Source organism: Pomacea canaliculata, linkage group LG7 (assembly GCF_003073045.1).
Source record: "Pomacea canaliculata isolate SZHN2017 linkage group LG7, ASM307304v1, whole genome shotgun sequence".
In the NCBI taxonomy this organism is placed as follows: domain Eukaryota; kingdom Metazoa; phylum Mollusca; class Gastropoda; order Architaenioglossa; family Ampullariidae; genus Pomacea; species Pomacea canaliculata.
Genome location: NC_037596.1, coordinates 22,149,139 through 22,429,771, shown reverse-complemented (window position 1 = coordinate 22,429,771; position 280,633 = coordinate 22,149,139). Strand labels below are relative to the sequence as shown.

Sequence of the window (280,633 nt, the reverse complement as noted above, 5' to 3'; positions counted from 1 at the left end):
GTGAGATTTAGTCCACCCGTGTGTACTTATCCAGAGCGCTAATCATCCAGGCAGTCAATGGGAGAGAGGCACGAAAGCACTAGTTTCTATAAGCAGCGTGTACAGTAAATATTTCATAAGGTGAAGAATTCACGATTAGAGAACAGAGACCCGACAATTTTGACCACAACATTGTCGGTCAAGATTGGGATGCCAATTAATATATACTTTAGAAAATATCAATGAAAAAATAATGAAAAGAACCAAGCGAGATACTTGTATATTAGAAAGGAACTGACAGTAGCGTATATCGCTACAAGTTCATCTTTTATAAAACTCCTACTACTTAACTAGAAAGAAATGATCGGCAGTGGCGTGAAGATGGTTGCTTATTAGTTGAAGTTATATGGAGGAAAAAAACTATTAAAAGACGGTGACATGTACTTTTTTTAAACACCTAAAATTTTAGCTAACAGGTTGAGATTAAAACGGATGTTACTCAAACTTTCCAACATTTCTTCCGCTATGTTTTCCTGAATTCTTGTGATGTTAATCTTCAGAATCCTTTATAACTTGAGCATTTAAGGTGATACAGCCAAAAGTTGTTGGTTGAGTCTTTGTTAATTTAGCTAAACCATTTTGAAATGTGATTAATTATTTAAATATAGTAATCAGTTAGTATAACTAAATGTCCGATTTTTTTTCTTAAATGTAAGCGATTACTATTGTAAAGGACAATCACAAAAATATGTAAATTGTTTTCTCTAAGCATAATTACAATGTAGATCTTTATTCAGTTAAACAATATCTAAACAACATTTTGAGTTTACTCACAAATTGTTGTTACTGTGTTGTTAATGGCTCCTTTTGGGCTATTCATACGCAAACCGTGTTGCGGGATATGGTGTAGAAAAGCATTTTGATCAGTTCAATCAAAATGACAAACACAAATAATATAAAAAAACCCGAAGACTATAATGAATATTTGCATTGACATGCTGTAAAAAATGAAAGTGTAAATAAAAATCCTTTTAATGTTAAAACTTAATTAGTAGTGTTTTTTCCAAAATTAAAGCAGTATCCTATATTTCTCCTTATTCTGCATCTTAAAAAACCGGCGAAGTGGAATACTTGGTATTCACCCTTAGCATTTCGCTCCTCTTGTCTATATATAATACTTTCTTAAAGTCTCTCTACCCAAATTTTTACTATATTATTTATGAGCTTATTTCTTGGTGCTATTTCTTACTTAACTTCTTCTACCACTTCAACTTTAGGAATTTTGTAAGTTTTTCCGGAAACTTATAATAAACTTAGTAGTTCGCTATGTTATCCTCTTCAGAAAAATACTCTTTTTGCGTTAACTCTTATGACGAGGGTTCATCGTTCACTCTCAAAGCGGGCGTTCGACAGGTTACGATGCGAAAGTAGTAATTATAAAGTATTCCCAATACGTAGCATTGCTTGCAAGGAAAAATGATTTTTTTTCTTCAGTAGAAATCGCACGCGGATAGCAGGGGTTTCTGCAGGATTCTTTCATTCAGTTGGAAATTGGAATTTTGCCAAGTTAAAAAATGTCAACTTTTGTTTGGATTCGATGTCCTCTAGTGCGGAATCTGAATATTCCTCCAGACTGGGAACCGGTACTTATCGACATTGAACGTGCAAATTTGAGGGACAAAAACATCTGCCGACATTTTTTAGTAACATCCTGTCGTCTGATTCATACAGATTCTGTTACACTTTCGTTCGAAAGAGGAAAGAAAATGTTCAATGAATGACGAAGGAGTGAACCAACTAGTGGCGCGAAACTTACAACTTGTCGCATCTTTATTTAATTTTAGTGTTTTTTTTGTTCTTTTTTTTTTTTGTTTTGTTTTTTTTTTTTTTTTGAAAAGGTTGCTTTCAATGTGATTAGAAACTAGTGTAAAAAACGAATTGTCATTTTATGGTTGTAGACTGAAATCATAAGAAACCCCAAATGTAATAACCAAGGACACGAACGCATGATCATTTGCTCAGCTTTCTAATCCAAAACCAAACCTCAGGTTTCAACGACAATGAGACAGTTTTTCGTCCCAGGTGGCGACGTCCAGGCTGGGCCGCTGACCTGCCCTGTCCGTCAATTCATTGAAAGGCGCTCGGTGGCAACCGTTGGCCAGTTCTGAGGGTCGATGGTCTCGGAACACGTGCTGTCAAACCGTCTACCCCCAACCGGACACCCACCCACCTCACCTAACCGTCTACCTTCATCGCTTTCCTCCAGCCTGGACAGTGAAGAATTCCCTGCAACTACATTGAGACTGATGTCTGTAATTACTGCCCTGTGGGGTTACAGGTTTTCACGCTCCCTCAGTTCTTTGCCGCCCCAAATCACTTAGTCAAGTTATTGAGTTTGTTTTGTTTTGTAATTTTGCTCTTTCGCCTGCCCAGGTGCAATCTTTAAAAATTTACCCTGGAGGATGTCTTCAAACCCCCCTAATTGCGGTCGATTAACTACCTTTCATGGAAGATGTCGAGGCAAAGCCTAGGCATCGGTAACCCGCGAAAAAACTGTTTTAGAAATGGCACAGCGGGAGCGCTCGTTGAAGCCAACTCCCAACACGTTCAGAGGACCGGAGTCAGAAAGCTGCCTAGTCCCGACAACTGGCGAGCTCTTTTTTTCAACAAATTCGTGAGCATTTTGTTATACACAATTAGAGCGTTTTAGAATTTAACACAGCACCTAACAATGTCCCAGTGGTTGCAAATCTGGTAAATGGTCGAGTTGGCAAAAGGGTAAGGTACTGGTGACTAGTTACTATGTACACGGACGAAATACCAACCTGATCTTGCCGAGGATGCCGAGGTGAGTGGGATTGGAGACAATCGAAGTTCTCCCACGATCACGTCGGATCTCATGAGCGGTTCCCATCTGGTATCCTCCACACCCAAAATATTCGCACGAGCGGTCACACTCGGAGACCCCTTGATTCAACCCAATTTTTGTTCCAGAATCCAGTTTGAATGTTCTTTCCCCCGCTATAACCCACTAAGCAAGAAAGATTTTTAGATGCAAATGACGGACAAAGGCAACTTTGACTTGCCCTGATTGGTAAGCTCCGGCGGTAGGTAGCCAATGATATGTCGCTATGCATGCGTCACACCTCTCGTGGTTAGCTTTCCTTTATGGCAGCCGAGAGGGGGGACAGCGGCAGGGGGTGGATCCACTCGTGAACCTTAACGAGGTGGCCGTATATAAAAGTCGTCAGAAGCTAAAGCCGGGTGTAGTTTGTGTGAGTGCAACAGGAGTTACTTATCAGGCTTCTCACAGGGATTTTTAACCCTCGAGTTAATTTACACTGGGACTTTCTCAAAAAGTTCAGACCTCTGAGGAAGATTCCTTGTCGGAGGCTGAAGTTTGGTTGCTGTGAGGAGGGAGAGCCCGCAAAATAAGAGTTGCGCTTTCGCGGAGCATCTAACGGGTCAGCACACACGTACAGTACCACGTACACGTACACATAACACACACACACACATACATACACATTCACACGCGCGAGCACCAGGTAGCCAGCCGGATTTCTGGTGTGTCAGACAGCGATCACCTTAATTAAGAACATGTTCGGTAACGTGACCTGTGACCCTCGCTCTTACAATTAAGCACAGCAAATGGGATAACGGACAGTTTATATTCTTCTTCATCTGTTTTTTGTTGTTTTTGTTTTGTTGTTTGTTTGTTTTTTTTTTTTGTTTGTTTGATTTGTTATGTTTGTGTTTTGTTTTTTATATCTCCCAAAGTCAGTTTTTCCCTCATTAGATTTTGGTTTTTGTATCTTTTATCCTTCGTTTCTATGTGTGTGTATGTGTTTTTAGTAAGGTGGAGGTGATACCCGTAGATGAGTGTGCTGATACTATTGATTATAGCACCACTTCTTGTAGCTCCTTCCTGACTTTTCTTTGAGAGTTTGTTTTAGATTCTTAGTTTTTTTTCTATTCTCTTTTTCCTCCCTCCGCTTTAGGTAAGCAGGAATTAAGCTGTGTCTGATGGCTTAGTTTCTGTGCAAGCGCCATCGCTATAAACAAAGAAAAAAAAAAAATACAAAATAAATAAGCGATAGGATTCAGTTCAGCTCACAGCAGTACTTTGTTTATTTTTATACTACTGAATCAAGACAAGTTGGCAAATGTTCACTGAAAATATAATAATGATCTTTCCACTCGTGGCATACGTAGGTCAGGTAAGAGGCGACTTCTTTCTTGAACAAATTTCACTTTTTGAAAATTTTCATAGTGATTGAGCCACACTGTCTTGTGATGTTGTGCTCCTTCAGTGCCATCCAGTTGCCGTGGTCATATAGTGTTCAAGAAGATCCTGTAAATACGTGACCAACATGCGATAGATAACTGGAACCTGGTACTGGTCGAGTGCGAACCCAGCTATGCTAATGGCAGAATGGAGGACTTTCTTCACACTTGAGTGAACAATGACGTGTCTTGACCACTGAGCGCTGGTGCTGTCAGAGGAGAGAATGAACTAAAGTCTACTTATACATACGGGTGGGCCACGACCCTTCTGCTATGTCACTGAAGATCACTGAACAGGGGCACGTTTTGCTATCTCCATAGCAACAGTCGAGAGGGGAGAGCGAGACGCCACCCACGCGTCCACTTATAGTGCCCTTGGTTCAAAGTCAACGATAGTTCCACTAACCCGGAATGCCTTTTATCCAAAAAAAGCGGTTATTGTTAAATGGAACTCATAAAGAATTTTAAAAAAAACAACATTCGGGACGTTAAAGGCCGCTGTTGCGTCATTCGCACCTGTAGGAATCAGGACACGATTCTTACCTTTAAAAAAGTGTAGATGTTTAACGATGCAAATTGAAGCGGTATGGTCGAATGTTTTTGTAACAACACACACACAGCTCTGCCCTCAGTTGCCGTCAATAAAATGTAATTATTACTAAAGTGATTGAGCTTCGCGGGTATTTAAATTTTAATTAAAGTCTGTAAACTGCACAGGTGTACGGCACAGCCTACGATGGCGTCTCGCGCAGGCGCAGTTCGCTGGGGCCGGGGCCGGGGCCGGGGCCGGGGAAACCCTTCTCCTCCGCCCAGCAGCAGAGATTACCTGATGTATCAGAGAAGGTAAAAACTCTTTAATCAGGAAAGATTTAAGGATGCTTGATTTAACAAGTAAAAAGGTAAATGGCAGCAACAGGAGAAAGCTACTACACTTTCCGCGAGCCTCCAACACTCGCGTTCACCGTCGGTAATGCGGCATCAGAGCGGACTAAATAAAATAAATAAATAAATAAAAATAAAAATAAAAAAAGGCGTCGTGTAGCTACCTCTTCTATTGATGACTTCTACAAATATCAACGCTTTTCAGTGATGACCAGAATTTCTTCCATCATCAGTTTTCGTATCAACGGCTATGGTCGATTTACTCATTAGGAAAATGGTTCTTGCTTAACAAAATTCCTGGTCTACGAGCCAGGGAATAATAATTAATAATTTCATATTTAAAAATGTAGAACTATAGTGACATTGCACAAGGACACAAGCAAAACACCTGAAAATAAAACGATAAACATAAACATTGAAATATCAAGCAAAACGAAGCAGAATAACTATTTTATCCACTCTGACCCTAGGGTGCTTTTTGACAACAAAACTGTTATTTTGTTTTTATTCGGAAACAAAAGGACCAATGGGATTGGGCGAACTCGAAGGGTACAGTGTCCTTCCTTGTATCTATGACTTACATATAGTTGACCCCATGACCCCTGTAGGCAATTGGATGCTTGACTTTTTGTTTTAGCCTCTTAATTAAACTTGCTTTAAACTTTTTTGGTTTCTCTCTCTCTCTCGCTCTCTCGCTCTCTCGCTCTCTCTCTCTCTCGCTCTCTCTCTCGCTCTCTCTCTCGCTCTCTCTCTCTCGCTCTCTCTCTCGCTCTCTCTCGCTCTCTCTCTCTCTCTCGCTCTCTCTCTCGCTCTCTCTCTCTCTGTGTTATTAATGACTGGCTTCTTCACCCCACAAGTCTCGGGCATGAAACCTTCATAATTTTTTTTTTTTTTTTTCAGCATCGAGCCCAATATGAGGTTAACCCAAGTGCTGGGGTCAGCCGGAAAGACAAGAAGAAAAAGAAAAAGAACAAGAACAAGGAGCTGGACAGTCTCAAGCATGAGATCGAGATGGACGAACACCGGATTTCCCTTGAAGAATTGTACAACAAGCTTGGCACTGACCCTAACTCGGTATGAGGTCACTGGCACTGACCTGACATGACACCTGGCACAGTGACCGGAAGTCATAAACCCTTATAATCTATATTGTGATTATATAGCTTCGATACTTTATTGTTTTGTAGATTGGAAGCACACGATAAAAAGTTATTTAATAAAGAAAATAAATAAATAGAAAGAAAAAAAATTGTTTTCAACGTAAATAAAGAACATCTGTCAATGAACATAAAATCAGTCTGAATATTAAACAACCAATCGGTTAGTCAACTGTGAATTTAATTAATAATATTTTTGCTATATTTCTTTGTTATAAATAATAACATCTCGAAAAAAATACATTTAAAAAAGCGCCATTGAAATGAAATTGCCGGCCCTGGTTTGCAGGGGTTGTCCCCCGAGCAAGCCCAACAGATCATGGAGCGAGATGGACCAAACCAGCTGACACCACCCAAGACGATACCCGAGTGGGTGAAGTTCGCCAAGCAGATGTTTGGAGGGTTCGCCATCTTGTTGTGGCTAGGTTCAATTCTCTGCTTCATCGCCTACGGCATCCAGACCGTGCAGACCTCTGACCCCGCTGGCGATAACGTAGGTCGTAGGTCAACATGGCGGCTACTTATTTCTCTCCTCCTGTTCTGTTGCTTGACTCCATTGGATTTTCTACTTTATTAATGGCTCTAGACTTTAAAAGATGTCTAGATAATGTCACGTGTTTTGTGTTTAATTTAAAAAGGGATTTTTTTTTCGTAATTGTAGTGATTGGAATTTCCAGTGTGAGGGACAGAACTTCTTTTTTTTCAAACATCGATGCTCTCTGTTTGTTGTTGTTGTTGTTGTTGTTGTTGTTGTTGTTGTTGTTGTTGTTGTTGTTCCTGTTCTTGTTCTTCATTGATGTTTTTGCTGCTGTGGGCTTCGGCTCATTCAATGTCTATGCCGAGACCAACCTTTTCTTGGAGTCAAGGAAGTAGTGGGGACTATGATGGACCGGAAACACGTGACAGTATTTCCGTTGATTCCAGACCATTTTCAGGAAGAATTATATTCGTTTTCTTGTCCTTGCAGCTGTACCTGGCCATTGTGCTGGCTGGTGTGGTGCTGATCACAGGCGCCTTCTCTTACTTCCAGGAGGCGAGGTCAACGAGGATCATGGACTCCTTCAAGAACATGGTTCCCCAGGTGAGTTTACTTATTTACTGCGGTCACAACGGACGTCAGGCGACACGATGCAAACAAATTTACACAACAATAAACTGTTCTGCATTTGTTTATTATTTTTATCTATAAAGCACTTCAGAACATTCTACAGCTTTGCAATGTTTTCATACATATACTTCCAACCTGCCCTGCTTACTCATAAAACATTTTGTCAGCTACTTTTGCAAGAGCTATAGTTTATCTCCTCGTGAATTGTTTCTTCATCACACTTTCCTTTCATCATCTTTTGTCACCACCTGAAGAATTTTTTTTCTAAAGACTGTTTATCGAGGACTTGCTCATTATTATGCTACATATTTATTTAGTCCTTCACTCAACTCTTGATAATTTTCTTTCAACATCATTTGCGACAGTACGCTGTCGTGGTGCGCGGGTCAGAAACTCAATGTCAAGGCCGAAGAGCTGGTTTGTGGTGACGTCATCGAGTGTAAGTTCGGTGACCGCGTGCCGGCCGACATCCGGGTCATCTCTGCGCACGGATTCAAAGTGGACAACTCCTCACTGACGGGAGAATCCGAGCCGCAGACTCGAACCCCAGAGTACACACACGAGAATCCCCTGGAGACGCGCAACCTGGCGTTCTTCTCCACCAACGCTGTCGAGGGTAGGTTCCCTAACATTCAGTGTTGTCTTTCTTATGTCTAGAATTTTCTGGGGTTTTTTTTTAAATATTGATGTACAATACTATCTCCCCTTGTAACCAGGCACCTGTCGTGGAGTAGTCATTCGTGTCGGCGACAACACGGTGATGGGTCGCATCGCCAACCTGGCGTCGGGGCTGGAGGTTGGTGACACGCCCATCGCCAGGGAGATCTCACACTTCATCCACATCATCACCGGGGTGGCAGTCTTCTTTGGCATTCTCTTCTTCGTCATCGCCTTCCTCATGGGATACAACTGGCTGGACGCAGTCATCTTCCTCATCGGCATTATTGTCGCCAATGTCCCAGAGGGCCTGCTGGCTACTGTCACGGTATGTATGATTTATTTTTTATTTTTTTATTTTTTTATTATTTATTTATATGGGCAAACAGGACATGCGAAATAAAATGTCAGGACAAAGCCGAGTGTACATCAAAAGTAAGACCAGACGAACAAGACGAGCAGAAAATGCAGTATAAAGTGTAGGACACCTGCAAGTGTTGCTTTACCTGCTCACAGGTGTGCCTGACCCTCACGGCCAAGCGCATGGCTCGCAAGAACTGTCTGGTGAAGAACCTGGAGGCCGTGGAGACCCTGGGCTCCACCTCCACCATCTGCTCCGACAAGACCGGCACACTGACACAGAACCGGATGACAGTGACTCACGCCTGGTACGACAACCGCATCATCGAGATCGACATCAGAGACGACAGAACCCGTGAGTATCTTTGGAGGACAGTTCAGAACCTGATGAACGTGGATGACTCATAATATTTTTAATAAATGAACTAGTTAAATAATTTAAATCAATATATTTTAGTAATTTTAAAAAAATATTTCTTTCTCCATATCTCTGGGATTTGGGGTCATAAGAGAGGGTAGATATCTACCCTCTATGGTCAAAGTTTGACATGAGACACAGAGCACCAAAAGCTCACCTGTGGACCTTTTCTGAATTTTAACACCAACAGTAACAGTAACCAAACGTCGACCAGTCCTACACTGACATTCTAACAACATGTTTGTTTACTAATTTCTGTGCATCAAGAAAACAGCGGCGAGAACAGTGAACCGACGTGGAAGGCGCTCACCCGGGTGGCCATGTTGTGCAACCGCGCAGAGTTCAAGGTCGGTCAGGAGAACGTGCCTATCCTAAAGAGGTAAGGATGGTTTATTTATTTGTGAAAGTACAAGAAGAATAGCCTAAAATTTAAATAGTCTTCAAATTTAGAAATAATGAAGCAGCTTAATGAGATTTTGATATAACGGCGGCCATTTTGGGGGAATTAAAGTCAAACCATGAACAAAATCCTGTCAATACAAAATAATTTTACTCTCTGATTAAGTGAAGACGCCAAGTACACGACGACGACTTCCTACACCACCTGACACCCCTTGACCTCTGACCTCTTTATTGCAGGGAGTGCAATGGCGATGCCTCGGAGTCAGCTTTGCTCAAGTTCGCTGAAATGGCGGTAGGCAAGGTGACGGAGTATCGCTCTCGCAACAAGAAGCTGATCGAGATTCCCTTCAACTCCACAAACAAATACCAGGTGAGAAATTTGGAGGAACAGGTGTTGAGAGGGACAAGCTGTGCTTTGATGTGTGTGTGTGCAGTCAGAGGCTCTGAGTTCAGAACTCTTCTCGGGACACTGTGTGTGTGACACCTGTTTGCAGGACTGGCCGTAGGGGATTTTCTCCAGGTACTTTGGTTTCCCCCCGTATGCAAAATCATCTCAAAGTGAAAGTACCATCCTACTAAATAGTAATTTTTGTGCTGTGATTGTTAAATTGTCTTCTTTTTTATTCGTCTGTGTGCAGGTGTCGATCCATGAGACGGAAGACCCAAAAGACCATCGCTACCTGCTGGTGATGAAGGGAGCACCTGAGCGCATCATCGACTGCTGTTCCACGGCGCTCGTCAACGGAGAGGAGCAACCGATGGACGAAGACTTCAAAGAGGCTTTCAGCACCGCTTACCTGGAGCTGGGTGGTCTTGGGGAGCGAGTACTGGGTACGTCAGATTTAAAATTAATACCTTTTTGTTCATTTATTTAAAAACACTTTTCTTGCTGAGATTTGTAACAAGATACCGGTTTCTGAATCATGCAGCCTTTGCAATAAAAAAAAAAATGGTCCAGGTTTCTGTGATCTACTACTTCCTGCTGATCGGTTTCCTCCTGGTTTCAACTTTGACCCGGAAGGTCCTAACTTTCCCATCACCGGGCTTCGCTTCGTGGGCCTTCTGTCCATGATTGACCCCCCGCGTGCTGCAGTGCCGGATGCTGTGACCAGATGTCGCAGTGCTGGTATAAAGGTCATCATGGTCACCGGCGACCATCCAATCACAGCCAAGGCCATCGCCAAGGGCGTGGGCATCATCTCCGAAGGCAGCCAGACAGTGGAGGACATTGCTGCGGAGAGGGGATCCCGGTAGAGCGGGTCAACCACAGGTAAAAATTAAACCACGTGTTTTTGCCATGACCTTTAACCCCCAGAGTTTTAAAGTTCTGTGTGTGTGTCGTTGATGATGGAGTTATGTGTTTGATGATTGATGTTTGTGTCGCGACAGAGAAGCGAAGGCCGCTGTCATCCACGGCGGTGACCTGCGCAACATGAGCCCAGCACAGATTGATGACGTCTTGCGCAATCACTCGGAGATCGTCTTCGCGCGCACCTCGCCTCAGCAGAAGTTGCTGATTGTCGAGGGCTGCCAACGCCAGGGTCAGATCGTCGCCGTCACAGGAGACGGGGTCAATGACTCACCTGCTCTCAAGAAGGCCGACATTGGTGAGTTCTGAGACAAGAGTTGTTGGGGTGGAGAGAGTAGACATTGACAATCAAGTAGAGTCGATAACAAAATAAAAGCGAATAGAAGGAATGTTGCCGAACCACCCCTATAGATATTCTATATGTCTTAGGTGTTGCCATGGGTATTGCTGGCAGTGACGTCAGCAAACAGGCGGCCGACATGATCCTGTTGGACGACAACTTTGCCTCCATCGTTACTGGTGTTGAAGAAGGTGAGTCCTGTCCTCTGCATGTGCTGTCTGTAGGTTTACTGTCTCCAGCAAACAAGAGAGACAATGTCAGGTGCACACATTGCTCATTTCGTAGTGGCGTCCCTTGAATCTCACTCTGCTAAAGCTAGAAGGGAGAGAACTGGAAAGAGCCAGGGATATCTGCGACAAGGTGGCTTCCCTTTTAATTGATCAGGTAATAGGTGCCGTCCATAAAACTTTTAGGATCACCCATCGCAGACGCCATTCACCTGATGTTGTGGTTTTAATAATTGATTCTTCTCATATAGGGGAAGAATAAAAATTCATGGTTTAATGAGATACAGGGAAGTGAATTGCGATTGAACTTTTGACCTCAGAAGTCAATGGCTTTTAATCATATGACCACCTGATGAAAGACATAACTTTGTTGTTTGTTTCAATGTCCTTCACAGGCCGCCTCATTTTCGATAACTTGAAGAAAACCATCGCCTACACCCTGACCTCCAACATCCCGGAGTTGACGCCGTTCTTGATGTACATCGTCATGAACATCCCCCTCCCCCTGGGCACCATCGCTATTCTGTGCATCGACCTGGGCACCGACATGTTGCCCTCCATCTCGCTGGCCTACGAGACTGCCGAGAGCGACATCATGAAGCGCGCGCCCCGTAACCCGGCCAAGGACAAGCTGGTCAACGAGAGGTAGGTCAGGTCACGAGGTCATGACCGGACAAATCCGTTACAGCATTATTTTCCTAATAACCTATCAGGAGCTTAGAACTTAATTTCGTATTTGACTCGGGTTGCACTTTAAAAGCTGTGGTATGCTCTACATACCTGTGCTGTATATTTATCAGAGAGCAGAAGACCCTGATCCTGACTGATTATTTGTTTCTAGAATGATCTCCAGATCATATGGACAGATTGGAATGATCGAGGCCATGGGCGCGTTCTTTACTTACTTCGTTGTCATGGGTGAGAACGGTTTTTGGTGGGATCGACTGATTGGCCTCCGCAGTGAGTGGGACTCCAAAGCCATCAACAGCCTGGAGGACTCCTACGGCCAGGAGTGGGTGAGCACGCACATTTACTGGTGGATACAATTATTATGAATGGATTTACGAGTGGGAAAAGTATTATGAACATTTTTTTAAATGCCCTTGATTAGTCATCGTCAAACCTTGGTAAAAGAACTTTTTATACTCACGTCGAGGCTTCCCCTTGATTTCAAGCCTAACAGACACTTTTCTTTCTCCATTGAAAGAGTTTAATACATGATGTCACGTGATAATTATTAATGTGTTAAGAACAACATTTGCACCAAGTAAATCATAAGTACATGTCCTGCGTTCATTGAACTTTAACAATTACAAGGGTTCATATTTATTTATATTGCTAACTGTAAATTAATTAAATCGGATTAGTGAGATATATAAACTTGTTTGTATTTACAAGTACTTAGGAGTTCATGTGCGTGTTTAGAGTCCATATAGTTTATGTTTACTGCTATCAGACAAAGGTTTACCATTCTGAATGCTTACTGCTGTCAGACAAGGGTTCACCATTCTGAATGTTTACTGTTGTCAGACGAGTGTTCACCATTCTGAATGTTTACTGTTGTCAGACGAGTGTTCACCATTCTGAATGTTTACTGTTGTCAGACGAGTGTTCACCATTCTGAATGTTTACTGTTGTCAGACGAGTGTTCACCATTCTGAATGTTTACTGTTGTCAGACGAGTGTTCACCATTCTGAATGTTTACTGTTGTCAGACGAGTGTTCACCATTCTGAATGTTTACTGTTGTCAGACGAGTGTTCACCATTCTGAATGTTTACTGTTGTCAGACAAGGGTTCACCATTCTGAATGTTTACTGTTGTCAGACAAGGGTTCACCACACTGAATGTTTACTGTTGTCAGACAAGGGTTCCATGTGGTGAATGTTTACTGTTGTCAGACGAGTGTTCACCATTCTGAATGTTTACTGTTGTCAGACCTACTCTCAGAGGAAGAGGCTGGAGTACACAGTCTACACGGCGTTCTTCGTCGCCATCATCGTCGTCCAGTGGGCGGACGTTATTATCTGCAAGACGCGGCGCCTGTCCATAGTGCAAAAGGGCATGACGTGAGTGTGACTATGTGACGTGAGTGTGGCTATGTGACGTTACCATAAACGTCACGTGAGTGCATATGTGACGTGAGTGTGACTATGTGACGTTACCATAAACGTCACGTGAGTGTGACTATGTGACGTGAGTGTGACTATGTGACGTTACCATAAACGTCACGTGAGTGTGACTGTGTGACGTGAGTGTGACTATGTGACGTGAGTGTGACTATGTGACGTGAGTGTGACTATGTGACGTTACCATAAACGTCACGTGAGTGTATATGTGACGTGAGTGTGACTATGTGATGTAATCATAAACGTCACGAGAGTGTATATGTGACGTGAGCTGGGTTGAAACCAGTGGGATAAATCGCTAGATTTGTTTAAATATTAGGTGACGTGTGTGAGCTCATGAAGAATAATTTCCGCCATTAGAAATCATGTAGAAAATTCCAGTACGACAGTTTGTAACGATTGATTGTCCATAAACTAATAAAAACTAATCTTTTTAAGCTGACTTATGTTGTGTCATTTTCATTTTAGACGAGTAGCTACGTGAGTGAATAACAAAGTAAAGTATATGTATAATATATATCTGTCAGTATTATATATATATGTCGGTGTGACATCATTTTGACAGGAATCACTACCTGACCTTCGCCATATTTTTTGAGACGGCCTTAGCTGCTTTCCTGAGTTACTGCCCTGGGATGGATAAAGGTCTGCACATGTTTCCTCTGAGGTAAGTAGTCTCTAAATAGACAATGAAGTGTCCTGGGTGCATGGGTACATGGGTACATGGGTGTGTGTGTGTTCACATGGACAGGCTCGATGACACCAACTGTAAAAGAACCATCAATAATATTTCTATTAAAAGGTCGGCAAGCAAGTAGGTTATCATTGATGATGAGATTACTTTCGTATTGAAATTAAACAAATTTAATTGTAAATCTTGGTATTCATGGTATTTACAGAAATAAGCCACATTAATTTTTTTTCTATTTTGTTGTTTTTATGTTTACGTATGTTAACGGATTTCGTGTTTATACCATAGCTCTCCATCTGATTTCGTATCGATATTTATTGCTAATTTAAATCCCATCCCTATGTATGTATCGTCTGTGTGCAGGTTCACCTGGTGGTTGCCAGCCCTCCCATTCAACCTCCTCATCTTTGTTTACGATGAAGTTCGCAGGTACATTATTCGTCGATGGCCCGGAGGATTCGTAGAGAGGGAACTGTATTTCTAGAACATCACTAACAAATGAAAAGCAACTTTAATTTTAGAGAACACAAAGAAGAACGAAGTACATTTCTAAAAACACTGAGCACAGATCCACAGTTCTTTGGTCTGAAAGTCAAACTTTTTAGTTTCGACCATTCTCCTCTTCTTTCAAAAAGCTTGTGTGACTGCTGCTCAACATTGATGAACATCGCTGGCTCACCTCCTCTTACATTTCTCTGAAAAACATCTAAATTTTAAACTGAATTCGGTTTGAAGGTGAGCAGGAGATGTAATCTTGCAAGTACTACTATTGTTCAACTGACAAGATAAAGTCCTGTGACTCAATCGTTTTTTTAAAAAGTTATTTACATCTTATAAAGTGATGTAGTCTGTTAAGTAAAGGCCATTTTCTTTTAGGACAATCATTTTCTTTCCAAACAGTACTTATAATTTTAAACCTGCAAATAAGTCAGGTAAATAACAGCACGATTTCTTACTTGCACTTAAACGAGTTTATAATCTTTGAATTCATGACACGTAGTTAAAGTAATGGCATTTATTTTTGATGTAATTGTATGTTTTCTCGTGTTTAATTATGAACACTGTGAAATAATTATTTGTTCATGTAAAATAAGAAAATATTGCAAGGTAGATAAGTCTGCTTGGTCCTACTGCAATGGAAGGTGGTGGGAGTGGTGAGAGCATGAGAAACGAACCATCTGCTTTCGTGTTGGAGTCTGAGTCGCTGTTTGGACTAAACTTAGTACAGATGCTCATACTCATGGATTGATCTTCTTCGGCTATCCCAAATTATTCATATTATAATTTTTAAAAATCGGTTTCTGACAATATACACACTATTTCTACTCATCCACAATGGAAATAAATTCTAGATGTAAATATACTCATTTTCTCCAAGAATTGAACTCAAGCAGGAAAGCATTTGGTGTAAGTGAGGCTGTTTAGGGATTAAAAATAGGGAACAACATTCCAGATAAATGTACAGTATATCAATCATGTTTATGATTTGTAATCTGGAGATAGATAGGTTTGAACTGAAATATTCAGGTGTTGAACGGGTATGTGTGTCGATGACCAAACTGCTAGAGAGTTTTGAATGATGAGCTGTTTCCAGTTTTCAGACCTTTGATGACAAGCTACTCGATGTTATAAATGTCATTGAAACAAAAGACTTGTCATATTTTTAATTTGTAATGTACATACGGAGTTGTGCCTTTTTACAGAGTTAAATGTGTATGACATAAAGTATGTGGATGTGTACAGTTTTGTGGTGAAAATAGAGCTACATTTGAAATTACATTACGGATGTTAATTTGTTAAGTTGTTTAAACATCGTCTGGTTTCCTCTAGTTGTCCTCTGTTCATGGATTTTGTGTTCCTGTCATCGATGTCACTAATGACTCCACATACCCACCTTAATTTTTATTGCTACCCCTATGTGCTCTCTGTTAATGGTGGTGAACATGTTTTAATGGTCACTGGCTCCGCTATGGGTCTAACCCAGTGTTAAGTGTGGAAATAATGAAAAAGAAACAAAATACCCTGGTAATTAGTTATGAGTATGAGTATACATTACCCATGCTGGAATTCATTTATGCATAAGTGAATGTATGAACGACGTATGTATTTACAAAAAAATCAAAATAAATTTGATATGGATGTTGCATTTGCTGTTTCAAGTTTTTTGTCGATTGAAGATTTTTTTAATATTAATTATCTCTGTTATATGAGCAAATAAAAAGAAGGTGAATAGAATGAAAGAAGTGGTCTCGTCCAGATGATGAATCCAACCCTGTGTAGAAATCTTTTAAAGCAAAAAAAAAAACACAAAAAAAACAAACAACAAACAAACAAATAAACGAAAAGTATCTATCGGTCTACTCTTGCTTGCCTTCTCGACTAGTTTCTCCTCTCTCTCTCTCGCGCACGTGCACACACACTGCCTTTTAAAATGTACTTTTAAATCAACATAACACAACATAACAAGCAGTGATCTTTTTCTCCCTTTCTCTTTATGTTCATGTGTCTCGGAAAAGCAGCTGAAAGGCTGACCCCAACTTCCGCTTTACCCACCAACCAGCGGGTGTATTCCTGGGTGCGGGTGTTGGCCATGGTCAACAACTCTTTGACGTCAGAAGGAATAAAATCTGTCTTCAGACAGACCACCTTCTCCAGTAACACAAAGAGCAAATAAATGCCAGACACGATGAGTGTGACTTGATACTAGGTTTGTCCCACAATCAGGGTAGACAAGGGGAATATTACCCAATGTCCAACTTATTTGCTGGGGCAAGTCATGATGCCCTTGTACAGCTATTTCCACTTTTTCTTGTAAAGAAGTTCATTTTGTACATGGCACGGTCGATTGCTTACAGCTCGGCCAATTATGGAACTAGATCAGTTACAGTTTGTATACCATCATATATATGGGTACACATGTGCAGACAAGCGCGTGCAAACAGACATACGCAGACATAAACAGGGGAAGCGGAAAGCCGAGTGGTTAGAGGACTGGCGTTCAAACCTAGAGGCGCCCGAGTTCGATACCCACGTGGCGCATAGAACTTTCTCCCTGTCAACCAAGCCAACCTCACAAAAAAAAAAAAAAAAAACTAACGAAAAGTGCTCTGTAAAATCTAGCTGGCTGGATGCTTGCTTTGCCTGGAAAGAGCTTCCACCGAGAGGTAATTTCGTACTCTGAGAGTAGATTTAGGGGAGGAAACTAGAGGCCCCGAAAAAAATCCCCGACGGTCGGCCTTGCGAACAGATGATACAGTGTCCCGAGATGAGATTTGAACCCGCCGCCTCTCAGTTGTGACAAGCGAGTGTCGTAATCACTACGCTTTCATGCGCCCCGCTTCTAACACCTCACTCCACACAGTCTACCAAACGATCTACACACGCAGCAGTCACGTGACTAAAGGCCTATTCCCACGCTGCAATGTTGGGCACTTTGCGGGGTTTGCAGCCCCCGCAAGGCCTTGCGAGTTGTGCACACGGCACTCAGAAAGGCCATGTCGCAAGGTTTCAAGATATAGAACGCGTTTCTATTTTCCCGCAAGGCCGACCTACTTTGCAGAGCTGTAGCCAATTGGAATGCTTGAACACAGTAGGCTCCCTTTTCACTCATGGACACAGTAGGCTCCCTTTTCACATCAACACTGGCCAAATCAAATCAAATCAAACTTTATTGTCAGAAAATTTTCTTTAGCTCACGAACACATATAATATGACGATCCATGTGGTCGGACGAGAACTGCGTGAAGATGATTGCGATGTGGGAAAACTATCGTGTCTGTTCGACATGGGAGACCCGGACGCGGACTATACAAACAGATCTAAAGCCAAAAATGACTTCACAGAAATTGCTTGGAAAATGGGCAATGGTATAACTGGTAACAATTTACTTATCTTTGCTTCGATGATTGTGTACTGTTTAGCGATTCAGTGATTAAAACACTGTTAAAGAATGCATGTAGTTCATTGAACGAGGAAGACGACGTACATTCGCAAAAAAGCGTCTGCACTCCCGTGAATCTTCCGAAGATATTTCCTTTAGCAGACACGCTCCTAATCAGTTCCTTCGAGCTACCCACATCTTTTTTTTTTCTTCTTCTTCTTCTCTCTCTCCGCTTCATGTAATATAACTATCGTAGCCACAGTTGCTTCTAAAAGTATCTCGTCGTCCATGGTGCCTGCCTTATTGTTGACTACCCACAATGCACTGCGCGGATGACGTCAGTTCGCAAGACACGTGTGTGGCCTTGCTACGTGGCAATGGGACGCATTGCGCAAAGCTGTCTTGCGCAAGTCTTTGTACAAGAAACATTGCAGCGTGGGAATAGGCCTTAAGGTCAGTGATTGCAGCTGCTTGCGAAACAGGTGCCGTGACAACAGATAAGGTGAAGGCCACCGGTTCAAGGAATCTTTTAGCGACATTCTCGTCCAGGTCACGTTATTGCGCAGTTCGTGTCGGTGAAGACGGAGATGGAGAGGGGTCGGGGCTAGGTGCGGGTGGAGGGGTCGTTTGACGTCATGAAACCGGATCGCTAGGTTCACCGCACAGTCTTCTCCTCTCCCTTCACTTACCCTCACCCTCATCCCTCTCTCGATCTCTTTAGTACAGAATTATTTTCAATTTAATATATTTAGTTAAGGTGACCAGACGTTTCGGGGGCGAAAGCGGGACATGTGCCAATGATGGTGTCGTCACCGTCAAAGAATGCCAAAAAAAGTGATTTTTAAAGACAACTGGGACATTTGATGGACTTGCCAGAAAGCCAGAAAGCGGGACATTGGGCGGGACACGAGGTCAACAGCGGGACGTCTGGTCACCTTAATTTAGTTATTAAGAAAAACTAATTCCTAAAATTGGATTCCGTTATATTCAGTTCTGTTCACAAGAGGTAAGCCTCTGAGCACTGCAATTCAAAAGAATCAACACCCACATTCCAGTGACGTCACGGGTGTCGACTCACTGATGAGGCAATGTCTGATGTAGCTGAAGAAAATACCACAATGCCTCTCGCGCATGCGCCGTGACATCCTGACGTTTTATTCTCAGTCGTTGTCTCTGTGAGAACTATAGACCTTGACATGTGACCCAAAAGTCGCGATCACTTGTGTCACAAGTATTCCTCTCCCTCTCCCCCTCACCCCTGCGCACACAAACAGAACGAAGAAGAGGAAACGAACAAAAAAGAGGACCTCGAGATAAGTGGGTCACGAAAGGTCAAAGGACTACCTTTGCGACAGAGGCAGTTGCCCGCGAAAAGCAGAAGCAAGCACTGTGACGGTCGACGTTTCCGAGGACAGGGTGTGATGGGGAAGATAACATCTGGCATTGCAAGGGCTGCTGGGAAGACTTCTGGACCATGACGAGGACAGAGTGTCGCAAGGCGGCGTGTTTCTTGGTGTGAAATGAATGTGATTCGATGGACAATCACACACATACGATAATAATGAAGATTACTTATAGAGCCTTATTAGTTTTGACAAATTATTTTTACTCTTTACGGTGAAGTATAGCTGTAAACAAACAAAATCCACTTTGTTAGCTAATGTTCTCAGTCTCGTTGATAAAGACCTGTCATTGTCTGTCATATCTTAACACTGGCGGATTGTCTGTCAACCTCATGTCACCCACCCAGTTAATTCTGTGCACATTGTTGTTTAACTTTTGACATGACTGACTGATACTGACTTTAGAAAGTATATTTAATTGACATGTACTCGTGCATCTTTAAATATTGACATATAAGTAGTGATAAGCTGAAGGGCGAAGTTGGATGAATATTGTCGCTTATGTTCGAAGGTAGAGAACTGGGAGACAAGGGTGGGTGCACTACCCTCTCCCTCCTGTGCATCAATGGACCGCAAACACTCGTGTGTCCTGGCGGTGAACCATGACAAGACCAACATGGCTGCCGTGGTACGCGTGTTAAAAGGGTCAAGGAAAGAATTTTTATTTAGACGATTAGGTCACTTCCGGTGTCTATAAAGTCACTGATTAGTGTGCAGTCCAGTCAGACCCCAGTTCTCAGTCTGACCTTGTCTCTGGTGGAAAAGTCAGTACTGTTGCTCTTGTTTGAGCTTATAACGGTCTAAACGCAAAGATTTAAGACTTTTTCTTTAACAAGTGTTTACAGGAAAATCTTTTCATATTTACATCTGTGGCTTTGGTTTTAATCACGATCTTTGTCACCAGATTGTGATTTAGCAGCTGACGTGTCATCCTTTGGTTGCTGTATACTTCGGCGTTTCACACCTACGAACGAAGTCAGTGTCTGCGAGGCTGGTTCCACATGGCATCACACGCTGAAAGATCGGTAAGTGAGCTTATGACACAGGACATGACACACCCTGTGCCATAAAATAGTGATAACAACGAAATGTAAAATACAAAAGAGAGAATTATAAAAATACAAGGAAGAGAGAATAGTAAATTACATAGAAAAAGAAATAACTAGAATATGCAAAGAAAAGACATTTCAAATACAGCTACAGAATCTGTACAAAACAGACATAATACAAAAATATAGCATTAAAATATAGAAAGCACTATTAAATACAACGTGAATGAGCTTTATAATATAAAGAGACAGAAATCTTATTTATATCTTATAATGATAAATTGTTGTAAACTTGAGTACGGAAGAGTTTTAAAATAAGGTCGGGAATTTATGTGATGTCTCCGTTACCGAAATAATATTTCGATGCTACCACCACATAATGAATACTTTTGTCAAATTTTCATGTTTGGACACTGAAGTGCGGGTTTGCCCCACCGCCATTACCTTAGGCTTAGAGTTACTATACTTGAACTTATACTTTGATTGAACTGTTGCTGACGACGGTGTGACACTTAAATACACATATCACTATGTTACTTAAAATTACAATTTTAACGGAGAAAATAATTTTACTGACACTGCCAAAAAGGTTTTCTAAAATGTAAGACTAGTGAAAACTTAGTTTGCTTGTTTTATGATAAATATCACACTGGCTTTGCATAATTTTAACTCCTTTTAGATCCTCGATTAATTTTTAAAAATTACTTTTTACGAATTATTGTTGGACAAATTAAAAAAGTAACATTCGATTCAAGGAGCTGCGTCTCTAACACTCCACCGACTTACTTTTCTCAATTAATAAAAGATAAGAAACTCTCAGATGTAGTCATTTCATCAATGTAAATATCCAAAACTTAACTAATTTTTAAGGACTAACATCCATGCCAGCTGCTGATCAAGAACTGGAGTAGGTTGTTTTTATGTTCATCTGCAACCTGATCGCCAATGCTTTGAAACTTTTTACGATTTACTGGTTAGTACCCTCCATGTGTCGGTAAAAAGGGTGCAAGGCAGACTAGCTAAGGTCATCTTTTTGTTACTAATGATAATAAGACAGATTAGTCTGCTGTAAACATCGAAGACGTGGAGTATGTTTGTCCTGACCTTCATTAGCATATCACGTGATACGCAACGTGAAACACCCGAGTACCCGCTGCGCTTGTTTTGACTGTACGGGTGTGCGGTTAACCCTTTACCTTCCACCCGCTTTTTAAGGATTGGTAGGGCTCAGCGTGAAGGAGGGTCATGATGAGAAGTCGAGTAAACCTTTGAAAATGTGCGGCTATTGCGACATGTTGTGAAATCCCCTCTGACCCCGAGTAGGGGCCGTGAGAAAGGGGAGATGGAGTGGGGGGTTGTCAGGGGAAGGGGAGGAGAACAGCGAGTGATTCACTTGTCTAGCACGTGAAAGGTGAATTTAGTTACGTGACCTTTTAGGTCGATGGTTAATACTTAAGCTTATCATGCATTATTATCACGAACGTTCATCAGACAGTTGACTAAGTTCTTTTGACAGGAGTGTTTGTGTTATTTGATATTTCGTTTTACATGTTGCTGGAACCTTTAACAATAGAGCTTTGGATGAAGGGAATTCACATCACATGCATAGCTTCCAGTGACCTTATACACCCCGTACACCTCACAACACCCACATTGCCCACATCGCCTCTGATCTCGTCTCTAGCACCCATCTGACCTCACGCTTTCACTCGAACAACGGCCAGGGAGGTTCGCCGTGAATACACAAACAACCTACATACGATACTCATGGAGGAAAACAAATAAATAACCCAGTTGTCCGTTGTGATACAGACCCACAAATACTTAACCTGCATGTACTCAGTAAGAATAGGGTATGGTGGGTTCGAATCTCAGCTCTGACTCTCTGACTTACACATGCCCCAGCGTGCATGGGCTTTGGGTGTTTGAACGGCCCCTATAGGGAAGTGAGACTTTGGGATGGGAAGCGTGTAATTCGATCCTAAACGGACGCGTCCATCGCGCTTTTTTTCTTCAGCCGCTCTCGATTGGGTAGCCACGTGATCGTGTCGCATCCTTCCACCCGCTGTTACCCTCCCCCCTCTTTCGCCATCGCCGCGTGTAGGGTTAATCAGAGGTCACATCGTCCGGTTCAGCTTTGACCGGCGCGCAGACATTTTGAACTGTACGTCCATCTTCAAGTGAACACCGCCGATTTCTGAAGTAAGTCTTAATAAAGTTAAGTGAAAGATGCCATTAAAACAACTATACTTTATAACAGTGGATAGTCATGAATAATTTATGATCATATATAAGTATTGTAGTGCTTTTTGTGAAATGTTTCACGTGTTGTACCCGGCAGGTCTCACACATACATCCACTGGCAACTCGCTTTTACATGACGCTGTCTTCTATATGTGCTGTAAATAATTTAAATGGTTTAACCATATCCTTCTTGTTGTAAATAATCAAATTGCTTAATCGTATCTCTTGCCTACTAATTGCACGTATTTACTAATTACAGAAACGAAATGTTGAGCGCGAATACGATTGGCAGAAGCAAGAGGACAGTGCATGATGGGTTCAAAATCAACTAGTCAAGAGGTAAAGTACACACACACACAATCTCTCGTATCATTGATGATTAACTTCGAAGTTGAAATCTATGACATGAACTCATTGAGTCATGCTTGAAATTCGTCGTCTGCTTTCTCAATAACAGCGGTGCGGCGATTACCAAACGTTTGTGTCCGTCTTGGTGCATTCTAGGGAAAGCAACAAGACAATCACATTGCTTTCTGAACAACTAAAATTTTGGAAAATTAATGCAAAGCAAAAGAAAGAATTTTATTTTTGTACTTATACACTTTGAAATTAAAACAAAATGTATTAAATCCAATGCTATGCAATGAACTTTGTCAAAGTCTGTCATTTTTCTAACAATCACTTATCTGATCACATATATTTTCTTTGTCTTTAAAATGCTGCATGCCATTTTTTCAGTTTATTTTACATGATTTACAAAAGAACTAATTATAACAATCTTTAATTGCAGATCACACTGACTAGGTCTGGCTCAGTGAATTTTACCAGTAAGTTTATTTTGTCTCCCTCTATGATTTCATCAGGATCACTATACAAGCACAGGTTTTGTGTTTTTAGTGGTCTACATGCACATCTTATTATATCCATCTAAACATTTTCTGTTAATTAAAAAATTGTCAATAGACTTGCATCCATAGTTTTGTTTTGTCATTACTTTTAAGACTAAAAGTAATATTTTGATTTCAAATACATTTTTGAACAGAGTTCTCAGCAAAGTTGATGAGCAGAGCAAAACACTACAGAATGTAGTTCACAAACTGAATCAGGTCACCCTGCTTCTTCAAAATATGGGGAAAGAGGAGCTGATGAAGAAAGGAATTAGAACAAAAGTGGTATGTCATTTAAGTATAATGTGTTAGTACTAGACACCTTTTTTAAATGTTACCTTTAGCTTTAGCTAATATATCAGTTAATATGTATGTTATGCTTTACAGTCTGATAAACCATTTAACAAACAGGCAGGCATAGCATCGGCTTACAGGTTAACTCTCCTGACAAGAATGTGTGGTCAGTGTAATATTTGCATTAAAAATAATACACATTTTATGAAGTACAAAATAATGTAGTATTTTATATGCATAGATTTTATTTATAAAATAATTATGTCACTTGCTTTTCATGGTGTCAAAATGAGCAGTCTGTGTGTCTATTAACTATGACCACTAAAATTGTTCTACTTTCATAAAGAACAGCTTTGATTAAACTCTTAATTAACTTGGTGATTTGAGTCACTTAATGCCATTATTTTCTCTGAAGTCCCACTAGGGTTTATTTAAGAGACTGGGTCTGGTTTGTAGCTATATTCATCATGCAACCATTGATGCCTCATCAGTGGAGTAGGGTTCAGCATTATATCTTAAACATATCCAATCCAGTGAATTAATTTATTTCGCATTTGTATTGTAGTATTTTACATGGTGGAAACAACTAAAGATTTTTTTTAACAGGTTCAGCACCTCTCGTGCACGGAGAATTTTAAAACGGCTGCTATTTCAGAGTTGGCTCAGTGGAACCAAAGGGGAAAAAGTTTCCAGTCACTTCAGCTGAGAAGTATATTAATTGGTGTGTAGTTTTTGTTTGGTTTTGATTTCTTTGAGGTGTACGTCAATATGAACTTAAAAGGACAAGTTTCCGAACAATTTAAAAAAAATAGTGATCTAAGTATTATTTTCTCTACATTTACAAATTTATTATTGTGTACAATAGCATTTAAGTCTACCTTACAATTTCTATTTGTGCACAGCTGCAGTCCAAGAGACATGGATTGAGGAATGATTCGAAGGGTGATGCATCTAATGGTGAGTGGAATTACAAAATGAGTTTTGTCAAGTTAAATTATTAATGTGAGCATTGTTTTCTTCTTCGTGGATTTATTCAGTAGGCCTATTTACTTTACTTTTTGTACTAAAGATTAATTGGTTACTTTCAGATATTATCCAAAACTTCTTATACACACAAATGGCCATCAAGACATTACCGTTTAAAATCTTTTATTCCACTCTTGTTCAAGTTCTTGTAATCTCACTAGTAATTAGTAGATTTATGAAAGCTTTAACTCTTTCTTTACACAAGGCTAAAGGCGGTCAAACCCCCCTGTACGCATGAATTTAACCTTTTTCAAAAAATTATTAAAAAATAACTAAACAAGATAGAACAGAAATTTAAATTGATTATGACAGATCAAAATGTGTAGAAGTGGAACAATTTTACCGTAATCTTGCTCGTGAACTCACTTTTATGATAATCCAACCAAAATTAGGTATATTATGTGAAGTTTGGAAATTTTTTTTTTTTTTTACACATTTCAAACAAAAAATTCGGGAGCAGATGAAACCATTTTTACACATTCGTGGTCAAATTCTCCTTCATCTGAAGCAGGAATATCCTCTGGGATGTTCTTTCTTTTGTTATTCGACGTTTCAGATGCATGATGTTCGCAATGTGTACCATCGAAAAGGACAGGTAGTGTAGAATATCGGCGAGACTTTCGTTCAAACGTACGTCCTTCGTCATGTAAGGGAGATAATTGTGTTCATAAAGGCCTAAACTATCATATTTATTAATTTTTTTCTTTTAAACCACGAGCTGTAAAGGCCTAAAAAAATTACAACAATGCATAAGCCCAATGTAAATACTGCGTAACAAGTGAGCAGGGCAAAATCGGCCACCCGTGTTGAGTGCATAAAGGAAGAGTTAAGCTTTCATCTATGTGAGAGGTTAGTTCTACTTACATAGCAAAAATCAAAATATGTAAATGCATTGTAACTTTTTTCTTTTCTTCTACAGGGATTCCACCACTCATGGATCGATTTTTGGTGTCATATTTTTCTATCTTTTATGTAAATTGTTTGACTTTATGTTATAAATAATTATTTCAAAAATAATTTTCATGGGGTAAAAAATTATTGACTGCAATTTTTATGTAAATAATTGGATGAATGCTTATGTTCAAAAACAATTTTAATGCTTTAAATAATGTAAACTGCTAAAATAGTTTTTTTGGTGTAAATAATAAAATTGTTTAATGATATCTCTTGCCTACTATTTATGCGTTGTGAGGAAACGAGATTTTGAAAAGCTGTTGAATGTTTTCTTCATGGTGTGCAAGCCTGTGTACCAGTGTAAGTAAAAGTGAGAAAGGGTGAGGGATGCAGCAAGGTGGGAGTGGGAGTTGGGAGTTTGATGGGAAAACACGACTTCTCATGGGCGATCGGTGGGTATGCAATGGTTTTTTGGTGGGAAGGTGGGTGGGTCTTTCGTGGGAAAACATGGCAACCCGTGGGAATTCCCTACGAGGTCCCCTTAGGGTCCCGCTTCCAAAACCCGAGAGGGACCCAACTTTCTTCCCGAAGAGGTCCCATGAGGGACCCAAGAGTTCTTGCAGGCTGGGGCATTACCGTCGGTAGTTCTGGCTGATTTCCTCTTATATATATATATGCAGATGTTCGAGTTTGAAGTTACAGTGGAACCTCGGTTAGCGAACGCCTCGGATAGCGAATTTTTCGGTTAACGAACAAAAATTTCGCTAAAAATTTGTCTCGGATAGCGAACAAAATTTCGGATAACGAACAAAAATTTCGTTAAAAATTTGTCTCCGATAGCGAACAAAATTTCGGATAACGAACAGCCACGTGAACCACACGTGACCGACCAGCATGTCATCATTCGCGCTCGAGACAGTTACGATCAGTCGTTCCTTACCTGTGCGCATCCTTCTTATTTAGTGATTGTTGTGCTTTATTTTAGTAAGATAATCCTCAATCATGGCTCCAAAGAAGATTAAGAGCAATTAATAGTAGTGAGGTAATGACAAGGAAGCGGCCAACAAATGAATTGAAAAAGGAAATGATTTCAAAGTATGAAGGTGGCATGCGTCTGTCGGATATGTGATGTCGTATTACCGAAGAGTTTTACAAAAAAAGGCAGAAGAAGCAGACACTGGACAAGTTTTTTTCTTCAACCTCAAAGCTACAGAAAAGGGAAGTCTCCCCGATTTTATAATGTCACGTGTGCTCATGGAGAGGGGATTCAAGCAGTAATTCCACTCCTTCCTCCCCACACCTGTTTCCAACCACGCCGTCAAAACGGCAAGTTTTCTGTTTAAATGCTTTTCGTTAATGTTTTTATGTTTATTTAACTCCGTTTATATTGCATTATAACTGTTCTCATTAAAACAAATACCTATATATATATACAGCCTGTAACTTTCAAATAGCGAGTCAACAGGGGCTGGGAACCAATTAAATCTATTTCCTTTATTTCTTATGGAAAAAATTGTTTCGGATAACGAACATTTCGGTTAACGAACAGCTTTCCAGAACGGATTAAGTTCGTTAACCGAGGTTCCACTGTATTTGCTAGCTTCCCTAGAAAAATGTGTGTTCGTGCACTCGATTGTTTGTATGGAAAACGCGTTTAGCAGTGAGATGGGGAAAGGCACTATAGACATACACTACATCGTCATCAATTCTCTATTATATAGACAGTTTTATATTGCATGAAAATTATCTTTTTTTCTATAAGCTGGTAGTTTTAGCAAGAAGCTCAACGCGGCTATCGTCATTAAAACTTCCATTAAAAAACAAACAAACATAAAAACAAGCAAAAAATGTGCACCTACCAGTTAGCTTTCAGAAAGAAAACTATCCTTCGATCTGATTCCTGGTTTGCGCATTGTTGTTGACATTCTGTATTTTTATTGTTTACTTGTTTGTTGGTTTGTTTGGTGCAGGATGAACAACAGCAAGACAGTAACAGAAGCATGGTTGTCCAGAGAAGTCATAAGAAGAGAAAGGAAAAGGGAAAATGGATGAACTCAAACAAGAGCTGGAGATGGATGAACACAGAATCCCTGTTGAAGAACTGTGCCGCAGGCTGGGCACTGACCCCGACAAGGTCTGTGGACTGACTTTACTTCGACACTAATGAGGGTTTATTTTAAAAATGTGGAAAGGTTTTTAATTGTCCTGATGTTTCCTAGTTTGGTTGGATGATTAATTTAACTCTTCAAAATTCACAGATGTGACCTCATCCTGAATGTGTGAAATTCTTCTGGCTGTGAAGTAATTAAAGTGAAAGTTTGAAGCTTCAAAACGACTATCGTAATCAGGTTACTATAATTTTTAGATCGTCATCTGATTTTGTTCACAAACCGACTACGAGACCTTGGCGTCCTCCTCATCTGCTTGTCTCATGGCTTACAGGGCTTGACACCAGAACAAGCCCGCGAAATCTTGTCACGTGATGGGCCAAACCAGCTGACACCACACAAAACCACACCAGAGTGGGTCAAGTTCGTCAAACAGATGTTTGGCGGGTTCGCGATCCTGCTTTGGATTGGCTCCATCCTCTGCTTCATCGCCTACGGCATCCAACTCACCGAGATGCCGGACCCCTCAGAAGATAATGTGAGTTGTAGTCACGTGGTTTCTTAAAGTGTAGTCAAAACCCAGTTATAAACCGATTTCTACATTGTATAACTGGAGATTTGCATGCAGGTTATTCTACTAGTGTGTAGTTCATCGAATAAGAATGTTTAAATAATCCTGTGTGAAACGAAAATAATTTCATCCTATGTATGTAAATCAGTCATCTAAGTATGTAAATCAGTCTTGTCACCGAGACACCACTTACAGTAACAGTGCTTGACAGTTTGACCATGCAGCATGGTCAAGGAAGATCACAAAGTGAACATGTGGATAGTTTATTAACAGTTTATTAATCCATCTTATGTTCCATGACGACAGTTGTACCTGGCAGTTGCGCTGGCAGGTGTGGTGCTCATCAGCGGCGCTTTCTCGTACTATCAAGAGGCCAGATCATCTAGAATCATGGACTCCTTCAAGAAAATGGTACCACAGGTGAGCTATGCTTGTGTCACCATCACCATCATCGTCATCACAGAAGTTATAGATAATGCCAGGTATTCAGGGCAAGTGGCAATGGCAAACAAGTAGCCATCGGGGTGAAAGGTTATCTATTTTTAGCCTGTACACATCTGGTGTAGATCACTGCAAACAGATCCAAGAGTGAGAGTCTACAATGTTGACGCACGTAAAATCACTCAGAAGCATTGGAACATGTAGCGAGAAAGTAAATCAAGAGGACAGGAGATGAGAACGCGTAAAATTGAAGTGAGGTGGAGAAGCTGGCACAGAGAGATGAGGGTACAGACAACTGTCGATGTGTGTTATGATACTCCATTATTTGCGACAGTATGTTGCTTTCACTGCGATAGCCTGCTGCTACTTTTTGTGTCTGACGTCATGTGTGCGTCATTTGTTCCACGTCACTTGAAGCAGAAAAAGACGTCATATATGAGAGGAAAAATCTATAAATAGCCAAGTGAGCGGGGAAAACAACGGTCTTCGTCCGCCATCTTCGTTATAACTCTCTCAGTGACATTCCTCTGAACTTGTGCCTCTTCGACTCCATTCACCTGCAAATATTTTCATCCTCATCATCGTCGCCGTGGGCTCATCGAGCGTTGTGTGTGTGTGTCATACGGCGTGCGTATGCAAGGTAAGTGTACGTTAGTCTTATTGCATTTATTGTATTTACTGTGACAGCATGCAATCGTGGTGCGCGGCGGTCAGAAACTCAATGTCAAGGCCGAAGAGCTGGTTTGTGGTGACGTCATCGAGTGTAAGTTTGGTGACCGCGTGCCGGCTGACATCCGGGTCATCTCTGCTCACGGATTCAAAGTGGACAACTCTTCACTGACGGGAGAATCCGAGCCGCAGAGTCGAACCCCAGAGTACACACACGAGAATCCCCTGGAGACGCGCAACCTGGCGTTCTTCTCCACCAACGCTGTCGAGGGTAGGTTCCCTGACATTCAATTTGTCTTTGTTATGTGTAGAATTTTCTTGTTTTTTTTAATATTGTTATACAATACTATCTTCCCTTGTAACCAGGCACGTGCCGTGGTGTAGTCATTCGTGTTGGCGACAACACGGTGATGGGTCGCATCGCCAACCTGGCGTCGGGGCTGGAGGTTGGTGACACGCCCATCGCGCGGGAGATCTCACACTTCATCCACGTCATCAGTGCCGTCGCAGTTTTCTTCGGCGTCGTCTTCTTCGCCGTTTCCTTCGTCATGGGCTACCAGTGGCTAGATGCAGTCATCTTCCTCATCGCCATCATCGTTGCCAACGTACCGGAAGGCCTTGGTGTGACAGTCACAGTAAGTGTTTACTTAGTCGTCTGAAGATTTATCATATAGGTTGTGAATAGCAATACAATACAATACAATACAATACAATACAATACAATACAATACAATACAATACAATAAGCTATTCGTTGATCGTTGGGCATAGGTGTGCATGACAAATCTCTTACTCTTTCTGGCCACAGGTGTGCCTGACCCTCACGGCCAAGCGCATGGCGCACAAGAACTGTCTGGTGAAGAACCTACAGGCGGTGGAGACCCTGGGTTCGACCTCCACCATCTGCTCCGACAAGACCGGCACACTGACACAGAACCGGATGACAGTGACTCACGCCTGGTACAACAACCGCATCATCGAGATCGACATCAGAGACGACAGAACCTGTGAGTAACTTTTGCTGAAGTCGGAAATACGCCTTGTACACTAGCTGGATGGCTAACGACTAGCTGGCAGCTACACTAGTAATATTTATTAATTAGCTTGTAAGTCGACTGCTAGGCATATTCTATCAGATTAGGGGATACAGACTCTACTGTACCTCTGACTGAATTTTTTAAAAGAAACGTTTGCTTATAGCAGTGATGCCCAACCTTTTTCGGCCTGCGGGCCATATCCATTTCGGACAGCCGTGTCGCGGGCCACTTCACGCAAAAATACAAAAAAGAAAAAAAATAGAGCAGATACCATTTTTTATTAGAAACAAGTTGTACTTACCATTAATTATGTAGTAATTAGTGGGATATTTGAAGTTGTTTTCTCGAAACCAACTTCTGAATGTCTGGCCTCATCGTAGAGACACCAAGTCAGAGCACTGAATCGAAATGTTCGTCTATCGAAAAAAAGATTGGGAAACGCCCCTACGTGGGGATAAATACTTCTTCTTCTCTTTTTTTTCGTTTTTTTCGTTTTTTTTTTTTTTTTATTGCTAACATGCCGATTTCCTGCACTGTGGGCAGAAGTTTCGCGGGCCGGATATGGCCCGCGGGCAGTAGGTTGGGCATCCCTGGCTTATAGAAAGGGAGATAATTTTGAAGATAACAGAGGCCCCTGAAGAATTCCGTTAAGAGAACTTTTTTTTTGTAAGAAAAAATTGACTAGCAGTACCAGAAAAAGTTTTGTGTAATAATAGCTTTATGTGTCTTAAAACAATTTGATATTATCAATAATAATTATGAGGTACAGTCACTGAAGAACTTCAATGACAACAAATTATGAGAATGTCTGTCTTGGCTTGACGGGTACCTACCTATACGTCATTTAAATATCTGGTGTCTACCTTAGACATATCTCGGTCTTACCGTGTGATTTTCTTATTTGCTTTTACGTAGGCAACCGCCGTGACCGTGATGACCCAACGTTTACGGCGCTAGCTCGCGTCGCCATGTTATGTAACCGCGCGGAGTTCAAGGCCGGCCAGGAGAACATACCAGTCCTCAAACGGTCAGATAGACATTTTGTGTTTTTGTTTTGCTTCTCTCTCCCTCGTCCTCTATGTGTGTGCGTGCGTGCGTGCGCGCGCACCTGTAATTGCTTGAGCATCTAAACGCCCCTGTTTAAAAATGGTAAACGGAAAACCGAGTGGCTAAATCTGTAGCGTCCAAACCAGGAGGAGAGAAGGTTCGATACCAGTCTGGTTACTTTGACATCCAGTACTAAAACTCAAAAACCACTATTTAACCATTTTCACGCTTCGAACTATAATATTTAAATATTTTGCATAAATCGTTTGGACCTTCCTTTAAATACTTTCCCGTCTAGTATTAAAAATTCGAAAAGTAATTGAGAATTTTGACGCCCTGTGTTGACATCAAACAGGGAGTGTAATGGCGACGCTTCTGAATCAGCCCTGCTTAAGTTTGTTGAACTGGACATTGGTAACGTGACAGAGTTCCGAGCTCTCAACAGGAAGATAGTGGAGATTCCTTTCAATTCTACAAATAAATATCAGGTGAGAGAGTTTTTTCCGCGCCATCTGGTGGCTGGAATGACTAGCGTCAACTTAGATCGTTGTTCAGGATGTAAAACACCACCTCGTGTTCTTTCTCTTTGAAGCATGCACATGCATCTGTATATTTTCACATATTCTCTCAATTTTATCTCGTATTAGCCATGACATTAATATTGGTGAAAACTTTCCGCTGAGTTGTCCTTGTCACGGCCCTTGGAATGCGTGTATCAGAAAATTCTACAAATATTAGACATGGGGTCCGCAGACAAAATGTAGGTCTATAAAATAGCATGCGGAACCGCACACAGCAGACCCATGCTAGCATAATTCGGTCTATTCTTGAACAGGTGTCCGTCCATACAACTGACGATCCTGATGATGATCGCTACCTGTTGGTGATGAAGGGGGCCCCCGAACGTATCCTTGACTGTTGCTCCACAGTACTCATCAACGGAGAAGAGCAGCCGGTGGACGACCATTTCAGAGAAGTTTTCAGCGCTGCTTACCTGGAGCTGGGTGGTCTCGGAGAACGTGTGCTGGGTCAGTGTTACCTTGGTCGTTACAACCTTGTCACCTGTTTGTCTTTAAAGTGAAATACCATTGGAGGGACTCTTTCTTTTTTTTATTCTATTGGCTCGTTCACTTCTTGTCTTCCTCTGCAGAATCACGCCACCCTCAGTTCTTGTTACCTGATTCCTCTTTGCGTTTTCTATATTTGTTATCAACACTGTTGTTTATCCTTTCGTCTTTCCATGTCTCGTTCTTCTTTCAAGCGCTAAGGACGCTCCTTACGAGCGTGAGTATGGGGGTGTGCGCTATTTCAATTTATTATTATTATTATTATTATTATTATTATTATTATTATTGTTGTTGTTGTTGTTGTGTTGTTGTTGTTGTTGTTGTTGTTGTTGTTGTTGTTGTTGTTGTTGTTGTTGTTGTTGTTGTTGTTGTTCGTGTGCCTGTCGAAACTATATGAGATTTTTTTCCGTTTATATTATGAGTGATCATTTCTATATTGTTGCAAAAACAGTTTTGTCTTAGGAAATGTTGTTAGTGAGGTATCGGGGTTTCTGTATTCAGTCACGGACAACAAATGTTTTCATCTGAATGAGCCTATTTCAGTGACTCAGTTTTCAGTCATACGTACCATACGAGGGATTTCTCGTGTAAATATATACTTTAAAAAAAATCTGCTTCTACGGTAGTTGTAATTGTGCAGGTTTCTGCGACTTGTACTTACCCACCGAGCAGTTTCCTCCTGGTTTCAACTTTGACCCGGAAGGTCCTAATTTTCCCATCACCGGGCTTCGCTTCGTGGGCCTGTTGTCCATGATTGACCCCCCGCGTGCTGCAGTGCCGGATGCTGTGAGCAGATGTCGCAGTGCTGGTATCAAAGTCATCATGGTCACCGGCGACCATCCAATCACAGCCAAAGCCATCGCCAAGAGCGTGGGCATCATCTCGGAAGACAGCAAGACAGTGGAGGACATTGCTGCTGAGAGGGGGATCCCAATGGAGGAGGTGGACCGCAGGTACAAACGCGCTACCTGTGTTCAGCTAGAACAGTTCTGGTGTGTCAGACATACACGATGTCATACCGCTGGTCACGCTTTTGTTGTTTTCAAAAGATTTAACTCTTTGTTTTCCTCAGTTTGTGGTGAATCTCAAAGTAAATAGTCTTCCCCCCCACCACCACCACCCCTTCAATGTTCCTTCTCCATAGAGCGATATATGGGCGCAAGGCTTAAGCTCTTATCATCAATACAATCAAAGTTGGGTGTCTTTGGTTCAGATCTCGCTTGGACACATTGCTTTTTTTTTCTGTATGGGACACTTTTTACAGGGCAGACGGCATTACCGTTACATATTCTTACTTGTAGCTTTTTTTTCTTTTTTTTTTTTTGTTACATCCCATCTCTTAATAGGTTTAATAGGGTTACATGTAGGAAGCCATCAAACCTTTAGCGCGCCTGATGTCCGGAATAAAGCCTGAATTTTCAAAAAATCCGAGATATGCAGTTCTTCATATGCAAGTGTGAACTGCATTCAAGGTCGAGATAAAGAACTGTATGGTGGAGCACTTCAGGGTGATTTTACATGTTTTAACATGCAACAGTACACAGCTTTCAAGTAATACTAAATATATACGCCTTTACAAATGAATACAGTTTTAGTTCTAGAGAACCTTCTCCCTTTTGAAAATAAAAAAGAGAAAGTTGGGTCGTCGTTGGAATTTCTCACCCTCAAGTTTCCACATTTTCCGAGTCGGTTTAATTAGAAAGGAATTCCACAGAGCCTAGCAACAAGTTACAGAGAGTTTTTTAAGTTGCGGAGCTAGTGCACTCAACATGGGGACGCAAGGTGTCTCCGTGAATAACACGTAATCCAAATGCGGGTTTTCATATATGAATATTCTGGACACAGTGTCTCAGCTGGTTTTGTCGTTGTTGTCAATGTACAGGAACGCCAGAGCCGCTGTCATCCACGGCGGTGACCTGCGCAACATGAGCCCAGCACAGATTGATGACGTCCTGCGCAATCACTCGGAGATCGTCTTCGCGCGCACCTCGCCGCAACAGAAGTTGCTGATTGTCGAGGGCTGCCAACGTCTAGGTCAGATCGTCGCCGTCACGGGGGACGGAGTCAATGACTCACTGCTCTCAAGAAAGCTGACATTGGTGAGTTCCAGTCCTATTCTATACCGCGGTCGTATTATTTAAGGACCAATGTGAAAGGTGCGGAAAAAAGAGACTGCGTTTATTTAATTTTCTTTTCTCGTCAAAAAGAATGGAGGATGCCCAATTTTTGAACAGTTAAGACGTAGTTAAACCTGCAAGCTTCGACATCTACCATGTTTTTTTTTACAGGAATTGCCATGGGCATTGCCGGTAGTGACGTCAGCAAACAAGCGGCTGACATGGTTCTGCTTGATGACAACTTTGCCTCCATTGTTACCGGTGTTGAGGAAGGTGAGTCCGGTGAGCAGCTGTCTTGGGCATATTTATTGGCCGTTCCAGACAGATGTTGCTGCAATAAGAAAAGGCTTTGATTTATTAAAGACTTAATAGTGTGACGATGCTAGGAGTAATTCAGGTTAGTGACTGCAGATGTAAACACATCGACCAATGCCTCTGGGTTAGTAACAGCAGGTAGTCAGTTCGCACAGGTATTACAGCTGCTGAAGGCCAATGCACATAGTTTGGTGACAGCTGCAGACCACTTCAGACAGGGTGGGGATAACAGCTGTACAGAACTGAGGACAAAAGCTGTACATAGGTTGGGAAAAACAGACGCATGGCGGCTTGCAACAGATAAAGACCAACTTACAAAGGCCGGTAACTGCTGGAGACCAACGTACAAAGGCCAGTAACAGCTGGAGAGCATTGCACATTGTTTCTCCCTTCTTGTTCTCGTGTTGTTAGTGATGGTGGTGGTGTGGCAGTTGTGGTGGGGGTTCGGCAAACTTTAGTTAGCACGTTCGGCTCACTGTCTCACAGGCCGCATTATTTTCGACAACTTGAAGAAAACCATCGCCTACACCTTGACCTCCAACATGCCTGAGTTGATTCCCTTCCTGATGTACATCGTCTTGAACATCCCCCTCCCCCTGGGCACCATCCCCATGCTGTGCATTGACCTGGGCACCGACATGTTGCCGGCCATCTCCCTGGCCTACGAGACTGCCGAGAGCGACATCATGAAGCGCTCGCCACGTGACCCAGTCAACGACAAGCTGGTCAACGAGAGGTACGTTGGTTACTGCGGCAATAGTTGTTGTTGTTGTTGTTGTTGTTGTTGTTGTTGTTGTTGTTGTTGTAGGAAATTCGCAATTTAAAAGGGTGTCTTTTTGCGTTTTTTCAAAAGATTGGTCTCAAGATCGTATGGTCAAGTAGGAGTGGTTGAGGCCGTGGGTGCGTTCTTCACATACTTCGTGGTTATGGGTGAAAATGGCTTCTGGTGGGACCGTTTGATAGGCCTTCGCACTGAGTGGGAATCACCTGCTATCAACAATCTGGTGGACTCCTATGGCCAGGAATGGGTAAGTAAATTAATCCTTAACCAAGAGAAACGTATATATATATGTACGTGTGCATGTTTGCTATTGTCAGACAGTCTAATACTAGAGTGTATGGTTTTAGTGGTTAGACTATCACCCTAGCTCTTCATGACATGTTCACTGTTGCTGGATGATGAACCTAGCACAGCAATGGATCTTGAGTGATGTCATGTCATTAACACAGCACTACAGTGCATGTTTACTGTTGTTAGGTTTCAAATTGATTGTTCTCAACCTATTTTGAACTCACCACAAGAACATCTAGTACAACAGAGTTGAGTGTAGTTCTGATGTGTAATTTTTCTGTATAGGTTTGAAATAAAATTCATAAACTAATCTGATAAGACCACGAAAACAGCACCGCCCTGACTTTAACAGAATGTGATTGTTTATTGTTGTAAGACTATAATCACACCAATGTGGGAAAGTCTACAGCTCGACTACAAACCAACCAGTACAATACAGTTTACTGTTGTCAGACTGTAAGCCCATCTGTACAATGCATTTTTAATGTTTCCAGACCTACGTCCAGCGGAAGAGGCTGGAGTACACTGTGTACAGCGCTTTCTTCGTCTCCATTGTCATCACTCAATGGGCAGACCTCATCATATGCAAAACTCGTCGCCTGTCTCTTCTCCAAAAGGGAATGAAGTGAGCGAAAATACCTGAAAAATCCTACGTGATGTGAACGTGAATACAAAGAGATCAAAGCGCGACAATAGGTCCAATCATTTTAACCCAATTATTTCTAATGACCGAGCAGATTTCAGTGGATGAACAAACCCCACCCCCTCCTGTTTTCGCGATGCACGCCTACAAACGTATTCATGTACAGAAAGAAGACTAGAACACAGGTTTCATGATTAGCATATAGATATGTTGATGTCGTGAAGCTTTCACCTAATGGAAAACCTGGGATCATATGTTGATATCTGTGCACACACACACACACGTCGTGCCATGAGTTCTTTTCCCTCTTTCTGTGCATGGTGATGAAGGAGGGAAGGGAATACTCACCCGGATTTTAGAGTACAGTGTACCGATCAATGTCTAGTCATCAGAAACAAAATGGCAACTCAATCTACCTTTAAAGCATTTAAGCTGCAGTACATTATACATGTGAGATTAGCAGCTTGAAAGTACTTCAGACCTTGTCCGACTGGAGTCGGGGCAAAAGAGCTGGCATAAAATGTTGTCCTTCTCTAAAAGATAGATAAGACTGTAATGTCTACAGTGGCTAGTGTTTGTTAGTTTTCATCAGATTTGGATGAAGGAGAAAGTTCAATTTGCATAAAGCAAGCATCATTTGGGAACAAAGCTGAACTATGTATGTTATTTACATTGTTATTTGTAATTTTTTTTCACAGAAACCATTACCTGACGTTCTCCTTATTCTTCGAAACTGGTCTGGCTGCTCTCTTGTGCTACTGCCCGGGGATGGACAAAGGCCTTCGAATGTACCCAATCAGGTGAACAGAGATGACTAGTCACAATGGTGATGATGTTGGACAGATTACTCATGTTAGAAGTACCTACCGTTGATTTTCCTTTATCAGTCTGCATCGACGAAGAAGAAAAGATGAATAGTTGGGTGGGGGAGATCAAGAGAGAAACTGGGGAGGGGCTGATGAAGTTGTGGAGAAAGAGAATAATTCAGAAGGCATTCAAAATGCAGAGAAGTTAAGACTATTGAAGGTAGGGCGGTCAATTCTCCTCTCTTAAGAATTTGAGAAAAACTCGTCTTTGTATAACTTCATGTTAACTAAATGTTTATTTGATTTACACGAAGTGACACGAACGATTTATGTTTATTTGTTTACGCAGGTTCTTCTGGTGGCTGCCCGCCCTTCCATTCAGTCTGGGGATTTTATTGATGGACGAGTGTCGCAGATACTTTCTACGACGAAGCCCTGGAGGGTTTGTGGAGAGGCAGCTGTACTTCTAGAACAACTAGCGTGAAGATCATTTCTCATCAGCGGTTCTTCGTGATTATCTTCCCTACATCGTGATTTATCTTTGCTCTTCTGTCCAGTCGTCACTTTGTAATCATTTTCATGCATATGGTTGTACATTTTATGAATGCATTTTCATATGTTTACTAAAAATGTATTAATATACATTTTATATTTGAATGCACTTTCCATACATACACGTAATATACGGTCTGTACGACAAACTTAAGCTCTGACAAATCTTCCCAATAGTATTTGTGCTCATTTTAAAGCTATAACCAAGAAATGTAAGTATACAGTGGTTTCAAAGTGATGTAAAGACTGAAGAATAAATATAAATCAAAGCATTGGGATGCTCAGTGAAACGAAGAACAGCTCATGAAAAATGACCTTCACGCGTCTTGTTACAAAATTATTTTAGTTTTTCTATTTGCTGTAAACCATGCACAATAGTATTAACAAAACAGGAAATTTTATAAGAACTGGAAAATAATAGTACATTATTACACTGTTGGTGTTATTTTATAGAAATGTGCCTCGGTCATCCATTTAATATACATTTTTGAGCACTTTATATTTACTATCAAACGATTATTACTTCTTATCACAAATGTTGCTAATGAGTGTACAGTATATTAATAGTTTCATTTATAGATTAATCAAAATGTTAATGTGTTTTTACGCGGCATTGTAATCTTTTTGTTGAACGAATTGTAATCTTTTTTGATTCTAATTATAGTGTAAAGTGAACCAGTGAAAAAAATCGCGTATGTTGAAACATTTCTTACAACAGTTGCTAGAAAACAGACTTTTACAGTTGTAAAATCAATTTCATCATCCATAACTGTAATTAAGCACAAATGTTAGGATGGGGTAAATGTTTAGATGTCGAGATTGTGTTGTTTTTGGCGGGGACTCTAATGGAAAATTAGGAAAGCATTTACAAGCACTAATTAAAAAAATGCTGAAAAATGAAATGTGAGTGTGAAACTGTGATTGTAAAATGAACGTTTCCTTCAGGCAAGAGTGAACAAATCTTGACTTGTCGCCTGACTTGGACGGTCGGCAGCATGACCTTAAGTATCTTCTTCATGTCGTCAAACATCGCCGCGAGGATGAAACTGATGTATAAATTGACAGAGACGAACACAAGAAGGCGTGTACAACCTGCTCTAAAGCCGATACACTGCTTTACACTAGTTTCCACTGTTCTCAGTTCGGCTCCAGTATGTGGACGCCGGCGATTGAGAACGACACTAAGGGGAAGTAAATCAAGATTTCAATTTGCACAGATATTTCAGTATCAAAGGTTATTCTAGTAAACTTAAGAGAAAACTATTTTATTTCTATTACTTCAATGAATTTCTAACTCGAGCGCGCAAGCACACACACGCACTATGTCTCATTCGCTTTTGAACAAATACAATCCCAAAGGAACTTTCAGTTTCCAAGCAATTTTACTTAGGCAGTGAAACACAATGAGCTGTCTTCATGACAATAATGATCATAGATGGCTGTGGATGTCATCTCTCTCTTGATGTAACTCTTGACTGCTGACGCGGCGTAAAATAGCAATAACCAAATTAATAACAAAAGAATATGCTAAAACACAGAATTTGTTGATCGACATCCTGAGTAAATGAAATATTCTCACACAATAGGTGTCCGAACTGTAAAAAAATGGCCTTTTCAAACCATTCATTGAGAACAGGGGAAATGTTGTCTAAAGAAATAATGAAATATGCTTTCAGCTACCAGACAGTTTTACAATGAAACAGAATGACACATGGTCCGTGCAATGATATACAGCTCATATCTAGCCAGCGGAATAATAAATAGGAAATGTGTATACTACAAGGCCCAGTAATAAAGGAAAACAGACTTGCTATTTAATAAATAATTCAATCAAGGCAGAAAAAGCTAAGATTAAACTTTTGTGTACAAAAAGTCAAATAAAGACTTCCAGAAAAGACCCACTGAAATATAATGAAAGCAATATAACATTAAAATTATGTACAGGAAACTTTTAACGAAATATAAAACTGAAGATTTTGTGCACAAGAGATGCGATGCACAAAACTTAAACTAACACCTTGCCCGGACGCACGAATACAAGTAGACAAAGAAAATTAAAACCTCGCCCTGATGCATATTTTACAAAGCAGGGACCGTAGTCATGGAGCAGAGGTAACCTTACGGTTAACTAACTAAAGGCAGAAACCGTTGAGGGATTCTTTAATTGGAAACAGGCCTTGACCTCGAAGTCCGATTGAAAATCCACAGGTCAGTGTCGCGTGCTGTTCGCGCAGTCATGTGACCCTATGGTCGTAGAGGATTGAGCGGCTAGAGTCCTCAGATATCTGAAGTCCAGATTTTTATTATAAAAAAATTGTTAAGTTTCCCCCAACCTACTTTACCTGCCCCAGCTCTGTTCGAAGCCAGGTACCCAGGGTAAATGGCTTGAACGCTGCCCTAACCAATAAGCTACCCGTTCCTCCAACACAGGGCTCACTAGGGCTGTGAACATTGAACGATTGTAAATGCGAGACTATGCATGTAGCTCTGTTTCATGACTGTGATCCCAAGAGATACTGAGGTATTCGAAAACTGGCGTATCACATCAATATCACATTACAATGACCTGTCCATCCGTTAATGCGTGTATACGTGTTACTTCACTGGGACCGAGAGAAGAACAATTATTTTATCGAATACATTTTTTTAAATGAGTGATCTGCAAAAAAGACATTTCCTTTAAACAAAGTTCACGCTTTGCACGTCTGACCTCCCAGTGTTGGTTACAGCTGACTGTGCACGTGAGTTTGGGTGTATTCGGGTAGGACAGACGTGGGTGTGTGAGCAGGCATCAGATGTTTCTGATACTGCGCAGTTCTGGTCAGGCAGGTGCTGGCAAGCATAGCATTAATGTCATGACATTGTTGTCCCGAGAAACTATTACACCCCATGCAGATGAGACAGATTCCTCTGAACAGTCCCATGACAGTTACATGGGAAGATAGTTGTGAAGTCAGTCGTTGCTCAGGGAGCAACATGACTAAGCAAGGAAAAAGCATCTCGTTTCCTTAGTTACAGATTGGTTTCAAGACCGATGCTCTAATGGTAAAGTAACATAAAGCAAGATCCACGGGGTGTGGACAATGGAGACACAACCCATTCCCTTGGTTTTTCCCCTTTTGTCGGGGCAAAGAGTTACTCTCCCTTCATAAATATGTTCGCTCCCTTCATAACTATGTTCTGGCCAAATATGTCGCCTGTGATTGTGTCATCTCAGTCAGAAGTCTGTGCCATCTAAGTCAGTGGTCAGGGACAAAAGCCATTTTATCAAAGCAAAGACATTTTCCAGTGAGCATCAGTGGTCTGCAAACCCTGTATTGTCCCAGAAACAATGGATGCTGTCATTAACGCCAACAAAAAAAAAAAAAAAGAAAGGTATGAGGAAGGAGGCGATTGCTCGCACCTTTAGTTGCAGGTGAAGGCTGTGAACACTAGTCGACAGTCACTAACGATGTAGCTGACCCAGTATAACTGCCATTAAACCGAACACAATATGCACTCGTTATTCACTTTATATAATTACAAGAATAAAATATTTAAAATTATTATTTGTGCAACAAAAATAGATCGTCTCTGACTGGCTTAAAATTACGTGTGTTTCAGCCAATGACTGTCTCCGTTTCTCCCCATATACGCCGGCCATTGCTGTTGATGGTACGGTAACACTCTCGAACATCGCTTCTTGTCTTTTTCAGGAAATGATTTGGTGCACGTACACTTAATGCGAAGCCTGCAGTCAGAAGAACACTCAGTTCAAGAAAACGAAAAAGTTTGTTCAATTCTTAAAAAGCGAAAAGGTTTCTTTATCCGTTAAAAAGCAAACAAGTGTGTTCAATCCTTCAAGAGTGAACAACTTTATTCAATCTTTAATAAGCAAACAAGTTAGTTAAATCCTAAACTTCAAATTCCAACTCTCTTTGCTTTTGATTTCTTTCAACTTCCGACATGTCTAATAAAATCTTGTCATGTAAGGATCAGATGCTTAACTTCATTATACAGCAGACGGGCAAGCCTTACCTGTACACAGTCATCTGCCCCATATGCAAGTTGTAGGGGTTGTATGTCACTTGGGATTCGTAGGTTCCAATGTCGCTAAGCTGGTGGTTGCTTTTCTTCAGGCATTCTTCTGTGATGCTGTGCTCGTAGGCATCGTGGTCCATCCCATAATAAGGATCTGCAAGGATTGATGAGATGTAGTTATAATAATTTATATATTATATTCATGCTGAGAGCATCAAAAAGCACAAAGAACCTCGGAAATGCAAAGGGGCGTAACTCACTATTGGGATCAAAGCGTTGCGTCTCTTTCTCCATGGCGTCCGCGATGCACGACTGGTCCTGCGGCAGGATGGCCTGCGTCTTGGCCGGAAAGAACCAGTAGGTGGCGAAGATGACGTCGACAGAATGGGGGAAATCCGGGTGGTCCGCGGGTAGGCTGCTGGGAGCCACGGTACCGGTGGACAGGAGGCGCTGCAGTCCATCGTCATCGTGTGGACCCACGTGACGTCTTCGCCGCCGACGCCGCTTCATGAACTTGGCCTTTGCCAGTGACTTCCTGTTGGTCGGTGTCTTCAACTGTCCAGAAGAGGGCGCCTGCTCCACCTCGTTCTCTGAAAAGTCTCCCACGCCAGGCGTCCTCGAGAAGTCGGGTGAAGAGCCCCTAAAACTCGAAAAGTCGGGCTTGTAGGGATCGTTGATCGCGGTTTTCTTCCCTTTGTCTAGTCGGGTGCCAAAGATCTCGCCCCTTTGGCCTTCACTGTCGTCGTAGCCGTGAGAGATCCTGGAGGTCAGGTGATCTGTCGCTTGGTTTACTTCATTAGTCAGGTGACCCCGACTGTTGTCCTGCACTGCTTCGGAGCTTGCGGCCCTTTCCCTGAAATTCCCATAACTGCCTGCTCCCTCCTGTGTCTTCCTGCGCAATGAGAAAGAGTTACCGGAAGGTAACCCAGTATTTCGCGGTTGACCCTGCATTCTATGATGCTGCGCGTGACCGAGCTTTCTATTTTTAGCTTGGTCGTCTTCTTCCCAGCCTACAGCAGTCTCTCTCGGCGTGTCAGCAAACGATGGCGCCACCTTTTGCTTCTCGGAATTTCTCCACCCAGCCAGAACATCAGGATTACGCTCTTCATCATTTTCATTTCCATCGGCATCTAAAAAGTTTCTTTTTTGAAAGTAGTTGCCGTACGGTTTGAATCTGTTTCCGTAGCCACGGTTGCTGTACGCTGTGTCATCGGATCCGTACCTATCTCTGGCGTCCGTTTGAGGGTAGTACTTGGAGTAGTCGTTCGGCTGGTTCAGCCCATAGGAATACTCCTGGTTGACAGAGGGAAAACCCTGGTTGACAGAGGGAAAACCCTGGTTGACAGAGGAGTCACTTCCGGGAAAAATGGAGTCAGCCAGGCCAGGGGGTAGGTCGTAAGGAGAGCTACCTTCGACAGTGAGCGGGTCGTTGTAGGCTGGAGCTTGCAGATGGCTCCGGGGAGCAGGGTAGTTTTGTGTCCTTGACCTTATCTCACTGTCTGGCGCACGCAGTGAACCCTTCTTTGCAGAGTGGGTAGGGCCTTCTGCTAAGGGTATTCCACTGTTCTGCGCGCTGTACGACTCCCGGGTAGACGAGAGCTGCTGTAGCTTTCCTGGAGAACGCTAGGGAAAAACAATCCAAGGTAAATATCGTTTTTTCTCATGCCAAGGACATTGTTTTGATATTAAATAAAGAACATTGTTAGGGACATGTCAGTAAAAAATATACAGTATTGCTTCACTTGAACTATATAGCATCTTGTTCTGTAGTTTCTGGAATGGAGAAAGGCAACACCTCCCGTACACCATCCAACATTCACTGTCCCCATGGCTACTCGGCTAGTGAGACTCTTTACCTTTTCCTTTACTTGTACTGCATTGCACAGTCTCTGCGTTTATTTATTTACCCTGAATTTAATGTTTTGAAACGGCGTTTTGCCACTTCAAATTTTCTAAAATTCCACAGAGGCTTATCTTCACCTACACCTGTCCAGCAACACACATCAAAGCTCACAAAACAATCTAGTGACCTAACAACACAAGCTCACGTGCGGCCCACCGTCAACGGTGGGTGGGGACACATCAGGGGGACTGGGTGTCTCCTGTCCCTGCTGGTACAGACGAAACTGCGGAAGGTGTTCGGGGTGACGCTGGAGGAAGTCGAGGGCCTCGGCTGTGGTGTTGACCCAGTCCTGTCTCTCCTGCCTCTTTCTGTCCTCTGAGAACGGAGATCAAAGGTCAAAAGTCACACTAACGACTTGCAGAAGGAAATGAGGGAAGGGTACTTGTGGGGTGGGGAGATGAATACTACTACAAAGGACCAAGAAGAGAATCCACCCCGTAAAGGGCCCCGTTGTTAAAATAACCTGCGAAGAAGTTAAAAAATGTTTAGAACAATTAAAAAGGTTTTTGTGAAGTCACTTCCAGTCTGTTTCATTTTGCTGGATCACTTTCGATCTCAAATATTATTTCACAACAAAATAAAATAGCTGAATGCCAATCTATCTATCTATTCCTCTTTGTGCATCAGGTTGCACATAAGGCCTCAACCAGAGTCCGCCACCGATGTCGATCGGCTGAAACACGCTCTAGGTGACCCCATGTCCAGCCTTTCCTTTCATCTCCTTTCCATGTTCTTCTCCAAGTTTCCTTTGGGCGGCCTCGTTTTCTTCGGCCGTCTGGAGTCCATCGTAGGGCGACTCTGGAAAGGTCTGCTGTCTGCTGGCGGAGCACATGTCCAATCCATCGCCAACGCCTTCGTTGAACCTGCGTGGTGATGGACTCGGTTTCACTTCTTCGGTGGAGTTCTTCGTTGGTGATGGTGTTTGGCCAAAAGATGTTAAGTATGCGCCTGAGGCATCTGTTTTGGAAGACGTCAAGCTTGTTACTGATGGTTTTGGTCATCTTCCAAGATTCTGATCCGTAAAGGAGGGTGCTGATCACATTTGACTTGAAGATTCTCAGCTTGATCTTCTGGCTGATGTTTTTTGCCTTCCATGTGCTCCTGAGTGAGGCAAAGGCCTGACTGGCTTTCGCCAGTCGGGCTCGAATCTCCACCTCCGCATCCCCGGTGTTTGACATTTTGGACCCAAGATAGGTGAAACTGTCAACTTCCTCAATCTCTTCTCCATTTAGTTTGATGCCGTCTTGGACTCTGGCGTTCACTCTCATACTGTTAGTTTTTTTTGTGCTGACCTTCAAGCCAAGGTTTCCAGCTGTTTCTGAGAAGGCCTTTGTTTTTTCCTGCATGTCTTGGTGCGGTGTGACAGCAGGGCAATGTCATCAGCAAAGTCAAGTCTTCCAGGCTGTTGTTGCTGTCATAGTCATGGTCCATCTGATCCCTCTCCTCTCGCTGTCGGTGGAAGTCTTCATGATCCAGTCCTTGGCCAGGATGAAGAGGAACGGCGACAGAATGCAGCCCTGCTTCACCCCGGTACTGACGTTTAAGGGGTCTGTGAGCTCCGTGTCACAGACAACCTGGGATTTGAAATCGCTGTACAGCATTGCAATGACCTGAACAAGTTTTGCAGGGACTCCGTAATGCCTCAGGATCTTCCATAAGGACTCGCGGTGGATGCTGTCAAAAGCCTTCTCCAGGTCGATGAAATTGATGTACAGCGGTGTGTTCCATTCGTTGCTCTGCTCCAGAATCTGTCGCAGAATGAAGATGTGTTCGGAGCAGGATCGCCCAGGGCGAAATCCTGCTTGCTGTGGTCGGAGGTCTTTCTCAAGAGTTGCCGTCAGTCTTGACAAAACAATCTTGCTGAAGACCTTGCGGTGAGGGAAAGAAGTGTTATGCCCCTCCAATTATTGCAGTCTCAAGATCTCCTTTCTTGGTAACTTGAAGATGAGCCCTGTTTCCACGCAACAGGGACCTGCCCTGATTCCCAATTTGCCTGAAGATTTCAGTCAGCTTGGGAGCTGTCACATTCACATCTGCTTTCAACATCTCTGCTGTTATTCCATCTGCCCTGGTGCTTTGCCACTCTTCATTGTCTTGACTGCTGCTGTCACTTCTTCCAGGCTTGGTGGGTCTGTGCAGATGTCAAGGTCTATAGCTGCTGGCTGGATGTCTGCAAGCTGAGGGGGATCTGGTCTGTTCAGAACTGACTCAAATGCTCCTCCAGCGCTGTAGTTTTTCTGCCTCTCCCTCGACGACATTACCGTTCACGTCTTTCACTGGCACATCACTGTTCTTAAACCGTTGTTTAGCTGTTTGTTTATCTTGTACAGTGTCTTCAGGTCATTTTACTTGCTGCATTTTCTGCTTCATCTGCCAGTTTCTCTATGTGATATCTTTTGTCGGTTCTTGTCATCCTCTTTACCTCTTTGTTCAGTTTTGCATATCTTTGTCTGTGTTGTTCCTTCAGGCGTTCAGATCTGGTGCTGTTGATTCTTTGTTTGGCTGACTTTCTCTCTTCTATCTTCTTCCATGTCTCTTCTCTGATCCACTGTTCTTTCTTTTTCCGTTGGAAGCCAGTATTTTCTCTCCTGATTCCTGTAAGACTCGATTGAAGTCGTCTAAGGTCATCTCTTGTTGGTCTCCTAGTGCCTGGAACCTGTTCTTTACTTCCATAGCAAAGGCCCTTTCGGTGGCTGGATTTTTTAGTTTGCCGGAGTCCACTCTCTGCTGACGTGCCTGTTTTCCTCGTGATCGACGCAGCTTCAGAGAAACTGTGGCTATCACAAGAGTGTGGTCACTGGCAATGTCTGCTCCTCTGTAGGCTCTAACATCTTGAAGTGAGCTCCTCCATTTTCGGTTGATGATGACATGGTCTATCTGGTTCTTTGTGATCCCATCTGGTGATGTCCATGTTGCCTTGTGGATGTCTTTGTGTGGAAGAGTGTGCCTCCAATCAGTAGGTTGTTTTCTTCACAAAAGTCTGCCAGTCTCTCTCCGTTGTCATTGATGCTTCCGATTCCATGTTTGCCCATGACATGCTCCCTGCAGGTGTTGTCACTTCCCACCTTGGCATTGAGATCACCGATGATGAGCAACATGTCGTGGGCTGGAACGCTTTCTGAGGCTGCTTGGAGCTGATCGTAAAAAGCATCCTTGTCTTCTGCTCAGAGTATTTGTTGGTGCATAGCAGGCTAGCACTGTCAGCTTGGTGTACTTGGAATGGAATCTTGCTCTCAAAAGCCTGGGTCCATAAGGCTTCCATTCCAGCAGTGCCTTTTCCGTTTTTCTTGTTGAGGAGTAGAGCTACTCCTTCTGAGTGCTGAGCGTCTGATCTTCCTGAGAACAAGATGGTATGTCCTGACGCTAGTCTCCTCTTTCCCGTGCCGGTCCATCTGACCTCACTGACTCCCAGGATGTCAAGTTGTAGTTGTCAAACTCCTTGACTAATTGGAGCATCCTGCCAGTCTGGTACAAGGTCTGGACGTTCCAGCACCCACCCTCAACTTCTGCTCGGCTTCAGTAAATCCGCTGTCGGGGCGCAGCTCCCTTTCGGGTTTGGCTGTCGTCCGTCATTAGTCAGTCTCCTGGTGTGCTTCATTACCTTCGCCATCTGTGACGAGTTCTCTGGTTTTAGTTTCTGTAACAGGATTTTTTTTACATGGTGGGGTTGTTAGCCCTACCACAACCTATTTTACCTCTAGGTGAGGTGTCCACCTTAGTCGCCTCTTACGACATGCCTGGCTGGATGGCAGGGACCCTATTCTTGCAATGCTTGCTAGGCAAGCATACCCCGGGGTCCCACAGGGGGCTGAATGCCAATGCAATCTAAGAATTCAAAAATGTGTACAGACTATCAGAATGGTTTACAAAGAAAGAAAAAAAATGATAGATCACGGGAAGGACAACAACAAGAATAACCCGGAAGTGTTACAGGAAAGACAGTTCTCACCAGAGTTGTAGATAGCAACTCCCGGCGCTTTTATATTTCTGCCGAAAGCTAAAATTCTGGTGAACCCTTTTGTCTTGAATCTGAGACGACAAAAATCGGACCGGCTTTTCTCGTGAACATTGGTACCTGAAACAAAATTCAGACATATTTTGTCAGTTGAGGTAAATCTGAGTTCTTATCTGCTTATCTTTCATCGTCATCGTCGTCACCACCACCATTACCACTATTAATCGAGTTTATTTTTTTTTAAATCTCACCTTTAAGAAAGTGATATTCGCCTCCTTCTCCTTCATGTTGGAGACAATCCGCCAACCAGTAAAGGAACAGGTCGTGACCTTTGCCCTCCATGGAGACGGTGAGAGGGGACGCCTGTGCCCCGACACTCATTTGTATGGGGTGGTCAAGCAGTTGCTGGCCCGTCCTGCCGTCCAGAACTGTCGTCTGGTACATGAGAAAACAGATGAAACAGGTGAAACATTTGAAACAGGTGCAAACGCCATCGATTCTGAGTTAAGGGGAGGACATTCCCACAACTTTGAACCTGTCGGAATTATTACTAATTTAGACCCTCGTCACCATCCAGCGCTACATTATTGGTTGTATAACAATGCAAACAATATTTACAACATTATGGCTTGAAATTCTAAAAAAAAAAATGCCATTTCTGTACAAAGAAACCTAACTCTGTTCTCTGTTCTAACTCTGTTCCGTGTTCAATATTCGTTTTGCTGCATTGTTTTATTTGTTTTTACATTATTTGCATTTCATTCATTTTTTGACACACATACGGGTCCCCAGCTGCTACGCTCGTGACGGAGATTCCTATCAACTCGCTATACCTGACCTGGCCTACAGTTTCGATTCGAGCCTCACCTGCTGAGCACGTCACGCTTACCTGTGCATGGTAATAGACAGGGAAACCTGGACCGTAGGCGAAGTTCACCATGAAGTCAGGAATGTCGTCGTCGTTGTAGAAGCCTGGGGCGGGTGTGCTGAATATTGAGACAACGGACAGTTATGGATGCTTAGTTATAACAGGTGTGCTACTACCTTTACCTAGCTACAGCAAACACACCTGGCTGCAAAACACACACACGTACTCGCACTCGCGCGCACACACACACAAACACACACACACACACACAAACAAGCACTCGCGAGCACACACACACAAACACACACACACACAAACAAGCACTCGCGAGCACACACACCGCTAAATTTTACTACAGACCGACAGGAGACTGTAAATCACCTGTAGGTCTCCGACTGGGGGAAGGTGATGTTCCAGATGATTTCATACGAAGCGCCATCAATGGCCACGACGGTTGAGTTGAAGGGGGAGATAATAATGTCGCGAACGCCATCACCCGTCAAATCCAGCAACACAGGTGGGGTCATCACACCCTTGAATGTGTCGGTGTACAGTGCACGCGCCTGACGACATAGTCACGTGACATTTAAAGCAACTCCACCATTAGTCCGTCTTTGAGAATCCTCAACATCTACAGGTGTGCAAAAAAAATTAAAGTCGGTTTGTCCAAAGTTTTCTTTATCTTTATCCGTTTGATCATTTTGGGCTTTTTTTCTACACACTCAGACACATTCTATACACCTCCTTTTTTACATACTACACACCCCACCTCTCCTCCAAAACACACACATGCACGCATGAAAGTAATCTACATCAGCGCTGACTCACCTTCATTATCTGCCCCTTGAGAAGATGGTCGACGGAGATCACCCACAGTGACCCCCCATGTGTCTCGCCCCCAGTCCCAAAGAGCACCATAGGTGTGCCGTCACTCTGCAGGTATACCTGAGGGGAGTAGTATGTCTCCTTGTTGTCTGGAACCCCCACCCACCTCAGTACCCTCCCAGTCCTCCCGCTCATCACCAGCAGCCGTCCGGACAGACGATAAGGACTACCTGCACCACAGGGGGCGTTAGTGCTACTTGCTGTCATGGTAACAAATCAGTCGCCGAACTCGGGGCGCTGTGTGTTCCAACATTGAATACACGACTGTGTAAGATACCGTCTCTTTCATTTTGTTTGTCTGTTTTCTCTCTGTCTCTTCATTCACACAACAACAACAACAACAATTACAGCAAAACAACAAAACTTCAAAAGACAATTTAACCGGAGGTAAATATTCCAAGAAAGAAAATTTTAAAAGTCTTGGCAGTCTGAACTCTACAGTAAGCGTTTGGGTTCTTTTTTTTTTTTCTCCCTTTTTTCTTTACCTGGGTCTTGCAGAGGGTCTCCACCATGGGCGACGATGACGTCAGGCACGTGATCGCCATCCAGGTCTGGCACCATCTGAGGGGTGTAGACGCCCATGATCTCGATCTTGGCCTCCTGAGGCACGAAGTCCCACAGCATCGTCCCCGACCTCCCGCTGATTGCTTGCATGGCCTGCGGACGGAAGGAAGCAGTCACGTGGGATCTGCGCGCTCATGTCACGAAGGTCGAGAGTCAAGCAAGCTCATGACGTCAGCGACCGTTTAATCGACCGTTGAAGACTGACGTCAACACCTAGCCTCATTCACGAGGTAGTGACGTCATGACTCCATAGAAGAGTGTAGGGTCTCTGAGGTCACTGGCTTCACGCGCTGTCCTTGTGTCTAGCGTTGTCATGACTACCGAGCATAGTTGAAAACTGAGGTCGAGGACTTACGCAATGTCTCTGCACGTGGCATGTTCACTGTAGATGCAGTTGTGTGCCGGGAAGAAAAATCGACTAAAATCTGCTGTTGTCAAATAAACAACAAGATGAAATATATCAAGTAACCGACACATTTTTAGAAAGTTTCGCAGAGAGAAGGATTGGTAGCTTCGCATAGCAAGTGGGTACCTCGAGATGAGTAAAACAAATGAAAAAGCACAAATGCAAGAGAAAATTCTTGCACAGGTACTCAGGCACTCAGAGCAAAAAGTCCCTTCTGGAAGGCTGGTCGGGGCAAAAAGTTGATAATAAATGAACTTTATTAATCCGCAAGGGAGAATTCAGATTCCTCATTCTAGCACTATACAGACAGAAGCATTCATATACATCTTGAAATAATTTCTTTCTCAACACAATAATAATACAATTGCAGACACACACACACAATACTCCCAGCAATAGATACTGATAATGTGTGTGTGTATTACAGATATATCGTCAGTGGTTCTTATAGTCTTATCGTGAGTAGTGTTGTTATCTCTAGCACTTTCCCTTCCTCCTTTTTTCCACTTCACCCACGATAATCGTTGTTATCGAATTACCCTGAAGACATGACGTAAATCGCTATTTTTGTCCAAAATCAGGGCACGACTCTGATCAGCCCTGAGGGCCAATCACCGCCATCGATCCTTGTTTCCAGAGACATTGCTTGTCTGTGGCAGAAAAACTGCATTTGCATTCCGACAGACACACGGCGGTGAGTGGGTGCTGGGGGGTAGCATGAACTTTCACCTCACGCTGTGATTAGTCAGTCTATCCGTGTCACAACTCTTCCTCCTTTAGCAAGATGGAGCACAGTTCTTTCCCAGGACGACCAGACACGATAGATGACATTTACAGGATTATTATATTCTGAGGAAAACATATTTCTGCCTCTTTTAGCAAGATGGAACACGGTTACTCCAAGTGCGATTTGCAAAAAGGATGACAACATTTCCAAGTCCCACCCCATTCCCCACCAGCATCGATCTTCAGCTTAATAGGATTATTTATGTTCTGAGAACAGCTGTGGACATTCCGGGTGCTTCAAAGAGCCCAGAAGACATTCTCTTAATCACGGTTTTTCCCCCTCTATCCTAATCGATAATTTCTACCAAGAACTGACTTCGTGCAGTAGCTGGGAAGAATTTTTAGCCACCCGTACCCCGTTATTTTAAGTCCAATGAAGGAAGTGATTCAGAACTAGTCGGCCTGTGTGTCCAGTTTCATCCTTACACTGTTCACAGACTTTTTCCACAGCTCACAGGTGTGACAGATTTACTTTTAATTCTTGCAAGATAGAAATATACCGAGAAGGACAGATAGGCTCTTGACAAAAGGTTCACTGACCCCAGCTCTTCCGGCGCCCAGGCAGTCCAGCACGCCGTCGTTGTCGAAGTCCACGTTGCACGTGACGGCGAATAACTCGTGCTGCGTGTAGTGACGCCACAGTTCCCTCCCCGTGGCCCCTTCCAACGCCAGCAGCCCGCCATGGCAAGGGTAAGTGCCGTTGAAGTAGATGTCACAGACGATTGGCGGGATGCTGTAGCCATCCACACCTGGTGGTAAAGGAAAGACAAAATGTTAGTCAGTGGAAAGTTCTCAGACACACGGAGAAACCGACAGGTAAACAGACAAAGGTAGCAAGCAGGTAGACGATGACCTGACCTAAAGGAACAACCAATGACATAAAAAAAATGTTTCTTACCTGTTGCGAAACCAAGGATGACATCCAGTACTCCGTCCTGATTGACGTCCACCAACCGAAAAGCCGATTCCGTTAATAGTTTGGGAAACCCAACCACCCACACGTCCTCCACTTCCACATTGTCACAGCCAACCAAAAGCTCGTCGTCAAGCCCTGAACTGAGGACGACCGCCTTGCCGCTCAGAAAGTCCTGGTCGGCTCCTTTGTGTCTGTTGAGCACATACAGGAGGAGGCTGAGAAGCCCGCCAAGAACGATCACCATGAGCAGGAAGTAGAGGACAGGCTTGCACACGGCGCCGCAGCGACAGTCCGGTCGTCGGCTCTTCACCCGGGTTCGCTGGCGCGGATGCATGAGGGGTTTGGAGGCCGTGCTAAGGCCCTCCAGCGACGTGTCGTCCACGAAGACATCGTCCTCGTCGTCGGACCCAGTGTCGCGGTAGCCTGGGCCGTTGTACTCGTGCAGACTGTAACCGTTACGCTGCGACTTGCGCTTGCCCCACAGAATGCGCACGGCCATCTTGCAGCATCACATGGAGGACCAGAAGGACTTGATGACTTTAGACTTCCGAAGCTGATCAGAAAGCGGTGGGTGGACTGGATTCTTCTAGAACAAGATGTCGAAAGAATTGCAAAGTATTTACTTCAACTTTCTAAGCGGTGCAGAGAACACAAATAAGAATAAACTGTAACCCAGTTCTCCAGCTGTTACAATGATTCATATCAATGATACAGTTCACTTCCCTAGACAGTTTCCTTTAAAGCCCTCGACACGTGTTTTCCCGGTCACCGCTCGTCTCAAAGTGCAGCCAGACCCGGCTTACAAAGATCACACAGATAAAACAAAGGAAAGAAAAATCTGGACTGAAAAATACATTCCTTAAAATCGAACAATCATTCAGATTTTAATTCACTATACTGCTAATTTAATAATTCCTATTACATTCAATCAAAAATTTTAAAAAGATTTAAAAAAATAAAAACTGAATAGAATAAAAATTAAATAATAATAAAAAGTTTCACTTGAATAATTTACACTCTTTTAACAAGTGTGGTCAGAACTTTACAAACATCATGTTCCTCCGTCCAGGCCAAGGACTCAAAACGGCAGCAAACCTTCCTCTCTTGCAAACATTCCTCTCTCTTGCAAACATTCCTCTCTCTTGCAAACATTCCTCTCTCTTGCAAACATTCCTCTCTCTTGCAAACATTCCCCTCTATTTCTCAGCCCAAATCTTTACAATGTATGACAGTGGAGTTTCTCAACCACGCCGTTACATTGAAAAACAACATGGCACACACCCACGCCAATCACTGGCTATCCACCCACCCTTTTCTCTTTGCTGCTGCCATCCAAACAATTAAAGAAAACTTCAGGTTTGTGAGAAATTGCTTCTGTAGCAAAAATAATTAACACCAGTTTTGCGACTGTCAATGTGACAGACAGAAAATGTTTATTTTGTGCTTCTTTCCTTTTCTCCTTTGCTCGCTATAATTTCTCGTTCTCATTTTTTCTCCCTCGTAGAGACACACACAATAGTATATGCTAATGGTACATTGTCCAGTCAAGCTTACTTTTGTGACCTCATGATAAATTAGGTTTTGATCGTTTTCGAAAACTCAGGTGAGAAGCAAGATGCTCAAAGGATCGAACCACATGAACAGAAGCACAGCGCCTTTAATGAACTAATCTCGCTTACTTTAAAATAATTTCGCACCTGGCTCACCTGTTATCCTCTCTTTCTACCCATCCATTGTCTCTCTCTCTTTCGCTCGCTCGCACTCTCGGTGGCTAATTCTGCGCTGTTGTCGATGTTGTCAACACATCCATCATTGCATGTGTTTCTCCTTGTTATCTCGACCGCACAGTTCCCGGTTAAACGACCTCTGCTCCATTCTCCACCCGGTACTTCACGGTGGACAGGTCGGTTTCCATAGGCCATCAGTCCACTATCGTCGGTAATCTCAGAGCCATTACACGAGCCAGAAATAACTCGTTGACACAGCCTGCCAGCAAGGCACGTGACTAATGACGTCACAGAGGCGAGAGGCTGGTTTACATAGGTCTTGAAAACTGGTCTCAAGGTAGCCGCTAAGTGGTGGTTGCAATAGTCGATTTGCTACTTTAAGACTCATTTTCCAGACCTCACACTCCAATGGCGACTTTTGTAAGTTAAACCAAAAAAAAAAAAAGTTTGACCTACGACCTCACATGAAGCCACCGCGAGGTTGAGGCAGAGATCTCACCATGGCCTGGCTGTACAGCACCGCTGCCATCAGTCTAATTATTTCTATTGCAAAGTGTTTTAACCTTTTATGTGTTCAGGATATGAACAAAGTATTGAGGTTTTATATGTGTTCTATAGGTGTTCATGTTTTATGTGTCAAGGTTCAATACGTACCTGGTCCTTAGAGTCAGTTCTTACTACTACAACCTGCTACTATTACCCACCACCTTGTTTTTAATTTCCTAATTGCGTTGCGACTACTGGCAAATGTGTTTATTTTTAACCGATTATTTTGATAAAAGGAAAACTAAACTTTTACACTCAAGGAAAAATAAAACCAGTCATTCGGCCATCTTCTGAAGCAAATGATCGATCGGTTTGGCAGTGAGTCTCTCTTACGCTCCTATGAAGCTGTCTTCGAATAAGTTTTGGGTAAGGAGAAAAAAAAAAAACATAATTTTTGGCAGAGACACAAATCCTTTTTCTGATTTTGTGCTTAGCGCAGTTTGGATCATAAGACCTCGCTTACCTTAAGTACAACATTAAAAACGAAGGTTAAAAACTCTCGATTGGAAACACTATTTGGAGACATTTTGTTGAACTATTTATAAAAGAAATTATGCGTTTTCTACTCAAGTATAATAACACTATCAATCAACGGATTTTCTCTGGAGCAGGACAGGGTTACACTTCTCATCTGACTGCTAGCAATGGCAACACCCTGTGATCAATATTGACCTTTGTTACAAAACAATATTTCCATTAATTATTTATAAGAATTTGTAAGGTTTCTCCGACCAAGACAAAACAAAAATATCGGACCACGGAAGTCTCATTCCCTACCTGTGTTGTTAGAGACAGAAAAACACTTCAGCTGCGACACTGTTCAGCTGGCAAGTCTGTCCAGCAAGGTGCTGAATGGAAACCGATGTCAGATGGGACATGGAAAGCAGATGTTTGAATATCATAGCTAAAGAGTCAAAAATAGTTTTCCAATATCTGCTCGAGTGTATTATGGGAACGTGTCATGTGTATGACTGTTGGTGTATGTGAAACAATTGAGCTTAAACAAATATTTGCTTTTGAGGAATGTAAAGCACAGTTGTCGGAGACAAAGAAGAGAGGTAGCATCTGTTTCACTTAATTAGGTAGGTGCATGACAATGAAGATATTCAACAGTCAGACAGGTAATATGCAGAGAAAATTAGGTACGTGCATGACAATGAAGGTCATCGACAGGTGGACAGGTAATATGCAGAGAAAACGCGGATTCGTCATGAGGAAGTGACGAGTTATAGGCCCTTTTACTCCCAAAGACGACTTTAAAGGTCAGAGCGAAAAGATACACAGTTGTTAAACCCAGATAATACAGTAGAACAACACAACAAACCCATTGTCAATGTTATTATGAAAGAAGATGGCATCATGGATGTGTATAGGTGGATTGTTGTCTGTCTGCCAAGACCAACACTTAGCCTCTTGCGAAGTGATCCGCTGTTAGTCTCGGCGAGCCTAAACAATGAATGTGACTAAACCGGAAGCTTTGTAGCCTAATGCCTCGTTTTAGGTGTTAATCTGAAATTGTGAATAAACCAGAAGCTTTTGTAGCCTAGTGCCTCGTTTTAGCAGTTAACTGAAAGAAATCGTCTGCCAGCAGTCCAGTAATACAAGTTCGTGATGGCACTGAACCAGGAGTGACATTACACAGGGTTCACAATAACTGTAGAAGAGTGACAGCATCACACAAGTATTACAGCATAACACACGATTATATCCTGCCATAAGAAACTGACAAACTCTACCTACACAATTCATGATTATAGAATCTGTTACAACACAGCATATTGAGTCATGTGTGGTCACAGACCAGTGATTCACAAGTGAAATATTTGTAAGAATGCACAATTTACGATCTCAAATATTGTAAGACAACACCCGACTCTCAAGCCTATTGCAATGATTGCTTCTGAAACCAAAGTATTGTACCCCTGCACACGATAGTCCACCCCAAGTATTGTAACTACAGGATTCTCAAGCGCAAGTTCCAGAGCAGACCCATAATTCTCAAGTAGTGTAATTATTCACACCAAACACATTTTCTTGTACAAGAATTGAAATAGTGCAACGATTTTCACAAGGCAAGGAATACATTTTGTCAGACCACAAACAGAGATCATCACAGCAATGGCTCCTGTGGCCCACAACACGCAAAGCCCAGACTGCGCTGGCGGGAGAAGCCGCCATGATCGCGAAGTTTTGCAGGCCGGAACTGGCGATCAATACACAGACAAACTCGCTTTGGTGCGTCTGCATTCATTCTTACCTGTCATGACAGGATCACAGACAGAATAATCCACAGCTGTCAACCATTTCTCTCTTTGCAGAGGCGGCGACGATGACTCTAACAGCTTCTGTCATTGTCGTCTGCTATCGATGATTGTCGAAGGAGCGACACTCATGCACGCGAGCTCAGAGGGTCGAAGTTTCTTTTGCTTTCTACATTCCAGTGCATCACACATGGCCGGTACAACGACACGAATTTATCTCACAATATCCTCAGAATCTTGCTTGAAGAGGTGTGCTGTGGCTGTTGTACTTGACTGCCATATGATGTCGCAGGAATCGTGCATCCAGAGCCATCAGCGCTGTCTTCTCTCGGCGTCCAGTCCTCAGTAGTCAGGGGGGATAACTGCCTCATCGAGGGCTGTGACGTCACGATCACGAGGCACTGGCACGGTTGTCATGGCGACGCGTCAGGAAAAAAAGAGAGAAAGGTTATCGTTTTCCGTTGAATGTTAATTCTACCCAGCCTTTTCGAATGTGGAATTCAAAACTCGTTTGAGTTCAATCACAAATGAAAGAAATATGGCGCAGGAACGACCAGCTGTCACATCTCAAGAATATAAGTTAAGCTCTAGAAAAAAAAAAGAAGAAAGAAATCCGAGTTATAAAGAAATAAAATGGTCGATTTAAACATGCTAAATGGTTCACCATTCATTGTTTCTGCGATATCGTGTGAGTTAATCAATTAAAAGAATTGTGACTGTCAGGTACAATAACAGTTCTGTCATGTTCGCTAGATAATTAACATCTTAAGTTTGTTGACATTACTTTTATATATAATTAAAATCTCACCCGTGATCATTTATTCATACTTGCTACATCTAATTAACATCTGAATCGTAGTGAATGACATGATGGTCCCAATCAAATTTCTTAACCTAAATAGTAAATGAGATTTTTGCTGTTGCACTGCAGTACCAGATGGTAATGGAAAGGAAAAAAAGTTATTGTCATCATCATCATCATCATGACCATTAATATGAAAGAAAAAGATTTGTGACACAAGATTACCTTGTGGTCAAGAGACCGATTAATTCATTTATTCATTTATTCATTTATTTAAAATTTCGATTTTATTGGAGCCATTTTAGTATGCATCAGAAAACCAAAGTTTAAAAAATAGGTAACCTGAATATACAACCAGATAGTTTTGCCCTTTTGTTCTTAGACACCTGTTTATAATCACCAGGGTCTCTGCCTACCTGGAAACTCTTGAGGACAAACAGCAGGAACGTGGGAAAAAATTATCGTTTATGGCACCGGCTTAGAAAATAATTTAAAAATCACTTACGTCGATCCCCGTGACAAACCTAGGATTTTCTGGGAAGTCGATGCCTTATCGAAGCGTAAATGACGGTCGTCTAATCGCTAATGATGTCATAAGGGAGACAAGCATTATAAAATCAAATTAATAGTTCTTGAGTTTTCTCCCCTGCCACATCTTTAACCACTTTGATGCCACATCTTTATTTCGATAAAACAGAAGAGTATAGAACAGACAATATACAGAGCAGTAATAAACGTTGTCTTTATGCGCATGCGCTGACCATACCAAGACTGTCATTCCGTCCCAGACATCGGGGTACATGACACAGACAGCGGACGTGTCTGTCCTCTCATGTACCCGTCTGTGTCCTGTCTTGTGTGCCTCTCGAAATTAACCTTAGTCACTTATTATCATGATTCACATCAACCAGGCGTTTTAATTCGGATAATTTCGTCATGTACCATCAGTGCCATGCTTGCCTGGGAAAGCGAATAGTCAAGCGGTTAGAAGACTGGTGTCCGAACCCGGAGGTGCCGAGGTTCGATTCCCGTGTGGAGCAGCGACCTTTCCCTAGTCGACACTGAAAACTTGCGGCAGCTGTGAAGCAGGCTAGGCATTGGTTTTGTCGAGATAAATTCAGTCTTTCGATTGCTGATGCCAAACAGCTTCTGGGAAGAAGTGCAGTTAAGACAATAGACACAAAGGTCGATGCAAACACTATACTATGTAACAAAGTGACCACAGAAAAAGGACATAAATAAACAATTTTCTCCCCAAAGACCCATTCTACAGTCACAAACCTTGACTGACATCGCACAGCGACCAGGCAGCACAGCCAACACCTACATGTAGCTCATGTTTGTTTTGCAGAATGAACAACCCGGCATTTACACTCCTCCATGTCGCTCAGTGATTATTCCCACTAACACATGATTCTTCCAGAACCAGCTCATGTCCTTTGACGGTTGCTAGGGCGACCAGAAGCACCAGCCGCTTTGCACAATGACCGCGCCGACCATTACAAGGCCGATTTCCAGAAATATACCTTGTCGCTCTGTTACAAATTCGACCAACACAATGGCAAAATGGGGCTGCCAGATCACCTTTTTACACAATTTGCTTTCTCCGACCAGTACCAATGGAGTTACATTGGCATCACGGACCTGCACAACAGCACTGTCCAGCTTGTGAAGTTATATCTAACAATGGCCATGACAGCCTTCACAACAACCACCCAAAGGCACCAAACAAACAAATCCAGCAATGTGTACAAAATAAGGAATAATGAAAGAAAAGACTAAATCATAACTGGTTAAATAGATGTCTCGGTCAGAAGAGCAGAAAGTAAAACGACAGCGATTACCCCAGTGGCACCAAGCAAACAAAACAATGTGCACAAAATAAGGAATAAATCGAGCAAAGCCAAAATTGTAATCGGTTGGAAGATAATATTTCAAATCACTACTGTTTAAACATGTGTGCTACAGATTGAAGTATTTTCTATTTACAACTGCGCCAAAAACAACATTGAAGGGATGACAAATAAAAGATGCCACGTTTTCGAACGCTAGAATGGTGACTTTCTCCTTTTTAGGTTTAGTTATTTTAATGGGCTTATAGGTCTGTATTATTTGTTATTACTTTATCTTATTGTAAATGTTCGCCTATCCAGCATAATGTTGGTAGTTGAGGACCCTCCGAAATCGCCATGTGTAGCGAGCTACAGTCTCGTAGCCAGCAAGACACCCGGGGCCTGCCAGCAAGACACCCGGGGCCTGCCAGCGAGACACCCGGGGCCTGCCAGCAAGACACCCGGGGCCTGCCAGCGAGACACCCGGGGCCTGCCAGCGAGACACCCGGGGCCTGCCAGCAAGACACCCGGGGCCTGCCAGCGACCCGTTATGATATGAGGCTGATATAACAATGCGGATCGGGTGGTGGTAGTCGAGGGGATTGGCGAGGAATTTCTCAGCAATACAGACACAGCTACACAACCTCGTTTGTTAACTCCAGACACGCTTCGCCGATTTTTCCGCTCCAGCAGGTTTGTGGCCTAGAAATGTTCTTGTCAACGGATTTGAACGACACTTCGCAGCCGATCCTCTTACAGGTGTCTTCTTTTAAACGGCCATATAGTCGTCCTTCTGTAAGTACAATATATGCTTGTTCCTGTCAGCGATGTGCACTTCTTTGTTGTTACACTGATATGTATATACACACACATATTTTTTGTGTATGAGAGATTTTTGGGAAGTGTTAGTTGGATGTGCACTTGGTAGTTATGCGAACATCGCTTCACACTTCACGTGTGATAAGTTAAACTCTAATCATACATTATACAAAATCGCCTTGATGTGGAAGCACTTTTCTCTACCAGAATCAACAACTAACCATACGTACACGTGTGTGTATGTGTGAGAGAGAGAGAGATTACTATATGCTTCATACAACCTCAGAACGAAGATGATGATAATGATTATAATTGTTTGTCTTTGGATTATTCTTTGTTTTACATCATTGTGACTGTTTCCTGATCCTGTGGAGGCTGTTTATCGCAATCTAATTTTTTATTTAAATTTGAGCTAGCCTAATATTATCTAAATGCTGAGTACCATCCTTTCGAAAACGGTTTTTTGTAAAGGCACAGCAAGGCATTGTGAATGATCATATTTATGAAAGGGAGATAAGCATACAAAAATCGAATACAGTTTCTGGAGTTCTCTCCCTTACCCCACCGACAAGTTTCCCCAGGCACATCTCGGTCTCTCGTCTGTGATCCATACAACAAAGCACACATTCACAAACACTCCCCCTCCCCTCTCCCCTACTCTTTGTCACAGATAGCAAACTCCGCACGTGAGAAGGCGGTGATGTTACTGTCACGTGGCAACCTGCACGAGCAGGTTTGTAGTCCGGGGTTTGTTTTTTTTCTGTCGGCGAAAGATTCATTTATGTGCTGCGTTCCTATCTACCTCCAAATCAGCCATCGATGACTCAGCTGTGATTTTATTGTTCAGGTAATCATTTCAATCAGAAAAAATTTCAAGCTGAATGCTTTCGTCATTTTATCTTCTTTTAAATCTTGTGCAGATGTGAGGTCATATTCTGCAGATACCTCTGCCCATCCCAATCAGTATCTCTTGAAAAACGGTGTTTATCTCCGAAAACTTGTAGTTTCACCTTTGAGAAACTTTGTTCTTCAGAAGAAACTGACAGGGTGGGTACAGTTTTTTATGCAGTGGGGACAGCTATCTGGTAACTTGTATTTCTTAAGTTATATGTTTACAATCCGAATTTCATGAAAGGGATTAATAAAGATTTTGTAATGTATCTGTATTGTAATCTACTTATTTTGCACTTCACAAAATTTTACATCCCTCCATATTTCTGTCTCACCCATCCTCCCCTCCCCAGATGCTCGCGTTTCAGGTGAAGCTACTTCATCTAACGGGTGAGCCGTTTCTTAAGTGTTGTACTGTGACAGATAAAAGAAACTGTTTGGAGGGAAGGGAATATATATAGAGAGAGAGACAAAGGATACAATTTAACAGAAGTAAAGAGGTGAGATTAATTTCCCAATAACAAAAACAAAGCAAAATCCACGTTTTGTTCTCTGAACTCTGTATTGCATTCCTCTCCAGCACGTCTACCACTTAAAAATTTCTCCGAGAAACAGATTAAAAAAAAATAAATTTAAGCAACCCTTCTTAAATCCGGTTTCTACTTTAGTTTAGCAAGAGGGAACCTCCCTACAGTAAGTTTACGTCCTTGAGATGTTATTTTAAAAGATATTTTACTAACCCTTCACAATCATCTGCACACAGATATTTTCATGCGCGCGCACATGAACAAAGACAGAGCCTCCACACATGCTTGACTGCTCGTGTGTGAAAACAAGTGTGAATTTAAGGGCGAAGAATATGAATAACTCGAGAAACAACTGATTTCCGCCGATTTACATATGATTCATCGATCGATGCTTAGCAGGTGATGGTCACGTGATGTCACAATATGTCATAAATTATGCAGGGTGTCTAGCCATGCTTTCGCCGCGCGTGTTTATACGTGTGCATGTGAGTGCGTGAGTGTGTTGAGCACGTCCCTCCTACCCCGCATACGTGTGTCATTGTCCATGTACGAGGCATACAGTTCTGACAGTCTGTGTAGGTATGGGTGTGAATGTGTGACGTATTTTATGCAGCACACCTGTCCTTGCTTTTCTGCGTGTACTTGTGAATGTATTAATATTTTATGAACGTCACATGAGTGCCCCTGGATATATTTCTATACCTATCGAACAATCACATGGACCATAAATCCCCGTGTACCTGTCACTGCACATGCCTACCCATTTGTAACGCTCGTACAACCGTATGAAATGAGCTCAATATTGATCACAGGTCAATGTCCATGTAGTTAATTTAATAAAGGTCGAGCAGTCTGAAGAGGAAGAGAGGGAGGAGGCAATGTAGAGTGTGTTTGTGTAGCGACCGTTCCTACAGTTTCTCAGTCTGTCAACAACAACAAAAAATGGCTGCACGATGTTGTCACCCTAGCCGTTTGCACAGCGCAGTCGCGAGACAGTTAAACGGTTTCGTGTTGATTGTGTGATACTCGAGAGTTTCAAAACACAACAATCTCAAGAGTGCGGCAGGGGCACAGCGACCTTGTCGTGCCATCTGCGCAGAAAGACTGTCGGCGGTCTGCCAAGTAGTTTCTCCTTGCAGGCGCTTGTAGAGAAGGTTGGCAGAAGGCTGGCGCGAGGCATGACGGGAAAAAGCTCGTTGTGAATTGTTGATAAAACACTGGTGCGCTAGAGGCCAACACGGCGCACGCGAGAGTTGCCAGCGCGAGGGAAGTCGCCATGTTGCAATTGAGTGATACCTGGGGTCCGTTACTTAACGCGAGGGCGATCGCGCTGCTCAGTCGTCTGACAGACCTGCAGCAGATGGGAGGATATTTCTTGGCAAGAATGATTCAGGGTGAAAAATTCACCTCAGACAACCTACTGTTTAATATTCAGTAGTAAATATAATGCATGGTATTTCATTTGGTTATATTAACAGTTTTAGTCAACAAGGTCAAAGTGCAGTTAAAGGAATATAATGTGTTTATGCGCCGTTTGCGATATAATAGACCGTTATACTAAGGTGACCAGACGTTTCGGGGGCGAAAGCGGGACATGTGCCGATGATGGTGTCGTCACCGTCAAAAAACGCCGAAAAAAGTGATTTTTAAAGACAACTGGGGCATTTGACGGACTTGCCAGAAAGCCAGAAAGCGGGACATTGGGCGTTCCGCCCGATATTCAGGCGGGACACGAGGTCAAAAGCGGGACTGTCCCGCCAAATGCGGGACGTCTGGTCACCTTAGTTATACTATAATATAGCATTTTGATAGAAACCCTTTCTCCTCTATCTTTCGACTCTACATATACACGAGTGAACCCCGATTTATTTCTCAGGTCTGATGACCACTACACAATAAAGTTTGTCTTAAAGCATTAGTCGTTTCATGAGATATATTCTCTGTTCTCTAAAACAATATATCAACAATCCTTTCGAGAGGAGTCGGCGAAGGAGTCGGAGAATCAAGTCTGTTTACTTGTCACGCGGAATGCTCGAACGCGCGGTTGTGGGTGCCCGCGGTGGCTGTCGCTATGTAACGCACCCCAGGGTAGCCGCGACCCGCTACGCGCTTTCCTCGCGACGTGAGATCGTCGACGTTACGGGATGGAGGTGGAGCTGGCGGCTGAACCACGTGTACCCTGGAACAAAGCTGAGCAGCCTTCTATTCTTAGTCCCTACACTGGATTGTTTACTGGCGGCACATGTGTCTGTCCGTGTCTTCTGCGCGTGTTGGGATGTGCGCACTTGCCTGTCAGCCCCACGAAACCGAGATCAGGGTGAGTGCTCAACTCTTGTATGTGTGGTGGCGCCATGCCAGTAACCAGTCACAGAATATGATCAGCGAGATATTGATGGAAACAGTGTAGCGATCGCGAAGAAGGTCAAGGAAGGAGGGTGTTATCGACTGGCGGCGATACTGCGTGTTCTTTGAAATTCTGATGAAGGTCGGGCATGTTGATGTGTCTCTGTGTGTTTGATAGAGAGAGGGAGAAATGAGGTGATTTATTCACTGCAGTGGAGAAAGAAAGATGGTTAGGGTGTGCATGCGTGCAAGTTCTGAATGAATGAAATAACTAAAGCTTATGTCACGATGAAGAGAGATGATGATTATTACATAAATAGAATAATGTTCGTATTTCTACCTTCTGCATGCTCTGACATTTACTGTGTTCATCGTGAAACACGGAAGTGAGGAGAAAATCGTTTCCTTGTAGTCTCGAACTGACTGCCCGCGGTGTGGAGCTGTGCAAGTGTCGACAATGGCACGACATCCGTTTCGATCAAACAACATCCTGGTCTCTATTCACTGGGATGCTGCACGGCGGCTGTAACAAAGGCCGACATCATCGGTCGGGTTGACAGCAAAGGTCTGCTACTTGTCAGACATTCGCTTCATTTATTTGACAGATGTTAATGAAGGTCAGAAGACGCCGTTGTCAACGGCTCAGCAGGTGTGCGGGTTTCGATCTTTGTGTTTAATGGCCAAACGTAGTCACCTGTCCTGTTACAGGGAAAGGCAAGTGAAATTGCAAGTTGGGTTTAAAGTTTCTTGAGCTGTTGTTTGCAGGTGTGTACAAAACGTATCATTTCTGCTCATAACATTTTTTTTCCGAATTTTGATGTTTTGCCGAAGGTTGTTGCAAAACGCACATTTTTACTTAGTTTTAGATATTAGAGAAAGATTGCTGTGAAACCTTTGAATCTTCTTATTGTTTGCTACAGACTGCTGTGAAATATATCATTTTTTCTTATTATTTGACACATACAAATGTATCATGTTTTTCTTATAGCTGCCACATATTGCTGTAAATTTCTCTCTTATCCTCATGTTTTCTAAAGACTGCTGCAAAGTCTACTGTTTTCTCCTTATCCCAATATTTTCCAGATTGCTGCAAGACATACTTTCTGTCATCCCGATATTTTCTACAGATTGCTGTAAAATGAACTATTTCTACATTTTTTCCCAAAGATTGATCATAATGCATAATTTTTTCTTATCCCGATTCTGCTTTTGAAAGGGTGTGCAGACCAATAAACAAGGTTTTTTTTTTATTTATCGTAGAGAACTGTCACTTTAATGGACATTCCATTCCAGATAATTCCTGTTTCAAGCCTCCATTATCCATTGTTATGAACTCTAGTTGCAGGTGTATGAATGCTTTTATTGCAGTTTTACCCTGTGGCCCCACAAGTTATGATCTCTTTTCCTTGTTCGCCATCTTCTTAGACTCTTTTAAGGCCACACTTGTGTTTTTCATTGGCCATAAATCGCTGGTCCGTGCAAACATTGCATTTCTTGTGTTTCACCTATAGAGGCTGAACAGAAAAGGTCAAAGGTTATAAAGATAAATGTATCTGGCAGCTCACCTGCCGTGAGATTTAGGTAGAGCCCCGCCCGCCGTTGATTCCTGTTGGGTTCAGAAAAAAATAGAGGATTTATATAAATATTTTTATCCTTTTAAACGTGTCTGTTTGAGCTTACAGAGGAGGAGGAGGAACTCTCGTGTCTTGCACACGTCTACACGCAGTATTACGAGGAAAACACAACACAGTAAACATAAAGACATAAATGACAAAGTGATTGATTGCCCTGTCGAGGCAAAGAAGAATACTAGGAGTGATTAGAGGGTACATTTCTAATTTTAAACACTTTATGTGTTTTGCTATGATGCACCACTTGTCTTATTCTTATCTTGCAATTAGCACTTGTTCTTTTTTGTGAAGGAAGGGAGGAACTTTCGTAACTGAGCACACCTCCATAATTACAACTGCCCACTGAGATTAATCAAGTTTTTTGTTTTCATGTTGTTCAGATACTCGTAGGTGAACTTTCTATCCCGTCCTCGCTTGTCTGCCAGAGTGTAAGTTATTATGTTTCCTTCAATACAACATTTGCTATAATAGGTTTATTGATTTTCCAGTCCCGCCTGCAGTTGCCATGGCAATGCCAGACCAAATGATTGTACGGCTTTCTGGCCGGACGTTCCTCGTCCCTGGGCTGGGCAGTGGTCAAGTCGTCTCATCGTAGTGGTCGAGTTGGCCTGTCGCGTCGCTTGGTTATTTGTTTCCACTCCTCAGTGTTCATATCCCAACGAACCCAGTCCGGTCACCACACCGGTGATGCCTGCACCTTTAGATGTTTTGCTGTTCTTGACTTTAACTGTTAATCCATTCAGTAATTCTGCTGCCACTGCAGACGACAGATCATCCTGTGACTGTCCATGGAAGCCGCCATTTTTTACACTAGCTTGTGCAGACGGGAGCGAAAATCTGGCTAAAACAGTTTTATTTAAAACACTATATTCAAGTAAACAAAGCTATTTTCAGCTATGTGAAATTTGTTGTCTGTTTGTTTCAGGCCAACGCATTGATTCACAATACCAAAGGACCAACTCGCAATCTCGATGGAAAGGCGATCGGAATGGTCAACGTCTCCCGCACAGGAAATGACGTCAGATGCCGAGACGGACAACGGGTTTCACCGATCGGACCCGCACGAACAAGAAACTTCTTCGAATGTCTCATCAGATGAGTCCAGGAAGGATGCAGCAGCAACTGGTCTGTCGGAGAGATCAAAGACTGGCCTGGCGTCACGTGACAGCTTGCTGCTGCTGCGCGCGGTGGCGGATAATAACGTGGACGTGGTGTCGTGCCTGCTGGACCTCGGCGCCGACGTCGATGTGACCAGTCGCGAAGGACACTCTGCCCTGCACCTGGCCGCTGACCTGGGGTACGCTGACCTTTGTGCAGTGTTGGCCGAGCATGGAGCTGACGTCAACTCCCCGACCCCGGCGGGCCTGACCCCATTGTTTCTGGCCTCGAGGCGCAACGCCAGGACTGTGAGAACGCTCCTCAGGTTCGGAGCTGATGTAGGGGTCATCACCCCGGAGGGCCAGACGACATTGCACGCAGCTGCGTCATCGGGGCTTGATGATGTCATCGCAGAATTAATTGCGTCAGGAGCTGACGTCAATGCCGTCAACAACGAGGGTTTGACCCCATTGTGGCTCGCTGCCAGCTCAGGATGTCAGAACGCGCTCAGGATTCTCTTGCAGTATGGCGCCGATCCTAACCACGTGCTGGGTGCAGGATTAGATGCTCCTCGTCGCCGGCTTGCCTCGGACCTGTACGACTCCGTCGTGGACCATCACCAGCAGAAAGTACAAAAGCCGCGGGTACACACCCTGCCTGCCTACCATCACACGCCTTCTCGCGTTCTGCATCTCCGCCATATTGGTGAACACCGCCTTCGCCATGACGATCCGCACGATGAAGAACATTCCCAGCAGCCGGACAAACAGCAGCAGCAACATCTTTCAGAACCGCCTCCAGTAGAAGACTATAATTCCTTAGAATACACTTTTTCTCCATTCGAAGGTTCCAGACAGGGGATTCCTCAACCCAGGGAAGTAGTTAGCCCTTACCTTGTCTTCCAACTGCCTACCACCCAGGAAACAGCCACCCAACAATCAAGACGTCCTTTACTAGCCTGCCGGCCTGATCTGGAACACCTGGAGCCAACCTTTCGTGGCATGACCTCTCTTCATCGAGCCGCACAGCTGGGGATGGAGTCGGTTGCGCGCGCACTTTTAGAGGCTGGTGCGCATGTCAACGCGATGACAGAGAAAGGAGAGACGCCGCTGCACTTCGCGGCCCTATACTCGAGCATCTCGGGACGGGGGGAGGTCGCCGGCTTGGTGCGCCTGCTTGTCAAGTCCGGGGCAGAGGTTGAGGCCATCAACTGCCGTGGGGAGACCCCCCTGCACCTGGCAGCCTCCGTCGGAGACGCCGTCACCACCGCCATCTTGGTGTCAGTAGGGGCGAGCGTCCGCGCGGCCGACCTTTGTGGTGACGTCCCCTTGCACAAGGCTTGCCGTCGCCTACTGGCTCCCGAGTCCAACTTTCTACGGACGGTCCGGCTGTTGCTAGGAGCAGCTGGAGCCCCGCCCCCTAACGCGGTCAACCGCGACGGACACGCCCCTCTGCACCTGCTGCTGTTCTGCCAAGAAAGCGCCACCAACCTTGACCTGCTGCGGGAGCTGCTGAAACGTGGTGCTGACGTCAACCTGCGAACCGGGGCCGGGGAACACCCCTTGACCCTGGCCCTGCGGTTCCAGAAGGTCACTTCCGCCATAGCGTTGCTGAAGGAAGGTGCTGACCCCAACGCCATGGAGGCTGATGGCACGACCCCCATGCACTTCGCCTGCCAGATGGGTGACGTGTCGCTTTTTCGCCTCTTGGTCCAAGGGAGGCGATCCGAGTCACGTCAACTCGTCGGGATTCACTCCCCTCAGATGCGCCGTGTCATGCCGCCCGGAAGTGAGATACGATATAGTGCGAGCATGCGCGGAGGTCGGGGCGGCGTGCATGCAGCGATTGGTAGAAACGAATTTTGTGAGTTCTGGTGACGAAGTAGTTACCTTACCCTCGGGACTAACCGTCTTCCTCCCGATGCTGTCGTCGCCTTTCCACTACGCGTTCTCCCAGGGTGACATCGCCGTGATGCAGCTGCTTCTGACGTCAGGAGCAGTCACGTGCCGAGAGCTGCACGAGACGAGGAGGGCATGTCTTCTGACTGATGTCCTGGACCTCAGCGCCCAGGACAGACAAGCTATCCAGTTCGTGCTGACCTCCGCTGCTTCTCCTCCATCCCTACAAGTGCTGACACAGTGGAAAATCTCTCAGCTGGTCGGGTGCCGGTTGGACAGGAGCTCGCGGGTCAACTGTCTGGGCCTTCCGTCAATGCTGAAAGAGTTTGTTTTGTTTGCTAACTTGTGAACGGGATTAAAGGCTAACCCGGGAGCAAAATTATTTTCAAAAGATTGTTTTTAAAGTTCATTATTGTATAATAATTTGCGATGTCTGAGTGGAAGATTCTCGTTTCGTTCGTGAATTACTTCGCAAATCCCTGACCTGGGTTTTGCAAAGAGTTCAAAACATTTTCGGCGACATCAAATAGTAGGCTTGCTGATTTTATCGCCACACATTTAAAGCTGTCGCAGCGCCGGCGGCCATCAATGATGCCAGAATTTTCTATTTACTGTTTAACTGTATATTTCTCTAAAAAATAAAATATTTGTTTAAAGTTAATGCAGCAATGTTTTCTGCTAACTTGCTTTAGACGAGTTAGTCTTTAATAGCGGCGCTGCCGTTACCTTCATTTCAGTTTAAAGGCCGAAGTCGAAATGGGCGTGTTTTCAAATGGTTTCGCCCGTGCGAGGGAAGGTAGGAGTACACGGGGTCAGTACCGGCGGTCAGTCTTCCCTAATTGCTACCCTGGCCCCGAGGCAAAGTTGAGATCGCAAGCGATAAACCGTCTTTCTCAGCTGAGTACTTGGTGTTGGCGGTGAGAAAGCTGAAGTGAAACGGGTTGCAACTGAACATACTGTCAGGGTTAGGGTTGTCCTACCAGACAAAGTGAGGCGAAACGCTTCTATCTGAACATACTGTCTTTCCTTACATCTTTCTTTACTCATAAGAGGGATAATAATATTTAATACTTTCAGTTCATTCCTCCTGATGACTGACCTAAAGTACACCTCGGTTTGAGTGCAATGTTCGAACTTTTACAAATGGCCAACAATTCACGACTGCAACATAGTGCCCCCACGATCTTTTCTCTTCTTATCTAACCGACCATTGTGGAGGTCATCGGTGCTTGCGTCTTCCTGAGTCCACAAAACCGAGAACTGGACTTGGATAAGACTTGTATAATCAAAATGGTTAGGACCAGTTTAGCACCCCTGGTTTTGTTTGTGTGTTCTCCCTTGTGAGAGAGAGGACAGGAAAGGAGACAAAGGCAAACAACCCAAATAACACAAACAAAAAGGCAATGGAATTTTTAAACTTAGTTTTTATTCCTCTCGTTTAGTTTTTTTTTTATTCCCATTGATGACCGACATACGGCACTCCATCTGGGTTTGGGTACAGTGTTCTAACTTTTTGAACGACGCAAGTGGGCATCACTTCACGCCTGTGGCACAGCACCCATTCACCTTCTGCCAAAGCGGTTTTTCTAACTAGGTATCTCTTGTCCTTCCAGAGTCCAACAAAGTCTAGCATTTTCCAATACCTTGTGTAGATCCTATTCCGAATACCTCGATTTGAGGACAAGCCGCCTGTCCTTCCCGATGAACTCTACGTCGCGAGCTCCTGATGTTATACAAGGTGCTTGGAAGCAGTGTGGACATTCAGGTGCCGCACCTGGTCCGGGGGCAAAGTTTCTCCACCCTCAATGGCCAGTACATCGCCACCCGCGTATCCTTATTCACTGGGTATCTTCCTCCTACAGAAAAGTGTACAAAATCATGTGTATAATTGTAAAATCCATGAAATTTCATTTGTGCGCGCACTCACCGCACGCTTTATCTCTCATGCAAAGATGTATATCTGTCCATTATCTATAAAGTAGAATATATATACACAGTGGAATACAGATTTGGAATGACTTACGTTTTCTCGAAGTTTGGTGTGGGAGTCGTTCAGCATTATAGGACCAGCCATTTCTTTCAAACAGCTGACGAATTGCCCTCTCCTTTTCTTCATCTAAATCCCGCAGTATCACAGAGAAACTCATTGTGAATGAAATGAAAAAAAGTGTACTCAAACTAGCACGACGCAGACAGAATGCGAGCCTGGAAGAGTCAGATAGTCACGTGGCCGTTCACGTCATGACGGTGACGTAAGGCAGGGTGAGGTGTAGCCACGAGGTGTTATCGTCGTAACAGACAAGCCTTAGAGCGAAACTTACGTACTTTGATTACGTAAGAGAAAGGACAATGTTACGCAACGTGAACTAGAAATGAGTGACTCAGGTTATTAGGCAATTGAATTACGTAACACACAGAGGCTGATGGGACCTACGTCATACACTAACTGTAGTGTGTGATTGGTTGTAATGGTAGGACACGTGTATGTCTGACCAATCGAATGCATGAATGCCACGTGCCAGATGTTTCGATTTTGAGTTTGAAGGCAAACTCGAGGCTTTTTGCGATCAACTCTTGGGAGGAACATCGAAGTGATTTCTCAGCTCAAAACTTCGCTACCTGGATTTACCAAACAGTGTGACCGGTCTACAATGGAGAAAAACCCAACGCCACTGAAGAAACGCAGTAAGAAAACTTTGGCGGACGGCACTGTTAAAACCTACGAGTATAATGCTGTAACAAAAGATATACGCTTGTTTTTTGATAATGAAGAAGCAAGAAAAATATTTAATGATAAGTTTGAACTTGGGCTAAAAAAATCGGGATGTAAGTCCCGGTCTGCTTTTGTGTCCTCTCTACTGGATAATTTCTTGAGCGGTGAAAGTCCTGAGTTTCCCTGCAGTCAAGATAGTGGTAATGTACCCATGCAAGAACAAACATCATCAGCAATCCCATGTTTGTTTGTTGGTGAGCACGACAAGGTGAAGGATATTATTGATCAAGTTCATGCACATTCAGTCTCGTGCACCTCTTCGCTCGAAGTGAATAATTCAACAATGGATGGGCATGTGCTGATCATCACTTTGGGCTGTGCCAACAGACATACTATCATCTGGAGCTCGTCGTCCCCACTAGGTGACAGTTATGTTGCAAATGAAAGAATGTACCTTGCGTACATTACGTCGGGGATCATCCCCATTCAATATAAAAAAATTTCTAATTTTGCCAATTTGGGATATGTGAACGATACATTTTTGAGAAAACGGCTGCCACGGTTTTCTGCAGTCGTTGACGTCTTGAAGCGCCAGTCCGTCGCAGCTGCACTTGCAGCAGAACAGTCTCCTGTGACCGACGGGATCAGTGTGATGTCAGATGCACGGCACGCTTGTCGGAAAAATTCGTATCACACTGATCATGGTTACTTTAGGACTGTCGACTCACAAGGTTGTAAACCTCCAACATATCACCAAAGAGGACGACGTGTGCACCCAGCGGCACGAGGCAGTGGGATGTGAGAGGATGTATGCAAGTATGAATGAGTCAGGTGTTAGAATTCAAGAACACGTTCACGATCGTAACGTGACAATAAATAAGTTAGTAAAAAATAAAGGTGTTAGAAACATCAACGAGAGGTGGCACGTCGCTAAGAGTATCAAAGCTGGGATGAAAAAACTGGCGCAAGGTAGTAAAGTCAACATCGGCAAGACGTGGCATCCTCAGCTCAGCGACAAGACAGCAGCGGTCAGAGATCATGTGTACTGGTGTATAGATCATTGCGATGGCGACCCTGTGAGACTTAGGCACTTGTTGGATGGATGTATTACACATTTCCAAAACATCCATGACAAGTGTAACCAAGCCTCACCTTGCAGGCAATCGCTCTATATACCATCTCTAATAGTGCTGACTGATCCTGCTGCTGTCAAGCTGCTGAGCGACTTTCTACACGGCCATGTTTTGTATAAACATCCTGAGGACTACGTGATGTCTAGGGACACATTTTATGTTGAAAGTTTTAATAATATATGTCTGATGTATCTGCCTAAGCGTGTTCATATTAAAAGCCGATGCACTATGACATGCGCATGGGTCTCGCTGTTTTAGACTGGAATGAACATGTTGATAGAGACTCTACTTCCAATTACAACAAAGCAAGTGTACAGCACAGCCGGAGACAACTTGGACAACGCACTTTAAAAAAGAAAACTTATAATTTAGTAGAGGATATCTGGAGATGTGTCGTTGAACAATACAAATTTGATTCCGAACATGAGGAAAATATGTTAATTGAAACAGACAGTAGTTCGGATGAAGATTTGGAAATGAATAATATAATTTAAATAACAAATTGCAACCATCATTCATTAATGAGATAATAATTTACCATCAATGTTTGTATTTTCAAAACTGATTTGTTGTTACCACGGTACAGCTCCACACCGATAAAAGTATTGTCTATATAGACATATTCATTCCAGTCTAAAACGGCAAGGCCCACTCGTATGTTATCGCTGATTTTTATCTTGTTCACTTTACATGTTTGTTATTCTGTGATATCAATTGAAGGATGAGTAATAGTATTAAATTTTGTGCTTCCATTGTTATACTGGTGATTTTGCTTTGTTATGTATCAATCTGTATGGCAGTGCCTCCAGCCACTGATTTTGTTTGAAAATTCAGTTGTTTTTATGTTTGTGTCACTTGCGCTGTTCATTCTTCTCTGTTTTGTATATTCTAGTTTTGTTTGTTGGTGGAGAATACATTCAGTCCTAACCCTGACAGTGTGTTCAGTTGGAAACCGTTTCACTTCAGCTTTCTAACCGCCAACACCAGTACTCAGCTCAGAAAGACATTGTACTGCTAGGTTAGAGCCTGTGACAGTAGGTTCACATAGAAGTCGTTTCGCCTCATCGCTCAGACCCTGCGGCAAGTACAATGGTCGGAGGAGGAAGAAGTTTTATTGCCAGGCGGGTCGGCGGTGTCTCTGATCTCTACCCCGCCTTTGTCCAGGTACAGTAGTAATTTGAGACAACTGGACACAAATAGCATCGCGTGTACTCCTACCTTCCCTCGCACGGGCGATACCACTGTCTTCTGTCCTGACAGAAAACTTCGGCCTTTAACAAAGTTCACTGTCCCTACCTCCTCCCCCATACTGCACTTCCCCAGCTTGAAGTTAACTTGTCCTAAGGTCAGAGGTCAGCGTCTCGATTAGCAGAAACAAAGATTGCTAATTTCATTCTCTTTTGGCTTGTTATTTTTATTTGTGTATTTGTTTCTAAAGTGCGCTTCTCTGTTTATTTTCTGTTTAAATTATTGACTTTTTCATTTCGAAGTATTGAAAGTTATTTATTTTGTTCTCTGTCACACACCGAAGTTTCACACTTTTGTAACCATGGAAACACGGGAACTGCTGTGTCCATGGATGCGAATGGCATCTGCTTGCTGACAACACTACCGACTTCCCCGATAAAGAAAACAAACTTCGTGACCTTGACTTCCTAAAAGATAAAAAAAAATTTTTGTTGATTTATTTCTCTTGGGCGCAGTAGTTGATCCGCTATGATATCCAAGCTTTGGTCACTACTACTCCGCTTTGTTTTGCCCCGGAGATAACTTTTCCACCACAGACGTGTGGAAATAGCTCGACCGATTCCTCTTTATAATATTTTTTTTTTAATCCTAACAAAAACAAATAAGATGGCTTCTGATTAAAAACCTCGTAAACTCGCTGGTACACAGAAGAGACGCGGCACAAACCCGGGGAGGTCAAAGTTCACTGTTATCGTGTTTACTGTACTCTGAAGCAGATGTTTATCGTGTGACAGTGGCGTACCCGACCTATTTGTGAGATTATTGCCACATTTTTAAGAATCAGTAGTGTAGTTTTGTTTGATTTTTTTTTTAAATCCAGCTTTATGCCAGACGCTCACTTAATAAGTAAGGAACTTAATGTTATTCACAATTCCACAACATGATTGAAAGTTTTCCAGGTCAGTCTTCCTTCTCACCTTAATGAACTAGTGGTTAGTGGCACGTTGGTGTCCGTTATCTTATTTGCCGAGCAGGGGTGCGTGTGCGCATGCGTAGATATGAGTGTGTATGTGCGTGTGTGTGTGTGTGTGTTATTCTCAGGTTATGTTAAAGAATGCTCGTGATTGCAGGCACTGTCTTCCAGCATCTTGAAATGTGATTTGTCGTCTGCCATATCATGATTTTGCATATCGTAGACACGTGACGTGACTGTCTCTCTAGAGGACAGAGCAAGTAAACGTGTAAACACGTAAACAAATGCCTGCATACGCCTTGCCACACACATATACATATCTTTTTTACACCCTTTGGTTTGCTTCACTTTTCTGTGTGTTTGGGTGTTGTCTTTTTTTTTTTTTTTTAACTTTTTGATAATGGATTCTGAGTGTGTGTGTGTTTAGCCTTGTTTATAGAGAGCACATTTGGTAAATATTAAATCTTTTATTGTTGTACAGCTTCACTTGTTTGTGCATGTAAGCGTGTGACATATATAGAATGTGTGAGAGTGAGAGAGGGTGGTACAATACATCAGAGGGAGAAAAGCAGACATGACAGTCATACAATATAAATGTTTACTCAGTGGAAGTATGGCGATAACATTTTGAATGTGTATTACTAAAGTGCAGAATAATTTTTTAAAAGGATGTAGACACGACTCACTGCATGAATCTCGGCAAATACATAAACAAGATAAGCAAAACTAACCTTTGCCCCATAACCATTGGGATCCACAGCATCGAAGCACATCAGTTCGAGCGATCTCAAAATGTTTATCATCATGATGTCTCTCTCTCCTCCGTTCTCTCTCTCTCACACATACCTTTGGTTGGAGCACAATTTATTAATAGCAGCATAAAGACTGAATTTAAAAAAGTGTCATTGAGATTATCACAGTAAGAAAGTGAAATATCGAAGTAAATATTCTCTTCTCGAGATAACAAAGTCTATCATCATAAAACAGTTTTAGCAAACAGCTTGCACACGTGTACACTCGAACCACATCGTCCTGGTATGCATTAATCGTACAGCAATGTTTTAATAAGATATACTAGTAAGTACTATGTATACAGGCGTACACTGTCACACACACACTGTCAAATGTCAAACACACTTACTGACTGTTTGTGTATATCGTACTCATAACAGCAGCTGTATACACACACACAAAAGGCACTGACAGTCGTGATCGGAAGAGAGGCTATAAGCAAATATAAGATTTCATATACACAAGTAGTATAACAGCCTCACGCCGTATTTTTTCTTTCATTCTTATTTAGGAACTTCAAACAAAGTACATGAGTACAACTAACACAAACCCTTTCTTTGTCCTGCAAAGTTTTTGGTACACTGGCAGAAACCGACATTAACGGTCGTGAACTGAAACAAAAGAATTAGTCGCTTTGTTTTGTTTTTTTGTTTGTTTGTTTGTTTGTTTGTTTGTTTGTTTGTTTGTTTGTTTGTTTGTGTTTTTTTGATGGGGAGTAATTCCTATATTCTGACTCTGGTAAACCAACGACTACAAAACTTTGCAGCAAGACTCATACTCCAGTTTATAGTATAAAGTAGGAGTGTGTATAAACTTGTGTTCCGACACTACAAAAGTGGAGGCCGAATACATCTCTACATCTGTAGTGCTCAACAAATTATTTTGGATCCTATGTTTCCATACTAAAAAAAAAAAAATCCTGTGCGTTAACTACAAAAGATTGACTCTTGTGGTGCGAATGTGTCACTCAGAGATGGGATTTTCTGCATGAGTACTCCTCATATAGTTTCCGTCCTGTGCTCTTGTACTCAGCAAAAGCACACAGACACAGAGGATCTTCATTCCAACAGAATGTTTCATGGAGGTTGCAGGCTAAACCTGTGATCTTCTCGGAAAGTTTTGCAGAGTTAATATCACTTATTGTAACCGTCACGGATAGCTAATAAGCTTGGCACAGAAAATTATCATTAAAAAGAGAGTATACAGAAACTTTGTTACCCTACACTGAGCGCACAAAGTGTTTCACAAGCTCGCGGTCACAGACGACCTGCAGGTCACCAACAATCGCCAATTCTTCGTGAGTTTGTAATCCACATCATTGCAAGTCCTGACACAAACATAGCAGTCATGTGATCTTCTGGAAAACAAGCGAATAAGTTGCAAGATGCATGGCTATGGTGTAAAACATTTGACCATGAGGTTCAAACACCCGGCCTTGTCGTGTCCCTCTCCTGAGTCACAGGAACAGGTTGAGTTCTGATACATTCCCGCTGGGCGGAAGGGATAGAGAAGTCTTTGATGAAAATAAAATCGTAGAGAACTGAGGATTTTTTATTTTAAATAAAAATACAAAATACAAAAAGACAGGCCGAGCTTTCAGTTAAGGCCGTAAAGACTCGATGGCGTCCTCCTGTCAAATGTTTCAGGACAGGGCTTCCATTGACCACACTAAACATCCACTGAATCGTCTTCGTTTTGAAGCAGACGGTCAAGTGACTGGTGACTGACAGCCTCGGAGGTAGGGTCTTCTTCTGCTAGCTGTAGCTTGCGCTTCCTCTTCTTCTTGGTCGTCTTTCTTGTCGGCTCGTCGACTCTGTCGGTGGCGGGCTCCACCTCCCCAGCCCCGACCCCCGCGGTGTTCAGTGGGCGCAAGCGGTAAGGTCTGGGTGCGCCACCCACGCCACCTGGCATGGAGCTGAGGACATATGACAAGCCGGTCATCACAAGGTGTCTGTTTGCGAGTACCAATTAGTCGTCAACTAATTAATGACAAATGGAAGCAATAATAGTCGACAGATTGTTGTCAAAACGACAAAGCAAGCATGATAGTAACATTCATTGGCAAGTAATAGCCAATCAGTAACACGCTTACATTATCACTCCGTTGCCCAATCTAGAATCCTCTTTGGGTGCATTGCTTAGTGCCGGGTGCTCATCGTCCACGCTCACTTTTCCACGTGTAGGTGACGCGGCAGTCGGGGGCGGCGCGGTACTCGGAGGCGGCGCGGAACGCAGCGGCGGAAGTCTGAAATAAAGAAACTGATGAGTCTTACTAACAGCCTTAATTATTATGTTAATAATTTTTCCTGACTTGCTTGCATCGGTTACATCTACATTGCAAAATGATGACTCAGTATAGTGGGTTTTTTTCTAATCCATTGGGATAATTCTTTTTTCTTCACTACATAATAATCAAACACAGAGAACGAGAGAACAAAGTACACCACACCATAACACACACAGTACACACCACCTGTTTTTATGGCGATGTTTGTACGCTTTGAACTCGACAGCCGGGGTAATAGAGAGGGTATTGACTTAGATATTGGGAAATATGATGTGGAAATGAGCTCAGCCCAGCTGTTTGTCATACATACCCTGCCCTCTGGTAGACCTTTCAGTCAATAGCATGGTCGTTGTCTGAGAACCCAGAGGTCGAACACAGCATCACGAAAAAGAATGGGTTTTGATTTTCATTAAAGGTTTCAAGTCATCCTCAAAGCAGGGCGTGCATCCTTGAATGCTGTTAGAAGCAAGGGGCAGCACTCTGTGCCTACATCCCAACGACCAGGTGTGCAGCCATGGGTGTGTATGGGTGTGTATGGTTTGACACTGTTTAGTCAGCGTGTATGTGTGTGTGTGTGAGAGAGAGAAGGAGTGTAGAGCTGAGGTGTATACTGTTCGCTCACCTGTTCTTTCCCGGTTTCACCTCTGGGAATGTGACGGGTGCATCAGCTGGGGCCTGCCGTACCTCGTTCTTCTTCCGGGTGCATCTGCTGCCTGTGAAACCCAACAAACAAATTGAACTGGAACTCTCACTGCCGACACATTATTTTATGTTCTGTTTGTCCAACTTGCTTCATGCTGGATTAATTCTCTAGATCCCATGTTGAGTGTCTATGCTTTTTAACATACTTGTCTTTACACGATCTTTGACTTATTTTCTTTCATTATTACTAGTAGTAGTAGTAGAGGTAGATAAACGGATATACGAACATTAATTTTAGCTATACACACAAACACACCCACAAGCGTGAAGAAGTAATCCTAGAAATGCTGTTGGTGTGCTAAATATAGCATACAGGTGAGAAGAGTATACTTCAAGGTGCACCTTAGAGTAGCCCCTACACAAGGCCCCTATGAACTGGCCTCAAGTAAACAAACCTGTACTCACCACTACAGAAGTATACAATGGCGAGAACAACGACCAAGGCAACGATAACACAAATGATGATAATGAGCACCATGGTGGCCACCGACAAACCGCCAGCTTCCGTCGATTCTCCGGTTTCTAGACAGAGACAAAGAAATGTGTTTGGAAAGGGAAAAAAATACAAGACTTGTGGGACACATCATCATCATCATCATCATCATCATCATCATCATCATCATCATCATCATCATCATCAGTCATCAGTCATCAATCATTCATCATCATCATCTATGCAAAACACTCACTGGGACTGTCAGTGGCCGTGTTCTGGGTGACCACGATGTCCACAGGGTTCGAATCCCCTTGTCTGTTAGAGGCGATGCATGTGTAGATGCCCAGGCTGGAGGTCTCCACAGTTACCTCCAAGGTCTTGCTCCCCGTGCTCACGACGGATCCGTTGAAGAACCAGGTGTAGTTGGTGGGCGCGGGGTTCGAGTCCACGTCGCAGGACAGGGTCACCGACTGCCCGATGTCGGCCGTCGTGTTGGTGAGGGTTGACGAGGGGCGTGGCTTGTCTGATTGACAGAGGACAAAACGGACATGATGGCTAGTACCTAGGTCTTATCAGGCTGTGAAATTAATGTGATGTTGTCCTAATGATCCAGTAGGCTGTCGGGTTGAATGATGTTACTAAAGTGGGAATGAACCCCCGTGACTCACACTCCACGACGATGCTGATGGAGGTCTCGCTGTAGCCCAGAGAGTTGACTGCCCGACACTTGAACTTCGTGTTGTCGGCGGGGCTGGCGCTGCTGATGTTGAGAACGCTGTCGTTCTGCTGGTAGACGATGCTGTCGCGGTACCAGTCGTAGCGAGGGGTGGGGAAGCCATTGGCCATGCAAGTCAGGACGATGGCTTCTCCCTCCTTGTAGCTGCTGGCGTTGCCCGTGATGTTGGGACTCGTGGGTTTGTCTGAGGACACAGCAAACATTTTGTAAGAAATCGAGGAGGATTTTTTGAGCTAAAAACTTAATAAACACGAGCGACACCTATAATTTAATCGATCTGCTTCTTGTATTTTTGTTCTTTGTCTTTGTCCTGCTCGTCTGTTTTCAGATCATGATTTGTTGTTGTTTTACGAGTAGCTTTTGACCAGTAACCATCGCCTAATATCGGAATATTACGGGTAGGATGTGTTATTAAAATACATGATCCGCGGATGTCACGTAATCATTTACGTTACAGCGCCGTGTGACGTGACGCAGTGAGAAAGCAAAGTTACGACGTAATGTCACGTGACTTGTTGAACTGTTACACATGCTACAATAACATAAAGTGACGAACTGATTGGTGACGTAATGAAGTAGACAAGAAAGCGTCTACCAGCGTGACGTGCACTACAGACAGCAAAGCGTGACATAAAGAGTGACGCACACGAGACGGCGACTCTGATCGTCAGCGATCGCCGAGTGTTGATGACGTTGCTGGCCTCCGCCTGGTAGTCGCCCCAGTCCCCGCTGTCAAGAGTCGAGATGGTGAGGCTGGGCCTGCTCGTGGTGCCGCCGCTGTACTTGCTGGTGCTGACCACGTCGATCTGGCTCCACACGGAGGAAGCTGCGTCAAACCTGTACCAGCGAAGTGTCGTCACTTCCGGATTGGCCTTGATGCTGACAGACAAGGTGACGGCTTGACCCTCGACCCCACCGACTTCTGTGAGTGGAACCGTGAAGATGGGAGAATCTGTCAAACAAAGTAATTGCACGGCCATCTTCAGTTTCTCGTGTTACTGTCTTGGTCAGCTTATTGGCGGCGTCCAGCCTCGGATCGACTTGGTGAACCATCCCAGTCTTGATATAACTCACTCAAACCATTCCAATCTAGATATAACTCACTCAAACCATCTCAGTCTTGCTATAACTCACTCAAGCCATCCCAGCCTAGATATAACTCACTCAAACAGTCCCAGTCTAGCTATAACTCACTCAAGCCATCCCAGTCTAGATATAACTACCTCAAACCGCCGCAGTCTATATATAACTCTATATAACTCACTCAATTTGCTTAATTCAAGTTTATTTTATAGAGACTGGACTCTACGTCACCAGAAGAACTTAGTCATCTACTCACATTGGATTGAACATCACCTAAGGAACTCAGTCATCTACTCACACTGGACGGAAAGTCATCTACTCACACTGGACAGACAGTCATCTACTCACAATGGACGGACAGGAGGACGCTGGCGCTCTCCGTGCTGCCCACGCTGTTGTCGGCCACACAGGAGTAGTTCCCGACATCCTCAGCGCCGAGGCTGTTGAGGGTGAGACTAGGCGAGGTGACGTTGCCCCCAGAGTAGCGATCACTGCTGGTCGTGTTGAGCAGCTGGCCATCCTTCTTCCAGCCCAATGACATCACTTCCGGAAGCGCAGTGACATCACACGAGATGGTAACTACTTGCGACTCATTGCCAGAGATGAACTCCGGGACTTTGACGACTGGCTTGTCTGAAGACACAAAATTCCAATATAACAAACAGAAAGGGTTTTTTTCTTTTCTTTTTCTTTTAGGATGTGTCTAAGTTTCAACGGTTACTTAATTGTGTTATATATAGGCAAAAGCATTTGCTGCATTTGATCATGCTTTTAAAATCATTTATCAGTCACACTTCTTCAATGGTAGATACGAGGTAAACTATAGCAGACGACATCCGACTAAAATTTAGTTGAAGTCGTCGCTTTTAGGTTAAAAAGGAGAAATAAATATTTGTACTGGTTCAAGATAGATAGACAGACAGGTGGATAGATAGTAAGCGATACATTAGTAGGCGTGGCAAAGCATGGCGGACAACAATCCGAGTAAAGTCGCAGGTAAAAACTCACAGAAAAGCGATACAAGGTAGATAGTATGCGGTGCTGAGCAGAGTATAAACAAATAACTAATATATTGTGCTAGTAAAGTCAGGCAATTATTATCTAAGGGGAAAGATGGGGTTGGCAAGTATTAGCAGATTTTAGTGCCACGTCACTCATTCATGCTTGTATCCAAGGTTACAAGAAGATCCGGCTGAAAACAAAACCAATGCAGAAAATGTCACAAACACGGTGATTCAACAAGAAATCTTTGAAAATCACGATTACTGTGATGTTGTTGTAAATTTTAACATTCCTTATATTGCATTCCCCACTAAATACATTAATTACGAAGTTAGCTAAGCTGACGTGTCATTAGTAAACATACATCGATATGAAAACAGAAAATATATATATATTAGGGGGATGTTTGGACTTAAAGTAGTCGTCATTGTCAGTCGAGTGTCGGTTAAAAAAAAAACAAACATGTCTCTTCATCTCTTTGCTCGCCCTCCGTCGTATCCCCCGTCTCTCCCTCTAGATTGATAGCCTGGTGGTTAGTGCCCTTGACTTGAGCGCAACGAATGTCTGGAATTACCGCCCCTTCCTTATCACTACCAGCACTACTAACCCATCGTTAGTGATCATCTATTTTACTGGGAACAGCAGCGACCGAGGAAAGATAACCTGGGCTTTGTCTTCCGCATGCCGTGCTGTAGACACGGTGAACCCCTTACAGTTGCATGCTCCGGCTGCCGGACACTCTATCTCGACGGTTATATGTGAACGAAGCGGAGGCTAGACCTCGTCATCACACTCACACTGCACGACAAGAGTGACGTTCGTGCCCTCCCTGGTGCCCACAGCATTGGTGACGCGACACGTATACGTGGCGGCGTCAGACCTGACGACATCTCTGACGGTTAGCGCCGGAGTGCTGACTGTGCCCCCGCTGTATTTCGCTCTGTCGTTGACAGGAAGCACGGCGCCATCACGTAACCACGTGACCGACGTAACGGCAGGTACGGCGCTGACGTTGCAGGGGATGGTGACGTTCTGTCCAGCTTGGGTCGTCTTCTGCCCATCGGAGCCACTGTCCACCCGAGGCGCGACTGATGTGAGAGAAGCAGATATCCGATCATCAGGGATGTCAAGATGTGAAGGGTGAATGATACAAAATCTGATTAACAACAGAACGTTCGCGAAATAACACCTATAACCTTCTTGACCCTTCAACCCGGTGAAGTAAACAAATTCACATTTCAGCAAGTTTAGGTGTTACTGTTGTTAGTGATCTTTTACTACGAAAACAATATTTTTTCCCTTTCAAAAGTACTTACTTATCCAGTTGTCTCATTCTGTCACATGACCTAAGTAAACTTACATTGAACTGTCACCAAGATGGCGCCAGAGCTGCCGATGCCAATGCTGTTCACAACAGCACATGCGTAACTTCCGGTATCTTCAGGTGTCAGGCTCACGATGGTCAGGGCTGGAGTACTGGGTGTACCTCCGGTGTAAAGAGAAGAAGGAAGAGTGATGTTGCTGGAGTTCTTCGTCCACAGAGTGTAGCTGGGTGATGGGTTGGCGTCGTACGTACACGGCAGTGTGAGGGGCGACAGTTCGATCCCCGTGAGCGGCGCTGAGGTGGACGTTATCAATGGAGCATCTGTTGGAGTGGAAGACAGAGGCAGTGTTAGTGTTGTGCTCGGAAATACTCACACACCAGCATCAAAATCAATCTCTCACTCTTTGCTCAGGTGACGACATGTTTGACCAGCTCTCAGACTTACACTGCACAACAAGAGTGACGTTCGTGCCCTCCCTGGTGCCCACAGCATTGGTGACGCGACACGTGTACGTGGCGGCGTCAGACCTGACGACGTTTCTGATGGTCAGTGCCGGAGTGCTGACTGTGCCTCCGCTGTATTTCGCTCCGTTGTTGACAGAAAGCACAGCGCCATCACGTAACCACGTCACTGACGTCACGGTAGGTACGGCGCTGACGTTGCATGGGATGGTGACGTTCTGCCCAGTCGGTGTCGTCCTCAGGCCCCCGGGGCCACTGTCTACTTTAGGAGCGTCTAGTGTGAGAGAAACAAACCGTTATCAGTGATGTCACGATAAAAAGATTAAGAATGACGAAATAATCAGTTATCGCCTTTTGTTGAAATGCTAACCGTAAAAAAAAGCTACCTTCGTAACAAAAACTGAAAAACCGTTTTTATCCGTTGTCACTTTGTATCGCAGTTGACACTTACACTGAACTGTCACCAAGATGGCGCCACTGCTGGTATTGCCAAGACTGTTGACAACAGTGCATGCGTAACTTCCGGTATCTTCAAGTGTCAGGCTCACAATAGTCAGGGACGGGGTGCCGGGTGTACCTCCGGTGTAAGGAGAAGAAGGAAGAGTGATGTTGACAGAATTCTTAGTCCAGAGAACTCGGGTGGGGGACGGGTTGGCATCGTACGTACACGGCAGTGTGAGGGGCGACAACTCGGTCCCCGTGAGCGGCGCTGAGCTGGACGTGATCAACGGGGCATCTGCAACACAGATACAGCGTCAGTGTTAGAGACTCGACAGGACGTAGCAACCACGTAGTTTTTATAAAATCAGACCACACCTGCACTCAGATGAGGTAGGCGTTACTTCAACTTACTCGAGTGCTTCAGAATGCTGCCTTAGCCCATCGCATATAATAATAATAATAATAATAATAACAACAATAACAATAACAATAATAATATAATAATAATAATAATAATAATAATAATAAATAATAATAATAATAATAAATAATAATAATAATAAAATAATAATAATAATATATAATAATAATAATAATAATAATAACAACAATAATAATAATAATAATAATAACAATAATAATAATGCGATCCAAATTCTTACACGTGACCTCCAGGCGAATGTCGGTTCCGTTTGCTGACCCCAGGCTGTTAATGGCGGTGCACAAGTACGATCCAGTGTCATTGCCGCTGAGTGTGTTGACAGTCAGGTCTGGAGTCGACGTCGTACCCCCGCTGTACTTGCCCCCTGACCCGGAAGTGACCAACGGTGACCCGTCCTTGTACCAGCTGATGCCTGTGGGGGCGGGGTTAGCTGTCACTTCGCATTTCATTGTCACTGAGCCACCGCGAGACCCGTTGTAGTAGGCGACAGGTGTGTTGACGACAGGAGAGTCTAGGAGACACAGAGGAGTGCATATTATTTTGTGCAGAGATGATTAAGATGCGAAAATATTTCTCAACACTCCGTGGGGTTTTTTTTTTGTTTTGTTTTGTTTTTTATTTTGTTTGTTTGTTTGTTTGTTTGTTGTTTTTGACTGCATGTCTGAGTTTGTTTTCAATATTACTGTATTTATCCTATTTTCTTTTACCCATCTAAAAGAAAACACGAAAATAAGACTTTCAATGTTTTCTTTCTGCGTATCACTAACTCAATTTTTGTTGTTGTTGTTGTTGTTGTTTTTGTTGTTCTTTAGAAATTAAAATATTTCTAGAACTTACAGTTGACCTGCACAGTGACGTCAGGGCTGTGACCTGTGCCGAGGGTGTTGGTGACGCTGCACACGTAGACGCCGGCATCCGAGCGAGCCAGTCGCGTGACGGTCAGGCTGGGAGTAGCGACAGTGGCGCCACCGTACTTGCCACTACTGCCTGCTACGTCAACACTTTGGGAGTTTCTCGTCCACGTCACGTTGAACGCAGCAGGATTTGCCTCATAGGAGCACGTGATCACCAGTGTTTCAGTCTCGTTTTTTGTGTAAGATGTAGCAGAGAGCGTGACGATTGGAGCATCTGAACGGAAATCATCATCATCATGATGTATAATTCAGTATTACACTTATTACAATAAGTTTGGTCCTCATGTCACAACATCTTATATATAAATAATTATTTAAAATAAATAGTGAGAAATTTGATATTAAAGAAGATTACAGATGTAACATAAAAAAGTGACGTACATATGACCTCAAGGGTGATGTTACTGCTTTCTGTCGACCCCAGGCTGTTGACGGCTTTGCAGATGTATTTGCCGGTGTCGTTGCCAGCGAGGCTGTTGATGGTCAGGTCTGGAGTCGACGTCGTCCCCCCGCTGTACTTGGCCCCTGACCCGGAAGTGACCAACAGTGACCCGTCCTTGTACCAGCTGATGCCTGTGGGGGCGGGGTTTGCTGTCACTTCGCATTTCATTGTCACTGAGCCACCGCGAGACCCGTTGTAGTAGGTGACAGGTGTGTTGACGACAGGAGAGTCTAGGAGAAACAGGAGTGCTGGTTATTTTTTGCAGAGATGATAAAGAAGCGAAAATACCTTTTGACACTTTGACTCTGACATGGAAGCACTGATACTTTGTAACAGAGTGTGTCAAAGTATAAAGATGTCTGGGTACCCACTCCATTTTGTTTATCTCCCTCTGATGGCTACAGTCCGGGGAGTGACCAGTGGCAACGAACCAAATGTAAGTTGTAGTCAATGCCGCAGTTACACCACCTCACTCACGTCTGTCCGGTCCAAAACTACCAACATGATAATTTGACATACATTCCATGGCCCATGACCCCACGTTTATAAATAACTGTGTACAATCGGGACGTCAGGGTTGTTTGTTTACCTTCTGTGTGCAAGGTAGAAGTATATATTTTGGGGAAATAGTATCTCAACTAAAAGTCTTCCCAGTCACTAGAAAAAGTTACACCGCACTATATTTTAACTAGTTTCAAACCAGGTAGGATGGGTCAGTCAAGACACGGGCTTACAGGTGCACGTTTGTTTTCTTTTCTGTATGTTTTTTTTTTTTTTTTTTTTTTTTTTTTTTGTCTGCACATCTGACCTTTTTTCAATATTACTGCATTTATCGTTATTTTATTTCACGCATCTACGAGAAAACCTTCAAGAAATAGAAGTTTAAATGTTTTTTGTATGTGTATCACTAAATCACATTTGTTGTTGTTGTTGTTGTTGTTGTTGTTGTTGTTGTTGTTGTTGTTGTTGTTGTTGTTGTTGTTGTTTAGAAATTAAGATATTTCTAGAACTTACAGTTGACCTGCACAGTGACGTCAGGGCTGTGACCTGTGCCGAGGATGTTGGTGACGCTGCACACGTAGACGCCGGCATCCGAGCGAGCCAATCGCGTGACGGTCAGGCTGGGAATAGCGACAGTGGCGCCACCGTACTTGCCGCCACTGCCTGCTACGTCAACACTTTGGGAGTTTCTCGTCCACGTCACGTTGAACGGTGCGGGGTTGGCGTCATAGGAGCACGTGATCACAAGTGTTTCAGTCTCGTTTTTTGTGTAAGATGTAGCAGAGAGCTTGACGATTGGAGCATCTGAACAGAAATAATAATAATAATCATCATCACCTTCATGTACAATAGTGAGAAAATTGATATTAAAGAAGATTACAGATGTAACATAAAATAGTGACGTACATGTGACCTCAAGGGTGATGTTACTGCTTTCTGTCGACCCCAGGTTGTTGGCGGCTTTGCAGATGTATTTGCCGGTGTCGTTGCCAGCGAGGCTGTTGATGGTCAGGTCTGGAGTCGACGTCGTTCCCCCGCTGTACTTGACCCCTGACCCGGAAGTGACCAACAGTGACCCGTCCTTGTACCAGCTGATGCCTGTGGGGGCGGGGCTAGCTGTCACTTCGCATTTCATTGTCACTGAGCCACCGCGAGACCCGTTGTAGTAGGTGACAGGTGTGCTGACTATGGGTAAGTCTGATGATGACAAAGCGGGTAATTTATTTTTAGGTTGAAGAGGTGATCATCAAATATGTCTAGACAAGATAATTTCATCCAAGTTAAGTAAATGTAGTTAAGCGAGATTTATTTTTATTTGCCAGTACTCTCGTTTCGAAGATTCTTCACATTAAAGTTATGAAGAAACTAGAACTTACAGTTGACCTGCACAGTGACGTCACGGCTGTGACCTGTACCGAGGGTGTTGGTGACGCTGCACACGTAGACGCCGGCATCAGAGCGAGCCAGTCGCGTGACGGTCAGGCTGGGAGTAGCGACAGTGGCGCCACTGTACTTGCCGCCACTGCCTGCTACGTCAACACTTTGTGAGTTCTTCGTCCACGTCACGTTGAACGGTGCTGGGTTGGCGTCATAGGAGCACGTGATGACGAGTGTGTCGGTCTCGTTTCTGACGTAAGACGTAGCAGAAACTGTAACGGCTGGAGCATCTGCAGATATACTATTGACTGTAACGTGACGTCACTCACTCCTTCATGCCACAGTACGCATGCGCGGGGCTTTGTTAGCCCCATTGTACCTGCTTATATCGAGAGCAAATTTATTTGTTTCTCGGGAACATTAGAGAAAAAGTATTTCTCAAGCAAAGCTCGATAACTTTATAAAAAAAAAAGTCTAGACTGTATACAACTGATAAACAAGCAGCACTCTAAACAATCCTATTTAGCTGAAACTAGCAGAGAGAATCAGAATAAATGATTGAAGAAACTAGGCAGGAGAAAACAAAATTACGACCACTTCGTAATCATTTCGTAAGGATTCACAGGTCACATGACTTCAGGATTAGGTCACGTGCTATCAAAACGCTATTGATATGAAATTTTGACGAGAGTAAACAAGAAAATAAATTTTCTAACGAATCCAAGCATGTGTTTTATGTTCAAAAGATGATTCACGACAATAATTATCAGTGTTTCGTAAAATAATAATCTTAAAGTTTACACGCATGCGCAGTAAGAGTTGCATAATAAATAAAAGGAAATGCCCACGAACTGAACGAAGTAGGTCGAAAAGAAAACTTCTCTATTGACTTCACTTGTGATAAGCAGGCTTTGAAAAAAAAAGCATAGCACAACAAACCTGCGCTTTCGGAAAACACAAAGCATGGCTGGATTTCATGTCGAGGCAATAACTTACAGGCCAGTCAAACCCATACCCGTGTCCTGCACCCGACATTACACTGTACCTTCTACTAGTAACTCCGTGTATTTTAAAACTAAAGGGACGTAACTCTAAGATATAATTTTAGGAATTTGTATTTATCTCCTCTTATTGTCATCAATAGAAATATACCAATCCTTTTTCTTTCACTGCCTTTCTTATGATCCATGATGTATGGACGAAACTAAACGAATCTCTAACCGACGGGTAATGTCATCGTTTCCACGTTAGAAAAAAATGGTAAAATGGTGACTAACAACCTTTGTGGTTGGAGTGATAAAATAGTCAATTAAAATTAAATAAATTCGCAATAAAAATCAAGTTGGCGACACGGCAAAACATGGCGGCAGGTGAAGCATCTATCTATGTGCTGCTGGCAGCAAAAGCAAGCTCCACGCACGCCATCAAAAGCCACACGGGACTCGTTACCTGGAGTTGGAGGAGGATGCTAACACCTGAGAGGTATACTCACAGAACACTTGTACCTCCACGTTGTCCCCCTCTCCGCTACCCACGTCGTTGTCGGCTCCGCAGCGGTAGAAGCCGGCGTCTGCCGCCGTCAGGTTGTTGATGGTGAGGGACGGAGTTGTGGTGGTGCCTCCCGAGTACCTCCCGGCGATGGCGGTTAGGCTAATGAGACTCTTACTCCTGAAAATTATACATTCCACACCGTTGGTACGAGTTCAGAGATTGGGGCACAGTCATGGAACGTGGAGAAAGCAAAAAGAAAAAAAAAGGACAAAAAAAAAAGCCAACAACAAACAAGCTGTTAGGGTGATGACTGGGTTGGAATGTCGATCGTCACAGAAGTCAGATATGAGAAGAGCACAGCACCGACGAAAATTAATTCATCTGACTAGAGTTGAGGTTTAATTAGTTAGTTTAAACAGACTGATTCAGATTGGACAGACCGACACACATTATTTACACAAACATTTTAATAAACAGATTAGGTTGACGAAAGGAGGGACAGGAGTAGGTACCCGTCAGTGCTGTTGATGCGCCACCAGGAGACGCTGCTTACAGCAGGCTTAGCGTCTAACGTGCACGTGACGGTCAACGATGTGCCCACGTTTCCTCCAAACACCTTCTTTGAATACGTCACTTCCGGCGGATCTTAAAACAAAAACAATCCAGAAATATTTTTGTGCGCCACCTACCAGTGCTTGGCTTCTACAAGTCTCTGACAAACCCTTAGGGTAGAGCGACAGATGCAAATAAACATAGCCACTCATAACTACTAGCTGTTGTGTACCTAACACTAGTATAACTGCTAACTGTTGTGTATGATATAATAATCATTAAACTAATTATTATGTGAATCTTAACCCTGACACTCACACACGACAGTCAGCAAAATGGCCGACCCGTTGGTGGACCCCATGCTGCTGGAGCCCCGCACGTGTACTGGCCGCCATCTTCTCTCTGAACGTTCGTCACCGTTAGCGACGGTTGCACCCTGTCGCCGTTCTGGAAGCGACCGGAAGTTCGGTTTAGCAGGCTGCCATCTTTGTACCACGTGACTGACGTCACGGATGGGTTCGCCGTCACAAGACAGGAGAAGGTGGTGGTGTTGTGAACGGCCGCCGTGTAGCTGATAGTGTTGACTGTCACCACCGGAGGGTCTGCACACAAGGTTGTGGTTGTGGTTGTGTAATATGCAGCAGTACTAATTTCTTTAGTCGGTCTTGTGGTCTGTGCTCCACGTACTTAAAGTTTAGTAATTTGTTTGAATATTATTGAATATTTTGATATTTGCTTCATGGCTCTTAGCACACTTGTCAGAACTGTCAGGAAGGAACCAAAGTTTAGACAGGCTGAGAAGGGAGGAGAACAGAATCTTGTCACCAGCTTGGAGGGACTTACACAGAACCGTGAGACTGAGAATGGATGCTCGTGACGAAGTCAGAAGCTCGTGGCCCACGGTGCAGGACACCGTGAAGTCCGAACTGTTCCTGGGAATAGTCAGAGTCAGTACTTTTGTCACCGTGTACCTGCAACAAATGTTTATTTCAACGTATTTTTTAAATATTTGTTCAAATTGAAGTCTTTTAAACTGTAAAATATTTCTTAGAATAATTGCAAATTAATGTTGCTTAAGCCAAGATTTAATCTACTCGAGACTTCTAAAGGGGATTTAAGTGAGAAAGAGAGAGAGGTGAAGACAGCGATCGTTCATGAAGATCCGTGGAAGTGGCAGCGTACGTGGTGATGTTGTAGGCGCCCATGGAGCTGGACGACTTGCTGCTGATGCTGGAGGAAATTGCCGAGGCGTTGCTAAAGGTCAAGCTGACGTCACTCTCTGACAGGCTAGTGGCGCCACCTACAGTGCACGTCCAGTTGTAGGTTTGTCCCCAGGTGACGTTCACCTCCCCCGTCAATGTCGGGTAGTCGGGAGGTTCTGTAAAATACAAGCATGCAGGTGTAGATCATGCACGCACACGCAGACAAACACACACGCGCATACTACACTAAGACTATAAACCAGAAAGAAAAATAAACAAAAATGTCTGTCTGTCTGTTTACACTTCCAGATTCAACTGTTAACTAACATATTGGACAGTTTAAAAAGTAAGTTGTGCTCACTCTTCACATAAATAATCCACGAGCTTCCAGGGCTTTGGTTTTTGTATTTACAGGTGATGCTCTTCCCGTTGTCGCTCGCTTGCACAGGTAAGTCCAGATAACTGCTGTATGTGTAGAAACCCGGGGAAGGGGAAGTCTTGGACTCCCCCCTGCCTGTCAGCAACTGTCCATCTTTCTCCCAGGTGAGTGGGGATGGACTGAGGTCCTCCGTACTGGACACGTAGCACAGCATGGTGCGGTTCTGGTTCTCCACGAAGTACAGTCCACGCATTCAGGGAAGGGGTCTGACCTGTACACAAGTCTCACATCAGCCATCTGTGTGTATGTGTGTGAGAGTGTGTGTGAGTGTGTGTGAGTGTGTGTTGTGTGTGTGTGTGTGTGTGTGTGTGTGTGTGTGTGTGTGTGTGTGTGTGTGTGTGTGTGTGTGTGTGTGTGTGTGTGTGTGTGTGTTGCTTTTGTTGCCTGTTCATGGACGCGCTACTGTGAATATTTATTTGTTGGTGAGGTAAGAGAAAGACAGAAGACAGAAGACAGAAGTCAGAAAGAAACGTGTATGCTTACAGTTTACGGCGCTCAAAATGCCGGCGATGACGAATACTGTGTAAATACTGACAGCCTCCATGTTCAATCTTCTCTGTTAGGTTTAGCCAGGGAACAGCTGTCATAACAAGCACAGAAAACCTTTGATTAAAACCTTCTTGCCCTCCCAATTCTGTCACTGAGTCCGAAAAAGAAAACTTTTATCAACTAAAGTAATCATCCTCCTCCTCCTCCTCATCCTCATCCTCATCATCATCCTCATCATCTATGACAGTATTAAAATTATTGAAAAATCAAGAATAGTATTTTTTTCATTGTTCGCTGTGTTAGGTTTTCTGTGGTTTCGTTAGTTTGTTCTCTTTTATGAGTCTATTTCTGTTTGTTTTCTTGATGTTGATGTTGTTGGCTTTTATTTCAAATTTTTTATCATTTTACTATTATCTTTGATAATTTCTCAGAAATAAAACAACTTTGTTATTTCGACACACCATTTGTTAAATCGCTTGTCCTTTTTAACGATGACAGAGGATTTTGTCATTTTTGACAATGACACGAGTTTTTTTCATTTATGACAAAGATCTGTCACTCAGTACACGTACGTTTGTCACGTAGATTGACTTTTTCTAGACCACACTTGAAGAAGATGTTTGTACAGACTGCAGTTTTAATAACGGACCACCATCTACAGATGTGTGGAAACTGTTGATGCTATCTTTACGTGTCGATCCCAGGTGAGCTCCTGCAGCATGTCAACAACGTGCAGCAGCTGCAGCCAGCCTCACCTGGCCTGTCATCACCTGGGTTGGGCGGAGTCGCCAATAATATCCGCTCCCTTCTTGTTTATGTCTGGTGACACGTGTGTGGTAAGAAAAGTCATTACTGCTTGTGGTATCGACCCTGATGACGAACATTCAAATGTTGAACACAACTGACCTCTAGGATTTCAACAACAATGGGTCTTGCATATTTTCACGGACAGATGAGCTCTGAGAGTTTAAGAAACATATGGTACTACATCTTTTGATGGACATTTCTCTCTTTCCTGCAGGTTTTGAGACACCCTTGGACTCAAGGAGTTTGAGGGACTCATAGTCTCGCAGTATCTTCAAATTCCGAGGAACACTTGGACTATCTATTTTTGAGTGAACATGTGGTCCCTCAGTCACGCCCTGCTCCTCAAATTTAGACAAAGGATTAATCGTCTAATTTTGAGGAATCGTTGAATATTTATATTTCTTCACCAATTTTCTCACGAGCATGACTGGGAGCTTTCCTAAACTGAACTTCTTGACAAAATAAAACAAATTCTATGTCAAGCCTTTACTAAAATGTCCCCGAGTTTAACAAAGGATTTCAGAAAATTCCTTTTCTCCAATTAAAAAAAAAAAAAACTCGTTGCCGTGCTGAACAGTTTTGAAATGGTTAATGAACCCTTAGCTAGGCGCGGGAGCTGTGAATGACAGGGAGAGCCCTCCACTTGCCAATACAATGCTGACGCACAATGAGTCCTAATGGACCTTTTCTGCCAGCGACAACGATTGGCCCTCGTAACCACAACACGACGCCGCGTGACGTCACAACGACAGCAGCGCCACAACCACACCTCTCCTCCCCTCACCTGACTGACAGGGGAGTGAACAAGAATTTGAGTTCGTGTGGAGGCGGGTGAATCAAGTTCTTTGCTGTTGACCTCACCTAGAACTGTTCAGTCTACAGACCGTTTGAACCTTCGGTCACGTGTCTCCCTCACGACAAATAAATACCGGATATTGTATATCCAAACCCTCGCTTCAGTCTCTCCGCCTGTTTCTCCTTGGTGGTAAACCGTTAGTCTGCATAAGTGCTAATCAAATAAGACGAAAAAAAAAATCCACCCGTGATGCGGCAAGGAAGTGGTTTAACGGGTTAAGGGTATGTTTAAACGTATGTTTCGTTAGTCGCCGACTTTATTATCGCAGACACAAATCAACAACTAGGTATCATGCACCCGAAAAGGTTCCTGAGTATCTGAACACACGCCAACATATGAATATGAAGAAAAGAATGTTAAATAAAGTATATTGTGAACATCAGAATGTAATTTTTTTTCCTCATTTGTTATGAATCAGAAATCTTCGCTAAGATACAACTTCAGACAGTATGAACACAAACAATAGACCCCTTATTAATATATTGGTTTTTATGTATTGCAAAGTGCTTCAGTTGATGAAAGCTTCAATATATATCTCATAAAAAAACCTGTTTATACTTTGTCCACACTGGAACATTTATCTTCTTTTTTTTATCTGGGTCACATACACTCATTGCTCAGGCCAGCAAAAGAAAGATGACAGGAAGTTTGCAAGATGTGACCATTAAAGTGTTTTGCATGAGATTTTGCACTGATAAAGTGCATATTTAACCAGGCATGCCACTTCATCACACACACAAATGACGAACACAATGCCCGCGGGTAGGACGGGTGGCCCGTTAGTCCAGGACGCAATCGACCGCTTGGTTGCTGACAGGAACAGTCAGGGTAGACGTTAAAGGTCCACCCGACTGTAAACAACTCTTTTTTACATTATTAAAATATACTTAGTCATTCCCACTATAAGTCTAAACAATGATTTGTCCCATTGATGAGATCCAACCAGCTGGAAGTTTTTGTTTTGCGACATGTCAAGACCTCAGTTCCTATTTCACAAAAGAAAGTTTACTGTTATGGCAACATTTAATTAACATCAGCTTGAAGCTGAAGAAAAATTCAGGTCGGTCAATGCATGCACTAAAAATAAAAAGTGATAATATATATATATAATTTAGAATATTAAAAGTCTCAACCCTATGGGCAATAGCAAATTAACATATGTTCAAGCTCTCTCGCATTGGTTGCTCATTTTAAAAAAAGCAGCAGTTAAAATTTAGATTAAAGCATTAAACCTAGAAAAAGATAATTTAAATTTACTGTATATTTTGTAAAATTACTACCACATTCTATTGACATTAACTTAAAGTTTTATTTCTTGTTTGACTCAGGTTGGCCTGTAAGTCTGTAGTTTGTAGAGGGTCAGGAGACACGAGACCGGCGCAGAAGCTGGCCTCGATCGATCCTCGGTCGCCATGTTTGCTCGAGCTTTGTTCGACACACGCCAGGTCCTAATGCAGTGTCGGAACAATCGAGCCTCGTGCCGCCACCTTCGTGGCAGATGACTGACTACTCCCGTGACAACGAGTCTGTCTTCTTGCCAGTGAATGGCCGCCATACTGCGTCACAGTGGACGCACGCGCAGAGCTCTCTCTCTGTCACACCCGTAACACCAACACCTTACAGACCACCCCGACATCGTAAGACGATTATGGTGATGATACATGTCATCAAGCTGTACCCACAAATACGACAGATCCCAGGTTGTCATGAAATAGTCCAGCAGTCGCGTCAAAAAAATATCACAAATGTCATAGGTTGTGACCATCGACTTCACTGACCGCCCATTCAGCGCCATGGCCAATTGCTGCTGACTTCCGGTACAGACAGGAAGTGCCATCTTACTGGTGCTAGTCTAATGGTAACCTGAAAATGTCAACGCTAAAGCTAACCCTGGGGTAAAGCTACCGCTGCTTTATATCTCTGGACACTGAAAAAGTCTTTGTTCCACCAATGTACATAAAGTATGCGTATGTCCTTGATTAGTTCTCTCAGCCTGACCCGCAAAAATATGATTCTGAGCTCAGTGCAAGACCACACCTGGCCTCTTTAAAGTTGTGGAGAGATATCTTCCACCAGTTCTGGAGTTTACTGACAAAAAGCGAATTCTCACTGGATCAGTGCTCAGTAGTCTCTCCTAGTATTAAAACCTCCAAACTTATTTTTTTTTTCTTAACACTACAACAATTAGTCAGACTCTGCGATGATGGGACTGGCTGACAGAGAGCTAGATGCTTTGGCATCTCTATCTTTTGAGTACCTTAGTCACATCCAGATCAAGCTGAAGATTATGTAAGTATTATGGGTCAAAGGTCAAATTTCTCGTATTCGTTTATTGATCTCAGGTAACGCATTTAATTTGCTGTATCAGGTGCCAACCACGAATCGGAAGTCGGACGATCAATGGACAAGTTTGATCTTCGTGTGTTTGCATTTACTCGGCGAACTTTCAAAGAAAAAAAAATGTTTTTAACCCTGTGTAGAGGTACCAAACCCTCGAAAAACGTATACTAAGTAAAAAAAAAAAATGTCCGTTTTCTTATGTCAAAACACGAAGAACTATTCCTTCACTTTTTTAATTTCTTCTGCAGCAATTCATTAATTGCCACAAGTCGAGGATAATTACATGCACAGTATCATGTCAACTCGATGGAGAGGAGGGAGAAGGGTTGTTAGCATTTGAAGCCCATCGTTTAAGTGTCATCAGTTGTAGAAGGGCCAAAGATAATATTCAAGATTGAAATTAAATTGATTTTGCAGCGACACCCTATTGTCCTGTGCGATTTGTTTAAAGCTATGAATTTTTAAATAATTTTTATGGCTCTTTTCCGAAAACAGAGAACTATTATTCATTGGAAATCCTAATGTTTGTTTTGGTTGCTGCTGTTGTCCGAGGAACATCTGTAGAGGTGAGGCCTCATTCTCACGAGGATAGTTGGACTACTGGTCATCATCCTGGCATTTGTCTGCTCGTCTCCAAGGCAGCCATCAAAGCACAGAGAAGGCGGCAACCCGCACCTCGCAGGATCGAAGGTGATGAGTGTAAGCAAATAAAAATAATTGTCCCTTCAGGGCAAACAGAATGTTTTTACTGCTCACATACAGTCAACACAGAAGCACAGTTTAATCTCTGCTCTGCCTGAGTTCGCACAACTCATTGTTGGAAAATTCGCAAGGCGTCCTTTTAAGAAGACCCGGATCTGGAATTTTCATGTTGGTATTTACTGACTTTGGGAAGGGGGAAGAGGGCAAACTTCATGCTGACAGTGAACGATGCTGCATGTTGCTACATGCCTTTAACAGAAGTTGACAAAATGCAGCCAACGGTCACACGTTGATTCCTGCAAAACTCGCGGTCATCTTAAAAATATTTGTCAAGAACTGGTCAGTTACAGACGGGAAAAGAAAGAAAAATATTGGCTATTAAAGTAGTACGGCTTCTGTGCCACGTTCTGTCTTTATATTTGCTCAGTCAGGAGGGTGCATTTTTAACCTTTGACCTCACGATAAAGCAGTCTTTAGACTCTGTCGATCTTCACACTCTGTTTGTTTGGCCTTTTTATCATTTACCCACTCATGACCACATGTCAAGACTTAAAAGGGTAGCTCGTGGGTGACGAGTGCAGTCACCATAGGGCTGAGTAGTAGTGGGCTGAGTAGTAGTGCTGTATCTGGTGTAATACTGGGTGTAATATTACAATGATGTATAATACTGGGGCTCGCTGCTTCAAAAAGGTTTTCAGTACCTGCGTGAAAGTTCGTGAAATGGAAACTTCTGAGTCAGATATACTGTTTATGGACGGCAATACTTATTGTTTGTGACGACTTTCAAAGAGGAAAGGTTCGCGGCAGATGATGAGGAAGAGGATGTAAAGTGTCTTTCCTGATAATTTCACTGGGTTTTTTTGTTGGTTTTTTTTTTGTGCATTGCATTAATTTCCCCCTCTTGTAGCCTTATCCCTCTGGCTCTCCCCCTGATGATGACCTAATGACCTCTGTAGAGTGTCCCTCTTGAAGCGAGCGCTCGCGGTGAACTGCAGTGAACGGAACGCGCTGGTATATCGACTACAGGAAATCATCCGGAGATGCGATTTGAGACGATGTGGTCGAGCGAAAAAGAGCTTTGGCGATCGATTCCTGCGCATTCATACATGCTTGCCCAGCTTTTACTGATTTTCATTTTTTTTTACCTGCTCTTCTCAAGCACATAAATGTACCGAGGGGACAAGAGTCCTTGGAAGACCGGTCTAACCGGGTGTGGTTCACTTGCAAAAGTCCTGCCGCAGATCAATAACCTGCGATTTTATCCTTGTTCCTGAGAAATTTATAGGATTTATTTTTCCTCTTATTTTTATTATTTTTTATTTTTGTCTGTTAAGCAAACAAGTTCCTGTTGTATCACTACAGTCAACTGTTTGCGATAAATACGGTATGAAGAGCGAACGCATACACAAAACAAAATTTCCTCGCACACTGTTCACTGCAGCGACACAAACAGGAATGCACAAGTGAACAAAATGTCTAAAAATAGTATCGTGACTTCTTAATATCATCGACGAGCTGTCACAGCGCGAGGATTATTGTTGCGAGCGGTGTTTTGACCCGAGTCGCAGATGGGACCCGTATGTGGCAGTTATACACTGGTAACACTCAAAGGACGACTGACAAGAAAGTTCTCAAGGAGTAAACAAGGTCCCGTTCATCAAAACAGGGCCCAGAGTAGTTACAATGAAGCAGATACTCAACTGACAAAAGCCAAAACAACAACAGTCCTGAGTGTAGTGAAACTTTCCTTTTTATACTATTTATAGGACATGATGTTTTTAATATATATAGTCTGTAACCTTGTTCAAATACTGATTGTTGTGAATAATTTACCCTACACAAAAATTGCTGAAATCTTGGTGTTCTAGCATTATGCTGGTGTTTGTTTGTTTGTTTGTTTGTTTGTTTGTTTGTTTGTTTGTTTGTTTGTTTGTTTGTTTGTTTGTTTGTTTGTTTGTTTGTTGGTTGGCTTTTTTTTTACATGAATTGTTTGCGCCTGTAGTTCATTTACCTAAATATACCTGTATTTTTCTTTGCGTGTGTTTTATCGTATCTGAAACCAGGAGGTTGTTTTATTGAGCTGACGAACAGTGGAGGTGATCAAGGTTTGGCTTCTTCCTGTGGTTCAAGCAGCACTGAGCGACAAACAATGGACCACTCGGTAGGACAACAGCCAAAATAGAAGACAAACACGGAGCCGAACCTGATCCTCATGAACGATTTCTCATATCTGGCTTCCACTCTGTCAGACCTCGACAACCGTCTGACAGTCCGACAGACGACGATATTCATGTGTAACTGATACGGGTGGCGGAAACCGGTTTCACCAGTTCTAGGACGACATACAGCTTGGGTATCTACTGATTTATCATTGCACCGCTTCTTTGTATGAGCTGTATACCCGAAGATCTGGCGTCCTTAACAACAATAACAATAACAAATTCCTCGGACTATTTGTGCGATAGAGCACTAAAGTCATGTTAATGTGTAAACAGAACAAGCTCTCAGAGTGTAGCCCTCCTCCACCCGAACATTGAAGACGTGCTCTTTGCTCCACAGTTAATGAAATGCAGAATGAAGATTTCGGAACGCACCCGTGCTATGTGTCTGCAAGGTCAAAGGTCGATGTCAACAACACCTGACACTGTTTTGAAGCCGGTATTTTCAGTGTGCTTTTTGATAATCGTTGGTTGTAGAAGTCATATTGATAGCAAAACTGGAAGGCTTCAAAAATAGAAGGTGGGATTAATGCTTAATTAGGATCTGATATGTATATGTGGGATGTGTATGTGGTATGTGTATGTGGGATGTGATATATATATATGGTATGTATATGTGGGATGTACTATGTATATGTGGGATGTGGTAAGTATATGTAGAATGTACTATCTATATGTGGATGTGATATATATATTTGGGATGTGGTATGTTTATGTGGGATGTGATAAGTTGAATGTAATTTGCGTATAGGTTGCACGAGATGTGTTTATGCATGGGATGTGATTTGTGTACAAGTGGGAAGTAACCTGTCGCTTTTTTCTTGAGTTCAATCCTTACTTCATATATTCACTCATCCCTTTTTTTAATTCGTCTTTTATTTGCCGTGCAAGGAGTTTTCTATTGTCTGCGGCTTACTAAGTCATAAAGAATCCCTCGCTGTTCTGGAGTTCCGGCTTCAGGCCGTACTTTACTGACACGATTTCTCATACCGAGAACAAGCTGTGAAATTATTCGTATCTTGTCTGCTTGTGTGAGACTAGGTAGACCTGTCTTGGCAAGGGTTAAACTAAGGTTCACTGCGTGTGCTACCCGTCTTGTGCCACACGCTACGACCAAACACAACGTGCCTAGGCGAGCCACTCAGTTAATGCGGGAATAGTGTAGTGAGATTGAACGGGTAGGTGTTTGCGGGTATCGTGAAGACAAGTGACATCATAATCTCTCTAATGTCGCTAATGTACTCTATTTTCATCCACCCCTTTGCCCCGTCATGTCTTTTGAGGATATCGCGGAGACAAAGGATGTGTCAATCAGCGGGGGCAATTATCTATTATCGCTATTACATCCCTCGGACTCGAAGATGAGAATATTTTCATGAAAAAAAACTAACATAATGATTGAAATATGAACCATATGCATACTTTTGATACAGAAACACGAGTCCTTTCTTCAACCTTCCCTCACGCACGGACGCACGCACGTGCGTGAGAGAGAGAGGGTGGAGGGGGAGAGAAATTGACGAAAGTAGGAAAGAAGTAAATAATTAAAAACACAGACCTTCAAGATTCATCCTACACAAGTAGTCAGAGAAAGAAAAACGGACGGCATTTTCTGGAATACGATGAATCAATTCGTCGAAATGGCTGCGTGAATGTTATAACACGTTTTAAAAAAACAGCCATAACAATCATCTCTTCACTTTACAAAACCATTTTTACACTTTCATCACACAGAATCGACACCTATTCGCACTTTAAAGAAAGTGGCTTTACCAATATTGAGACCTAGAACGGTGGCTTTGGATTCCTATTATTGTATGGCTATGGTATATAAGGCTTTATACGAGCTTGTTTCCCTCGATTAACAACCTTTAGCTGACCATTTGCTATAATTTGATTAGAACCCTGAACAATTAATCAAGGTGGATCAGGTAGAGCCGAAATAAAGTTCAACACCCTCCATCGTTGTTATTAACTATTACCGTTTTGGAAACCTCACACAGACAAGTAAATCATTATTTACTATTAGGATTCTGATCACACGAGCTTTCCTGAAACTATTCCACAACAAAGAGATGATTAATGAGTTGCATTCAGTTAAAAAAAAATGTGCTGGATCAACTTACCTTTAGCAAGAGGAATGCTTTAATCCAAACGATTTTTATCGATACGATCCTTCAGGCGGATCAGTTTCCATCACATTAGCAGTAACATCACAGTCAGTGACATCACATATTCCTTGAAAACCTGTTTCTGAACGTTTTAATCACCTAGACAACGCTGCAGGACAAGTCTGTGACATGGTCTGGTGTAGGTAGGAACAGACCATGACCACCAATGTGCTGTCAGTCGTTTAACGGGGGTGGTGTGGAAACAGGGGCTGGCCCGCCACAGCTGTGTATGCGTAACCAGAGACTCACACGACCACGACGACGACACCGCCACGCGTCGTCCGCCCCGCCAGCAGCGACCCTGTGAACGGCGCGGTGCGGTGGTTGAAATGACGTAGCTGTCAGCCTGCTCGCCTGAGTGCCGGCGACACAATCACGAGGCGGGAGCCTGTCCCTGCTTGTCCTGGTCTGTGACTGCTTGGTCTCCACACGATAAGCAGACCGTGATGTCATCGCCAATGAACCGTAAACGCTGCTCCTTAAAAAAGTAAATTGCATCACATAAACCAGAATTAATGTTTTTCCCCCCTGTAGAAGCTGGACATTTTCCTGTTTGACGGGTCCATACACTATATTCTGTATCATTTGCAGGTAAAAGTCAATGGCTTAGTAGGTGGACTTGGTTCTCGCTTCTGCTTATTTGACTAAACAGGTTTTCCTCCGCTGCTTCTTGACCACAGAGGGGGAGGGAAGAAGAGGTAATGGGCCCACCTGTTGAAATACTATCTGTAGAGACGCCAATCCACTATTTTTTTTTTTTTGGGGGGGAAGTTTCTTTCTGTTACTCACCTTACAAAGTTACTATGCGTCTCTTTCTGTGATTTCGTTATGTTTCAGTCACCTCCATCTGCATGGTTATGAACTTGTCCTGCTTTGTATATCTCAGGTTTTAAATCTCCTGTTTGGTATTCATACATGGCATAGACTGTTGTGTACACAATGAACCCCTGGGAGGTTACGAATAGTCCTTTAGGTTTGTTGTGCCTAGGACTCAGACCAGTTCAGTTCCTCGTACTGTAGAGGAAAATGGCAGTGCGACTTCCTCCTGTGGACCTGCTACAACTTACGGCTGTTACAACACTCGGGGACCGTTGTCTTTGCTGGAGTATAGAAGAAGCTAGAGGCCAGACTCTCTTGGATATCATCCATCACGATCCGCAAACTAAAAAAAAAAAAACCCTAAGACGTTCTTAATTCGTTTCCATCAGCTTAAAAATTTTCATTTTCCATTTATAGTTCAGGACTTATGGCAGCATATAGTTTGTCAACATTTGGCCATTTCCCTGACTCAATGCAATGGCGAATTTGCTCCTCATCGTCCTCGTTTGTCTCATCGTTTGGCATTATCAGGGAATTTGGTCTTGCGTGTGTCACTACAAACCGAATATGCTCTTCGGTTTCTTCAGCGAGTTCGGAGGAAGGTTTGGACCGTGAGTGTGAGTACAGGTTCGATTGCATCTTTTTCTGGCAATTCTTGAATTTTAGTTTTTACGCCTTTTGTCGTTCTTCTGATCAGAAGCTGATTAGATCGGCGGCGGTCTTGTGCCCTTTTAGCAGGTCCCTCACTGGGCGGCATGTCCTCTCTTCATGTTCGCCGACGAATTTTTCTTGTTTACCTCGACGTCGCCCTGCCTACAGTGTAATTCATACAAAAGTCATCGCTCGAATTTACCGTTGTTCTCCTGTTAAAATCGTTACAAGCATCTTGTGCATCGTTCATGTATTTTAGTTAGAACAATCACGTAATTACTACATATTGATGTATACATGTAGAGCGATTTTGTGTCTTTAGCACAAAATAAAATCGACAAGAAAAACCGTTTTTCTTCCTTCACACACCTTTCCCCTCTGCTCTCCTCTCTCTCTCGCTCTACGGGAGACCACTCTAAGGAGCAGAATGGCGGATAACGAAGGCGGATCGCAAGATTCTGTGGAGGTATTTTATGAAACCTGTAAATATTCCTGCTAGAGGTAGAGCTCAGGAGAAACCATGATTTTTTCATTATTCTACAGTTATTGCTGTGTTTCTGATGACGACTTTTTCTAAGTTAAATATCTTCTGCTTAGTTAACTTTTCTGTAATGCATTATTGTATCAGTACTTGTTCATTCCCAAACACTAAACCCTAGTTTAAGCAGAAGAATCTCCGAATAGCTTAATTTTATCGTGATCACAGTAAGCTTACTTTTCCTACAAATCCGTTTAACTAAATTTAATTCTATTTATTTTATAATAAACTTACGGATGACATTCTGCACCACAGTCAGAGCTGAAAATTTGCGTCGTCTGCTATTTCGTTTTGTGTTGACAATCTCCTTATAGTTTTTAAACAACGTACGTGTTTCTCTCAATGAAGTTGATGGATGAAATATATGTAAGAGAAGTAAGCTGCATTAGATTACTTAACTATCTATTGCTTGATGTGAGGTCGAAGCAAAGTCGTGTGCTTAAAATAGAATTAATTTGGTCTTGACAACTATACAATTCTCTTCACAGAAATAGACATATGATATGCACATGTAATGGCCACGGACTGTATATGGTTGACAATGTTTCATACACTGTGACAATGTCGATACTTTATTTATCCTTGCGGAAATTATACACAGCCAGAATTACCAATACAATACATATATAATACTTGCACCCACAAACATGCACATTCCAGATCGGTGCTCATTAAAAAAGCAACAGACAGTGCAAAAAAGAGCTCATATGTTGATTTTGTTGAGGGAGATGTAAAAAGTCAGCTGTTGCAATCTGTATTCACACCTATATTATATTAAGTGTACTTTATTATTATTTTTTTAGACATTGCGTACATTTTTTTATTGGTGCTGTAATCTGTTTCAGGCTAGGGCAGAGGTACATGCTGCTTATGATGGAAACTCTGCTCAAGATAGTGACAAGCCATTTTTATGCAAACTCTGTTTGAAAAAGTTTTCCAGTAGCTCGAGTTTGTCACGTCACAAAAGGGTGCACTCTGGAGTAACAGCTCATCAGTGTAAACATTGTTCAAAAAAGTTTTTATATAAACATACTCTTCTTTCTCATTTGCATACTCATGGCGAAATGCCATACAAGTGTGCATTGTGTTTTAAAGTGTTTGGTACTAGGTCACAGCTAAAGCTACACAGAGAAAAAATACACAACCAGGTGCCATTTGAGTGCCTAGAGTGCCATGCAAAGTTTGGATCTAAGCACCAACTAGTCACTCACATTCGTTCTCACACTGGTGAGAAACCTTATAAGTGTCATATATGTAAGCTCTTTTTTTCAGAAAGGGCATTTAAATGTTCATCTCCAGAAACATTCGGGGGAGCGTCAGTTTTCATGTGGTCATTGCAAAGCTGAATTTTATGAGAAAGGCCATCTCCTGAAACACATCACAATTCACACAAGTGAATGCCCATACTCATGTCCAGACTGCCCTGCTACATTCCGATCTATGTCAGCTTTGAAAGCACATGCTGTTGTCCATAGCAGCGATCAACCTTTTTCTTGTTCATTGTGTTTCAAATCCTTTAAAAGGAAGCACTCACTGGAACTCCATTTACGAGCCCATGCTGGGGAGAGACCATATACCTGTGATATTTGTGGAGTCAGTTTTAGTCAGATGGGTAACATGCGGTCTCACAGGAAGACCCATGGATCTGAAAAAACATTTGTATGTACCTTGTGCCCTGCTGCATTTCACAGAAAGGCTCACCTGGATCAGCATTCGAGAGTGCATGGTGGGATTAGAAGCTTCATTTGTGGTGTATGTGGAAAAGCAACTTTTCAGGCCTCTGAGCTGATTGTGCATATGCGAATACATTTAAATTTGAGACCCTTCATTTGTGACCAGTGTGGCAAAGAATTTCGCTTCCAGTCCAATTTGAGATCTCACAAGCTGACCCATACGGGAGAAAAAGAAGTTTACATGTCACCTGTGTACTTCCCGGTTTATGAGAAAGAGTCAGTTAACAAGTCATATCAAAACTCATGCTGGGGAGAAGCCATACACTTGTTCAGACTGTGGCACGTCATTTGCTCGATCATCAACACTGAAAGTTCATCAGCGAATACATACAGGGGAAAGACCCTACAAATGTGACTTGTGCCCAAAGTGCTTCACCCAGAGCAGCGACCTAGAAACACACAGAAGGATCCACACTGGTTTCAAACCCTACAAATGTACTACTTGCTCTGCTGCATTTAGTCGCAAGTCTGGCCTTAACAGGCATCGGTTTTGTCATTCAGGTGAAAAAAGTTTTGCTTTTAAATGTCAGGAGTGTGATAAATGTTTTGACACCAAAGGAGATCTCAACAAGCATATGGTCATGCACACTGGAATCAGAAACTACAAATGTCAGGACTGTGAAGCAACTTTCAAACTTTCGGCGCATTTAAGTCGCCACAAGCGCTCTCACTTGTATTCTAAACCACACAGATGTTCAAACTGCAGCTCCTGCTTTGCTCGTTCTGATGCTCTTAAGGATCATCAGGCACGAGCCCATACAGGAGTTCTCAAATTTCAGTGTCAGCTATGCTCAGGCTGGTTTTCTAAGCACAAATCAATGGCCTTCCACAAAAGAGGATGTACTGGGAAAATACTAGAAGAAAAGGCAGAAAAATTTTAGAAGTGGAATTGTCATGTGATCTGTTTAAAAGATGAAAGTGTGAGTGGCATATTATGACATAGATGTATTAGAAAAACTGCGCATTGGTACTGTTAATCCATTCTGTGTATGTTCATGCACACATGAAAGATCATTTTATTAATATTTTTATTGATCATTGTATGCAGTAGCAAATGGCAATGACATTGCACAGTATCGATTTCATTTAATGGAATTTCAATATAGCATGATAATTGTAAGGTTACTGCATGTTATTTATGAATAGATTTTTAAAATATCAACTGGTAAAATCTGAGAAGTGAAAAATAATTATCTGGGCATAAGCACATGCATGTATGCGCACACTCACACACATCTATCACTCTCACAAAGATAGTACATTAAAGATGCATATCTGAGCATAAAACATATTTTGTATTTGAATGTATCAGTTTGCACGTTTTCATTGTACGTGGTATGATTGACACTTGTATGGGATAAATATCTGGTAGACTAATTCTGTTAAAGATATATATTTCTGCCAGTTGGTTGATTGGTTGTTTGGTTTATTGGGAAAGTGTTCCACCTTTAGGTGATTTTGCACTGAGGGAAGAGAGAAGAGTGGGAGAGGAAATTGGATTACCCAAGTAAACCCTCTGACAGTCTACCATGCAAATAGGTGTGGCATACAAAATGTCTCAAGATGAGATCTGAACCCTTGGCATCTCACTGCATTGGTAAAAATTGTTTTAATCACTGCTCTACCAGGTTTACCTTATCTGCCAATTATTCATCTAATCTGCATTTATGGACCATGCTAGATAGGGTTCATATCTCCCTCCTGACACCTCTTTAGCAAAGTTTGATGGAGTTCCTTTTGTTAACATCCAGTCTATAGCAGAGATTCTCAACCTTTTTTGTGACTGTACCCTCAAAGGGCGAAAGTATGTCCGTACCCCTCGCGTGTAAGTTCACTCATAGAAGTATTTATTTTCATAATGGTGTGTGCTTATTTATGTCGCTGCATAACCCTTGCCATACCCCTAGTGGTACACATACCATCGGTTGAAAACCACTGGTTTACAGAGTTGTTTCTTTCCTGAGTGAGATGAGTATGCAACCAGGACAAAGGCTTTATTGAAATGGAATTTTACCTTCCATTTGAATCACACTTTATGATGAAACTTAAATTGTCTTAAGGAGTGACATCTGAGCATCACAAGATGTAAAAATGTTATGATCAGAGAGAAAAAAGGATGCACTGTTATTTGTACTGCAATAGTGACCAACACAAGGGTAATTGTTGATTGTTCTTTGCTGTGTGTGGACAGAAATGCATTCAAATCATACAGAAACTAAACAACAAATGACAGAATAATAGAAACAGAGTTAAATCTTTCTTTGAAACTATATTTCAATGCTTTTAGCTTAATGGTGAAACTAGACCATTGAAAGCATACTATTTAAAAGCATGCCACTATGTAACAGTGACTGCCGGTTTCTCCTGTATGCTGCTCAATCAAAGAAAATACATTATTTACCTTCTACAAAAAGTGATGTATCAGAGTTGTTTTTGAATACTTTGTTAGGAAACAAGAATGGCAAGGTGATTTATTGTCTCTCTGGACCTTTCTTGCCAAGGAAAAGCTGATTGCAAAGGCATCTATATATATATAGCTATTTGAAAATAGGTACCATCACAGATACTTCTTTCTCTTGATCTTATTCTTTTTAATTCACTGGAAAGCAATGTAAAAATACTTTTCTTCCATCATCATCACAGCAATATTCACCTTCTTTTGCACATTTGTGGTTCCACTATGATTACCTGTAATTTCCAGCAGGTAACAGACTACATGCAGCATGTCTTGTGACTGGACATGCAAATCATGTCAAAACTGCATATTTTTCTGCTTTCCTTCAGCAGCTTTATTTACTCTGGCTCAATAACCTTTCTTCAGAAGTTCAAGCATTCTTACAGTTTGCTAGTTTGAAGGTGTTTACCACCAAAATGTTAGGGGTTTTCAAAACCCCTGGGTGGAGGGGAGTTTCAAGTAATTGAGCTATAGCATCAGAAAACAAATCTTTTCCTCTTAGATACCTGTATTCAGTGTTTATCAAAGAAATTGTGATGGTTACATTTACAGAATTGTCTTTGGGATTTTTCTGCTTGTAGGTCATAATCGTACCTCGCATGCACAGTTCTTTTAACAGTTGTTGGAAACGACATACACATGTATATGAGTACTTGAGATCTACATAAGAAATAAAATTAAGATCGTAAAGAAGAAATAAAAATAAAAGTCACTAAGTACTCATTCGTACAAAGAAGAAGAATGCCGAGATAACGGAGTGAAGAATAAACTGTAAGATAAATATTTTGTGAAGAAAATAGTTTTTGTTCCCAGTAAATGCCCGAAACATTCGCCAATCAAAACGCAGCAGGATGTAAACATGCCGCGAGGCTTATGTATAGATGGTTCCGTGTCGGAAAATATAGAAAGATTATTAAGTAAGCAGATTAGAAAGCAAATGTCATCTGCTACAAATTACTAAATCGACTACAACTATCGTGTTATCGTATACAAGATTATATTATTTAATATCATTATGCATGATGCATGATTACCCGTACAACCTGGCAACGCGTACCGGTGTCACGAGCTCACGAATCCGAGAGAGGAGCCTACCCACCAAATAAAATAAAATCTCCTGACATACAAGGATTAATATTTTATTGTGTTTAAAAATGAACACATACTGGTATAAATTAATAATAGCAGGCAAAATATTTACACGTTACGTGATATATTCATCTCGGTACAGTTCAGTGCACTTATTTTACGGAAGTACAGTTTGCTGCTCGCCTTTAATAAGTAGTCCACCAAAGAAAATAGTTCTCAAAATATAGCTTATTTAAATATAAATTGTTTATTTAAAATAAAAGTTATTTGTCATAAGTAAGTTAAAATGCGATATTTTTTATACAATATCGTCAAAGTACTGAATTTGCCGTTAAACTTAATAACTTATGGTGGAAAATGCGTATGAATATATCGTCTGCGTGTCCATCCCCACCATTTTTCTGACACAGTGGAAGTTCCGAAGTGTTACAGCGCTTGGCAACATAATACGGGGACAAAATGGTATGGTCTTCACAACCTTCTTTTCATAAACATATTTGTGTCAGAGAATGTTTTGCATATGTAATGCAGTATCAATATAGTAGATTTTGACTCATTAGTAAGCGTATCAGCAGATATTAGTACCCTGGTCTATTAAGCTATTTGGTATTAGGCGGCTATAAACAGATAAAATTCAGGTTTTCATCAATTAAACGCTCGATCCCTTTCTTAAGTTGTAACAACAAAATATTAAACTTATACTTTTGTGTTTATCGCTTATTTTCTGTGACTTTTTTTTAAATTCACAAGCTAGTGGATCTGTTGATCTGCTTATATTCTCCTACGTAAGTTAGAAAATAAACAGTTAACACCCCTCCAATCATCTCCCATTCCCTAAAACAAACTCTAGGCTTTCAGTTGACATAGTTTACAGTGGGATCAGCGAAGAATTTTTGTTTGTTTAAAAATTGTAAAAATGCATGAACATTAAACATTGTGTGGTGAGATTATAGTATACATGAAATGTCTGTTACAGTATGTATCGGCAGACTGATAAGAATTTACCTTTTTCTCTGTTGTATTGCATTCGTTCAACATGGTACGCTATAGATTTATAAATTTTCCCATATATTCTGTTTCTAGATATGAAAGTATATGTATTTGACATAGGACTTTTTTCTGCTTGCTCTTTTATTTTGACATATCTCATCTGCAGGTACTGCTTGCAGCAGCAGTATGCAACCGCACTGGGAAAGGTAAGAGATTATTTATATGTAACAGTCATGCACTTTCAAATCTCTTTAAAAACAGTTTAATAAATATTATATGCTACCCAACTGAAATATTCAAAAGTGCATAATCTTGGTGAAGTTAAAATTTTGAGGATGATAAGTTTTCCTTGTAGAATAATATGACTCCTTATATACAAGAGGTTCAGCTTCTATTTGATTATAATTTTCTGTTCACCTGAAACTGTTATGGATTTTTATAGTCTACATTAAAGCATGTTTGATCTCTTCATTTAATTGTTTGGTTTTCAGCTTTGATATCTCGGCAGTTTGTTGAAATGACTCGTTCCCGAATTGAAGGGCTTTTGGCAGCTTTCCCAAAACTGATGAGTACAGGAAAGCAGCACACCTTTGTTGAGACAGAGAGTGTGCGATATGTTTATCAGCCACTGGAAAAGTTGTATGTCTTGTTGATAACAACAAAAGCCAGCAATATTCTTGAAGACTTGGAGACTCTCAGATTATTTGCTAAAGTGGTAAGGATATAAAATCACAATGCATGAAATACAACCGCTCATAAGTTTTGGATGCTTGGATATCCTGTTCCTCTCCCTTTTAATTAAAACACACAATATGTGGGAATATTTTCTTTTTGCAATGAAAGTAACTTGCTCTGTAATCTCATTGCATCTTTTTTTGATAATTTTTAAATCAGATTAAAAGATTTTAAAATATTACCAATATTGTCATGAGATTAGCTTGAATTTGTTTTTTCAGATTAGTAGTTCAAATTTGATATATGATTAATAGGAACATCATAAATTTTTCTTGAATTTTCAGATTCCTGAATACTGCAGAAACATGGAAGAGACTGAGATTTCAGAGCAGGCATTTTCTCTCATCTTTGCTTTTGATGAGATTGTAGCCCTTGGTTATAGAGAAAATGTTAACCTAGCTCAGATTCGAACTTTCACAGAAATGGATTCTCATGAGGAAAAGGTGTTCCAGGCAGTTCGTCAGGTAAGGTTCTTCTGATTTTACCCTTGTCATTAATATCACTGCATTACCTTGGCTAAGTCCTTATTGTAAAGAAATCCATAGAGTAGTCCATCTTGTATCTGTTGAAATCTAAAACTTCGTGGGCTTCTGGTATTTCAGAAGATGATCATTCGTACCTGCTGTATGATGCTTTGCCATTTAACAGACTGCATCTGCTTTTTTTAACATCATGAATTTGATGTGACCATTGTTGAATTTGACTATCAGTGATTTGGTGGGTTGTGATTAAAGTTTACATGATGACCATTATTGATAGCAAAGAGCCAGTGTGTTAACTGCCCCCTTTATGACTTTTCACTGCAGACTCAAGAAAAGGAGGCTCTTGAAAACATGAGACGCAAAGCTAAGGAGATACAGCAGCGCAACCGAGAAATGAACAAGGGTGGCCGTAACACAGGTATAGGAAGTGGAGGAAGCTTTGGACCGACATCTTTCCGCACTGATGTTCCTGTTATTGAGTCTTCAGGGGAGCCTCCTAAATCATCTTATGCTAAATCAAGGTTTGAGTGTATAAATGGTGTGCTTTTTCACTGTCTCTTTTTTTAAAGTAAGACCAATCCATTTACAAAACATCTTGGTCTCATTTTTCAGAGACATATTTTGCTGTCAGGCCTTTACAAGTCAAATATGAAAAACACATTCCAAAAATGTAGCATACAAACAAAGTTCACCATATATTATTTATCATTGTAACGCAAACAGAAGAGATCATTGCCCACACTCCTGATACCCCTTTCACACACAGACAAATACATTGCCCAGTCAGGTCATTTCAGTTACACAGGTGAAATTTTCTGCCAGTGTCCAGCAGCCTCGTGGAAATTGCTCATAATTTCTATCTAATATATGGTACGAACAACCCTAAATCATACTAGACTTTGTTCTTGTGTGGCATTCATATAGCAGAGAAGCATTTTTGCCATGACTGAAGATAAAAGAGACATCAACATTGTTACTGCTATTTCTAATGGTGTAATTTATGAAGCGTTATGTGAACAGAACCATTTAATATTCCTTTTCTGAGGCTAGTGAGTTAAAAATAATATGTGGATGTATTCTACAGCATCAAGTCAACGGGACCAAGTAAAGCACTTAAACTGGGATCAAAGAAGAAGGACGTTGATAGCTTTGCTGCTCAAATTCAGCTGGAAGGGGAGAGTAAGTATTACAGCAATAATAAATTTTTTTAAAATGTATCAAAATGTTGACCTACATGTGCAGTTTGATCTCACAAAATTTCTTTTACAAATGAAAATTGCCTGATTTTTTAAAGGAAAAATAAAAAGGAAATTGGCCAGGAACCTGTTGTACTGAATTTGAAATAAACCCCTGCCCATCCTTTTGCAACAGTTAGCTGGTTGCACAACAGTTAGCCCCTGTAACCAATACAGTGAGTTTGGCTGTTCTGAGTTCAGATCTTGTGTCAGGCATGCTGTTCTTTCTCTGCATATGGCATCCCCCCACCATCCTTTTTGTAGTGATTTGTGCACCATGAGGCTATGGTGCATTCTGCAAGCCATCACAGCAAATATGATGGATGTCTCTCCATGATTCCCTGTATACTTTTTTGTGTGAGAAGTAAATATTTTGTTCCAGAGCTTTTTTCCTGTTTCTTTGGTCTATCACTTTCATTCCTTTTAGGTTTTGTAGTCTGTATGTGAACGATTGTATGAGACATGTAAAGTTGTATACTTGAATTTATTTATTTTATTTATTTATTTTTGCAGAAGTGGCGGATTCAAGTAAAACTAGTTCAAGTGCCATCAGCAAATCTAGTGTTCCTGCTGCAAACCAAGAAAAGTTAGTGCTTCTACCCTTGATTCCTTCCACCTTCCCTGACTTTAAAATTGTTCTAAGATCACTTCTTTAGGAATTAGTTTTATAGTATTTGTCATCTGTGGTTAGAGGTTAAAGTCTCCCCATAATAGTAAAACAATCAAAACCACAACAGTTTTCACATTGATTTATATACAAAAGCTTTCATCACTTCTTTTGTAGCAGCCACATGTAAAAGTTTTAGGACTAATTTGTTTTTTTTCTTTAAAACAAATCTCAGTCTGGCTTTCTGTATCATTCAGTATCTTCAGGTAAAATGTTAGCATATAGCCATTGGTCTTTACAACATTGACAGCAGAATTTTTTTTTAGCAAATGTGTCATTCACACAATGAAAATGGGGAGTTACTTCGTTGCCATTTGTGATCCTTTGCTATCACTTTCACATCTGTTTCCTGGGTGTGGTAATAGAGCAGGGGTGCCCAACCTTTTCCACGAATGTGCCTCATCCGGCTTTCTCATTTAACCAGAGACAATATAATTTCATTTTTAACATCATGATTCTGGCAAAACCGCCATGTTCTGGCCCACGAGATTTTATATCATCTCCAGTGCGACCCTTGAGCAAAAAAAGGTTAGGTACTACTGTAATAGAATGTGTGAACTGGCACAAGTGAAAGACAGTAAATAGTTTTATTAATGTCCTTTTCAATAATCTGACTTGCTTCTGCAGTGTGAAAAGGGCTAAACATGTCAATTGCAGTGTACACGTCACCGTTGAGGAAAAGTTGGTGCTGACAGCAGGTCGTGACGGTGGCCTTCAGAACATGGAGGTGCATGGTATCATGAAACTGCGGCTAGCTGACGATCGGGTTGGTCGGGTTAAACTGTGTACCATCTGCAATGACACCAAGGGAATTCAAATACAAGTAAGTTTAGATGTTTAGAAAGTTCAGAAGTCTAATATTGCGATGGGTAGGTTACGCTTTATATACTGCTTCTGTCATTTTCTAAGTGTGTTTATAAATTTTACCATTTCAAAGTATTTATAGTTTGCAAATATTAATTACAAAGAAATAGTTGTGTGCATTCATAATTCATAATCATAATTCATGATAATACGTTTGCTTAATGAATTTCCAAAATCTTACTGCTGCAAAAATGTGTTTTTACTGTTTCAGACACATCCCAACGTTGACAAAAAACTGTTTGTTGCTTCATCTCAAGTGGCCCTGAAGAACCCAGAAAAGCCATTCCCAATGAACCAGGATGTAGGTGTCCTCAAATGGCGACTGCAGACACAGGATGAAGCTCTTATCCCTCTGTCCAGTAAGGCAATTCTGGATCTTAACTAAGTTCAGACGTTTAGCTGTTGGGTTTAAAGTTTTTAGCATGACTGATAGGCAAGTAGTGACCCAACAGAAGGGAAGCAGAACAACATGAATGTGAGGAAGGTGGCCCAGATGTAATAAAAGTGGCTCAGATGTGATAAAAGGCAAGATATTTTCTATTGAATCTAAAAACAAACAGCTTAAGAAAGTACATGCCATCAATTAGAATTATTCTTCTTTCTCACATTTTGTAGAGGGGGTAACTGGTTTTTTCCCTACTACCTGGTGATAGGTACAGTCATTTCATACATCTGATACTGCTTTTGTTTTAATGAGTTACTGGAAATAGCTATAGAACCAGGAGGATTTGAAGGGGTAAATTAGCTTTTGCATGTGACTGATGGCTGTGCAGCCCTATTTTTATTGCAGGGTCTTGAATAAGAGAAGGCTTGGGCAGTGTTTAATTCCTTCTGTACTTGTGACTGTTCATTTGCAGTCAACTGCTGGCCCTCAGAAAGCACGAGTGGCTGTGAAGTGAACATTGAGTACGAGCTGGAGCAAGCAGACATGCAGCTGGAGGATGTGTGCATCTCCATTCCTTGCCCGTGAGTTTTTTTTTTTTACCTCTGCTAGTCTGATCATAAGGTCAGACATGTTTGTTGCGTTCCCAAAAGAAATTCTGAAGAATAACTTAGGGACAATAATGTGTTGAAGATGGTTGATTTGAAATATCTATGTGGAAATATTCCTGATATCCCTGGATGGGATGTTTCATGGCTTTGTGGCTGGTGTGGTCAGAGTAATAGTAGAAGGTTACAGATTTGATGCTTTCTCTCCTGCCGGTCTTTTGCTCTCACTCTATCTGGACAGCAGTTACCTCTTTTTAGCAGTCAGTGAGTGGGTGCGCGTTCTTTTAGAGAAGATTAAATGCTGTCAAAAAGGACTGGGTTCCATATTCTGAATGCCATGTCCTAGATATGGTGAATTACTTGCCGTTAAAGGCCATAACGTTTTCCTTTTATTTGAGAGTACTTGGTAAAGATTTCAGTGAGGAGGGGTTTTGACTTTTTTTGAGGTGGGGAAGGGGGGCCAGTACAACATTTTATCCAAATGCCATGTTGTGCAAACTTAATTTTGAATACTTTTGAAATTGCATGACAACAGCATCACCAGTTTGCCGTGCCTTGTTTTTGTGAGCTTTCATTTCAACACTAAAAATAGATGCAGTTAAGCATGATTCTTAACCCCAAAACTTAAAAGAATGCCATAACAGTATGCATCTTAAGAGGCATTGAAACTGATGCTTCAATGGGCTGAAATTGTGTTTAACTGAAAAGCCTCTCTTTCCAAAATTTGTTCATCCCCACCAAAACACTTTTGGTCATTGTGAAAAATGCCAGCAAAATCTTTGCAGAGAGAGTGCAGCCTGTTAAATGTCAGTGTGAAAGGTTGTATAAGGTCTGGCTAACTGGGGTCAAATCCAGTAACTGAGCTTTACTCTGTTACACAAAATACTGACCACAAGCAATGCTCAGGGTTAATGCCAATGAGGGTAACTTTTGTAACTGCATTGTACTGTGAAAGTCATGTTACAATTTTTTCCATGTAGGTCAGGTGTGGGCTCCCCCATAGTTGGAGACTGTGACGGAGATAGCCATTATGACACTCACAAGCGACTGCTGCAGTGGAGACTGCCATTCATCGATGGAAGCAACAAGTCTGGCAGCTTGGAGTTCACGGTCAATGGGGGTCATCCTGATGACTTTTTTCCTCTGTCTGTGACCTTTATCTCCAAGAAACCATACTGTGATATACAGGTCAGGAGGTGTTCTTAAATTAGTGCATTTTCAGAGGCTATGGCCAAAACTGTTGAAACTGAGTCTAATCCCACAAATTCTGTTTTGTAAATGCTAAAAAAGTTGAGGAATTTGAAAGTATGTGATTTATTGTTGAACATTATTAGCAACATATAAAGATGATTTTTAAGAACTAAGTTGCTAAAAAAAAATGTGTAAAATTGTTGAAGTGGGACAGAACTTTACATACCAAGGGGGATTCTGTTTCACCGTCATGGATAAATAGAGATGATGAAACATCCTTTTTTTCTCTTTGCAGGTGACAGAAGTACAACAACTTGATGATGGACATCCGGAAAAATTCTCATCTGATGTCTTATTCTTTGTGGAAAAATATGAGATCGTATAGGCTGGACACTGCTAAGAGATTTGACAAATCACACAGAACACTTTGCCTTTAACTGAGCTCCAGTTTGACAAGCATCAAACACTTACAAAACTGTAAGGATATGCTGTCAGGATGGCATATTGGTGTTTTGGGGATACAGGTATTTAAATTCTGTCAGAATAGGCGATTCTTCTATATAAAGTGTTCTCTTTGGTCTGCAGACCTACGACACTTCATTATTTCATGCTTTGATATGAGATATATGTTTACTCACAAAATGATGGATGCTAGATGTAAAGATGCCAGATGCCATGTGACTGAAAATAATTGAATGTTATTTAGGAAGGGCTTCATCTTGTGCACAGCCTGTGTGCTAACTGAAGACATTGACCTTTTTTCATTGTTACAATCATTTAAGGTCAAGTGTTTAATTTTTTTTTAATTTTTTTTTTATAAATGCCATGAGGAACTAAGCTGTGACTGTTGACTTTGGAAGATGTTGACATAGCACTGGGTGTTGTGTCATGTCTTGGGATGGCAAGTTGGGCGTCATTAAAACTTTATTATGAATCATACAACATGGATCAAGTGTTGTGTCTTTTGGCTAGCTCAGTTATTTTTTCCATTCTGTTTCTCTTAATCTGTTCTAAACCTTAATTTGTGCATACACAAAGCCAAAGTAATAATTATAATATGGTGCACCAGCTGGGCTGGGAGCACTTTACATCCACACAAGGACACAAGTTTGTAGGGTAGGTGTCAAATGCATCTTCATGAATATGCATGCACACAGCGCCTACAGTCAATTCAATGTGAGGTGACTACATGTGGCATGTCGACAAGACGCTGCTTTGCTGTGATTTAGCCTTAGTTGCTGTCGCTGCATAACATGACCCCAAACAATTGTGAAAACTTCATCCAGGTCTGAAACTACAACCTTTAATTTCCCCTTTGCTAAAGAAGTTAAAGTAATCATCTTAAAATCAAATCAGGACAAATCTGTAACGCGCTGCTGTGACAGGTCAAAATAAACTAAAATACATTACATGAGAACATTGAACACTGGCTATTTCTGGTGAACTCCTGCTCAGTGAAATCTCGGATGAGAAGCAAGTAGGTTCTTCAATAAAATAAAGTAAGTTGAAACATGCATTTGTGCGGATGTTGTTTGAGCAGTGAAAGTATTATTGGCTTAAACATATTTTATTGACGACTAAATTTCTTTGTAGGACTATTGTGCTATGCTCGAAACCACAATCAGGGAGTCATCAGGTGTAGAACAGTTCGCAAAGCTCGGTGAAAAGAATAGTGGGATCGTGTCATCTCACAGCAGGCTAAGAATTACACAAGTGTAGAGCATGTTCTTGTGTCTGATAATGAAGAAACAATTTCAAAAACAACAAAAGAGCAAATCTACAAAAGTGCCATTCTTTTGCCAGAAAGTTATTTTGAATGTAAAAGCGAAATACAAAACGGACAGAAACGACTGCCAGTATTTTTTCTTTTTTTCAATCTTTTCAATCAATTGATCGACGGGACAAATGTGACCAACACTAATCCAGCCGTCATGACGTCAGTGATGTCAGGTAGCCAGGTGTGTTGTCTACAGCTCCTATAGTCTTGTCAACCTTTGGTAGATATGATGCACGTCAACAGGCTGCACCCTGTTAATGGTTTTGGTAGCTACTCGCTGGAACTGAAAGCTTCCTAATCAAATATTCCCCGTTCAAACACAGCAACACATATTTCGCAGACACCGATTTTGTTATTGGGAGGGAGGTGGTGGGGAGACAGACAGTGGCGTTCTTCAGACGTTTCGATGTGTGATCAGAGCTTACGACTTCCTGTTTGTATTCCACCACCACCCCGACAACTCCACCTCATTGGTACGCAGCTGACAAACGATAAATTAATTCCACAGCTGATAGCCTCATACACTCATGCGTAGTTCGTGCTCACACATCACCTGTCCTCGCACTGCTGTGAAGCGCCTACGTCACAGCTGCTACAACCGACCTCCACTGAGTCCTGTGGGGTTGAAGCTTGGCAGGCAAAGTGGTCGGGAGCAGGAATTGCTTGGTTCAGTAGCTTGCTTTTCACTTGTCAAATGTTGTTGAGCTTATCTGGCTGCACGAAAAGCTATGGCAGTCTGGGGTAAGTGGGAGTCAAATGAAGGGGGCAGGATCAAGGTGTAAGCAAGAGGACGGAAGCACGACTGTCGGTGTCAGTCCACACAAAACAAAGTGTATTATGAATGTCTAGGTATGGCTTGGCAGCACATTGCATGACATACAACACCAACTTCACTAAGCTGGTCATTTACGATGTCATCGCATCAGGACAAAACTATTCCGGGTACTGTAGCAAGTGCGCAACCTTTGACCTGTAGAGGCAGATGGAGATCGAGTGTGATAGGTGTGTGACTATCAATCAACACATTTATGGGAAATGAGAAGTAGAATCAGGAATTTTGTCTTTTGAGAAAGACTGCACAAGAAATTTTCTGAATTCAGCATAGTAGCACGTCTCATCAGTTGTTAGTGTTGACTTCAAAGTGCGTGATATTATCAGTTCTAAGCCCCATTGAAAGGATGATCAGTTATTAGCAAACAGCAAGGACTTTTGTCGTGTATAGGCATTTACAAAGTTGTTGTAAGGATTCCATGCTAGTACAGAACAAAATCTTTCATGCAGCTTTTCTCTAAAAGTAACATTCATGATCTAATCCTAAAGGGACAGCATGTAGTCTTTATGATGATATATGAATTTATATATTTCTGAAATAAACAGGAGGGTTGAATTTTAGTATCCTGTTATAATTGCTTTACCTCATGTATTAGGATAAGTAAGACAACAGGTCATAATTTTTTTTAAAGCATAAAGCATTTGGTTTTTCCTGCAGTAAAGCAATGAGATTGAGAAGCAAAGCATTTTACCACTGTTGGATTTTAAATGTAGGCACTGTCTCACCCCACCCTCAACTGATGTACTGAATACTTTCATTTCCAGAAGAAGTGAATGAGCTGAAATTAAAAAAAAAAAAACATCAGTGGAAAGTTGCTGTCATAATCATGTGGCTGAAGGAGAAGATTGACTTTGCATGGAATTTCTTGAAGCTCATCTTCATAACAGCTCGAATGGCCTCAGTTCTTCTCTTGGCGCAGGTGTCAGGTTCACAACATCAGCAGCTACAGGATCGGATGATTGCAGTTATGAAAACTACACCCTTGAAGCCAGAGGATTATGTTGACTCTATGTACAGTTTCTCCTACATTTACCAGTTCTTTCATTCACGATACATTGACCTGTTCTGCCAAGCAAAGCTGAATGATCTTGCCCCAAATCCGACTCTTCAGACACTTAATGGAGAGGTGGTATCGCTGTTGAGTGCCATGAAGCACAACCGGCCACTTGTTTTAAATTTCGGCAGCTGCTCCTGACCTCCATTTATCACCAGCCTGCAAAGCTTCAACGCTATAGTTGAGCAGCATGGTGACGTGGCAGATTTTCTGATCATTTACATAGAAGAAGCCCATCCAGCAGACGGATGGGCATTTAAAAACAACCCCTTCACGATCAGGAGACACCGCTCAATGACAGAAAGGCTTGAGGCTGCTCAGATGCTGGTTGAGGCACACCCATCCTGTCCTGTGTGGGTGGATACCATGCAGAACCAAGCCAATTTTTTGTATGGTGGTCTTTACGAACGGTTGTATGTTTTGTTAAATGGTCGTGTGGTTTATGCTGGTGAGCGGGGCCCTCAAGGCTACTCTCTTGAGGAAGTTGCAAATTGGCTGTCCACGTATAGATATTCTATGCCCAACTTATCTTTAGAGACTTTTGAGACTTAACACCAACAGAGTTTCTGTCCTGCTCTAGGTGCTTGCTCTCTTGACTTAAAAATTTTGTTGACTTCTCCAAAGATAATCAAATAATTTTTCATTTCCAACATGCTTACTGTACATGGCATTGGCAAATTCTGCATCTGTTTAGCATATATTCCCTATTGTACAGTGCTGCTAGCCACCACTTATGATGCGAGATGACAGAAAAATTGTGGGTGTCCGCTAGTAGTTAATGTGTGCACGATGTTTCACGATGTCTTCATTCATACATAATCAGAATTGTTTTAGAGGAAAGCATAGTTATAAAACATTTACCTCTATTTATGTCCACGTTTGATTGTATTTTGGAATTCTGCCAGGATGATCTGGCTCTTTGATGTTTTGGGGAGAGAATCACCACATGCTTCACATACTAATGACGACTCAGGCAGAAACATTGTGCTTGTGACTGATAACAATGTGAACCATGTGGGATTTCTGTCCATGTTTGCTACAGTTTAAAAAAGTGGATTTATTTTGGAGTGACAACTAAGTCTATTGCATGAAGTGCATTTACTGTACTATTGTATACATTACTACACAGAAATGTAATAGACAATGTGTGCATCAAATCTGTGCCACATTATGCAGTTTTTTGGTTGCTTTAAAAAATGTGTATAAAATTAATTTTTAAAAATATCGAAACATTATTTAATTAGTGCTTCCATTATAATCATCATCTGTGGAGTTTTTGTTCATAAAACGTTTTCAGCCAGCCTTTATTAAACTGTATTAACTTTATTAAAATATTCTCATACCACTATCAGAATGTTATTTTATACAAGTACTGAACAGTCAGTCAGCCATATACAACATTATAAAACGTGAAGAATCTGACAAAAAGATGAGCTTTAAATGAAACATTTTTATTAGCTCACTCTACACTGAAGTGGAAAAATGTATAAATTAAAAAAAGTATATATGTAAAATCTTGAATAAAGGCACAACTCCAGCAGCAGGGGGAAAAACTGCAATAGCCAATATCAATCACAATCAGTGTTGGAGACAAGTAACGGTGGTAGTGATCATTAACAATAACAAATAAAGGAGAGATGGATAAATTTCCAAATGCACACTGGACCTCTGCTAATTCAGGACTGAAGATTCTCGTAGTCTCATATAATCACTGACGCTATGCAGAAACAAATGCCTAACATCATCAAGTGCAATCCTTTTAATGCTAATGACAAAACAAAAACAAAAAAAAAAAAGAAGCCAAACAAACAAAAAACTTGACAGAATTTGAGGACATGGCAGAAATATGTTCTCTCAGCTGTGCACAGGGTATGTGCCTTACAAAGCTAGGAGCTGAGCATACATATATAATCTAATCATCAGATTTACAATATCAGATTCAACAATTTCCACTTTAGAAAAATAATATCAGATTAATATTTACACAGAATTTAAGAGCACTTGGGTAACAGATACATTAACAATAATTACATGCTTGTCTAGCAAAATCAGCAGTCTAAATTTAACATATTTCAGAACTTGCAATGATCAGAAAATAATAAATCCATTTTTTATACCATATCTCACGGACTGTAAATTAACCAAACTTTTTTTGCGCAACATATTTATTCAAAATTTAGCACCTCTCTTCCCTTTCAATTTTATCCAAAAAAACCTATAAATATTCAGTGCTTCAGATCTTGCTGTAAGGACTTTTCATTTTACAACTTTCAGACCTACACCATCGTATCTGCAGTTTATATTTTATGGCATGAAGGCAAGAAAATACAGTGTGTAGTTCATACCACCACCACCAACAACAACAGTGGTGGTATGAAGTGTCTTAGACATTTACATTATGCATGGACTACCAACTGAGTTTCCATCAAACAAGTCCAAGCATAAGCAGCACACACTGAACATCAAAGGTTTGTCTAAGCATGTGCACACACACTAACACACTCTCTTGACAGTAGACAGTGAGAAAATGCATTATGCGTGAACGATTTTGTTGAGACTCCTGGAATGGTCAAACAAAGGAAGTCAATTCGATTTTTGCTAGGGTTTCACATAACGTGTTCACTCATTCAACTTCTCTGAGTGGTCGTAACAAGACCCGCATGCTGTGCAAGACCTTTATAGCCTACGCAAAAAAAGCCTTCAGTGTTAAATTTTGAGGCTGTCTGAAACAAAACTTGTACTAAAGATGCTTTTCAAATTGGCTAGTTTCTTACAAGTGCCACATGACATGTGCATACTGTTCTCCATGTATGACAAAATCATGGGTAAAAGCATGTTTTAAAAGTAGGAGTTAAAAACTAGCCTATTAAAAAAAAAAATCTACTTTAGTGATGCATCATTTCAAGGTTATAGTGTGATTTTCTTTTTAAGTATGTGAGGGTTGTTTTTCTCTGAAGCATACAATGAAATTTATTGTGCTTCTCACATCTTTTCTTTGGCTTATGACCATGACACTAATCTACAGCACAACCATATTTTAAGGAAAACATAAGTGTATACATAAAAACACAATTATTAACACAATAAATAAAAAAGCAAAATGATGTAATATTTACAGGCAAAACACCACACAACATAAATGTCGTATTCATGAGTGAAAGTTGCCAATTTTTAAAGACCTAAATATTTGGATGACTTTGCAGGGACTATTAAGATGAGTATATGTACAAGTAATTCAATAAGCACAGGAAATTTTTAATCTACCAATTCAGTTATTATTATTATCAAGACCATAAACATTTAAGCACTTTATTTTTATTACCTCTTGTCCTTAAATGTGTAAAATTTTATTTAGCCTTTGGATTTGAAGTATTAAAAGAACATTGTTGAACTGAAGTCTTCACTAATATTTGTCTTTACTTATTTGTGTTTAATTACTATTTACTTTATCGATAACAGGATAGGGTGGATCATCAAAAGCCATTTTCAGATTCCCCTTACCTCCCCCCAGTTTTGAAAAAGAACACTAAAATATGGCATTTTATGATCTTTCATCCATGCATACTACAGACAAAATGACAAAACTAAAAACCTGCAACAAAGCCTCAAAAGAGGCAAATATAGTTTTAACAAGTACACAAGAAAAAAAATGTGATCTATATAAATAACTGCAGAGTATGTTGTTTCTACAATATAGTTTGTTGCACTCTGTTTGGGAGCATTTTCAGTTATTTGTTGAAACAGATTTCCTCTTATACAACTAAAGCTACGAGATACATTTATGTAAATACTACCTGTTAGGAAAACACTGTTGAAGTTAAACAAAGGCTTACTGTAATTCCATAGGACTTGGTTTCATTACTTAATATTCTTCAGGTCTTCATTAATTATATTCTGACACCAAGCAGAAAATACATTTCAAGATATGTAGCTCTAGAGAGAATTCATTCTACTTTTTCTACAACAGGAAATTTTCAAAGTAACTGCAAGTCCAGCTTGTGGTCAGCAGCAAACGCCAAAGACTTGCTGAAATTACATTGTCTGTGCACCAGTATTGAGTTAATTAAACTTTCATCAACACATCTATCAGATTCAACAGCACTTAGTAGCTCCAAACCTAAAGCAGGATCTTTAAACAATCCTCTAGCAATGTCAAATATATTTGGGTTTTTGGTGGATGGGGATGGGAAGTTTCATATCTTGTCTCAGTCACTGTCTGCTGGCCAGAGTTCTACCAAGCCAAACAAGCATTTGATCTTCAAGGGAGGGAATTGGTGTTCTGCTGAGCCAGAAACTAAAAGAAAAGCAGCTGGCCCTATGAACAAGTACAATATTTGCAGATAAAGAATAGCATGATCTGAACCTGATGCTCACTTTATTGGTGACAAGCACATGGCTGTTGTACCACTGGACTGCCTAAACATTCACCCAAGACAAAAATAAAGGAATGAATAATCAGGCACAGCTTTCATACAGTCTCATACTTTTCTAATAAAAAAAATCCACACACGAATTCATGCTTTCATCAACCAATACACTGGAACCTATGGAAATAAATTTGAGCATTTTATCAGTTTCAAGTAAACAATGAATTCTAGAAGAAGGAAACGGTCTTTATTTTTAAAAAATGTTTTAAAAAGGGTTTTTAGTGACACGAGTCAGCATGATGGAATGCATTTTTTATATTGCCTAAAGTCTCTGAGCCTGCCATAAATTGACCTTCAACAGTACAAAATTGATTGTAGACACTGGCACATCACAAAAAATTAACAAAAGTTTAACAAAGTATAAAAAGCTTCACATGATAATGAGGACCAGCATATTACTTATCATATCTATGAAGTTTGCTCACCTTTATAAGTGTAATGTGTAACATCCGTGTACCCAGACTAATGCACGTGCACACATGCTCACGTTCGCAAGTTCTTAAAAATTGTATCGCAGTTCAGATTCCACAAGTAACATCACAACATCAGTAGGTCATTCAAAAGACAAGTGGATAAAGAATGCCATAAAATGTCCACAAAACTGAGTTCGTGAAATACTGACAAGTGGATCTTTCAAGAATTAAAAAATCTTTAAAAATACCTTCTTCAGAAGAAGGTTCCATGATTATCTTTCTAAATGTGTTGTGTCTTTACATCTTAAATATTAAAACACAGGTCACTGATTTCACAATCTATCTGCAGTGCACAAAACACCTATACAGAGGCTGAAAACCAAAATAAGAATCTGACTTTGTTGACGTCTGGAATTGGGGATTCCTGGCTACATTGCACTTAATGTTATTTAAATATTTAACAAAAAATTGGTGCAATAACAGATTTTTTTTAAAAAAAGGAAAAGCTTAGCACCACAAACATTTTCATCAAATTGTATTCAGAACAATGTACTCTGTAATGCTTACTGAAAAAAATTGTAAATCAATGGACAGTAAAAGGCAAGAATCAGTGTCTCTCAAAAACAACGTACCTCACCAATCAGTAATCATTGTGGTACCATCTCTTTGGTGATAACAATTCACATTTCAGTCTTGTAAATAATGCATGCGTTTACGTCCACAGTTTTTAGAGACCTACTTCAGTTCTTCGTCCTCCTCACGCAGCTCAATGTCCTCTGGAGATGGTGGAAGTGGAGCTGTTCGTGTAAAGTCAATTGTTTCGTAATTCACTCGATCTTGCGCTCCCAAGACCGGCCTTTCTGAGCTAGTGGCACGAAGGTCGAGGTCAGCGTAGATCAGGCCATCCTGATTCTGCACAAGTAAAATTTCTTCAGTAGGTACAGTACAGTCAACTTCTGCAAAAGATTGGCAATTAGCATTCACAGTCAATATTTTAAAAGTGTCTACTTACCATGCCTCTGTTTGTGCTCCTATTCACATAGCTATGCATGCATGCACATACGCACCATTTTACCAACAATTCTCTTCTGCATTCTTTCTGGACTTTCTCAGACATCCAACAGTGTTAAAACGTTTTTAATGGAAATTATATTATTTGTCTTTTTGATTTTTCCCCATTTCCTGCACGAAAATAAGAGGTTAAGGTTCCCGAAGGCTGAAGAGCTACAAATCCAAAAAAGCCTCCTCATACAGACCAGTCAGAAGATTTCAAGTACCTTTTGTTCTTGCATGCACAAACATCATCCTAAACAGCTTTTACAAGTCAATTAATGTATATTGATTTACATGCATTCACAGCATGATGAATACATGTTCAGAGCTGCTTCTCATCATTATTCTCACCTTCTTTAAATCATCACCAGCTGATTGGCTTGTCTTTCCACTATGATTTCCTGATGGTTTCAAGAAAGTAGGCAAATATCAATTGCTTAACAAATACTTTTATTCTCAACTCTTTATTCCAGTGCTAAATACTAACTTACCATGATCAAAGATCACTAAATGACTGTCAGTGGTACTGTAAAGACTCGGTGTCTCTGTCAAACAACTCTAAAGTCTGTATACTTCTGCAAATATAGCCAGCCTAACCTGTCATCTCTAAAACAAGTCTGTAAGTCTAAATATTTCTGCAGATCCTGCCAAACCAACCGAACACCCAAAACAAGCAAGACATCTAATACTCTCCTTCATGAGATTTTGTCATGTGACATGTTTCAAATTCATACTAATAATAACTTGTTAAACTCTAACTTTCATCATGGTGTTCTGGCATTTAAGAGGTTTGCCATATGTTTTTCTACCTGGATTATTATTGATGCTGTTCAAAGGAATTGAGTGTGAATTTGTTGACAGGGCGACTGGTTCATACAAACCAGCTTTACCATCTTCCTCTGAGGAGCTGAGCATTGGTTTTCTGTAAAAAAATTAGTCAAAAATCCATCCATGGCATTATTTAAGTTTTCTTTAGAAAAAAGCACTTGAATGCAACACAACTAGAGTCGTCCAAGTCAAATTTCAAGGAAATAAAGTCCCAGCCTACCACATGCAAGCCTCAAGAAAAAGGCTTGTAAAACTAACAGCTGCATAATCTTATAATTTACCTAAAGCATGAAGCAGTTACTAACACAGCTTAGTTTATGTGAGCAATGTACTTATGAGACAAAATTAATTATACAATCTATAATTTTCCTATATTATACAATCCTATAATTTATATAAATTATATAACCCTGACATTTACTTAAATTACATAATACTACAATTTACATAAATTACACAATCCTTTAATTTTAATTTACACAAAGCATGGACCAGTTTGCAAACAACACTATGTGATATATAAACAGCACAGCAGTATATTATCAGAAAGTGTTCGCACTATAAGAGAGGTCACAAATAGTTTACATACGCTGCACCCTTGTCCTGTGACGATAATCTCTCTGAAAAACAAAGAAAAATATTTTTAAAATGCCTGTGTATACATATAAACATGCAAATATGCCTAGACAGGCACATATATAAAATGCTGCATGTTTTACTTTCTGATCAGCAAGCAGGCTTTGTTCTGCAATAATATTTATAAGCTTAAAAACTGACAGATCATAAGAAAAACAGATCAAGATAAAGAATGTAAAATATGAGCAACACATGTTTTCTTTAACCCATATCCACAGCTTAATCCATAACCCATAAATTGTGCAAAGAGGAAGGTGGTTAAGGGTCACCGAAAACACAAAATGTTAACGACATAGTCACAACTCGAGAGCAAACTTATGATCTCACAGGCCAACCAGCATCTCAGACCCCATTTATTCATGAATGGATAAAAGTTAATAACATATTTTTGCTTTCTTTATGTTAATAATCTTCTGGAAGTAAGAAAGTCTTGATACCTCGCCTCCTTCTGATCACTAGGTAGATAATGATGGCACAGACACCAATGATAACCACAACAGCCAGAATGCCCCCAACAACTGGTCCTGCTCCAGCAGATGATGGTTGTAGAGCTAAACAGCAAGAAACTAGTTTCACACAATGTGCAGACAAAATACATCTACAAACAGTTACGAGCATTAATAGTATACTTCTACATATTGTCATCTTACTGTCAGTCATTATCATGTAGCAAAAATACAACAATGGCAAGATCCATTTAGCTACCACTCAGTATATCTATACTGGAAAATGATAACTCTCTGCCTCAAAGATATGTAATCTTTCAATGCTATTCATACAAGAAATGACACTGTGCAAAATGTATAAACTTTTAGCTATCTTCTCATACCAGTTGTTGAAACAGTAAGGACGGAAGAAGATGTACTGCCATAAATGTTGATTGCCTTGACACGTATTATGTACTGCGTTGATGGCTTCAGATCTGTCAAAGTCATCTGCACAGCCATGCCCTCGTCTACAATATTTTCCTGCAAAACCAGCACCAGTCTTGAAAGAAAAACTGTGCATTGGTACTTCTTTGATGTTCAGGGGTTTCACTTACAAGTGCTTCCCCCAGCAGGTAAGATTTATATCATTAATCATAGAAGTGAAAGATGTTATTATACTACTCGACCATACATTCACAGATGGATAAACCTTACATCTTTCTGAGGACAGAGTTACGGTTGATGACGTCACATTACAAATGTAGGATCATTATTTGGCAGGTTGGCCCATGGAAGTTTTCACCTACTTTTTTATCTGACTTAGACAGCAATGCTTTATGACAACTGCTCAATATTTTTATATGGCAGACACTTTTTGTACAACAACTCTGACATATCCATATGTGAAAGAATACAAATTCTGTCTCACTGTTGAAGTAGAGGTCAAGTAAGCAGATTTACTACCAGGGAAGAGTAAAATGAAAAGGTGAGGAGTTCATAGTATCAAACAATTAAAGCCTTACCTGTAAAAGAAACTGGCACCGACTCCCACTGTTCATTTCTGGGCTCGCTAAATGACTGGTACTCCACAACAAATCTTTGACTGTCACCGCCATGGAAACCAGCTTGCCAGCTCAGTAAAATGCTTGATTCCTCAGACTTAATACAAGTCAGGTTGTGAGGCTGTTTCGGAGGCCCTATCATTACGCACAAAACATGGAAAGCACATTGTGAAAGAAAAGTCGGCTTAAGGTACAGGTTGTTTCAGATTCTAATAGCTGGCCTAGAAGTCAATACCAACCAATATCTATTTAACTGTTTGCCTGTTGTCCTGTGTGAGTTTTTCATGCACTCATCCTCACCTTTTTCATCAATCTCTTTTCAGAGAAGAGATGAAATATGTTTGGCAATTTTTTACCAAATTGGACATGTAACTGATTAAGAAGGGCCTTCAGTCACATGAAGCACCAGAACTAAATATCAGAACATGGGCTCTCCAAAATTGCCAAAGCACCATTTAAAGGCCGTTCATAACTGGATAAATATAGATTAATGTTTGACTACACCTGGAAAAGTTTTTATATGAGGGTAATATAAATATAAAAGTGAATTAGCATATAAATATAAAAGCTATAATATAAAAGCTCTCATAAATTTGGTGAAAGGTTCATCCATGTTTGTCCAGATAAGAAAAGCTACTTCATCAATAAAATGCCATTTGGAGTGTTGTCAGACTGCTATCCAGCACTACTCCCAACATGTTTCATGTCATTTTCAGAAAGCCATTCCATGTTATTTCCAGACTGCAGTTTCATGTTATTATCATCAGGTTTTCGCCACTTCTAAAAATAGAAGCAGTTGTCCCTGCTGCCAGTCTGTGCATGCGATATCCCAAAAGGCCATAAGCATGTCTAGGTCTTGACTAGCACTCCACGAGTAGCAGGTAAAAGGAGTTGTCCTCATTCGATTTACATGCATATGGGGCCTGTTACAGAATATTTTGCTAAGGCGTATGTTTTCCATCTGTTGTCTCCATGATTTCAATGGTTTTCTACACCTCTCAGGAATGCAATAATAAGAATAGAAATATCACTGTCATACGAAAACAAGGTCAAGTTTCAGATGAGACTCTGTTTATACTTAGGGCAGGATTACTGTTGTAAGAAATGTAAAGTATTTGAATACATCAAGAAAATTTTTTAAAAGAGTCATCTTGGTGAATAAAACATGAAAACTGACTCAGAATTACCTCTTTCCATCAGTCTAAAAGCCAAGTCCATGTTGCCTTCATTGTTCTCAATGGTCAGATAATAATCATGGTCGAAGTTTTTACTTGCAGTGGCATCAAGCTGCAGGGAGAAATTTGTCAGTGCTGGAGATTTATCATCAATTTGTTTCTTTATGGACCACTCATCACTCACCAGTGCTCGCACACCATTAGAATCTTCTGAAATAATGCGACTGATAGTGGGAGATGGGTAACCAACAACCTGAACAGAAGAAAAACATTATTTTCACAGTTTTGTTGAATACATTTGCTAAAAGACGTTAAAAAAACAAACAAACAAAACAAAAACAAAAAAAACAGACTAGGTGGCAGGTTTCCCACTGTCACTAGTTAACAGTACTCTAACAGACCTATGGCCAAGAACCTTAGAAAACATTCAAGAATGGTACAGTTTAAAAATTGTACCATACGATATTTCTAGCAAAATGGAAACAAATCACGGATTTAATCCTAGCCTTTGTCAATCATAGCAATGTACATATGAAATCTAATTCCTTCCATCAACACATTACCTGAAAATTAATGCGTAGTGGTTTGCCAAGCTCAATTATATATAATTTAGAAAGGCCCCCTCCTTCGGTGTAGCGTGGCATGCCTGGAAATTAGTTCAAAGCCAAAATCATGCAGTTTGCATGAAATTGATAATATGAAAAAAAAGGACAAAGAAATAAAGAAAAAATTCTGCAAATTCTGGAAATAGGCAAATATTCCTAACATTTCAGGTTCACTAATTAACTAATGCAAGTCCACCTACACATGTTAAAAAGAAATATCCCAGCCACAACAACCGCCATAAAAGCAGCAGAGAATAAGAACATGATAAAACAGGACTCACATTTTACAAAAAGATTAACAGTTCCATCTGTGACTGAGTCCCGTGGATTTCTAGCTTTGCAGAAATATTCACCAGTTTGAGTACAAACAGTCTGGGCAATGAAAAAATAGGAAGTATACAAAATACGAGGAATTCCATTCTGCATTACTCTGTGGGACTGGTATAATACAAAGCTATCATTCTGCAACATTAAGCTTGTGTTCTCTTTGCTTGTCCACATCACAGTAGGTGCAGGATTGCTGTCAAAGGTGCAGGACATATTAACTGCTTCATTTTCCATCACTGACGCTCTGTCCACAGCATTTCCGTTGACAGAGACATTCTGAAGACTAGGTGCATCTGAGTAAACAAAAGACAACAAATGTAAAAGACTTCAAAAACATCTTCAGTCTTAACAAAATATGGCATGTGTCATCAATAATTATTAATAAGTTAATTTGAAAACTGCAATATCTCAGCCAAAAGGCAAGCTCACTGCACTGAATAGGATCCATGAAATAGTTATAAAGATGTAGAACAAAGAACAAACCAAAATTATGGCAAATTTTCAGCTCTAAGGCTAAGTCCTCAACTGGACAGCTGGTTGAGATGACAACAGTTTCCACTTGAAACGCTGCAACTTGCCCAAGCTTTTTCCAACCTTTTTAACGATCCTTTTCTTTCACTTCACAATCCTTATTTATGCCCTTCACATGCATTGAGACAATGAAACTGACATCATTCATGTTCATTTGTTTTAACACACCTAGTTTGCCTCTACCACAAACAACCAAAACTATAAACAATAAATTTTATTCAATTAAAACACTCACACTGAATGTCAACAATGAAGTCTCGAAAGGCACTACCATGTGTATTGGATGCCAGACATCGATAGACACCATGTTTATCACGTTGGATCCCTGGCAAGCTTAGGATTCCATCCTTTGTCTCATTTATGTAATCCTCTCCAAATCTCTGTGAAAAGAATTGACCATGACTCTTTATAAGCAGATTTTAGCTAATAATCCAGTGAGATCTTTCATCAACTCTGTTATGAATGCACCACATGTATTTGTAATAATTTGTTTCACAAATTACAAATAATACGTAGCAAAATGAATTTTTAAAAAAATCACCAGTTTTACATTAACTTCCCACAAACTCAATACATATCTGAATATTTTACAAAACTTCAGGGTTAATAGTTTTCAAAATGGATTGAAAAACACAGTGTACACAAATCTAATCTATCAAATAAATCCCGTTTATGTCTAAAGGGGTGGACAAAATCCTACTGAATATAAAAAATGATTAGTCACATTTGGCAAAGATAGATTACCTTTAATTACACTTTTACTCATTACCTTCTGCCAGATAAGTGTGCAGTTTGGTCTACATGCTGCTTGGCATGTTTGCTCAACAGAATCTCCCATGAATGTCGTCACTATAGATTGCTCAGGTAAGAACTTGACATCAGCCTCAGTAGGTGCATCTAAAACCAGAAAAATTTTACAAAATAGATAAAATTTAATGTTCAACTTTTCCATCAATTTAAAATTGTTCTCCTTAGTTGAGACCAAAGATAAGTATATTTTCAGATGATGCAAGTTTACATTTGCATACCTCATATTTTCATCTACTCCCTGAATATCCACATTTTTTTCTCAAGCCTGTTCTCTTCAGTTTTAGCAGTTAGGTCTCTCACATCACATCTTCAGCTTTCATGGACATGAAATTATTTTGAAAATTATTTTAATAATCCTCACAATAAGTTAGTGGCATTTTCTTATTTGGATGGATACATTATATAAAAGTGCAATTAAAACATCATCAGAACAAGGAAAAAGCAGACATATACCTACCCAACCACACACACACACAAGCACATCAGCAATTAGAATAATTTCCTACTATTCCTTATTTTCTGAGTCAATAAAACCATGCAGGAGATGCAAGATGATAATGGGTGGATCTGTTGACTGGGGTAGATCATATAAAGACCTCAAAGGTAGATCTAGATTATAATTTAAGATTTATATTAAACTGTTATTATTGTTTGATGTGAAGCTAACTTGTGAAAAATATTAATTTGCTTAAAGAGTTTAGAATAAAATATATCTGAATATTTTTAGCTGAAGGCAGCTAAATAGAAACCTTTTTTTTCTGGAAAAGTGAATAGATAAGACTTTATGGTTTCACAATCTTCTCTATCTCACAAGGTTCAATTTTTTTTTAAAGTTCATGATAATAATAAGACACCAGTGGAAAATACTGCTTTTAAAGCCCACTCACACTCAGGAAGAAGAATGTAGGGTGGACTGCTAGCTGACCACACATCAAGGCCATCTGAAGCCTTGCAGGTAAACTGCTGTCCCTCATCAACACGTTCAATGGACAATATCAGTCTGTTGTCTTCTATCTGAAACTAAAAAAAAAAGGTATCTCACCACAGCTGCAGTGACCATCACCATTTAAATCTCTAACATCTTATATTGTTTGTTGAGCTCATTAGCGAAGGACTGAGCTAATGATGATTGTAGGAAATAATGGGATCATGCAAATTGTTATGATAAAATCTAGCCTGACTGGGTGGCTGGGGATGCTGTGTGTTTTGTGCCAGTCCAGAAAGCAGTAACTAAGGCTACAACACAGCAAAACAGCCAGCCCTGTCAAGAGGTACCACAAGCTGAGAAAGAACAGAATGCTCAAGACAAGATAATGGTCCATTGTGCTACCAGACCACTCAAGAAAATCTAGCTTGAGCACTCACCTTATCACCAGAGTTGGCTAGACTTCTCCCTGCTCCATCTTGCCACAAAACTGTGGGCTTCAACCCATGATCTGATGGAAGACTGTTGGAATCTGCATGACATTCCAGTCCAAATCTTCCTCCAGCCACAGGAGTTCCCATCGCCACCACACTCACGTTGTCAGGTGGCTCTGCGTTTAACACAATCAGTTAAAACTTACTGAGCAATTGTTCAGATAAGCAATATATTTAAGCTCAAGCATTTTTTCATTTTAAGGTTTCGTAGATATGTGTGTATGTGTTTCCATATGAATATATTCTTAAGGAAGGGGTTTGGATACATCTTGGAGAACCAATAGTTTGTCATATTCCTATCAAATAAACAGAAGATAATGAAGCAACACAACAACGAAAAAAATGTACCAAATACTTTAATTATCGTAATGTTCAGCACTTAAGAAAATTTTAAGATCATGAGTGAACTAAACTGTGAACATAATATAGGTTTAGCAAAAAAACAAAGAGGAAATGATTCTTCTAACCTTATGCTTATTACAACAATTAATCAAAGAGTAAGTGCTGCCACTTAATGCCAAGAAAGTAATAATAAATCATAAAGAGATATGAAATATTAACACTGTAATTATTGCTTGGTATCTCACCGATAATGACAAGCATCTGGCCACAGTCTGGGATGCTGGGATCAGAGTTTAATCCTTCAATACAAATATATCTGCCCGCATCAGCAGCACTGATATTCTTGAGTACGAAGGTCACACTCTTATCAAGCTTGATGTCAGATTTATTCAGGCGGTTTGTGTACTTTTCATCCACATAAACATTTCCTGGATTGCTCAGTGAGGTATAAAATAATGTAAGGTTTCCATCTAAGGAAACTGTAAACAAGGATATGTTTCGATAAAGCAATGTCCACTCAAACTTTGCATCAGATCCAGATGTTTTCAACAGAGGTTTAGCTTGCTCTGAGAGGGAGCCTAAAAAGAAAGAAATACAGAAGAAAGAAAAATTGTATTCTGCTTGATGACAATTTATCTTCATTTCATAAGCTTATTGCTTTTTACTAACGTTATGTGCTAGAACATTTCTACAGAGCTATTTTTAAAACTGTTCCAACAACTGGCCTAGAGACAGTCAAGTGGAAAATGATGTTAGGAAAATATCACTGGACAGTAAAGTGTACATGCATCAGAACTCTAAAAATTAAAAAAATAATTTTGTACATTATAAAGCAAAAGAAAAAACCACAAGACAAACATTTTGCAAAACAGTTTGTGAAACACTGCAAATGTCATATGACAAACAGGGATAGCACATTTGGGGTTTTAAAAATGTTTAGATAAAACATGTTTGGCAAAAGACCAGCCTTTAAATTTAATGCATTTTGTACCCAAGAAAATGAGCCCACTTGGTAATAATTTCAACATGTACTAAATTTCAGTTTGGTAAGGAATGCCAAAACATAAATTACAAATTTATGTCCGAACTATCTATGTCAATGGAGGGACATGAAATACATATATCACATATGTGAATTTATTAGCATCATACGGCATACCTATTTTCAGTGTACAAAACTACTTAAAAAGAGGAAACACAAAGATCTGCAAAATATAATCATAAATAACACAAATTAAACAGTAGTTTCATGATTTTAAAAAATGCAATCTTTTTTTCAGATATAATATACTTTACTTCAATAATGTCTATTGTGCTAAAGTTAAACAATATATATTTACCTCTGAAGGTGAAAAACAACAGCCAAAGAGAAGCAATGTACGACATCCTCTCCATGGCGTTACCAGCACAAGTGTATTTAGGCTACCAAGAGAAAGGTGTGACCGTGAGAAAAGGGCGACATTTGAACTTGATGATTGCCATGCGAAACCACTTATTATGGCCATTACAGGCTTCATGCTGACAACCATTATCTTTCAAAAGCCTGTGAAGAAGCCTAAACCTAGAAAGTTCACACAAAGTAATTTTCTAACAATAAAATATTGTGCACAGAATAGTGTTTGAGTTTTTATAATATTAATATTTATTTTTGTGGAACACAGCAGCCCACTCTGCACTTCACTGACATCATTTACTATTAGTGTATATCTTTCTTTATTTTAGGCATATATATGTAAACCCTTTAAAATAATTGGGATTTTCTGGATGGAGGATAAGTTTTTGACAGCATTTCTTTCAACACTCTTTCACTGCTAACCTTTAAGTAAAATTAATTATTACCAATATTGCCCAGGCAAAACTACTTACTCAGAACAAAATACAGTCGGTTTAAGACTAATTTACACCACAGCATTGAACTTCCTATACTGCAATGCATGTTGCACGTTTATTTAAATCCCTCATGATCATATATTCACTATTAACGTCTTTATTGAAAGCAAGCACTTTGCTTTGTCAACATACTGACTGTTTAAAAGTTGAAAGACTCTTTTGTAACAGAACTTTATATGTATACAAACATTATAAAATGACTATAAAGTAATAAAAATAAAGAATAAAATAAATTTGATTTAAATGCAAGTCCGTGTGCAGCACAGATATAGACTAGCAGAATGAAAGTTTGTGCACATACTGAGGCCCTCCCCCACTTTCTCTCTCTATCAAGCACAGAATCACGAGGTTGTCGAGTTACCCTTACACACTTAAAACTTGCTAATGCTTAGACACATTATTTTTGTTTGTTTATACAAATGCAGACACTTGGAAACGCAAAAACGCAACAAGTGAACAAAACGAGAGGATGGGCACATGATGAGGAAAAATGCAACTTTTCTGTCTGGAGACGACGCCGATTTGTTAAAATTTTTCAAAAGTACTTCCTTTACGATATTGATGTTTTTAGATAATTATGCATGACAAGAAGTACAAGTTTTATGAGTAGAAAACTTACACATTCCTTGTGTAGTGTGTAGCCACTGCTCTACGCGCTGTTCCGGCTCAGGGGAGAGAACTGTGTGGAGGGAGACTACTCCTCAGCAGACATTGCATCGCAGTCACGAAACACGATTTTATTCTGCTCCAGTAAAATTAATAGTCTCCTGTCTTAAACTCTGTTGCCACAAATAAGCGTGTGTTCTTTTAATCATGTCGGTGTCTGCGGCTCTGCCTTTGGACCAAAGAGAAATACTCGATGGTGGTACGGCTGTTCCTGCCTTGGTAAGACGTATTGAAGAACAACAACCTCAATATAAACATGCTGTATACATAAGTGCGATGCCTTTTAGGGGTAGAATATCATTTATGATTTCGATTTTCGCTGGGACTGTAACAAATTTGTAACACGAGCTTTCGTATCAGTGCTACATAAAGTGGGAATTCTTGTAAATATAACATTTTAGTCAAAATCATGCATTACTTAACATTACGATTTTATTTTCCACAAAGTTTAACATACGGATTTATTTATTTTGTAAAACACGGTTGATGTTTGTGTTATACAAAGTGTAAAATTAATCAATTTACAATTTTTCATACTAAAGTGCAAGAATTAAAATTGTAACGCTCCAAACTCTTTTTACACTGTTTCCATCAGCATGGTATTCAGCAATGCACATCATACCTAACAAAAACATAGAATGTAGAGTCCCCCCAAAAAAAACAAAACTCTAACCCACTCACAGTGTAAATATTCTTCCTCAACCACAGACACTGAAACCTTCCTCTCCACCATCCCCTCCTGATATCCTCACTTTGACCGAAGTTCTGGTCTCCTTCCACCATTATGCTGGCACTACATGTCCATATAAACTTGCTAATTTATTTTTTCATTACTTCATGACTGAATGTATCCACTTTAATAAATATGTATACATATGATAGTAACTTACAACTTCTGGGACATTTTCCTCTTTTAATGTTACTCTGTTATTTTGCTGTTTAACATATTGCTCTTTTGGCCAAAAGCTAACATGGTAGAACATTGTTTTGATACCTTTGTCATACTATGAAACTTAACCTAGTCACTACAGCTGTCAGGAATGGGTACCTCACTCAGAAGAGGGTTGGGAAAGGTAAAGTAGTCCAAGGGAGAGGAGCTTTGCATCACCCTCACAAAAATGCTGACACTGAGAAAAGTGTGGTCCTAAAAAACCTAAAATAAAAGAGGACGAACTTTACCTTTTTTCAACCTCTTAAGACATATAAAGACACCAGTTTGCTTGCTTATACTAATATTCTTAGTCTTATTAATAGAGAATCAATTGTCAGGTGTCTCAGACTTTCTCACGCGTTATATTCTGCTGATTGTGAAAATATCTTTTTTGACAGGACCCCAGGTGGATAAGCAAGACAAGATTTGTGACATACATGCCACCACCTAATGACTTGAGTGACCAGGGTCAGAGAGGTGAATGGTTGGAGAGACTGCATTACATTGCCACAGATCTAAGATGGCTCCTACAGCTACCACATCATAAATTCTGGTGCCAGGTACGAACTACAGAAATTATTACTTCATCAAAAGTTAACAAGTAGCAGCCTATTAACTTATGTTAGTTATTTTATTTTAAAGAAGATGCATGATTTCCATCATCATACAAATTATACTTTGAAAGATTAGCTTGTTTTTACCCAAAGCATTCAAATTTACACAAGTTTGAAATTTTCCAATTGTTTAAAGTGAAAAATAAATAATAGACAACTTGTTCTCTTCAATTATCTAGCTATAGACTGCACACACACACACACACAATCTTTATCTTTCTAATGTATAACCACTGCGACTTGTGTTGCCTTCACTGCTTCTCATACTTGAAGGAAGATATTACTTCATTACAAAAATTTACTTGATTTCCTATTCACAAATCTTACTACTGCTACAAACCTGTAAAAGTTTGAACAGTTGCTTAATTTTGCTTTCTCTCTTTCTCTCTTCTGTTTTGTGATATCCAATTTTGTTGAGGGAGTAATGCAACATGGTTATATTTGATGAGACATTACATCATACAGGTTATATTTGATGAGACATTACATCATACATTGGATTCCTTTCTTCGGTTTGCTCCAAGGTAATACATTTTTTTTAGCAAAATTCTTTGTATCAAGTGAGGGACATCCAGTTCTCATGAAACTTTTGTAATCATGACATTTAGTTACAATCTGGTTATATGCATTACTTAAAAGGAGGTAGATGGGTATTAAATAAGTGCTTCACATCTTTGTCCAGATGAGGTATTGATTTCATACACTTCTAATCCATATTTCACTGACCCTGCATCTCGTAGTTTGCACCTAGTGGCTCTTTTTAAAAAAAAAACAAAGAAAAAATAAATACTGTCCAGCAGAAGTCATACCTGACTGGTGTCATACACTTACTAAATTTTTTTTTAAGATTTTCTTAAATTTTGGCTTTATAATGTTGGTGGCTTGTTGAAATGGAGGTGAGCATGGAAAATTTCCAGGTCATACGACAGGCAGTACAGCATACCCACCAATGCCCAGGAAGTCCACAGTCAAGTGATGCGGCTTATTTTCTTCACATACTTACGCATGTCCACGCACAAAGAGTCAAAGGTATTGTGGCAGTGCCTTGAGGCTTTGTGCTGAAGACTGTACTGCATGTATTTAAGGTATAGTCGATAACAGGGATATCAAAGCCATCCAATGCAGACTTCTGGTCAACTATAGATCTTAAGTCCTTGCAACCTAAATAACAAGAGTATGAGAAGACAAATTGTTTCATCTTGCCATAATGTTAAATCTTGCCATAATGTTAAAAACAAGGTTTTAAAAGTAACAATATTGTATCCATGGCATGATTACTATGTTTACTAGTGTATTTGTGTACACTTTATTCTCTAAATTTGCTTTTAACATAATAATAATCAATAATCTGTTCATGTGTGTAATTCTTTAACCTTTGAAAAATTGTTTAGCTTATTCTTTGATGTAGTTCAGGGAGTTTTGATACACAATTCTGAGTCATTTCCTTGACTCCAGTTGTAAAGCCTCATCATAAAAAACTGAAAATGACAACAAAAATGAAGACATACGGGGTTTAATGAATTTATTATTTTTATTTTTATGTGCTTGTTTGTTTACTTAGGAAAACTGGATAACACCTAAAGTATTTGGAGAGATTCTGTACGAGAACTTTCTCTTTGATATTCCCAAACTTCTGGACTTGTGTGCGTTGTATGGGCACAGCAACGGTCCATTGTTAACCAAGATGGTAACAAATATATTTACTCATCAGCCACGCTACTTAGATGATCTACGAGCAACTGCACCCACCCTTCTTCAGGTTAGCATATTTTGATTTAAAATGTTTGTATTTTTCCAGAAATCAGGCAACTACATTTGTTAAATAGTTCATCAATTTTCATAACTTTGAAGAAAAGAGGAGGTGGTTGTTGATCCAAAAAGTATAGGTCATTGACCAAGCCAAAGGCATTTTTTGCACAGTCCTGGAAAGAAAACAAATTGTCTACGTAAATTTGTTGGGCATCCATATGTCTAAAGGTCCTCAGCAACATTGTTATCAGGAGCGGGATGGAGTCAAGTTCCCCAGATACAACGCCACAAAAGCTTCAGGGACAGAGTAGACAAGAAGTTCGTAATTTGGAGAACATGAGCAATGAGGAATTTTATGACTTGCTGCTTTTCTTGTCTGACACGGCCGTCTCCCTTGCCACCTTTCTGACCATCTACCCTCCTTCTTGCAGTGTGCTTCATGAGTTCCAGTTTTGCCAACAGTAAGTCTTTGTTTTAAATTCTTAAATCTGCGAGTTCTTTTACAGGCAATCTTTACTTTTCTACATTAGTGAATCTTGGATGTTTAAAATATTCTGCATACTTTTTAAATCCACTACCTGTGGATTAAAATGTATTTATTCTTATAGTCAAAATATTTTAATAAGCAAAGCTTGGTATGTTACACTGAACTGGTGTACCACACTGAGCTGAAACACAACTGAACACAGCATAATTTTGCATGGATCATGCTTGTAAAGGATGTTTATCTAAATGAAGTGATTGTTTAGGCAGGGACTTACTTTCTTCAAGCAATTAAAAGTTAATTCAGGGTGGAGAAAGGGAAGTTGGCTACAAAAAAAAGTATCGCATTCCTGCAAAGGATAGCTTTTTCCCATGACCTCTCCTCGTTTTGAGAGGAATACATTTGGGAGACAGCCAATTAAAAATTATCCATTTCTTACAGTTTGGCTTCCATGTATGAAAAAGTGATCCCAGCATTTCAAGCAGCTCTAAAGCAACAGCATCACAACAGTACGAGGTATGTGGCTGTTGATCTCTTAACAACTCTCGAGCAGCAAATATTTCATCTGTTTTGGATGCATCACTGTAGGCAAAAAAAATTCATGCATAATGATACTTACTGTCTACAAGTACACATAAATGTGTGTATTTTATTATGAAGATATTGAGAACCACTTAAAAGCATTCAATAATATATTTATATCTTTATATGAAAATAATGTAGGACAAAGGTCAATGCAGTAGTTAGCTTTTAGAGTTGTTAGAGTAGTTTTAACACATGGAAGAGCAGGAATGACACTCTGGAGGTTAGACTATCAAACAGATACCAGATCTTCTTTGGTTAGCATTAAATATGCATTGGAAAAGTGCAGTTTGATGATATGTATTTTATATAAGAAGAGAATTTTACCTGCTGCTGTGTTTCAAATATGCCTTCTTTTTTCCCACCTAGGGAGAAGCAGTTGTTTCGTTTTAAACTACAGCAGGCACGTCAGCATTTGCTGATGACCTTTCATCTGATTTTATCTCACACATGTCTGCAACCAGTGATGGAAAAACTGAAGTATGTGCAATTATAAATTAGTCAGCTATAGGATGGTGTTGGAAAATGAGTATTTATATGTATGAAACTGTCTTACTAGCAGTTATGATACAAATGATATAAATTCTGATGTTTTAACTAAAGAGTTGTTAAAAAAGAAAAAAATTTTTTTTTTATCTGACTGTATGCAATATTCATTTGTTGTTTCAGTACTCCTGATGAGATTAGCAAGCATGTGGAAGATTTTCTAAGTACAATGTCAGATGTCTTAGGAGAGAAAAGGTAGACCAATAACATTAAAATTAAACATAGCTGAGTTTTAATGCTTGCAGTAGGATTTTGATATCTCCATGCCTGCGTGTGTGTGCACGCGGGCGTGAGTGGTTGGGTGCATCCATGTATGCATGTGGTTGGGTGCAGGCATGTTTAGATACATGAGTGAGAGATACTGATTTTCTTGAACAATCTGTTTCAAGACTTTTTGACTTGCCAGCCAGCCCTTAGTTATTAAGATTAATTTTATGTAAAGAATTTGGTGTCAATAATGTGCTCTTGTTGTTTACTCTCATTTTCATACACCCAGATTGATTTCTTTTAACATTTTGGACCTGTTTGATTCACAATATTTTGAATGAACTTAACAGTTATTATTGTGGTTTTTGCAACTTTTGAAGAACATATAAAACTTTTTTTTTTTTAATCAAGGTTCCTTGCAGACTATGAAGGACAGTACAGTTTTCAAGATGATTTGGAAATTCTGTCTCAAGCTGCAGGAGTGTTGTATCCTTTTATAACTTTTTCATTTAATTAAGAATCATATAATATGTCTTTTTTTATTTCTGAAAGTGTGTGAAGATGGGAGGGTAAAGGAGAGTTGACCTCAATTAACTGGCTTATTGATATGCATTTTAAAAAAAACAAAAAGAACATCAGTAAGCTATTTACATCTTGTCTCTGTTGCTTCTGATCCTCCTTGACATGCAGAAGAGATGACGCCCATTGCAAGTACATTCAGGAAGCCATCAACAATGCTTTTGCAGCCCATGGGACACGCAAAAAACCCAAGGGCAACACCAACACTGGTGGACGGACAAGTCCGGATGGTTCACCATGCCCTCCTCTTCTTCCATCAAACACAGATGCAGAGTTAAAGCCACAGGATACACCTGTTGCAGCGTCTGCTTCTCCACATCATTTCAGTGTCTCAGTATGCACGCTAGACATTTACACTGATGACATAAATAGAAATTAGCGTAGAATGGAATTAAAAAAATTTTGGATTTTGTTTCATGCTCATAAATTTCTTATGATAGATAAATGTACATCAGAGTTACATGTGACTGAGTGTTTAGACTCAAGTTCCAGCAGTTTCTATGAACGTCTACATTCAGACATTTAGCTAAAAGGTTTTACCTTTGTCTTCTCTTTATAATTCTGTTTTTGTAGCCAAGCCTTTGTCACTTTTAATCCAGAAGCTGTGAGTGCTGAAAATGGGTCATGCTTTGGAGAAAATGTTTGTTTTCTTTGTATGTTACAGGAATGTAACTCTGGGCTAGGAACTAAACGAGTTACGGGGATTGAACTGGAGTCTTTAATTTATGCGGTTAAAGATTTGTTGCCTGGCCTAAGCGATGACTTTGTGAAGGTGAGGTCTGATGGTCACTTTCTGCAGCTAGACATACAGTAGATTGAAACTGCCAGTCCTGTTCAAAAACTTACAAAAGGGTGTAGACACTGAGTCATTCTAAAGGCAAAAGAACAATGCTTCACATCCTGTTTTGAGATGGATGCACCTTTTGTAAAAGATAGTTGCCAGTGGTGTGGAGAGTCTATTTTTGGAGGGGAGTGGGAAAGGTTAACCTTACATGGGCAAATCAAAACTCATTATTTAGGCATTATAACAGTGCTTGATTATAGGTACTTAATTCACAATTTCTAGTTATAAAGCTGCTATTTCAGCATTTAGTTTTCAAAGAATGCTTACACAAAAAGGAGCTAAGGAGGACGAGACAGATGAGCGTAAAAGTTTGTTCAGTTTCACCTTTTGTTGCAAAATCCTTTCAAACCAAAGATGTATGCTTCTGCCTTGAAGCTATTTATCCATATCAAAAGTCAAGTAGGTGTCATTGTCTTGACTTTGTTTATTGATACAGAAAAGACAGTGTGATTATTTTAATGTTTTAATCTTTTCAGGCAGCTCTGGCAGAGTTTGACTACAATCCAGAGCTAGCGGTTAGCGCTTTTCTTGAAGATAAACTTCCAGACTCTCTGAAACACTTCAGTCAGCCACAGGAAGGGTGAGGCAAACACGCTTGTAACAAACCTATTAAGGAGTTTTATGCTAAAGCAAGAAGCTGCCAGTCCTTTCAATGCTTAATTTTTTTTTCATCTCACTAAGAAAGAGAGAGAGGGGTCCTAATGCATAAGAATGAAAAATTGCTCTTGAGACAACTGTTTATAGGAAGAACAAGAACAACTTCATGAAAAGGATAAGATTGAGACATATATTTCACATGAGCTAAAGACATTCGCAAATCCTCTCACATACCAAATGTGTTCAGCTAAGTAAACTCCTTTATTTTGTGTGTAAAGTATTTTTCATCATCTGAAATCAGCTGGCGGTAGAGTTTCTTTCTTCTCCCCTTCTCTCTTAAAAATCCTTGCAGACACACTTGTGTTTCCTTATACTTAGTGACTGAGGTGATAGCTTATATTATTTCAGAAACGATGCACCTTCACAAGTCGTGAACTCTCTCGAGCCTCTTGAGATTGAAGCAAGAAGAAACATTTTTGACAACGATGACTTTGACGTCTTCCATACTGATGCTGTCAATGTTAGTGCCATCCATAAAGGGAAAAGGTAATAATTCTTGCCTTTGCCAACAGCCAGAGAAGATTAAGAGCGTTATTATCCACTGGCTATTCCAGCAGTTTAGCTTCAGTGTTTGTGTATGGGAAGGGGGTCTATACCAACCAAACAGAAGGGGAGCTTACATCCAATAAATAACAGCTCTTTCAAGTGCAAAGCTGATCTTGCCTTTAGTTTGAGTCTTGTTAATTTAACGTAATCCTAGGTTTCTTGCAATCTTTTCTCAAACCAATTGACCCATTCTTTATTAAAGTACAAACATTTGTGCAGGAACAAAGAGGCAGTACTAAATGACAAAAGCACTATTGACGAGCTAAAGCCATTGTATGATGCATATGGCAGCATGGATGTGCCGAGCATGTATGACAAACAGGTGTATGAGGATGAATATGATGACACTTATGATGCCCTCAATGTTGGAGCAGATGATGCTGACTCAGCGGATGAATTGACTCAGCAAAGGTGTGTACAGCTTGGTACAGGAAATAAGTATGATAAAACAGACTTGTTTACAATATGTGTCTCTCTATCACAAAAGAACTTATGCAGAGTTGCTCAGTGGCATATCATTGTTCTGCATGACTGTAAAAGGTAAATAACAACTCCAAAGTACACGGATTATATCTTGCATGTTCTCTGACAAATCAGGTACTCATCTCTGCTGGTTGGACGGAGGGACTGTTTCAAACACTAAATAAACATTCACGAACGCCGTAATGACTGTAAACATCTTTCAAAACTTATCATTTATCAGCAAATCTGAATAATGATAGGGATGTTTGTTAGCCTTTACTAATATTTTCAAATATTATTATAAAAACATGTTTGTTAAACGTTAAATTTCTTGTGACTCTATTAGTAAGGCTATATCTCTTATTATTTAAGATATAGTTACATTATTACTCTCAAATAGAATTGGAGTTATTTTGAGGTTAATAAATTTCAGACCCTTCACTGTGCCAAGAGTTCTCCAGCAAAAAGAGTCCAGACCTGAAGAAAGTGAAGAATCATCAGAAGAGGTGACAAACATATTTTTACCCCATCAAACGTGTGACGGCAGGAATGGATACATCTAACTAACATATATAATATAATTAACATATCTGTGCTTTCCTATTGGCTGTAGCTTTGACAATGTGAGCATGTCCGAGTGCATACTGATCTCAGTATTTTTTTTTTTTCCAAGCGTATGCAACCTGATGTTTGTAGGCCTGTTATCTCGAGAACTCAAGTTTCAAAATCGTTTTAGCGCCTGTCCCAATCGGTACAGCAGGCAAGTGGTAGGCTCGCCAGCTGTCAAGAGTCTCGGGGAGCAGGCAGTCTCAACTACGAGTGTGATTAAACTGCCATGGTTGTGAAAAGCTTTGATTGTTGTGTCCATAAGCATGACGGTCCGTCTCATAAGAATTGTAACTGTCCCAATCTCAGTCGCACAGCTCCATTCTCACCTGTACGTCTCGCATTCCGCATAAGGACAGCTGCTGGTTCTCCTATCCCTCTTCCCCCTAACTCCCTTGCATACTTCGCATTGGGGAACTGCCTCAATGACAGTCTATGACAGCACTTTTGTTGACCTTTAAACTCTTAGAGACTGGGCACTTATGCGTGCGTTTTATTTCCTTTTCTACAGGAACAGGACAGACCGGAAGCGTTTGTAGAAGATCCCGCCACAGTGAGAGCCAGACAGGAAGCCAAGTTTGGAAGGAGCCAGCAAGAAACTTCCGGCAAGTATGATGTGAAGGGCAGGGGGAGAGGTGCTGGCCAGACGGACCAAGTTCTCAGGAATCGCCGCTGGAAAGAATCTCACAAGGGATCGCGAGCGAACCACAATCGGCGAGCAATGGCAGACAAGAAGATGAAGAAAGGAATGTTCTAATTTGTGTAAACCAGTCACAAGCCTGTTAGTGGAAAACTTAGCTGCCGTCCACCCAGCCGCCAGAAATGGGTACCTTGATTATCGGAGAATGTCGAGGACTGAGTCTGGCTTCCACCTTGTATATCCAACGTCTTTCCACATAATGCTTCTTAGTCACTGTGAACCACTTTCGTTCAACTGCTCCCACAAAGGGCCTAGTATCTAGCAACTAGTCACGAAGGACCGGTTTGTGAGAGCTTGAAATTCTAACGCGGATTTCGGAAACGTTAAGATTCAGTTAATGTTTGAAAGTAACTTTGTACATCAAACTATCAAGCTGTTCATTTTTGTGTGAATCTTGTCTTCTGAAAACATGGCAAAATAAAAATTTCCTGTTGACAGCAGGGATTTCGAAATGAGTGAATGACATAGTATCAGGAGGAGAATTGTTAGGACGTGCATTTCATCATCATCATCAATCGATCATTCATCAATCATCATCATTGATCGTCGTCGTCGTCGTCAATCAACAACAGCAACAAAGAAGAAATCCAAACATTTTGTCTTCACCTACATCCTCTTGTCTCTCTCTGTCCCTACTCTCTCTCCCCGTCTCTCAGGGCGGTCCGTGTGGCGCAAAGGTTAGCGCCTGTCACCAATACAGTGACGATTGGGTGTCGTGGGTTCAGCTCTCGTCTCAGGCACTCTGTTCTTTCTCTGTATGTGGCATCTGTTTACAGTGCTGGCTGCCTTGCCGTGATATATCTTTAGTTTTTGACTCGGCGTAAAACACCAATCCTCATCCTCTCCGTCTCTCTCTTTCTCTCCAGATTTGCATGCACGCATACACAGCGGATAGCCTAATGGCTATGACTAGAGCACTGCCGTTCAAACCCAGATGCTGGACGGTTAGATGCTCCAGTAGCGCAGCAAGTTTGGGTACCTGACTCCACAGAGGGCTGAGCAGGGTAAGGCAGCGAGGGGGGAGGAGATGGGCACCAACCTCAAGAGTAAACCTGGCCCCGAGAAAATCAGCTCACTCACTCCCAACTACCTAAAAAGATTAGGAGACGACCTTTTTTTTAAAATAAAAAGCGTGCGTGCCTTAAAACCAGTGCAAAGTGGACGTTTGTTAATTAAGTATTCCCTCAAATCCCCGGACCCATTACATCTTCCAACGGACCTGGGGATCGTCTGCATAGTTTCACCTCCTAACGACACAGACATGGCCGCCATGTTGCATGAGCCATTACTACAGCAGAGGCAGACGACTCCACGTCAAACTGATGTCGACCGTTCATTTCATCGCCATGATCGTTCTGCTGGTACTGTGTAAGTAAACCTTGTCTAGCCTGTCGTAGTTATGACATCCATATGTCGCTTATGGCGAGAGAATAATAATATGTATGATGCCCTTGTCTGGTTGGGTTGTTTTTTCAAGTTTAAAAAGAAGTTATTCAGGGTATCCAAACAGTCCGGTATACATTGAAATGAAGAGCAACACTTTCCAGTCTGTACAGCAGTTTTGTTTCGTTTTTGTTTGTTGTTGCTGTTTGTTTGTTCGTTTGTTGTTTGTTTTTTTTGGTTTTTTGTTGTTGTTTTTTTTTTTTTTGAGGGGAGTTGTTCTTTGTCTTCAACATTAAGATTATCATCACAGTATTATAGCTACATTAGAGAAAAAACAGTACTCCACACTATCCACTAATTAGTAAAATAGTCAAGTCCTTTTCACTTTTGACAATACCATAACTTATTTGTTGGAGAAGGTATGGTTATTAATTTCGTCCCTGGTGACTTGTTTTTTATTGTGATTCATCGTCATTCATTATATCAATTCCGATAGTAAATCGTTTTCAAGTAGTAATGATTTCAAATCGATCTCTCGCGGTCATCATGTTTTTAGGTAAAAGAACTGCCTGGTGCTAGGTTTAGATAACTTGAAAATGATAATACTAACACTACTTTCAAACACAGACGCAGAGTGAGCATTAGGGAGTGCGAATGGACTTTTCGGATAAAAGAATCTGAAATTAAGAAAATTGCACACACTCCTTTCCGCTACAGATTGTATATGTCGATCGTTGGTTCTCCTCTACATTAAGGAAGTGTGTGACACTCCGATATCTTGTGAGAAAAGCTACTGAGATTACAGCTGTGCTGGGTACAACCCGGGGTAGGTGACTTTGAAATGTGGCTGTACATCAGTACTCGGAGATAAGTTTCATTAAAATTCCTCTCGTGTTTGTAGGAAGACGCCATCCGGCCAGACAGCAAACCGCTGAGGGGAAAAAAAAGAGAGATAGAGCTCATGGATGAAAGGGGGGAAGTGAGAGAAGGATAGAGAAAAAACCTGTTGATGTCTTAATTCACAGTCAGTGTCAGCAGCCTCATTGTAATCCATGCAGCTCGGTCGTTGTAAGCTCGCTAAAACGTTTACATTTTGGCGGTGGAGAAATGAAAGACAGTGAGATGATGATGATATCTTTGCCCAGAATTTCCAGCCATTATTTACCACACAATAAATAAATGTATCCAGCGTTTTTTTAATTAGCATAAGCTGTTAATGCGCATGATGATGTGTACTGATTATAGTTAGTCTTTTTCGTTTCCATTTCCGTCCACCAGAATTTTTCCTGAAATCTGCAACACTGCCATTCTAGCTGCACAAATAGCAAATGATCACTTCAATATATTTTTATTTATTAATATGTGTCTGTTTTTGTGTTAGATGATTCTGCAGGTGCTGATCCCTCTGTCTTATTTCAGTCGTTGCAGCAGCTGCTGTGGACAGGAGGACTGAATGCCCTGCACCACTCACCCCAGTCAATGGTGTCATCAAATGTTTGCTAAACGGCACCTCCCTGTGAGCTACCTTTGACCATTCTCTCATTATAGCAACAAATTATGTCATTCATGAATCAGTCGAGAATTTCAGTGCTTTAGGAAGTTAAAAAATTGAGCAGTAATGATTTTGGATTGAAATGAGAGTATCTGATGTGAATTAGATTTTTTCAATATATATATATAAACATAAAACATCGAATTATTGTTCTATAAGTACGTCAATCGGAGTTGATGTAGATCTGCTGGTAAGAAAGGTAAGAAATGAACGCCCAGGGGGATAATTAGTGCTGGTCACGTGATTCAATTCCTCTCAACGATGGCTTGAGGTCACGTGCACGTGCGGCTTCCGCTTCGTTGACGTATGTGGGGTGGTTGATGTACCCACCTCTAGATGCAGATGTTTATCTCAACAGAATTCATGGACTCAGGGTAGGGCTGCACAAATTGAATTACCAACTGATCGAAGGGCCTCACAAACCCATTATTTCTGCCACGTGGAGTAAATTAAATATGGCGGCGAACGTGATTACAATTCACCGTCAGCGAACACAACATTGTTTGGACATAACAAATAAACTGAACAGATATAACAGTATGGAGCTGTTTGGCACACACCGTTTCTTTTGTACTTATAATCCTAGAGTAGTAGATTCCATAAAAAAATTAGACTTTATTTTAAACAATCGACTTTGTGCCTTTCGGTTTATTGATCATTTGTTTTCGAAAGAAAACGAATATACGTGTATATACTTAACTGTTGTCAAATGCTGGCTCCATGAACAATCACTTCGCCAGAATGAATAAATTGGACTTTAAAAAGCTTCTTTTTTCCGATTATTCTTTTTGATAATTTCTCTGTAGTTTTAAGTTTACACCTTACTTTCTGACTGAATTATATAATTATATATATACAGTATATATATATATATCGGGAATTCCAGCTGCGCTGTATGTATGTTTTAAAAAAAACCTTAAAATCTGACATTCATGAATGTTCATGCTGTAGTAGTGATGCAAGGTGTTTATCTGGTCAGGGAGTGCACGGCAACATGTTTGGAAGGGTTTTCCTTTGAGTCCGGGCAGCGTGTTGTGACAAAGAGATGCAACAAAACCAGCGGTCAGTGGGAGGGCGATGTGGCAAAGCTTACCTGCATCAGTAAGAATCCGTTATTTCCACTTTCCTGTCGAAAAAAAAAAATTATGTTCAAAGCTTTATATATGTTTGTGATAGTTTCCTATTGTTTCTGTTTCCACCTAATGGTAGAACTAACTCATTTACCTAACAATTGTAAATGAAATGCCGCTTAAGACATTTTGCTCACATTTGGAATATTTATCTGGCTTGAACATGAAAATGGATATTTTACAATAAAGGAGCATGAATCAAACAAAGGGTTAACTGATTTTGCGAAGTCTGTGTGTGTTGATTATAACAGTTTCTCACAAACATGTTGATAGCTTACACGATGGCGATGACCGACAGAATGTTGCCATGATACACAATATAATGTTCTCCATTTAAGAACCCTGCTTGCAAAGACTTCTTATGGGAAACGACACCAATGAACTCCAAAATTTCACTGCGTCTTCCTCTCTACCCGGGGTAGTCTTCGGTCCAGCAGCAGCACTGTTCTCCCGGGAGGGAGCCTGGAGACCGTCTGAAGACGATATCACACAGTTTATTCAGGTGCTGTATGTCTACAACATACTCTTCCTTTCCTTTCCTTTTGCTCTGCTTCATTCCTGTCTATATGAGTAGGAAATTAAGTAATTACTTTTTTTAATAGAAAAAAAAACTGTAGCTGAAATCTCTTTAAGAACAAACACGGAAACCTATAGGATATAACTCAAACCTAAACGTGGGGTTTTGTATTTTAATCGAAGCTTTAATAACAGTTAATATGACATTTATTAACAGTTAATATGACATTTTACTGTCTTAGTCTTCAGTAATGTATTCTGAGGTTTCCTTTTTTATTTCAGATCGACTTAGGTAAAGCTTATCACGTGACCCATATTGTCATCCGTGGAGATGAAGCAGGAAGCTACGTGTCGTTATTTCGACTGCTACACAGCGACGACAACATCCGTTGGCATCCCTACTCTGAAGACAACATCGTGGATAAGGTAGAGCATGTTTCCAACAAATAACTTGAATACAAAATGTGATGTTCTGAAAAAACTTATTTTGCATAAAAAGATATTATTCCCAAATGATAAGTTTTATAAAAGATAATGTTCGAAATCAGAATTTACATAAAATTTTAATGATCCAAACTACTATTTATGTAAAATAGAATGTTCCTGAACTATATTTATATAAAATAATGTGCCAAAAATAGAAGGAATACAAACATATAATGTTTCAAAAATATGATTTACACAAAAAAACAAATAATTTATAGACGTGAACAAGAAGTGTAAATAGTTTTTCAACAAATCGGCAATGTTTAGTTTTTCTCAGGCAATGTGGACAGTCAAACAGATCGTACAATACTGCTGACCCAACCTTTAACCGCTCGCTACATTCGTCTGAACCCTCTGTCCTGGGAAAACCACATCGCCCTCAAGATCGACATCCGTGGCTGCTCCAGCACAGAAGGTCAACATTTGTTGTTTTTTCATAGTGATAACACTTAATCCTCATAAACAAACTTATACGTAATTTAGAGACGAAACTAAAGATGTCTGACTATTTAAATTATTTTTTCATTGTTTCCATATGATCAAAGTATTTTGGAAAACGTTTTCAAAATCGTATTCATCACTCATGATTTAAACTATTCTGGTATAAACGTTCTAACGGTATTGAGATTTAAGCTCCGTTGGTCTTTTATTTCAGATGTGACCCCATCATCAGGTTGGTCGATCTTTGTTACCCGGTAATTTATCTATATGATGCTTAGTTTCACTTCTTTCTTTCTTAGATAACGTGAGTACCCCACTCCCCACCTGCGTCCTTAATTATAATTTGATCCACAGATGGTATCTCATTTGTCTGGGGACAGGTTTATGTTTACACAAGCATTAACAGCAGACTTGTAAGGATTTACTTTTATACATCGACACCTCTTGTAAACATATACAGTGATACCTCGGTTCTCGAACATAATTCGTTCCGGGAAGACGGTCGAGAACCAAATTGTTCGAGAACCGAAGCAATGAAACCCATAGGAAATAATGGAAACTGGATTAATTCGTTCCAAGCCCCAGAAAATGCCTATTTACTGGCCTAATTTGTATATAATATGTAGAAAAACATGAGTTTTTATTGTTTTGAAGGAGAGTCCTCTTCAATAAAAACAGAGGGTAACTGCTCTTCGGGTGTTTCTGTTCTCTGTATCTTTTGCTGAGGAGAATCAGAATCTTGCTCTGCAGTTGCTTGTCTGATTTCTTTACGGAAGAATTTGTCAATTGTTTTCTGTTTTTTTCTCCTTTGCAAAATTTTGCGGAAAGTGGACATAACATTGTCATTAAAAATGTTAACTGTTCTATTTGCTACCACTTTATCAGGGTGATGTTGTTCAAAAATTTGCGATTCTGCCCATTTTGCACACATTTCATGACTCTCTCCACAAAACGTCACTCTCTCTCTCTCTGCACTCACACTGATGACGCAAGCAAGGCGCGCTGGGCAGAATGAACGCCATTCGGCTCAACTCGGCTCATCTCGGACGTTCGGATGTTCGAGTTCCAAATATTTGTTCGGATTCCAAGACAAAATTTTCTCGAATTTCCTGGTCGAATACCGATTTGGTCGAAAGTCAAGGCGTTCGAGAACCGAGGTATCACTGTATATGTACTTGAAATGTGACCCGATGGGGACTGTCGTTCTTGTCCACTTCTAGCAAAGCGCATGTTTGCTAAATTAACCCATAACAGCCCATTACTCTTTTACTTCTACATCCTTCGACTTCACCTGTCCATGGAGACAACAACCAGCGCACCTAGGAACCGCTGACGCAGTATCACCATAAGCGCCAACGACAACCACTACGGACAACACACCCACGGCCTATGGATGTTCCCCACAAGCAGACAGAGGAAACATGTGATCACTTGGGTAGATGCACCGAAGACGATGTGTCATGGCAATAAGACTGTTTGTGCCACGAGACTTTATCCATGATTCCAGAGACGAGGATTACCAACGTCCCACCGCATTTATCGTCTCTGAACCAACCATCGCGAAAGAATGAGGCCATGTGCCTGGGTTCGCTTGGCTAGAACTGTTTTGACATTTGATTGGCTTTTGCAGGGGATAGCGCGAACGCAGTCCCCCTTACGCACAAATTACGCACTCGAGTCACCCGCATTTGGGGTGATCGCAGGGGTCAACCCGCCCGCAGTGCAATGGACAGGCCTCGCCCTGGGAAGACCCCCTTGGTGATCAGGGTACCTCCCGTGCCAGGTAAGTATGATTGATCAGGCTGTGTTCACCGCCCCTCACAAACTATTTGTGGGCTATTCAGTGGTGCTCTATGGCGTCTTGTATATATATATACAGTTTTCTTCTTTCAATACTTTTGTTTAGTTAGAAAACTATATATTTGAAAACAGATTGTATTGCTGAATGATTTCGTTATTTCATTTGAAGTGTACGACAATAAATATGGCTTAAATGCCTCAAATAAAGGGAAAACGAGAAAAGTCTAGATAACTGGAATCTTCCCGCCATTAGAATATTAGGGTTACCTCCCCTGCTTAGACCTCTACAGGAGTCAGACCAACGACGTCACAGCGGTGTAGTAACCAGTTCCTCAACTCTTATGTTGGCGGTTAAGAAAAAGGTCGTTGTTTCACTCCAAGTGAATTATTTACCTTACTATCTACCTCTTGGTACTAGCGTATGAAACTACAGGTTAAAAAAAAAGAGGAAGAGAGCAAGAAAACAGATTGCCAACATCATCGAAAAAAAAAAACCACTTCGAAATGGTGATGGGAACAACAGGTAAAAGTTTATGTTACTAAAGAGGAAAAACTATAAAATAAAGAAATGAAAAACTTTTGCCTACAGCACCCGGTGTTCCCAGGCGGTCACCCATCCAAGTACTAACCAGGCCCGACGTCGCTTGACTTCGGTGATCGGACGAGAACCGGTGTGTTCAACGTGGTGTGGCCGTAGGCGAGGAATTGTTGTTTAGAAAAGTTTATAAAAAAAACTAATTATAATAATAAATGCAAAATTTGTAAAGCGCATACTCACATTCCTCAGAAGTAAGTTCTTAACGTTTACAACTTGGCACAGAAACACATAGCAAAAACTCTAAGTGTGCTACAGGCCGTCACATGCACAAATTCCACGATCAACAACAGAACAACGGATTTATTTTTAAGAAAGAAGAAAATCAGCGCAAAAATAAAATAATAATAGAATGCACAAGCCAGTCTGTTGTGTCAAACACAGAGTGCAACATAAGTCACACACAACATACACCTTGTACTGGCAGATATAGTATATTTGATTTTTTATGTGATTTTTCTTGTGCTTTTGGCTTAGTGAAAGTCCACAAACCCTCCCTCGTCACAAACACTTTTGAAATAATTGGAACTTGTCCAATATTTTATCTAACTTTATTGCTTCAAATAGACCAAGAGGTAGATAGTAAGGTAAATAATTCACTTATAGTGAAAAAACTACCTTTCTATTTACCGCCAATATATAAGAGTTGAGGAACTATAATGACTACACCGCGCTATGACGTCGTGGCAAGGTAGATAACCCTAATATTCTAATGGCGGGAAGATTGCAGTTATCTAAACTTTTCTCGTTTTACCTTTATTTGAGGCATTTAAGCCATATTTATTGTCAAAATCTTCAAATGAAATAAAGAAATCATTCAGCAATGCATTCTGTTTTGAAATATAGAGTTACTAAACAAAAGTATTGAAAGAAGAAAACTGTATATATATAAGACGCCTTAGAGCACCACTGAATAGCCCACAAATAGTTTGTGAGGGACGGTGAACACTGCACAATGAATCATACTTACCTGGCACGGGAGGTACCCTGATCACCAAGGGGGTCTTCCCAGGGCGAGGCCTGTCCATTGCACTGCGGGCGGGTTGACCCCTGCGATCACCCCAAATGCGGGTGACTCGAGTGCGTAATTTGTGCGTAAGGGGGACTGCGTTCGCGCTATCCCCTGCAAAAGCCAATCAAATGTCAGAAGAGTCCTAGCTAAGAGACCCCACTCACCCGTCACATGGCTTCATTCCATCGTGATGGATTTGTGCTCGGTTGCTTCACAGACGATAAATGTGGTGGGGGGTTGGTAATCCTCGTCTCTGGAATCATTGGTATGGTCTCGTGGCACAAACAGTCTTCTTGCTATGACACATGACTTCGGACAACATGACCTCGGTGCATCTACCCAAGTGATCGCGTGTTTTCTCTGTCTGCTTGTGGGGAGCATCCATAGGCCGTGGGTGTGTTGTCTAAAGTGGTTGTCGCTGGCGCTTATGGTGAGACAGCGGTTCGTAGGTGCGCGGGTTGCTGTCTCCATGGACAGGTGGTGTGGTTCGGGGTGGAGCAGGTGTCAGGCGTTGGTCGTACTGGCTCACCTTATGAGTATCTGGGCTCTAGGGGCTTTCTCGTGCAGTTTATTCTCATGAAATTCTGTAAGCCCACGTTGTCTCTATGCAAGGTAGTCTACAGATAATTTTATAGAGTTTCCTAAACTCTAGTCGCTCGTCTACGGCCATACCACGTTGAACACACCGGTTCTCGTCCGATCACCGAAGTAAAGCAACGTCGGGCCCGGTTAGTACTTGGATGGGTGACCGCCTGGGAACACCGGGTGCTGTAGGCAAACCTTTTCATTTCTTTATTTTATAGTTTTTCCTCTTTAGTAACATAAACTTTTACCTGTTGATCCCATCACTATTTCCAAGTGGTGTTTTTTTTTTCGGTGATGTTGGCAATCTGTTTTCTTGCTCTCTTCCTTCTTTTTTTTTTTTTTTAATGATGATGATGTTTGTTTATAATGCGCAGGTATCCATTCAAAAGAATGCTCAGTGCGCAGCAAAGACAAAATAAAAAATAATAAAATAATAATAATAGATGTTTACATGGCGCTATTCCCAAGTCTGCTCAACGCGCTGTACCAATCCGACAAGCATGTATAACACACACACACACATTGAAATGCACACATGCAGTCCCCGCCCCCAATCCACACACACACGCACGCAACTATAATAGAGAAAAGTGTTGATAGCTGGGATTTGAAGCCGCCATGAGGGCAGTGTCAGCACATGGGGCAGCTGCGGACGTCGGTTCTCAAACCAGTTGAGTGTCTAATGGACTGGACAGCCATGGAAACTTCCAGAGTCCGGCATGCACACACAGATTGCTGGCAGAGGCGTCGCCTCAACACCAAGGCCGTGTACAACAGTTCACAAGACCTCAGAAGGTTTTAGTCCACGCTGCTGATACACGTTGATCCTGAATCCAAAATGTAACGAAGCGGTTCAAGATGGCAAACTGTCAAATGTGCAAGTGATGGAAGTGGAGAAAATATTTGTGTAGAGATCGCTAGTCCACAAAGCCATGCGACGAATGGCACAAGAAACCGTACCTTACTGCAGATATGATTTGATCTGGCGCTTTATGAATTGCCGAGGACTGGTGTAAGCTTCCTTAGAATAGAATATCACAAAATATAGATTACTAGAGTGTTTTTGTTTTGTTTCTTTCTTTTTTTAAGAGCACCAAATCAACAATCACAACGATAATCGCAAATGGTAGATGGAGGCCAGTTCCCAGATTGTACAGCGTAGGTCTACACAGTAGGAATCTTTTCACTGACGAATGGCGAGAAGAAGCCGTTACGAAGACGCTGGCTTTCGATGGGACAACAGAAGGCCGTAGCTGAACCAATAAGTCCGCAGACAAGCAGATCAAATTGAATAGTAAGACGAAGAAGCATGTAACAAATAATATGAACGAAACTCACAACAGGTTAACAGACAACAACAAATACTGAGAGCTCTAGTCCTCTCGAGCCAGACAGCGAAGGGACATCACTCTCCTAATCTGTAGTTTCATACGCTATTACCAAGAGGTAGATAGTAAGTTAAATGATACACTTGGATTGAAAAAACGACCTTTTTCTTAACTGCCAACATAACACTGATAAGAGTTGAGGAACTAGTAGCTACACCGCTGTGACGTCGTTGGTCTGACTGCTGTAGAGGTCTAAGCAGGGGAGGTAACCCTAATATTCTAATGGCGGGAAGATTGCAGCTATCTAAACTTTTCTCCTTTTACCTTTATTTGAGGCATTTAAGCCATACTTATTATCAAAATCGTCAAATGAAATAAAAAAAATCATTCAGCAATGAAATCTGTTTTCAAATATAGAGTTTTGTAACTAAACAAAAGTATTGAAAGAAGAAAAACTATATATACAAGACGCCATAGATCACCACTGTATAGTCCACAAATAGTTTGTGAGGGGCGGTGAACTCAGCATGGTCAATCATACTTACCTGGCACAGGAGGCACCCTGATCACTAAGGGGGTCCTCCCAGGGCGAGGCCTGTCCATTGCACTGCGGGCGGGTTGACCCCTGCGATCACCCCAAATGCGGGTGACTCGAGTGCGTAATTTGTGCGTAAGGGGGACTGCGTTCGCGCTATCCCCTGCAAAAGCCAATCAAATGTCAGATTAGTCGTAGCCAAGAAAATCCGCTGAACCGTCACATGGCCTCATCCCGTCGCCATGGATTTCTGCTTCGTTGGTTCAGAGACGATAAATGCGGTGGGAGGTTGGCAGTCCTCCTCTCTGGAATCATGGATAAACAGTCTTCTTGCCATGACACATCGTCTTCGGACACCTCGGTGTATCTACCCAAGTGATCACATGTTTTCTCTGCTTGTCGGGAACATCCATAGGCCGTGGGTGTGTTGTCTGAAGTGGTTGTCGTTGGCGCTTATGGTGAGACTGCGTCAGCGGTTCCTAGGTGCGCGGGTTGTTGTCTCCATGGACAGGTGGTGTTGTTCGGGGTGGAGCTGGTGTCAGGCGTTGGTCGTACTGGCTAACATCGTGAGTATCTGGGCTCTAGGGGCTGTGTCGTGCAGTTTATTCTCATGAAATTCTGTAGAACCAAGCGAGGTCTCAATGCAAGGTAATCTACAGATTATTTTATAGAGTTTTGTAAACAATCATCTCTCGCCTACGGCCATACCACGTTGAACACACCGGTTCTCGTCCGATCACCGAAGTAAAGCAACGTCGGGCCCGGTTAGTACTTGGATGGGTGACCGCCTGGGAACACCTGGTGCTGTAGGCAAACCTTTTCATTTCGTTATTTTATAGTTCTTCTTCTTTAGTAGCATAAACATTTACCTGTTGTTCCCATCACCATTTCCAAGTGTTTTTTTGTTTTGTTTTGTTTTGTTTTGTTTTGTTTTGTTATTATGCTGGCAATCTGTTTTCTTGCTCTCTTCCTCTTTTTTTTTTTCATCTGTAGTTTTATACGCTATTACCAAGAGGTAGATAGTAACTTAAATAATTCACTTGGATTGAAAAAGCTACCTTTTTATATACCGCCAACATAAGAGTTGAGGAACTGGTTACTACACCGTGGTGACGTCTTTGGTCTGACTGCTGTAGCGGTCTGAGCAAGGGAGATAACCCTAATATTCTAATGGCGGGAAGACTGCAGCTATCTAAACTTTTGATGTTGCACTATTTGAGGCATAAAACCCTGATTTTGCTACAATCTTAAATGAAATAAAAGAAATCATTCAGCATTGCATTCTGTTTTCAAATATAGAGTTTTGTAACTAAACAAAAGTATTGAAAGAAGAAAAACTATATACACAAGACGCCATAGAGCACCACTGAATAGCCCACAAATAGTTTGTGAGGTCCGGTGAACACAGCATCTTCAATCATACTTACCTGGCACGGGAGGTACCCTGATCACCAAGGGGGTCTTCCCAGGGCGAGGCCTGTCCATTGCACTGCGGGCGGGTTGACCCCTGCGATCACCCCAAATGCGGGTGACTCGAGTGCGTAATTTGTGCGTAAGGGGGACTGCGTTCGCGCTATCCCCTGCAAAAGCCAATCAAATGTCAGATCAGCCCTAGCTAAGAAAACCCCCTCACCTGTCACGTGGTCTCGTTCCATATTGATGGATTTGATCTCGGTTGGTTGAGAGACGATAAATGCGGTGGGAGGTTGGTAATCCTCGTCTCTAGAATCGTGGGTATAGTCTCGTGGCACAAACAGTCTTCTTGCTATGACACATCGTCTTCGGACAAGATGACCTCGGTGTATCTACCCAAGTGATCACGTGTTTCCTCTGCTTGTGGGGAACATCCATAGGCCGTGGGTGTGTTGTCTGAAGTGGTTGTCGTTGGCGCTTATGGTGAGACTGCGTCAGCGGTTCCTAGGTGCGAGGGTTGTTGTCTCCATGGACAGGTGGTGTTGGTCGGGGTGGAGCAGTGGTTGGTCGTTGGTCGTACTGGCTAACCTCGTGAGTATCTGGGCTCTAGGGGCTGCCTCGTGCAGTTTATTCTCACGAAATTCTGTAGAACCAAGCGAGGTCTCTATGCAAGGTAATCTACAGATTATTTTATAGAGTTTTGTAAACAATCATCTCTCGCCTACGGCCATACCACGTTGAACACACCGGTTCTCGTCCGATCACCGAAGTTAAACAACGTCGGGCCCGGTTAGTACTTGGATGGGTGACCGCCTGGGAACACCGGGTGCTGTAGGCAAACTTTTTCATTTCTTTATTTTATAGTTTTTCCTCTTTAGTAACATAAACTTTTACCTGTTGTTCCATCATCATTTCCAAGCGTCTTGTGGGTGATTTTGGCAAACTGCTTTCTTGCTCTCTTTCTCTCTCTCTCTTTTTTTTAATCTGTAGTTTCATTCGCTATTTTCCTCTCGGTTTTTTTGTTTTTACTTATACAGTTTTGCATTGAAATGATAGTTATTTACTGTATGTTTGCGGTAGTGCCCTTATTAAGCGCGAGGCCGTGATTGCGGAGGATGTTTAGCGAGCATAAATAAAAACAAGAAAAACTTGTAATCTGGTGACATGGTTACACCACTTCGTATTGACCACACAATAAACTTGGTCTACAGTTTGAAGTGGACGTAGCGTGGGGTAGAGCCTCGTGGTTGTTGAACTGTAGCGTTGGAACACTCGTTTCGTACAAGCGCGCAATCAACGGTGGGATGGACGCTGAGGGTAAAGGTTACAGGCGTTACGTCACGACCGCCGCCATCAGCACTGCGCTCGGCGTAAACCCTTTGCAGTGAATGGGAAACAACATCGGTGGCTGCTCCTCTTCCTAAAACTGATGACAGATGAAATAAATTATGGCCCAGCGAGACGACTGTGGCATATACTGTATATTATTTCTCGGATATGAAATATAGAGGAATATGAAGATGTTCAATAAGCGAAATACTTTCATTTCAGAAGAAGGAAGGTGCAAAGTGCCGTTTCCACCCGACAAAGGAGCTGTGAGCTGTGAGGGCAATGTATCTCGACAGTAAGCATCAACAAGAAATATTTCTAGCTTTTGATAAAAGTCGTTCTAATACCAAATGTTCTGCAATATGTTATCAAAATTATTACTACTATATCAAAGTCAAACTAGTATGTGACGGTTCACGATCCTATTGTTTGTTTCCTCCTAGATATTTATAAATACTAGTTATCACTGTTATGGTATACAAAAGAAATCATCCTCGCCCAAAAAGTAATTTCGTGTTCATAGAATTAGTTTATATAAGAGCAGTCTCGCAACTGTCGTAACAAATTAGAATGATTCTCCTCTCATCCTTACAACACGACCTAATCTTGTTTAATTTTTGTTTATCTTTATTGTAGAGTGTGCACTGCATTCTGCCTTGGAAATCTTGTGTTTGAAAACAAAGGGCCGGCCATTCATTACTCGTGTAATGAAGAGAGCGATGAGATCAGCGCCAGAGGCTTCCCACCCTGTATCGGTGAGTTCACAAAGAAAAAGTCGCATACTCTCACGACTGTAGCCAATGAACTTTGGTGTTGTTGTCGTTTTTTTATGAGCAACATAGATAAACATAGAAAAAATACACAGGATTTCTTTTTTGATACCTCGGAAATAATGGGAAACGATTTTACTGTGTCATGACTATCTATAAGCTTCAGGATGAACTTCTTTTACGTTTTATGTTCACATCATAAAAATTACATCTACCTGTGATTGCCATGTTTTTGCAAAATTTAATTATGAAATTCTCTTTCACCCAACCCACTTTGCATCCCCGCCCCTACAAAGAGAGAAATGGGAGAGAAGCATGCTGCTGACTGACAGGATTACTCCCATGCATGAGTTGTCCTTACATAATAATAATAACACTCATTTTACACAATGGTCATTGAGCACTTTCTTTGTTTCTTGGTTGTCCCACGAAATCACAATATATCCTATTGAAATTTTGCTTTTTATTTCAGAACGAAATACTACTACGGTTCCGTTTGTAAATATTTGTAAGTACATGCATTTGTATAACGGCGTTTTACTGCAATATACCAAAATTAAAAATGATTACAATTTCAAATATTGTTGTTTACGATTAAACAATTTAGCATGATAGAACAGCGAAAAGAAATCGGTGAACTGTTCTGTGACAGTGTTGTGCTGCATGTTGCACAGATGTAAATAAGTCGGCGTAAATAAAGTCCATAATTACAGAAAAAATAACTCATTAAGTATTTCTTGTTTAATTATTTTCCTTGTTAGCCGGATGATGTATATTATTTCAGCTGGATCGTGCATGTTTGAGGAGATCGACTGTCTGAATGTTGCCAGCAGTAACTACCAGTACTGTGGCAGCTGCCATCACTTTAGCACCTGCAGCAGCGGCTACCTGTACGTCCGCGCATGTCCGGAACAACTGGAGTATGACGCGAGGAAAGGTCAGTGCGAGTACAGGTCATCCACGTGCAGCACGAGTCACGTGTCGCGTAGAGCACAAGTGTAGCCGCGGTATTCACAACCTGTCAGCAGCAGACTGTTGATGACAGTTGAGGGATGCAGTTAAAATATTTGATGGCGTATACCTGACAGAAACACTTGAGAGCTGGAGGGCGACTAACATCTACACATACAGCAACTCTTGTCTGAGTGAAATTATTTGTGATTTTGTAGCCAATTTAATCAGTATACACCTTTGGATGCATATAATAAATTATTAGCATATAAGTGAAAGTAATTATTATTGAATTTAATAGTCTATGATTTTTTGTGCAATAAAATCAAAATTTAATAAATTCATCTGGCTGCATTTGTTTCATTCATAGGAGTTTATATAAGTGCTAAAAACTAAGAGAATATAGGAGAGTGACTAATTAGCAGCAAGCACACTAATACAGGTAGAATATGTCACTCTGTCTTTATTGCAATTGTTGATTAATTTTACATACACTTGTCAAGTGGTTGTGGGCAAGGCTTTAGAAGTGACTTTTTTCCAATATGGCGCTTCAGTCCAAACGCACTTTGTGAGAAAATGTTTTGGAAATTCTACAATCCTACGGATTTTGTTGTACCTACGATCTGCAAAAAGAACCAGAACACTGCATTCTTTACATCTACAGCTTCTGTTTAATCGTAAATTGGTGAAAAAGATTTTGGTAAATTTTTTTTTAATTCTTCAGAACTGCATACCTTGATATTCCATATCCCATAGCATAGGAAATATCGTATCAGATCATGACTAATTAGGGAAATTTTTTGTTTTTAAAAAAGAGGCTTACATTCTAAAACACAAGCATAAATCGACTTCAATGCCATCTGCCCCTTCAACCCTGCCTGATAACTGTGCTGATAACAGATGACTGGGAGCAGTTGTACGGTGATGACAAAATGGCGATCGTGTGGCAGACAGTTGCACGTGTGATGTACACGTGTGATGTTTGTATTGTCTACGGTCCAGACATCTCACACAACCTTCGCATCACCAATTTACCAACCTCATCTTTTCCTAAAACTCTTCACTCATCAAAGTTTGTATATCTGGAGTTTGCAACCCAATAAACAGACTAAGTCATCATTTGGGTTACCAGCGCGATTTGCAGAAAAAATACTATGTACACAAACGCATACACACATATAATTATTATAAGTATTTGTGTATATTACACAGAAAACAGTTAAATATATACATAGAACACAGGATCTAAAAAAAGAAAAAGAAAATAAGTTGACTGATCAAATAGAAAGGTCGATTGTGTGTGTGAGAGACGATTCCATGTCTTGTGAGTGTGTTTACTGTGAAATTAGAATGCACGTGTGAACATGCGAGGATACACAAACGCATGTACATTTACTCATACAAGCAAGCGCGGAAAGTATGAAACTGCTCTTTGCAAACATGACGAAGGTGTAATCTTACTAGAGATTATGCAATCATGACTATAGGACATGCAACAAACTAACGACCAACCACAGAGGACACTCGACAAAACAGTAAACAGAGCTCAGTTTATATGCGTTTCTTTGCACAAGTAGAAAACATCTTGAGTGACCTAAGTAAAAAATAAACAACAACTAAATAACGTGAATTGTATGTTGAATAATGTGGTGGATGGCAGATGCTGGTCAATGTTCGAAACTCATCTGGTAGAGAAAACATTACACAAGTATTGCCACGTGGACTAGCCAGTCAATATAACAACTTAGCTTATGAAGCCAACATAATAACAACTTTACAAAGTCTATGTTAAAGATTTGTGTACTAGCTTACAGATGTCAACTATCTACTCTAGCATCAGACTTGTTCACTGGGCAGTAACACCGACGACTGTCAACTGAGCCCTACCTACACAACACAGCTTTCGCAGTACAACTACAACTCTAAGAAGAAATTATTATCTTCTCATTGCAAATGTTTTAGTGTTAGTGCTTGAAGAAATGAGACCTCGATCTGTATGTCAACAACCATAATATACAATCGAACCCGGATAAAACGAACAGGGGTAAGTAAGGGTCTTCTTTTCTGGAGACATGTTGTGAACAGTAGATGACAGTAAACACAGCTCACAACAAAACAAATTATGTCCAAACGAATTTTTCTCTCTTAATTTTATCTACAAATCAGTTACAGTAACTGAAATGTTTGTCTTATCCGGGTGCGACTGTTACTTCAGATAACAGCGATAGTAAATGCCGAAGACGGACCACTCGTAGTCGGGTAGGTGAGTGGGTCTTTGTCTCAGGCGTTATCACATTCACGGGTACCGAGATATCCTCTCGCTGCATACTTTCTATTGCAGGTGCACCAAGCAGCTCCACGGGTGTCAGTGCCACCATCACGTAACCGTTACAGGTGTCAATCCACATGTCACGTGGTTCTTACAGGCGTCAGTCCGCACAATCACGTAGACCTACCTCACAGCCATCAACCCTCACAAAAGCTCACAAATATTCGCTCCATTCCGCACAGGTGGGAGATATTGCTTCCATTCGTTGTTGGTTTACAGATGCGAGAAAACTGTAACATATCCCAGGTCGCCAAAAGGAAATCGCCGTAAGAAAGGACATCACAATGCACAATGTTGTTTTTTTTTTGAAAAGAAAACTCCATGGAATAAATATATCCTGCATGTCAGTGAACTTTGGCAGAACGTCTGGAACTGCACACCCAGGTGAGAAGGCGGTGTCAGGCAGGTCTGTCACGTGTCAGGCAGGTGGATAAAAGGAGGGCAAGATATGCAAGGAGGATCGGGGTAATGGTGCGGGGCAAAGTTCTGCTGGAGGAGTTTTCCTGCCCCAGGGAGGTGCCGGGCTGTATGGTCTCCTCCACCTGCACCTGTGAATTCCTCGTGTCTGGAGGCAACCGTGAGTAATGGACTTCCGGTCTGTCGGCGATGTCCTGGTGTCTCTCTCCATGAGCTGCAGACAGAGTAGTGTTCAATTCAGAAATATTCTCTCATCCACTCAGTCGTCAGTAGGACAATACACCCGGGGTACATTGTCTAGAAAAATTCGCTACAACGAACCCCGGTGGTTAGAATGACCAGCATCTCCCGGGTAGGAGCCTGAGCTCATCGCATACCTGTGTCGTTGCCGGTCCTGAAGATGAAGATAGAGGGCGCTGAGGCCCCCACGTTGTTGTGCGCCGTCATGTTGACGCGGTAGAAGGTGTTCTCCGACAACCCGGATATCACCAACGTCTTCGCCATCCGCTGCACTGTCACCGGGTGTTCCGGGCCGATCACTCTCTCCACTCGAACACCATCCTCGCCTTCCCGCACGGCGACCTTTGACAATAATTCAGTGTCATTAGTTTTGGAAACAGTTACATTATTTGTTTTGTGTATTTTCTGAAGTATTTTGCAATTTACGTGAACAATACTTGTTATATGATGATTGTAATTCCTGTTGCATGCTGGGATAAGAATTTATTTTGCCAAGTGACATTTCGCGAAGAACATGTCTTAATGATGGCTACCACCTTCTCCACAATCATCGTTTACCCACCTAACATCGCCACTACACATAGTATGGACAAAATAATTTCTTTAAACACACGCTCCCTCTCTCTCAGTCGCACGCACGCACACACACGCGCGCCTGCGCATCCGTGAATAAATGAAAAAAGAAAAAGAGTTCTGATGCCACTAGCAGATACACATTTTCTTCACATCCTAAAGTGGATGATGTGTCCAAAGAACTCAGTGACCCTTACAGCAGCATAGCTCAGGGTGTAGTTGCTCAAAGGTGCGCCGTGTGTGACGGGGGCTAGCCAGCGGAGGACATAGGCTCGAGGATAGTCCCCCTGGGGTGGAGAAACGAACTGGACTGGATCTGGAGCGGCTGTGTAACAAATAGAGAAAAAACTTTGGTAACTGTGTAGACCAGCAATTAGTAATTAAATTCACTACTTGCCATACACACATACTTACCTACACACACACACATACTTACCTTATTTCTCGTGTTATTCTCCTAGCACACACAGTTGCTGTCACGTGATGCCCCCTCCCAGCAAACACGATGCTCACTTACCATGAAGCGGGAGAGTAGTGGTCAGCACTGTGGCCTTGCTGTTGGCCAGGGTGTTGGACAGGTGCATGACAAGTCTGTAGGTGTGGCCTGGCTGCAGGCCGGTCAGGTTCCACTTCTGATTCGTTTCGCTTGTTCGAGGCGTGATAGCTGGGAACATGTCAAGTAAACAACATGTTTACATTGTTTTTACATACAACACGAAATATGTTTTAAACTCATCGCAAATGTAACTCTGAATGAACAGAAATATTCTGTATTGATCAGCTGACCTTTGGATTCCAGTGTCATGAAAATTGGAAGGTAATGTCTATCTCGTTCTCTTCCCACCTCCCGTCTTCTCTCTCTCTCATTCTTTCTGCAGTATGCTGCCTGGAAGGCAACATATTTTTGTGTCCTAATTTGCTGTACTTATATATATATATAACATTTTTCCCATTGCAGTGTGTATGTTGTATTATTATTTTACATCCCTTGCCGTGAGTCGACTGGCTAAGCAAGAGTTCAGTTGATGTTTGTATACATGTCTTTGCTGTACTCTGTGAACATGTCGCAAGGACAACAACTCTGATGTTTGTTTGAGTGGCGTGTCGTTGCTGCACATGTCGGGTGCACACAGTGTTGTACTGTGATTTATCTTCTCTACATTAGGAACCATTTGGATGCTCAGGAGAATGATAACAGCGGGTGTGGCGGGATGAGAAGTCTTAGACAAGCAACAAACAAAACACAAATATCACAAAAGATCAGAAAGTAGATAATCCAAAGCAAAAAAAAAAAAAAAAAAAAAAAAAAAAAAAAAAAAAAAATCAGAGATATGGTGGGGTGGGTTGCTGGAACCCACATTAGTCCTTCAACATATCCAGCAATACAAAGTGTGGATGGTAGTTCCCTTCTCATCACATGACCTTTGACCCCACTAAAACCTCACCTTAATCAATCAACTGTCGTGTCTACCTCCACAGAACACCCCGGGTACAAGTTAAAGATCAAGAAACCAAGAAGTATACAACACACTATGATGAGATGCTGTAGCTTGTGTGTGTATCCTGGGCTCCTGGGCCATAGTCATGAAGTCTATGACGATGACTAGCCACGGTAAGCTCCCCTTGTCCGCTTAGACACAATGAACCACTTACATCAGAGCTCTTGTGGACATGGGACTACTGTGCCTTTGCCTCTACACTCCTTATGGAAATCATGAATTATTTTGAGACTGGATACAAATGAAAATGTCACTGACACTGAGCTCAAAGCATACAAGAAGTTTCAACAGCAGACGAAAGTGCAATCAGCTTTTTTTTTTTTTCAAATTTCTAGGAGGCTCTAAAATGTTCGGCGAAAATTAACTTGTTGGTAATTTAATTTTTTTAAACCTATTTCAACACCGAACGCGCTTCTAGGAAAGTGTTGGGCTATTGATCACTGTTGCTGTTTTCTACTGGTGATCAATGTTGCACGATTTTCTGCCATTGATCAATGTTGTGTTGTTTCGGTTTGTTATTTGTGTTGTTTCTGTTTGTTATTTGTGTTGTAACTCTTGTCCCCTGCTGGTCAGCCTTGTGTTGTTGGTGACTGCTCACCAATGTCCTGCTGTTGCCCTACACTGTGTTGTTTCTTGCTTCTGTTCTATATTGTCTCATTCTAGTGTGATCAATGATTTCTCATTCTCTGCTATTGATCAAAGATTTGGCCTTCTCTAGTATTGGTTAATGTCTGATTCTCTGTCATTGATCAATTTTCATTTTCTCCAGTAATGATGGGCTCTGTGTCCTTGTCCACTCATGTTCCCCAGTCTTCTGATCCGAGGTGGAGATAGACAGGTCTGGTCGCTGTTGGCAGGAGCAACTTTCATACAACATTGGCATGATTTCTCAAACATCCTTCCGGTTCCCTTTCGTTGTATCAAACTCACAAGTCTGAGGTAAGCTTGGCCACCATTGGCAGACCTCAGCACCCTCTTCCAATGCCGTAGCTATGAAGCGAAAGTAAGTCGTTCTCGAGGGCAAAATAGGGAACTCAAGGAAAAGTATCCTGTTTCCGAAGTTCAAAAGAGGCATCTAGACCCGAGGGTATTATTTCATATTATTTTACCCCAGGCCACCTTTGCCACAGCTTTATAGCTACGGTTCCAAGGGTAAAACAACATCATCGGGGTCTGGACACAGATTCATAATTCTGGAAACAAGACTCTTGTCCTTTGGTTAAGCATGTTGCCCAGGGTAAATACTTACATCTCTTCATGAAGACCGTCCCTGAACAGGAAAAAATGTTTACATAGAATGCTTATAGACAAGTAAAATGCGTGATTGGCAAGAACGTGAATACATTTTCAATCTTTGAAAGGAGCTGTGCACCATACATATGGTTAATTCAAAACACTGCTGTTGTTACATTATTTGAAGAGATAATGAGCTGGTGACAAGAGACTGCTTGGGTAGCTTTTATATTGAATGCAACAGGTTAACAAACGAGGTAATCTGAGACTTGGTGAGGTTCACACGCACAAAACAGGGGACACAACCCGCTGCATGCATGCTAATTTGCAATGGGGAAAAAAAAAAGAACGAGAGAGAGAGAGAGAGAGAGAAACACAACAACACAAATATCTTACATACACAGACACACACACACTCTCTCTCTCAGACTCTCTCACACACACACACACTCACACTCTCTCTCACACACACACACGAGGGTGTTTTGTCCCTTTTCCACAAGAAAATCAATGCCTCGGAGAAGAAAACTTATTAAGAGTGCGTTGTAGCGTGGTCTGCAAGAAGAAACTTACAGCTGAGTCCTTTCTTAACTTTAGCCATTTTTTTCCTTGGGTTCTTTCCCCTCCATCTCTTTCTTTCCTTTCTTTCTCTTTCTCTCCTCCTTCTCTTTCGTCTCTTTTTTCTCTATTTTTCCTTTTTCTCTTTTCTTGTCTCTCTCTCTTGTTCACTAGCTCACTCACACACTGTGACGTACACGTATATTTATATGTAGATATTGCATACACCATCGAACAAACACACACACACACTGACAGAAGAGAACAGGGGCAAGAGACGGAATAATAACAGCAATTTTTCATGGTGAGCGGATAAACAAACAACTGTTTTGTTTTGTTACCTTTAGCCCTTGTCATAAACAACGGATGAGACTAGCTACAAAAGTAGAATAATAACAAGATGTATGAAGCAATAAACATTCCAAGTCGACAACTAAATACTTACCTTCATCAAACTCTTTGATTTCCTCCAGACTTGTGAGGTCTTCATAGCGAGTGACGATTCGGTCCGCCGGGGGAATCCCCATGTATGGCGGCATGGTTATTTCCAGAACAATCCACGTGGGCCTCTGACTGTCGATCCTCACCTGCGGGGGGTCCGGAGCTCCTGTAAACATCCATATTATCTCATCTCAGGCAAATGGACCATAAAACACATACACAAGTCCATCATAGACAAAGACAAAGGACGCAGAGAGTAAAAGGTCTAAGGTCAGGGAGCTGACAGGGAGCATATGGCAGTTTAGTTTGGTCACAAATGGCATTAGTCGTCTTCCCGACAGAAGCCCTAGATGATATTGTAATAAATGTTTGTTGACTTGGTTGGAGAAGGGCCAATAAACAGGCGTGCAGTCAAGCGTTGAAATTAAGTTTATTGGATCCCATCCATCATAAAAAGATGGTCTCACAACTTTTTTATATTTACATTGAAATACGTTCATATGAAAACTACTCAGCTGTCGAGTAGCCTTTGAGGCAGATCTTAAAATTTCAGCAGAAAACTGTGAGTTTCGTGTAAGTAAAACTACTGACAACACACAACCCATTGAATTATAAAGCTATGTCCGATAACCTCTGTAGCAAGAAATCAGTGTCGCGTTCCCTCCCCTTCGGAAGTCTACAGCAAGAAAAGAAGAAAGAAGAGTAACTCACTTCCTTCCGTCACTGTAACGGATGCAGTTGTCTGCCCTACAGTGTTGGTAGCTGTGCACGAGTAGTTGGTGTAAATATCTGTTTCGTTTGACGCCTTCTCTGGGTCAATCTGAAGCAACAAAAATTATCATCAATCATCAATCATCAATCATATATCATCAATCAATCAATCATCTTCTTCTTCTTTAGTTTTCTGCCATTTTCTAGGATGCTGTACTTGCATAGAGGACTTGATAATCTTCGCAACAAAACTATTTATTTACCTTAGTGTCTAATCGCCTCACACTCAACGACACTGTAGCTGAGTTCTGCTCACTGATTAATGTTTACACCAACACGTAGAAGGAAAGATTCATGGAGAAGTAATCATATAAGTGTTGAATTTATAATTATTTATAATACAACGATAACTTGATCTAGCTAGCTTCGAACCGGGAAGCATCCGGTCTCTCCTTCCCCTAACCGCACGGACAAGACGCTAGGACAACAATGGACTCATCAACTAGTCTTACTTTCAGGGTAACATTTGTAATCTCTTCATGCGTGTCAACAAACATGATCCAGTGACTATTCGGGCCGACAGTCTGGTTGTCATGGAAACAGGATACGCGTGGGGGTGGCGTGGCTTTGAATATCATGTGGATGTCCGGCACCTTGCCCGCCCAAGCCACCACCACAGGTTCTGGAACTGTCGCAATGGGAGCATCTGGAAGGGAAGACAAAATAAGTTGACTTTTCTGTATGAGAGAAACGTGTACAGGATTGTGCCCCTCCCCCCTTTCCACTCAATTGTAGTTTGAAACATCTGAAAACTGTTGCGACTAAAGTTATTCTCAAACCTGACCTATGCTGTTCCCTTTGAGACTGGTGCTGTTATTTGTTTGTTTGTTTGTTTGTTTGTTTGTTTGTTGGTTTGTTTGTTTGTTTGTTTGTTTGTTTGTTTAATTTGTCTCGGTACTCCATATATGTCTATGGTTTTAAAAGTTTATTTTACAAGTCCTGACAGTGTCGAGGTCCATCTTGACCTTCCCCCAAACTCACAGATGACGCTGAGGGCCAGAATGGCGCGCGCTGACCCCGGGTCGTTGGCGGCGAGACACAGGTAGAGGCCGGCGTGACCCGGCTGGACGCTGCGGTAGCGGAGCTCACTGACCGTGACGGAAGTCACACCCTCACTGGTGCTGGTGAAGACATCATAGTCCATCGTGTTCTCTGATTGCGGTGCTGCAGTCACCTGCACAGGTGAGTCTCAGTTGAGATTATTCGCATGGCAACGACAATAATAACAAAGACTTTTATTTTCACCTGTAGTTTTATAACGCCAGGGTAGGAGAAATAAAAGTGTGAGAAAATAAATAATTATTACGCTTGCAGCATTAATTATAATAACACTAGAAAGAAACGTAAATGAAAAGAAGAAGTAAAAAGTAAGAAAAAGATGAAATTGAGACAAAAAATCGTGTATGGTTATTGTAGTTATACCTGTCCGAGGAAACTATTCCATTTTTTTAAGTGAATGTTTCCCTGTCAGCGGCAGACACTAGTGAAAAATTTCAAAAAAAGTGTGAAAGTGATTTTGCGATTTTTTTTCAATTGAACAAATTGTGAACCGACATCTCTGATTGGATCCTGTCGTCAAATGGAGCGAGTCTAGAGAGTAAAGCTACCACTAGCTCGCGCTATTTACAAACTTTATGTGAAATGTTGGGGACTAGGAATAGAAGAAAGGCCTTTCAGTTTGCTTGTTGGTGACACAAAATCAATGAACTTGCAAACATCTGCCAGAGGAATGTTATTTCACCTTTCGAGCAATTAGTTGATGAGCCTCGAGCCTTTATACTTTCTATCGAATGCCGACTGTCTCGGTGTCGAGACTCCAGGATGACACGTGACAGCAGTGTAGTGCCTGCCAGGTAATTGTCTCACCACACAAACACGACTTTTATGTCAAAATACTATTTACAGTTTGTAAATACATTGTCACAGGTCTGGCAGATTTACAGAGAAGGGGAAAAAAAAAGAACATTATTTTGTACATGAGAAGGTTAAACACAACCAACTACATTTCAAATAGAACAGCTTGAGGAACAGCAAAACATGACGATACTTGTTGTGAAAAAAATGTTTCAAACTCGATTTTACAACAGCCGTGCGGAAGATTTAAGCTTAATGAAGATATTATTTACAAATGTGTAATAAAATGGAGTCAGGGCGAAAAAAAATTATAGAAGGTTGTGCGAAGTCTTACATCATGAAGAGTGTTTTAATCAGAGTTATAAAGAGAGTTAGTTACATCATGAAGAATTTTTATCAGTGTTTTGATGGGCGTTACATTATGAAGAATGTTTAATCAATGTTATGAGGAGTTTTATTGGTGTTTTGCTGGCTGTTGTATCTACATAAATGTTATCTCTTGTGTTACACTGCCAATATTATACCTTTGTCATTCCCCCAAAGCTTAGCAATATGACCAAAGTACTCAAAATAATATTGATCATATTGTTGATGAAATGAACATACTTCAGGGGGTCCGAGAGGTACATCCAGACGATGCCAGGAGATATCCGAGGCCGGAGTGGATTCTACTTTGCACAGAAGTGTGGCTTCCTCGCCCCTGGCTACTGAGGCATTCTGGACCATGGTTATCCTGGGATAAGCTGCAGAATTGTCAGAATCATCAGTGGGTTTGTAAACAACGGTCATCGTATGGTAAGCTACAGTTATTTTTAGAATAAGTACAGTTCTTGTGAAGGATTAAGATGATCCTGATAAGTTACATAGTTCATGTCAGGAGAAGAACTGCGAGGACCGTGGTTACCTTAGGATTAGCTGCCGAGTTTACTGTCAGAGCACGAACTTGCATTACTGGACTGCTGGCATACGATTTTTTTCCAGTTAACTACTAAAACGAGGCATGATACTACAGAGCTTCCGGTTTAGTCACATTCATTGTTTAGGCTCGCCGAGACTTACAGAGGAGAACTTCGCAAGAGGCGAAGCGTTGGTCTCGGCAGACAGACAGCAATCCACCTCTACACATCCGTGGTTAAAATAAACTATTGATGTTCTCTTTTTTAAATTATAGTAAGATGTCACAAACATTTTACACATTGAGATTACAAATATAGTCTTCGATGAAATGTATTTTTTTCCATATTATCCTCTCTGAGTATATTTATTCATTTGTTGTCATTTACTGCGTTAAAAGCCCAATCTTTTTCATTTGCCCTTTACTGTCAAATGAACTTAAGAAGTTCCAGAAGTGATACCACAGAAATTAAGATGTCAAGCAAATATCGTAACCACGGAAATAAAAGTAAGTATAATAAATAAGCAATGACGGAGTATGACAAAACAGCAGGAATTGGGTACTTGTGTTGACGGTAACTCCTGAACTTTTCATTGATGTTTCCCAAGCGTTCGCTAGGGAGCTCCCTATCATGTGAAATTAAAAGAGGAAGGAGCCCAACGTCACAAGTCACGTGACTTACAGACGACGTCGAGGGTGGTGTCTCGGCTCATGGTGTCGTTGCCGTCTCTAACGGTGCAGGTGTAGCGGCCGCTGTCCGTGAACTGCGCCCTGTGGATGCGCAGTGCGCCGCTCCTCTGATTAACGGTCAGCCGCGGGCTGATCTTCGTCACTTCCTGTGGGAAAAGAAAAGTCTTTATGATTTACATCACACACACACACAAACACAAACACACACTGTACGAGCACGTGCACACACGCGCACATACGCACACACACTCTCTCGCGATCTGCCTCCTACACAGTCTTCTGGAAGGTCGGTAGTCAGAAAATGATTTATGAAGAACTTTCTCGAAACTAATTAAAGGCCGCCGTGCACAGACTTTTGCATTAATCAGTGAAAGCTATTTTCTCTCGTTGTTTCTGCTGGGGGAACCTTTCGGCTCATTTAATTCGTTGGCGTGACATTTAAACATACATTATTCAATGCATCGAAAAATAACCTGTGTGATGAGTTTCGTCAGATCGTAAAATGTCAGACAATTGTAGTTTAATTATTGCTGTTTGTCGCAATAAAAACTTCATTCAAGTTTTGTTTGGCTGGTTAAAAAACATCCGATTGTCAGGTACAAATCCTTAGTCATCCGCGGATGATAAAACTCAGAACATTTTAGTGTCTGGTGATGTTGGGAGGCAAGTACCTGGAGCTCACAAGTGTGTGTGTGAGTGAGAGTGAGAGAGAGAGAGAGGAAAAAAACAGTAACTAAATAAATCTGTCATTAAAAAAAATGCTCCCTACTAAATCGTCAAATTTCAAGGAGAGCTTAGGGGCACACGCTGACTAACCACACCTTTGAACTTTGACCCTCGATTGCACAGGTCCTACTGTCACCTGCTATTCAGGATGCACTACTGAATGCTACTCACGACGGAACGTTCCTTCGTCCACGTGACCCGCTGTCCGCTGCCGTACTGGAACACTGGGCACTCCAACAGCCCCATGGCTCCCTCCAGGGCCTGCATCTTCTTCTCTCGGGAATCTGTAAAACAAGTTTCTCTTTAAGTGAACAGTGTCAAGCTGTCGGGAAATGTTTGGTCAGCGCCATGTCAAGTTTTTCCAGGACAGATTTGACTAAATTTCATTGGCTGAACTACACAACGAGTGTTTCGTAACCTAATGAATATTTTTGTAGGAATTGTCACCGACCCAAACAGAATGTCCTGACCATCTCTGTCGGAACCAAAGGTCAGCATGCGATTCTCGAATATTTTGACCCCTTAAGAAATTAGTTGCCTTTTCCATTCCCAGACGAGGCTCATTATCGAATTTTCTAGACTGGTTAAAAGACTCTCGTCAATGGATTTTAATTTCTGTTTGTCTCTTTGAGTTTGGTTTGGATTTTTTAAAATTTTATTTTGGTGTTTAGGTCTGTTATTGTAGATTAACAATCGCAATCAAAATTAGTTATCCTCGTAGAAACTGTTGGGAGAATTTTTAATAGACTGGTGTTTTGTTTATTCCTTGTTATTCCTCGATGAACATAGGTCCGCAGTAGACTGGTGAACTGCTTGATTTTACCAGTAAACCGTTGAGTAGGAAAACAGTAAGCTGTGTGATGTTCTCGGTAAACAGGTGAGTCTTCGGTATTTGCAGTCAACCGATGAAATACTACAGATGTGCAGTGAGTTGTTTAACATTGTCAGTCGGCCAGTGAGTGGATCTATTATTGTCAGTAGGGCGGTCCGGTTAGCGCCTGTCACAAATACAGAGAGGATTGACGGTCTGGGGTTCAGATCTTGTCTCGGGCACGCTGTTTTATCTCTGCATGTCGCATGTGTTTATAAGCCTGGCTGAAGTCATGTTCTAAATAATAATAAATAACAATGTTTGCCTCCTTGACATAGCGTTTTACACATTTATACACGAGCGTGCATACACGAACACTAAGTTCACTGAACCTTGACATCATACTCTTTTGCTCAACCGATCAACCGGTGAGCCGCTTTGTATTCTCACTAAGCCTCTAAACTACCCATTGTTCCAGCAAACCGGTGACTTTTCACATGGTCACTGAAAGGGGTGAACTGCTTCACAACCTCAGTTACCCGGTGAATAGCTTCCCGTCCTCACCCAACCGATGACTTGCCTGATATTCTCGCTCAGCGGTGAGCGGTTCGATACTCCCAGCGTGCCTTGCGCGGCGTCTGTGATGGAGGAGGACAAAGGCCTGCCTCTCACGGCACAAGTCAACATCCAGACGATGCTGGCCGCACCTCTCGGCCCACAATGCCGCCATCCAGGGATCGCGTGCAGACAAGGGAGCGAGCGGTCACGTGGCAAGGACACAGAACAAGCGAAATTGTGCCAGAGCCTTTTGAGGAACAACTTCTGAAAAATTCCACACAAAAGCTCGGCTGAAGGGGCGGGGTGAAGTGGTGTGGTGGGGCTATGGGGGTCGGGGATGGGTGGGGATATATTTCTCTGGCATTGATCATATGTGTGATCTGTAAGGTTCTCTTTTGCGGCACGTGCAGGTCCTGAATACATAGGTGTAGACATACAGCCATAAAATTATTTCTTTCCTTCTCTCTCTCACACAAAACACTCACACACACGCACAAACACTCACATGCACAAACATACACAAACTCACACACACACACACACACAAGTGATCGCAATATTTGAATCAATTGTTGTTCGCAGTGTTGTAGGGAAATGTCTAGTATATATATGTTGCTTCTTCTCTCAACATTTCTTCCATGTTACTTTTGCACCATTCGCCCTGTTCGACGACATCTTGTCCGTGGAATTGTGGGAGACGCTTGAAGTCGCGCGGCACAAACACGGGTGAGCTCGGGTGAGCTCGGGTGCACACCAAGGCCGTGACGCCAGCTCCTCCACTCTACCTTGCATCGCAAACACTCCACCTGGCTTTGCAGGTCAGAAAATAGCTCTGCCTTCGTTTGCACGGCAGCAAGCAAATACCAGCCCCGCCACACACGTGACATAATTACCTGTAATTATAAAGCAAAGACTGACTCTCGGGATGGTAAGTGCAGCCGACTAGCAGCAAAGGTGCCGATGCCAAGCTCTGCTGGAAAACTCGGGCGCCGGGTGCACCCGGCAGTGATGGGTACATGATTTCCTATTAGGAAAGGGAGAAGAGGGAGCTGAGATCCGCCTTCCTCATGCACCGCCCTAGACACGATGAACCCCTCACAGCTATCTCCCCTTACAGCCAAGAAGCTAAGAACTCTCCTGCTTGTGTGCACATTTTAGCATCTACTCCTAGTTTTGTGTTCTTTTGGGTCGTTCTCTTGAATCTCTTTGATGTCGCTACTCTATAAGGAAACTCGCTGTAGTCTTTATTACTATTATCGTCGTCGTCGTCATCATCATAATCGACATCGTATCACGCACCTAAAATGCTGTATTTTTTAACAATTCTGAAGTGTATGGTTACCACGTGGTGTAGACGAAAGTAGGTAAGGTAACGGGGTCAAGTATATTTAGTTCAAGAAATTACCAGATTTCCTCTGATGTAGCAAGGCTGCTAACTGATGTTGTTCAAGGTGTTAAGAATTTTAATTTAAAACATTTTTATAATTAAGTCGGGATGGAATATTGGTAGGATGGAAATTTACAGCCATACTGAAATATGGTGGGGGATGACAAATGTGGAAATGATAATGATCAGAGCCTGTACTATGGCCGTTGATGACCGAACTCTCCATCACCAGCTGTGTTTGCGGGGGGAGCGATGTTGGCCAAGTGGCGGTCAATACATCACAGACTGGGCCCGCGGTTTGTCCCGGTGCTAATGAGGCTAAGCAGGTTTAGCACCGGCCAAGTCCTCTGATGACATTCCACGTCACATAACTCTGCCTTTGCTTAACGGCAGGAATTAGCATATCGCGACAGCAACGCACATGGGGAACTACTTTCTTGCGCCTTCACCTAGCAAACTGGCGGAGGGAGGATCGAGGGGCGACTGCACGGCAGGACAAACGGAATCTTTTTGGCAAAGCTGTCTTTCGGCGATGACTTTTTGTGAGTGAGAGAGTGAGAGAGAGAGAGAGTGAGAGATGATGAGCCTGTGATCTTTGCATGATGAGCTTCAGTATGATCTTGTGGCCTGAGCCTGATAGGCTTGTGTACGCTGAGCGCGTGACATTCCCTGCTGCACGCGACTGTAGGATACAGTTCCGCAGGTGCAGTACACGGACTGTAGTATACAGTGTACAGTTCCTTCTATGTGTACAAGACACGACAAGAGTACACAATGTCTTAATTTACAATGTATATATCATCTTTGTATCTATGGACTATTAATAATTATATTGAATATATAAAACACATGTTACTCGTCTCTAAATTTAATTTAGTATTATTATTATTGCGTGAGTGAAGTCTCTGTCAGTCCTTCTCGAAATAAACTTTAGAAGGCTGTTCAGTTTATTCAAGCTTCCCCTAGTCAACTCACCTGGCAGGAATGAGTACCTGACTACATAGAGGGTAGGAGAAGGTAAGTAAGGCAGCGAGGGAGAGCAGCTGGGTGCCCCCCTCACATTGTTGACCTCAAGTAGAGGTCTCTAATATCTCAATCCCCAACGACAAAAGGTCAGGTGACGACCTTTGTTTTTCACTCAATTTATGATGTCCTGTCTATCAATTTGTCACTTACTGTCACGTGATGTAATGCCTTATAAAGTATTTCTCACAAATTCACAGACTTCCAAAGATGTAGCATCATAAAACATATGAAAATGTTTCTCGTCATTCTGGAGATATTTTAGTGACATCGGAAAAGCGGTCGGAAAACTCCTTTCGGAAAGTCTCCCATGAAGTAGCTAAATAAATCTTAAAACATTGAAAGTAGAGAAAATTTCAACTGGTAATAGAATGTCTAATGCCAAGAAGTGGATGTTACCGTAGAAACAGAATTTGATGTGCAAAGAAGGGACAATCATCTGGTCGATAAAGTACAAGGTTTCAAAGAGTTTCCTCCCTGTAACTAAAGAGTTTCTTCCTCCGTAACTATCGTTCTCATTGCCATAACCATTTTTTTTTACCGAAAAAAAATATTTGGAGTCTTGGCATTCGACTATTGTTGAAATATGACTTATGGTCAATTAATGTTGACGAAGTAATATTCAGTAATGCTGTGAGTATAATATGTGTAAAGATTTAAAATTTCTTCATTGGGGATATAACAAGCGAGAGTATATATTTCCATAATATTAAAAACAATAAGTTTGCAGAATCAGGCAAATAATTAGGCCCAGCGAAGACCTCCTGGCAACAATGAGATGTCCATTGAAATGGTACGAGGTCGTCTGTAATACAGGAAGATCTAAGAAGAGAGAGATAAAAGAAGAAATGGGGAGACAGCCTCCAAGAGCTGGCTGACAGGCCTGTCATTCAGTGCACCCACAGAATAGCAGAAAACCCAGAAAATGGCGAGAGTTGGGGGCAATCATACCGTCAGATGGCCCTGCGGACAGTCTGGGATAGGAGACTGATGAGTATGTTGTACTTATGTTCTTCGTTAGCTCTTGGAGGACGAGCACAGAGAATATGCAGAGAACTCCTCTCTGAAGAGTATCTTCAACAAGATTTAATTTCTCTCGGTGACGATTATCTTTGCATTCCTCTGAGTTTTTCTATTGTCCCCTACCTTATCTTTTTGTCACTGTCGGCTAGGGACTGATCGAGAACAAATTTTCGTCGAGTTCTTAACCAAATCGAAAGTATTTCCTTACAGAAAATAATAACTTCGAAATGCAAATAACAATGTTTGGCAAACTATTACCAAAAACGTAAAAAAAATGTGAAGCAAAAATTTCTTCCCAACTCGTGTTAGAAAACAAATTTTAATGCTGAATCTCTTTTTAGGAATAATCAGTGTTTCCTGCCACAATACCAAAAGATGAATGTCACACAAATGAACAGTATATAAACACTAATTTGAGGAACTGAACTTATTGACGGGATTCTTTTTCTCACTAATATATCAGGATTTGTTTTACCTACTTATACAACTCAGGGACTCGTGCACCTAAACAGACATTCACTAAATAACTACATTCAGGTCGAATGACAAGTTCATGAAAAGCTAAACAGCTTAGGGACAAAATTACCTGCTCACACAAATCAATCAGTCCGTCCTTGATTAATTCATATTTACGATGATGGCATGTCAGGGGAAACCCACCCGGAGATGCTCTAAGACAGATGCCATGCTGTGTCATCCCTGCCAGTGACAACGGGTACAGTACCCGGACAGAAGGGATGGGGAGGAGTAATTCCAGCACTTTGTACAGACACCACTGATGCTCGGGATGGTGAATGAAAGAAGGAAGGGCTGACTGCAGTAAGCTTCGGGAGGAAAATTCACCCCATGTAGACTCTCATAGTTCTTGTCTGCTAATTCCGACCTTCCCAGTCACCAAAATAGCTTTTCTTGATTTGAATTTTCCTTTTAAAGAAACCTAATTCTAACTCCAGCTCTCCCTCACCAAAGGTCTGTAATTAGTCTAAACCCTGGCTGAGCAATATTTAGCCTCTTCATGCATTATTTCATTTTCCATCAACAGTTTTGAGGCATCGAGTGTGGACTTTTTAAAATAAGGTCCTACATAGAGGACTTTCATTAATTGGCGAACCCTCGGGCGTGTCAGGGACCCGGCTGTACCCAGGACTTGTCATTATTATTTATTTAATATTTTTTTTTTGTCTGCTGCATCCATTCTGCCGTCTGCCGTTTGTCGTGTGCGTCATGCCGCGCGGTGCCAGTCTCAGACACATGAAAATAATGTTGTGTAGTTTACATATTGTGTGATATCCTGTAATGTTGTTCTTTGGGGTACACGAGGATAACTCATTAATATCATCAACTCAGACATATTTCAGAAAACCGTGTAATTTTGTCCTTTTTTCCCACCCTCGCCACACGAAACACTGACAACATTTCTTGGACACAATACAATATTTTTGGGGTAATTTTGCGAAGCATTTTTGATTTTTGGTTGTTTATTTGCACTTTCTTGGTTGTTTATTTTTGGTTTTAATAATTTTTCTAGATTCCATTATACATTAAGATGTTTAGATCGTTTAATATGTATGTGTAAATATTTGTATATTACGCATGCATACACACCTACAGACATTCATTATATAGGGACAGAATATAGACTAGAAGACTATTTGTTTTTAAGTATTAAAAATGTGCATATGAATTAAATATTGAAGATCAAAAAGCTAAAAATAGAAAAATACTAAGCACAAACTTGCAAGTTTTTCAAATATTAGATTATAACATATTTATATATAGTTGTGAGTGTGATTTTTGAAAAGATAAGCTAGTTTGCTGCACCGAGTATTAAAGGTCTTATATAAGTAATGGCTGGATGGTGAGCTTAGTAGGAAAGAACTTCCACCTTCAAATGATTTCGCAATATGGGGGAAAGGGAGAGAGAATAAACCGAAAAAAAAAACCAACGGCCAGGTCGTCATAAACAGTGTTCCGAGACGAAATGTGAACACAAAGCCTCTCATTGCAGTGGTGACAAGCGAGTATTTTACCTCTATACTACCTGGATTGTTACTTGACCAACAAACTAATTTTAAGCGGTGGTGGTGATAAGTGTGTATATGTATATATATATATCTCAATAACGCCATTCTCCACAATCAAGGCAAGCTCAAGGCGCTTTACAAAAACAATGAGATACAATAAGGATAACTGTAGAGATACACTGTAATATTGTTTATTTGAGGTAAACTTTAGTTGTATTATCCAGTTTAATGTGCCCCAGCGTCTGGCATACATTCAGATACACCAAACTGACAGCATCCAGTACACAACCTCTGTATTCCCCTTCACTGCTTTACTCCACTGATAACATCTCTGGGATGAAGCAGATTTTATTTCCTCATTCTGGGATTAAACAAACAACCAGAACGAAGCAATGTCTGGTTAACATCTGAGGGAGTGGCAACGGTTATTGGCCTCCATGGCTGCATGCATGTGAAACTCACCCACCGTGACCGCGAGCACGAAGTCAGGACAATGTTAGATAAACATTATTAGCTACAATTAGATAAGCGCCGCGCAGATAATTAACAGTTTGCACGGCATTACAGCCAACGTCTGTGGGAGACTATGGGAAAGGACGACAACTCATGGCATTTCCCATTCACTGGTTCTCTCCCCTTTCGCTTTATTTATGTATATTTTATTTATAGATTCTGAATGAATCACAGTAACAAACGAGTTGTTTTTTACTTTGTCTATTTGAGTGTATGCCATTCATACTTTTTTTTTTTTGAATATTCACGCGGTATGCACAGGTGAATAGATATCAAGCAGGGCAGAAAGGTGTTTTGTTTACAATTTACGACTGTTACGACTAACAACAGAAATTTAGCCCTTTCACTGTTCTGTAGTTCCTTCTTTTACTTTTACGATTTCACAACAGAAATGTCACCAAACATCTTGCAGCGGATAATTGTTTCCTTGATACGGTTTAACAACGGACATTAAGTGAATTCTTTGTTTGATTTTTGTGTCTTGTCCTCCTACTTGTCGACATGGGATCCTCGGTCGCAGTAAATTCTGCTTGCTAGAGATGTTTGTTTACCATTAGCTACCGATAATCACTGGGATGTCATGGCAGCTTCAGCTCTCCGCTTGCCTCGCCAGTCACGAGGACCCGCAGCTGTTCTTGGAGCACGTCACGTGGTGTGCTAACAAGGGAAGTGGCGCCGCCACTCTAGGCACGTGGACAAGTTAGTTAACAAGGTGTGCAGGCTGCCAAATGAGGACATTTCATTCAGACTGGTGTCCTATGGCAACAGTCAATCAGTATTTAACAGTTTTCTTAGTGTCGTGCGCAGAGAGCACGCTGATGGCGTATGTCCGTCCTCAGACCTTCATTGAATCCCTGCTCTTGAGAAATATCCTGCTCAACCATAAACCTCTCTTTAATAGTTGTAAAATCTTTCAAAAATAAATAGCTTAAGGCACTAATGTACTAACATGTCTCTTTGTGTCTGCACAACATACTTTATGTACTTAAATGATACATAGACTTCTTATTACTGGGGAAATAATGTCTCTCTCTTTCTTTTGTGTGTCTGTATGAGGGGGGAGAACTGGTCATAAAAATTCCCTCTTTTATGTGACTCAATTACTCATCGGGAAAGTAGCTGATATTAACCATCCTTCTGCCCGTCCTTTTTTTAATTATTTAATCCTTGCGACAATTGATAAAACAGCAATGATCTTCTCCACCCATCTCTTTACATTCGTATGTCTCGGTAAAGGTAACTCCGAGAGACTGACAGCAGAGTCCAAGCTTTGGCCACCAGCGAGTGTGTACTGCGCATGCGTGGAATATTGCGTGCCATGTTGCTGAGATGTTGCGCGGCCATCACCACCATGTTCGCAGCATCACTCGTGGCAGTTCTCCGTTCATTACGAGTAAACACCAGGCTCCAAATATCGAATTGGGTTAAAAGACCTCGTTCTGGTGCAGCGGGATCTTTTGCTCGTCGATCTGCTTATACACTTCTTTAAGCCTGATTACGGTGTCTCTACGTCGCTCTAGGGACGCACAACGGGATCGATACCGGCGCCATATTTGCCGAGTTGCAGACGTACGCAAAGGGCAATAACTCTCTGCACTTTTGACAACGGCAGTATGACGCACATGACATCAAACACAAGAACGCATGCGCACTAAGGGGGTTGACATTTGACCCAGTGACAGGCCACACAGAAGGAAACACTGACACGAGGTCAGGTTAGTGTCATTACTAATATCATCTACTACAGCATCTGATGGCGGGTCGCATGGCGGGTCAAGAATACAGAGTTATGGCGTGGACATGAATACCAACCTACTTCAATGTGCTTTGCCTGGAAAATAGGTCTGGATGAGGATGTAGTGTTGTTGTGCATTGTATTGGTTGTTTATGTACTAACATCAGATTCTTAATGTCTTACATTTTATTTGTGTCCAGTGATGTATTGTTGGATTAGCGAGAATTTTGTTTGTTTGTTTGTTTGTTTGTTTGTTTGTTTGTTTGTTTGTTTGTTTGTTTGTTTGTTTGTTTGTTTGTTTGTTTGGTTGGTTGGTTGGTTGGTTGGTTGGTTGGTTGGTTGGTTGGTTGTTTGCTCGTTCGTTCGTTTGGTTGGTTGGTTGGTTGGTTGGTTGTTTGTTTGTTTGTTTCTTTGTTCGTTCGGTTGGTTGGTGTTTGTTTGTTTGTTTGTTCGTTTGTTTGTTTGTTTGTTTGTTCGGTTGGTTGGTTGATTGGTTGGTTGTTCGTTCGTTCGTTTGGTTGGTTGGTTGGTTGGTTGTTTGTTTGTTTGTTTGTTTGTTTGTTTGTTGATCATACATTTCTTTGTGTGATGATATGTTATAATTTCTGTGTCCTTTTTTTTTTTCTCTGTCGTTGTGTTCATCATAAAGTGCATTAGCTGCTCTCTGACACAAAGAGATGCAAATCAGACTAAATTGCTATAGCAATAAAAATGTGTTTAGAAGGCTGGTTTGTTTGTTTATATGTGTATTTTATTTATTTAACAGCAGGAAGATGTCCACCGCACGTGTACTACATTTTACTCCAGTTTATCACACTACATGTCACTTTTTCCCTGATAACAACGACCATCCCTCCAAAATGTTTTCTCTTCAATCCAGCGACATAAATATCGTGAGCACTAATGAACAAAATATTAATTAAATAAACAGACACAGTAGATAACCGACTTTTACCTATTCTCATCCCGTTTTGCTTGCTTTCGAATCTCCGAGATTCGACCACAAAATTGGCCTCTCGTAGAGGAAGAAGAATGATTGTAAAATTCTTCACGGAATTAAAAAAAAAGGTTGTTAAGGACCTGGAACATCGCTGCAGGGGACGCAAGCAGTTCGGCTGAGGGAGACGACAAATGTCATCGTCAAGCCGAAAGTCAAACATGGCGGCACGCAGTTCTTTAATGAGCCGCTGAATAAACAGCACATCAGGAGGAGTGAGCGAGGGAAGGAGAACATCAATAAAACCACACCTTCTCCATGTGTTACTCTGTGCCTTTGATCTTTACACACCTGCATCATTGGCACTGGCACAGTCAGCGACTTTTGTCATACAGATGTAGTCCTGTCGCCTCACCTTTGCGGGAAGGAGGTGGGGTTAACGGGGAGGGAGTTCAAAGGTCAACTACAAGTGAATCGCAACGAGACAAATTCTTGCTTTTCTTTATGATTGGGTGGTGTCGCCCTCACAAAAACACGACCCCGACAAAAACTTTTTTTCTGGAAGCTACCTAAAGGTTAATTGTCATTAGCATCATTTAGCTAACTGTATTGACAGCCTTTTTGCATCAGAACTCAAACATTTGTTTTACATTTGCACGATGCCAGCTGTACTCTGATTACTCCTGCATTTTTGCCCTCGTCAGTCCAAAATTTAATAAATTTTGCACTCAAAACATAATCATACTTTATATAATGACCTAATCATTTTATGCGGCTATCCAGAAATATTTCAGCACCTTCATATTAATTTGATATTGAAATTCCATCATATAGTTATCACACATTATCACCAGATACAATTCTCTCTCGAGAAAAAAAAAATCCCGAAACTGTGGCTATACAAAAATAGTCTCGGTTTTGGGGGATTTTTTTTTTTAACAAAGGGGGTGAAAATCATTTCCAAACACAACTTTTTCGTCCCACCACACCCCCAACACCCACCACCCAAGTACGGAAATAATGTGAAGGCAGGTCGAGTTAAACTGGCCAAACCTGCGGGGACAGAATTGCAATCTATCGAATCAGTCATGACAAAGATGGACCGTAGCGATGGAAAGCAATTTCATCTTGGCCGGCTCACTCGCAGCTCCCATCATGGCTGTCCATTCGCCGGTCCCTGGGTCGTATCTGTGGCCATCACCGGGCGCACGAGAAAATTTTACAGCAGCACACAAAAGCTTTCAACAGCTCGCACTTTCTTCTCCATTGATGCTTTCTTCCTTCCTCCCGCCCTCACCATCACCCCCCGCCGCCAGTTTGATGATGCTACCAGATCCAGTTATAAGTACTGTTGTCTACCACGGATACCTTCAGACACTCAGGGTACTTCCTGAAGTGCTTTTGTCTTATCTTTTCTCCATGGCCAATAGTTAATTAAAATAAATTAAAATAATTAAACTATTTTATTGCGTTGCTTCATTCAGTAACACATAGTGTTGTCTACTACAGGTCCCCTGATCATTTTTTTATTATTCACCCATTCTTTATCTTAAAGTTGGCTTTTCTTGTTCGACAATTTATTTATTTGTTTATTTGTTTTATTTTTATTTATTTCCTTACTATGTTTCTCTGCAAAGGTAAGCTCCATTCATTAACATGAGTTCAAAGGTCTCTCGCACACTGTGGTCTTCACGGAGCTCATTAATTAAACTTTTAGGTCAGTCTGTGTGATTCTTGTCAGAAAACAAAAATAACAACAAATTTGTTATTATTTGCTGTTATCTTGGCAGCGGTTTGGAAGCAACAATGAATGTAATTTTACGTTTGACATAATATACCTCTGGGACCAGATGTAGAGAACCTCGCTAGAGACTTGATGGATGGCTCATGAGTAGCAATCAGCCGCGCAAGACTACAGGACTTTTTGTTTGGCTCAGTTTAGTTGACTGTTTTGTATTAGCCACCCAGGTAGATTCCAAGCTACGTGGGGTCCTAAACATTTTTCTTCGCCTGCGTTAGCATCCGCTTGAGTTCGTTAGAAATCTTCAGTGCAGTCAGACGAGGACACTTGACCAATGCTATCTGTCCTGATGGGTTTCTTCAGAAAAAATGTCTTTCATGTTCTTCGCGAAAGATAACCAGGATCTTTTTTAAATGAGAAATGCTTCACACACAAGTTGGAGGAAATTTTTATACCGAGAGAAGACCTCCGAGGTCAGTCCTGTAAACAGGTCTCACATCCGAGATGATGTATGACGGAGCCGAGATTCGAACTCACGACACCTGATTCCCACTGTCGGGATGTCAGACGCCTTAGCCACTGAACCATCAACCACCTCAACCATGTAAACAGGACGGCGCTTCTGCTTACTGAAGGATTCAATCAGCCAATCAGAATGATTGTTTCATTGAAAGCTGGATATAGACCAGTCTACCACGGATGTGTATAGGTGGACTGCTGTCTGCCTGTGATCCCGGGTAAGCCCTTGACTTTTGTGAGCAAGGATCCTGGGTGAGTAGCCTCGTGCCCTTTAAGAGACCAGATCATGCAACCACATCTACAAAGGGACACGAGTGACAAACATAAAGACCACAACTGCCCACCAGAATGTAGAAACCTCCCACGGGCACGAGCAGGAGACAAAGGGTTAGCTCCCCGCCAGGACTGTCAGATCAGTGACCGATTATGTCCCTTTTAGATATTAGGGCTCTAGAGGTGGATGAATTAAAGTACTGTTGGGGCAAGAACTCTGTTGTCTATCATTCACTAACCCCTGACACCAATACTCTTCCTTCATTTCATCTAGTCCTTGCTATCACAAAATAAACGCCCAGTTATCCAAGGAGATTCGAGCAGTTGTCGTACATAATCATTCTTCATTGCTTTCAAAAAGAACAAAGCAGCATGTAACATGTATTACGACGAAGCCCTGTAAACAGGTGCAAAGAGAAAAAACATTGTGCCCAAGATGAGATCTGAACCCCAGACAGCCAATTTTCAATACATTGATGATAGGCCACCGGACCTCCTATTCCCTAGCAAGAGATGCACTTGATCGCTGTACATTAAAACCTAATTAACTATAGTGATAACTAAAAGAAATAAATAAATAAAGAAAATATTGGAGACGGTTGTGTCACGACTATAATGGAGGAGTCATTTCCTCTCTCCCTTTCACCATTTTTCAACCCGAAACATTATTTCATTTGCTTGAGCAAACACAGATCTTAAAAACAGTCCAAATATGTTGTTTTTTAAAGTCCATCGGACAACAGTCCGCTCCACCCAGATATTTTCCGTTATTCGTATCTTCGCAGCGTGGAAACGACCTTGACACTGCGGTTGTCAGGGAGGAAGATGCTGTTAGGAGTTGTGAGAAACTTGAAACGCGAGCGAGTGGGAGGATGGTGGTGTGGGAGGATGGTGGTGTGGGTGTGGGTGGATGGAGGTGTCGGGCTGTGTGGGGTAGGGGTGGAGAGTGAGGTAAAGTCCCCGGATACTCGATGGCGGCGGCGCTACCGGCCCATCCACTCGAGTCTGTGGAACATGGCGAGCTGTCTGCAAACATTTCTCTCCTCCCCCTGACCCCCAGCATCCCCACCACACACTTTTCACTCATTCAGTGCCGACCACAGAGCTCTACCCGGTGACGTAGTGGGTGGAGAGCTGAATGAGTTACGTTACCAACCACTTCTGTGCTCGCTGCTCAATTATCGTTTCCAAACCGCTTATCGTTTTCCTTTGGTCGTCGCGAGCCTGATGGGGATACGTGCCACGTCTTCTCAGACATCGGCGACCCGCTGTCAAACGCTTTCTTCAGGTCAAAAGTCTTTTCTACTGTCATCCACCAGAACAAAAGCCTGCAATGGACTCTGACGAAACAGTGTTGTGGTAAACATTGAAGTAGCTGAGTAAACATGATTCTGGTTTATCAAACAATGCTGTAGTTCAGTTGACATTTTTGTTGTTTAGTAAACAGCTCTGTAGTTGAGTATGCACATGAAACATTACTGTAGGTTAGTGAACATGCTCCATCAGGCGAGTTTGATGAACGCCATTTGTCGTTGAATACAACACGCGCGTGCGTGTCTAAGTGTGTTTTGTTATATTTTTTCCAAAAGATTTCAACATTACTTGCAAATGGCTCTTTTATTCCACCATACTACTTCCGTAGACAGTCCATTAAACTCGTTGGATACGTCCTTTCAAACATCCGCTCATTCCTTCCTCCAACCATTATTCTCACCCACCTCCGCCTTATCAAGGGTCACAACCTCGTGCGCGTGACGTCACAAATGTACGCTCTTCGCCATGGCAACCCTTTGCTACCATACTACGTGGATTACGTCTCTGCGCTACGTCGTGAGCCATTTTGCATCTACCTCAATGGGGCATGTGTGCTTTTGCCGGAAAATATAATTGTTTTAACAAGGGAGGTTCCGACTGACTTGACCTTTCACCTCTGTCCAGCACGTGTCGTGTTCATAAAGGTGACAGCTGAAGCCTTTGGTTCTGAATCAACTGCTTCGCAATGTTTTCACCAAGATGTCACCTTAACAATCAAATTCCCCCTGGCCTGAATAAAGTTTGATCATCGCTGCAATATTATTCTCAGTGAGTGAGGAAGAAATCCTCTTCACCTCCATCCAACATGTCGCGAAATATTTGACTGCCTAGCGAATGTCTCCACGAAAATTATACAAAAATATGTTCACCAAAGTGAAATATTCAACAGCATGTATTCAAATAAATAGGCCGATCAAGTACTTTGGAAAAAAGAAGACTGACACTCTAATTATTCCCTAATTAATTCTATCGACGGTTAAGCTTTGAGTACATCGAACAGATTGTTTATTTTCTAATTGACTTTATCACCGTTTAAGTATGAATATATCGATCAGCTTATTTATTAATCAATTGTATCGTCAGTTAAATTTTGACTACATCTAACAGTTTAATATTCCCTAATTAGTTTTATCGACACATATACAACAAAGTATTTGTGTCTGTAGATAATTAGTGGTTGTAATGTTAATTCCTTGCAAAGCACGAGCTTCACCTAATTAGTCGACAGCTTTTCTGTTAACATCTTGAGATGTACTAACTGTACAAACAAAGCATGGTAACCTCCTTCACAAACACGAATGTTTTTAAAGTGTTCTTGCTATCAGTGTGATCATTAATGTCTAATTAAGCACTAAATTATTTGCATGATTGTCGTTAATTCCTTGTCAGGTAACAGAATAACAGATGAGTATCATTACTGTTAATTCCAAGGTAGGCGCCAGCCTGGCATATTAGTCATCATTACTGTTAATTGTGTGGTTGATGTATTAGCTTATTAGCATAGCTAACATATTATAAACATCGTCAGTTCGTTGGCAGTCACTAACATTTGCGATTATCGTCAATTCCTTGACAGGTAATGACATTCATTATCTACGGGATCATCATTAACTCAGTAACTAGCTTCTCGGTATGATTGTTGTTATTTCTAGCGCCGGTACTAGCATAATGATCAAGATCGTATTTGTTGTTGGTTTGTTTATTTCTTTGTTTGTTGTTGAACATATTTATATCCGTGGCAAGCACAGACATACCAGCAGGACCACGTTATTTTTGTGTACACCACGTGACATCCTGGACTCCAGGATGCGGTTGCATGCCAGTGGACTTGACGATGATTGCATTGGTCTGTTTCACCTCAATACATCACATCTACCTGCCCACAGCGCCCTCATCTTCACATCAAGCTGTAATAATCGCATCAAACCGTATCCCCCCGCCCTGCGCATGACAAGTCACGTGTCCAGCACACCAGACACGCTTCACCCAGGATACTTTTCGGTCCACTTGCCTCAGAAATTTAATTTAGCACCTGGCTACTGTTGTTCACATGGGTATAAGAAGTAAAAGGCGGGTATTTTTTTTTTTTTTTTTGGACCGGAGCTTCACCTGTGAACATGGAAAAGTGGGGGGAGGATAAATGGGTCTTTGGCATTTTAACGCTGAAAGTCACATGGACAGTGACATCACGATTGTACATGAGTGGATTTTCAGGGCTATATCCAGTATGAAAGCTGAGAATAAATATGAATCATAGACAATAATTCAAACATAACTGTCAAGGCTATGTCCAGTATAAACCGCTAAGAGATAAGTGTGAACCGGAGACAATAATTAAAACATAATTGTTAAACTTTTAACTTCCGGTTGTTCTGATGGTGGGGTGAGGGGTGAGTGTGAGGATCTCAATGTCGATGTGAAGAGCTATGAAGTTCGTGTATAAATAAAGACTTTTTCCAGTGTTCACAAGGGCATAGCAGTCGGCAGACGAGATTAATCCATCGGGAATGTCTTCAGCAGCCATGCACATCCGTATTCCAATCCCCAAACTCCCAGCAGCCCATAAGCCCCGAGTTCCCCGGGTCCTTCGCTACACCCACGTGACCTGCCATCAGAACTCTTCAGCCTGGAGGCAGGCTTCGTGTAATTCTTTATACTTCGTCAAAGATCTGCGTGGAACGGTTCTGCTGACATTCAAAACTTTTCTTGGCGACAACTTTCGAATCCAAAACCTAAAGCCATCGGAGGCTAACATTTCAGTCAGATCTAGGCTAGGAAGACAAATACATTGTAAGACGATCTGCTGCTGACGTTCATCGTGTCCCTGGAGACCGTTAGAAAAACGTTAAAACACAAGAGACATATTTATAGGAATGTGGAATATAATGCAGTATTACATTTAAGAACAGTGAACAGTAAAATACAGGACAGCAGCGGTGTGACACATGGTAACCAGAGAAACAGTAAAATGTCACAAAACAAGTTCACATGACAACATTGTAGAGACCAGAAAATCAGATCATCGAAGAAAACAAAAGAGTGCAAGTATGACAGAAAAGCAAAAGATGAGGATTTGAGATATGGGAGAAGTAAAGAGAAAATATGACATGAAATAGCACAACAGAGCAGTAAACACGGATAACACATAGAGAAGAGCAGAAAAGGGGAAAAGAAACAGCTTGACAGAGGAGAGGGGAACAGAACACAGTTTGACACAGAAGAGTGGAAGAAAGCACAGTTTGACACAGAAGAGTGGAAGAAAGCACAGTTTGACACAGAAGAGTGGAAGAAAGCAAAGTTTGACACAGAAGAGTGGAAGAAAGCAAAGTTTGACACAAGAGAAAAACATTTGACACAGGAATATGTAAAAAGCGCACAGACTGATACAGTAAAGTGAAACAACAGTTTGACACAAGACAGAAAAAAGACAGACAACATGAGAGAAAAACAGATTGACACAGGAACTCAGAACAAAGAACAGTTTGACACACAAGAGAGAAACATCCACAGTTTGACACGAGTGAATCAGAACACAGTTTAATACAGGAAAGGGCATCAAAACGCAGTTTGACACCGGAAATCGTAGCCTTGTACACAGTCTGACAATAGAGACCAAAGCATCTGTCACAATAGCACACAACAAGATGGACAACAACAACAACAACAACAACAACAACAAAAAAGTCATCAGAAGAAGCGGCGCCGCCTGCTGCCGACCTCTCAGTTTACGGCGATGCTGTTAGCCGAGGTTTTAAAAGCTGGCAAAGATTTTTCTAGAACAGATACTACTTCTTAGCATGCAGCGGAAACCCATAAACTCCTGTCGAAATCTTTTAATGTCCTATTTCTTCTGTCTTGCGGAAATCGTTAACCATCTTTCCATTCATCTTGTTGTTGAGAACCCTCGGCTTTCTTTCTGAGTTCTTGTCTTGAAAGTTATTTATCCTTCGAAGCGGAAACTTGGACTGCATGTCGGGACCAGTGTGGGCTGTAAAAGTGAGGTTATGACCAGAGAAAGTGCTTGCCACTGACAGCACTGACAGCACTGACAGCCAGTGACAGCCACCGGCTCTCCTGCAGCCTCAACATCTCAAAGCCAGCATCCGAGCTCCGCCGAGTTTAAAGACAAACCAGAGTCAAGCATGAAATTAAGTTCAAAAGTCGCTGGCATGTTAGCAAAACATCCGCCACTGTCATTACCTTGCTGCAAAATTCCGTCTCGAATTTTAAATTAATTTGATTTTTTTACAGCACACGTGGGCTGACCTAAATTATGATTGCTGACGTCATAGGTCACAGCCATGACCAGAAAGTTCAAAGCCTTGTACCTCCCAAGCGGAGCAGGGTTTTCCACTGAATTTTGGAAATTAGTATCTTAAGATAAGTTGAACTCACTTGAAAATAATGTTGGATTAGCCTTTAAACTATTTTTCAACAAAGCGAACTTAATAAAAAGTTGTTTTGTTCGCAAAATTTATTCAAGGTTTACATTTTAAAAATATATAATTGTGGTCTGTAATAATTCTTGCTGTCATAAGAATAAAACAGCTTTTTGGGAATAAATAGCTAACAACCTGGTTAGTTCTGGTTCTAGTAAATAGAAATGACATGTGGAGTCGGACAAATAAACAAATTGGGGTCAGATATAATAACAAAACAGGGGTCAGCTGCATCTCCTGAGACAAGGAATCGTCATCCTGTACAGCAAAACCAAAGCTGCCATATTGACAGGTACTTACAGGTACTTACTTTCTGTCATTTTTATACCTCGTTGATGTAAAATTAACCTGTGAACTTGCTCATTATCCGATTTTCTTGCAAATCTCCATCCAGCCACTAGCATGCAAACTAAATTGAGTGCTAAAGCTACCCGAGGTATGTTGAGCACTAACTGTAATTACATTCAAATTTGTCAGAGTTTTATCCCTTCCTTTCTTCTTACAAATCATACTTCTTCATTTAAGACTTACTGTAAATAACAATTTAATTTATTTCTATCGTCAATTTTTAAACAATATCTTTTATTTATATATAACTATTTACCTCGCGTTTTATTTAAACCTACCCAAGAAATGTATTTAAATTTTTTGAATAATTATTTAATGTAAGTTGCATGAATATAATATTCCTTTAACATTCTATTGAAGATATATATTTTATTTGGAGTTGTGTACTCTTGGTAGCTCGGGGACTGGGAGAAAATCCATCTATTTGCCGACAAAGATAGGGTAGACATATGGGTTGATGTAATGTCGACACCCCGGTCAGTCGCGGAAAGAAATGCTTTGTCAGAAACTGAGGTCTCGTGTGGTTCTGTGGCCCGAGGCTTGTGAGTGTGATTCTATGTCTGCCAGACCACTTAATGTGTCTGGCTTATGCCAGTGCAGTCAAGATGTCCACCAAGACAGAGCAAAGTGTGGCTACAGACAGCAGTCAATATGTCGATCACCAACACACCCGACAAAGTATAGTCACAGAAACTGTCGGCGCTCGTCACCCAACTACACCATCAAGTCTCAGACAATCAAAAGACTTACCGGATGCCCTGCAGGGTACAATCAGGCAAAGGGCCAAGAGGAATCCATGGTAACCATCCAGCATGGTGAAGGTGAGTAGTGCTCAAGCCTGTCGGAACACTGTTGTAGACTAAAAGAACTTTAACAGGAGTTGTGGAGGATTGGTACTCAGCCTGCCCACCCCGAGGGCCGCCACAGACATCCTGCAAGCCTCTGTCCTCTCGATATCCTGATGCAACACGATCACAAAATATTCTGTATCCTGCTTGCGTATCTCCGATGTACCTGCTGTGAACACTGTCCATATTCCCGATGGAGGCTAACAGACGAGGAACCGTTACGAGAAGATGACAACCTTCCTTGATGGTCCAACCGACGGATCTGAAGACTTGTAGCCAGAAGGGCGGGGCGAGAGTTTGTAGGGAGGCGGGGGCGGAAACAAGACACTGAACGATCACTTTTCAGAGAATTTCAAGAACACAACCGCGGGAGTTGTCTCGGGAAACTTGACTCCAGCTGCACTCGTTTTTGTCGGCACACCTACGGTTTACTGGCTCGGCGCATGAACATCGGCACCGCAGCTACGCGGGGAGGAAGCGAAGGAGTCGGGTATGAAGGGTGGTGGTGGGGGAGGAGGAGGACGGGGAGGTGTCATTAAGACTGATATTGCCACGAAGTGTAGGAGACCGGAAATGTCCGTGTGGACAGTCGCTGTGTCTGTCGGGAGAAGAGGCCGCGACTACTACGACGACAACACCAATTACCATGCAACGTCTCCGCCGCGCGGTGTGTGCGTGCGTGTGAGTGTGAGTGAGTGTGAGTGTGGGTATCGGTGCGCACGCAGGACTGAACTGCCGGGTGTAAAGCACGAGACTTCATCCAGTCAACTCCTTTACTCCCCTCCCTCCCCCCTTGCCATCTTTCCCTCCCTCTCCTCTCCCCCTTCTCCCCACTCCCGACTTCTCTTCCTCGTCAATACTCTTCTGTCTCTTTCGCTATTTTTAATGGCCTCGGCTTCTTTTACTCATTATAGTTTTTCATTCAAAGTCCCCGTGTTGGGCAGCCGGCGATTCCGGCGACATCAATACAGACACTGGCTTTGCAAAGCAGGCGGGCAGGCAGTTGGAGGGAGGGAAGGGTTGGTCTGAGAGGGCGGGGACCGTTTACCCACCCACCTACCCACACCCTCGTACCTCCCACCCTCACACCGCGGGTCTTGGGACATGACAAGCGTGCGTGTCTCCTGGAACTGACGTCCTGCTTGACGTCCTTCACCTTTCCTGTCCTAAACTGACGTCGCACCTCTCTGTCTCTCTCTCTCTCTCTGTCTCTCTCATTCTCTTGTTCCTGAAGGTCGCGTTTCTCCTTTCTCTCGTTCAGCTTTCTGGCACTTGCCTGCTACCCTGCGTAGCGAGGATGGTTCCGGTGGCACACAAACGCCGACCTTATATGCCTACACCTCCTGTGTCCACACACTCACACACACACACTTCCCGGCGCTGGAGGAAGGAGAGAAGGGGGATGAAAGGTGCGGGTGAAGGTAGGAAGGAGGTAGAGAAAGGAGGGGGAAGGGTATTCCGTTGGTATGCAGCGCGATGCCAGAAAGTCAGCTCTGCGGCAAGTCTGGTGCCGCTTGGTTACCGCTGGAAGTCCGCAAGGTGCGCGGCGTCGCGCTGCTGCTGTGCGTCGGTCTGTCGGGCTCCCTGTGCGCTGCCTACGTGAGCTGCTACCGTCTATAAGGCTACCACTCCCACGTGGGTGTTGGTGATTAAGGCTAATAGTCCTACGTGAGATGTTAGCTGATAAGGCTAGTGGTCCTCCGTCGACTGTTCGGCTTATAGAGTTAGGGTTTGCAGTTCAAATCCCGCTCCTCCCCACCGCGAATGATTAGTCGCTTTATCAAGGTTACTGCTTCCACGTGAGGTATCAGGCTTTAAGGCTAGCAATGCCAACATGTGAGCTTCTGGTGTAAACAAGAAAACGTTACAGTTCACAACACTACAGTTACATGACTGCTGTTACCAACAGGTGAGCGGCTGTTACTAGCTACAAGTGCTGTTACCAACACGTGACTAGCTACAAGTAATATTGTTACCAACACGTGACTAGCTACAAGACTTCCAACGTTGGCCACGCTGTAGCCTTATGACAGGCAGGTGTTACCTCTCTGAACTGTGTAACTCTGTGCTTCCTGTGCCATGACACAATTCCGAGGCATGTGCGAGGTGACGTGGAGTTCACGTCGTTCACACGCAGGAAAGGAAGAAGAAGGAACAGGAGCGAGGGAGTCTGGCAAAGCAGATGTAAACACCTTGCGCCAGGCCCTGGGAACCCGGACGCCTTGTTCTCTGGCTCCAACCTGTTCGCCATCAAACACACATACACACACGTACACACACACGTATTAGCCTCGTTTTGGGGGCTTGCTTCCTTTGTTCTGCAACCCTCCACCACCTCCTCTCCCCTTCCTCATCCCCCATCTCATTGCAGGTGGCCAGCCAGGACTCTGCAGGTGCAGCAACAAGCATCACAACAGAACCACAACCATTGTTGGGACGAGTTCACTGGGGGACTCTTGCTCCGAAAAAAAAAAGTTTTCTGCGTAGGTGGAAACCGATGAACAACCTAGAAACGAGATGCTGCGTTGGTGCAAAGGAGATCGGGGTAGGGTGGGTGGAGATGGAGGATGACGGGAGGGTGCCGTGCTGCTACTGCTGCTGCTGCTGCTGCTGGTATTTTGGCCTGAGGCTGCTGTAAGTTAATTAAGGGCGAGTTTTAGTGCTTATGTTGCCGGATGCCTGCAAAGCTACCCTCCTTAGACAGCAGTTGCAGCGGCTGCAGTTAATCAGTTGCCGGAGTGAGATGCTGCCTCCGTGTCGACGTGTAGGGTCTTGTCGCGCCTCTTCTTGTCCTCGCCATCGCACCCTCACTTCTCTCCCATCGCACCCCTGGCTTCTATTTGTCTTTCCCATGACCCTTTGACTTTCGTTTGTCTTTCCCATCGCACCTTGACTTACTTCTCATCGCATCCTCATCTCTGTCTTTCCACAAGGCACCACCATTTTTTTCCCATGATTCCCTGATATTTATCAGATTAACCCATGACAGACTAGCTTTTGCCTGGCTTTCCCATGACTTTTGTATGTTTTTGCAGCGATCCCCTTTTTCTGAATTATTTTAACAAAACTGGTAAAATATAATTTTGTCCCACTAAAAAAATAAACACTTTTAAGGAGTGCTAACCAAGTGTTTTAATCAAGTGTAATTAGATTATATATATATAACATCGATTAAATATTTACAAAGTTATTTTAACATTTTGAAACTTAAAGTATTTGAGAATAGGGAGCTAGAGGGGGAGGAACAATGATGGTGAGAAAATAAATATAAATACATGTGAGAGAGAATATTCACGAAAGAAGAGGTCAAAGGTCATACACCCTGATTTCCTCGTGCTACAGAGCGGAAATATTTGAATGTTTGACTTGTCACTGAGACCATACACAGAGATAAAGCTTTCAATGGAGAGAGAGAGAGAGAGGGAAAAAAAAAAGAGAATACTGTCTCTGCTAACACTTTAATTGACTTATAAAACTATGTGTCTCCCAAAATTTTCGGAGGTTTTATTGGGGTGTGGAGGGACTGACAGGCTCGGATCACCATTAAGTAGTAACGCAACATTAAAATTGACACGAGAGTGCAGTTAAATTACAGATCACATGATCTGACAAGAATTATTATGGAGATAATATTTTAGTGGAATCCATCCTCCTCGTAAGCCAACAGCCTCCCATTCGACCCTCCAGCCCACACTATTCGGAGAAAGGGGTCATCCTTTCTCAACCCTGATCTTCCTACCATTTTCAGCATCCAGTAATCCCCAGATCTTTCAACGTTTTTCATTTTATTTAATTTTTTTTTTTTTTTTTTTTTTTTTTTTTTTGTTCCACAATGGCTTGCACTAATGGACAGTTATTCAAATTATCATTATCAAGCACTTTATCATTATTGTGGTGCTCAAACATTCTATCCCCACCACTGCTCGAACCGCTTGAACGACCGACGAACCCTTCGCTACATAAAGTTATCCTCACCAGGCCATCTGCACCAACCACGAGAGGTCAAACCCCTCAGGGATCTGTGGCGACCTTTTGACCTGTCGTCATGACCACCAAGACCTCCTTCATTGGTTCTCGCCAGCAATCACCGTTTGTGTATTAATTTACAAATTAAAAACTTGTTGGAACAGTTATTGAAGGTGATGGAAGAGAGACCACATACACGACGATTCAAACTACAGTTTCATTTTGTTACGGTAATAAATGTTTGTACCCAAGTGCAAAATGGAAGATTATGGTCTTCCGTGTCCTGCAGCCATTTAGTTCTTGTTCGTGGGTCTCCGGTCTGACAGGTGTTTCATTTTCAACTCAGCTTCCACGTGAAGCCAGCGAAAATATGAGGATGCTGGAGGTACACAAACGATTTCATTGTGCTGATGATTTGTAAATATTTTTTTTTCGTTCATATGAGAGCACAGTGTGTATGTGTGTGTGTGTTCGCTTCCCTTTCTCTCTCTCTTTCTCTCTCTCTCTTTCTCTCTCTCTCACTGCCAACCTGGCAACACTGTTAACTATGATGTTTAATTATTATCCCATGGTGCGGCTAGAATTAGTAAGTAGTCAGGTCGGGATGGGATTAATTAAAGTGTTGTATATATTTACCAAGGTCTATCATTTGTATATTTTGAAATATTCTAAAATATTCTATTCTATATTCTATTCTCGCATTAAAACACACACGCGCGCGCGCGCTCATTCACTCACACATTCAGTCACTCACTCTCCCTGGTTCATCTCTCTAAATATCTTTCTTCATTTATTTCTTTTCCCTACATGCTTTTCTTACCTGTGTGATCATGTCCCTCACTGCAATGAGGTAAAAAGCCCACAGCCAGTTGTCATGTCTGTGATCATGTCCCTCGCTGCAATGAGGTAAAAAGCCCACAGCCAGTTGTCTCACTGCAATGAGGTAAAAAGCCCACAGCCAGTCGTCATGCCCCAAAGATTCATTGTTGATGTTTCAATCACTGTTTGTCGGCAACTGCCATTGCATCGACTGCGATACAAAACCGTTGAGGCCATAACATCCTTGGCGAGGTCTGTAGCCATTCCGAGAACTTCCAAGTACATCGTAACGAGCCGTTGCCTTGACAACCAGCCCACTCTTATGACGTCACGGGAAATGAGGTTGTGCACCATTTTTGAAAAGCCGACGGGAAAAAAAGATTTTGTAAGAAAGTGGAATGAAGAGCTATTCATTTATTTCTATTGTAGTGATTCTATACGAAATGTGACAAGAAATATTGCGACAAAGGCATCCCCCGAAACAACCAAAAAAAAAAATAATTTAAAAAAATTCATGGTCCGTGTACCCTCCCAACTCCCAGCAGCCATCAGCTGGCATCGCTGAGACCATTAACTGTTATTAACAAGTCCTTGCTGAGACCGACCACACTCATCACCTGCTGTCTTCTCCATAGGATGCGCTTTGAGCTCAGCATCCAGGGAGATATAAGTAAGTAGTATACTGTAATTGTCATGCACAGGACCCAGCATCGTCGTCGTCGTCATCATCATCATCATGAAACAATAGGAATGAGCTGTCATTTATCTGTATTCAGTGACGATACCTGTTCCAAATTAAGATGTTTTACAGGTGATACTGTTTACAAGACCACATTTGCAAATACCACAGCAGATGCTTTCCTCCGTTGTATTAACTTTGTTCGTCCTCAACTAACAACAGCCACGCCTCATCTGATGCTCATCGGGTACCCTTCAGATGACACGAAATATTCTAACACCTCACCATCATTGTTCCACCCTATTCTGGTCCTAACTGAATCCAGTGATGTTCCGAATGCATCTCCAGGCAAACTACATTTCCATTTTCTCAAAATTCTACAAAAAAAATATTCAGAAACTTATGCTATTTTTTTTTTAAAAAAAAGGTTACTCTTGTAAACAAACGTTAAACAAACTAACCTCATCGCTAGCAGAAACACAAACTATACTTTACAAACTTGTGCCAGTGCTGCTCAATAGAATCACATCATGCGAAAAACAGATCGCAACCTGAGGAATTCGATGACTACTTACTTCTTCCCCACCTACCCCACCCCACCCCTGTCAACCCTTTAAAGGAGTAGTAGGGTGCTAAGCAACAAACTGTTTCCTAATAAACAAGTAAAGTAAAAGCTTATTTCCTCCGATCTGAGTAGAAGACGCCCCCTGGTCCTGCTCACGCCTACAAACAAAACACAGAAAACAACAACAACAACACAGACGTCAGGACTGATGACTTCGTTAAGCCCTCAGCCAATGGGAGAGCCGGGACTATATTATGTTAATAAGGGATATCTATGGACAAACGTGACGTCACAAGTTTTCTTTGAAAAATAAAACATAGGAGAAGTCGTTAACTAAGAAAGTCTGAACGTTTTATAATAATGATGATAATAATAATAATAATAATGATGATGATGATGATGATGATGATGATGATGATGAATAATAATAATAATAATAATAATAATAATAATAATAATAATAATAATAATAATAATAATAATAATAATAATAATAATAGGGAAATCTGTGAGTGGGTCGCGCCATCAGCCGCGGTACCTTTCCAACCTATGATGTAATCTCCTTGTTTTCACCCGCGGCACACATCAGGGCTCAGCGGGACAGCCACGCGAGGCGAACTGAAAGCCCGAGTCCCTCCTGTCCCCCCCAAACACCCCCAGACACACCCCGCATCCCTGCTGCACCAGGCCCTCCTCCCCCCCTGCAGCCTTCCCCGGGCCCTAACACACACCGAGCGGCAATCGATGGGCGTCTTTCTGGTTGGGGTGGGGTGGGAAGGACCGGGGGGAGCAGCGGGGGGACCCTATCACCCGAACAGGTCTCCAATCTCATTGATCTCGCCGCGCGGTGAGCGCGTGGGGTGCGCACGCGCGCGTGAGTCGGCCAAGCGCCTGACGGCCGGTCTAATGCGCCCAATCCGCTGCACTCCCGAGCGCTGCTGCTGTTAATACTCCTTCACACTCCCCCAGACTATAGTCCGGCCATCCGGGAAGCTTCTTCGCAAACACGTTTCATTTATTGAAAAAGAGACGCGAAAATGAAGGGATGGGAAGGGAGGCGGGTGCCGGGAGGAGGAGGGGCAACAGTTTTCATTTCCGTTGCAAGTTAATAATACAGCTATGAAGACTCGCCATTGAGGCCAAGGGGTGGGGAAGAGGTGGTAGGGTGCAGAATAAACCAGAATCGGGGGGTAAAGGTAAGGATGGAGGGACAATTGAAAAGGCTTACATCAGGATCACATATCCTGAAGATCAAAGAGGTCTTGGTGAAGGTGGTCGGGCGATTTTTTTTTTCAAGTCTTTGACTTCTGGAAATTATGTAAACATCATCGCAGGGGGCTGAAAAAATTCTTGTTTCAGAAGATGCAAGTCACAGGTTGTCACAAGCCATTTCTGAGTAGCCTCGTCACATGACAGTCACGGAGGAATTAAATTTTTTTCACTTTTGTCAGAGGAATCACTAGATGGAGGTAAGTAACACAATCGCGGCAAAAACTTTAGTAATTCTGCAACACTACCAAACACTACTCAAAACTCAAATTAATTAAGCTGAGAACTTTGACAAAAATAATAATCACTAAGTTATCAGAAATACCTCAGCTTGAATAATTTATTCCAAAAACCTCAAAAATTGCGATTTAAATGTGGAAAGACAAAGTTAACCTGTGCCTGTACAATGTACTGAACTTTTAAAAAATGAGTTGTTGACACGTGAATAAAATCATCTCCAGACAAAAGCATGGCTTGCACTTCCGGACCAGCCTCGCTTTGACACGAAATTTGAAGCAGAATGTGTGGTGCACTTTTCTCTGATGAGTTAGGAAATAAACACAAGAGAAACTGATATAAATTTTATATGAGGCATAGAATTACCATAATCTTCATAATTTGAATAATTTTTAAACATATTGTAAATATTATGATTGAGGAAAATGAACCAATCAGAACGATTTTAACAAAGCAGTGAGACTAGATACCAGTGTATTATTTCACACTTACAAGTTTTATTTTATTTTTTTTTTATTTATTATTTTTTGTGTTAAAGTGTGTGATGCTTGGTACAAAGATTAGTACAGAATTGAGTATGCCGACAACACTCTCTCAGCACACCTTCCAATAGATTATTTTGCTTGCCATAGAACCGGAAGTTGCTTTTCTGCTAAAGAGCCAATCACTAACTACTTGGTAACGAAGTTTCTGCAACTGCAACACGGAAGTACAGGTCTGCTGGGAAGGAAGCCACATTCAAAGAATGTTTCCACCAACGATTTAGCGCCGACCAAACGTTGGAAGGGAGGTGATGTAGGGGGGGTCACTCTGTCCCAGTGTTCACGACCTCTTGAGACTCTGTTCCGCCTCGCTGAACATCACGTGTTCTCTGAGCTTTGAAGAGCACGCAGTCTGTAGCCAAGCGAAGCTAAATAGTCGCAACATCCACAGTTTAACTTTTTTTACACTCAGGATTTGAAGGCGGTGTGGAGGTTGTTGAATGTAAGCTAACCTCGCATCCCTTGCTCCTCCATTTCCATCTTTTGTTTGACGAGGGTTGGGCGAGTGTTGTTCCGTTGCTGACTACCACTCAGGCGCTTGAACAAACGAAAAAATCACAGTGCGTGATACCGTGCGGCCATTTATTCTAGAGAAGGGAATTAACACTTGCAGGGGAGGTAACACATGCATAATGAATAATGAATGGACGCTGGTAGATGAGCAATCCCGACCGACGATGAAGGAAGGTTTGGGATCTTCACTGATGATGTGCAGCAGACCGTGCGCGTTTACAGAGATAGTAAATAGTGTAACTGATTTGACAGGAACTAGTCTACGATCTGTCTACTGCTCCGCGGGATTCTTCATAATTAAACATTACTTTCCTGAGGATATTATAACCACGTGATGGAGGTCTTCCTTCACTGTGCACTAGTCCGGTTTCTATAGCTTCTTTTTGGGACTATAGCTACAGCTGAATTCGTGGGAATAGTGGAAGGAGGATTAGTTATTTCCAGAAGAAGCTCGGTTTACGAACGGTACATGACTCCTCATCCGTCTGATCTCTGTGTGGAAAGAACGAAACAGTGGGGTCGAGTGTGAGAAAGGAAGAAGAAGAAACGCATTCACTTATGTCAGACAAGTTTATACAATCACACAACACAAACAGGTTTGTACAATATGTGGCGGGTTTTAAGAACGATCAAACTGATTTTAGAAGTTTTAAATCACAATTTCATGAATACTGTTGGGAGAGTTGTAAGCCTACAATTTTCTTCAGGTGACGTGTCGCATTCTAAATGAACTTTTGAAATTTATTAAGCACACTCTGCAATCAGTATTGTTTCTTGGTGTCCATCTCCTCTCCTTCTCGCCTCCTTACCTTTCCCAACCCTCTATGGAGTCAGGTACCCATTCAGCTAGGTCGACTTGGGAAAGCTCGCTTGCGTCACACGGGTTTGGACTCCAGTGCTCTACCCTTCCAGCTTTTCGTTCCCACTTGTCATGAGATTGTTTTAAGTGGGACCGAAACATCTCCAACAGTTTCAACTCTAGACTAAAATAGTCAAGGCGTCCCCAGCCAGGGAGACTTACAGTAATCAAAAGGGTCTTGTAGAGACAAACATCCGGGGGCTTGTCACACCTGACCGGCGGGACACACCATCATGGCACGAGCTTTACGCACTCTTTCTTCTTCACCCCGCCACCTGCAGGCGAGGCTACAACTAGTCATTGATCAGTAGGATGTAGACTTCCTCTATGTTTGCACTGGCTAGCTGATGATTGGTCCAAGGATGCTGGTTGTGTTTTCGTCAGATGGCCTCCCTGGCTGTATGTTATATGAATGAATTATGAAGTTTCAGTAAGGGAACCAGCTTCCCATTCATTTCTCGACAGGACTTCAGTGCCAAGGAAGTACTTGGTCAACAGTCGACATGTCATCTGTCTTTCAACTTCTACTGACTTTTCTTTTAGGACCGAGACTTGAGCCAGATGAAAGTCAAAACACTTGGTTTATAGAGGACCAGCGATAACGGAACATCGGGACTGCAAGCTGTTATCGTAAAAATTCCAAGGATTACTCGACCAGAAGGTGGGCTACCTGTGAGATGTATGTAAAGCCTCATTATCAAAGAAGAAGAAGAGAAAGTCTGAGTATTTGCCTGCTCTCCAATATACCGGATTACGATTCATCAGGGTGGTGTTCTTCAGTGGCTGTATGTGATATTGCTCTACCGATGGTGAACAAGCCAAAGAAGCCACGTTCCTGGACTAGGACAGGGCTCGGTATCCGTGTCGCCGGGTGAGCCATTGCAGTTGTCGTTTTCTGAAGTAGTTTAGGGACCGAGTGGGAGAGTGACGACGGGTAGCTGTAAGTGGTACCACAGGTGGAGAGCAACCAGCATACTGCTAATGTTGGATTCAAACCTTCAACTCACCTCATCACCAACATGGACTCACAAGCGCAAAGTATAGAGACTGAGATATGAAGATTTTGCAGTGCGAGAGCAGCAACACCAATGATCAGAGCTACGTGAAAGTGTGTGTGTGTGTTTCAGAGCTACGTGAAAGTGTATAAATGTCACAGTGGATGGTGTTTACTGGATGTGGTAAGAAAGCGTACCCAGGATGGGTGGACAATACCCCGGGTGACGTGTGTCAGTTAGCGAAGACCGACCTAACGATTTTATTTCTCGTCTCTCTTCCTCTTTTCAATCTAAGAATCCTAGGAAAGACTTTTTTCCATTCAAAATTCCCCTTTAATCAAAATTTTTGTAGACCTGAAACAGTTTTCTGGCTAATCTGAAATTTTTGGGGTTGAGATTTCATTGTATCCCTGTTGGCCTGAAGTAAACAGGCGGTGATCAGCTCTAGATTCTTTCTTTTACAATGAGCAGTCTTCCATCACTGTCATTGCCGCCCCCACACTCCCTCTGTCTGGCTGTGTCTCTGTATTCCTCTTTTTCTGTCTTACTATCCCTTCCTCCATCTCCACCTCTTTCTTGCCTCTACTTTCTCTCTCCCGCCGCGTGCAGTCTTCTCTCTCCATCTCTCTCTCTCCACCATTTCTTTCTGCGTCTGGCTGCCAGGAATGAATTCTCTATAAGAAACAAGCCGTCAAAAAAAGAGAAGAGGATATCCTTAATCTTAAAAGGCGTTTTGTCCTGTGTTGACATAGACGTTGAGTGCCCACAGGGTTGGGTTGCATGTGAGGTCTCGAAGATAAGACTTAAATTGTCAGTCTCAGATAGGTAGACTTTACTAAGTTTATTTTGAATATTCGACTTACCAGTTGAGATTATTTTCAAGACCTCACGTGCAACCAGCAAACGGCAAGTTTTAGAAATTCAGTTCTAGAACTTGGCCTTTGAGTTAAGTCCTACTTAAGGTCCCGCATGCGACCTGGCCCCGGGTAGCTAACGAGGGGAAAAGTCTCCCTAGGCCCCCGTGCATTGTTCGAAAATAAATTGTAAGCACACTAGAGTGCATTGTATAGGGTACTGAACCACATGTCAGAATTTACATGACAAATGTTAAAATGCATGTCAAAAAGGCATGAATACATGTGTATACTGCTCGAGGATGTGTTTCAGAAGTCTGATAGAATACATATCATGCATACTGCTCGTGAATGTTTTTCAAATTGAAGCCAGTGGCCGCTCGTGTGATTACAAGGGACACCACCACACAAAATCACCAAGACTTGACAGTCAACGCCATCAAACGGATCAAAGCATTCAGAAGAGAATACAAAGACCCGGATGTGATTGACAAACATCTTTCAGAGTAGCTTACATGAAATATGACAGAGAAAAAAACTAATTTAATTCTGCGAGATGTAAGCAGGCCATGATCGCAATACGTGCATCAATCATGTGCCAGCCTCACGTGACAGAGTTGGTGGTGGTGGTGGTGGTGGTGGTGGTACCCTGGTGACGTCACGTCCCCCAAGAGTGGGATGTGCGGAGACGTGGAGGAGCCGGGCGGAAGGTGATGATGGAGGCTACAGACAGGCAGACAGGAAGGTCGGCAGACGAGCCGACCAGAGAGAAGGATCGTGGCAGTGGGATTACTCTTGACGAATGCGAGACCCTTGAGCAAGTGTTGGCTTGCATGAGAGTTCTCTCCTCCTTTCCGCACGTAAAACTGTCCCGTAAATGTGCCACGGAGAGCAGGCAACATGGAAGCTGCAGGCTGCAGGGGAAGATGCTGCAACCCTCGTGCGACACACCCCGGAGACCTGCGGGTCAGTTCCATGCTGGAGACTCGGAGCAGCACGTGGAGCGAAGAATAATTTCTTTCTGACTACATCCTTAACTCTGTTGAGTCGAAAGTAGATTATCGTGAGCGATAGTTACAGAAAGAGAGAGAGGAAGTTAGGAAAAAGAGAGTGGAAGAATAGGAAGAGAGAGAGAGAGAAAGGGAGAGAGAACTGAACTGAATTTTATTTTTAGGAAACAAACTCATCGCAGAAGCTTAACAAGCATGCGTCAATAAACAACAAGGTAAATAACGGAACAACTAATTAAAGAATTATTGATTGCAAAAATATAGAAAGAGAGAAACAGAACGAAAAAGTAGAGATGGTAGAAAGAAAACCGAGATATATGAGGAGATGACATTAACCGAGGCATTAACAAAAGAAAAACATTTTAGTCAAAGAAAGGAAAAAAAGCAAGAAAACAAGATGTCATACCAAGCAAAGTACGATTAACTGTATCCAAGTATCATCCGTATGATAACATACCATAAACCTCACGCCATCTGCCAAATGTCATCCATCATCTGCCAAATGTCATCTATCATCTGCCAAATGTCATTCATCACATGCTAAACTCTCATTAACTGCCTGACAAATCCCGTCCACTACCCGCCATGCACCACAGTAGTTTATTTGTCCATCCTCAGCAGGACCATAAACATCAACCGCGAGCTGAGCATCTCAACAGCTGGAGAGACAGACTCCACGTTCAAGTAGCCGCTGTCGAGGTCATGAGGTCACAGCAGCGCGTGCAGCAAGGTGATGCAGCGTGCACGGCAGCACAGAGCGCAGATAGTGGGTGAGGACAGATAACACGACGACGAGAGGCAGGACGATGGCGAGTTTATTACCGGCAATAGAGAACCCAGGACAGCAAAGGGAGATCGGTGGACAGCAAGCAGAGAACCAGGACAACAAGTGGAGAACCCAGGACAACAAATGTGAAACCCAGGACAACAAATATAAAATCCAGGACAACAAATTTAAGACCCAGGACAACAACTGGAGAACCCAGGGCAACAAACAATGTAAAACCCAGGACAACAAGGAATCATAAATCAATTTAGCAAAAAACGTTTTTAATTACAAAAGTAAGAAGATGACTTTTCATCACACGAGATGTCTGTCTTCGGACATGACAATTTTGTTTTGTGAAAAATATAAAGACTTCGATTTCTGCGATGTTAGAATATTTTTAAAATGTGACCGTTGTTGTGACAACACTTCATGACATGTCAAGGGTTAGTAACGGTCTACAGTGACGTCACAAGTTGCCATTTTTATCCAATCCACTTGCGCTATTCTCGAACAAATTAACTTCACGAGACGAAGAAAGACAGACTTGAGTGATAAGTAAATATGAATCCCTCGTTATGTTGCAATAGTATGTAATAGTGAATACTTTGTTGTTTTGTGGTATTATGTAGTGATTCGTTTTCTGTTATAATTTGGATATAGATTGGAGTGATTGATTTGTTATTTATTATTATTTGTAAACATTATGTCTTCTGATATTATTGACAGTATTGTCATCTGATATGTGTGACCTATCAAGGGTGTGGTGTTATGCATTATCAATACCTATTATTATTATTGATGATGATGATGACATTTTGATCGGATATTATGTCATCTGCTGTGTATTGACAGTATTTTGTCACCCACAGCTCTGACCAGTCGCCATCAGCTGACACGCCAGCAAACGTGTGACCCTCGCAATAAGAGCGCCGCACGTGTCCTCAACTATCAACCTCGATGACATTGCCTTTGTCGTCGCTACTAACGCCTTCCGCCCCCCAGAGGACGCGTGTAAAAGATCTCGTCCCGTGCAGACTTTGCCCGAGACAACAGCTGAAAGACGCGTCCCTATCGCCGACCCACACTCCTCTTCCAGGGCCAGGGCCTGCCCCTATCGCCTCTCCCCTCGCACACGAGTATTGGCAGGAAAGGCTATGCATACAGCCGCTAGGCGGGCGTGAAAAAGATTATTATGGCGGAATAAATCAATTGTGATCAGTCGTGAAATAGCCCCATCATGCGCTTCACCCGCGCCAGCCCCGCAGCAATCCGACCACTTCCGCCCCCAGGCGGAGGACGATTGGTCGGGCCGGCGCTGGGGACGCAGTTACGAGCCGCACACGATGTGCGCATGCGCAGTCCGTGTGTGAGTGTGCGCATGCGCACACTCACACACGGACTACGCATGCGCACACGCACGAGGGCTGAGAGCTGAACGCCGATGTCTGGTGGCCAATAACCACGCTATTGATACCCAGCGGTGTCGCGTAACACCCGGCACCAAACGGCTGGCGGCGATGTCAATTTTATAGAAACCCGGGGTCGCTGACACTGCAGGCGGCAAGGATGAAGTCCCCCCTTCTGGTCAATTTCCTGCCGCCTTCCGCAGCTTCATCCCCAGCGGGATGTGATGGGCAGATAAGCGGCACGTGGGCCCCACAGGGGCGAGGCGACAGGCCAACGATCGTTTCCCGTATTGTCGGCACCCGAGTCTGACAGCGGCAACAGTTCTGCTGGGTCAGGGCGCCGAGGTTGTTGCTACATCCACGCAGTGTATCTACTGGACAGATGGTCAGTGGAGACCAACGATTAGCTTCTCGCTGTCAGGTCTTGGAGGACATTTTGGAGACCAATGGAGGACGAACCGCGCTGAAAGATTTATGTCAATTAATTACCAGAAACTACTTTATTATTTTTTTTTTTTGCAAGAACAAATAAACGGAAAGCATATACCAGACAATAAACGTCAAATTTTTTTTTTCCTCTGACCACGTCAGAGCTTTTCTTGGTGTTGACAGGTAAACCGGAAGTTACAGCCTCGGTCTAGAAATAAACGAGACAAAAATTCTTCTACCAGCAATCATGTTCTTTATATCTTCAGTAGAGGCATGCAATAGATGACTACAAGAATTTTAATATTTCAGTCAGGTCATCTATAGACGCCATATTGGTTGTCCACATCTGTTGAAGTCGTCATCACCTTAGCTCAACTACCAAAATGGCGACTCGTCCTGTGATAGTGTCCTTAATCTCGGCAGACAAAAACTCAATACTAACCGAAACTTCTCTCTGTGCAGTGTGCTTGTTCGGACAAGACATTCTAAAATTAGCAATCAAAACCATAGACTATGAATCCCCTTCTCTGTCTCTGTCTGTCTCTCTCTCTGTCTCTCTCTTTACAGGATGCCGCTGGTTCATTTGTTTGATCTTCTCGATTAACCCACAATGATCTTACATTGATTGTATTACATCTTTTCGCTTTGAAACAACGATTGTCCATCATCAGCCAACTTCTTTCTCTTTCTCCCTTCCTCTCTCTCTCTCTCACTCACATCTCTCATCGTCTCACTTATTCAGCCTCACGAACACCGACTCCTCACCAGCTCGTCGTCAGCGCGCGGGGGCAGACCACACTCCGCCGCAGACTTGGCGTTGAGACGGAGGAGATGGGGGAGATTGGCTGGCGGTAACACGGGTGTCCGGACGGACCTATCGACTCCCATCCGCCGCTAGAGTAGCAGCCTATCTACAGCAAGAATGCTTCAACTGCCAGGAGGCATCGAGAGGCGGACATGAACGAGGCTTTGAAACTAGACGCCAACAATTGTGGGAGAGATAGCCGGGGATCGATTCTCGTCATGACCCAGCGCACAATACCCGGCACATGTCCTTACGTAACGATAAAACTATTCTTCATGATGATGATGATGAGGAGGAGGAGAAGGAGAAGGAGGAGGAGGAGGATGCAAACTGTGTGTGGATGATTATGATGTTCAGATAGAATTTTCAAAGACTTAATCATGCTTTACACCTTTTTCATGGCGGCAAAAATTTACAAACCTTTTATGTGTGAAAAAAATAATACGCAGCTCAAACAGAAAGAAAGAGAGAAGGTGAATAATCTAACTCCAGGATAATGGAAGCTGACAGACAGCATTTCTCACAGAACACTGACACTCAACAATTAGAAAACAAATCACGAGAGGCTTATTAATAGAAACACATTCTCTTAACTTTCTTACAAAAAAAAAAAAACGAGATTTTTTTCAAACTTATATTTTGTTTCTTAAATAAGTCTTGGATTTAAGCGTAAGAAACTAAATCTCATGCTAAAAAATCGTTGGTATAAGAGTGGTCTTAATTTTGTGACGTAGCAGGAAGTGACCTTTGACTTCTGTCTAAAACCTCGGTAAGACCAAGGTCTGTATTTCTTTCAAACAGAACAAATTTTGAGTATTAATGTGCGCGTGAGGGGGAGGTAATTGGTTAATGGAGGTGGGGCGCGTTGGGATTGCGCTGCTGACCTGGACGAGAACGGTTGCGTGCCCGGATGTGATTGCATTCAAACTCATCCACGCTCCGTTTCGAAGGTTTTCAAGCAAAGGTGTGAAGACGATTAATATTTCACCGAGCTCGCACTCTTCCTTCCTCTTATTTTCTATCAGCAAGCACCTCCGACTGTTGTAGTATGGCGGCCATCGTCATGAAGCAAGAGTAAGACTACCTCGGGGTTAGCAATCAACCGGAAGTGGGGTCTCGGAACACGACAAGATGCAGTCCTAAGAGATTGGCTGCTAATTTCTAGATACCTTGCTAAATATCCGCCAACTATGACCACAGTCAGTGTGCCAGCGATGTAGGTGCTCAGCGGAGGTAAAGCAGGAGTTTGGGGTGTACTTCCGGTTCATGGTTACCGCCCCTGTGGAAGCAGCAAGAGTAATGAGGCGGGTTGGGAGGGTGGTGAGGAGAGGGTCTTATTAGTTTCATTACGTTCCTGCTCCTGCTGTTGACATAATCTGACCCTTTGCAACCTTCGTCCTTTGAACAGTGGCGACATCTTCTGAGGTCACTTCCGCTGCAGTAACGCCGAACCGCTCTGAGCCTCCTTTCTGTCAATTGGCTTCTCGACTGCCTTGACGAGGACGATTCGGCGATGGAAATGCCTGCAGTCTATTGTTTTCTCGTCTCGGCGAAATCGGGTTACACTGAGATATCCCTTGACGAGCCTGCCAAGCCCAGAAAGACTTGTCACACCTCATTAAACGCCCCCTCCGACCGCCGAGGGCTTGAGCAGAATCGACCTCTGAAATCGTTTGTAACATACTTAAGATATTTCTTAGCTATTGCCCCACCCACACGCAATCTACCACCACCACCACCGCCACCACTACTGATAATGTAACAGTTGATTGACAAGTGTGAATATTCTCTTTTTTGTTTTCCTTTTTTTCTCAGCAAAGTCTGTGAGTATGTAACCCTTTGAAATCACTGAGGGGTCACAGCGACACTATCACCTTGCCACGAATCTCTCATGATTTCCATCCTGTCGTGATGAGGACTGTTTCATTGGAAAGAAGAAAAAGGCCCGAAAAAACTGTACTGAACTGTCCTAACGGAAACACGACGGAGGATTCTCACCTCCCAGCAAAGGGAAAACAGCGATTGTTCGTCAGGTTTGGCCATGTGACCGGCCACAAGGTTCTGAGACCATCCTGCAGGGTATTCTTGAGGGTGGCTGACGCCAGGGTGACAGAGCAAAGGGTGTATAGCGAATATGTGGAGAACTTTCACATCTGCTGTCTTCATGTTCCCCATCCCCATCCCCATCCCGACGAAAAGGACTGAAGGGAACAGAGTCTGCTTTTAAGGCTAATGTGCAACTCAAAATGTTTGTACTTTCTTCACAAAAAAAAAAAAAAAACCAACACAGTTGTCGTCTTCTGCATGTGAACTAGTTAGTGATAAGTATAGGAACTGCAGGCAAGGAAATTATCTCCCTTTCTTACTATCAGAAGTGTTGATTGGACTTTTACTTTTAAGTTATCTCCCTTTCCCACCACTACACGTGCTGATTGGACTTTCACTTCTATATTTTCTTTGTTAGTTTGCACGTGTTTGTGTTATCTGTGCTTCATGAGAGACATGGGAGACGAAAGGAAGCAAAATTGTGGACCAGGTTATCGTTCCTGTTGTACTTCTCCGGCGAAGAGGTACATCCACAAAGTAGCTGTAGTTCGTGTGCAGATATATAAATGTATATATTTTACCTCGGCCTTAGTTTGTTTTGTTTTGTTTTGTTTTTTCCATGAACATCCAGGGTTTTAACAACGAAAAGGATGAGCCCCACTCGTTGACGAACGACGAGAGGCCCGCAGACACAGATGAGAGCGAGGCTCCCCTGGACCGTGTTACCGATGTTCCTACGCCACGCAAACAAGCGCCGCTCACTAAGTGCCGTACGCGGGGCAAACAAGGGCGGTTGGCGTGCCTCCGACATGCACGAGGGATGACGAGAAGGGAAGGAGGGAAGGGGTGAGATACTGGGCGGACCTCGTTAGCTCGACTTGCTGATGACACCAGCACAAACGGCTGCAACCCGCCGCTGTCGCCGGCACGGTGCTGTCGGCCATGATTGATTCTCGGCGAAAGCCACGTCGCCGGAGCCTGCATGTGGGCCAGGCAGTTGTCTCCCTTGTCCTGAGCTGGTTGAAGATGGGGGCGCTGTGGTGGAGACGGCGCGAGTGGTTTCTAAACTGACATTCGAGTAGCCGAGGGCTGCTTGGAGCAGCTCCTCTCGGGGGAAGGCGACACAGAAAAGGATGGCGGAGGTGGGGTGCGTGGGGTGGGGAGATGCAGAATTTAGAACTCGTGTACCATAAAAGCTGTTTCCTAAATTCTTTAGATTATTGCCCTTGCTTATTCACATCTGAAATTTAAGCACAAGATGTTCAGAAAACTCCTTGAGAAAAGAAGGTAGAAGGATTGAAAGAAACAGAGTAAGGTAAAATAAGGTAAACGGTTAAAGGTCGTCCCCTAAACTTTTTAAAATCTTAGGATTTGAGTTAATGTTAGAGACCTCGCTGTTCTCGGGGGGCCAGCTGTTTGTGAGGGTGGTGCCTCCTTTCCTTCGCTACCTTCCCCAACCTTATATGGAGTCAGGTACCCATTCTTCATTCCCGCCAGCTTGGTCTGGGAGAAGTTTGCTGCGCCACACGGGTATCGAACTGACGCGCTTGCGGGTTCGAGGTCAGTTCTCTAACGTCTCAGCTATCCGCTTTCCTGCTTGTCACGTGGTAACTTAAAGCGCGCTGCGCCACACGGATATCGAACCGGACGCCTCGGTTCGACCGCCAGTGTACTAACTACTCGGCTTTCCGCTTTCCCTGTATAATAGGGGCTGATGCCTTTTCTTGTCGTACTTTAACGGTTCTCTTTTTTTCATCATCCTTTTAATAGTTCTCTCTTCCTCTTTTGTTATCTTTTTAATAGTTCTCTCCCTCTGCCCCTTAACTGTGAACAATTGTGGGGGAGGACATGCTGAGTTGCAACAATGGCGAAGACACTCCATGGAACCCCCTCATTAGGTCTCCCAAGTGGCGGTCTGTCCACTCTCCGATGTTAATCAATTCTCACTTTTTCTGTTTGCCTTGTCCACGTCCTTCCTCCACACATCCCTGGAGGACTGTCTTGGGCAGTTAGTCATGCCGAGGGACATGCCCGATCCAAACCAGTTTCCGTCTTTTGACGATGGAGAGCAGATGGTTGTTGAAACCCACCAGGGTGGTGACTAGACTGCGAACAAATTTGTTTGTTGTTACCTGTAGTTACCTGTAGGAGATTTGGAGCGGCCTCATTTCATCTCCATGGTCTGAATCTTCCTCTCATATCGGTCAACAGGGTCCATGTTTGGAGGGTCTCCACCTCAGGTCAATTCAAGTTCATGGCGGCGAATTCAACTTCTTCTGAAAGAACTCGGCAACTTGTGGGTCTCGTACCTAGCGGGGTATAGTAGTCCACCCACCTGTGAATTTACAACCTGAACTTGAGTACGACTTGTTTCTCGGATGAAAATAAGAGGAGGGTGAAGACTGGGGTAGAGACGAGAGAATGAGGGGGAAAGAAGTCTACAGATGTCATAAGTACTGTCACAAACCTGATATTTTGTGTAAATCAGATGGGGAGGGAACAGAAAACGGACAAGTGGGAGGACAGAGGGTGACTTTCGGGGAAGTGTGTGGGTATGTTCTTGTCTCTGGGATGTAACGATGTCATTTAGAGGCTCCACTGGTAGAAATTAGGAAGACTGCGGCTGAGGAAAGGTATGATTTTTGCTATTTTATATTTTGTTCTGGAGTATTCCAGAAAGGTTCCTGGCAATGTTCCTGGGGACTGTGTAGTTGTGTCCTGATCAGACTTGTTACAAGATTGTAATTCATACAAAAACTGTTGATGTAATTCTCCGTCAGTTTTGTTTAGGAATCTTTGAGTGTGGAAGTTTTGGATCGAATGTAAATTATTTAGTGAGGAATATTTGATTACTAGTATTGTAAATTAAAGCTGAGTGATTATTAGATTTTAACGGCTGTACTTTTCTATCCAGTTTTTTTTTCATTTTCTTTCTTTTATCTGTTCCAGCTGTAAACATGAAGGCGGAAAATTTCAATATAAGACTTATCTTTAAGGAGGAATTATGGTTTTAATGTGCTTCGTTGGTTCGTTCGTTGCTTCATTGGTTTGCTCGTTCGTTGGTTCGTTTGTTCGTTGCTTTGTTGGTTCGTTCGTTCATTGGTTCCTTCGTTTGTTTGTTCGTTAGTTCGTTTGTTTGTTCATTTGTTTTTTGAACGATTTTTGTGAAAGTTTATAGCTCTTAAAATTATATCAAAGCTACCTCAACACAACCCAGCATAAACTTCACGCTTTGGTAAGATTCTTAACATTTTAAAGTCTGCATTATTGCTGCAATATGCTTTGTAGCTCTCATAACATGTCCACCCAACCTGTCAAGCTTAATATTGACATGTGTAGACTTCAGCGACCTCTGACCCGTACTATCTGTAACAGCTTCAACATTTTCAGCTTCAAAATACAGAGAACAACAACTGTGGTGCGTGACCAGCAAGTTTATTCTTGCCTATGACAGCGTGGATGGATGGGAAGATGGATGCACAGCCACTGAGGTGCTGCGGCGGACCGTCCAGTCACCGCAGCCAATGGTGTGACTCGTGGGTAGGAGAGAGAGACCGGCAACTTGTCCACTAACGATTTTTCTGTTCCAGCTTTTCTCATTCTAATGGAGTCCTTCCTTGTGGCCGCTGTTGTAACATGTTGTCAGGCTGTTGTAGGCGGCTCCCGCCGCCGCCGTAAAAGCCTGTGACAGGCTTGGCTGCATTCCGATGGATTTCCATTTTCCGCTATTCCGTGTTGATGCACAGAGACGAACGGGCCCATCTGTCCATCATCCTACGAGGAGGAAGAGATGGGGAGAAGTGGCATCACGCTGGACATGACAGTCTGGCAGACACTAAAGCCAAGTTTTAGGGCCTTGCGATCACAGAGCGACAAGAAGACAGTTGAGGCTCTGTGGGAGTCAAGGCGCATGCCCAGCCTCGCTTCCGCTCGCTGCTCCTGATGTTGGTAATGATGAGGCAGGTGGAGAGACAGGACCTGCCCAGCTTCTGTATTTTATCCTAGAACTTTTTAATTTACTTCCTGGGAGAAATCTCTTGCTAAATCCTCCAAGCACACGATCACCACCTGCAATTCCATGTCAGAAAGAGTGAAGGACAAACTGATTTTATTTGATGGAAGATGGTCATGGGTCCGGCAGGTGATGGTCATTCTGAACTCAGTCTTCCCTACATACAGGTTTCCAGTGACGAAGTTTACCTGACATTTTATTCCTGTCCTCTCTGAAGTACAAGTTCTGCTACCTCTCTGTTGAGAAGAGGTCAGTAAGGTCACTTCCTCTCAACGTTTTCACTATTTTGTTTTTTCAATGGTTGGTTTCCTAGAGACTTTGTGGTTTAGGTCATCACAGGGAGAAAAACCCGATAGTGGAAATACTTTGTCAGATTTTCTTGACTACAGACACTAAAGGGAAAGGGAGGGAACATGTTCCCTCTTGCTGCATCGCAAGGGATGGATGGAGACATTACCGGAGCACGGCAATTCCGACATTCGCCAGTCCACATCAGCCAGTCTTTGCGGCGATTTCCCCATTCCCCAGTCAGTCCATTCCCCAGTCTGTCTATCTTCTCAGTCTTTACGGAAATTGTAACGATCGCAAGTCTTTCCACGCAAGTGAGTCTTCGGGCAGTTTCACGACCTAGCCAGTCCATCCGGGCAAGTCTTGACCCCACGAACCCGTACAGGAGGTAGTTGTAGCAATTCCATTTCTTACAGACAAACTACCAACTGACACCTAACCATTGTTGTCAGAGGTTCTACATGTAGGACAGATGTGACTTTCCCTGTTAAGGAGGGAAAGAAATGAGTTCAAAGGGGGAAAGTAAGCCGACGATGAACCTGCAGGAAATCCGACAGGAAGGGATGGAGGGAGCGGCCGTTGCTACTTACTGCAGCCTCAGCCTCCGCCTGTCCGGGAAGAGCTCACAGCATCACAGACAAGAAAAAAACGGAAGATACGTTATCCTCGTCTGTGCCACTAAAGTAAATATCCTTTGCTTGCTTAAAATCTCTGGCAGTAATCAGCGCCTCCCCACACAGTCGCCATCGGCTGTGCACACGACCCGCTTCTCGAGGACGCGTCGCCATGACGACGCTGCTGTGCAGGTCTACTGGTGTCTGGCACCGACCTCAGTCCGTGGGTTTTACTTCTGTACTTACACGGCCTTAAGGTCTATCAGTTGTGTGTTAATCACCCGCTGGACAAGGGTTTCATCTAGATGAGAGGCCAGAGGCGGGGATGATGCGTGGACTGATGGTTTGTGGGTAAAACTTGGAACTGAGGGTGATGGGTTCAAAACCCGTCTAGGCAGATGCTCGCAAAACTCTTCCTACTCAGATCTTTGTTACATATTCACATGGCGGTGTACATGAAACTGTATTGTCAGAGGATTGACAATGTCTGTATGTATGTAACATTATATTGTAAGAGATTTGATTTAATTTATTTTATAAATGAGTTTTAACAGAGAGCATTATGGAGCGATCTCAATAGTGTAAATAACAATTAAAATTACACGTGTCTCGAGGTACATGTACTTTAGCGTCAAGTTTATTTTTGGAAATAACCTTTGTAATAGAAATTAATTCAGAACCGGGTAGCACAACCACCCCACAAAGACACCCATTAAAGACGTGGGCGTCGTATTAAAGGGCGAGCGTGTGAAAACTCGACCCGCTCGGTCGTTGGTGCTCACAACTTGTAAAATATAAAACACACACACACACACACATATACACACACACATATACATACACACCTTTCGTTGTTATTTTTTTAAGATGAAAAGAAGCAAAAAATAAAACGAGGCTGAAAGACGGGTGTGGCTGAGTAAAAGTTAATCTCTCTAAAAACATTTTTAATACTTGGTTGCACACCCACACACAGAGATCTGTAAAGCACGTGTGTGTGTGTGTCTGTGTGTGTATGTCTGTGTGTGTGTGTGTCCATGCCTGTGTGTGTGTGTGTCTAAGCCGCTGTTCAAAGGGTTTCCCCGAGCAGGACTGGTACAGCGGGTGGCGGTCCATCGATTGGCGGGTGCGCGCCATCAGTCGGCGGCGAGGATGCTGGTCCTGCAGCGGGCGTCAGCGCTGCTGATGGGCGTCACGTGGATTAGCGCCCTCCCTCCAATGTCCCCCTGGCACGGCACGAGCCGTTGTGACAACAAGCGGGTCCTCGTCTGGCGAGGGCAGGAAACGTTGCATTTAATTAAACACAAGAAACGAGGGGCCTCGTTATTTCTCACTCCATTCTTCACCAGTCCACGGTCTCGGCTGCTTTAGGGTGGAAGCCGGAAAAAAGACTTTTTGTCTGCTTTTGATGGCTGATGCAGGAATAAACCCCGGCTTAAACAGAACTAAACTCCACTTCATTCACATTCCTTTCGTACAGCAACACCTCGCCTTTCATGTGACAGGGGGAGGGACAAAAACAAGTTCTTAAGGCGAATTTTTCGGGCGTTGCCTTTCCTGGGTAAAAGATGTTTATTTACGATGATCGTCGGTAAGACGAACATAACATATTGTTGCACACGATGAGGTGTGTAGGGTGACATTACTAAAAGAAGTGATAATTATATGTATGTAAAATGTACATTATCTTCAGAAAAGTAGTTAAAGATATTAGATTGAAATGGCTTCGAACCAGAGTCACGAATAGAATACTGGGGACAAAAATAACTTTATTTACCATGGGGCTAAAGAAGGACGATGTTTGTGATGACTGTAGATGTAAATAAACCCAAGATTTCCGGCAAAACTTTCAAAATGACCTGTCAAACAGCTGTGGGATTGTGACAAAGATGATTTTAAGTGAATACATTGTTTTTTTTGGATGCAGTAATAACTTGAAGACAGATGCTGTACTGGACTCAATCTTACTGCTTGATAAATCATAATATAATTCTACAAATTAAAAAAAAATACCCCATTCATTGGGATATTGCAGCATAGATATAAACTTGAACTTTTCCATGCATACTTGGAAATGGAAGAGGAAAGAATTAGAAAACAGAGGCCACCTTAACATGCAACTTGTCCAGAATTCAAAGAGTGACTTGTATACATACATGTTGACATGCATTACTTTATCTGTTTGTTATCTTGCAATGAGTACAAATTGTTTACGTATATAACGTGTTAAGTCTATAGTGTGATTATGGAAAATAAATGTTAAATATTAAAAAAAAGACATTGTAATGACAACATCATAACTCAAAGACATTGTAATGTCTAGAGACGTTTGATAAGCAGCCCAAAGAAGATTCCATCCACCGATATTTTGCCGTAGGCGTAGAGATGGACCATCTGTCCGGGTTCAAGGGTCACGACGCATGTGATGCTTGCCGACCCTCGTCTGTCTGAAGGAAGGTGTAGAGAATCAGGTGATACGACGAATTCTTATACCAGTAGCCCAGAGCCAACCAGTCGGCGTGGCCCTGCTCCTTCTTGCGGTAGGAGAGTGTGAAGGAGAGGATGTAGACACCGGGCACAGACACCATGAAGCAGCCGGTGGACGGGTCGTAGCCATCGCCATGGTTCTCCACCACATCCTCGAACTTGACCACGCTTTTCTCATCAATATCAGCATTGCCTACAGCGTGGAAAGAAACTGCTTTCTCGTCACGACCTGAAAAATGAAGGAAACTTTCGAAACTACTTTTGTTTATCTATTAGTACACTTTCAAATAACTTCAAGTATTTTCGTTTCACACCTAAGCTTATATACACGTGTAACAAAGCAGTATCTCTTGTTCCATCTACACACTATCTACACACACTCAGGTCACACTATACACAGATATTTATACATCCTATGTATACACCATACACACAGACATATTTATACATCCCATGTACACACTACACACAGAAACCAAACATTCACCAAAGAACAATCACAATAAGTATCAATGTCAACAGTCAGTTTCACTGTCTTACCAATGGTTGTGTTCAAGGCCTCCATGTGCGCTGTCACGGTTGACTTCACAGCGCAGTCCTTATCTGAGGTCAGGAAGGTCAGGGTCAGGGTTCAAATGTTAAAATAAATAAAATGTTCAAATGTGAAATAACTATACAACATAGACTTGGTTAGTACACACATACACACACAAACAAACAAACACAACAAACAAACAGCATAGAGTGTTAACTTGATACACATACACACGCGTACTCTGTCTCTCACCTGCACACACACACACAAGCATGTGTACAGGTCACCAGGTCAAACAGTCACACTGCTTACACACCTGATTCTCACCACAAGACACCTTCTCTCTCTCTTACCAATCTCTGTGTCGAGGGCGAGTAGGTCTGTTTGAAGTTTTCCGACGGTCGACTTCAAAGCGTAGTCGCCGGCTGCAATCATTCAGGTCAAGGCCATATTCACAACAATACTAACAATAAAAACCTAATAGTTAAAATAAGAAACACATGTACACACATAACAATAATCATACACACTACACGTTCAAGTCCACGCGCAGTATTCACGCCTCAGTCCATCAACATTCTATTCTGAAGCCGTCAATCTCTTTCTTTGTTGTTTCGCCGAAAATATTCAGGTGACAATCATTCTCGTCTCTAGAGTCTAGAGTACGCACTCACAGCAGGTTGTCTTGCTCTCTCTGTCTTACAAACACGTCAACATATCCAGTCAACAAAAGGACAAACAAACAACTAATAAACAAGTGTCAGACAGACACTCCCTCTCTCTTACCAATCGTTGTATTCAGGGCTTGCAAGTCCGACTTCAAAGCGCAGTCGTCAGCTGTAATCATTCAGCAAACACACAAACAAACACACAAACAAACACACAACACAATCATGTGTACACGTCACCAAGTCAAACAATCTATGAAAAGGTATTGTGGTCTCAATGAACGCAGCTCAGCTCTGTTGTAAAATATTTGATAGGTAAGTGCACTACTCTGACCTCGTTCACTGCCATTGTACTGACCTGACTCTTGCTGGCTGTCAGCTGCTGACCCAAAGGTCAATGTCACTAACACTGCCAGGGTCGTGATGGTCATTGTGAACCCTGGAACATGACATTGACAGAAGATAGACATACATACTGTCTGACACTGACTTGAGTACACATTGACCTGTGACAATGACCTCTTGACCTCCCGTGGACACTGCAGTGAATGACACAGCATCAGGACACAGGACACGTAGCGAGGACATGTACTCAAGACACAGGACACGTAGCAAGGAAGCAGTGCTCATTGTCAACATCATAATAATAATAATAATAATAATAATAATAATAATTTGACAATAACTTATCAACACAGTGTGAACTATGTCCACATCATTGCTTTCTCAGTTCATGGTTTCTACAGTTCTTGTCACTGAGTTGTTTTGCTGAGACAAGACAGTTGTGTGTACTATAGTTGTTATTTTTTTAGTATTGAAAGAGAGAAGGTCGTCGTGTTGGTGTGAGTTCGTTCTCAAGTATTTCGGACCGCGGACCACTTTACTTCAGTAAAAAATATGGCGGACCACCAACTGCACCAAGGTCTAAAAATCAGTCTGTACTATGAATTTCAAATTTAAATTGCAGCATTCGTTTCATTACAATTCTAAACTAAATGTACTTCTGTGACAGTAGTAGTATAAACTACCTACCTCGTTCTTTGTAATAAAATGGTTGCGAGGACATCCCTTTAAAAACTTTGCTGACATATACGACTGTCAGCCGCGGACCACTGACCATACTTTGAAACTAACTTTGAGAAGGTTGTCAGGTGTATACTGCTGGCGCCTCTTGTAGGGAATGAGGTTGTTGTCCGAAACTCCGGAACAACCTTTGGGTAAAGGGCATTTAGTACTATTCGGAAGAACAGCAGCGAAACTGAGTGTCTGACCACATACAGGTACTGAAATATAGCATCATGAACTAGTGTCCGTCGTGGTATAAATATTTTGAATATATCAGCGTACTATCAGGTACAGCAGCGACACCAAACGTCTCGTCATGAAGCTAAGAAAAATCAAGCCTATCGGTCACGTGAATCTTCGATTGGCAGTTGACTTGAAATAAGATCACTCACTTGGACATCAAGACTGTATGACTAAAATAAGTAACTGCAGATGAACACGGAGTGATGAAAACAACTCACCCATCGATGATGTTTGGAAGAAGACTTAGCGACAGGATGTCCCGAGGAAATGTGTTTGAGACGAGGAGACAAGACGGTCCTTCTGTCCTTCTGTGCCACTCACGTCAGCCACCCGGAAAAGTGAGGATTCTTCCTCTGTACCAAACTTCCTTTCTTTCTTCCGGTCGCCACGTGTAACACCTATTTACTGGACAGTTTATGGTCCCCCCCACCCGGCCCCAGCCGTACGTGAATGGCGGAGTTAGGGTTTCACCCCCTTCGACTGGCCCCCCCCCCTGTGGGGAATGGGACAGCGAGACGACTGCCACGTCACCCCCACCCGAGGTGGCTCCAGTTTCAACAGCTCGCGGTTGGTTTTCCCCAACATTACCCAAAACTATTTTCTACAAAGACTCCAGTGGATGAACTACACGTGGCAACAGGTGTCTGATTTCAGCATCGGGCAAAGGTTTGGACGACAGTGGAAACTTCACAAAATGTACTGGGCAACCTACCTACAGAAAATAGCACACTGAGCTCTCTGTCTGTTACTTACTGCACAAGCACACAAACACACTGGTAGTGAAACATTTATAGACACACAAACATACACACACACACATGTCCATACAACCCATACACACACACAAGGTACCGACACGCACACCAATGTGTATGGTTCGAGCTCTGGTAGCTCTAAACCTTCTTCTGTCTGTGTGTCTTGACCTCTGAACCTTCCACTTCTATATCTTTGTCTAGAACTCTAAACCTTCCCCTCCTGTCTATATTTTTGATGTCGAATTTCTTCGAGTCTTCTGCTAAAATTGCAGTTTGTTGATGGCAGTCCTGTCATACATCGTCTCTATGTTTGTTCTGTCTTCTCCCAGACACACCCACTGCTGCCCTCGTCATGTTCTTGTTCAACTTGTGTCTGTCCTTGCTTTGCAATGTTCCCACCCCATCAGTGTCTGTGTCTGTGTGTGCTAATAATGGTGTAACTGTGTAACTATGTTGGTAAATGTGTTTACATTATTGTAAAAATACCTAGGAATAAGGATTCAATAAGATTCAATTATTTCTTGACGTGTCCATCTATTTATAGTGTTTTAAATGTATAAACTATTGAGACCAAAGGTTTAACACAGTTATTCTTTAAGACAAGAACATCCACATCACACAAGGAGGGTGAATGACGGGAGGTTACCTACACACATCCACTTTGTGAACTAATTTAAAACATCCTCCGTGCAGCGAGTAGAGCCTAAAGTTTCACAGACAAATCTGTTTAAAAGCTGCAAATAATTACAGATTTTTCAAAGTTTGGGTTTCTTTCATGTTCGCCCATTTACTCGTCTCCACGCACGCGCACAATGGGATTGAACTTTCTGCACGTGCAAAAAACGCTCCTTTTGGCCGGGCCGGGAATCGATCAGCTTAAATTCACACCATAAACAGTCGTGTCCGCCCCGCGGGGACTCGTGCAGCCATGTGATTGGCCAAATCTCGCCTGCCAGCCAGCTTCCTGTTTGCACGCGCCAATGCAAGGTAAGTACAGTAGACGCTTAGGGGCCAGAAAGGCCAGGAGAGGCAACACGATGCAAGGCAAGGAAGGGTAATGAATGCAAAGCAAGGAAGGGTAATGGATGCAATGCAAAAAGAAAGGATAATGCACGACAAGTAAGGGTAATGCAATGAAAAGCAGGAATGGTAATGAATGTAAGGCAAGGATGGGTAATGGATCAGGGCTTCTGCTAAGGCTAAATTCTTTGGGGTCCCAGGGACCCTTTCTTCAGATTTTTAAGGGGTCCCTGTTCTTCGCCCAAATTTGGAGGAGACCCCATTGACGAAAATTGAAGGGGTCCTCCGAACTTTTAATGCGACTGTACGCAATTTTTTGCGTAAGCAGAAGCCCTGCTGGATGTAAGGGAAGGATGGGTAATTGAAACAAAGCAAGGAAGGATAATGAAATCAAGGCAAGGAAGGGTAATTAATGCCTCGCAAGAAAGGGTAATGAATGCAAGGCAAGGAAGGGAGTGAATGCAAGGTAAAGTAGGGTAATGAATGCAAGGCAAGGAAGGGTAATGAATGTAAGGAAAGAAAGGGTAATGCAATGCAACTGAAGCCACGAGTGAAAGCAAGGTAAGTAAGGGAATGCTTTGGGTCAGGAAGGTCGAAGCGTGACGAGGAAAGAAAGACCGAGGAAAAGTTCAGCATGGCGAGGGAAGAAATTACAAAAAAGAAATCACTGTTGATGCAAGCTAATTGAAGTGAGGCAAGGAAAGGCAAAGAAAGATACATTCAGTTCGAGGCTAGCAAGGCAGAGGCAAGGCAAGGCAAGGAAAAGCCTGTTCAACTCGGGGCTAGTCAAGGCGAGGCAGGGTTAGGGTAGACCGTTAGAGGTAAGGAGAAGCAGTACAAAGCAAGACGAGGCAGTGGTGAGGGACGTATACCAAAATTATAAATCACACAGTAATGTGTGTGTGATAATGTGTACATAATGACAAGACTAATCGTGGCGGTTGGCTAAAGAGATAATATCCTTTAAAATTTTGATAAAACGGGAACAGTATATCATAAAAGAATGTTGATGACGTGTCAAGTAAAAGATTTCGAACAGAAACAAACACAAACACACTGCCGGCTGGAAGTGTCAAGTGGTCAGTGTGTGTAAGGACATAAGTCTTGGCAGTGCCGTCCCGAATCCACGTGACTGAAACCTCGGCTGTGCTCAGTACCGATCTGTGTCCACGTGACAGTAGGCAGTACTCACCTACGTCCACGTGACTCACGCCAGGCTGAGCAACAACCCCCCGATGATGCTGGTCACGTGATCCCAGCGCCACGTCGGCAGAGGCCCACATGATGAAGTAGCTGTTTACAAGACAACACAGACCAACAGGCCCACATGAAATAAAGTGTTTAATGGACAAAACATACTCGTGTCGACAGAGGCCAGCATGGTTAAAGTGAACTGTTCACAAGACAGACTTGTGTGGACGGAGGCCCACATGAATTAACGTGCACTGTGGGCAAGTGAGACAGACTCCTAAACTAACAAACAGTGCACCCGACACTGTACTCAAAGTACACCAATCAACAAACCTCCTGTCCCCACCGACCAATCTGCCCTCTTTCTTTCTATTCTGATTTTAATTACTGGGAAGGGAGTGCTGCCATGTACATGCATTCATCATCTCCTCGTTAATTCAAAACATTTCCTTCATTCCAAAAACAAAAATCTCTTTTAAAATTTCGGAGTGTGGATAAAATTCAATCAAGACATTTTTCTTAAAAAAAAACCTGTTTTCTTTGAAATAACATTTACAAAATTGTGCAGAAAACAAAGCAGCGCAAGCAAACATAACGGACAGATTTGAAAGCCAAGCGGGTACAGCGATGCAAGGATGCAAGTAAAACTATACTCAAACACCAACAAGAGCACATAACCGAGAGAGAATCAATTTTGAAGGAACATTCGCCGCGGTCCTCATTAAGGTGCTGATGGCTTTGAAAGAGTCAACGACAGACGAACTCTGCCGAGCACTTAGTCAACTCCACGACACTAAAACGATTGGCGCAGACGGGAATTACCATAAATGTAGAAAATGTTTCATTCAGACACAGTTTTATGTTACGGGCGCAGGTCCTAACCAAAGGAGGGAGGGAAGAAGGAGGGAGGGGAATGGGCATGGCGGTGTGCAGGGGATGCAGTTATTTATAGCCGTTTATTGCAGTTATCATCGTGTCCACATTTCCGATGATGTAAAGAGACGGGAGATAGCGGCTTGCTTGCAGGTCAACTGCATGTGATGCGAGTGAGAGCAATTTATGGGCAGATTTCGGAGGGTCGTGTGGTTTAGCGAGGGAAGCTGTGGCGGGATGATGCCTGGGCCGGCGTGCATGGACCTTTCTTAAACAGGTTTTGTCTTAAACAGGTTTTGTCTTAAACAGTTTTTGTCTTAGACAGTTTTTTTTCTTAAACAGTTTTTTGTCTTAGACAGTTTTTGTCTTAAACAGTTTATCTCCTCGTCGTAATGGCGGGCGCGAAGGAAATTCTTGCTTTTGCATTCCTGGTTTTTTTAATTGTATGGACAGACATCGACAGAGAGAAGAGTGAATGATGGATGTTGGTACGAGAATTCGCCTGCCAAAGATGCATGAAAATATTGTTATTAATTATTCTAAGACTGGTTTCTTGAGCTTATACGTGCAGATAAATCATAGACATGTACAACTGGACTGCTGTCTGTCTGCCAAGACCAACACTTAGCCTCTTGATCTGCTGTTAGTCTCGGCGAGCCTAAACAATGAATGTGAATGAACCGGAAGCTGTGTCGTCTCATGCCTCGTTTTAGCAGGTAAATGGAGAAAATCATCTGCCAGCAGTCAAGGGATATTAGTTTGTGACGCAGACATCCAGCACATAAAATCTTATAAACTGTAAAATATGTAATCTATTTATAGAATATACATAGGCATTTCTGTGAATGTATGTAATGTGTATTTATAAACTACACACATAGTATACAATCGTGTTGTGTAAAGGTGAGTTTGTGTCTGGCTGATGGCGAGAGGAAGGGTGGATGACCAAAAGAAACATGGCGAAGGTCAGTAGAGAGAGAACTTTCCAGAAACTGTCCTGGAACAACATTGGCTGAACTTGGTGCTGACAGACAAAGGTGAAGGTCTCTAGTGGATGTCATGTACCCCCGAGGTACGAAGAGGACTAAAGTGTTTGTGTCTGAGGGCGTTAGTGTGGATGTTAGTGTACACGTGCCTGTATGTCTATGTGTTTGAGTGTGCATGTACTTGTATATGCATTGTGTGTGTGTGTGTGTGTGACTGTGTGCATGTCAGCGTGTCCGTGCCTGTGGTTAGTCTGACCTTCATGACCTTGTGATGTTCTGACGTTTCCGGTCGCCGTTTAGCGGCGGTTAGCGCTGGCTCAGCAACCGGAAGAAGAGGTCGGGTGGTGGAGGACACTGGAGGTAGAGGCATCGTCTCCTCTAAGGACGGGCTAACGGGAAGGTCCGGGGGTAGGGGATGGTGGCACGCATGCGCATATTGATTGGCTGGTAGCACGTGCCGCTGGCGCCCCCTACACGGCTTACACGTCTCCCCAACCCCTTGGTCTCTTCGTTCTGTCGCCCTGGCAACCTCTGGCTACGCTAATCCGACTTAATCAGTCCCGCCAGGCCGTCAGTGAACTGTGACGAGACTTGTCGTGACTTCTCGTGACCGGCGTGTCGTGACCAGCTTCGCGGAGCGTGTCGATTCTTGACGTCAGACGGGTGTGGCCGGTCCGGAGTCGGGGTGGGGAGATGGGGGTCGGGTAGCTTTGTACCTGAGCACATGTGTGCTCTCGCTGTCAGGTGCATGGCGGGAATGTTGCGAAGAACTGCGACTCGTTTCAAATACTTTCTATAAAACGGTTTCTATCCTTTAATTTGTCGTCGTGTGATGACATGTTTCTCAAATATTTTCTCAAATGGTTTTCAAATACTTTTCTAGATGTTTTCTTAAATAATTTCATGACACACAGTTTCCGTCTCTGCTTTGTAAGGGAGAGAAAGACAAAATGAGTGACTGTGTGTGTACCATTCTGTTCCTCCTACTTCTACTTCCTTCTCTCTTTCTCTCACTTGTCGCCCTCAAGTGCTGCAGTCCACGAGTACTACATACACTGCAAGCTACAAGTGCTACGGACAGCACGTGCTGCCTGGGGGCAAAGGTCGTACTACAGGCGACAAGTGTTACAAGTGCTGCAGGGGCCGGGGATGAAGGGAGGTACACCATCAGTGCGGTCAACAGTTAGGCACGCCGCCGCCGTCGTCGTCGTCCAGCCGCAGGGAACGGTAAACACTGCCGCAGACATGCGGATGCATCGCGATTACCTCCCCTGCCAGCCCAGCCGCCGGTGCTCGCCCTTTTCTTCCGCCCCACCCCACACCTTTTTACCGTCATCGCCGTCATCAGTTCTCTTAATTTTGCTATCACCTAAACGTCATCATCGATAATATTCTATTAACAACAATGCATTTTTGGGTGGGGGGATCTTTATTAGCAGCACATCATCGTCGTCATCAGCAACAGTGACAAGTACGCCTCTTCCACTCAGTCCTATCATCGTTGTCATTAACTGTCATCATCAGTAGCATTTAATCAGAGTGAATCGTGGCATCCACCCTGTCGTCATCAGTAACATTGAGAGCGAATCCTGTCGTCTCTGTCATCCACTCTTATATTGTCATCATCTGTAACCTCCATTCTTGCCGCATTCAGCACTTGATGCATGCAGCCTGTGTCTCTGGCAGTGTTTCTTACGTGTAACCGTTGACACAGGCAGCAGTACCTCTCGGCCGTGCGGGATTCTGTTACTCTTCAACGCAGAATGTCTACTACGCCCTCACCAACCCTCGCCCCACACCTTCCCTGTTGACTGAACCGTGGAGCTGGTTGACCAAGGTGAAGGAGTAAACAGTCTGTTCATTGTTCACTGGGGAACCTTGTTAAGCGGGTAGATGCCTGAGTCCACTGGTGTGAACTAAATTCCATGAGATCTCCCCGACTACTGGCGCATGGAACGACTGCCACCTATGGGACGAAGTGACCTGAGCTGACCCCACCCGACCCAGCAGTCAGATGAAGCTTGTGACCCTTTGTCACACTGCGTCACCCACACGGACACCCGCTATTGGGAACACAGGAGATTTTGACCGGAGGGTAAGTGGAGGGGGAGTGTGGATGGGGTGCACACTGCAGAAGAATTACGGGCCTGATCACCTGCACACAGTCGCTAAAACAATTGTCCTCCATGCCAAGCTATCGTCACGCAAGCTGACGACTAATAGCTTTGTGATAGAAACATTGTATTTCCTCCTCGTTGTAACTATCATCATCAGCAGCAGCAGAACAAGAAGAACAGAGGGAAGAACAAGAAGAAGAACAAGAACAATAAAAAGAAGAAGAACAAAAACAGAAAGAGCAATAAAAAGAAGAACAACAAAAACAAGAACAACAAAAAGAGGAACAAGAAGAAGAACAAGAAAAACAGCAAGAACAACAAAAAGATGAACAAGAAGAAAAAGAACAAGTACTAGAAGAAGAACAATAAAAAAAAAGAACAAAAACAGCAACAACAACAACAAGAACAACAACAACAAAAACAAAACGAAGAACACGAAAAACAAAAAGAACAAAAACAGGAACAAGAACTTTAAAAATCTGTCTCTCCGCCACCAAAGCCTCGGACTGGCATCAACGTCTGCGCCGTCGCGTTCTCGCTTCAGTGGACACGACCATCCTCCTCGCTCCCACTGCCTCCCCCCTCCTCCCTGACTACGTCACCAAAACGTGCGTAGCGCGTACCACCCACATTTGTCAAAGAGTCTAAACAACTAAACAGGGTTCCATCGATCCCCGGAGGTACCAAGCTCCCAACCACTGGCGCTGGCTTGCGTGGAGAGGAGGAGAAGTAGTTTAGCAGTATTTACATTCATTTTCTCGCATTTTCTCGCGAGCTGCGTGAGTGACACAAGCACCCTACCACGTGTCAGCGGTGTTGACACTACGGACACGACAGCGGGTGCTCGCAGGCCCTCGCCATTGCCTGGGATCCTGACTTGGGGCTGTTCTCGCTGACAGGATAGGAACCACAGACACAATAGGTCAGGATATAGAAATCCTGTCAACGGACGTGTCGATGGGGGGCAGGGGGAGGTGACGAGGTGGCCACCCTACGATGATTGAGGGTGGGTTACTTGAAGTGCTGGCGATAGAGTATATCTATCTCTGGACTACTTCAAAGTGACGTATCTGGATTGTTTGGAGGTAACTACAGAAAATTTGGTCCTGCGAAAAAATTCAAATAAAATCAAATCAAACGATATACGCACGGTATCACAATGGAGGAAGAAATCAGGTGTTAATGGGATAATGTATTCAAGTCTCAGAGTAAATAATAACAGGAATGAATGTGTTTACATCTACACACTTACAATGTGTAAACACAAACATTTGCATGTCCTGGGTGTAGGTCTTACGGGTACTCGCCGACAGCTGCAACACCGCAGTGTCACGAGGAAGGGACCGAGGGCATGTTCCGGAGACGCACAGGGGAGGGGTCATGTTTCAGGATGGAGGATGCGGAAGAGCTCCTCACGTCTTGAGACTGATCGAAACACGAGGTGGGGAGGTAGAGGGTGGGGAGGTAGTGGGTGGGGAGTAGAGGGTGGAGAGGTAGTGGGTGGGGAGGACAGCCGACATGAGGGAGGGAGGTAGAGATAGTTGCCAATGAGGAGGGAGGGTGGGCATCGATCTCCTGCAGCCCAAAGACAAGGCACCGCGCCATACTAGAGATTGGTTTGCTTTTTCTCTGAAACCACAGGCACAGAGCTGAAACCCCAATCCATCTTTTTAAACCGGCGAGGTGGGTTTTTTGTGGGTAGGGTGAGGGGTAGGGGTGGCCGATTATTTTTTTTTTCCTTAAGTGTTCCTGATCGTTGAATAACTGAAATAATGCAATTTTAATTTGTGTTTTGTTGATTACACGTATGCACTAGTCTGAAGCTAAACTTTCGGGAGCAAAATGGCGGACAGAAAGGTTTGGAAGACAGGTAAACAGACAGGAAGAGGAAGCAGAGTAAGAAGCATCACTATCAGCAGTCTTTACCTTAAAGTTGTGTTTGTGTTCGCGCCCACGCTTGCGTGTTTGCGTGTGTGTGTGTGTGCGTGCGTGTACTTAAGTGTAAATGAGGCGCGAGCTTCTATGTGTGGGTGAGTGAGTGGATCGGTGGGTGTAGTGTGTCTGTGTAGGGTAACCCATGCAGGCAAACGTTTGTGACATAATGCGTTTGAACGCGTGTGTCCTTTCATACATATGCACTCACTGCTTCCAAACTGTTTTCCAACACACCCTCATTCCCACCCACGCACACCCACACACAACCACACACACCCACACACACACACATCAATCCGCATACCTGTAGAACTTCCAAAGCTCTCATCAGCTGCTGTTGCACCAGTTTCCCACTGTCGAGGGCGGTAAAGGCAAAGTAGTAAGTAAACTAATGGCTGATTTCTGTTTCCCAGGTAACCGAATCCTCACCCCGGCCTCTGCGCCGCCTTCATGGCTTTCATGGCGGAGCACGGACTGTGTCGTCTGGCTCTCAGGGCACTGACCGCCCGGTGCTCGACCTTTCTATTATTACATATATCAAGTGTGATACTGCAAGGTACAAGCCGCCATCGCCGTCATCATCGTCGTCGTCGTCGTCGTCGTCGTCGTCGTCGTCGTCGTCGTCGTCGTCGTGACTGTCCACCGACCACCCAGGTGTCTCAGCCCGTGTTTATTACTAAACCTTTGTTCTTGCTTTCAAGGAGCATCATCGTCTCATTTTCTGTATATAATTAGGTCGTGGAATCCATTCTTCCTGTGAAATGTATGTCTGGGGAGTTCAGTGTATGGACAGGAGATACTAAACTCTGTCTGCAGCAAGCCCAGCATTGAAAGATGTGCTCCTTCCTGTACCACGTGACCATTTCTCTATACGGGCAAAGATTTAAAGACCAACTGGAATCTGACTTTAAAGACCAACGAGATCCAAGCTGCTGGCCGATTAACAGAATGTATATTTGTAATTTGTTTGTAATAATGGCTGTAAACATGATGTTGTTGGAACAGTGCGGGTGTATGGACCTAACTTTTATCTTCTGACCTCTGATGAAAATCTCATCCAAAATCTTCGAACACCTGTTCATTGCCATAGCAACGAGCTGCACGTGTGATGTTATTTGAAATCATAATGGTGGCAGAGGTCGATGACCTTTAGCAAACTGAGCAGAGTGACTGGCTAAGGTCTTCGGAATTAGTACCCCGCCATAAACTATCCCCCGCCGCCCGTCATTGTAAAATCACGTTCTCTGGGATTTTTCTTTTATAGTTTACAACCAATCTTTATTTTTTTATTTGATTTGAAATGTGTGTCCGGACTTTCAATGGTATTGTTGTCACTAGTTATTGTGGTGAACAGGCTGAGACCGACTTGTAAATTATCTTTGATGTCTGTATAGTGAATAAATGGTTTCTACAATTTAAATCTCAACATAACTTGGAATAAATATTTTTTGCAGAGCAATCACATTTTTTTACTAGTCATCATCTAAGAATTGTATTCATCTAAATATTTGTTACATATTTAGTTTTTCTGTATAATGTATTCTATATTTATATATACACTCTGATTTATTTTAATCTTTGTTTACAAATCAATTATTTTCTACACAATCATCGTTAGGAAGGTAACAAAATCTTATTTCACTTGCCTAGTAATGGCGGTTGTGTAGCAGAGCTGCGGAGTTATGGCCCGGCGTTATTATCTCCCGTTGCTGTTTAATACTGTCATTAAGGTGACCTGAAGGTTCACTGATGCACATAAAAGGTTTGGACAAGACATTTCGATCGCACCGCTGGGCTATAGGGCTGGGATGGGATACACAATAGAACCCGGATGAGATGTCGCTTAGAACAAATCTTCATAATTCCCAGCCAACGGCATTTTCATCTATGGAAGATGTTTTAGGTTGTAGGAACATCGGATATGGCGAATGAAAAAATGCTCGCCTCGAATTCATTTTATCCTAGTTCGCCTGTCTCTTGTGGCTCAGGGCTATGGACTTGACACAATGGACCAGGAGCACAGAGCTGGTGTGAGGTGAGTAGATAGACTGGTGGTGTGAGAGCTGATGGGAGGTGAGTAGATAGACTGGTGGTGTAAGAGCTGGTGTGAGGTGAGTAGATAGACTGGTGGTGTAAACCTGTTGTGAGGTGAGTAGATAGACTGGTGGTGTAAGAGCTGGTGTGAGGTGAGTAGATAGACTGGTGGTGTAAACCTGTTGTGAGGTGAGTAGATAGACTGGTGGTGTAAGAGCTGGTGTGAGGTGAGTAGATAGACTGGTGGTGTAAACCTGTTGTGAGGTGAGTAGATAGACTGGTGGTGTAAGAGCTGTTGTGAGGTGAGTAGATAGACTGGTGGTGTACGAGCTGATGGAAGGTGAGTAGATAGACTGGTGGTGTAAACCTTTGTGAGGTGAGTAGGTAGACTGGTGGTGTAAGAGCTGTTGTGAGGTGAGTAGATAGACTGTGTAAGAGCTGTTGTGAGGTGAGTAGATAGACTGGTGGTGTAAGAGCTGTTGTGAGGTGAGTAGATAGACTGGTGGTGTAAGAGCTGTTGTGAGGTGAGTAGATAGACTGGTGGTGTCAACCTGTTGTGAGGTGAGTAGATAGACTGGTGGTGTAAGAGCTGTTGTGAGGTGAGTAGATAGACTGGTGGTGTAAGAGCTGTTGTGAGGTGAGTAGATAGACTGGTGGTGTAAGAACTGATGTGAGGTGAGCAGATAGACTGTGTAAGAGCTGTTGTGAGTGAGTAGATAGACTGGTGGTGTAAGAGCTGTTGTGAGGTGAGTTGATAGACTGTTTGTGTAAACCTGTTGTGAGGTGAGTAGATAGACTGGTGGTGTCAACCTGTTGTGAGGTGAGTAGATAGACTGGTGGTGTCAACCTGTTGTGAGGTGAGTAGATAGACTGGTGGTGTCAACCTGTTGTGAGGTGAGTAGATAGGCTGGTGGTGTCATTATAACGACCATGTCGATGTGAAACAAATGGATTCCCCGGCCAAGACCCATGTCTGTATGAAGTATGTCCCCACCTCACCCATATCTGAGTGGGTTTTCTCCGAGCACTTCGCTCTCATCTGTTTTAAATTATTTATTTACACATCGGTGATATTTTTGTGGCCAGATGCACGAGGACATTAACTCTTGTTTATATCTACTATATAATACAGAGTATTATATTATACTTACTATGCATAGTATTAACTAAATATTCCTATACAGTAAAACTAGTTTGTTGTACGTTGTTTTGCCAAATCACAGTTTTCACAAACCCACCAACAACCTGATGTGAAGACTATTTCCGGTGGAACTGTGGAAGGTGAGAAGGTGGCGCTAAATGAGAGGCATGACGTGCAGGCCGTGACAGGAAAGGAGAGAAGAAGACACAAATAAAGGACAAAACTAAATGAGATAACATAATGGACCCTGCAGCAACCACCGGCGCCATCAGAAAAAAAAGAGATTTAAGTAAAAAAAAAATTTTTAAAAACTTCCTGCGGTTGTTTTCAACAGGTTTCGGGACCAAACTCAGCCAGGGGCCAACAAGAGCGCTCAGGGATCCACCCGGACCGTTACCCTGACGTTTAATACTATTACCACCTGCGTTTGTGACTCCGTGAAATTGTCGTCTGCTGTGCCCGTGCGGGAAGGTGGTGCATGGACGAGGTGTGGGTGATGGGGTGAGGAAGACAGAAAGTGTGTGATTATCGTAAAATGATGAAATCAATAGCACCTTCCCACCCCGTGCTCCCCATACCCACTCCCCTCCCGCCATGTTTTCCGTAGCTAATGTCTGTGTGTTGGGTTGCTTGCCCCCAGTCGCTGGATTGGAAGGAAATAAAATTACACCAGCTTTACGTTGGCTGGCCCCAGCGATGAGGTTTTTGGAAAGGCTAACCGTGGACAGGGGGCAGCATGGTTATGAGGTGGGGGAGATGGGGAGATGGGGAGAGGTCGAGTCTGGGTGGTAAAGTGGGTGTGGCGATTGGAGCGCCCTGTAAATCAAATGATCGGTGCATGGAAGGTGAAGCCAGAAACATAACCAAGGGTCTAAAGGTGGGGAGGGGAGGACAGGGAGCTGGGGGACGGGGACGAGTGTAAGGAGAGTTTGGGAGGGGCTTGATACCTGAAACAGATTGAAACTCTGTAATGAAATTAAGGGTTCCCCCTTAATGGTGTTTACTTGCAATCCGGACCTGTTCCGGTGATGCTGAGATCCAGAAAGCAGAAACTCACGGGGCTGACACACTGTCTGGCGCTAATCTGTTTACGGCCTAGTTTACGGGCGTCAGTTAACGTCAGAGTGGTTTACGGTCGTCAATTAACGCCAGGCCTCTAGAGATGATCCCCTCCACCCCTCTTCCCCTCCCACCCTCTACACACTGCCTGACACCGGGGTGTGCCATTGGGTAGCATGCATGTCCATGCACGGACAACATCAAGTAAGCATGCACGTGTTTGTACACATAGGTGCACGGGTCCAGAGAGGGTTTATACCTCCACAAGTTCTTAGTTTTTAGTTTTACTTTTACTTGATATCATACTTGTCCCTTTGTTATTGCGTGTTGCTACTGCTGCTGGCAAGATGACTTGTACAGATGTGTAGAGCTTATGTGGAAGACAGGGTGTCAGGGTAGGTGATTACAAAAGGACACTTCGATGTGGGGTGTTGATGTTTTATGTTTGTTTTTATAGCTTGTAATGTTGGTTGATGTAAAATGATGTTGTAATGTTACTGACGGCAGCTACAACAATTTCCCTAAACGGGATTACTAAACATGGGTTGAGGTTTATAAATAAGGTTAACAAACAGGTTCACACAGACATGCTGTATGCCTCTATTATGTTTTAGAAACATTCATCAGACATACCTCATGGTTCATACAGATATACTCTATGTTCACAATCTGTTATCGCACATGCACATCCGCACACACACACACACGCGCGCACATATATATATACACATTCCAAACACAGCACCAACACACACAAAACCCAGTAACCCACCAATCAACAGAACACACGTACGTTCATCAGGAGAAACACACGTTGTGACGACAGTTTCCAAGATTTGCCCAAGTGGATGCACTCGTCCGTCGCTCGAGTGGAAAAAGTAAAAATAAAAAAAAAGCCTTGAAGCCGAGAAACGACGGTCGGAGTAGACGAGGGCTAAAGCCTGTTTGTTAGCCGCCGCACGGTCATGCAAGGGAATCAATCAGCACCCCGGGGGAGTATTAAAGGGAGTATTACGGAGCTTTTTTTTTTTTCTTTTTTTTTGTGCAAGATGCTGCTGATCAGCAGGCGCTGTCCCGACTACAACAGTAAACTTGCCAGTCTCGTGACGTCAGCACCTGACCCCCCAGGTCTGTCGGACACGTAGCTCAACGTTCCGACATCACGTCCACAGCACGCGACGTTGCAGCGCCCCGACATCACGTAGTCCGTGGCGAGACGCGAGAGGGCGCTGGGTGGTTCCGACAGCCCGTGTGTATCCACCGTCGGACGTTCCAACGTTCCGACATTCTGTCGTCAGGGTGGGTAGGGTAGTGCCCCTCACATCACGATGTCAACCTCCCAGTATTCTAGAGTTCCAACATCCTCTCGCCGTTTCGACGATGCCAGTCGCAGTCGGACATTCCAACATTTCAGCAACCTGTATGACAACTTGTAATTCGCTTTGAACGGTGGTTGGTATCAACAACAATAACCACAGTGATAAATACGATGGTTATGGCGACGATTGGATGATGATGTTACAAAGGAATGTCTCAATTAAAACAAAAATGAAGAATTTGTATTTTGTGACGATTTACTGAATTTTGACCTTTGCCACAAAAACGTCATCAACAGTTCGAGCCACGAGAGTGAGGTGTAGGGTGTGACTAACTCGGGGTACGAGGCCTAGTGGCAGTTGCCGGCAGAGGGCGGGCGTGTACGTGCGAGACTGTAATCAGGTGACTGGGCAGACCACGACACTGTACAGACCCGACCACCGCGCCACCTGCAGACAGTCTTGGCACGAGCTTTGGTCGAGGGGAAGATGCACTTTGCACCCTTTCATTCCTCCCACGCCTCCTGTTTACTCTCCCTTCTGTCCCTCCTCGGCTAGCCCTGTCAACTCTTGCACGTACTAAAATACTCCGCAGGACTGAAGAAGGTATACTTCAGGTGATTAAGGTCAGCGGGGAGGAAGGGTTACAGGATGGTGGTGTATCCACCAATCATCATCGTCCATGTCTTCATAATACAAACGACACCACACCTGGCGATGGTCCAGTGACAGGCCTTTTGCTCAGGGTGATCAAGGAGGTTTCGAGGTGGTCATTTGACTTGTGGGTTGATGAAACGACTAGTCTTAATCTAAATCACACTGATGATGATGATGAGGAGGAGGAGAACGACAAGAGCACGTATCAGAGGGGTGAGAGAAGTAGCATACTCTGGCTCAACCTGTCTTCATCCAACTCACTGTTAACTTTACTTATCTACACATTTATTTAAAGTAATAACTTTTAACCTTATTAATGTATCGATAAATAAAGCTAACCCGAGTTATTTATCTATGTCTTGCTTATTTATCTCTAAATAAGTTTACAGTGAGTTCTTTATCATTGCTGATTTCAACATATCACTCAATAAATAAGGCTAACAATGCGCTGGTTTTCTTTATTCATCGACAAATAAGGTTAACAGGCAGAAATTATTTTTACTTATTTATTTATAATAAAATACGCGACCTCACTTTGCTGCTGATGCTGTTATTTATTTAGAAGCCTGTGGTGTCGATGCTCATTTACATACGCGCACGCACGCACGCACGCACACACACACACACAGACCATGCTGTACAGAGAGTACAGGAGAGGTGTGGTTTAGGTGACCCTGACCCCTGACCCGGTCGTTATACAGTGTCGACCATCGTGTCTGTGTGTCTGTACTTGACTGTAAACAGTCGAACTCTGGAAGTTCATGATACAAGGGACGCAACTATAGTATCGACTTGCACATCATGGGAGGTAATCCTTCTTCTGTCTGGCATTTGTACGGGTTAACTCGATTTTTGAAAATGCTGTTATGGCGCACAGTCTGAGAGCACGGCATTCATTTTTTTAAACACAATTCTCATTTTTACTGGAATATTTCCCCTTTTTTATTATACTCAAGGCAATGTGAGCGTTGACGACACCCGACAGCAACCACCGACACAGTCTCTTACTTCGTTTGACCAGGCTGGAGGTCTGTCGCATTGGTGTTGACCCACCCACGCCAGCTTCTGCAAAAGGATTCTGGGGACCAACCAAGAAAGTGACGAAATCGTTTGTCTTCTGCTCCTTTCCGAAAAAGTCTCCTGAAACACTTTATCTCCAACTATGATTCTGTGAGCACGTCCACGTCTCGCATCCGTACAACAAGATGGGGACAGCAAGAGATTTGTCAACCCTAAATTCTGCTGTGACACAGACCTCTAAATCACACACACACACACAAGCTCTTTGATACAGACTACCAACATCTAAAGTCTACACAAAACCTACAGACTAATGTTAAATAACATGAACCATTGCGTAGGATTTATTATTCATGCGCCTGGCAAATAGTTAACTAAACACAAATAAAATTCAGCTACAGATAACAGTACTTTTCAAAAATTAGTATAAACACTTTTAAACAGATTGTTCACACATTTCATCAACAGGATATTTGCGGGAGGCCTGTGTAAACAAAAATCTCGTGGAAGCTGGTCTTGCTCTTTGCCTGCTCCTCAGCCCCAAGAAGGGTCGCGGACAGGGTGACTGCTGTCAGTCAGTCCAGAGAAAACACATCCACATCGCCGTAGAAGTCCCCGACGTAGATGAGGCCGTTGGAGTCCACCGCCAGGGCCACCGGCCACTGCAGGCCGTCGCGCCGACACAACACCTGCGTGACGTTGTGACCCGTGGCGGACAGGCGGAGCACCGAGTGCGTGCAGGCGTCCACCACTAGCAGCTGACCTGCAACAGCCAAGCTCGCCATGTTCAACTGAAGCACTACACATCGACACTCATCTAACAGTTAACGTAGGGATCACATACCTGTAACTCCGTGGTACGGATACTCAACTGACACTCGCAACGCACCTGCAAACGCATCGACACATTCCTGACCCCACGTGACATACGGAAAGCTTACCTGAGTCGATGCCCACGATCCCGGCCGGCGAGTCCAGCAGGTGAGGGTCATCCGGACGGTAGCGGAAGGTTTGTGTTCCTCCCTGGCTGACCCCCACCACTGCCGGGGTGTCGCTGTCGGAGAGGACGATGTCGCCGTTGGGCTGCACCCACAGGCTGTATGGCGCGCGGAACAGGTCAGAGGGCACGCCGCTCGCGGGGGACGCTGTGGCCGAGAGTGTGCGCAGCACAGTGAAGGAGCGAAGTCCTTCGTCCAGGTGCACCGAGGTCGATGACGTCGTCCGCCCGCAAGCCGCTGTGGTAGGTGGCCAGCGCCAACGTGCGGCGGTCGACGCAGGCCAGCGCGCGGTAGTGTCTGCGCATGTCCAGGCTGCGCGCGCAGGCAGCTGACCTGGCTCGCACCCGCACCAGAGTGAGGACAGGTGAGCAGGATGAGGTCACGGCCAGGAGTTCGTCCTCCAGCTGCGCCAGGCAGCACAGGGCGTGCGAGAGCTCGCAGGCCGCAGCTCTGGATGTCCCGGGTGGACGGGGTGAGGCTTCCTTATCGGGTGGCGAAGCGGAACGGGAGGAGGATGACGAGAAGAAGAGTCGCAGGACGAGCTGTTGAGGTAGGACACCACGATGACGTCATGCGGCCGGACCACACACAAGTCCCCAAGTCCGTACATCTCCTTGTCCGAGTCTAGACCCGCCCATAGGTGTCGCACTCGTCTGCGGGTGGAGGCCGTGACCTCGCCATGCTGATGCTGCAGGTCCTCCGCGTCGGGGGCAAAGGTCACGCCGAAGACGCGCTGCCGCCTCTGGCGAATCTTGTGCATCGTCTGCACGCGTCGGTCTCGCGGTGTCGTCGCGGTTCCGCAGTGTTCGCCGGTCGCCGCGTCGCGTCTATCGTGGTCGCTGCTGTGCTGCAGGCCATTGTTGCTGCTGCTGTGCTGCTGCTGCTGCTGCTGTTTGGAATGGGGCTCACCCTGCCGTCAGGGGAGCGTACGTTGCTGTGAAGCCCCACCCGGGGTACTTGACTCACGATCTCCATTGTGAGTGACGACACGGCCGCGATGCACGCCTCGCTTCCTCGCACCTGCATTCCACTGGTCTGAAATCATCATCGTCATCATCATCGTCATTTTTAAAAGGCAAATATAACGCATAAACAAGAGAAACTAGTGCAGATCGTTCCCCTACTTTTTTTCACTCGTCTGTTGTGATGATGAAGAGAGATCCAAGTGGAACCAGTAGTTCACTCCCCTACTGCTTGGAAGAGTTATGCTGGTTGTTTCCCCTTCATCACACCCCAGCAAAGTACAAGAAACTATGGGGTGGGTATCTCTTGGCACGGAAACGCTGAGACGCACCGACTTCATGTGGCTCCACCGGTATTTTATGTGATGATTTTATGGCAACAATTTAAGTGCTGTTTGTTTTATTGCGTATATTTCTTTCAGTGTTTTGATGAGGAGAAATACTTAAAAATCTATAAAAAAAAAAATACAAAGTTCTAAAATAGAGCGATAAGTAAATAGTTCAAATGAAACAAAAAAAATTCACATAGAAAAATAAATCATAATTTTTAAATTAGTGAAATAAGTAAACAGGGCAAAAAAATGAAGAAAGATATTAACGCAAAATAAATAACAGTTTTGAAATACTGAAAGAGTTTGAAAAATAATTACATAAAGACTAAGATAAACAAATAGAAAATAAAATAGTGAAGGAAATGAATAGTTCAAAAAAAAAATGTAACTAGAAAAATAATGTTCTTTTTCTGAATCCTGTTTGCTCCACCCCTTACCTGGCTGAAATTCTACCACACAATAAATAAGTTGAACAGTGAAATAAGTTCGAAAGAAAAAAAATAACACAGGTATACTCAGCAAATATTACTGATTTACCTGCGTGACCTCGGGAGGAGGCTGGACGTACAGCAGGTTGTCGTACTGCTGTCTGAAGGCGCCAAACTGCACCAGGACCTCCTCTTCTTTCATCTGAGTGGACAGCACCTCCGCCACCAGCCTCATCTCCTCCACGTCCGCCACCATGGCCCTCACGGCGCCCCGCCGGCCGCGCACCTGCTCCACTTCCACCTCGTGCACCTCCTCCGCGCGTGCGCGAAGCTCAACCAGTCTGGCGTCCAGGAACGTCAGCAGCCTGTCGTGCAGCGCCGTCAGGTCCTGCAGCACGTCGCGACGGCTGGCCGACATGCGGGCTTCGGCCACGTCCAGCAGCTGCAGCCGCTTGTCCAGCTCCGCGAGGACGCCCTCCAGATGCGCGCGCATCTCCCTGGCTTCTTGCTTCCTCCTCGCGACGGCTTGGGTCAGCGGCAGCACGTCACCTCCGTTACATGCCGCGTGGGTGGTCTGCACGCAGACGTCGCACGCTGCCGCGTCATGCTGCACGCACCACGACGACGCCTCCACCTGTGCATGCACCGGGCAGCGATGGGGCTGACTGCCGTCCCCCAGTTGTCCCTCTCGAGCGGCCAGGTGGGCCACCATGTCTTGGAGCTCGTCGTGGAGGGGGAACTGGCGGGCCCAGAAATAACGGTCTTGAGCCGCGTCCGGCGGGGTGACGACCTTTGCGCATAGCGGGCAGGTGAACGTCGTGGGAGTCTGTGGGCGGCGTTGGGTTCTGGCCGTCACGTGACCGGTCAGACAGCGGCGACAGAAGGCGTGGCCGCACGGGAGGGTCCGAGGTTCGCGGTACACGTCTTGGCAGATCGGGCACGTCACCTCCGCTCTCTCCTCCTCCAGCTGATGACTGAGCATGGTCGACCTTTGACCTCACCCTCTCTTATCAAAGGTCCTCCTAGGGATTCAAACCAAGAAGTCTTCACTGCCGTCTGACAGAGCGCAACCTTGGTTACGGTCCAGTTGTCAGGACACAATCCCTGCAATTTTTTTTAACATTTTCAGTTTCTTTAAATGAAAAAATGCAAAATTCACTAATAATTTACTTCCGCTGTGAAGACTACAACATTCGCTACTTCCTACTTCACCAAATCTTTACTTCATGTTTAAAATAATCTTGGCTACATCCTTCACTCTCTACTGAAAATTGATGATAGTATGTGTTTAGAATGTACATACATACACTGATATACACTTTTCTGAAAAGATCTGGTTTATGTTTATGCATAAAATCCGTAATTTTTATCAAGTAAATAAAAAAAACTACTTCCTTGCCAGTATTGGTAACAATGAATGACAAGAATTACATCACCAGGTGTGTACCACCATTCAAATTATAATTTCTACACCTGACTATTTTGACATTTTATAACACATCGTGTAGTAGACACACAAACATGGAACCACGTCTACTGCTACTTTGAATTCTTTTTTCTGATTTGCAAGTACATAGCATGAACAACCGTCTGAAAAATCAGTTTTTCTTTTCAGTTTCCCCCATGATTAGAATCTTAACGGTATAACGGTGTCCCCTTAACAAACTATTATTGCCTTTCAGCACACATGAAAACAGTGCCGAAAATTAAATGTTTTATAGACCGAAAATGACAAAAATGTTAACACCAGTGACTTTGGAGAATCTTTCCTTAAATTATTGTATTTTTTTTCTCTTTACTTTTGGAATCGAAGCGGATTATTCAGTCAGAATGTGCGACTGTGTGAACAATAATTCCTACAAGATTGGTTTTCAGACTGATTAAAGTTATTGTAACAAAGTTCTCCGTGTCGGAATTTACCTGAGCAAGCAGAACGAGCAATAACTTGATCACCACAAGATCGTGACAAAAAAGATTTAGTTTCTTTACCAATTCACTTAACAGTTATTCCACGATAAGACGAAATAATTCAATTTTAGTTTAATCTGTCAAAGAACGACTGTGATAATGAAGAAAGAATAATACACGAAGTAATTACAACAGGTGTCGCCGCTTACCTTGAAGGCGAGGATGTCAAGTCACCTGCCGGAGCAGCCTACCTGTCAGGTGAGGCGTGGGACCGGATTTACCTGGCGAGTACAAGTGGCGCAGGGCAGTCTGGATGTTTTCCCTTCCTCTCGAGAAGCAGTGCATTCTTTGACCAGACAGTTTGCTCCTGGGTGAAGATGGTGTCAGGATGTCGGGTGCACAAAGAGGTCGTCAGCAAAGTGGCAGCCGTCGTCAGTTTGTTGACGGAGGTGTGGCTGCCAGCATGTCGCCCTTTGAAGCCGCTGCAGGGGAAACTTCTCCAAAGGAGAACAAGTGGCCTTTGACCTTTCTTTCTCTCTCTCTCACTTATGTGTAATGCATGTATCCGAGAGGCAGTAATGAGGCTTTTGTTGAACCTCTGTTGGAATTTGCAGCAGAAATGACAAGACTGGTGATTAAATGTCGTGGCTGAAGCGACGGTTACAACGTGTCCTCTGATGTCGTGGCACACAACACATGGGAGTCTGTTACATATCACATCTCACTCCTTTTCCATCGTAGGAAGATTTCAAATGTTTGAAAAAAAAAAAAAAAAACACACACTCGTCTGTCCCACTTCTGTCAATGTTTTGCAGGACACCATGTCTGACTTCGGACGGTCCAGTGACCGGACAGCAAAGGCTGTGTTCATTAAGTGGTCTTGATTGTTGGTCTTAAGAGGACCTTCGCAATTTTTCAGTTAAGTTGCGATGCTAATTAATTCCTGTTGCATGAGCGTGCATACCGACCTGATTAGCTGACAAGTAGGTTAAGTCTATACAAAGGTCCAGGTAGAGGTGTAAATAAATTCTGGGGTCGTGGGTCTCTTGCTCAAAGCTCACCTCCGGCACATATATTTTTTCTCTGAGCCTGGAGCTGCGTGAATTTTAGCAAACCCAAAACCCAAAAGAATGTTAGTGAGAAACTTGAGAAAACTCGTTATCTCTCATCGTCTTGTAGCGTTAAAGTTTTTTTTTTTTTCTCTTTAATAAAATTTCATTATTCTCATTAGCTTGCTTTTAATGACTACGGGCATCAGCCAGGGATTGGTAAAAGAAATGAGTAAAGAATTCAAGTGGCACCAATAATTCGATCGCTGTTCAAATCACACACAATTTGTCAGTTGTCCAAGATCACTGGCTTTTGAGGTGTGTAATAAACAATCAAGATATTACAAGGCTGTTCCTTCATGGTAACTTGGAAGGAAGTCTAGGCCAATGTGGTCAGAGGAAGAACTGCCTGACAAACATGAAGGACGGACTGGTCTTCCTGTGCAGGACCCTCACCATCACTCGAGGGGCACGAGCCGCAGCTGCTGCGTGTATCCACGTTCGCCACAACGGCCGGTAGTAGTCGAAGAACGAATGAACGAATGATTGAAAGGAGGCCTCGAGTCAGTGTCATGTGACCTATGATAACAAATCTAAAAGAAACTTCCTGTCTTTGTATACATGAGCTTGCCAGTTACTATACACTGCATCCAGAGGGGCCATCAATTCCCATGCACACTGACTTGGCTTTAGCTCACATTTGATAGTTTTTCATCCAGAATAATTGTAAATATCATGCATGAGGAAAATAATCCAAACAAAATGATGTATGAGCTAAACTGGGTCTATTGAATTATTTTGTGTCTAGATCAATTATTTACAGGGTTGTTATTGTTTTCATTCTCGTTCTGTTGCGTGGCAAGTGATGAGCGCACTGCATGTGTGAACCGCTCCCAGCACATAATATATCTGTACTGTGCTTTTACAGAGTAAAATTAAATGATGCATTTTGCTAATGAGCAAATAAAAATGATCGAAATATTTCTACCTGGACATAAACTGCCTGAAAACTAGAGTAGCAGCATCCCATGCTTCAGGAGGGCACTCAAGACCTATGTGTGTGTGTGCAATATAAACAGCATCTTAAATGGTTGTTGATGTCAGTGCTGCACTTGAACAACAATAAACACGCTAGCAAATGATAGCGGTAACACCAACACTCATCTGGTTCTCTAGTAAGAGTTTAACACAAAACAGCTCATTCAGGTTTCCCTCTTAAGGAAATTCACACTTTTCTAATATTGAGTACAAGTGCTCAGGCAAGATCTAGACATGGATTTATTTTTTTAAAAACTCCCTCTCCCAACCCTCACAAATTGAAAAAAGAAGCCTTGACATCCAGACCCTAAATTCCTTTTTCTTTGAACCCACGGTGAAAAGAGAAATGTATAAATTTGAAATACATATCAAAACAAGCAAACAAAAAAAAGAATATCTGAGTTACATCTTCTCAAATTTAGAAGCAGATTCATTGAGAAACAAAAAGTTAAAAGTACTGTGTAAGGTAGTACAGTAAAGCTTCTGAAACTTTGTTACATGTGCATCCTGCAGCCAGCTCAAAACAAACAAATAACAAAATGTCTCCAATATATGTATTATGCCGTGTTGTTCTGCGACTAACATATGGAAGTAAGCACAGACACCCATACACACACTCCCTTTGCATTCTCCATTTACCAAAGTATTCTAGCATGTGAGCAACCTCAGTAACCTCAACAAGCAGGCCAACAGCCCAATATGACATCTCAGCTCATACTGTCACCAGTGACACGACACAAAACTGTGCCACTTCTTGCTCAGCGATGATGGTGAAGACAAGTTTCTAGTGTACAACAGCAAGTAACGTCACACTGACGTTCGTGCGAATGCAAAACTTTGCTTAGCTGCACTTTCCCAGGGTTTGTGGTTCTGTAAATGCTTGTCCAGGCAAGACATAAGTGTACTCGGAGCAGCTCATCACAGAAACATGCATATTGTTAGGATCGTTGCCTCGATGCACTTTGCAACTGTTCCTCTATACTACCAACACATCAAGGTATCATGATTGATTACATTTAAAGTGCAAAGTAAGAAATGTGCACACAATATTCGACTTTAACAATTTTTCAACACGTTTTTTTTTTTTTTAGTTTTGTTTTGTTCACAGCAACTTTTCAGGCAGGAAGCAAGCAGCAGAAACTCTGACACTCTGCTCGTCTAGTGCTGCCAATGTCAGTCTTTCTCCCACCGTGGCACAAAGCCGATGCATGTCCTCTGTTACAAATGACGATAATGGAATCTAGAAACCACTGTCAATGATTGAAGTTAATGCCAGCCTCTGAGGCAAGGAACGTGGTAAGGCAAACTATAGACTGATAAAGCACACTGCAGTCGTGCTCACCCAATGTTTCTGCATGATTCTCTGTTCACCTGTACGATTCTCCTCATTGACTAAGAGTTTTGTGAGAAATAAGGCAAGATACAAATGTATGAAACTTCAAATACCGGGATTTCTGTTTACATCTTCCTGTCCACCTTTTGTTGTTTTTTTCACTTCTCTTCAGCTATCACTTCTTTTTTTCTCGTACATTCATGCACCTCCCACCTGACTCACCCACCCATTCCAACTGCTTTCATAAAAGGAGTCTGCAGTACGACTCGTAGCCAAACCTCAGCGCTGGTAATGCAGTGTTTCAATAAAAGACAACTGCTTGGCATGAGGTTAGCCTGTCAAGCAGACTCAGGAGTCTGGAAGTGATTCTAAAAATGCTTGATTTAAAACTCTTTTTAAAAAAAATGCTTCATCAATCAACATGGCTGTCCTACCACAGCTACAACGCATTTATTTATGAATGCTTCTAAGCCCACTTAGAAAAGATTTTGTCTGTTTTCATAAAGCATGTTGAATAACACATGCAACACACAAGCATATATACCAAACCATTTATCAACACACACACACACACACAAAGAAGGCTGCTTTATGATTTAGTAAGTTCTGACAATAAAATTTCTCCAATAATGCTCGACAACACAAGTTCTGAATCTTCACAAGATGATGTCTTGGCAGAGAACTCCTTTGTGTTCCTCTGTTCATGTCCTTTGGTGCAAAAGTTCTTGCAAACAGCCAAACACAGGCCCTGACTTCACAATGAATGCTGCCTAATGACGACTGAAAACAATGCTGAGGAAGCTCTCGGTCTCAAAGCTGATGGACAACTCTTGATGAGAGCTGAGCTGCCCCACAACATGCCTGGACTCCAAGATAAAGAAGCCCTGCATCTCTCCCCACTATGGTGGGTGCAGACAAATCAGTTGAGGTACTTTCGGCACCGCTTTGATCCACAGGTACACGGAATCTTGACGTCTTCAATGGGGAATTTGTAATCATATGTCAGCTCTTCACCTTTCTTGATGCTGAGGGATAAGAAGGGGTTTAAAAATATTGTTAAAAACCAAACATCAGCCTCAAAACCCTTGCATGAAAGGCACAAAACACCACCAAAGGATTTTCCCCACAAATGAAAATTTATGCTTTGTTTTCTTGCTTTCTATATTTGCAACATATTTAAAAGTTAAATAAAATATGTATGTAAAAAAAGGACAATTAACGTTTCCATCCCTTAGTTGAATTTGCAATGTAGAAGGCAAAATTTATCACTGTATTTCACAAAACAAACAGAAACCTAACGACTGTTTCAGGGATGCATTAGAGGTCTATAAAAATCAAACTGCTTTAATCATTTGTTTGAGCTCAGTTCCCCCAGATTTGTGAACAGCCCCCTCTCTTCTGAAGAACATGCAACCTTACAACGTGCAGCAGAGTGCAGGATGATACCAGAAACTAAAACTTACGGTCTCATGGCAAAGATGACAATGTGCTTTCTTCCGTCCACTTGAATGACTTTGGAATAGCAGTTGGGCTGCAGATAAGAAACAGATGATTAATGGCCATAAGATGATTTCTTGATGCCAGGCACTCCACACGAGGAAAACCAAGATGCTACATATGTTAAACATGATATATGTACTTGATACTTTAAATAAAGTGACCAGATGCTGTCATATAGTTGATACAGCAGTCTCATGTCATGTTTGTAAAATGCCATCCTTGGGGGCTTGGTGTTGGTCACATGCGATGTATATGTTTATGATGTGGTAGCTTGACTTCTGAAGAAAAATCTGTCCGCCTGACAACTTATTCAAAGCAATTACCTCACAGGAATGGTTGATGAAGCGTGCAGCACTTCCATGCATGGTTGCATCAACGACCTCACAGTCATCAATCCGGAACATATAGCAGCCAATTCCCTATACAATCAAACACATCTGGTCATAATTAAACTGCACCAAGTAATCTAATGTATCAGTAAATCTGGAAGATTGTTTTCACAGCCGTGTAGACATGACTCCTATTAATCAAGAAGAACCAAAACCTTAAAACACAAACACTACAGTCCTTTTGCAATCTTTGTTTCGGTGTTTTTTTGCTTTTTTTTTTTTTTTTTTTTTTGTTTTTATAATAATCTAAAGCAGTCTTATCTCTGAATGTCATCAATGTAATAAACCTTTTCTGTTTAAGTCAATATTCATGGCAGAATATTCACTGTAGACTGAAAACCTTTTCAAGATGAGACTTGTGAAACAAAACAAGACCTAATTACCTTGCTTTCATAGTATTTCTCCCGCTTATCAGTCAGCAATGACCGGATGATTTCGCCTGCATACTCAATCACCATCTCGCCAGCATCAATATTGCGTTTGCAGAAGAGGCCTCGGCCATGGATCTTTGACCTGCACCATGAAAGAAACCTTTAAGCATTTTGATGGTCTATAGAATAGTATATATATATATGATCATACACAAACATATATAGATGTAGGATATATATGATTATATATATATACACACAGGATCATACATATATGCAGTGTGTGTATATAAACATATACATAGGATCATACACATATATGCAATATATGGATCTTCTGATGTGGCCTATATACTACCTAACTGTGTAATATGATGTTAGGATAGTTACTAATGATGACAGATGGGAGATTATTTCATGTTTAGGATGTTGAGTGTTCCAGATTTCTGCATATAAATCATCTCTGAAAGAAATGAGAACAGAAATGTAAAAGCAAGAGTCTGGCCATGATGAAGAAATGATGCCTGCTGACCTGTAGACACCAACAGCTTCTTTGGCATGTTCCTGGAGCTTGCGGAAACGCATGGCCATGGGCAGCTCCATGCTTGTAGCCCGTCTGCACACGTACAAAAACTGTGATAAACAGGCTCACAACACTACCATTACAGATACCACCATTGCAGCTGGTTATAATCCCGACAATAAGAAAACAGACAAGAAACACTAACACCAACAGTAAGCACCAACACCAACAGCAAGAAGATAACATGTACCTGGAAGACTTGGGCTCCATTTCTTCCTCCCTGTTACTATGCACTTTGCTAGGGTGACGACGATAGCGAGAATTCAAGAAGCTGAAGATGTCGTATGGCTTACGTGTTGTGAAAGGTTCACAACGTGCACACCCACTTGGATTAATTATGAGCTCCTGTACAATTCATTTAACATATTGTTATCCACATTTATAAATTGCTAGTGCCTAAGTCTTGCGTTAGATGACCAACAGTCATGTGTACTAAACAATGTTTTGTATAGAAACGCTTAGATACACTGATCTTTTGAGCTTCACGTTGCATATTCTCTCTTACATTCACTTGTACTTCAACACAAATATGCATCAAGTCCAGTGCCATTCACTATTCACACACTACCACCAACCACCCTCTTCCCACTTCCCCACACACACTCCCTCTCTCTCTTATTTACAATCTCACACATGCTCCGCACACACACCTCATCTTCTTCTGGTGGTTCATACTGCTGATGACGGAAAGTGTAGTGACGACAGTGACGAGCCCCCTGTAGCTGTTCCACAAGATAGACAACAGCTTCATGGCCAATGCCAAACATCTGTACACCATTCAACCCTGCACATCAATGAAAATTATTCTGAAACTTTGGAGATAAGAATGACACCGTCTGAGCCTTGTTAATTGATCTGTAAATGGGACATATCTGACAACTTAAACATGTTCTGGTGTTGAGATGAAGCATGTTGTGCCATCTCTAATGACAAGGGACAGCCATTGTTATTCTTCTGACTAATGAAAAGAGCAAACAAGCATGTGGCTTTAGTCTGATTGGTTCACAGTGTTTACATGCTTACTGTTAGTACTCTACAGTCCTGACAGTCAGTAATCAATGTGATTGACAACTACACACAGTCACTTCATCATTTTTGCATCCCATGATGCTGTGCTGACATTCGCTAAGTTTGTTTTGCTACAAACTGTTCAAGATTCCCTTTAACAAAATGCACACAAATCATTAAGTACTATAATCATGGCAGTGTCAATTTTTAAAAAACTGAACCCTGCTCAGTCTCATCTGCAGGGTGTGTACTCAGCAAAATTCTCCATGCAACCACACACACACACACGCAAAATAAAAAAATAACAATGATTTCACCCACCAGCATATGATAGCTGCTTCATTCTGCTGGCGGCTCTGGCATCTTGAACTCTTTCTGTGACCTGGCGCCATGCCTCTGTTGTAACAAAATTGTGTGATATTGCAGGTTAACATTGTTCTCTGCGTCTAACATTTTTGAGGAGCATTCACTGTTAGGAGTGATGGCAAGCTCAAACTTTTTAAGTATATAATGCTGACTTTTTGTCAAATATCAGAATGCCTAACAAGTCTTACTGCAATCAAGCAATGCAAATGAACTAAACTCATTGTTACAAAATCAATCACTCTATCACCAATCAACTTTATTCCAAATCCAAGTGCATTTATTCTGTCATGCTAAAACACCAGATGAGGCATTAAACTGTAGTTAATATTTAAAAAAATGTCCCTTGCACAGGTGACAACTGCATCATACCCTCAGGCATGAAAAGATAAGATTTATGAAGCTAATTTTAACATAGCCCTACCATCAAAACATCCCCCATTCACCTTGAAAACCCAATATTTTCACAGCTGGAATTGGTCCTGAGAATATGACCTGGCTCTTACCCATGAGTTTCAAAAGAACTAAACAATAATTGCAAGCCAGCAACCTGCAACTTCAGATGAGCTGCTACTTTTTTTTTTTTAAAGAAGTCCCACTCACCCTCCATTGTATCAGCACGGCAGTAAAATCCGTCTTCTGAGGTAACCTCAAAGGACAGGCGAGGCATGTCGCGTGGGCGGGGAACTCGTGCTGTTCCCTGATTCTGTAAATCTGGAGTAGGGGGCATTTTCCGAAGAGGAGTGTCAGTGATCTCTTCTTCAACAGCTGCCTGGGGCAGAGTCCCTCCTGCCTGATGAGGGAAGTGCACTATGGGATGGCTTACCATGCTTCCTGAACCTACAGCAACATGATATTCCATAACACTCATTAATGTACTTATTACATTAATGTAACCCTCTGGCTATTTACTCCTAACAACCTTTCCCACACCCACACCTTACTACCTCACTTTTTCTCCCATTTGAGATCTCTTAAATGGGGACAAAAATAGATTTCTACTAAAAATCTGTATAGTCTCTGGTTACTGAACGGACATCCACGTCATCAATATTTGCATGAACTGAATTCTATGAAAGGGTGGACGTGGGAAGACTATACACAGCCCAGAGTGAAGAGTAACATGCTGCAGTAAGCCTACGTTACAATTACACTATAAATTTGAGAAAAAAATTACTCACCTTTGGCAACATCTGGCAATAATTTCTTGGTTGAACCAGCAGGCCTGCCTTTGGGTCTGCCATCAATGCTGCTAGCAGTGGAGATGCCTGAGGCACCAGCCTCAGACAAGGGATCCTTGCGTAGATTCAGGCTCTGTTTGCGACCCTTCTTTCCCATGCGATGTTTGTGCAGCAGCCGTCGGATTCCAGCAAGTGTGGTGTTTGCTTGTTCTTTGGTGATCTGCACAATGCGGTCTGGTGAAATCAGTTTCTCTGCATCTTTCCGAACACCAGGTGCTGGTGCAGAATCCAAGACTGTACCAGCCACTGGAAGTGTCCTGATCATCTTGTGCTGAAGAGAGGCTGGCTGGACGTGACCAGAGAATTGGCCCTGGATAATCCCGTTCTTTTCTACAGGCACAATAGTTGTTCGTTTGGGCCCTGAACACAAAGCCTGGTAGGAAGGAAAGGCTGGGCGTTTGCGAACAAGCAAAGCCGGCTTCAAGTTTCTATGTATCACAGTATTTGAAGTCAACGAGGAAGACAGTTTTTCCTCCGACTGGCTAGACAAGGGGACAGAAGCAGGCACTGTTTGAGATGCTGCTGTCGCAGCCTGTGCTGCCGAAACAGAGATGAACATGTGCTTAAATTTTCTGATGGCAACTGAGAAACTGCACTTTGGCCCTGTCCAGGTAGGTGAGTGTGCACCTGCATCTTGTTCACACAATTTGCTGAAGGCAGGAGCCCCACTTGTCGAGAAACATGCATCACACGAACCACAGGTTTTGGTGGAGCCAGAGCAGAAGTGCTGCCTGGAGTGATCAGAAGATGGTCTGACCTTGCAGATTTGTCAACCAGCACTCGAATGATTCGCTGGGGCGGGGGGAATGATGGTGTGCTGGGGCTCACCAGGGAGGTGCTGCTGGCTATTGCAGTGAGGGGGTGTTGGTGAGCCAAACGTGTGGACACGGTCGTGGCAGCAATCACAGAGCTATGCAGGAATGGAAGAAAGTGATGTGTAGACTGGTTGTTGCTGGGTACGCCTTGCACGCTGCTGACTGACTGGTTGCCTGCCAGAGATTGAGGTGATGGGTCTACCAAAAAGCTTTGCATGTAGCTCACAGGTGCAACGGAGGATGCAGGCACAGGAGAGGCGGTCAAAATGGGTGTTTGGCACATAAGAGGTCGGTTGATTACTGATGGCTGCAACTGTGGGGTCAACATGCAGGTGCTGCCACCTGCCAAAGGGGCTGCAGGCGAGAGAGTGTTGGCATTCTGCAGTGGAGTAATCGAGGCCACTGGCAGCAGTGACTGTTGCCCCAAGACCAAATTAGACTGTTGGCCGGCAGCCTGCACAATTGGAACAGACTGCTGGTTATGTACGATGGAATGGCTGGGACCAAACACAAGGCTGTGATCCTGACAAAGCATCCCTGCCCCTCTCACAATGCCAAGCCCCTCCTGCTGCCGTACCAAGCCTACATGGCTGGATCCTAGCAGTTCCGTGGCAGTCTGATGCCTGAGCGGCAAGGATGTTGGGGAGCCACTCTGCATCAACGGAATGCTGTAGCTTCCAGTCTGCATGAAGATGGTAGGTGTGGCTGAGCGGTGGGGGGACTGCTGCACTGCTGTTGCCACTGAATGCACTGAAACTGGGCAATGAAGACTGACGGCACCACGACTTGTGAGATCTGCATGGCTTCTGGCTGACAAGGGCTGCGTCATTACAGCAGGTGGAACCACTGATTGTGGGCGAGGCAGTGGTGGCTCATCGATACTCAAAGCACCAGATTTGATAAGATGCTGTGTCAGCAGCACCTTCTGTTGAGGCAATAACTGTTCTAGAGTTGTCATCAGTTGACTCGTTGACGGTTGTCCATCTATCTTCTGCAGATTGTTGGAACCCACAATGTTCGAGCCGGGAGACGATGTGAGCGATGACTGTGGTCTGATGGTGGAAACTGGAAGCGGGTTTACCTGCTTCTGAGACAAGTAAGACAAGCTGTTTCCCGTAAAAGTGTCTCCTCGTCATCCTTTTCATCGTCACTGTCAGTGAAGCTGAGATCATCACTGTCAATGTCAGCCTGCACATTGGCAGATGACAGTAGCAGTGAGGACTGGCTGGCATGTGCTTGTGAAGTGATCAAGCCACCACCTCCCAACTGGGCTCTCTGCGGCACTCCTGGCAAAGATGATGCATCAGATGGGGAGGCTGTGGATAAGGGAGGTTTAGCTGTAATTTGCATCTTTCCTCCCATCTTTACCATCGTGTCAGGCTGGTAGGCTAGAGAGGGTGTAGAAGTCTTTGGCTCGCTGTTAGCCATCTCCTGAAGATAGGTAGCCATGCGTGATAGAATTGGAGAGAATGACCTTTGGGTTATGGCGCTTGTGGTGCTCGTGGTGCCCAAGAAGCTTGTGGTACTCACAGAGCCTGTGGTGCTCATGGTGGCCGCAATGCACGTGGTGTTCGTGGTGCTTGTGGTGTCTGCAATGCTCATGGTGTCCGTGGCGCTCAAGGTACTTGTGATGCCGGCAATGTCCATGGTGCTTGTAGTACTTATGGTGCACGCTGCATCTTTCCCCAGGAGGTTCATGTTCTTGACCTCAGTCACTTCCTTTGTGCTTGAAAAGCCTTCTGAGTCTTGCAATGTTGTATTGTGTAATAAGCCCAAATCTGATTTCTGGTCAAAGATAGCTGATTTTAAGCTCTTTGTCATCTCACCAGAACTTTCACTCGATGACAGAACACCTTCTGACATGGAATTGTCTTGAATGGCACTCTGGTCCTTTTCACCAGATCTAACAGGACCATCACTTTTTGAAGTCATGTCAGAAGTGTCATCTGGCACTGACTGTGGGCCACAGGTGCACTGCTCCGTAGGTAACTGAGGACCTTCTGACTCTTTACTCACAAGATGTTGAGTTGTCCTCCCTGGACTAGTACATTCTTTCAAAGCCTCGCTCATACTTTGCACTTTGCAGCCTGCAACTTTAACTGCCTGATCAGAGTTTCCAAGATCACATGTGTCTGCAAGGATGGACTGGCTTGCTAAAGTTTTGGTGTCCAGATGAACTGACTCATTGCAAGCCACATGTGCTGACTCAGCAGTGGTGGTTCCTCGACTCCGGCAGCGTGTCACCATAGAAGAATGTGGTGCCTGGACACTGCATCCTTCGCGTTGACAGACTTTGGTGCTGCACGCAATCTGAGGAGTTAAGGGCGGCACTAGACACTTTTTGCTTACCAGACCTACAGCTCCCAACATGGACTGTTTAGGTGACAGGCGTTTTCCAGAACGTGGTGTAGTTACAGCCATGCTCTCAGGTCCTGTCTTATTGGCCGCATGCTGTGCCTCCTGTATTTGACTCAGCTCACGAGCTCTGCGCTGAGTGAGCGTGCTCTGACGAAGGCTGGTGCGCAAGTTTGTCTTTGACACCTCGCTCCCTTCAATTCTCTCCGCAGGGTCATCATCATTTGTGTTCTCCTCCTCTTCATCACTGGTGCTAACTTCAAAGTCACAGAACTGTGCGTGAGCCTGGAAGCTCTCAGCAGTTCGATACAAGCGCTTGCATGTGGGGCATTTGAATGGCCCACACTCTTCTGGACTGCTGCGGGCTAAACTCTCTGCTTTGATGCGCAGTGCTATTTCTGCATGTAATGGCAAGCCCTTTGCACCTCCAGACTTTGAAGAAATACCTGCATTCTGAGAACTGCAACCTAATAAATGTTCATCTGCATTCACCATCTGCTGCGGCGTGCCTGCTAAACCATCAGCACACATGCCCTCAACCTGGCAGTCACCTTGTGCCTCATCTACGGTATGTGTCTGCAGCACTGATTGCGACTGCATGGATGAACAGTGGCTTTGGTTACAGCTGTCCTTTAATGTATCTTGCTGCAGCATTTATGTTATCTGTTGTGGCAACCTGACTTCGTTCCAGGGGTATCTTGGGAAGTGAAGCCAGAGGCTTCATTACCTGTACCATTGGAATTATGGACAGGATTACATACTGAGCCCTGAAGAGGGTTTTGAGAGCCCAAGCTGCTGCTGCTGTCAGCCATGGAGAGTGGACTGTTACATGAGCATGCATCAGATTGATTCCGGGGCAGGCAGACATGGTCACGACTGCACTGCTCTCGTGCGTTGGACTCTGGAGGTGGGTTGCAGTTGGCAGAACCATTCTGGGTGGGACAGGACCCAGAAAGTCTTTCGAGGCTAACTCTGCATTCAATGTTTCTGAGTTCTGAGGGGATACTTTGAACATCCATGTGGTACAACGGATGCAATGCTGGTTTCTGAACTAGCGGATTGTTAAGGTCATCGTCCTGCCTTAACATACTGATTGTCTTTGTGGCGACAGAAGGACCGCTGTCTGAACAGCCATCTACACCCACAGTACTGTGGTGGTTACCTTTGCAACCAGCCAATGCTGTATGACCTTTAGCAAAATTTTCATTTAAAGGACTTGCTGGATGCAAATGTGTAGAAATATTCTCAGCTCTGTCATCAATAACTCTTGCAGTGGCACACCTCTCCTCATTTAATTTACTTATAAGGTTAATGCTATGCTTTATCTCATCATGCAACACAGGATGGGTCTCATTCTCACACACAGCGAAGGTGAGGTCAGCCTTTTCTTTCTCTAAACAGTCTGACCTGTTATTAACCTCTGTAGGCACCGGACTTTCAGAAGACAATGTGTCCTGGTCTGGCAATGCCAGGAAGGATCTTTTCTTCACAGGCTGCAGCAATGCAAGCTCTCTCAGTTTTACTGGGTCACTAAGTGCAGAAGGTGACATTCTTTCTAAAGCAACAGAGCAGTCAAATGTCTTTAAGTCAAATTTTCCAAGAGACACACTGCTCTTGCTCATGATTCCATTCACTGAGGCCCTTGGTGTTACACTCTCATCGCGACCATCCAAACAACAGTTGTCTTCCCTGTGGGAGGTGTGGTGCTCAATGAGGCTGCCATCCGACTGTGAGTGTCTGAACTTCAGATGGTTTTCAGCCCTTGTGGAATTTCCATTTTGTCTTTGTACATCTGTCTGCTCTTCATCAACTTCCACCTCCATGTCACCATCTCTCTGCATTGGAGTAGCCCCATGTTCACATGCCAGGGAAGAGACCGGACTAGCTACGGACATTGAGTTTACAGTCTGCATGGTGGTACAGCCAGCTGGCACAGTTTTTGCTGGACACTCTTGGCAAATCCCTATCATGCTACCATGTCTATTGAATACTGGTTTCATGCACACTTTGCTCTCTGCATGTTTAGCATTCTGTTCCTTAGATATCTGAGTTTGCCATGCTACAGTAGGGCATGGCTGCAAGTTTTCAGGGAATTCCCCCGACTGTGTATTTTGTACATTCTGGTCCATGGCAACATTCTGTTAGTGCAACATGATGGCCACCTTGCTGCAACTTTCCATCATGGCGATTGTTTTGAACAGTTAGGAGCTCTTGTTTAATTTGCTTGCTATTGATTGCATTCTGATTGAAAGCCAGTAAATCAGGGTCACATGCGTTGTGCTTGTCGGCGGATTTTGTGCCGAGTGCAGTGTCATCAAATTTTTTGTCTAATACAGTGTCAGTATCTCCGGGCGGACCAGGTCTACAGTGGTCACAAACATCTGCTTCTACAAGGCCAGTCTTGAGATTGTCAGTGCCACCAATGAAGGGGTCTTCTCCAACATCATGATTTGTCTCCTGCAGGGCTGCTTCTGCCAGCTGCACAGCTTCTTCAGGTGACACTGTCCCCGGGACAACCACCACCTTGACGTGGCCATCTTCAAGAATTTCTGCAGGTACACTACTCAAGATCTGCTCAGCCAAAGCAGTATCAGAGTCACCAGCATTTACATGATGTTCAGAATCTCCACAGGCAGACTCTGTGTCTCCTGCAGTACGTTTCTCTTCCCCAGTAAGACTGACACAGTTGGGGCTGGGGGAAACACACATAGGTCCCATGTTTGTTGTGCATAACCCAACATCCAAACTGTCTCTGGCCACTTTGCAGATATCTGTCTCTGAGAAAGATGTGTGAAAACCAATTCTGCTAGAAGATATTTGTGCAGGACTGCACTCTGTCAGTTCATTTTCCAACTGTTCCAGAATAGGTGTCACTGTTCGCACTGTAGACTGATGCCACTTACCATTAAGGCTGGCAAGAGTTCGAGAATCACTAGAAGCATAAGCAGATGAGGAGACTGACGACACTGTTGAAACCAAAGCAGCACTAGAAAAAATAGCAGCAGCTGATGGAACTGCCAAGGCCACACAAGACTGCAGGCTGGTTGAAAAAGAGACTGGAGAACATGACATGGCCCGTCGCTGGTGGGAGGCAACAGACAAGGAGGAGAGAGGGCTTGATAGCATGCTGTTTCTTGGGACAGAATGCTGCAAAGTTATCTGATCAGCACTCTGCGATCGCCTGTTGCGTGTGGCAGCATGATTTAGTCTTTCCACCATGCGAGTCAGGTCACCAAACTCGCAGTTTTTCTTTGAAACAGAAACAGGTCTTACAGTAACATTTGAGGGTGTGGAAACATGCTCAGCCTGGTGAATGTTGAGCATTTTGAGAGTGCTTGGCTGTAAGCATGACAGGTTGTAAGTTGCCTTGCTTTAGGAGTCTGGCCACACGCAGACCTGACTGTACAGGAAGTGGCCGACGCTGAAGTTGAAATGCCATCTTGAACCCTACAGATCTCCTGTTCATTTGTGCAGGAGACACTGGGAATGGGTGATCCAGTATCCTCAGTAGCAATATTTGATGGTTTCTCAGGATTATGTGTGCTGTTATAGACATCTTCATCTTCCACACACCATACATCCTGATCATCTCTTTTTCCAGTTTGCTCCGCCTGTGAATTATCCAACAGACTGGGTAGTCCCCAGTGGGAGTTTGATGAGCTATGTAAGTGAGCCTGTATACCTGAGATGGGCAGACTCAGAGTCTCAAAGGGCACAAAGTCAGGGTGCTCTTCATCATGCACAATGCGCATATCCTGCACAGTAACTTCTGGGGTAGATAATGTGGGCTGCACCTCCACAATGCGACAGGTGTACACAGTCCGACGACGAGCATCCACCGTGCTCCAGTAGATTCTTGTGGATCTGAAATTTCAAAAGATAATTTAAGTCAAAATAAAACACTGCTTAAACATTTTTTACAACTTTCATGGTACTTTAGATTTTTGTTAAATCAAATTACAGTAGTTCACTTACATGCAAGCATTTTCCAAAAACTTCACTAACATTAAAGAAAGAGGCAACGAAGAAATGTATCACTCACTTGAATTCTAGAGGAAGAAGACAACCAATGAAGTCAGATAGGGGTGCCAGAAAACCAAGGTTTTCAACCGTACAAGCACCTGTGGTCACAGATATGTATGAAATGAAATGTAATGAAAATATATATAACTAATTTATACCCTTTGTTATTTTAATGTTTTGCCAAAAAAAAAATTCATTTTTATACTTTCTCCTACTTCTTGATAACTTTAAAAATATCAGCAATGCAAACTATTTCTTTATAAATTCATTTCTCTTTAGGAAAGATGCAATGTCTCATCTCAAAAATTCACAAAATTTGATACCTCCAGTCTGCTATAGAATCAAAACAACCAACAACACTACATGCTAGTCATGCTGCTGAGAAGCAATACTCACCAAATAATACATTGATAAAACCAGCATCCAACCCACGAGCCCAAGATTTCTTCATACACCTAATGTCAGCCATGTCAATGCAGGTCCTCCGGTGAACAGCAAATTTTCTCTGCCGTCCTATCTGTTGTGTTAAAAAAAATTAATTTGAAATAAATAAGTCTCAACCTCCTAATGAGCCTCGTACCTCCTACACAAACATCTGAGATACTTCACAAGATACATTCAGTTTTATACTGTAAATAATTAAAGAGCCCTGAATGTGTATAAAGCATTCTGATTTTCTTAATATTCCATGTTATAATCTTGCCCGAGAGGTTGTTAAAGCTGTCATTAATTTAGCTGACAAGCCAAAATGGAAGACTTTTACTAGTTGCTTTACTTGCCACAGAGCATAAGAGAACTTAGCTGTTTGCAATATTTACGTTACTTCTGATTAGCCTCTTTGCTTTAATACTTTTTACTTGACCTGTTACATTCACACACAACAACATATATAATTGGTAACAGAGTCTAAAGAGGTAATTTAGGTCAGAAATAATTCAACAAGACAGTTAATTCCAATTCATATATTCTGGTGATACTAGTGACTACCAAACAGCATTTTCTGAAAACAACTAATTTATCTAATCAACACACTCTACGAGGTTAAACATTATCTTCTAAACATCAAGAAACTTAACTCCATGAAGAAGCAAAAATGTGAGTGTCAGTCAAGAAGGATCATAAAGTAGTTTCCAAGAACAAAATAAATAAAACAGGAGAAGTAAAACAAAAATCATATTATTAGCAAGAAATGTGTATCTCACTATCTATGTGTGTGTATCAACACTATTTCTGAAAACAGAACACTTACACACATCCGCAAAACTTAGTCTGACTTACTCGACAATCAGCATGTTGTTTGTGTTCTGAACAGAACACGGTCTTGTCTTCTAGAAACACACAATCACTATGACGAGCACACACGAAGTGGTAGTTGGCAGGACATCCCCGTACACAGCACCCCACAGTAGCACCTGGGGTCTTGCAGCTCTCACAACGCTAACAAAACAATGAAGCCAAAATACTTTGTTTTTGAACACAAAAGTCCCTTAGCAAATTTACAAAGTAGCCATTACCAGCAACATTATCAGTGCACTAAACTAAACCATTAAAATATCTGCCAAATTATAGGTTAGATCCATGGTCTCACACAAATAGGCTATAAGATAGGAGATTGAAATGTTTCCAAAAATTTCTAAATTTGTGTGTGAACTTGTGACTTTTGTTAAGTGCATGTGTGCATTTAACCTTTATATCTAGCTAAGAAATTCCATGCATTCAATGATGTTAGATGTTAATAAAGCAAACCCTAGAATTCATCAAAAAAAAAAAAAATAAAAAAGTAAACTTTACCAAATTTATTTCTTTCAATTCTTCAAACGTTTTGACCTCCCTTCATAAAATGATTTCATATTATCCATATTGCTTCTTTCATCATCATATGATAAGAAAACATCTTCCCTTTATAACAATCATTCTGATTGCGCAGAAGAAAATACTCTCATAAAAAACACTAAAACTACAATCTGTCCAGAGACATGAAAGGTACACCTAAACTTACCAACTGTCTTCCTCGCACCATTGCCACATGCACATTTTGCAGGGTTCCATCAGCCTCTTCAAATACTTCTGCTGACCACAAAGCGCAGTTCACGTGTACCCAGTCATCCTGACCTGCATACAGAAGTCGACCAGCACCCTGGATGCACATACGCGCACACACACATTCAAGCAAGCAGACATGCAAGCAATTTTCAAATTAGTAAACTTATTTACAAGGCTTAAGTCACCATGCATAATTCAGAACACATGTTTGAAAAATGTAAGTTTACAAAAGCTTTTATGTCCACACACATGACTGCTTGAAGGCAAGTGTGTCTCTGCAATGTCTAATGAGCGAGCGATAGTACTCTTAACCTTTCCACCATTCCAAATTACTTTTGCCAAATACTGGAATCTGTACATTTGGTTGCTAATCAGAAAATCGTTTCCAGAGAGGTAACTATGGACACACCACACCATGACATTACTCACTTCCATCTCATCATCACCAAAAGTCAGACACAGTGCACACTGACGTGAATCTTCTCCAGTGATACCAGGTTGAGAAGAGCCATCTGACCACAAAATAGAAAACTTGAAATTGAAATATTCTTGTAATATTCTCTTTTATTTAATACTTTCCCCTGATGGCAATACCATAAGAGTTACTCTGCTACCAAATTAAAGCAACAGCCATGGAGTTCCCTCCTTCAAGAAAAAACTTGCTCAAAAGAAAGCAAGGTGTAGCCTACCTGGCCAGTTACCTCCCCTAAATAATAATAAATGCATGATTTACACGTAGAGCATATTCATGATTTTGTGCTTGAGACAAGAAAAAACATGGACAACATACAAATGACGGAAGGATAAATAACTACTGATAATAAAAGATTACTAATAAAAAACAAATATAGAAAACAAAGAGGAATCGGATAACAAGAACAGAAGGTATCGTGATGGGAAGCAAGTAGGGAAGTGGCCAACAAATAAAAGAGGGAGCTTGAAGAAAGACTAGCATTGTGTCACTGTCCTTGAGTACTCAACCCAAAATACCTCTCATAACTGTCCAAAACTGGCACATCATACTGACCACGTTCAGCGAATGCATGTGGGCTGGTGGGCACATGTCTAAAAGAAGATGGCTGCAGAGAAGGTGGATTGTCCTCTCTTTCCAGCCACTGGGCATAGGTATGGTCATCAGATGGTGGCAGCACAGCCTCTGGCAACATCCCTCTGATTAAACCAAAAAGGAAAAATGTTTTTGATCAAATAAGTATCAAAAATTGCATATTTCTCTAATGAAAGAGGTAACTATGTTTGCAAAATCTCTTAACTGATTTTTATTGGTCATGTCAATAAAAAGCAATACAACAAAGCAGTATGTATGATTCAACCATGGTGCACAATAATGTAAACGCATGCACAAGCTAACGTAAACCTTGCACATTCTTTCTTGAATAGTCCAGTGCAGTTTCATCACCTCACCAAAATGCTCATTACAAAGCTCAATCTTCAATAACTACAACTGTCAAACCTCTCCCTTTGTTATTTAGAAGTTTAGAGTGCAGGTAGTTATATAAAATAGGCAGTCCTCAACAAATTTTTATAACACATAATCACTTCAAAATCCAATGCAAAAATTCAACATTAATCCATTATCAACAGTATCTCCAACGCTTCTAAGCTACTATTCACAACACGCATTTAAAATATAACCTTCAGCATGTGTTTATCAAGTGAATCATTATTGTCTTATTTGGCAGTTTAATCTACAACAAAGTCGGCCCTCACTGTCTGGCCCTGTGGCTTACTGAAGTATGCATTTTACCAAATTCATGACTTTTTGGAGTCCTGTGACTTACTTAGGCAGTGTCTTGTTATGCTGCCAGAGTCGACAAGTCTTCACGTTGAACCATGGAAAACACCTTTCCATTTGCTGGAGGAAATGACAGAGGGTACACACACATTATAGGAAAATTATCCCATACACAATTCCCTTATTTATCAGCTTTTTAATCAGGCTGTAACATTTGTATTTGATGTTCAAACTTTATTATACATCTTCAAAATGAAAAAAAAAGGAACTGAAGTTTAACCATAAATGAACTGTTTCTTTAATATATTATGAACAAAAAGTGCCACTGGCTACTTCTGCTGTAACCTGTGACCAGCATTGCCTAGACATTTAACAGCATCTTAAATCATTGTAACAATGAGTAAGAAACATGAAACTAAAGTAGTCATACAGCTGCGAAAGCCTGCATACCTTTATGAATATTGAACGGACGGAGTTATTATGCTTCCTGCGGGTGGGCAGCTGGTCCTCATCATTGAGAGCCGTCTGGATGATGCGCACCATATCTTCACTGAACTCCTCCTGCATACACACATGCATGCAAGCCCACATGCAGACTTCTAAAACAAAATCCACACTCACACTACCATGAACTACAGAGGATGTGGGATATGAGCAGCTGCTTGTCCCTAAAAGCACAGAAAAAGATAAAGTACAAGAAAACAAGGTGAGTTTACGAAGATTCCCTACAGTGAATCTTCCTCACCCTACAGTGAATCTTCCTCAATACTTCTTGGAAATCCTTTTTTTTTTAAGACAATGTCAGGAGTCACTGTCATTTGGGAGGGAGGTTAAAAGAGTAAAATACTTCTCACACTCTCTCAATCTAGATCAATAAATGAAGGACTGCAAAAGAACCTCAGCAAGGTATTCTCCGCATTAAGAGAAATGTTATTATGCTTCTGTCTAAAGTATAATCAGCTTTTTGAGTAAGCTTGAGTGGTATTTGAATGCAAGCATATGTGCACACACATGAACACTTGCATCCATCTGAACAAACTAAACTATGTCAAATTATGTGCATCATGTTCTAAAAACTTTAGGGAGTCTACTATGTATTGCAGCTTATGTACAGCTATATTGCTTCCGATACTGAAAGCTGGGGTGTTGCTCTTGCTTCCAACTCACCACACTGTTGTACATTCCACCTTCAAGCTTCAGTCTCACGGCATGAAAATCACGGGGAAAATCCTGGCCCATGCTCGTGCTTTCAATATGTTCTGTACCTCCAACTTGTTCACTAGTGCTCTGAGGTGACAATGCACAATTCCCAGCTCTTGTCTCAGGTAGATTCACTTCTGCACAAGCCGCTGAACTTGTCTCCCTACATACCCTGCCCTCATCTGCTTCACAAGTTTCTTTTGAGACATCACAGAATCTGTGGTGTTCAGGGGAGTCTTCGTTTTCCTGCGATGAATCCTGCGATGCATCCTGCACGTCATTCTGATCTCTAGTCATAATGCTCTCTCCCTGGACATCTATTACCTGCCCTTGCATGTTGAAGCTTGGCTCCTCAGCCACTCCCGCAACAGACAAAAATGCCTCAAAAAGGTTCCGGGACACATTTTTGTTTTGTAAGTGCCGTTCTGAGATATCTTCTCCTGACTTCATTTTGTCTAGTCCTGTTTCATTGGATATGCAGGAGGTGACATGATCTCCATGTGACTCATCACCAGTTACATCAGCAGCACAACTAATTAAAATATCTCCACCACCACCTTCAACAGGGTGGTCCTTCATATTGGGTTGTGGACACAAAGTCATATCGAGATCTGCCGAGTCTCCAGAAGCTAGTCGTTCAAAGATGCCAGTTTCCGACATTCTGGATGCTTTGTGCTGGGAGTCTAGAGAACCTTCACACCCTATATCAAGACTAGAGGGCAGCATACTATTGGGACAGTCTGAACTGGTCAGTCCAAGCTTTGACACATTGTTGATGACCTGATGCTGACCACTCATTTCAGTGTTGTTCTTCAGCGAACTGGTAACAGTCTTGTCTATTTCTGAAGTGCTGTTCTTCAATGCATTGGTAATACTGGCAACACCCTGGTCTATTTCTGAAGCGCTGACTAAATGTTGACAACTGTCCCCACTTACAGTTTCTGGCTTCTCTGCCTGTTTGCTTGAAGCAGTATTTAAAGATAACATTGCATAACTCCTGCCATCTCCAGGAGCTTGCAGATCTACATCACTGGAAGGCATGCTTGGTGCTGCTGCTTCAAAACTGTGTTCCAAGTTCTCATCACCCGAAGTAACTGAGTTTTCGTTGGCTAATTGCTCAGATTCTGAGCGACCTTCCTCGTCATCCTGACTAGCACTGGTCTGTGTGTCCTGCAAGCTCAACTGCTCAGCACTAGCGTCACAACCAACTTCAAGGACAGCAACTTTTCTCCGCAACCCTGCCTTCTGAATTCTCTCCTTTTCTTTCTGAAAAAAATACCAGCTGTTACTATCAACGAAAACATCATTTTGAAAAGAAGCAATGAATTTATATATTACATAGTAAAAGATCCACCAATATGAACACCTCTGAACTTGTCCGAATTGCATAAGACAAAGATCATGGCAATCTATGCTGCAACGAAGGGAAACCCTCTAATAAGGCATTCTGTACAACCTATACAATAAAATGGCTTTTCACACTGGGTAGATATTATTGAACCATTTTACATATGTGCATATATTCATGTCAGACAGACAGATTGTTATTTGTATGGATGTTCAGGCTATTTGTCTTTTATTCATGTGAATTTGTTATGTTCATTTACTCTCTCCCTCCTTCCGACTGTTTCTTCACTTACAGTTTCATCAATGCAGACTAAGTGATGAGCACACTTGAAGGATGCCAGTGAATCAATCACACTACGCAAGCCTGCCAACAGTTCTTGCCGAAGCACTGACTGCCATTGTGCAGGTCCCGAGGGACAGCACACACGACAGGTGTATTGCATTTCCTCTGGCAAGGATGACAACAACTGATACATCTCATCTGCAGCCCAAACAAAAGCATCATCACAATTAGCAAAGAATAAAACATGAGGTCCTTTCCCTGTGCACTTTGATTCACAGAGGTATCTTGTTCTTAGCATAAAATATCACACACAAAGTATTCTTTGAAATCAACAAGTTCCAACACAGCCTGTGTTACAGTATAATTAATGCATACAGCCAAAGTTTCAAGACAGTGTTTACTCTATAACCATAGTCAACCGTTGCACAAACCTGTTGACTATTCTCATTTTGGATGCATCCAGATGGTGCATGAATCTGTTAACTCTCCATATCTGGCATGAACCAAGCCATTGTGCTGCAGGTGCTTCACATCTATGCACTCAACCATTACACTAACCTGTTAATCCTTCACATTTGGCATGGACCCAGCTGTCGCAGACTGAGCACTGGACCATTTTGGACTCCCAGTCATCATCCGAATAGCATTTGCGACAAATAGGGCAGAAGTTACCTAAAAACAAAGGAGAACATGCTAATCTACTTGCGCACACCTGTAATCATCATGACAAGCAATTACCTGTTCCTTTGCCATTTCACCTTCACATATTCTGCTATACAAAAACCACAAACTTAAGAAAATGTTTAATCTCTACTCTTCCTAAAAAAACAAAGGAGGTCGCAATAACAAAATACTGGAAAGAATTTCTTGTTGACCCACCTTTATCCATTAATCTGCCACACTCATAGCAAAGAGAGAAGTCATATGTCCATGTGGCATTGTGACCTGCACCAGGAGTTGTTGCACCACAAGATTTGCACCTTACACACTTTGTGCACACCCACACATTTCGTCGTGACGGCCGTGTAGGATATGCTGGCCCCAGGCACTCTGGGTGGTATGTATCCTGGAAAAGAAACACCGAGATAGATTACAAAAGAACTGCAACTGAAAAACATTATGCTACTGCCTGTTACAAATGAACTTATTAAAGTTTTGTTAACTCATAGATGTCTCTCCACAACTACATTTGCATAGGCACAAGAAAGTACAGACAGCGTTCTGCAAGAAAGCTGATGGAGAATATTAAATAATTTTTTTTATATTTCTGATAGACTAAAGAAACTAACTGCAGACAATACTTATGGAATCTTTTTAGTTATGTTTTTGAGTGGTAATTGAAATTTTATAGCCTTATTCACTTCTTTTCAAAAATGATGTCAGTGATCAGAAGTGTAATGTCAATTCTCGGTGACAAAAAAACTATAATTTTTAGAGCAGCTTCCTTCTACAGATCTTTCATCTTATCTGGCATTCTCCAGACAACAGTTTTACATGGTTTTGCATGTTATCATGCCATGTCTGGTTTTTTCTTTTAAGCGCCATGAGCCTGTCCAGGATATGACCCCACATAGGATTACTGTATTATTAATATAATGACTGATTATTCCATATATTTTTCTTAACGTATTTGTGGTAACAGAACCAGGTTTTGTGTTGTAGCCTACGTCATGACAGTACTTTTTAAAATTCTATTTACTTCTTACTTTCCTAGATACTTAGCTATATCAAAAGATAAGCTTGAAGCTAATTTATTAAGTTTAAATTTCACAAGATTTACTGATATTGAAAAATAAAAACTTCAGTTTTACCTTTTTTTTCTTTATCGTTTTTTAAAAATGATAAAAATTCATATATCCAGAGATAAAAACACTGTGCCCAAGAGGAGAGTTAAAAGGACTGAACACATGGGTTTTTTTTAATGCATCAACACTCCACCAAACAGTAACCGTGTAACAGAATTTTGCTATAGTCATATCAGGGCAGAGAGATTTCATCCCATGGACACTTAGGCATAAACTGTTGAAGAAATAATTTTACTGCAACTTCGTATGTCACACAGTAGTATTTTACTACACAATCCTAAATCCCTTACCTGACATCTGTCACACTGCAGAAGCCCACACTGCAGACCACAAACATGGCAAAACTGACAGCGTTTACAGCACCAGTTGTCTGCCCCTCCTGCTTCCAGAAGTGGCCGGTCTTCTTCCTCCAGGCAAAACCAATGGAACGGCTCACAGCAAACACTGCAGTACAACAGCTACAGAACAGAAATATTCTTTTTTTAATGGAAATATTTGAAAAATCAAAAATACCCACTCCTCCCCCCATAAAAACATCCAGAGGAAGGGAGTCAAAAATGGAAGGAAAAACCTGTTCAGAAATGCCAGCATAGTCACCTTTTCACATCCTGCAGAACCACAGAGGAAACAGACAGCACGCATGCAAGAAGGCCCAAACATGGTCAGGGCAAGACCTCTGCTCCAGGTAGTTTCTATGTCATAATCTTCCTGTCAAACAATAAGTTATTTTTATTAAATAACAATAAGCTTTGTCAATGGGCCTCTTCTGCCAAACAGCTTGAAACTGTCACAATTCTTAAATTGAGAAATCTTATTGCTGCATTTTTCACCAAATAACAGTCGTACACTCCCAGCTTTTGAAAAGCATTTTTATGTATCAAGGTCTACACTGTTCTTGCTTTTTAATACTGAGTTAAATGAGCATTGACTTTTGGAAATTACTATTTCCTGTGAGTTTGATAGCCTAATAAATTAAAGAATGGACTTTTTACCTTAAAGTCAGCATGCACAATGCTGATAACGTTGCTAGGAAGAGACCAATAAGTGGCTGTGTTAAACACAGGTTGTGGCACAACTGGTGGCATTTGCAACCGCAAACCTGTCTGTGCACACACAAACACACACACGCATATGTACACATCACACAAAGTAAAACTTCAGTGACTACTTACCATCATCAAATGATTAAAAATCATATTTTCAAGAATATCATCTGTCTATGTCTTCAACATTCTTCAATTCTTATCAGGTCAAAGGTATAGAGCAAAATAAAAACAAACCCTTTAAGTTCTGGAAAGCTGAAATCCATTTAAAAAGAAAGTATGCTAACTAGATCTGTTCTTTTTCAAAGTATAGTAACAACTGTGTCTTTTAAATATATACATATACGAATAACAAATGCATTGAGAGAAATAAAAGATCGACAATGTTAGCTTCTAATTGTATTATTCTTTTTTTGCCAGGACACTTCTAAACAGATTGTATTTTACCTTTTCTTTGCGTTTTAGAAGACGTCGACGATGATAAGCCAGATTTGTATATGACATCTCAACAGCCGAGACAACCTCAACACTTCCATCCTGAGATCCCTCCTCCAGCAATGCTCGTCGATGAACACGACCAGCAGGGGACCTGTAGTTTTTTGGCATGTGATGATCACCATGATGGTTACCATCCTCTGCCACATCATCCTCTCTTTCATCTTGTGCTTCAGCTTCCTCTGACATTGCAACCATTTGAGAAAAAAAGCCAGGAGATGGCCGTGCAGACCGTGCTGGACCTTGACGCATTTGAGAAGAGTCCACTTCATCATTGCCCAATGTCTTGGGCTGAATAAACGCTTCAGTGGCTTGCCTGGAATAGCGAGGCCTGCGACATCTTCGCTTGCTATAACAACAAAAAAATGTGACAACTGCCATAGGTTTCCTTCTTCCTTCGGTATTACATATTAAGTGTACGCACATCAGTCTTTTGAAAAGAAAAACATTTAAGCATTTAGTTTTTAAGCTGACTTTACAGAGAAGAAATTTACATGATTGAGAAATGCTTTAGCTTTTCATTTGTGTACTTTTAAACCATTTAATGAAATTCAGTAATTCTCCAATTTCAAAGATACAAACTTCAATGTTACAATTAATATGCCAGTACTCACATGCATGCTTGTTTAAGAATGTTCTGGCCTCCAAACTTTGGTCTGTCACTGTTGCATAAAATTATTATGAAAAGAAATACAACAAAATTTACCTCAATATCCCATCTATATACATTATTATAAAATAAAAAGACCATTGATGACAGTGATGCACCTTTGTCAAACTGCCTTGAGGTAACTGGTTTTTTTTTCTTGTCCTACATCAACTTCAAATGAGTTAACTTTTTAGTAAGAGTAATTATGTCCTCATATTTTAGGAATTATTATTTTAAAATGAAGTTAGCCCAATCATGACGAAAAAATGTTGCACTCGAGTTGCCCTTTAAATCCAATGTTACGGTCAAATAAAAACATGATGTGAACAGTGTGCACTTTAATAATCATAGTTGAAGCAAGCGTAATTCTCCTCAGTAATAACATAAACAACTGCAACCTATGAAATCGGCATTAGTGAAACTTACCGACAGTACATGCACTTTCCACAATCAACAGCTAGGCATCCCTCACACTCTTTGCATCGACCTTTTCGTCGTCGAATACCACTTTTAAATGTCCGCTTGACAAGCTTAAATCTTCTACCCCTTCGTGTCACTTGCGGTGTCTTTGTCAATCCATGATGCCGTTCATCTTCTGAGGAGTCTAAATGAGTAATCACCTTAAACTTTAATATACAATTTTTTATTTAAGCATTTTTATTCCATTAACATAGAAATAAGAAAGGTTTATGGATGGAGAGGGAAATCCACATTTCTAATAACATTCACATTTTTTTTAAGAAAATTTTTTTTTACAAAACCATTAATAAGAGGTAAAATCATCCACAAGCTGTAGATTTCTCAGGTACCATCTTAGTAATTTATTTCCTCATGTTAAAGAATGTCCTATACTTTAATCCCTTCGTTAAAAAAAAAGGAAAAGAAGAACAGCAAATGTACAGTTTTTCTGAGAAATAAAAAAATCAATAATAAATAAAAAGATGGCCCAGAGGATTCAAATCTGACATCCCTCAAACAGTTTATGGACTGAAAGAAAATTTGCTGCTTCACTTTCTATACAATACTAAAAATTTAAAGACAAACCCTTAGTAGCCTCCTTTTCTGTGCCCTGAGTTCGGAGAAGTCTCTCTTTTTCTGGGGATGGTAGTGCACTGAGAGTTGGTGATGCTGACACTTCAGATGAAAAAGTTGCCAGAGGTTTCCTTACGACCATTGCTGCCCGTCGACAGACATGCTTGATACGAGGCCCTCCGGAGGCAGCTGATCGCTCTGTGACTTCCAGCTTTTCTCCTGACCCTTCTCCAATTTGCTTTTTGCTATGTATAGCAACAGGAGAAAGGGAGGATATGATTCGAGGTGGCGATGCTGACAAAACAGAAAAGCAAAACATTTGTTATGACAACTGCTCCTGGCACTTAATTTTTTCTCTTGCCCAAGACTTCTTAAATGTCAGTTTTTTTACCAAATCAAAAAAAAAGAATGAATAAAAAAACAGAGCATCTAATAGATATCTTTGGTTCATTTAAATGAACATGCAGTTAGCTCCTTTCAACATTGTGAAGCTTCATGCTCTCAAATGTATTTTGCGTTTGATGGTTTAGGGCAGCGGTTCTCAACCTTTTACTTGTGACACCCCCCCCCCCTGACGAACAAAGGTATGTCTTCACGTTCCCCTTAGCCACACAATGTAAGCTAATTTCACTAATACCGGTATAATAAACTTTTAAAAACGACCACCTTCACGGCCCCCTTGTAAGCACGTTGCGCCCCACCGTTTCAGAACCGCGGGTTTAGGGTAATCCCAGCCAGTGACACTCATGTCAACACGTTTGTCTTTTTCCTCTTGACTTCTACATTTTTTGCTGTGTTCACCACAGCCATTAACTGAAGTCCTTACTGCTCACTCAGTCCAGCTAGTTCTATCTGCAATTTTGTTTTCTTAAAATCAGCTAGACATACCACTACAGAGTAGCTTGACATTGCATCATTCTTTACTGATCAAAACATACACTTAGTTTACAAATTTGTATAGGAAAACAATACTTAACCAACTGATGGCATCAGTTCCAGAGATGCCTTGAACGCTCAGGGAGGTTGACTGATATAACAATGTATGATAAAGCGAAGCAGTTCAACCACAGGCTATAAACCTGAAGATTTTTTAAGTGCTTTCACAAATCTGTTTATAAACGACTTATTAAAGATCTACTGCTGTACAGTGCATAGACTAGCTCATTGAAGCTTCAAGCCCAAAAAAGGAAAGCATTTCCCATCAAAAAAAAATGTTGAAGTTGAAAGTCTGGCGTTTGCTTTCAGTCTTTCAGCTACATCCACTTTGTTAATCACAAAATCAAATGTCAAGACTCTAGCACAATATTTTTAAGCATCTTTTCATCACCTTATTACAGTAAAATTTAAATCTCAAATGGAATGTGCAGGAAGCAGGAAAAATGCATAAATGATAAAACTGTAGCTGATGCTAAAGAAACTTACACAAGCTTACATATTGTTCACACTTGATTACGCCACACCCTCAACAGGTATTTGGAATGTATTAAGGCCTATAAATATCAGCAAAAAAAAAAAAAAATAGGCAAGAGAATGTGAACCAGAAACTAAGAAAAAATGAGCATTAGATTGCACTCACCAAATCCACCAGGACAGCCTGAGGGTGAAAGACCGGACAGCAAGGGTGATGACTGGCTGGTAGGAGAATCAAATGGATGGGAGGCACCAGGAAAGACAGAGATTGAGAGAGGACTGGTCACTGATGACCTCAGTGATGGCTGACCTTGCATTTCATGCCTCTTTCCTTGCTGCCGAGCTTCCCTTTTCAACTGTGCCTTCAGAGACCGAGCCAGAGCTGCTTTGGAACGGTTCAGGGCAGTTCGGTTCAGCTGCAGCTTTGCTTTGCGAAGAACAATCTGCCCACTGCGCTTTGTCAGCAGGGACTCTTTCCCATCCTTGCCATGATGATGGAGTTTCATTGGTCCAGCACGAAAGAAAGCTTTGGGCGCAGAAGATGGTTCTCTTGGGAAAAGCATAAATTTGCTTTCCATGACTTCTGCATGGTTGAGTTCCTCTCTATTGGAAATGGTGTTTTTAGCACTATCTTCTTTCTCACCAGCAGCTGCAGTCTTTTCACTCAAGTCTTCAGCACTGGCCTCCAATCCAAGCTTCATCCTTACTTTCAGGCTAGGCATACGCAGTCGCTTGCCCTCAACAATGAGTGGCTGCTCTAACAATCCCCTTTTAAAGGGAGATAACTCTTCTGTGGAGACATGACCCACCAAATCCCCAGAAACAGAGTCAAAATCTACGCCACTGGATGTCACAGGATTGGCCTGACATTCTGTGTCAGTTGATGGTTTTCCCTTAGGCAGTGACACTGTGGTATTATCACTACTACTGGCAGCTTGGTCAGCTTTACCCAATTTTCTTCCAGTAGTCATACAAGAGGAAGAGCTTGTTATGGCACTTTCTGTACTTTCCTCAGCATTGGAGGCAGAGGCATCTTCTATGAGACTTTGGGGCTTAGATGCCTTCTTCTTAATTCTAGGTGTAGTTAAATTAGCATCTCCTGTCTTGTGTTGTTCTGACTTTTCCAGGGTGACTGACGATAGCTGACCACTTGCACTTCGTGTTCTCACTTTGACACCTTTTTTGGTGGTCTTAGAAATGTCCGACTTATCTAGCTGTGGGATGCCACTAAGTTGCGAGCCACTGCTTGGTGCTTCACTCTTGTCTGACCAATGACCACTTAAAGTGTGGGTGACAGGATTTACAGAATCTGCTTTATCTAAATGCTTGCCTTTGCTAGATGATGAAACAGTATCAGAACAAGTGTCCATTCTAGGTCTCTTGGAAAGTAGAGACCCCACCAGAGAATCCTCTTCTAAAAAACGTTTGTTGGGAATTATGACTCTTGAAGAACGTGAATACTGTGGCAACACAAACATAGGTGTCGCCCTTTTGTGATGGCTAGGCTGGACTGGTGAATCTTTCTCGCCTGAGTGAGGTGTACCTTTGATCTTGGATGGAGGTCTGCCCCTGCCCCGTTTGACTACCTTGTCTGCATCAATAACGTGTTTGGCTCCTCGACGTGGCCGCCCATGGCCTCTCCTGGCTTTCTTGAGAATCTGCTTGACAACAGACTTCGGCCTTTTCTCCAGAGCCCTTGACTGCTTCTCTGATATCTTCACTTTACTACTGATCACCTTTTTTGTTAATTTTGGCCAAGTCATCTTCACTTTGTCTGCAACTTTGACCTTTCTCAGTTTGTGGGGTTTTGGCATTTCAGAGGAAGGTCTATGTCGTCTCAAATTGTGAGATGTCGATTCATTATTTTGTTCCCTTTCATCTGGTATCGGCTTATGAACCTGTTCACTCTGTTTTGGGGTATTTTCTGCAGGAATTTGCTTTTCTGGAGAAGCTTTCTCCCCAGTTCTTTCACACGGTGATGATATTTATCGTCTCTGACACTATGTTTACGAGGTCGACCCACCTTCTGTATCACTCGACCCTGCAATGCATGTTTATGCTTTGCTTTCAAAGATGCCAACAGTTCCCTAGCTGCTAGTGCCTTTTGCAAAAACATATCTTTACTGCTTATCTTGGTCCCAGAATTGTCTCCTTGACCCTGTTCCTTTTCAGGATTATCCTGGGCTTCTTTATCAGCTGTTTCCTCCACATCAGACTCATGACTGATTTCTTGAGAAAGTATATGTGACATATGACCTATGGAGGGTACACGATGGATGCCCAGAGATTGGAGCTTTTGAGCTTGCAGTCTTTTTTCTTTTTGTATAACAGCCTTGAGTTTCTTTCTTGCAATCCGAACATCTTCAGCTGTGAAGCCTTCAAATTCTTCTTCCTGTTGGTGATCCACACATAAATACACACATAAGAAGAAGCACACATAGATGCACAATCGCATATATAATAAGTGAATAATGTGAAACCATGCAAGCTTAAAAAAGAATTAGCACAAAACTAAATAGTTAAAAAAGGCTTAGACTGAAGATGTGGATTTTTCCATCATATCACAAGGTCAAGTATTTCCAGAGATTTCACATAACACCTTTTGCAGAAAGAAATCCAACATCTTGAAATGCTCCTTCACCTGATAATGCTTAACGGTTCCTATTGTTTCTATGTGGGGAAGTTAACTTTACAGAACTTCAACTTGAACTTATTACAAATGGTAAGCTAGATTGTGCTCAGCCTTTTCACACACATAAAACATTTCCTCTATAGTTCTTAAAAAAACTCTGAAGCTCAGTATGCCATGAATATGAAGCATTGCTTTCTGTATCGATTTATATGGTTTCCTTACAGTGTCACGTCCCACAAGGAACTTATTTTTGGGTCATGCTGAAGTGTGTGCGCAAGCACTTTGTACCATGACAATTAGCCTTATTTCTACTTTGACGACTTCTAACAATGTTTAACTTTTGAGTTTAAAATGTGAGGACAATTCTGACCAATAATAGTGTTGATGAGCTTGACTCCCCCAACATTAACTACCAATAGTGCATACAAAGCCCGAAAGACACTAGCACATGATTTTATCTGATCATGCATTATTAAAAGCTGGCGGGCAATTACAATACTGGTATGCCAAATAATTGCTGATCTAAGCACAAGACATTTTTCACCAGCAGTGTCTATATTACCTTATTATCTTATTTTGGTCAATCAAACAATCAGGAAGGTTAAACTGAAGTACATTGTTATGAAGAACATACAATTTTCATTGGTTCTACACTAAACTTGAACATTTTACACTGCAACGTTGAAACGTAGCATTAGTAAGCTCTCATAGCATACTCTGACTCAAATGTTCATAAACAGTAGAATAAAACCGTTCTAGTTAAATGCGTGAGGCAGAATGTGTAATGCAATGTTTACTCCAACCTGTGCAATGTTTAGAAATCAGATTCAATTCCTGTAATAATTGCTGAAATTACATGTATTTATTGCAGCAAAACAGGCTTTTGAACTAAAGGTCACAGAGCTTTAAACTTTATGTAAACGCAGCATTGTTTTTTCGTGGTACATGAATGTTGTAAGGCTCAACATCTGCTGGACGCTGTGTAGCAAGTGTGTACCACTTCAATAATCGGTGTACGTGAAGACTGTAAGCGAAAGTTTGTTTCTAAAGTTCGTAAAACGTTCCAAGTTGCAGTTTACTTTACAGACTATACTCTAATGTTAAATATTACCCTGAAATAGTCTGAAGGCTACAAACTGTTAAAAACAACTTGAAGTTATATTCTTTTTGCAATAATAGCTTCGAAGGCAGCCATTTTGGATCGAAGCAGTCAACAAGGGAATAATTTACCTCTGATTCTCCAAAAAGTTCCTTGAATTCTTGTAAACCTGACTGCAAATTGTCAATAAAACAAATTGACGGATCAGAGGAGTCCACTATATCATCTATACCGTAATGGATTCTTTGTTTTTCTACTCTCGATCCTGGACGGCCTGGGAACCGTAGCCGCGCCATTACAGTAAGGTTACGCTCTTGCAATATGGCGCCTAGCGTAAATGTGACATGGCTAAAAGTTCCTTCAGTTATTAGACGGTAGCTAAAAAGCTCGATCTACATGCTTCTGGTTGCGAATGAAAATAGACCGAGTAGAATGGAATATACTTGCAACGTTCGCTTTTCATTGATTTAGTTTTATCGCCAGAAATATCATCTGAGTATTTACTTATACATGTTCTGGGCCGCTCGCTCGCCCAATAAGTGCCTGACAAGCGCGCGCCAAATTTGATCGAGCTGAATGCGGAAACGTAAATTCATCAGCATTCTAATCAAGGAATGTCATCTTGATGGTGATATCGTATAGTTAAAAAGTCTAAGTCTTTTGTTATCGTCCCTATTCACCTAGTACTGGATGTAAGATGTGCTACACAATGCAGTCGATGATGCACAAACTGTGGTAAATGTGGGGGCGGGGCAGATGCTGATTCTCAAAGTTTCGAATGTTAAAATAAACAAACCACAAATTCATTCAGGAATTGTCATAAGCAATTTTTTCATGTTAAAACGAAGAACTTTTCCCAGGCGTGCATTTAATGGTCGAATTAGACAAATGGTGTATCATAAAAAAAGCATATTAATTAATTGATATATATTATATCTACAAGTATTTTTATATATATATTGTACTTCGATCGTTTGCTCCCGTTTTCCTCAGCATATTTCTTTTTAACTTAATTCTGAAAAACACTACCATTTTTAAATATGTTTAATTTTCTACAGCCTCTCTATAGTTTGATCCAGTTTGTTTTTCCTGGCTCGATCTTGATAAAAAGCACAATGAAGAAAACCTGCAAACTGTAATTAATTATATTGACTCGTATGTGTGGTACACACAGATAGATATCTTTCCCATAAACAGCTGAGTTACTTATATACAATAAAATAATCCGTACAGAAATATACAGATTGGACAATGTATATACATCATTGTCAAAGGGTGTATGGAATGAATAAATGTTGTACCTTTAATGATCAAAAGGAAAAACATATCCACAGGAATACATCTTGTACCATATGTCATTAAAGCAATGTTTTGTAAACTTTTTTTCTCTGTGTTTGCACCAATAAATGCAACAAAGTACTGTTTGTTTTACTGCACCAGTGTAGTTGTACAACAGGCCATGCTTCAGATCTATTAAGTTATACATCCATAATGGAAATAATTGTGTACATAAGTGGAAGACTGATAAGCTCTACAGTAATAAATAGCATAAACACTGGCATGAAGATATCAAGCAAAAGCAAGATGCACAAGTCAAAATGAATGGAAGCAAATTACATTCACTACTCTAAAAAATTTCTTCATATAATTAAATGTGTTACGAAAAAATATATATTTGTACACGTGTGTATATATATTTTAGTTTAAGCTAGTTTTGTTTACTCACCCTTGAAAAAAAAAGACCTGATCACATATCACAGATCGAGCTGTGACTGCTAAATGATTTCTCTACAAATGGGAGACTTTTGCCTCTGGGGAACTAATGGTCACATGGGTGACAGTTACAACCTATACTTACCAGGTACCACCTAAACATAGCCTTGAAGAGAAACATTTGTACAAAGTTCCCACGCCAGTCACTTAAAATCCCCACATAAAACCCTATCAGCCCCCAACCTTGTCCTCCGAACTAAAGGTAAGATGCAAAACAATTTAACGTACAAGGAACAATTTAATAATAGGATTTGTAAAAAAAAAAAAAAAAAACCTTTACGATCTGTACCATTTTTGGTAGTGAATGTGTTCTTCTGGGCCGTTCCAAGAATTCTCTTCATGTGTGTGCAACTGGTCAAGTGCTCCCACGCACATACTCGAACCATTCCGTGCTTAGGGACAGGCAGACGAGGCATCTGCTTAGAGACAGCCCCGCGCTTTTGATAGTCAGACCAGTGATAATGGAATGGACAACAAATGAGCAGATGGTGGAGATCCCTTTCTGACTTTATTTTGTAAAGTGAAGCTGTTTCAATTCGCTCACAATAAAACTTTAAAACCAGCCTTTCTTTTGAAGCCAGCCGCCCCCGATGCTCTTTAACGACTCAATCAGACATGTCAGATGTGATTTTGTCATCTTTGTACTTTGTGTTAGAATGTTACTGACAACTGGTTTCTAATGCTGTTGTACTTAATAAATTGAATTTAAATCAAATTAACCTAGGCTGAAAAGAAAAAAAAAAGTGCACTTAAAATTTAGGCAGACTGGCTGGTCCAAAGACGTCCATGCGCCCATAGTTTGCCCACCCCTACACTAAAAAGACTAAACACTCAGCGCAATAAACTCGAAGCTATTGTGTCCACGCTCAGTGCACGTGGCCGTCAGAGTTTATGCGCAACTGGTCCTCCGCGGATTTAACTATTAAAAAACACGTAATGGTCAGTGTTCATCCAGAGTTGGTCCTTCTGTTGGGGCGATAGAGGACAGCGTGGGTATTCCCTGAGATGTGTCTCACCCCGCGCTACGTCGACCGCGGTGGTCCTCGACGTAACGCCAGATCCTCGCCAGCATCTGCTTATCCGTTCGGATGCGCGCTAGCACGAACCTCATATACTGTACACAAGTGCGACACTGACGCTACAGCTGTTAGCTATCTTACAAAGAGATATTCCCCCAGGGACTGTAGAGTGGTTTGCTCTTCTGTTGATAAACACCTCATCCGGTGAGACTAATCTCTCTTCAACCTGTGCCACCGCTGTTTGTTAAAAGCCACTCAACCGTGCGCTCTCTACTGACCGACAGTACAGGTGTTAGCTAACCCTCTAAAGAGGTGCAACATATGGTCGGCTTCCTCTCCCATGTTCTCTGATGCACCTCACCGTGCACTTGTCGAACACAGCTGCTATTCTCCGCTTGGTTTCTACCGCTGTGTCCTCGACTGATAAATATAAAACCCTCGATCTGCTTTGATACGCCGGCGTCTGGCAACACAGGTCACTTCCTTCATCGCTCGGATTACCATGAGTAATCGGGTGACACAAATAGTCCCACCGCAGCAGGTGATTACGAAAGTGTCACCTCCTCGCCAAGCTGCACAACCACGGGAGTGCACAATCCAGGTCACCTGTTACCTGGGGTGGAGGTCTCTTTGACCGTCACGGTCGGTATACTAGACTCCATTTACAGGACCGTTTCACAGGAGTTGCTCTTCGTTCCTGTTCCCTTTCCTGACCCCTATGATGTTTTCAGATATTTTGACTTGACTCTGGCTCTCCACTCATTCTGCCGATACACTGCCCTGAGCGACTGACATGAGAGACCGGCAGCAACCTTCACGGTTCGGTGGCTTTTTCAACCGACCGCTGTCTCCTGTCTTTGAGGCAAACCCCAGCAGGGGCGGCCATAGAAATGTGTAAACTGTGCACCTGTAAATCACAGTTGAAGCCACACCAACATATATTGAATATAAAACAGAAGGTCGAAGGGGCCACCACTTCTTTCTCTGCTCAGGGCCGCCACGAGCTGACAGCCGACACTTGCTCTGACCACGGACATGCTCTGACTGTCATTGTCTTCTGCTTATAGCATCATACTTTTGACAGCTGCAACTTTCCCCTTTAGTTAATGTCTAAATTTAAACCATTCCGGAGAAATTTTCAAATTTTTGTGCTAGTCCCAAACCCATGACAACCCTAAACTATAAAATACATTTTTCATTGCAGTAACAATCTGAACGGATTAGTTACATACTAATTGTAGGTAAAGCAATAAGCAACACTAGAAAACTTGTGTATAATAAACAAATAACTAATTTTTAACAAAAACATAGTATCTACACCCAATCCTCCTCTCCCACTGGCGGTCACCATTTCTTTGATGACTCTTTTCGCGTCGCGACCCGTATCGTCACTAAACATCTTCTGCGCCTCGATCGTCACCTTTATAAGATTTAAGAAAATTTATGTTTTTAAATTATTGGTACTACAAAAATAAATAAACATAACCACGCACTCGAAAAAGTTCAGCCACCATCTTACGAAGTAAAAACGTTTGCCATTGGCAATGCCCTTAAACAAATTTCACAACGGGCGTAGACACGAGATTTTCTCTTACTTTTTTTTTTAAAAAAAGTCTTTGCCTTCATTCATTCTTTAGCCATATATTCTTATTCAATGTATATGCATATGTTCTGGATGTACTGCTATCATTAAGCAGGTGTCACTAACCGGGTAGCGGTCCGGTGGCGCACGGTTAGCGCCTGTCACCAATACAGTGAAGGCTGGCTGTCCAGAGTTCATTTCTCGTCTCGGGCACGCTGTTCTTTCTCTGTACGAGGCATCTGTTTACATGACTGTCTGCCTTGCCGTAATATAGCCTCAGTTGCTGGCACGGCGTAAAACACAAATCCCTACCCCCCTCACTAACCGGGTATTCATTTAGCTTCGGCCTGGGTCGATTCGACTTTCGGTGTTAGGACTCGGTCTTGCGTGGAAAGTATGGACATGGCTGGGTTGATTCGACTCAGGTGAGAGGTTGACATGGCTGGGTCGATTCGACTCAAGCGAGAGGATGGTATGGTTTTGGATTGAAATTAATACCTTGTATCCGCATTTTTCTATTTGTTTACCAGCGCACATCAGTCGACTGTGCTTCATTAATGACCTTTCACAGAAGTGGCGTGTTTATATATATATTTTTTTAAATACTTGTGTCTGACTTTTATTATTGCAGAAATAATGTTTTAAAAAAATTCCTTATCAAAATAAACACAGGTGCTTTTTCCTTGTGTATTTATGAGGTTTACTCGTGACGATCTGAAACTTCAAAAGGTTTTATGTTAGCACGAATGACGTGCCCCAGCTTTGAGCAAAACAAGACAGTACAGGCATCTAACACCTTTTTTCTAAAACAGTATTATGTACAGAAGTTTCACAGAACGATCCGATTAAAATAACCGATCATCTTTTTCTCTGATGATTAAAGAGAGCGAGAAAGAGCAACAAGAAGAGAAAACAGTTTGAAACTGTAAGCGGTTTAACTTGGGATTCTTTTTCTTCTGTTTCAAACACCTTCTCCCTCTCCTCATGAATTATGTAATAGTACAAGAAACTTAGTTAAACACACGGGAAATGTAGAATGTAAGTACTGTCATACACTGTGGGGGAGGGTGGGCTCAAAGTCAGATTGTATTATCATTGCTAGCAATTTCGTGTAAGTGTTCGCGTACAAGTCGGCGTTGGTGGTGGAGGCATCGAGGGTATAATCACCCCCAGGGCAGCGGCTTGGTTACTACGTCTCTGTCCATTATACATACCCATTCCCCAACGCATCCATAATTTGATACACTTTTTCGCAGCTCTTGGCGCACACACCATCTTTGGTGAAGATTTATAACTTTCTGGGTCGACAGTCATGTCATCTTGTTCTGAAGCGCTAAGAACACGCTCCTTAAGAGTGTGAGTATGCACTTTACAAATTTTGCATTTTTTATTATTTTTTTTTTTTTCGAAGTGTGTGTCTTGCTTCAGTCATCACACTGATCCCGTCGGTCAGGGTAGGTAGCTCTGCTTGAAGTGTACCTGCAATAGACTGACACGTGAACAAGTCGATAGCTGCAGAAAACTATGACAACCGCTTACTCAAACTTACTCGTTAATCCGATACAAGTCCCATATTCGCAAATTTTAAACAATTTCTTGTACTGAGCGTGGATAATATCCTTGACATAATGTACCCAAAATAATATTGTCGTTCATCATAAAGCTGTCGCCTAGCGGGGACAAAGAGTACCACTCAAAAGCCATGTTTGTTTGAACAGCTTGAGTTGGTAATCACCACGATGATAAAAGCTTGTTCATTGGTACTCGGGGTAGTGAACATCAAACTTCTGGCTGGTTTTCTGTCTGCGTCGTGCTAGTTTGAGTGTGATCTTTTTGTTGTACAATACGAGTTTATCTTTGACACTGCGGGGTGTAGATGACGAAAAGGAGAGCGTAATTCGTCAGCTGTTTGGAAAGAATGGCTGGTCATATGATGATTAGCAATTCCCACTTCAAACTTCTAGAAAACATAATTCTAGAAAACATAACACGAGCCCTGATGCGGATGACCTCTACGGAACCACTTGCATCCGCATCAGGGCTCGTGCTAACCCTCATCATTAATATACGATCAGTTTGCCAATGAACTGAAATGATTGACACCTTTGGCAAATAATTAGGCCGTGGGTTACAACTTACAATTAACCCCTTAAATATACCTCCACGTACTTCTCTCTATTCCTCTGTTGCATCGTTGTTAACCTTTCTCCCGAGACCTCATTAACATGCTTGTCCTATCATTAAAGGGATCACATCTTTCTGTACCTGCG

At 42.2% G+C, this 280,633-nt stretch overlaps 17 protein-coding genes and 8 non-coding genes across 39 annotated transcripts in view; 14 read left to right on the top strand and 11 right to left on the bottom strand.

The window, feature by feature from the left end:
• LOC112567977 (sodium/potassium-transporting ATPase subunit alpha-like) overlaps positions 1 to 16,089 on the top strand; it is a 22,455-nt gene extending 6,366 nt beyond the window's left edge. The window contains 20 exon segments of the mRNA XM_025244935.1: positions 4,984 to 5,109; positions 6,049 to 6,222; positions 6,595 to 6,798; positions 7,273 to 7,386; positions 7,779 to 7,795; positions 7,797 to 8,029; positions 8,130 to 8,398; positions 8,587 to 8,785; positions 9,116 to 9,227; positions 9,488 to 9,620; positions 9,889 to 10,081; positions 10,209 to 10,487; positions 10,490 to 10,520; positions 10,640 to 10,857; positions 10,989 to 11,090; positions 11,522 to 11,771; positions 11,968 to 12,142; positions 13,064 to 13,194; positions 13,820 to 13,921; positions 14,309 to 16,089. Coding sequence (XP_025100720.1) covers positions 4,984 to 5,109; positions 6,049 to 6,222; positions 6,595 to 6,798; positions 7,273 to 7,386; positions 7,779 to 7,795; positions 7,797 to 8,029; positions 8,130 to 8,398; positions 8,587 to 8,785; positions 9,116 to 9,227; positions 9,488 to 9,620; positions 9,889 to 10,081; positions 10,209 to 10,487; positions 10,490 to 10,520; positions 10,640 to 10,857; positions 10,989 to 11,090; positions 11,522 to 11,771; positions 11,968 to 12,142; positions 13,064 to 13,194; positions 13,820 to 13,921; positions 14,309 to 14,429 — 3,183 coding nt within the window. The 3' untranslated portion in view covers positions 14,430 to 16,089.
• Positions 16,090 to 19,887: 3,798 nt separating this feature from the next.
• On the top strand, positions 19,888 to 38,961 carry LOC112567978 (sodium/potassium-transporting ATPase subunit alpha-like). The gene is given in 20 exon segments (XM_025244936.1): positions 19,888 to 19,992; positions 20,133 to 20,253; positions 27,593 to 27,756; positions 28,065 to 28,268; positions 28,608 to 28,721; positions 29,430 to 29,682; positions 29,778 to 30,046; positions 30,220 to 30,418; positions 31,364 to 31,475; positions 31,851 to 31,983; positions 32,331 to 32,523; positions 33,203 to 33,515; positions 34,445 to 34,635; positions 34,638 to 34,661; positions 34,851 to 34,952; positions 35,481 to 35,730; positions 35,848 to 36,022; positions 36,561 to 36,691; positions 37,408 to 37,509; positions 37,865 to 38,961. Coding segments are annotated over 18 exon segments (2,976 nt in total). The 5' UTR covers positions 19,888 to 19,992; positions 20,133 to 20,253; positions 27,593 to 27,666; the 3' UTR covers positions 37,986 to 38,961.
• A 469-nt stretch (positions 38,962 to 39,430) lies between these two features.
• Positions 39,431 to 57,394, bottom strand: LOC112567976. Of its 3 annotated transcripts, none has more exons than XM_025244932.1 (13): positions 56,901 to 57,394; positions 52,353 to 52,956; positions 51,995 to 52,203; positions 50,184 to 50,355; positions 49,642 to 49,868; positions 49,195 to 49,376; positions 48,835 to 48,931; positions 48,197 to 48,380; positions 47,940 to 48,065; positions 44,136 to 44,305; positions 42,348 to 43,710; positions 42,085 to 42,241; positions 39,431 to 41,797 (listed from the first exon to the last, which is right to left on the bottom strand). In XM_025244932.1, exons 2-13 carry the CDS (start codon positions 52,867 to 52,869, stop codon positions 41,656 to 41,658), a joined length of 3,546 nt encoding a protein of 1,181 aa, XP_025100717.1. In that variant the 5' UTR covers positions 52,870 to 52,956; positions 56,901 to 57,394; the 3' UTR covers positions 39,431 to 41,655. The 3 variants fall into 3 exon arrangements, with proteins under 3 accessions (XP_025100717.1, XP_025100719.1, XP_025100718.1); XM_025244934.1 differs by having other exon boundaries at positions 52,353 to 52,953; XM_025244933.1 differs by lacking the exon at positions 56,901 to 57,394 and adding an exon at positions 54,077 to 54,325.
• A 2,825-nt stretch (positions 57,395 to 60,219) lies between these two features.
• Positions 60,220 to 69,406, top strand: LOC112568647 (ankyrin-3-like). Of its 6 annotated transcripts, none has more exons than XM_025246053.1 (2): positions 60,220 to 60,333; positions 66,675 to 69,406. In XM_025246053.1, the coding sequence occupies exon 2, from the start codon at positions 66,721 to 66,723 to the stop codon at positions 68,722 to 68,724; it is 2,004 nt and encodes a 667-aa protein (XP_025101838.1). In that variant the 5' UTR covers positions 60,220 to 60,333; positions 66,675 to 66,720; the 3' UTR covers positions 68,725 to 69,406. The 6 variants fall into 6 exon arrangements, with proteins under 6 accessions (XP_025101838.1, XP_025101833.1, XP_025101834.1 ...); XM_025246048.1 differs by lacking the exon at positions 60,220 to 60,333 and adding an exon at positions 63,877 to 64,092; XM_025246049.1 differs by lacking the exon at positions 60,220 to 60,333 and adding an exon at positions 64,105 to 64,260.
• A 6,198-nt stretch (positions 69,407 to 75,604) lies between these two features.
• On the bottom strand, positions 75,605 to 101,681 carry LOC112568300 (hemicentin-1-like). Of its 2 annotated transcripts, XM_025245539.1 has the most exons (26): positions 100,917 to 101,681; positions 91,861 to 91,957; positions 91,300 to 91,588; positions 90,919 to 91,114; positions 90,580 to 90,707; positions 90,055 to 90,338; positions 89,697 to 89,829; positions 89,186 to 89,361; positions 87,693 to 87,983; positions 87,223 to 87,513; positions 86,830 to 87,120; positions 85,755 to 86,045; positions 85,297 to 85,587; positions 84,680 to 84,970; positions 84,028 to 84,312; positions 83,560 to 83,850; positions 83,151 to 83,435; positions 82,588 to 82,878; positions 81,137 to 81,421; positions 80,352 to 80,657; positions 79,638 to 79,889; positions 79,223 to 79,492; positions 78,939 to 79,055; positions 78,454 to 78,544; positions 77,637 to 77,789; positions 75,605 to 77,459 (listed from the first exon to the last, which is right to left on the bottom strand). In XM_025245539.1, the coding sequence occupies exons 6-26, from the start codon at positions 90,095 to 90,097 to the stop codon at positions 77,213 to 77,215; spliced, it is 4,971 nt and encodes a 1,656-aa protein (XP_025101324.1). In that variant the 5' UTR covers positions 90,098 to 90,338; positions 90,580 to 90,707; positions 90,919 to 91,114; positions 91,300 to 91,588; positions 91,861 to 91,957; positions 100,917 to 101,681; the 3' UTR covers positions 75,605 to 77,212. The 2 variants fall into 2 exon arrangements, with proteins under 2 accessions (XP_025101324.1, XP_025101325.1); XM_025245540.1 differs by lacking the exons at positions 82,588 to 82,878; positions 83,151 to 83,435 and having other exon boundaries at positions 100,917 to 101,679.
• On the bottom strand, positions 90,431 to 91,570 carry LOC112567535. The gene is made up of 3 exons (XM_025244231.1): positions 91,300 to 91,570; positions 90,919 to 91,114; positions 90,431 to 90,707 (listed from the first exon to the last, which is right to left on the bottom strand). Exons 1-3 carry the CDS (start codon positions 91,568 to 91,570, stop codon positions 90,431 to 90,433), a joined length of 744 nt encoding a protein of 247 aa, XP_025100016.1.
• Positions 101,682 to 102,858: 1,177 nt separating the features above from the next.
• Positions 102,859 to 106,828, top strand: LOC112567675 (zinc finger protein 268-like). The gene is given in 4 exon segments (XM_025244405.1): positions 102,859 to 102,897; positions 103,815 to 104,224; positions 104,226 to 104,868; positions 104,870 to 106,828. Coding segments are annotated over 4 exon segments (1,806 nt in total). The 3' UTR covers positions 105,584 to 106,828.
• A 1,764-nt stretch (positions 106,829 to 108,592) lies between these two features.
• On the top strand, positions 108,593 to 116,339 carry LOC112567674 (coatomer subunit delta-like). The gene is made up of 12 exons (XM_025244404.1): positions 108,593 to 108,708; positions 109,403 to 109,442; positions 109,728 to 109,951; positions 110,256 to 110,435; positions 110,778 to 110,974; positions 111,538 to 111,632; positions 112,202 to 112,274; positions 113,013 to 113,178; positions 113,431 to 113,578; positions 114,077 to 114,185; positions 115,190 to 115,397; positions 115,696 to 116,339. Exons 1-12 carry the CDS (start codon positions 108,706 to 108,708, stop codon positions 115,783 to 115,785), a joined length of 1,533 nt encoding a protein of 510 aa, XP_025100189.1. The 5' UTR covers positions 108,593 to 108,705; the 3' UTR covers positions 115,786 to 116,339.
• Positions 116,340 to 118,748: 2,409 nt separating this feature from the next.
• Positions 118,749 to 120,409, top strand: LOC112567673 (thyroxine 5-deiodinase-like). Its single transcript, XM_025244403.1, has one exon. The coding sequence runs from the start codon at positions 118,836 to 118,838 to the stop codon at positions 119,613 to 119,615; it is 780 nt and encodes a 259-aa protein (XP_025100188.1). The 5' UTR covers positions 118,749 to 118,835; the 3' UTR covers positions 119,616 to 120,409.
• Positions 120,410 to 120,498: 89 nt separating this feature from the next.
• LOC112567671 (hemicentin-2-like) lies at positions 120,499 to 135,694 on the bottom strand. Of its 4 annotated transcripts, none has more exons than XM_025244400.1 (17): positions 135,628 to 135,694; positions 134,459 to 134,540; positions 133,364 to 133,696; positions 132,723 to 132,892; positions 132,245 to 132,371; positions 131,317 to 131,444; positions 130,783 to 130,927; positions 129,971 to 130,309; positions 129,648 to 129,730; positions 129,097 to 129,337; positions 127,877 to 128,044; positions 127,250 to 127,396; positions 126,858 to 126,971; positions 126,374 to 126,404; positions 125,766 to 125,878; positions 125,308 to 125,357; positions 120,499 to 124,815 (listed from the first exon to the last, which is right to left on the bottom strand). In XM_025244400.1, the coding sequence occupies exons 2-17, from the start codon at positions 134,511 to 134,513 to the stop codon at positions 124,639 to 124,641; spliced, it is 2,421 nt and encodes an 806-aa protein (XP_025100185.1). In that variant the 5' UTR covers positions 134,514 to 134,540; positions 135,628 to 135,694; the 3' UTR covers positions 120,499 to 124,638. The 4 variants fall into 4 exon arrangements, 3 of the variants coding, with proteins under 3 accessions (XP_025100185.1, XP_025100183.1, XP_025100184.1); XM_025244398.1 differs by having other exon boundaries at positions 132,245 to 132,377; positions 135,628 to 135,693; XM_025244399.1 differs by lacking the exon at positions 135,628 to 135,694 and adding an exon at positions 134,985 to 135,020 and having other exon boundaries at positions 132,245 to 132,377.
• Positions 135,695 to 135,758: 64 nt separating this feature from the next.
• LOC112567672 (activating signal cointegrator 1 complex subunit 2-like) lies at positions 135,759 to 145,618 on the top strand. Of its 2 annotated transcripts, none has more exons than XM_025244402.1 (17): positions 135,759 to 135,893; positions 137,004 to 137,165; positions 137,685 to 137,743; positions 138,137 to 138,248; positions 138,781 to 138,978; positions 139,197 to 139,429; positions 139,894 to 139,968; positions 140,404 to 140,514; positions 140,704 to 140,775; positions 141,199 to 141,273; positions 141,481 to 141,700; positions 142,031 to 142,138; positions 142,687 to 142,790; positions 143,216 to 143,353; positions 143,633 to 143,824; positions 144,309 to 144,381; positions 144,993 to 145,618. In XM_025244402.1, the coding sequence occupies exons 1-17, from the start codon at positions 135,822 to 135,824 to the stop codon at positions 145,236 to 145,238; spliced, it is 2,250 nt and encodes a 749-aa protein (XP_025100187.1). In that variant the 5' UTR covers positions 135,759 to 135,821; the 3' UTR covers positions 145,239 to 145,618. The 2 variants fall into 2 exon arrangements, with proteins under 2 accessions (XP_025100187.1, XP_025100186.1); XM_025244401.1 differs by having other exon boundaries at positions 141,478 to 141,700.
• Positions 145,619 to 146,427: 809 nt separating this feature from the next.
• On the top strand, positions 146,428 to 161,282 carry LOC112569629. Its single transcript, XM_025247470.1, has 11 exons — positions 146,428 to 146,549; positions 147,984 to 148,080; positions 149,096 to 149,217; positions 149,585 to 149,748; positions 150,045 to 150,188; positions 150,516 to 150,663; positions 150,904 to 150,921; positions 159,509 to 159,581; positions 159,923 to 160,041; positions 160,529 to 160,564; positions 160,841 to 161,282. Exons 1-11 carry the CDS (start codon positions 146,459 to 146,461, stop codon positions 161,056 to 161,058), a joined length of 1,230 nt encoding a protein of 409 aa, XP_025103255.1. The 5' UTR covers positions 146,428 to 146,458; the 3' UTR covers positions 161,059 to 161,282.
• On the bottom strand, positions 152,317 to 152,480 carry LOC112569713. The gene has a single exon (XR_003100521.1). It is a non-coding gene; the product is annotated as a U1 spliceosomal RNA (small nuclear RNA).
• Positions 153,070 to 153,188, bottom strand: LOC112569703. The gene has a single exon (XR_003100514.1). It is a non-coding gene; the product is annotated as a 5S ribosomal RNA (ribosomal RNA).
• On the top strand, positions 154,047 to 154,210 carry LOC112569712. The gene has a single exon (XR_003100520.1). It is a non-coding gene; the product is annotated as a U1 spliceosomal RNA (small nuclear RNA).
• LOC112569701 lies at positions 154,755 to 154,873 on the top strand. Its single transcript, XR_003100512.1, has one exon. It is a non-coding gene; the product is annotated as a 5S ribosomal RNA (ribosomal RNA).
• On the top strand, positions 156,547 to 156,710 carry LOC112569714. The gene has a single exon (XR_003100522.1). It is a non-coding gene; the product is annotated as a U1 spliceosomal RNA (small nuclear RNA).
• Positions 157,239 to 157,357, top strand: LOC112569717. The gene has a single exon (XR_003100524.1). It is a non-coding gene; the product is annotated as a 5S ribosomal RNA (ribosomal RNA).
• On the top strand, positions 157,964 to 158,127 carry LOC112569711. The gene has a single exon (XR_003100519.1). It is a non-coding gene; the product is annotated as a U1 spliceosomal RNA (small nuclear RNA).
• LOC112569718 lies at positions 158,677 to 158,795 on the top strand. The gene has a single exon (XR_003100525.1). It is a non-coding gene; the product is annotated as a 5S ribosomal RNA (ribosomal RNA).
• Positions 161,283 to 162,438: 1,156 nt separating the features above from the next.
• LOC112569077 (fasciclin-2-like) lies at positions 162,439 to 193,574 on the bottom strand. The gene is made up of 12 exons (XM_025246740.1): positions 192,629 to 193,574; positions 173,405 to 173,517; positions 172,500 to 172,653; positions 171,529 to 171,665; positions 170,050 to 170,242; positions 169,521 to 169,714; positions 169,009 to 169,117; positions 168,302 to 168,463; positions 165,084 to 165,230; positions 164,764 to 164,891; positions 164,131 to 164,335; positions 162,439 to 163,967 (listed from the first exon to the last, which is right to left on the bottom strand). Exons 1-12 carry the CDS (start codon positions 192,690 to 192,692, stop codon positions 163,735 to 163,737), a joined length of 1,839 nt encoding a protein of 612 aa, XP_025102525.1. The 5' UTR covers positions 192,693 to 193,574; the 3' UTR covers positions 162,439 to 163,734.
• Positions 193,575 to 216,948: 23,374 nt separating this feature from the next.
• Positions 216,949 to 220,719, bottom strand: LOC112568715. Of its 2 annotated transcripts, XM_025246166.1 has the most exons (6): positions 220,617 to 220,719; positions 219,449 to 219,529; positions 219,209 to 219,259; positions 218,776 to 218,847; positions 218,428 to 218,490; positions 216,949 to 218,116 (listed from the first exon to the last, which is right to left on the bottom strand). In XM_025246166.1, the coding sequence occupies exons 1-6, from the start codon at positions 220,618 to 220,620 to the stop codon at positions 217,812 to 217,814; spliced, it is 576 nt and encodes a 191-aa protein (XP_025101951.1). In that variant the 5' UTR covers positions 220,621 to 220,719; the 3' UTR covers positions 216,949 to 217,811. The 2 variants fall into 2 exon arrangements, with proteins under 2 accessions (XP_025101951.1, XP_025101952.1); XM_025246167.1 differs by lacking the exon at positions 218,776 to 218,847.
• A 15,895-nt stretch (positions 220,720 to 236,614) lies between these two features.
• Positions 236,615 to 240,300, bottom strand: LOC112569577 (tripartite motif-containing protein 72-like). The gene is made up of 3 exons (XM_025247394.1): positions 239,332 to 240,300; positions 237,444 to 238,535; positions 236,615 to 237,265 (listed from the first exon to the last, which is right to left on the bottom strand). Exons 1-2 carry the CDS (start codon positions 240,202 to 240,204, stop codon positions 238,218 to 238,220), a joined length of 1,191 nt encoding a protein of 396 aa, XP_025103179.1. The 5' UTR covers positions 240,205 to 240,300; the 3' UTR covers positions 236,615 to 237,265; positions 237,444 to 238,217.
• A 3,140-nt stretch (positions 240,301 to 243,440) lies between these two features.
• LOC112567769 (histone-lysine N-methyltransferase 2A-like) lies at positions 243,441 to 250,599 on the bottom strand. Its single transcript, XM_025244582.1, has 10 exons — positions 249,946 to 250,599; positions 249,368 to 249,604; positions 248,723 to 248,797; positions 248,044 to 248,177; positions 247,584 to 247,738; positions 247,343 to 247,426; positions 246,823 to 246,952; positions 246,374 to 246,469; positions 246,014 to 246,081; positions 243,441 to 245,575 (listed from the first exon to the last, which is right to left on the bottom strand). The coding sequence occupies exons 1-10, from the start codon at positions 250,562 to 250,564 to the stop codon at positions 245,470 to 245,472; spliced, it is 1,704 nt and encodes a 567-aa protein (XP_025100367.1). The 5' UTR covers positions 250,565 to 250,599; the 3' UTR covers positions 243,441 to 245,469.
• Positions 250,600 to 256,406: 5,807 nt separating this feature from the next.
• Positions 256,407 to 274,470, bottom strand: LOC112567768. 2 transcript variants are annotated; one of them, XM_025244581.1, is made up of 22 exons: positions 274,121 to 274,470; positions 270,569 to 272,650; positions 268,861 to 269,142; positions 268,243 to 268,420; positions 267,782 to 267,829; positions 267,120 to 267,516; positions 266,622 to 266,732; positions 266,227 to 266,337; positions 265,920 to 266,087; positions 264,704 to 264,890; positions 264,383 to 264,496; positions 263,835 to 264,022; positions 262,162 to 263,460; positions 261,445 to 261,555; positions 261,041 to 261,114; positions 260,269 to 260,411; positions 259,671 to 259,753; positions 259,198 to 259,335; positions 258,477 to 258,635; positions 257,595 to 257,715; positions 257,218 to 257,296; positions 256,407 to 257,039 (listed from the first exon to the last, which is right to left on the bottom strand). In XM_025244581.1, exons 2-22 carry the CDS (start codon positions 272,070 to 272,072, stop codon positions 256,445 to 256,447), a joined length of 6,090 nt encoding a protein of 2,029 aa, XP_025100366.1. In that variant the 5' UTR covers positions 272,073 to 272,650; positions 274,121 to 274,470; the 3' UTR covers positions 256,407 to 256,444. The 2 variants fall into 2 exon arrangements, with proteins under 2 accessions (XP_025100366.1, XP_025100365.1); XM_025244580.1 differs by having other exon boundaries at positions 270,425 to 272,650; positions 274,121 to 274,469.
• Between the last annotated feature and the right edge of the window lie 6,163 nt (positions 274,471 to 280,633).

What these genes read in the sequence shown, in the direction of transcription:
- LOC112567671 (XM_025244398.1), bottom strand. Translation starts at nt 134,513, where the DNA reads ATGGAGAGGATGTCGTACATTGCTTCTCTTTGGCTGTTGTTTTTCACC. An exon ending in GCACACTTATCTGGCAGAAG is followed by an intron (nt 130,928 to 131,316) that starts GTAATGAGTAAA and finishes TTCTTTTCACAG; the next exon opens with AGATTTGGAGAGGATTACAT. An exon ending in AGTGATCAGAAGGAGGCGAG is followed by an intron (nt 126,405 to 126,857) that starts GTATCAAGACTT and finishes TTTGTTTTTCAG; the next exon opens with AGAGATTATCGTCACAGGAC.
- LOC112569077 (XM_025246740.1), bottom strand. Translation starts at nt 192,692, where the DNA reads ATGCTGGATGGTTACCATGGATTCCTCTTGGCCCTTTGCCTGATTGTA. An exon ending in TTACAAATGTTACCCTGAAA is followed by an intron (nt 169,118 to 169,520) that starts GTAAGACTAGTT and finishes TTGTTGCTTCAG; the next exon opens with ATTGACCCAGAGAAGGCGTC. An exon ending in CGTTACAGTGACGGAAGGAA is followed by an intron (nt 168,464 to 169,008) that starts GTGAGTTACTCT and finishes GGATGTTTACAG; the next exon opens with GAGCTCCGGACCCCCCGCAG.
- LOC112567768 (XM_025244580.1), bottom strand. Translation starts at nt 272,072, where the DNA reads ATGCCAAAACCCCACAAACTGAGAAAGGTCAAAGTTGCAGACAAAGTG. An exon ending in GGAAAGTGCATGTACTGTCG is followed by an intron (nt 267,830 to 268,242) that starts GTAAGTTTCACT and finishes TTTATGCAACAG; the next exon opens with TGACAGACCAAAGTTTGGAG. An exon ending in ACATGCATTCGCTGAACGTG is followed by an intron (nt 259,754 to 260,268) that starts GTCAGTATGATG and finishes TTTTGTGGTCAG; the next exon opens with ATGGCTCTTCTCAACCTGGT.
- LOC112568647 (XM_025246053.1), top strand. Translation starts at nt 66,721, where the DNA reads ATGGAAAGGCGATCGGAATGGTCAACGTCTCCCGCACAGGAAATGACG.
- LOC112567769 (XM_025244582.1), bottom strand. Translation starts at nt 250,564, where the DNA reads ATGTTCATCTCTGTTTCGGCAGCACAGGCTGCGACAGCAGCATCTCAA. An exon ending in AACCACCAGAAGAAGATGAG is followed by an intron (nt 247,739 to 248,043) that starts GTGTGTGTGCGG and finishes TGAATTGTACAG; the next exon opens with GAGCTCATAATTAATCCAAG. An exon ending in ATGGAGCCCAAGTCTTCCAG is followed by an intron (nt 247,427 to 247,583) that starts GTACATGTTATC and finishes GTACGTGTGCAG; the next exon opens with ACGGGCTACAAGCATGGAGC.
- LOC112568300 (XM_025245539.1), bottom strand. Translation starts at nt 90,097, where the DNA reads ATGGGGTCCACCAACGGGTCGGCCATTTTGCTGACTGTCGTGT. An exon ending in CATTCGCCTGGAGGTCACGT is followed by an intron (nt 84,313 to 84,679) that starts GTAAGAATTTGG and finishes TCTGTGTTGCAG; the next exon opens with ATGCCCCGTTGATCACGTCC. An exon ending in CATTGTATACTTCTGTAGTG is followed by an intron (nt 78,545 to 78,938) that starts GTGAGTACAGGT and finishes TGGGTTTCACAG; the next exon opens with GCAGCAGATGCACCCGGAAG.
- LOC112569629 (XM_025247470.1), top strand. Translation starts at nt 146,459, where the DNA reads ATGAGCCATTACTACAGCAGAGGCAGACGACTCCACGTCAAACTGATG. An exon ending in AAGACAACATCGTGGATAAG is followed by an intron (nt 150,189 to 150,515) that starts GTAGAGCATGTT and finishes GGCAATGTTTAG; the next exon opens with TTTTTCTCAGGCAATGTGGA. An exon ending in AGGCTTCCCACCCTGTATCG is followed by an intron (nt 160,042 to 160,528) that starts GTGAGTTCACAA and finishes TTTTTATTTCAG; the next exon opens with AACGAAATACTACTACGGTT.
- LOC112567976 (XM_025244932.1), bottom strand. Translation starts at nt 52,869, where the DNA reads ATGGCCGTGCGCATTCTGTGGGGCAAGCGCAAGTCGCAGCGTAACGGT. An exon ending in TCAAGGGGCAGATAATGAAG is followed by an intron (nt 49,377 to 49,641) that starts GTGAGTCAGCGC and finishes CTATGTCGTCAG; the next exon opens with GCGCGTGCACTGTACACCGA. An exon ending in GGGCAGATGACTGTGTACAG is followed by an intron (nt 41,798 to 42,084) that starts GTAAGGCTTGCC and finishes TTCTGACTGCAG; the next exon opens with GCTTCGCATTAAGTGTACGT.
- LOC112567672 (XM_025244401.1), top strand. Translation starts at nt 135,822, where the DNA reads ATGTCGGTGTCTGCGGCTCTGCCTTTGGACCAAAGAGAAATACTCGAT. An exon ending in CAGCATCACAACAGTACGAG is followed by an intron (nt 139,969 to 140,403) that starts GTATGTGGCTGT and finishes TTTCCCACCTAG; the next exon opens with GGAGAAGCAGTTGTTTCGTT. An exon ending in GATGAATTGACTCAGCAAAG is followed by an intron (nt 143,825 to 144,308) that starts GTGTGTACAGCT and finishes AATAAATTTCAG; the next exon opens with ACCCTTCACTGTGCCAAGAG.
- LOC112567674 (XM_025244404.1), top strand. An exon ending in TCATCTTATGCTAAATCAAG is followed by an intron (nt 110,975 to 111,537) that starts GTTTGAGTGTAT and finishes TGTATTCTACAG; the next exon opens with CATCAAGTCAACGGGACCAA. An exon ending in TGCATCTCCATTCCTTGCCC is followed by an intron (nt 114,186 to 115,189) that starts GTGAGTTTTTTT and finishes TTTTCCATGTAG; the next exon opens with GTCAGGTGTGGGCTCCCCCA.
- LOC112568715 (XM_025246166.1), bottom strand. An exon ending in TGACAGCCAGCAAGAGTCAG is followed by an intron (nt 219,260 to 219,448) that starts GTCAGTACAATG and finishes GAATGATTACAG; the next exon opens with CTGACGACTGCGCTTTGAAG. An exon ending in AGCCCTGAATACAACGATTG is followed by an intron (nt 218,848 to 219,208) that starts GTAAGAGAGAGG and finishes GAATGATTGCAG; the next exon opens with CCGGCGACTACGCTTTGAAG.
- LOC112569577 (XM_025247394.1), bottom strand. Translation starts at nt 240,204, where the DNA reads ATGCTCAGTCATCAGCTGGAGGAGGAGAGAGCGGAGGTGACGTGCCCG. An exon ending in CTCCTCCCGAGGTCACGCAG is followed by an intron (nt 238,536 to 239,331) that starts GTAAATCAGTAA and finishes TGATGATTTCAG; the next exon opens with ACCAGTGGAATGCAGGTGCG.
- LOC112567535 (XM_025244231.1), bottom strand. Translation starts at nt 91,570, where the DNA reads ATGCGTGGACTGTACTTCGTGGAGAACCAGAACCGCACCATGCTGTGC. An exon ending in GTGGATTATTTATGTGAAGA is followed by an intron (nt 91,115 to 91,299) that starts GTGAGCACAACT and finishes TGTATTTTACAG; the next exon opens with AACCTCCCGACTACCCGACA. An exon ending in GGCGCCTACAACATCACCAC is followed by an intron (nt 90,708 to 90,918) that starts GTACGCTGCCAC and finishes CATTTGTTGCAG; the next exon opens with GTACACGGTGACAAAAGTAC.